The following is a 241,812-nucleotide window of genomic DNA, read 5'->3' as shown; positions in this document are numbered from 1 at the left end:
GTTACCTAATTTTCACCCCAGCTCGGCGCTGTTTGCCTCAATCATTGACTCTGAGGTAGTTTACAACAGAACAGGCAGGGGCTGGATGTCCCAGCCCCTCTGAGGCTGACATTCTCTGTGATTACAACCAGATTGTATTATTTCATGTGTTACACTGCTGGCTGTATTCTATTTTCACACTTCAAATATCTCTCTGTCTTGATGCATTGTCACAGAGGCCTTAAGGGGAAGTAACACATTTAAAAAAAGTTTGTGTTTGGCCTTGGACAGGTGCACAGATTAATGAGCAGGAGCAACAAAAAAGGAGACTCAGGAGCTAACGTAAAAGAGTGATTTTTTTAGATTTCTTTATTTATCCTCAGCAGATTAAGAAAGTTTGCCTTTGGTGATTAAGTGCTGAGGGTAACTCCATGCTGGCAGTGTGTGTGTGTCTATAAGTCTGAGGTGACACAGTTGGAGGCTGCCTGCTAAATTACAGCTAACTCAGTGCTTTACAGGTTCTGGAGGTCAGATATGAAGCCAACTGAGCCCTGTGTCCTAAATCAACATAAAACCAACAAAAATCGAGCTGCATGAGTCTTCCAAAGCAGACAGATGTTTTACTGCTGCAGAGGTGAGCTGTGATCCACCACCTCTTTGTCCTCCTGTCATGTCCTGACACGGCATTAAGGAGGGAATTTATGATTGGGCCCTAAGTGCTTCTCTATGGCAGCGAAACAGCGTCTATTGAGCCACTGCAGCGATGATTTACTGCGAATCAGCCTGATAAACGGGGAATCGAAGGCAAAGGTTTGGCCAAGGGGGGCTTCTAAGGTTTCTTTTTCCTGTTGAGGACGACTGAATGGATTGGCACTGTTTTGGAGTGTGAGAGAGATGACGGTGCAGAGGAGAAATGAGTTACAGCGCTTTTGAATGCTGACATTGTTGAATCTTGTTTGGTGTGAAGTTTCGGTAACCTCGGGAGGCCCGTGGACCCTACTTTGGGAACCAGCTCTAAACCACCTGATCGGCTATAAAACTAAAAACTGCACTTCATGTACTCCATGTAAAATCTCGGTGTGCTATAGACAGAAATTAGAAATTGTATCAACTTTTTTATGTAGTAAGGTCCTAAAGGCATACAATATTTGACTAAAAAAACTCTTAAATTGAGATTTCTTTATTGTAGGATAACGGTAATATTGATGAAGAACTTTTGAGGGTTTAATTACCGCAGAGTAATTGTTTCACTTTGTGTCCTGAAAATAAGACCATAAAGGCCTTTTCCAAAAATTAAAAGTAAAAGTTCACGTTTTATTTTAAGTAGCCTAAATCTTTTCTATGTATTCATTCCCTTGTCATGTTGGCTGGATTATATGTATTCTCAGACTTCCCTAAAGAGAACAAATTACAGAAACACACAAAGATGTAGGAGCAACAATCAGATCAATTCAAAACTTAAAGAAGACCACTGAACAATGTCAGTAATGCAAAACTTCATAGAGAAAAGTGGTGATTTAACTTTTTAACAAGAAATAAAGTTCGTTACCCGGTGTGCTCCCCCCCCCACATCTGAAAAAGTGAAGCCACTTTGTGTCCTTTTGAAAATATTTTATTTCGATAGACAACAACGATATACACATACAATCAAAGCGCTATAAAAGCCACGATTAAGAAAAATAACTTGTCCTTAAAAAAGATTGCATCTAAGGTAAGAGCTTTACGTTTTTTTTCTTTTTACAAGAGCTGTGGAGATTTAAGATTAAAACCCGACCCACGACAATTATCACAACTCATACTGTAAATTAGAAAAACAAAAAACAAAAAAAACATTTTGGCTATCAAGACATGTAAACTGCCATAACGATTCACAGGAAAAAGTCACAACAAACACAACAATAAGTTACATAAAATAATTAGAATAAATAAATAAATAAACATATGATGAAAAATATTGCAACAATCTTCAATAATAATAATAATAATGACAATAATAATAATAATAAAATATGTGCCAGCATTCAAAATTAAAACAGTCTATGATGACTTTTTTTAAGGCAGTTATAAAGCGGGATTTGGATGTGTATGTAGGCTATGTCGGACTAGGCTTATTTGTATACTAAAGGCATTTGTGGTTCTACTAAACAGAGAATGCTTCAGTCACTCTTTTTTTCCCCCCACCAATACAAAGTTGATAAGTTCTGTCATTCACAAACTAGCGTAAAGCTACAGTGATAGAGCAATCACGGTCGGTGAACTGGAAAGGCTTTTGATGGGGAAAAGGATTTCTGAGAATCTTAAGACATTTCTTAGGTCTAGAAGCTATCATTGAACACATGTGCTGTCCTAGAAAAATACCCTTTTAACAGTCAAACTAACGCTTTGTATTCTTTTTTTTTCTTGATAAACTAGATTGAGAAAGAACATCTCAAAATAGGCCTATATGTAATTCAAATATAGAGAGAAGCATTCAACAATCACTGATTGGCATGGAAAAGACACCTCATTAAACACCACTTAAACATCAAACCGCCCTGCCTTTCACTGGCCTAAAGTTATGGCAGCGAGCATCACAAACTCTTTTTTTTTTTTAAACCCCCGAAGCCACTTTTTTGTTTCTCTTTTTATTTTTCTCCCCCCCCCATGAAAGGCACGAGTTTAGTGTTGTCTTTAGCAGGCGGGGCGCACCGGCATTTGGAGCAGGATCACCTGCCTGTTCTCCGAGGGGTGGCACTTGTTTATGTGCCTGGTGAGTCCCGGCGAGCTGTAGAGAGTGGCGGGGCAGTATTTGCACGGGTAAATCTGGGAGGAGTGCATGAGGCGCAGGTGTCTCTCCTGGCCGGCCCTGCTGGTGAAACTCTCCCCGCACACCGGGCACAGCAGGCAGTCCACCGGGCTCAGATTGAGAGGGCTTTGGTTTGAGGCTTCCTCTGAGGATGATAATGATGAAGATGATAAGGATGATGATGATGATGATGATGACGATGATGATGAGGGTGGTGGTGCTGAGGAGGAGGAGGAGGAGGAGGAGGAGGAGAGCGGAGCCTGCTCTGCCGCGCGGTCGCTGGTTTGAAACCCGTGCTCCTCCAGCACTTTCTTTTGCAAGGCCTGGTGTCCCATGATGTGTTTTCTTAGGTATGCCTGTCGCTTAAACCTCTTCCCGCAGAACTGGCAGTCGTATGAGCCATCTTCAGAGCCGGACTCGGACAGACCTGGACTCGGGGTGTCTCTGTCACTCATGTCTTTGGCTTCGTCGGACACTGACTTGACACCTAGCGGTGGCATTTTGGCCATTTCGGGTTTGATGCCCTGCTGTGCGGGTGACATCGCCGGTACGCCGGTGGTCCGGGGTTTGTGCCAGCGGCGGTGAGAGGCGAGGTTGGCCGGGCAGCTGAACATCTTGTCGCACTCGGGACACCGGTACTCGACCCTGACGATGCGGGAGCACTTGTGCTGAGCCAGAGAGAAGGGGTCCGCATACGCCTCCTTGCACAGCTGACACACAAACTCCCCTAAAGGCTTGTTCCCTCCAGAGGACTGCGCCCTCGGCTTCATCTCCACCGGCCCCTCTTTGATTTTGAGACCGAGCACGGGAGAAGTCGTCACCTCGTCTTCAAAGTTGAGTTTTCTAATGGCTTTGGGTTTCTTGGAGGCGGGTTTCGATTTGCGCTCTGCGCCGTCAGCTGCGGGCCTTTTGGTACCGACCCGGTTGCTCGGTGCCGGGAGGCTGCTGGTGGTGCCGCTGCGGCTGCTGTTGCTGGTGCCGATTTTCAGGTCTACCGGGGCGTACAGGAGGTGGTCCAGGCCAGAGAGGGAGGCAGGTGTCGGGAATGACTCGGCAGAAATAGGCGAGCCTAGATTGAAACTTCGCTCAAAATATCCCCTGTCGTGCTCTTTGCTGATGGGCCGGGTGGGGCTGTAGAGGGCTTGGCACACCGCCTCTGGGTTGCCGAACTGCGCCGGCTTCTCCAGTCTTGGCACCGGCGCCTCAGCTGCTCCGAAATCCGGCGATGCTGCGGCGCGGTCCGGACTGGACGCCAGGGACATCGGCGGGGAGGGGTCCGCCTGATACGGCAAGGCAGCTGGGGTGGGTGGCTCCTGGAGGTCATCTTCGTCTGACCGAGTCCTGTAGGAAACATGTGCGGACTTCTTGTTTCTTTTTACCAGGAATCCTTTGGGCATCTTGGCGAGTAACAGCGGAAAGGCACTTCGGGGAGGTGGGTGAAGTCTCGAGTATCCAGGTTTGTTAAAAATATGGCAACACTAGAAGCTTATGGGACTTTATCTCCCCAGTATATCGATCCTTCTGTTGCTGAAATGTTTTCGTCTCCAAGGCATAGCTCCACTCTTTTTATGCCGGAATGATGCTATTGTTCTCGCCCCCCCTGTTGCAGCATCCCCGACCAATCGGATGAAACCAAGATCCCAGCGGATTTGATTGTGGGAGGGCTCAGAGCCCGGGTTTGGTGGATTTCGTTGGAGGATGTGCAGATAGCTTAGCAGATGTACTGGCGGTTTATTACATTAATGTGTGCGCTCAGCCCCTCCCCGACAGAGGCACACGCCGGGACCCTCCTCTTTTTACGGTCTGATGGGCCCCTATACAACTGCACACGTGCCATGGCTTTGTGGCTCTCCTTTGGGGGCCCAGAAGCTGCCAAAAGGAAATGTCCGTCACTGCCACAATCATCACAATTTAGAATTAAGACGGGGATGAGACAAGCTTGGTTAAATACAAACCAAAATATCTGTTTCTTTTAGTTTCTGCTGTGATGGTGTTTAAAGAGGCGATCCCTCTAATAGACACAGCTGTAAGGCCAGGTTCTCTGAATTCAGAGTTTAAGGTTATTTTATTTGTTTTGTTTTGTTTTTTACCTCCACGCCGTTTACAGTTGTTTATTTTCTCTATCCATGCTCCAGCCTCCTTTTACGCACGACCTTTACGCACATTAGGTAGGCCTTCCAACGGACCAAATAAACCAGTTTTTTTTATAGACTTTAATTTTATTATGTCTTAAATAAACACCATAGAGGGAGTGTTTCTTTATTTTAGGGCACGTGTCTGTCTCGGTAGTTTAACTCGACATATAAATCAGACATCTCGCTGCATACATAAGTAATAAGAAGGCCCTCTGGTCTTTGTGCACAATAGCCACGTCTGCCCGTGCTTGGATATCCCTGTCTTTTTTTCTTTTTTTTTTTTTTTTCGTTTGAAAGGCAAATTGACCTCTTAACTGTGAAACGGGACTCACGGCCAATCTGGCCCACAGCTAGACGCGTGCTGGGTGGAATCAGTGCTCCAGACAAAGAAGGCCGCAGCCGAGGCTTGTGTTGTAAAAAAAAAAAAAGCTGTACAGATATCCAAAGCTAAAATGAAGCTGCTGTTGTTGCTGGATACAGTCCGGAACTGTTGTTTGTACAAATATGTGCTGTTTGCAGAATGTTGATTGGCATAGGCAACACACATTCTGCTGAAAGAAGCAGGTAGATTTAAGTTTGCATTGAATTTATTCTAATAGTAAAACAAGTAAACATGTTGCATGATTTGTGTTAACTTAATAATTTCTTAAAACAAAACTCAATACTTCAATGAAACTGCCTCCTGTCTGCCTAACAAAGACAACTTTTTCAGACAAATGTATGTGGCCTGTTTTCTTTACCAGCTCCCCTATGGTTTCTGTACATACCTCTCATATTGTGTATTTCTTTTTTCTTTTTTCGTTATAATGGCTAAATGTAGGCTGCAGTGCGCCACTTGGCAGAGAGTGCATTCTTTCCCTTTCAGTCGGCAGACCAGGGAGGAATTAATCTCCATCGTCGTACATTGTTCCCCTCATTTGCATAAAGCTGCAGTATGACCAAGTCAAATAATTACACAATCGGAGCTGAGCCGCAGGCCTGCGCCTTCCTTTCAATGGGCCTCTGTGTCCCCGTGCCTTCTCACCTGCCTGAAAGCACACCGTTACTTTGGTTAGATAGGGTTAAATGACTGATTTGTTCAAACTTAAAATAATTTTCAACCGCTCTGAAGATAAGAGGTAAAACTAAATAGGAACTTTAAACGTTTTAAATTCAGCGGCTGAGTTTGAATGCATTGAAAGTCATATTTTTATGTTAAGTTTTAAAGTCTGTTAGTCGCCTATTCGCTGCTACGCTTTAAAAAGAAACCTTGTTTCCCGGGCTCCACTGGCCCGCCTGTAGAGATTTATATTCGCTCTAAAATATAAACTAAACGTTATAAAAACTTTTTGTTCCGTGTATGTCGTGTTCCCCTCCTCTGCTCTGTTACTTGCTCTCCTGCCTCTATTAGTCGTGGTTTGTTGGGACTACAAGCTTTGATGGCATTTTAACGAGTTCCTCTTTCCCCCGTGATAATTTCTGTGGGGCGCGTGGGCCGGTGTGCTGCTCTTGGCTGTACGGACGCATGCGCGTGTTTGATCAGTGGCGCGTGCTTCCCTGGCGGACGGGAAGCATAGGCGCCTAATTAGCATACAGCTGCTGCTGCTTTAACGCAGGCTCAACTACATCCTCCCAAATCTTATCGCATGCTATGGGATTTAAAAGGTTGATCTCGTTTTCATTTTGCCCATGGGCTATGCTGTTAATGTAATTAATTCGATTATGCGATAAAAGTTGAAAATATATAGATAAGTATTGTTTTAAAATTGTTTTATGTGATGTAAAACCCTGTTTCTTTACAGTTTACTCTAAATTCGTCCAACTTTCTACTAGTAGTCGCTATAAAATGATACTTATGATGTTATAGGCCTGATAGTTTGTGGTTTAACCAGAAGTTGAAGTGTTGGTAGTTTCTGTGCTTCTGGCCTCATAGCCCAGTTCTTACTTCATTGCACCACCTACAGGATGAGGAAGAATTAATGCTGAGAACAGACAAAAAGTTTACCTCCAGTACCCAAAGCATAGCATTCAAATCTCTTTGCAAGCATCTTGACATTCTGTTTCTGTCGAACATCAAGAGAGTTACCAAGGGAGCTGTGGAGCAGTTTGGTTATTTCACAGAGATTAGATTACCCTTATTCTCACCACAGATGCACAAAACCCTCCTGTACTTCCCAGATGAATGATTGGCTCCATGTGCTTTGCCAACCCGAGCCAATTTGAAAGTGCAATAGGACATGACTGTAATTGGTGCTCACTACATGGCCACCTTCAATGCATTGTCAATCAATTATTGTAATGGATTAGCTGAGGTCCTATTCTGGCTGGTTGTAATCTGATAGAGGGCTCTTTCAGCACCATGGAGAGAGCCAGCGAGGGACCCAGATTTAATCAGGCTGGCTGTGGACACAGCACAGCCTCGGCTTTAGCCTTTGTACCCGAAACTGAGAGCAGGCAGGCACCAACAAGAGGACAATGACACAGTAGAACAAAAGTGCCAGAGTTTAATGAACTGATTGGTTTTTAAATATAGTTGTATATGAGCATGTCCAAAACTCATTTAAACTATTTCTACAGAGGGAGTACATCTCAGTGCTGCTATTTAGTTGCCCTGTTGTAGTTTTGTTTATTAATCTACTTGTTTCTTTGTGTGTATACTTTATTTCTTTATTAATAAGCATATGCTCACATGTTCACCTCTGCTGTAGGTTGACTTTAATCTTTTGGTTGTGTCTGCTGTTTAATGGAACAACTCCCTGCTTGAGACCAAGTGTCTTTTCCCCTATAGGCCTAATTAGCCCTGTTGCTATTTGTTGACCTGCTCTTTCAGGACAGGGATCGTTACCAATGAAGCCATTCACAGGCCCTGACAAATTTACACAATCAACAAAATCATTTGTGCCGCTATAATAAATTTTCCTGTCATTTCCAGAAAGAAATTTTTCAGTACAGTAATAAAACTTGACCCTGACGAAAGTTTATTGAATCAAGATACTATAGCGTTTACTACAGAGTCAGGACGTTTTCTGCTGCATCTTGTGTTTTCAGACTTCTTTGCCATTTTTAACATTTGTTTTTATCAAAGTGTGCCACCGTTTGGCTCCTACACTCTTGATTCCCAATGACTAGTTTCTCATGGAAGACCTGGAATACCATCTGTAGGCAATCTCGAGGGAGTCAACATATCACGGTGAAACAGCAGTCAGCCTGCACTTGTAAAGAGCAAGAATAGTTAAGGTTTGTAGCAAGCTTCTAGAAAAAAAGTCGGACTGTAGTATCCAGAAGATCAATGGGGAAATTGCCTGTTTGGCCATGAGAGCAACACAGAGGTCACTGTCTAGACTTTAAAGTGTACTTTAGAAGGGTGCCCATGAGACCAGGTTACTGTGAAAAGCCCTGTAAAGTGGTGCAGCTCTGAGCTTAAGACTAATGGACCTCGGTGTTGACTGGGAATGTCCCTGATGTCATCTGTACTTTTGACAGTGATGCTGATGACTCTATGAGGACAAGGACAATGTTTCTGGGCTTTTATTTAATTTCTGAAAAGGTTCTGTGGAGCTGGCTAATAACATGGATCTTTTTGCAATATGTATATACCCTGCAGTGGGATTACGGTCCACTGTAAAATATGTATGAAATGCCATATCTACAATTATAATGACTCCAGGGAAAACCATAGATGTGTTTATTGGTTATATCTAATGTTGTGTGTGCACGGACATATGAACAAAGGCTTCAAAGGGACAACACCAGATTTTCTTTTCCTTGTAAAGAGCCTCTTATTAAAAAGAGGTCTTCCTGCATATCAGTTGCTGGAGTCCCAGGGGCACGTTTAGCTCTAATTTACTCATCAAAAACATCAGAGTGTCTCTCAATAATCTCCGCAGTCCATTGGTTGTTTGGGGTGGAGTCCCCTGTCAGAAAGCATGCCCTGGAATGTTAAACACTAATTCACCTCTGAGCTGTGGAGGTGGATAAAGTGATTGTTCTATCTGGGAGCTGATTAAAACGGCCCTGGCCTGTTGCTCCCCTCTGCGTTCACCTCTGACGTCCACCACATTCATTTCTGTATTCATGAGCGGATGAGAAAGCGCAGGCAGAGCGGCTGCCGTATTACAGATAATAAGGCCAGCGGGCACCACATTCACTGCCACAGGTTTCCCCCTGCCCCGGCTCATTCAATTACTTCACAAGAGTCCTCTGAGGCACAGCTGCACTATGGGGGTGAAGAGGAGTAAATTGAGGTACATTCATGTAGACACACACACACACACATACGCACACACCTCACAGATACAAAGAAGTGGAGGAGGCACACACACCGTAGCAAGAGAAGACAGCATATAAAGGATCTTACTGACAAGCATTTGGCTTAGTAGTCAATGCATTTCTCACGCAAGAAGACAACAAAAAAGGTCCATCCTCTGTTGCTCACTGGCTCCCTGAAGATTGTAATGATATTGATAATGACTCCATGTAAGAAAAATGAAATCAGGGCCATTGCTCATAGACTACATATATGAGGTCACCATTATCTTGATGAAAGTGTAGACAGCAGCTGTATCATTTAGGAGCATGAAAAATGTACTCTGGCAAACCTAATGGGCCATATCCTTTATCTATTGACATATGGAGCTACACATTAGTCATCTATCTCAAAGCCTTAAACTATTAGTCAGTTTATCTCACTCATTCATACATTAGATTCCTGTAAAAATCTCTCTTAATGACATAACTGCCCTGTTTCTTGAATAAATATTCACAATGTTACATTTTAAACGACAGCTCTAAATGTGGAAGGTTTGTGGAAGTTATTTCTCTGGAGAAGACTGGTTGCTGTCCATGGTGCTGAACTTCTGCCCCTCAGTCTGCAGTGGCAGCTGCTGCTTAGCGCCTCAGGCTCTATAAAACACACAGGACCAGTGGGAAATAAAAGGTGCCCTATCAGTGGCTTTGAGTGCCTGAGTGACGAGAGCCGACATAATGAACATTCACAGTTGTTCTGTCATTCTCACTCTTGGATGAGTGGCAAAATTTGTTTTAACACGATGTTCATTATTTTTTAATGTTACAGCATTACTAATGCTTTGTTTTATTTTGGAAATTAAAAGAATAGTTCTCCATTTGAGGAAATATGTTTATTTGCTTCCTTACCAAGAGTAAGTTAAGAAAATCACTTTCATGTCTGTGCTGCACCCGCTCAGTTTCCCTTAGCTTGGCTTAGCTTAGCACAAACACTGGAAATAGTGCCTGGTTCTGTCCAAAGGTAAAGAATAACCCTACTAGCACCTCTAAAGCCCACAAATTAACACTTAATATCTTGTTTGATTCATCCGTACAGAACCCAAAATTTAAAAATGTCACATTGTGGTTTTACGCAAGTTTCTGTACCCAGTCAAAAAAATAACCTAGTCTAACACCACAACATGTTGTTTTTACACATCTGTGTTTGTACAGATTAAACAAAGAAAACATAACTGCTGTTTCCCCCTTATTCCAGTCTGTATGCTAAGCTAAGCTATCAGGCTGCTGGCTCCAGCTTCACACACAAGAGTCTTTTTCATCTAACTCTCGACAAAAAGGCTTCTAAGCATGTTTCCTTGACTATCCATTAAATGTCAAGAGTTTAGACTATATGTCAAGAGTCATCACAGATTGTGACTAACATGCTTTATGTTTTTTTTATGCGTATTTTAGCAATTTCTTCTTGCTGAGGTCTTTCACAGAGTCTGAGAAAAATGTCTGGCTCAAGTATGTAAATACATCCTTAACATATGTACATTGACAGAAGAACCTTTTGTTGACCTTTGACTTTGGAATGCCACATTTTCCAAAGTAAGAATTCCCAGAATTTACACACTCTTCATTAGATGGCATAATTTGCATTCTCTTATAATTGTGCTGCTTCCTTGATTATTAAATGATCACCCTAATTAGGGAGCATAATAGGGTTAATCAGACCCTGCTCATCACACTTATTATTATTCCTGCAAAAAATGAAGAAAAAAGATACAGTACTTGATTAATTATATCAGCCTTTTCATCAGTTGGGCTACCATTCCCCCCTCTGAAATTAATATCATGTTGTAAATGGAAGGAAGAAGCTGGCCGGACACAGACAGATGAAAGATTTCACTCAAATTAATTAAGCACTAATTATGCGGTGGGAGTTGGGAGCAGTTTGCATAATGAGCTCTATCAAAAGAGATCAGTCATGGAGAGGAGCTGTAGAGTTTCTATACAGCCTTCAGATGATACACAGACACCGCTGCACAGCATGAAGAGGGCTACCAGAGAAGTGGGAAGAGGGTTAAAGTACTCTGAGGCTTGAGTTGTAAGGTTGAGGAGTGTTTTGTTTGATTTGTCAACATGCTGTGAACTGGAAGCTTCCTCACTCGGTATGTTCTGTGCTACAAATGTGGATTATTCCGTTCTCACTAAAAGATATTACGTCTGTCCTGGGGCTATGTGTGTCTTTTTTTTTCTCTCTCTCTCAGCTTAAGCATCAGATAATGAATTCCCTGCTCTGGCAAGAGGCAATAAGGACAGAATGTCCCTTTAAATTCGAGCTAATCACAAACAACCTGCATCCACACTCCAGGGAGCTTTAAAGACCCTAATCACCTCTCACTCCAATTCTTGTGGTGTTCAGTTATTGTTGATCAGGGACTATACTGTGGCTATCTATTTAGACAATGGGAAAAGAGATTAAACAGACAGAAATTCTCTATGTCTTAATCGCCTGTTTAATCACAGCCACTGTGTAGTGTATGGAGTTGAGTTACTTGAACTGATTTGTGCCATAGCAGCAGCAATCATGCATAGGCTAATCAGGGTGCACAGCCCAGCACTGCCCTTCAAGGTCTCCGAGTGGAATTACAAAGACTATGATTAGTTAATCAAATGAAGAACCCAATGTCCTTTCTTTATTTGTGTATACACCTTATCTAAATGGAAATTGTATAGCTGAGGCACTTCCAGGAGGACACATCTACATGTGAATGATCCTCCTTGAGCCCTTGGCAGTGAATACAGAATAAGATCTTTCACTCCCAATCATCGTGTTATGGCATTGTGGAGACTTTTACATGTCTGAATGATATTTGTTGTCAATGCTCATGTGAATGATGCAATCACTCAGTCTGTTGTGAAGTAAATCAGGAAGCACTAGACAGCAACTCTTCAAATACACATGATGATGTGAGGCAGAATGTCAAGATTGTATTATTTTGAGAGTGGAGAAAAAGAGAAAGCAGGCCGGCCGTGGAAGTAAGGCATTTTATTCATGGTGCATTCATATAATACAATCAAATGTGCAGAAGGCCAGTATACATGTATCAGGGTTTAAATGGCACAGAAACGGTTTTTTGTGTGTCTCTAAGTGGCTTCTTATTGAACATTTTTAGGTCCTATATCTTGGTACATAGCCTATATGGCACCCCTAAGGCCAGTATGCCATTTTACAGGGTTAATTAGTTCATTAGGGTTCATTATGTTATTATGATTTCATTCATTGTACATTTTTAAAATGTGTTTTCCAAATACACATAGTTTTAACAAGCTTAACTAACATAATACATGTAACACTAGTAGAATGAGGGTTAACTCACAGCATCTAGCTTCGTTGGTTTACCAAATGTTAGCAAGCAATAACGCTAGCTGAGCTACTTTCTTGAAATTAAATATCTTTTATAAAATTTGATAGAAAGCACACTCATGGGGCTGTTTCTGCGTGACTACACTTATATCGTTGCTTGGTGAGTTTATTTGAATTAATCAAGAAACATTAAGTTAACATTATAGGTTTACCCAATTGGCTAGCTAACCGTTATATGTTTGTTATATGAAAATGCTCATGCTAAAGAAACATGAAGACAGTTGAAGTGCAAGAGATGCATCTAAATAATAAAGAGTGATATCATCTGCCAAAATTAGATTATCAAACACTGCTTATGCACAGCACTGTAGCTCTCCCTTCCAGGTGCCCATAAACATAAACTATTCTATTTTCTGTACAAATCTAATATTCAACCTTTCTGTGGAAAGAGATTTAATTTGGGGGATAGACCCTTATGAGCTATTGAAGAGTAGCAGAAAACAACATATTGATATGCCCCATAAGACTAATCAATTTTGCCTCGTAAGAATATATTTGCTGCACTAAATTACATTTAGATGGATTAAAATTTTATTATAAAGTCATTTTTTAGCATCAAAGCAAACCTTTCCCTAGCACACGTCCTTCTGTCAGACATGCTGTTAGACATTGTGACTGTTGTTCCTAAAGAGAAAAGAATTTCCCTCCATGGCTTTGTGATAACTTCCTTCCAGGGGCGGCAGACTTGACCTGCTCACTCCTCCTAGAATCACCTCTATTATTTGTCAGTGACAGCAGCCCTTTGGAGCGGTAGGGGCCTCCCTGAAAGGTACAGGGTCGTGGACGTCCCAATCCATCTCTGTCTGCCATGCGATTGATTGTGATTTAGTGTGTGGGGCAGGAGATGGTGGGGTTCCATTCTGATGAGCGATAGGTGGGAACCCTTTGACTCCCAGCACATGGCAAGCAGAGGCAGGGCTATGATGAGGGGTCAGAGGCAGCTGGTGGGGGTAACTGGGGAGGATCTGGGGGTTGGATGGAGGCAAAAGGGGGGTTGCATGGATCAGAAGATAGAAGGTGTCAGAGATCCAGGACAAAGCCCTCCAAGCAACCGCCTGAGTCTATCACTTAGCCCATCCATCACCTACCCATCCAGCTTTGTGGTTAGCATAACGGTTGCTAGCTAATCGTTTTATCATCAGGGATAAAGGAAATGACAGTGAATACAGAGAAGCAGCAAGGCCACACCAGCAGTATGAGGCCAAATAGAGGGGACCAGCTGGATGAAATAATTTCCATTTCTGGTAATATCTGGTTAATATCTCAAATGGAGCCTTGCATTAGAGGGCTACCTGTAGGAAGTACACGCTAGGTTTGTTTGAACATGAGTCAATAGTTACACATGAGTGTACGATAGAGCTGGCTGGATGCTCTGAAACAACCAACAAATGAACAAATGAAAGCATGAATCCAAGGAGATTTTCCCCATATTGTGCTCTGAGAAACTCAGAGGAGATATCCTCCCTGATTAGGAGAATAAAAACTTGTCTAGTGTGAAGAAGATATGCTTGATATCCTGTCAGCTGCTCTAATTTCCCAGTTCCCTTCCAAACATCACAAGACTCCAGATATACATAATAAACAATATCTGTCTGAAAATTAGAGGGAAATGGCTCATACTTAGAAAATAATATAATCTTTAAATCTCAATACTCAGGAGCAAAGTTCAGAGAGAATATTCTTCCCATTCTTGACTGAGCTCTCACTCAGGACTTGTGTTAGATACAAGCTGTCCTTGGAAGGATGTTAAGCTCAACCTCGCTTCAGTGGGCTGCTCTGGCAGCTTAACTCCATAATGAACCTGAGAGGACTCATTAGGGCCAGATCTTGAATTCAGAATACAGACATTAGGTGGAATTGTTTGTGTAAATAAACCTGGATTTTTTTTATTTTTCTTATAATGAGAGCTTTATCTGGTGTTTATTTTAAATCATACTGATCAAAAATACATTCTTTCACACATAATTTACACATATATCCAAAATATTTTAAGGTTTGTTTTATTGAAACTTTCATAATTCAACATACAACGTCAGTCTTGTGAACAAAGACTGGCATATTGTCAATCATAGGAAGTTGTGTCAGCCAGGTGAATGTGTAGCCAGTAACCTGATCTGCTGTTGATAGAACAGGGACAGGTGCTCCAGTCAAACTAATCCATAGATGCATGCTAGAGTCTAGGTCATCCATTAAGGCAGATTGATTCAAAGCTTTAAAAGACTACTCTCCAACAAGACCTGGCCTTAACTCTGCTGTTGCCATGATGGATGCAGTGATGCAAGATGGCCTGCATTGAAAAGGGAAAGGAATGTTCACTGTTTGCCTATGAGCTAATGCTGGAGACATTTTGCTACACAAGGGACAAGGGAGCATCTGTGGAAATGATAGTTGAACTTTAAGATATGCATGGGGACTCACCATCATGGTTTGCATGACCATTCACATAATTGCCTCATGTAAAGAAACATATAAACCACTTTTCACTTTGAAAAGTTCACTTTGATTCAGTGTTATTATCAAACCCACTCCCATAAGGCCCCAAATGCCAAATAAAGGTTTACAGGCAAAAGCCAGACATCTGCTGCTCTCTGATTGGTTGACAAGCCAACAGCAGTCTCACCTGTTATCCACAGCCCAGTGCATGGTAAACACCCTCAGTCAGAGCTGCGGGGAGAAGGAGCCCATCTGGTCAGCAGCATTAACAACCAGCTCTTTAACAATGGCTTCCAGGAAAAGGAGAAGGGCACAACAGGCTATATCAGCCAATAAAAACAGGCTATGCATGACATTTAGCGCCTGATGCAGGGCTTAGCAGTATACAGGTTACCTACTGTCCACACCAGCCTCTGGCAATAAAACAAAAGGCAATCTCACAGAGCGGTGGGGATGCTGTGTGTAAAGCCGCCTGTTTCACTTCTTGATCTCATAATTTGTGTGTAAAGATGCAGAGAGGGGATAAAGTTAAAAAGCGTGAAGGGAATCATTTTCAGGGTGCATTCATATAAACATTAAAAATATGAATAAACAGGCAACACCTTTAGTTATGCAAACCCTATTATTCTCAACTCTTCATAGCCATCCCAGTGGGAAAATGTCATTGCATCCAAGGATGACAGCTAATTTTCTTTTGTGGAGAACAGCTTTTTTTAAGGGATGTAAAAAATAAAAAATAAAAAAACATAAAACAGACAAGAAGAGATAGCAATGTTCAAAGATCTAGCTGTAAAAGCACAGTCACTGGAGAGCATTAAGGTGGTTATTTGACTAAACAGTGCCATCTTGTGTTCAATTGTTCAACTCAGAAATGACGGATGGAAAATAGTTGTAGTTTTCATCAAAATAACAACTTCTCTGTTGTTAACCCACCTTGTCTTATGACAGAAAATTATGAACTGTTTTACAAATATTGTACCCTTTAGGCTTCTTCTAATTATTTTCCTTTTTATGCACACTGTTCAGTGCTTTAATGTAGCTTTCTGTGGTTTAGTGCTGCAGCACAGTACACAATAGTAACCCTCTTCCACAAAATGGACTCTAACAGGTTAGAAAACAGGAGTAACTCTGGTTTATTAGATATTTGATGGGGCTCTATTTTTACAACCGCCTCCACCTGGCTGGCATGCAAAGGATGGAGACAAAGTCTCTAAATGAGATCTAGGGAATACAAAGAGGGATGTGAAGATAGAAAGGTTCGGGATGGAGTTTGAACAGCAAGCAATGGGCTTTCTACAGCTGCTGGCACTAATGAGGATAATTACCCCAGTAATAACATTAGCCTATCTGAGGGAATGGAGGGGAAGGACAAGTGGTTATGTTTGTGTGTGTGTGGGTGGGTATGTGAGCGTGTGTGCGTGCATGTGGTTGCTGCATGTGTGTGTGCATGCATGGCCGTGCGCGTGCCTTTCCTTCTATCTCACTTGCAGTCTCTCCCTCATTCCCTGAATCTCAATATCTCTTTGTTAGCCCACAATAATTGTATTTGGGCCTCATATCCGCCATATCAGATTCGAGTTTGTACAAGGTAATTAGCAGGGGAAGGGAAGCCTCCACACCAGGAGGACAAATGCCCCCATGACATCATTCTGGCTCCACTCAGGAGGGGAAGCTTTTTTTCTCTCTCTCCCTTTTCCTCCTCTTCATCTTTCTTGTCATTCAGCTGTCAAAAAAGAACACTGAATAGTGGCAAAAATGTAGTGGCAAGTAAAAGTTGATGACATTGAAAAAGGAGGAGAGTTGGGATTAAGAAGATAAAGAAATGAAGAGAAGGAGAGATAAAGGAGGAAAAAGGGTGGAAAGTGATTTAAGATGAGATGGAGGGCTGTGTTTTCTCCGCAGGCCCGTAATCTCCAATCAGCTTTGACTAACAGACAGCGGGGGAAAGTTCCTCTGCGTTAATGCAGCTTGCCATTCAGAAGGAGCCGGTGTATCCAGCTGGGAGTCAGGGGATGAGGGGAGGATTAACTGGCACTCAGGTGGAGAGAGATGAAGAGAATCAGACGGAGACCCTGTGGATGGTCACACCCTTTCTCTCTCCATCCATCATTCTTTTTTTCTCATGAACGAATGTGCTGTATATTTTCAGGGTGAAGTGGTGAAAGCAGGGGGAAGCTTTATGTTAGGGGTCACTTGTATCTGTGATTCACATTATTTCAAAATAAATGTTTTGAAGATGAATCAGCAGTTTCCCTTGTTACAGCTCTACAGCTTTATGGTTTGTGATATGGCATCCACATCTGTAACAGCATCCACATATGCCTTTAGAGTAGTATGCCAGTGTTAGCCTAGGGGGTTGTTATTATAATCATACAAATTTGCTCCACACAGCAATTAACAAGAGTGATTTATTTGTGTGCCAAGGTTACACTAAAAAGATTAATAAAAGCATGTGATGTTTAATCATAATGAAGAGATTCCTCTTACAAATGAGCATTGAGCTGTGACTGACAAACATCATGTAATTTCAATTAAAATATGTAAAATGATCCTTTATGTTAGTTTATAGATTTGTTTCCTCAGGCCTCCTTGTTGTCTGGTCATATAAACTGATTTAAATTAATCCCAGGTAATCTCCAGATGCCAGATGTCCATCATTGTCTTCTTCCAAATGACTGAAGTACTCCTGCTCCTCCTCAGCAGAGCCTTTTATCATCAGTGGAGAGCAGATAAGACAATTTTGGTGTAAGAATATACAGTATCTTATTTTTTAACGTAAATAAATAAAGCAATTATTTTGCTGTTCTATTGTTGAGCACACTGCTTAAGCACAAAAATCCTACTGTTGACTACTGCAGTATGGTGCATAGAGACTCACCCTGTCTCAACACTGTGAGCTGTGCTGATGCAGATGTTTGTCCCAAAGAATTGTGAGAGATACAAGAGTAGACCCCTGCATCAGAAATGTGGAGGTCCTGTATCTGAAGCCAGGTAGAGACAGTGTAGCGCTGGGGGCCACCTCGAGCCTGAAATAAACACAGAATTAAATCTCAACAGATGATATAAATCTATTCAGAGGCAAGAAATTAGCCAGTGCATGACACTCTCATCTCAGCATGGGAACACAGAAAAAACACATCCAGTAGAGGCAGATAGAGCCTGACTTTCAAACTCCAAAAACACTGGATCCTTTTCTCATATTGCATTCAGACTTTGGAAAGCTCACTCCAGAGCCACAGAAGGCATTAAAAAAGGGAAAAACCCTTAAACTGACGATTATAGACCCAACAGGACACAATTCAATCAAAGCAGATATTGTTAATGAAATGTTTGGTGATGCATAATAAGTGAAGCTCTTGTCAAACCTGGACCGAGATGTGGGGATCATCTCCTGGCAAGAAGTTGTCACTCCCTGTCTTCCTCCAGCTCAGGTTTGGAAGGGGGTAGGCTGTGACTTCACAGCCAAACACAATGTCATTCCCGGTGTAGTTGAACAGGTTTCTAGGGCCTTGAAGGATACGGGGAGCTGCGGCAGAAGTAAAGGAGTACCCCAAGGTTCAATACTAGGAACCTTAAAGTTGTCTAGACAACATACACATGCACTAAAATTTTAAAAATCTGAACTTTTTTGGACTGATAACATATGTAAGAAAAGAGTAACGTAACCAGAGTTGCAAGGTCCTCTTCCAGTGAGCTTGAGCGTTGTATTACAGTGGCTGGCGGCCTCTCTCATCTGGCAAACATTCGGGTAGGTCCAGCCATCTGAGCCGCATACGGGGCCCTTTTCCTGACACACACATATTGGCTCTGGCTCAGCCCTGTGTCCCCCCTTTGGTATTTTCCTCCTGCAGACCAGGCCCTCTCCACAGCGGCCATAGAACTTCTGAGCCCCATCTGGGTCACACTGCTGCCCCTCCACGTTCGCACATTGTTCACAGCATCCACAGACGTCGTGCACCCGACCTGCAGGGCAGTTGTCGGGGACTGAAGGGCAGAGGTGCTGGTTGCACTCCCTACAGCCCTCGCCCTCCTCCCACAGCCGCAGCCACCCTCGGTGCTGGGGTGGCAACCCGAGGGAAGTGTGGAGCCAAACGCTCATGCATATACAGACGCACAGGCAAAGCTGAGTCATGCTGTTGACCTGCATCAGCACACAAAGTCAAAAACAAATGTCTTCCTGGCGTATCAACTAGAAAGCACACAGTTGACCCAAAATGAAACTCTAAATGGTTACAAACTAAACCATAAGAGAGATAGCAGTCCTGGTTTGTTTGCTGTTCTCTGACAGTAAAATAGTCACATGTTGTTCCTCCTCTGAGTTTTAAATGTTCCCTTCTGTCTCCTCTCCTCTGTCCTCTTCTGAATGGTTGGATTGGTTTTTGTTATTATTACCATGTACCCCTGCTGAATTATTTTGCCATTTTGTTTTCCCCCTTGAGATTTCTTCATCAGCTCTAAGCCCTTTCTAACAAAGAGACAGCATTTGCAGGGAATGACGCGAGCAAACTTCATCTCGAAAGTATCCGACTCCGTCTCATCTTTCTTTCCTCCCAATCCTGCTCCCTTTCTTCATGTGCCAGTGTCTCTCGGCAGGGCAGGACTGGCAAACAGGCTCCAGAAATGGCACAGGATATAAAAGAATCCTGCTATATCTGTACTGCATACGAACGTAAAGGAAAACAACAACTGTCTATATGAACATAATGATTCCAAGATATATTTAATGTGCATTATTTAGCATACAAGGATCTGAAGTTAATAGAAAGTGCAGCTCTATTTTAGAAGCTTTTGATTTAGTGGAGTAGTGTGAAATTCCTGGGTCTGGGATCCTCTGGATCCTCTGGTCTGGTTTCTCATGATTTTTATAATGATTTCTGTAAGTGGTGTGGAGGTTGGGCATGAGTATTTGTCTATAAATGGGAACTGTAGAGTGTTTTTTAAGTAGATTTAGGTATGAGCTTATTCTTTGTGCTGGTGTGTGTATGTGTGTATGTGTGTGTATGTTTGTTCCATCACATTAATTCAGTCAATCATCACTTCACCTCCCTTTCTACCCACCTTTGATAACTTTCAAGATATTATTCAAATAGTGCTTTACTAAAATATATGGGGCCAGTTAGGAAAGTTCTGAGGCTTCACAGATTAGGGAATTAATATGATGAGTTTTATATTGGCATGTTGTGATTATTTTATTCTTTGTTTGTTTGTTTACTTCCCTCAATCTATTAAATGATATATAACTTTATGAATCTTACAATTTGGATCTAGCGCCTTTCTTTATATATTTATAAGATCATAAAGACATATATACTGTATATTTCTAACATGCTTTTTGTGTGTGTATCCATAAAGTCGTGTGTGGCCTAAGTGAGTTTAAAAACTTAGTCACTCAACAGTGGCAGCTTAATTATTTAGAGATGTTGGAGCAGGTTAGTTTGGTTAGGTCGGATGATCAGGGTGAGACAGCTTTTATATGCTTGTTATGAAAATACAAAAAAGATCACACTTCCTATCCAAATATCCCTTATTGTTATTTGCTTATGTACATCTCCTGCATGTGCTGACTGAATGCATATTGTACTTTATTTTTTTGGAAAAGTAACTGTGTAAGTCAACTAAGCTGGAAAAGTTGTTACTCAAGAAGGACATCCAGTCAGTAAAGCTTTATGCAGCAATACCAGCTTAGTTGGACTTGTATTGCTGCATAACGCTTTACTGACTGGATGTCCTTCTTAGTAACGTGGCACTTTTTCCATCCGGTATGTTTGAGATTGAGGTGGATGCTCAGCACAGTCACCTACCTGTGTGAATGGTAAAAGGCGTGGTTTTATTACAGTGCTGTCTGACGTCATGGCATGTGAGTCGTCACGTACTACGGCTGAGACCGTAGAGGCTCGTGAAGGCAACGATAATATACAGTGTGAATCTGGTTCCTATTTCAAAATAAGACCTGAAAAGTGAATTACGCCACGATTAACACAAGTGAATAGGTCGTTTTAGCTTTTCTGCACGGTATAACATCACCTATTCATCAATTTATTTAAGTCAAACTTCAAGTTTAAGTGAGTTTACGTTGCGAGGTGCGAATTAAGGCGCGTGTGCGCTTTTATTTTCAAAGAACACGTAAAGGAAGTCGTGCGCCAGTAATTAACTGAACTCTAGTCCACGTTTCACAGGAAGTAAAGAAATGTCTAAAGGAGACAGGGGAACTTTACTAAATGAACAGACAGATAAACCTTCACACACGCTTTACCTGCTCCTCCTGACCAGATTTACTAAGAGACTCTGTCGCGAACGACCATTTACAGTCTTACCGGGAAATTGAGTAAGTCTTTTCACTGACACCCTCAATCATTCAATACGTTGTTGTCTCCTTTTCACAGTTTGTCACAGAAGTTGTACCCTTCCTCAATGGGTTAGACTTTGGTTGAGTCTTCAGTGGAATTGGCAAAGATGATATGATATTTAAAAAAAAGATTCTGTGCGATTTCTGATCGCCTAAAGTTACACACAGACCATTACAAATCAATGCCCAAGCACAGAGTGAATATAATGGGGGAAATTAGAAGAGTGTTAAGGATGTAGTCTGGATGGACATGCAGTTTCATGTACACCAGTGTATGCTAAAGAAAACTCAGATGTAGAATTAAACAGTAGCCTGTGCTATGTCCTTGGCAATAGTTTTGAGTTGAATTAAATAATAAAACTTTTATTATGCAATGTACAAGTAAGTTCCATCTTATTTAGAGTGTGTAAAGAGTGACGTATGCTGTCTCAAAAGATAAGAATAGTTGACAATGCAAAGTAGTTCCTGACATTTTATATTGTGGGCACCTTTTTGATTTATGTGGTTAGACAGGTTATGGCTTGAGCCTTCTGACGTTGGACAATAGGGGCAGGGCACATATCTGTCAGTTCACCTAACAAAACCATAGAGGTGTGCTAAAAGAGGCTCACACAAGAGGATATCCTGTTTCGTGTATGGCCTCTGAGTCATTCTTCTTCGGCTGCAATCAGAACTGTAATAAAATAACTATAACTAGATTTTGAATGGAGGGTTGATTGTATGTACCGGACTGTATGTTATATTTGACAGGTCCAACAATGGCAGAGAAGGTGCTGGTCACAGGTGGAGCTGGCTACATTGGGAGTCACTGTGTGGTGGAGCTCATTGAAGCAGGTTACCAGCCAGTTGTAATAGATAACTTCAGTAACGCTGTAAGAGGTAAGCTCCCCAAGTGGAAACACAGGCTGAATAACTTTGTACGTCATCATAAATGTGCCTGTTGCAAGTGTGTTTGTTTAGTATATACTCATGCCTGGTATTAATATATGTGTGTGTGTATGTGTGTGTGTATGTGTGTGTGTATGTGTGTGTGTGTGTGTGTGTGTGTGTGTGTGTGTGTGTGTGTGTGTGTGTGTGTGTGTGCTACCTCCGGTTGTGAATGGAGGAGAAGGGGATGTGCCAGAGAGCATACATAGGATAGAGAAGCTCCTGGACACCAGCATTGAGTTTCATGAGCTTGATCTTTTGGACCAACCTGGCTTAGAAAAACTATTCAAAAAGGTAAGAAAGTTAATACAGTTGATATATATATATATTTATTTATCTTATCAGAGCTGTAACAGTAACAGTCAATTAACTGCTTAGTCGATTAAGGTAAAAACATTTAGAACCATTTTGATAAGCAAATAACACATTGTTCAAACAAAAATTGCTGTTCTCAAATGTAATTGATGTTTTTCTTTGACATTAATAATAGCAAACTTATTTCTTCACAGTTTTCTAAAATTTTAGAGATTGTGATTGTTCGTTGCAGCACAAAATCCAATTTCTCCATATGTAAAAATAATATGTACATTCAATTAAACTCCATTAAGTTTTTTTCCTCATAAATCAGCTCTAAAATGAACTAAATTGAATAAATGCTGATAGTCATTGATAAATACAGTAATTCAGTAGTCATTTTTGTGTCAATAACATAATTCCATGCTTAGTTTTTACAAACTATGTTCGTTTTATCAAAGAATGTCCCTTCTGGCCACCATACATTCTCATATAGCATTGGAAGTATGTAGTGTGACATAACACTATTATACTGTATGTGCATATTAGTTATAGAAAGTCCTTTCTCATTGGTCACACTCATCACATGTGACTGTGTATCTGTCTGTCTGTGTTGCAGCATTCTTTCAGTGCGGTGATGCACTTTGCTGGTCTGAAGGCTGTTGGGGAGTCAGTAGAGCAGCCGTTACGCTACTACAGAGTCAACCTCAATGCCTCCATGAACCTGCTTGAGGTCAGTTTCAATTTTTGTCATCTGATCTGACACCGTCTTTCCTCTACTAAATCTGCACTTCATTTCAGTCATCCGTCTGAACTGATCATTATTTGCATGGCAGTGTGTGTTAATTTGATACTGAGTTGGCTAATTCTAACACTGCATGATAACTCGTTTGTGGAGTTCATCGTGTCCGCCAGCCTTGGCGTTTATGCCTACTCCTGTGTGTGTGTGTGTGTGTGTGTGTGTGTGTGTGTGTGTGTGTGTGTGTGTGTGTGTGTGTGTGTGTGTGTGTGTGTGTGTGTGTGGCGCTTTAGACTGCTATCTCACCAGCTGCTGACTGTATGTGTGTGCCGTGTTTGTTTGCATCTGCATGCATCCCAGGTGATGCAGGCTCACAGGGTGCACAATCTGGTCTTCAGCAGCTCAGCTACAGTATACGGAGACCCACAGCACCTTCCCATCGACGAGCAGCACCCCGTGGGTGGCTGCACCAACCCCTACGGCAAGACCAAGTACTTTATCGAGGAGATGATCAAGGACCACTGTAAAGCTGAGAAGGTACAGACTAGGAGGTGGAACGGCATTCACAGGTGTACACACACGCATATACATGGTGTGTCTCATTATTGCCTGTGTGTCAGCAGGACTGGAATGCAGTGCTGTTGCGTTATTTCAACCCAATTGGAGCCCATTCCTCTGGCCTGATAGGAGAGGACCCTCAGGGTATCCCCAACAACCTGCTGCCATATGTCGCCCAGGTACATAAACTGTCTGCCAAATACAGGGCTAGATCTGAGCATGCAATGTATATTCATGTGGTTGCCGTTATCGGAGGATTTGACATTGTTACGTTGATTTTTCTCCCTCACAGGTTGCCATTGGGAGAAGAAAGTGCCTCAATGTGTTTGGGAATGACTACGATACACTTGATGGGACAGGTAATGAAGAAGATCTTTTGCTGCGGTACACAGATTAAATTATAGTTTGAAATATTATTTTGGGCAGAAGTCTCTTAATAATGAGTAAACCGTCATTTCACACCTTTTACTCATGTTCAGAATCATATAAACAAGGTTTTCTTTCTGTTGCTAGGTGTGCGAGATTATATCCATGTTGTAGATCTGGCAAAAGGACACATAGCCGCTCTGAAGAAGCTGAAGGAAGACTGCGGGTGCAAGGTGCATTTGAGAGAAGAAGAAAAAACAAAAGCACTTTAAAACACATTTTCAGTCATTTTCTGGTTAATTGTGTGTTCACATGATTGAGGTGTTTATAAGAGTGCTGGCATGTGTGCATTATTGTGTCTGTAGGTTTACAACCTAGGAACAGGGACAGGCTACTCTGTGCTGCAGATGGTGAAAGCCATGGAGAAGGCATCAGGGAAAGAGGTGAGTGACAGAAGAGTTCTTTCTCTCCAAAGTAAATTGTCTTCAGGGTCGGTGATTGTATAGTGTCCTCTGAGAGTAATTGAAGTGACTTGGAGCAGTAACAACACTACATTACGATATGATGAGAGTTTAAGAACGGCCAATCTGACATTGACTATGTCTCCGATCCACTGAAGTTCCCACTAGTTTAACCACCCTCCTTTTTGTTAATTAATTTTTTTTACTAACGTGTCCTCTCCATAGATCTCATACAAAATCGCTCCACGTAGGGGAGGAGACATAGCATCGTGCTACGCTGACCCTCGTCTAGCTGAGAACGAGCTGGCCTGGAAGGCTGAATTTGACCTGGAAAGAATGTGTAAGGACATCAACCCTGCAAAATTCATTGTCCAACATCATCCGCAAAAATCTGCATGTATTTTTTCTTTTTTGTGTGAAATGTTTTTTATGTTTATGTTTTTTGTACCCGTGTAGGTGAGGATCTGTGGCGCTGGCAGTCCATGAACCCCACCGGATTTTCCAATGGCACAGCCTCTTGATGCAACCCCAGCTGTTTGTTGTTCCTCTTCTAAATCACCGGGCCAAAGCAAACCATCAACTTCCTCCTTTTTGCATATCACATAAACACATGATGAGACCTCAAGAGGAGCTGAATGCTTTATGTCTTGTCATGTTTAATTTTCTATTTGTTCTATACTAATAGTTAAAGCTTATTCTTTAATTACTGTTTACATAGAAGAATGTCTTTCTGGTTTCTGTGTGTTGTCATTTCAGATAAACAATGAATATTTTCTCTATTAATGTATTGATCTGTGAGCCATAACAATGAAAGAATAAATTAATTTTCTTACTGAGGAAACTGAAGCCTTCATTTCCACTCCATTATGAAACTGGGCTGTTTCAAATGATTGTGAAATGAGTTTATTAATTCAAGGGGATTGACTGTTACAATGTGGACTACATTATGAGATTAGATGATTCAGACTAACACATGAGAATAGTTCTAGTAAAAGATACACTGACCTGTAAATATGATGAGATTACTGTAAAGTCACTATTGAGCAATACAAGAACATAACTGAAAATGTGATGCCAAGGCAGATCAAAGAAACCTACCAGGGTGATATCAGTGTGTTTGGGTATAAATCCCTACAGAAATATTGGACAAATATTGCTCAGTTTCACAAGGCTGGGGTATTCAATGTTCAGTATTAATATTCTGTGCATACAGTACATTTAAACGGGGCACTAGGGCTTTAAATGGCTCCTTGAACCCTCGGGCACCCAGTTAATAAACACCCACGTCAGCACAGTGCTCCAGTCGCTCTAACCGGGTTTCGGTCTTTAGGGCTGAGCAGGAAGTGCCTGACTGTGGACCCTGGACGAGAAAAAAAAAGAGCAAAGAAAAAAAAAAGGCTAAATAAATTAAAAATGGATATGGTGGCGGACCTGGGGGCGAGTAGACTCTATCGGGCGCCGGGTGAATCAAGTCACCAGTGAGTATCGATGGATTTTCTGAGGGGTATCACGGCGTGGGGCGTAAGCGGGTCCTGCCGACACCTCACGCCTGGGAAAGAGTCGCTGGGTTTGGGCAGCAGGCAAATCCTCCCCGCTGCTCGCTTGCGCTCCGGACCTCCGGCGGGAAGTGGGGGTGGTGTTGAGTATGAAAACGGGTGTATTTAGCGCGTCTTATCCCCGGCGTGATACACTATGTGAATATATTTATTTATGAAGCTCGCAGCGTGCTCAGTCGCTGGAGGTTTGTGTCTATTTTTCTATTGTGTGCTGGCTGGAGCCTGAAGTGGGCGTCGCTCCAGGACAGACTGGGCTGCTCTGGTGCGCCGCTGCCCGCTTTCCTCTCGCAGGACTGCAGCAATCTTCACGTCGTTTTTGTAGGTCGACTGATGTCTGAATTAACGGAGAGTAGCTCGGGTAAGATATTAGACTGGGTTTCATGTGACATGAGGAGCACTACAGAGTCTTGCGGGCGGGCGTTGCACCGTGGGTTATCGGGCGCTGTGGAGCCTGTCAGCAAGTATCTCATAATTAAAAATGAATGCGTGTAATTCAGTACATGGGAATGGCTATATAGGTTACTATAGAGGAAGGAGAACTATTCTTCAAATGAGGTTGCGGCAATTTTATTTTCCCTATTTGGATGTCCGGGTATAGTGTTTTATTTCCTCTTCCCATCAGTCTTGATGTGTCTGTAACATCAGAGATTTCATGCGCGCTTTAGCTTCCCTCAAGGATGATTACAGGGTTTTTGTCACCCGATGCTCTCTGACTGGAGTCGGGTGTAGCCCATTAGAAGAAGATTTTGATTGAAGGCTCCTGCAGCCAATCACAGTGCAGAATGAAGTCCGGGGCGGGCCGTCTGCGGAGCTGGCGCTGGTCCAGTACAGCAACAAAGACAGGGAGATAATTGACAGCTACATCGATGGGGTGTCACTGCTGTGTGGGTTATGTGACCTGCAGTTAATATTTGGCGTGTGTAGTATAACCATTTATTAAGGTTAGCTGACTATCATAAAGAATATGAATCAAGATGAATCACTCTCCATGTTTCCTTCTTTAATATGTAGAATCCATATCATACATTACGTTTGCATTTAGGCTCATACATATAGATTGTTATTTCAGGATCATGATTATAAAAGTGTCTTAATTTCACTAATGAGTGTCCACAAGCTCTCTGCAAGGCCTCTATGATTAGTTTATTTTACTATGCTGCATACACAGCCAGAGTGAGTTCTGTCGTGTTGTGTCCTGCAGGCAGCCTCAGAGGTGGTTCAACACCGCTGACATCACAGTGGCTCACCAAAGCAACCTGCTGAAGCAGCTCAACCAGCAACGCCGGCAGGAGCTTTTCTGTGACTGCAGCGTGCTGGTGGAGGGCCAGCTTTTCAGGGCCCACCGCAACGTCTTGTTCGCCAGCAGCGGCTACTTCCGCATGCTGCTGTCCCAGGGGCCCGACGGGCTGTCCGACTCTGTCCATGCCACCTTTGACGTCTTCAGCCCAGAGACCTTCACCGTTATCCTTGACTTCATCTACTCCGGCCAGCTGGACCTCTCCAGTCACAATGTGATTGAGGTGATGTCTGCAGCCAGCTACTTGCAGATGAACAATGTCATCAACTACTGCAAGAACTTCATTAAGTCCTCTTTGGACATCAGTGTGAAAGATGAAGACAGTGAGCGCTGCCTCAGCTTGTCTGAGACCTGCAGTTTCACCAGCGGAGCAGGGGAAGAGACCTCAGAGCAGCAGCAGCAAGGCCCCAGTTCTGTCAGCCCACCACCGGCGCTCTGGACCCGGGACAACTCCAGATCCCAGACCGGGTTCATGGGGAAGGACTCAGACCAGGAGACATCGACTTCAGCCCTGAAGACTAATCCAAGCAGTCCTGTGAATGAGCTCAACGCAGAGGCAGAGGACCTGCAGGACCCTCAGGACCCTCTGTACACCTTGCCTGGATCAGAGCGCCGGCGAGGTAAAGGGGGAACCAAGAGGAGAGCACCCAACAGCACCCGCTCCAACCAGCACGAAGACCTGGACATCCAGGAGGCAAGAACACAAAAGGCTGAAAAGGCAGAGGAACTGTATGCTACTCTACCACCTATTGTGGGAGTTATTGGACACTTTAATAAAGGTGAGTTGGACTCTATGTGAGAAAATGGAAAATCAATAGTTCTTTTACCTTTAGAGAAGTGAGAAAAGGAATAACATACTTCACCATGAGCAGACTGGCGTGAGTGTAACCCTCAAAAAAAGCAAGAAATACTGCTATCAAGGGAATAAACAGAAATGCTGAATTTCTGAACAGTTTCTCTTCCTCCTTGCAGACTCCAACCCTATTATGCGCTTCAAATGCCCCTTTTGTACGCACACGGTGAAGAGGAAGGCAGACCTGAAGCGTCACTTGCGCTGTCACACTGGGGAGAGGCCGTACCCCTGTCAGGCCTGCAATAAACGCTTCACTCGCCTGGAGCATCTTCGTAGCCATTTTGAGACGGTAGGTTTATTTACAACCAGGAGGTGAAGCCTAAACTTACATCAATTTGTCATTCATTATTGGTTTAACACCTTCAGAAACAGAGAAATAGTGATAAAGCTTACACTCCAAGCTGCAATATAGGGTTGAAAAACAAAAGAGGCATTGTTTTCTTATGCCTATCAGTGTTCACAACCGCCTACTCATACCCATACAGCTCAACAATAAATTAATCTGCTCTAAACATATTTACATTATTATTTTGAATGTACATTTTTTGTTTTCTGTTTCTCCATAGATCCATCAAGCCAGAAAGCTGGTGTGCAGGAAGTGTAAGTGTCAGGTGACGGAGGACACTGGGCATGTGGTGTGTGAGGGCACACGACGCTACCGCATGTGCACTGCGTGCATCCAGGAAGTAGGTTGTGACGACATCCCCATGGACAGTCTAGAGGGGACCAATGAGGAGCCGGCCCTGTTATTGGGGGTAGATGGGGAGGAGGAGGGGGACACCAAGAGGAGCTGGATGGTAACCGATGACGACGACCTGGCAGAAGACTCGGGGGCCGACCTCATCATCCAACAAGTGGACGACAGTGATGAGGAGCTGCAGTGAAATGAAACCAAAGTGTGTGTGTGTGTGTGTGTGTGTGTATGTGTGTGTGCGCGTGTGTATGTGTGCTAAGCCATGCAAGAGAATTTATGCATAAAATATGTGATCCACTGATGTAAATACATACATTAATGATATATTAGTTGTCTATTAGTTAAATGCATCTTTACTTTCAATGAGATTGTTGACCTTTGTGACAAAATGGAATGCTTTTTGTTAAGCTTCATAAAGATATGCAGTATCCAAAGCATGCATATTCAGTGTTTCCTTTGTTTCAATTATAGTTATATGATAAATCTTTCAAATGTTTTTTTCATATGCATGGAAGAACAGCTTTGCTGCTTTTTGGGACTCTCTGCTTTGATGAAAAGTTGGCATTTGAGCAAAACAAAGTGACAAAGACAGAATAATGAGTATATTTCCCTACTCCCTGTAGGGAAAGTCAAGAACAGACTTTTCTTTTCCCAATGTTTCACAGGTGCAGTGCTTTTTATGATTATGTTTGATTATGGGATGCACTATGATATAAAGCCAATTATAATTTATTATTATTTCTTTTTTACTTTTTGACACATTAAAGATATTTTTATACATTCCAGTGTCTGTTTTTCCCTGTGTCTCTTTTTCAGTGTAAATGAAAAGTACAATCAATTATTATAAAGGAGAAAGTAATAAAAATGCAATAAAATAAAGGCGGATTCTGTTTTCAAAATTCTACTATAACATTCAATTGTGTACATAATAGTTTATCAAATATGTAACGCCTCGTAGGAAAACAGTAACACTGGTATTCTTTTAGAATTTTATGAATGAAAAAAAACTGATAAAAATTGTAAAAATAGCAATAAAATTAATTGTGGCATCTTTGCATTGTATGGCATCTTAAAAGACAGCTTTAAATTGTATTTGTACTCATGAAAATGGCAATTTGTTCAAAATTTTGTAAAAGCGATGGCTGAGTATACAGGTTCATTTCTAATGAATACAAATGAAATCAACGTTAGTGAAGCCAGCGCTGCAAAACCCTTGGCCTTCTCTCAGTGAGCTTCATGATGTAGTCACCTGAAATGATTTTCACTTGACAAGTGTGCCTTGCCAGGATTCATTTGTGGCATTTCTTGCCTCCTTATTGGGGTTGGGACCATCAGTTGTGTTGTGCAGAAGTCAGGTTGGTACACAGCTGACAGCCCTGTTTGACAACTGTTAGAATTCATATTATGGCAAGAACTAATCAGCTAAGTCAAGAGAAACGACAGTCCATCATTACTTTAAGAACTGAAGGTCAGTCAGTCAGGAAAATTGCAAAAACTTTGAATGTGTCCCCAAGTGCAGTTGCAAAAACCATCAAGCGCTACGACGAAAACTGGCTCACATGAGGACCGCCCCAGGAAAGGAAGAGCAAGAGTCACCTCTGCTGCTGAGGATAAATTCATCTGAGTCACCAGCCTCAGAAATCGCAAGTTAACAGCATGTCAGATTAGAGCCCAGAATAATGCCACACAGAGTTCTAGTGGCAGACACATCTCTACATCAACTGTTCAGAGGAGTCTGCGCGAATCAAAGATTTGTTTGGGCCAAGAAACCCAAGGAATGGGCATTAGACCAGTGGAAATCTGTGCTTTGGTCTGATGAGTCCAAATTTTAGATCTTTGGTTCCACCCGCCGTGTCTTTGTGTGACGCAGAAAAGGTGAACGGATGGTCTCTACATGCATGGTTCCCACCGTGAAGCATGGAAGAGGAGGTGTGATGGTGTTGGGGTGCTTTGCTGGTGACACTGTTGGGGATTTATTCAAAATTGAATGCACACTGAACCAACATGGCTACCACAGCATCCTGCAGCATCATGCCATCCCATCCGGTTTAGTTTAGTTTAGCGTTTAGTTGGACCATCATTTATTTTTCAACAGGACAATGACCCCAAACACACCTCCAGGCTGTGTAAGGGCTATTTGACCAAGAAGGAGAGTGATGGAGTGCTGAGCCAGATGATCTGGCCTCCAAAGTCACCTGCCCTAAACCCAATCGAGATGGTTTGGGATGAGATGGACCGCAGAGTGAAGGCAAAAGGGCCAACAAGTGCTCAGCATCTCTGGGAACTCCTTCAAGACTGTTGGAAAACCATTTCAGGTGACTACCTCATGAAGCTCATCGAGAGAATGTCAAGAGTGTGCAAAGCAGTAACTAAAGCAAAGGGTGGCTATTTTGAGGAATCTAAAATATAAAACATGTTTTGAGTTATTTCACACTTTTTTGTTTACTAATTCCATATGTGTTCATTCATAGTTTTGATGCCTTCAGTGAGAATCTACAATGTAAACAGTCATGAAAATAAAAAAAAACCATTAAATTAAATGTCCAAACTATTGACTGGTAGTGTGTGTGTGTGGGTTATATACATAACTCATATGGTAATGGGAGTTTAATTTCAATAATATCTTAAATAAAGGGATTCCTCAATGATCTTTTCAAATCTCCGGTCCATAGATGGCGCCCGTGCGGCGCTTTAATAACTCGTGAGACTTCTTTTCCTTCCCTCACGAGGAGGAAGAAGTGACGTCAGACCGGAGTCCGGACCAACATGGCGGCTGTCATCAGGCTTGTCAACAGAAGCCCTTTAAGTTCAGCAATGGGTCAACAGTATCTGGCGTTAAGCTCCACAGCAAAGGTCCAAGCAGTGAGTCTGATAACGCTTTTATCTCCCAGCAGATTGTACTGTGTGTGTTTAACTAACTTAGCAGTCTGAACAGCAGCTAACTAACATTAGCTGTTAGCATCCTCTACGGTTGAGTTAGCGTTAGATACTAACGTTAACTTCTTATCAGTCCTCACAGGTAAGTACAGCTTCTTCACACCTGTATTTAATGTGTGTGTGTGTGTGTGTGTGTGTGTGTGTGTGTGTGTGTGTGTGTGTGTGTGTGTGTGTGTGTGTGTGTGTGTAGGCTGGTGTGAGAGCAGGCCAAGCTCTCCCAGAGAAGGTGAAAATAGTGGAGGTTGGACCCAGAGATGGCCTTCAGAATGAAAAGGTAAAAAAATAAGTGGTTAATTTAATTACACAGCAGCTTTTACATCCAGGAAGTACAGGTGTAATGTTGGCACCGCTCACATCTATCGGCGAGAGACAGAGCAGGTGCATAGCTCATTACGTAACCAGGTGAAACCATCGCCGTCATGCGTTTGTGGTTTTTTTTTTTTATTATCAAGTGTTCCTCATTTTGTTGCTTTACTTCCTCTCCTCTCAGACTATCGTGCCAACAGAGACAAAAATTCATTTGATCGACATGTTGTCGGTGTCAGGGCTGCCAGTCATTGAGGCCACCAGCTTTGTATCTCCAAAATGGGTTCCACAGGTGAGTTTGTAGACCCGGAGCGATTCATATGTTAAGTGCTGACACACCCCACTGAGGGCGGTACAGAAACTGCAGTGTATATGATTGAAAGTGGCCTTTATTCTCCAGCGCTAATTGGTTTCTATCATTTTTGTTCCAAATGTTAGATGGCAGACCAGGTGGAGGTGATGAAGGGGATCTGTAGGCAACCTGGAGTCTCTTACCCAGTCCTCACCCCCAACCTTAAGGGTTTCCAGGCTGCTGTGAGTGTCAAGCATCATATTCCTACAAACTTTCCCAATAGCTACATAGACATATTGTACATCCAGCTTCTTATGCTGTAAAAGTGTCACTGAAAATGCATTTTCCTTGCTTTTACTTTCTACAGGTGAAGGCAGGAGCTTCAGAGGTAGCCATATTTGGTGCTGCGTCTGAGCTGTTCAGTAAGAAGAACATAAACTGCTCAGTGGATGAGAGTTTACAGCGCTTTGATGAGGTCATGAAGGCAGCTAAAGAGGCTGGTGTTCCAGTTAGAGGGTAGGAGTACTGGCTTGCTCGTGACTGTCAACAAACTTATAAATCATTGGAATTTTAGGGTTTGATTTTTTTGCACAAACTTTATTTAAGTTTCTTGTCACCGCAGTTATGTGTCTTGTGTTCTTGGATGTCCATATGAAGGCAAGGTGGCACCTGAAAAAGTTGCACATGTGAGTTCCCACTTGATATATATTTACATTGGGTAAACTTGTAGAATCAATAATCCTTCTTTGACAACAATACAAAAACATACACAGTCATGGAACCAGCTCCAGCATTGTCTCTATTTTGCAGGTAGCTAAGAGTCTGTACTCAATGGGCTGCTATGAAATCTCTCTCGGCGACACTATCGGAGTGGGTACTCCAGGTAGTATGTCTGAAATGCTGGAGGCGGTGAGCAGAGAGGTGCCAGTGAATGCCCTGGCAGTGCACTGCCACGATACCTACGGCCAGGCCCTGGCTAACATCCTTGTTGCCTTACAGGTCAGACTTGGTTCTGGTTATTTTAATGCCATCTGATATTAGTATTTTTATTATTAATTGTTGTTACTGTGTATTCTGTTTATGCTCCATACTATGTGATCATGGTTATAGGATGCAAAATAAATGAATGAAAATTTAACCTTAGTGGGCCCCACTTTTGGTAGCCCTGATGTAGGTGGTCTGTTGTCAGGACAGTGTTAACTCTATTAGCTTCAAGGTAAAGATTTCCTTTATTTTTCAGATGGGAATCAGTGTGGTAGACTCGTCAGTAGCTGGACTGGGTGGCTGTCCCTATGCCCAGGGTGCTTCTGGGAATGTTGCTACTGAAGATGTAGTCTATATGCTGCATGGACTTGGCATTCAGACGGTAAGAAGTTGCTCTTTATGTTTCTCTTTTGCCTCACCTGTCTTTTAATTTCTTTCATAGTAGAGATTAAAATTGCTGTTCTTTCGTTTGTGTTTATGTAAAAAAAGAAGGATAAAAATGGGCTAATGATCTTTGTATTTTTATTAGTTTATTCATTAAAAAAAGTCAAACTGCTGTTTTATTACACCAGGCTTTGCAGACTGTTCCAGGTCACTGTATCATAGTTTAGTTTAGCAGTTAAATGTTTTTGTCTACAATGTAACCCCCCCCACCTAAAGTTTGACCCTTTGGTTTTCCCTTCTCATCTCAGGGAGTGGACCTCTCGAAGCTGATGGATGCTGGAGCTTTCATCTGTCGATCCCTCAACAGAAAAACCAACTCCAAAGTGTCGCAGGCCACCTGCAAACTGTAGACTATTTACAGTGTACAGTGCATAATAATGATCTAACCTGGACCCATCATCTTCTGTACTTCCAGTTCTCCTCATTTTAATTTTAGTTCGATTGTGTGAGAATATTACTTAAATATTTAAGTACCAAAGTACCTGTATCAATTCTCATGGTACAGGGACGGTACTGACCCCTCCTTCTGTTGAGAATAAAATGTGATAAGTTATTCACTACATGATAGCGTAGCTGGAACGGTGCCTTATGTAAAGTAAATCTAATCATACACATCCTACCTATCAAAAGCCATGCCTTCACCAGTTTCTTTAATAGTGTGCTCACATTGCTTTCCGGGCAGTGGGTAAGCCAAAGTGAAGCACAGACTTTGTTTATAATAATAAGTTAGCCGGTAAAAATGTCCTAGGGATGGATAAACTCACCGTTGATGTCGGACAGGGACAGGGACAGGAGTGTTGTTTAGACTTCTACCATCCTCTGTATGCAGTGATCATTGTCTTCAAATGAATTATCTAGGGAGCATCTGTGGAAACTCAGTCTTTATGAACTTGGGCATTGTACTGGCTTGTGAAAAAATGTCTATGTGCTGTATACCACTGATTTTAAGAATGATTTTTATTTTATTATGTAGGATTTCTAGTTTTACTTTAATATGTGTTAAGTATTTATTTTTAAAATCCTGTCCTCAAATTCATCATGTACATATCTGACAAGCTTGTGAGTTTAAAAATAAACTATTTCATAAATTAAATGTGTCACTGAAATTTATTTTGAAATTATACAGCATTGTGAAGACTCTACAATCTCTGAAATATAGTTTTAGGCAATATAAATGGCTGAACTGTATATAAATAAAGTAAGGTAATGTTGAACCATGGATGTGTAATCAAAAGCAGTTATACAGATTTCCATTAAAAAAATGGATTTGAGGCATCATTGCTCGCACTCAAGTGACAGCCAATCTTTTGCAATCTCCATGGTGACTTTGCTGGTTGTTGCGGAAATTATTCAGAATAAACAGTTCTGTTTGCCGCACCTTGCAAAAACCTGACTGGCAAGTATGACAGGCAGGCTGAGATTCTTACCCCAGGTCTCTACAATACTTAGAAAACATACATCATACTGTATGTATCAGAGACGGGAATACCATGTCATGAGTCATTGCAATTTCAAAAGACTAACTGGCAAACGTGTTGATGGTTTGTGTTAGAAATGAATCAACAGTGGAAAAATACCATTCTTTAAATAATAGTAATGATCAGACATATTGTGAAAGAAAAAATGTGTTTGTACTATGGTGGTGCCTTTAGGTTTAGAAAGCTGGCATTTGTCCCTCATGTTTATAAACCTGAAACAATTTTCCTGATTTGAGAAAAAATGTATCAATAAGCAGCCCAAAAAACATTCATTCAAAAAAATTTAATACATTTAAATTTATAAAAAAAAACATATGACACTTAAAGAGCTAGTGCAGACAGCACATTTCCACCTGACGTCCACAGTGGACGATTAGGGAAAACTTGATGAGCCATGTGTTTGTCCAACCTTTCTCCCACCTCTTCAACGGTGCTCCAGCTCCGACAACACAGAATTCAACAGCAGCATTCCTTTCGCCTTATTTAAATCAACAGTGGTCTGGATAAGGCAAGTTTGTGTACAAGCACGTCAAAACACAGGCAGTCTATGTACAACGTGTGGCTGTGCAGCATAAACCTGAAACCAAGCATATGCCGACCAGGGCTTTAGATAAAGACATATAGCAATGATATATGTATGTTGTTGCTGTAATAAATCATAACTGAAAAAATAAATGTGTTTAAAAATATCTTTTTTTGCCCAGTATGCAAACCTTCAAGTATTACTCAGCCATAACTCTATGACTCTGGAGTGTCCACACTACCGTGCAGAATTGTTTATACCATTCTTGACTTAGGGTCATCAGGACAGCAAATTGTGAAGATGAAGCTATAATTTCAGTTCAGTTAAATAAAAGAGACCACTGAAATTCGCATCTAACATTTAGTGACAATACAACGCCCTGACACACCACTGTAGACACTGGCAGGGAGGGTGAATACCTCTTCCAGGTGTGTCCTGCCTTCTTGTGTGCAGTGTTTCATTTCCTTCCCCTCCCATGTCAAAACTTCCATCACAAGAAACACAGCGAAACCTCACTGGAATGTTCTAATACAGTGGAAGGGGTGAAAGGCACACAGACCTTTATTGTATTTAAAGAAGAAACCCACATATCATTAACAAATCAATTTGGCTCTAGCTGACTTGTAAATATTGTGGATGTTGTCTTGGAAACCAAAGTTCATGCGCTCAAAAAGAGTCTTAGATGTAGACACAAGGGCCCACAGGAAGAATCCAGTACTGATGACTCAACTTCCAGGGTTTGACACATACTGTAGTTTGTCTCATAGTTCTGAGTCTGTTTTCTGAGGTCTGTCATCGGGCTCTAGCCCAAGCACTGCAGATCTCTTGATCTTTATCCTGATTTCGGCTTCGTTTTCAATCACGAAGTCGTGGACAGATTCGGAGCAGAGGCCCGTATCTTCTCTTCAAGTTTGAGTCCTGATGGCCTGTACGAAGACTTGTAGGCAGTCTTGAAAGACGGAGGCCTTTCCTTCGGGTTCAGCTTCGACACAGGCACGTTGCAGTTGTTAAAGGGGTCATCGTTGTAGTTGTCCTGATGCACGGCCACGTTGCGATGGCGCCTCTTCACCTTGTTTGCAATTCTCACAATGCGTTTGGAGATGAGATAGATGATCTCGCAGATGTTCAGGATGATGCAGAGGGCCGACGCTCCGACCATGAAGTAGGTGAAGACCTTCTTCTCTGTGGGGTGGCCAATGTAGCAGTCCACTAGGTTGGGGCATGGCGACACATCACACTTCACTAGTCTAGGCAGGTAGAAGCTTTCGTAGACATGGTGGAGAATGTAGAGGAAGGAGACCTCAATGCCCGTTTTCACAAAGAGGCTAATCAGATAGGTCCACCACAAGCCGCCATGTTTCTTGCCCGTGTTGTTGTACAGTTTGCTGCTGTCACCGTGCTTCGCCCTGTATTTGCGCTCACGGTCGTCACGGTACGCCACGTGCATGACCACCATGAAAGACGGGCACGTGACAAAGATGAGCTGCAGAGCCCACAGGCGGATGTGGGAGATGGGAAAGAAGTGGTCGTAGCAGACGTTGGCGCAGCCGGGCTGCTTGGTGTTGCAGTCAAAGTCCTTCTGCTCGTCGCCCCACACTCTCTCTGCCGCCACCACGTACACCATAACCCGGAAGACAAACACCACAGACAACCATACCCGCCCAAACGCCGTGGAGTATTTGTTCACCCCACTGAGGAGGGCTTGGAAGGTCTTCCAGTCCATATCCTTGGCTGGCAGTCAGATAAGTCTTCTATGGAATTCTTCTCTTGCTGGTAGTAGTTTATCCTCAGACCTGGATGTGGCAGAATGAAGAATGGGTGAACATGTTTTCATTGTCTGCTGAATATTCTGCTTTCACTCTGTGAACATCCGTGTTCACGGTGTCTCACTTACTCCAGGTGGCTTTAATAACAAAGAACCTTTTATTCTGTCTTTTTTAAATCAGTCATTTATCTTCCAAAGCTGATTTATGTAAAAACGTCTCCCACAGGTCTCATTTATCAACCCTACCAGAAACAAGCACTAATAATAACACAGTCATGAGCAGGCCTGGAGCCAAACCGTTCACGAAAGAAACAAGTCGGACCAACATTTTTAACACAACCAGACAATGTGTATCTTAAAAAGCAGCATGTCTACTTCCCCACTTTTATACAAATATCAATTTAAGAAATAAAGTAAATACTATCAGCCTTATGCTGTGTATCTATTAACATCAAAAGCAGACATCAGTCATTTGAGTGGGTCTGAGTCTTTACCCAAAAAAAAGCCTTTCACGCACGGGCTGTATACGTCATTTGTACATATTTTAATTAGTTTAGATAGTTTTGCCTCATAACCGACATATGGAGCTTGTACAACCACCAGTGAAAAAATAAGCGTTTCATAGACGCATGAAGGCCAACGGAGAAACACTCATTTCCAATTGGCTAAAACGCGAACTTTAACTCATCTTAGATACATCAAAAGTTCATTATCGTGAGTTTTTCACTTACCAAAAGAAGTGTTAGTCCATTATTAGTTGAAACACGCGTGATTACACATATCTCCAGCAGCTCTTTTGTCACTTTTATGTCGTTTTAGTCCTTTAACGCATGGATTAGCCTCCACTCGACAGGTAGAGAAGCGCTGTGTTGAGAAATGCGTCTGTGGGTGTGGTTAAAGAAGAAAGACTGGAGCTGCCCCAGATGTTCCTCTCTCTTACTCCCTCCTCCCTCCCTCTCTCGCTCTCTGCTTGTCTCTCCCACTCACATGCCAGTGTTAGGTGGCGAATTAAATATTTTTGCATAACAGTTATCACAATTTCTCAGAAACCATGTCCAGGTACTTTGGATAGGATTTGGAGTTAGACCCACACATGAACAATCAAGTTTAGAACCAGATTATAGAACACAGCTGTGGTGATTTGAGACCACATTTGGTTAAAGTCTGTGATCAGCAACATGGAGACGACCAGGGGTCCTTGTAGAAAACTGAAGTTTAGTTTTATTTTAGAATGAATGGAAAACTTAAAGAATTTGAAGGTGGGGCACACACTAGAGCATGCGCCCCATGTCGGCTGAGTCCTTACTGCAGCGGCCTGGGTTCGATTCCAACCTGTGGCCCTTTGCTGCATGTCATTCCCCCCTCTTTCTCTACATAGTGTGGTGTCCCAACATACACCACAGACAGACACAGAAGTCAGGTTACAGTGTATCTGACAGCTTCAGTCTCAGACAGGGTAAAATGGAAGGGTGCTTCTCCCAAAAGGGTGATTATGTTAATTTAAAAAAATAGAGAAAAAGAAGACAGATTTAAGTTCATTGTTTTTATGTTTCATGTTTCCAGGAAGGACTGTCTCCTTGTCCCAGCGTGTTTCTGAGTACTTCGCAAAGTATACGTAAGAGGCAGACACACCCTGAGGTGAATGCATTTTTTTGTTGTTGTGCATGCAACCTCTTTTTGTTTAAACTTCCTAGAAGTATTATGAGGGCCAGGCAGCTTATTTTCTGGGATGTTGGTGGCGGTGACGAGGGCAAGTGGAGGGGAGATCAGTACATATGTTACTGTGAAATTTATAACGTTTCCCTGTCCTTCTGCCGTTTGATTTCTACGCTGTCTGCTTCTACTCTTTCATGCAACGCCCACACAAATGCCAGAAGGTGTATTGTGTTTCCTTTATCCCTTTTAAAACCAAGCTCTACTCAGATGACACTGTCACAATTCATGAACTCCCAGCGCCTCTAAGTTCATCCTTATTGTCAGATCATGAGCTGTGTCTCCACTTTCCATCCATCTACTGTCACAACCAAACTTCTTTTTTTCACACTTTGCTGTCACGATTTCGTATCACTGTGTATTACTTTGTCACTGTTCTGTGAGGAAAACAGCCTACCATTAGCAGTATTGGAATATCAAATGTCAGCTTGATCAAGATGCCACAGCTCTGGGCCACAGCTTGCCAGTTCTTGCAGACTGGTTCCTGCATTCAGAGCTGTTGAATCCCCGTGTTTACATTACTTAAGACGATAAAAGACTTGTTCAGACATCAGCTTCAGGTCAAGTCAGGTTTATTTGTATTGCTCAGTACAATCACAATGTACAAAGCCTCAATGGGCATGTCTCAGGCTCACAACAGTAATAGCCCCCAACCAAGCCCAAAACTTCTAAGAAGATAAGGAGGCACTCTCCGAAAAACCTTTCCTAAGAAGTTACACCTGTACTTTACAAGGGTGTGTTGAGATGAAACACGCATATATGACAACAAGTTACCTTATAATTGAGCTTTTTTGTTTTCACTTTGTTAACATTTCTGAAAAAGAAATGGATGTGAATGGATGCAGACAGCAATTCAGTTGTCTGATAAAAGGGTCAAACTTAGGTCTTTAAATGCATTCAGAAAGTGTTTTACATATTATGCTCATATTTTCATCTGTCTAGAAACACCTATAAACCCTATAAAAGGAAGTTGTCTGACACCAAGAGTGAAAAGTAACACTATACATTTTTTTATTACAGCGCCGGCTACTCTAAATCAAACACTTCCCCTCGAAGTCTTGCAGCTGTGAGCTAAATCTCTCAGGATGTTGTTAGAAGAATCAATGGCAGCTGTGCTTTTCAGGAAAGTCATCTATGGCATAAGGCTTGAGCACATGAACACAACATCTGTACTAGCAACATTCAGAGCAGTTCAGTAGACAGGAATTGCATTCGGGGCAGGGGGGAGGGGGAGAAAAGTTGCTTTTTGGCTGTAGATGAAGAACTGGTCCAGGCAGTTGGCCCGGGACACACCTGGAGGAATGCACCCCATGAGTCAACCTCTGCCAGCCACAAGTCTCAACAAGACAAACAGACACAACAGGATAAACACATTGCTTTTCACTGCTGGTACTGTGAAAGGGAGGAAATGTACCAGGGAGCAGAGAAAGCGAGGGCGAAGAGAAGAGAAATAATACTAGAAGAGCAGGGAGGGTCTTGTAATTGGAGTGATTGTTGGCTCATTTACAGAACCACCCAGGCTGGCAGTCTGGCTGGACTCACAGAAAAAGGACAAAGAGAACAACACATAATGAAGCTTCCTTATGTTTTCAGAGCCAGTAGATATTACAGTTTAAGATGTTTGATATAACACTTGAGAGAGATCCTGTTTGCACAAAATTTCCACTAGCTCAGTCTAAAAGTGAGAATTATCTCAGACTTCATCACTTCGCTCATTTAATTGTGCAACCATTGACTCCAGAGGGAGGAAATGCCATCCCTGTGTGTACTTTTATATGGATGGATTGAGTTTCAAATCAAACAACATATTTTTCCACCCTCCCTGTGGTATCCCACCATTCAGATATTTGTGGTTTTATCTGCTGAGGATTTAGATCTATCTGCTGCCACCCCAATACAGTGGAGGTGAACATTTATTTTCCAGCAGCGACTTCTCTTTCCTGAAACATTGCCCCTATTACTATGATAATCCACAGACCTCACTTGTTAATAGTTTTCATCGGATTGCTGTCTACTGAAATAGACCTTAACTGTTCCAATGAAAGCTATTAAAAGTGGTGCCTGCAGATTATCCTTTCATTGTTTGTGAGAAGACACTTAAAGACTTAAATGTCTTCATTGCTCTGAGCAGCACAAACTATATTTTAATCTCCTCTGTGGTAAAGACGTGGCATAGTTTCAGAGGCAGATATCTCAAAACATCATGAGATAAAACTGAAAATATCTGCACGGCTCATACCACAAGGAGAGAGTGAGAAGGAAATATGTGCTTTTACTCTTACTACATCTCTCCTATCGCATGTTGAAGTGTAAATATTGGAAACATCCATTAAGAGGCTGCACGGACCGACAAATTCCTGCACTGGGTGGATCCACACACGTCAGCACGGATGAATCGAACTGAAGAGTGGTTGACTCCTCCTCTGCCCTTCTCAAAGTACCAATCAACCTAAACAATGAGGGTGCTGCTCCTAGCAACAGAGCAATCTGTGGCCCAATGGGGAGGGAGGGCTTTTATGAAACACATGGAAAAAGTGGAGGAAAAAAGAAAGTCTGAGATCTTTGTCAAACCACAAAACTCAAAAGCAGAATCAACAATGGCTGGTTTACATTAGTCTTTAGTATATTTACTAAGACTCTTTTGCATATTGTGTAACTGTCACAGCTAAACTACTTGTTCTGATTTGAATGCAGTATGCATGACTGTGTATTCAAATTGTCTTCCTGGGGGAAAAAAAACAAATTTTCAAAATATGACAATTATCTTTAATGAAAAATAATATTAACAATATGCAGCCACTCTGCACCTTTGATATTATCAACTGTTTACAACAGTGCATTACAACTTTATTGCTCTCTTCTGAAAGCAGTTCAAAACAGGTAAGAACAGTAACATGCACAACAACACAATCTTTTAAACCTTTTGATAAATTATGTAAAGTACAGAACTGACAAGGAGCCAGATATGAACATGTGAGTGACGGGAAAAGACACAGAACAGTTTGAACTAAACATTTGGAAGAGGGGAACCGAGCAGAGGGAAAATCTTACACAGAAAACCACATGTGTTTGTAAAACCATCCTGTCCAAACCATGGTGACTCATGTAATTGGTATCGAGGCTAGATCTGACACTCCACCACACAAACTTGCATTTTTTCCCCTGTGCAAGGGCTAGAACTTTTGTAAAACCTCTGTAAATACTCTGACCCGTACCCACAACAGTGAGCACATTCCAGATCAGTGACACATGAGTCTTGAAGTCCCGAATTTCAGATTTTCTGACAGTGGACACAAACAATAAGGAACTACCTCAATCATAGTTCAGTGTGTGAGCAAACAAATGTCTGCTGACATGGAAGTGTCTGTAGAGTGAGGACAGACATATATCATTTCCCATGTCTTTGTTTTTCATAAAGTCTTTGCCTTTATTCTCAGTATCTCAAGATATGGCGACGCTGTATGAAGGGGCGGGCGTTTCAGGGGTGTTTTTGCCCATCAGCTTTAGTGTGTTTGACTCCATCAAGTTGCTTCCGCTGGACATTGTGTTAGTGTTGACATTGGAAGAGTTATTGACATGGGAGAAACATTCATAGCAGCGCTTGCCAATCAGGTAGACGATTTCAAAAATGGAGAGGAGGATGCAGACCAGGCTGCTGACCACCATGAAGAGGGTGAAGATTCGTTTCTCAGTGGGCCGAGCGATGAAGCAGTCCACCTTGTTGGGACAGGGCTTCTGCTCGCACTTGATGAGCGAGGGGAAGTCGTAGCCCTCATAGATATGGTAGACGAGGTAGACAAAAGTAACATCCACGCCTATTTTGAAGACAAGAGTGAGGACGTAGGTCCACCACAGCCCCCCGCGCTTCTTGCCTACGTTCTTGTAGAGACGGTGGCAGTTTTCGCCATACTTGAGCCGGTTTTTGCGTTCCCTGTCCTCCCTGTAGGCAACATGCATCACCACCAGGAGAGAGGGGCAGGTGACGAAGATGAGCTGCAGGGCCCACAGCCGTACGTGGGACACGGGGAAGAAGTGATCATAACAGACATTGTGGCACCCGGGCTGAGCCGTGTTGCATTTGAAGTCTTTCTGTTCGTCGCCCCACACCTTCTCCGCGGCCACCACAAACACCATGACCCTGAAGAGGAAAACAATGGAGAGCCAAACTCGGCCGAAGGCTGTGGAGTACTTGTTCACCCCACTAAGGAGGCCCTGGAGGAATGCCCAGTTCATGACGAGGTTTGTTCACAGCCTGTCTTCTCTTCCTGCTGATGGAAGACAGAGGAAGCTCTTTTCGGCTGAAATGGCTCAGACAAAACTTCAGGTATCTACCAGACTAAGAGAAAAAGAGAGCAGAGTCATATTTCAGATATACATGAGGGGGTTAAGACAACAAAGAAACAAACTGAGGTGAAACTGGGTAATTTACATACACATGTTAAGATGTGTGGAAGGCAAAACATACAAGAAAAAAAGAGCAAAATTAGCACATTATGTACCATTCAAACCTTTTTTAAACTGAACTTTATTGTCATATAATTGGACACGTTTTAATTCGTTTCTGTGCGGAGATACAGTCAACTCTTAAATCAGCAGTTCACTCCGTAACGGCAGCGGTAAACGCTTTCTTCGAGTTTGTACATTCCGTGCGCAATTGCGCGTATCCAAAACACTCACGTCTAGAACCTACTAAATCGGGTAAAAGTGAACAAGTTCGCGTTACAATCCGATTCAGTACTTTCTATGTAAATTTGAATACTTACAGTTTTGAAGCTGTTGCGGTTCAGTGTCGCAGCGGAGGAACAGGCTTTGGATGAACTTCTCGGATGAGTATGTCCTGATTTCTCAACTGACGACGGGAGTGGAGGGGGTGGAGTTGTTTGCCTGCCATTTCTTCTCACCACTCAACCTGCTCAGGTGTGGCAGCTCCATTCCTCCAAATATTTGTTTGTCTATTTAGATGAGAAGAAACGTCCGATGTGTTGTTTTTTTCCTTCTTTTTTTAGTAATTTTGTAGAAATGATGTAAACTGTTCAAACAGGCTCCCTGCACGTGATCACTTAATTATTTATATGAAACCCATTAAGTACATAATAATATATAGATCAAATATTTTAGCATGTTTGATTTGTATACTATGCTTAAACCACTCTTTTTTTATAAGATATATTGAGATATAAGCGTCCATAATTATTTCTTTGCAGGGCATTTGACAACACTGACAGCTGATGGTTACTAACTTCAAAATAGTGAAGACAATATGCAACTTTAGAGGGGTAAGGCAAAAAACAGCATATCAATGTGACACTTTATTTGTACAAAGTAACAGACATCAAGCTGTTGTTTCTTTATAAAAAAAATGTGTTTATTGAAATATTTACATGGCAGATAATGTGGGTTCAAAAATACAAAAGACCATGAACACACTCTGCGCTCAGACATGCACTGCCTTTATACACGCATACAAGCACACACTTCTTTGTTCTTCACACATATTCTCCACAGTCAGAGATGATGACCTTCTGCTTCGGCTTGCCGTCTTTTGATCCTTGAGCCTGTAGGAGGAAAATGCAGCAATTATTTACAAAATGCAGCCTGACTGTGTTCAAATTATACAAGCTTTTATAAAAATATGAGCATCTAATAATATAATGCACATACAAAACCATCAGAGACATGTTTGAGTTCAACATTTATGGCTACAATTATGATCTAGATAATATTTGTGTTCATACTCACAAGTGTTATCTTTTATTTTCTAAATCAAGATTAATTGTTTAGAAGGTTTATCTCCAATCATAGCATTAACGGCCCCTTTGGTAAACCAGCAGACATAAGGGTTCCCACACCTTCAAATTCAAGGGCTTCCTGGACCCACTTCCCTCAATTCCTTCATTTCCCAACATGGCATAGTTTGAGACATCGATCGAGGTTCATTACTGTTACACTATTACTAATGTGTAATGTATGTAAAAAAATATATATCAAAAGAACTTCAGTTTCTATTCTTGCACACTCTTGAACACTTTCAATGACCTATGTGTTTGTGTCTATTTCTTTTAAAAACTACAGGGAATAATTAAGATTTAATAAATGATGGCACACTTTTGTTTGCAGTGAGTTTTGGGTTTTATATTATCACTGACATAACCCTTCATTTTACAGTGGAACAGAAAGCGGCTATTATATATATAAAAATATCTAAACAATAATTTTGCAGTCTCTATACCTCCATTGCACGGACCACATCCATCCCCTCCACCAGGTCTCCAAACACCACATGTTTACCATCCAGCCAATCTGTTTTGTCAGTGGTGATGAAGAACTGAGAGCCATTACTGTTTGGCCCAGAGTTGGCCATGGAGAGCTGTCCTGTAAGCACGAGAGACAAGGATGGGCCAGTTATTCACAGGATCTGCTTGTAAACATAAACCATGGCGCTCATTTACAAAGACCACACACACACACACACACACACACACACACACACACACACACACACACACACACACACACACACACACACACCTCCGTACAAAACTCCTTACCTGGAGCGGTGTGTTTGAGGACAAAGTTTTCATCGTCAAACTTTCGGCCGTAGATGGACTTGCCACCGGTGCCATTGTGGTTGGTGAAGTCACCTCCTTGGCACATGAACTGAGGGATGATGCGATGAAAGCAGCTGCCCTTAAAGCCAAAGCCCTTCTCATGTGTGCACAAGCAGCGGAAATTCTCTATATACAGATGGAAGAAAAGATGTCACTGACTTTATTTGTTTATCAATGGAGTTGACATAGTTACGCACTTGTTGTTTTGTTTTAACAGAAAGCAAGCTTCACATTGTGCAGCTAAGGTATTTATTTTTGGCAAATATGTTATAATGAATGCCCGACAGCACGCACGCACACACCTGCTGTCATGGGAACGATGTCAGCTCGAAGGAGGAAGCGTAGTCTCCCGGCTGGCTTGTTCCCAATCTTGATGTCCATGTAGACCTGAGGATTAACTCTGCCCTTTTTAGCCGGTGGCTCCCCCTGCAAAAAGTAATCATGCTTACGTCACTATCTTGACATAGTTAGGAGTCAGAGGACCACCAATGGACTTCAGGAAGAAAGCCGGCTCACCTCCTGTGTTGCAGTGTTGGTTGTTTCTCCACTCGCTGCCTCCCCCTCAGCTTCCTCTATGGTCTTCCCTGAGAACTTCTTTAGCCAGTCATCGTCTGTCCACACTGAAGGAAAAGCAGAGTTAAAATCAGAAACAAGGATTTAAATCACTGCCCAGCCAGAGGCTTCAATAACTTTTTTTTTTTTATCAGTTACCTGGTCGAGAAGAGCCTTCTTTGATTCTCATGGGCTTGGCGGTGTTGACCCGGACAGTCCGTCCAAAAAGTTCAGATTCATTCTAGCAGAGAAAAAGAAAGAAAAACACAAACATTAAAATAGGAACCTAATTTTTTGGGGGATTCACAACAAAACAGGAATAAATATTCACTGACATTAATGTGAAGCAATGCGATCCACTTACCATGTTATCAATAGCTGCTGCAGCATCCTAGACAAGGGGCATAAATAGGTTAGGAGCACAGAAATATTTACCATGAAAGTCCCACTACATTTACATTCACCAGGCAGACTATGATTAACCTCTCAAGACAACATTTCAATAAAACTGTGTACATATGATGCCGATACATTCATTCAGTTCATATTCATGTTTACCTGCCAGAGCACAGTCATATTAATAGCTGAGAATCATCTTTTAATGGACCTCAAAATCCTTCTCTTATGTTGCTCCTATAGTATACACTAAGTGCATGTCTATGTTTTATAGTTGTAGATAGGTAAAGCATATGTCAGCAAGCTCAGTTAAGGCGTGTACATGTTCAAAATCCATCTGTAACCACACATCTTATATTAACTGAATTAACCTTAAAGTAATCCATTTTCAATGTTATCTCATGATTCTCCCACAGAGGATTGTCTTTAGTGGTGTAATAGAATATTTGATGTGCTTTATAACTAGTACATACCTCTGCCAATTCAAACTCAATGAATGCAAATCCTCTGTGCTTTTCTGAAAACAGAACATAAGTCACATTAATATTGTTTAATATGTATCTTCCCCACAGTGTTTAAACACTTACCGTTACACTTTATAGCAAATTTCCTGATCTCACCTGTTTCATAGTCCAGTGGTATCTGGATGTCTGTGATGTCTCCAAACGGAATAAAGGCTGCATGTAACACCTTCTCATCCACCTCCTCTGCCAGGCCACCTGAAACACACCGAAACAGTTTAAGTTCTGACAATGAAGAAATGTTTGTTTATAAGTAAGTTATATTCAGATTAGAGGATAAAGGAGGTTTACGTGGTACGTTCAAGACACAACAAGAACGATTGGAGAGCCGAGTTCCTAAGGCTTAAGCTTTCTTTAGTTATTTGTATTATTTATTCAGACTTTATTACACACATAGACATTATATACTCTATCTGTGGCGTTGTGAAAACTGTAAAGTTTAAAACCAACGCAGTTGCCATGTTTTGAGGTGACGTTTTCATGTTTCACCGGCTCAATCTTTACGTATGGGAGCTTTTCTTCATATTATGTGCACTTTATACATATTTAGTTGCGTTTGGTTTAATTAATTATAAAACAACACCCGTAGTACGTTAGCTAGATTTACTGAAACACTATAACTTTAACGTATTTTTATGAAAAGTAACATTAACTCACCAACATACAGCACTCGTTTGTTAGCCGCCATATTTGATGCAACCCTTCAACTTTGACCCCAGCAGCTCGTCATTGGTGCAGAGAGACTGAGGCCCGCCTCCATATGACCAAATTTCCGACAGCGCCGCCTGTCGGAGGAGACCCTCTGCAGCAGCCATCAACTTTCCTCTTTTATATCACCATGTATATCAACACTGTAACTTTTAAGATACAGATTTGTTTGTTTTCTGACCATTTAAGAAAACAAAAAAATGCTTCTGTTGTCAAAGCAAGTTGTTGGAGTTCAGTGTGGTAAGTCTGTAATTGAGCTAATAATCTTTATAGGAGCAGGTGTTAATAACATAAAGGATGGCTGAATTCCATTTAGTTGTTTCACAGCATGATAAGCAAGAATGCACACAACCACAACCCTGAAACGGAAGCAGCTAAATTGAACTAATCTTTCATTTTATTATTTCCACCTGTGGTTTTCCTACTGTGACTAGTGTTGCATGTTAGCCAACAAGAGGATGAGTAAAAATTAGAGTTTGAACATGAACTTGACACCTATAAATTTGCATTTTTATTGCAACTTTACATTGTTCTTATTTACAAAATGAGTAATATTAACATCAAACCATGCAAAGGTGACAGACCCTGTGATTTAGGAGTTGTGACCTTTTGTTTAGAGCTTCCTCCACCCTTTGTTGTGACTTCATACCAATGAAGTCATGACAGTGATTTTGACCATAATGTTTCTATGCAAGGGCTCAGTGGCGATATTGCCAACTGATAATATGGTACAGGAAAAAACTTTTCCTGTCTTTCATGCAAAAATGCCTTTTAAAGAGGCAAATTAAATGTTTTCTTTTCCCTTCTGTTTCATGTATCAATCATCTATTCAAAGAGGAAACACCCTAAATTATATTAATTTAGCCCAGATGAAACTGATGATACATTATATAATTTGTGCTGCTCTTGCAGTGCCCTTATTCTTTCTTGGCCATCTCTGCACTATACTAGTTAAGTGTGTCACACATACAGACTTGAAACAGAATAACAATAATAATAATAATAATAATAATAATAATAATAATAGGCTACATGTAAGCATTAAAAGTAACACAAAAGTGGTAACCTTGATATATCATCCCTTTATTGAGAATACCACACACCCATGATAACATGATAGGATGGAGTCCATCATTTCAAATCAAACATAAAACTTTCAAGCAAAGAAAAAGAACAAAGCTCATTTTCCTTTTCGAAAAAGGTTTCTCTCCTTTCCACAAAGTGAAGTGCCTCCATTCAAGATTAATTTGCATTATTGCTTTTGGTATGCAGTTTAAAAGTATTACAGAATTAGAAAATTATCAACTGTAACATTTGTCAAAATTTTCAAGTATATTTTTAAAATTACATTTTCTTTTTTTTCCTTCTTTTTTGCATAATTGTTCAGAGGAGTCTGGTGTTTAGAGTAGGTGTAGTGAGTCTCTCTCCATCTTTGAGCATTTTTCTGTGCCCTGAAACAACACAATGAGTTTTCATTAGTAACACAAAACTTAAATTATGTATGACCAAATCAACCAGTATGAATAGTGTGACTGTTTATGTATTGCCATACCAATCAAATACAGCATGCAGTCTTCAGGATGTGGCAGCAGCAGCAGTAGTAGCCAAGCTGCCCACTTTCTGAGTGGCATCTTTCTTTGCCTGGTGGGCTTGTAGGACCGCAACGGCTTCTTCCACCTGTACAAACATAACACCAAACATGAATAATGACGCAGTGTGTTTGTAGTCCATTAGTGTGACAATATGGCAAAGGTGGAGGTAGCCAAGTACCTTTGAACGCAGAGATTCATGAGACTCCAGCATATGGAGCAATTCAGAGTTGTCAATCTCCAGCAGCATGCCAGTGATCTTTCCTGCCAGGTTGGCATGCATGGACTGAATCAGTGGGAAAAGGCGCTCACCTATTTGGAAAAACTGAGAATAAATCAATCAAATAAAAACTGAAAAGCATTACAGTTCATTCATCACAGTTTGGGATTCTTACCTAGCATCTGTTTCTGCTCCTGAGGGGGCGCAGCAGCTAGCATGGAGGCTGTGAGAGGCTCCTGGCCCTGAATGTGCACAGCTGGCTGAGCCTGGAAGGGATAGATAAAGAACATATGAAAGGAATGTATTTGTAGGTTCAGGGGTTTGATGTGACAGGAACACAAGATGGTATGATTGGTCTTTTGTCTGTACCTGCTGTAAGGCAATAGGTTGCACCACTTGGGGGTTGGGGTTACGGACACCAGTGGCATATTTGTAAGGAGGCATGGCACGAGGGCCGGGTACTCCCATTGAGGGACGAGGTCCCATGGCTTGGCCAGAAGCTAGCAGAGAGGAGCAGAATTTACACAGTGTCAACCTCTACTGTATATGTAGTGTCAATATAATGCTAAATCCAGAGATGGTGAGCACTTTGGTCAGTTGTTACTGGTGAACAAACCTCGTGGGCCCTGCGCGCCGCTGTTAGGGGTCATGTGTCTCAGGTTGGCACGGGGTCCTGGCTGACGCAGCGAGCTCGGTATCCCTTGGAAACCACCTGGGAGTGACAGAAGCAGAGACAAAAACAGTAAGATTTGATACAAAACTTAACTGCATTGTTATATGTTTTAAATAGGTCTATTACAGTTGTTAGGTAACTGAAAGTATATCAAAGATAGATGCACTATCACATAGTGCCAGATCATCACCTTGACCTCTGCCACCCTGTTGCTGCCATCGGGGGTTGGGTCGCATTTGGGCCAGTTGGTTGGGTGCATAGTATGTAGTCCTATTCTGGGCCTGGTGGGTACAAATAAGTGAAATGTATGACATTTTATGGTACTAAAATCCTACCCTACTGAAAGCGCTAATCTGACTACCTTTTTAATTTGTGTTCTGCTGAAAATACAATGGAAACTAAAGTACCAAAAGTTCGCCTAGTGACCTCTAAGTGCAAAAACTTAGTTATTTATAGCTTTCTTAACATCTTGACATTCTAAATTTATATAAAGTAACTTATTTTAAACCTGCATGAACACATACACACTCATGTTTGTGTCTACCTAGCGAATGTAAGTCCAATATGTACTCTCCTATAGCTCTGTGTTTGGTCTCAACCGATTCCTGAGGAAAATATCAGGCTGTTAAGCTGCTAAATGCTCTACAATGTTCACCTGCTACTTGCAAACTTTGTCAGTCTGTAGTTTAATGCTAGGCTGGTGAGTACATATATTTAGAGCTAGAAACATTTGCCTGCCTGGTAAGAGCAGTGAGACTGAACCAAAACAATAAAGCTGCGATCCTTAAAACTAAAATACTTTGCTAAAATACTAACAAGCTTCAAAGAACTGAGGGGAACTGTAAAGTAGAGTGATAATTATCTATTTCTTAATATAGAAATATATTATAGCCACTTTAACACACATCTCTCTCTTTGATTTTCATTCTCACACCTGTGGCACAGCTGGCATGAAGTAGCCGCTGGTGGGCTGGAACTGATTAATGATGGCGTTAGCCGGCATAGCCCTCATGCCAGCAATACGCTGCATGTACTGGTTGGTGAGGTGGGCTTTGCGCTCCTCTTTGCGCTGAGCGAGGGCCACGTAGAGGGGTTTGGAGCCAACGATACGTCCGTTCATCTCAGTCACAGCCTTGGTGGCCTCTTCGGGGGAGGAGAAGCAGACAAAGCCGAAGCCCTTGGAGCGACCTTCCTCTAGCATCACCTAAAATATAGACAGATTGTGTCACGCTGTTGCTATATTTATATTGCAGAGATGCATTATCTCTTCTCTGCTGGTAATAAATTGCTACACCTGTTTGATCGTTCTCACCTTAGCACTTGTAATAGATCCGAATGGAGAGAACTCCTTCCGCAGTTTCTCATCATCTATGGTGTCATCCAGGTTCTTAATGTAAAGATTAACACCCTGAAACCAAAGACAGACAGACAGTCAGGATGCATATGCGGCAGCTTCTTTGACATCAGTGGATTGAAATGTAAGATTGATTCGATTTATTTGATGAATTAAGGGCTTAGTTTTTACAGACCTGATAACGACTGATCCTCTCTTGTTTCAACAGCTCGAACTTCCTCTTCAGCTCCGCCTGCCGCTCCATCTTCTTCTGAGCCCGGCCCACAAACACTGTCTTGCCGTTGAGGTCAGTGCCATTCATGTCCTCTACAGCCTTTGGCCAAAATTGGTTATCATCAGAAGGAATGACCAATAAACACTCACTTTTATGCATTTCCATGAAGCCAAAGTACCTTGTTAGCGTCCTCATGTTTCTCGTAGCTAACGAATCCAAAGCCTCTGGATTTGCCGGTAGGGTCTGTCATCACCTTCACGCTAAGTGTTTTACCTACAGAGGTTAAAGATCAGATAAGTGGGGGTAAGACAGCAGAAGCCCATTAGAGTTTTGAGTAATACCAACAAATCTGGTCACATTTTACCATATTTGTCGAAAAGCTCCTTCAGCCGCTCATCATCCATATCGTCCCCGAAATTCTTGATGTAGACATTGGTAAACTCCTTGGCTTTGGCTCCTAGTTCAGCCTCCCGTTCTTTGCGGGATTTGAAGCGACCCACAAACCTGAAGACAGAGGGGGAGCAGCGACACACACTCTTTTAAAACAGTCCTGACAGAGATGAGAAACCACAAACCAAGATCCATCTCTTTTGAACCTTTGCTTTTTTCTGATCTAAAACACTCTTGATCCGGTATTCCGGGTACAGAAAGTTCCGCAAAGACACTGGAAGACCTGACCACGCAAGCACGGTAAGTAAGAGAGTACAGTCTTTTACAAAAACAGGGACAACATTCACAAAACAAATTCACAGCTACAGTTCATCATGTGACTCATAATTCCTGGGCTAAACAATGAAAAAAACCATCCAACTGTTAATATCACCAGAGGCAGGCAGATATGTCGGCATGCTAGACAACACAGTGACGACCATCTTAATTCTTGGTCCAAAACTTGATGAGGAGGTGGATGGAGAGGGATGGAGGGACAGAGTCTCACAGTACAAAGGAAAGCTCAGGAGGACCAAATGATCTTATATACCTTTCTATGATGACCTCTCTCTCCTTCCGCCATCGAGTATTGCATTCCTGCATTCGATCCATCACTAAAACACACAAGCGTGGTCATACACACACACACACAAACACTCCAAGACGTGTGACCAGCGCGTGGACAAATGAGGCAACAAAAAAAATGCGTCTGGTAGGAAAGATAACAGCAAGTAAGAGTTTTTTAGTTTATCAGTTTAGAGGTTATCTTCATACTGGTGGTGGCGAGAGATGAGCTTATTAGTCAGATTATTCACGCACAAACTCACCAACTGAAAAATACACGACAAGTCAGTTCACTCAACACAAGTGTAGAACAGACAGGTCAGGTTTATGCATTAAGACACAAAATAATAACAACACAGTTCTATACACATAAGCTATTACCATCACCTGTCACCGTAAGCTCATTATGTTTTGTACCTTCAACGGGACTTTCAATGTCATGAAAAACACTACCAAAATCATTTGAAAGTTCCAGCTGAATCATTTTAAAAGGTTTTCAAAACATTATCAACAGCGAACACCCCTTTGTCCCCAGTTCCTAGATGATCAGACACTCACACCTTGCGGTCATTCAGAAGCATGCCGTTCATCTTCTCAATGGCTCGATCAGCAGCATCCTGGGTCTCAAAGTGGACAAAAGCGTAGCCCTTGGAGCCATTTTCATCACACACCACCTGTCGCAGAGGAACAGGTATGGGTAAATATGCATCCATTAAAGAGGTATCATGGCGCAGGGGGGAGTTCCAATAGTTCCAACATTTTGGGAAATACGATTATTTGCTTTCTGGGAGTTAGATGAGAAGATCATAGCCACTCTCAAATCTATCTTCTAAATATTAAGTAGCAGCCAGTTAGCCCAGTTGAGCATAAAGACCAAAGTAATATGTTTAATCTTGTTTTTTAATCCATACAAAATCCAAAAACAAGTGTAAAAGTGACATTTTGTGGGTTTTTTTGTAGTTTGCTGGTTTCACACTTGAACTGCCATGTTTCTTCAGTAGCCTACAACAGACAAACCAAACACTGGCTCTACATAAGGCAACTGTAGATTCTCCTACACACTAAGGCTGAACTGTATTCAAATGGTTGCAATCTGCAACATCACCGCTAGATGGCCCTGAATCTTACGCAATGGCCTTTTACTTAGTGAGCATTAGACGTGCTGTATGGTGTATTTTGTTACCTTTGGACAAAGGCTAACCAGCTGCCAGCTATTGCTTCAAATCTTACTATGGCACAATTTGTGTGACATCTCCAAGCAGGAACAGTTTTTTTTCTGTGAATACATACTGCATAAAAGAAACAATATCCCTGTCGCAAAAGCTCCTCTGTCATATTTATGACAATTGTACCTTGCAGGAGAGGATGTTGCCAAAGGCAGAGAAGGTGTCGTACAGGGCTTTGTTGTCAATGGACTTGTCTAGGTTCTTGATGAACACGTTGCCCACTCCGGACTTCCTGAGGGAGGGGTCTCTTTGGGACCACATGATTCTGATTGGTTTTCCTTTCACCACGTCAAAGTTCATGGTGTCCAGGGCTCTCTCAGCTAGAGGGAGGAGGGGCAGAGAGGTGGAGGGAAAGGTCATTGTTTACATGGAGCTACGAGTCTAAAAACATATCAGTCACTACTAGTATGCATACGACACGTCATGCTTCCATCTATCGCGGTCAATACATGTATTGTAGCTCTTTCACACAATGAATTATTGTTTCCATTCTACCAATACCAGCTACAGCTTGTTTAAAACAGTTTGTCCTGCCGTGCAATATGTAACAACGGAGAATCCCTGCTCCATTGTAATTAACAAGGCACAAGTAACATGGTTAAGACACTGCAGTAGACCATGTGGCCGATGAGCAGCTGGGACAGGTGTAGGGGGCAGCTGCAGCGGGCAAGCTGGGAGCACATGGCCCCCTTCTCTAACTCACCACATGCTGCTGGGCCACATCCCACCTAGGCCTGTTTCAGTAGGAGTGCAGCAGGCCTTCAGATAACACAAATGGGCTTAAATTGTGGTGTTAATAAGTTTCATTCTTCACTTGCTCGGATCATAATGTCTTCCTTGAGCTTGGTTTAATCACTAAGGTTCCATTTTTAACATTTCTTTCTCCGTCTGTTGCTTTAACTCTCATATAGGCTCTCATATGCATGTGGGCACACATGCCAAACATCCCTTTGTTCAGTCACTCCACAGTAACACACACACACACACACACACACACACACACACACACACACACACACACACACACACAGGCCAGGCTTTCCAGCTAAAAGTGTCTGGTAAACAAAACGGAGCTGCCTTGCGTCTGCTGGCATCAGCAGTTTGGCTTGCAATTGTACTTCACAGCCTGTGTGCTCAGAGAAGGTGTGTGTGATCGCTGTCAAATGTGGACTTCTGGAAGGTTCAGAGTCAAAATCTTAGTTTAAAAAAGACCAAATGGATCTATGTAATAGGGCCTACATGGTTATTATTCATATATGAAGTGGTGTCATTTAGAATGATGGTGAAAGAGCATAAAATGTTAAGGGTGTTGGATTACACGTTATTGTTAACCATTTCTGTCATATTAAGAACTTAAAAGAGTTACGGGCAGGCAGATTTTGGGCTGCTCAGAAAGACCTTCTATATTTAGAGAGGGGTCCTGAGAGGTATGTGCTGGCATGGAGTGTGAGTAGAGCATTCTCTACCATTGATGGGTTAGAGACACATTCAACAAGAATGCTCAGATGAGCAACGCATCTCGTGAGCATTTACATATACAGTTGTGACGTGAAGCAATCCAGCGGGGATCGCAAACCTTAGCTGTTGCGTTACCCCGCATGAAATCAGGTGTACTGAGCAGTTATATTTTCATAGCAGCAAGTTATTGCCCCACTGGCACGTGGTATGACACAATGTAAATACCCAACAGCCACCATCCCCCGTGTCTACACCTTCAATAACAAATGGTGTCCTCTAACTAGTGGCTCTTGTTAGATTTCCTCAAGTGATACTACCTCCCTGGAAGCGAGCCAGTTGTAACCTATCATTACTCTGGCTTTTGGTAACCGACTCAGATAAATTGTAACAGGTGTTTAACATTGATACAAGAGGAAAAAAAGTCCACGCAATGTAAACAGCATCACCGGGCCTCCAAAGTCAACCACAACACCTGCTACTATTGCTCAGTGCTTTGATAGTATTGACTGCAAATAGAAAAGCCTCACAATAAAGACACTTAGCCTAACACTTTTGATACATTTATAGTTGCGTAGACATTCACTTAGGCAGGCGGTTCCAATAGATTAACAATTGACAAGCAGTTTAAGTTGTTCAGATATTACAGATAAACCTATAAAATTCACCTAATCCCAAACCTGTTCAAAATAAAGCTGGGATTAAATCCAAGAAGAAACAGGATCAAGTCTGTGATATTATTGCATGTACCAGACAATGCACATAACAAACATGTCAAGCAGCTGCGCTTCATGCTTTCAGTGGCTGTAGCAGCACAGGGCAATGGGAATTGGTTTCACTCAGCGGCCCTTTAAATAGGAGCAGAAATGGGTCATTTTGGGCTGAATGAGTGAGATCTGCAAAAAGGAGCTTACCTTCCCAAATGCAGTAGTATAATTGGTGTAAAAAATGACTTTTCTGTTAACTTTTAAGCACACGTCAAACTCTGCATGTGTGTAAGGGCTTTAACTATGGCAGTGACATGTATTAACATGGAGTATACAAGAACTGGGACGTGCTTATATGGGTCAAATGAGTGCTCCAGCCAGTCTAAAGAACTGCTATGACTATATTAGACAGCAAAAATATCACTTCAGCCACCATAATTCAGTGAAAGCACCATGCTTTCTGCATATTGCCGGTGTCTCCCGGATTTGATTGTGTAGACAGTTTAAAGAGTGACATTCAAACCATATGCTTGACACTGTCAATATTTGAATTATATCATGCTTGATGCCTCTTAAAGCCGCATACACTGACACGTGCAATGCTCAAACCGCATAGTGATCACTTCACACGTTTCCTTTCTTACCGTCAGCAGGCTGGGAGAAGTTCACATAAGCGTATCCCAGGGATCGCCGGGTGATCATGTCTCTGCATACCCGAATGGAGAGCACCGGTCCGGCTGGGCTGAATTTCTCATACAGCATAGCCTCCGTGATATCGGGGTGCAGATCGCCAACGTAGAGAGAAGCCATCGGATAACTCCCCGTCGCTGTGTTCATATCTCAGACTTCACAAAATAAGTGAACGCAGGGCTTCCTTCAAAAACGCCAGAAAAATATTTAAAAAGCGCCGGTATGATCCGTATCCTGGTTCCGAACTGCGCTTCAATTCTCGCCTGATAAAGACACCGACAGCTGGCTCTCTGGTCCGGCGTGTGGAGAAAATGTCAAACCTGAAAACGACATAAATCGACGTCCTCTGAAGTATGTCTTCCTTTAAAAAGATGCCAACTTCGGGTTAAGCCCGAGGCCTCTTGTTTATAGTATTTTTTATGAGTTTGCTATTTTTTTTATTGTTTGTTTTTTTTTCTTTAAGTATTAGGCTTCTTGTTTTTATGAAGATTTTGTGAATTTTATATTTTTTATATTATTTTTATTTTAAGTTTTTCAAGAACAGTGAGTTAGACACTCACGGTTGTTTGTGGCCGGGGAAAGAGACTGCGTGAGGAAAAGCATGGGCACTTTATAGAGAGTGGCGGTGCGGAGGAAATAGTGGCCAGGGTCAAACTCAGGATAGAAAAAAATAAAAAAAACACACTGAGCATGCGGAGTAAAGGGAGAGCGCACACTGTACTGCCCCAACTACAGCGCCCAGCTCCCCACAGCGACATCTGGGTGGGAAGGCTTTCATAGAACCAGACTGGACAGTTTTAAATGCTTTTATAGTTAATTATGATATTTCATTGCAGAAGCACCTGGAGTTTAATAATATATATATATATATATATATATATATAAATATAAAAAAACTCAAACACAACTACATTATTGCTCAGTGTTTATTCAGTGCACTTATTCATATGAAGTTGCAATTATTCTGCTTTGGCCATCTGCCTGAGGATAAGAGATGGAGAAATATTAGTCACATGCATGAAACATATTACAGAACTGGTGGCCATAAAGCTTACCTCAACAGATCCAGGAAGGTTGAACGCAGCCCCTTCTGCCTAGGCTCCTGTATTCCCTTTTTAATTCCAGCCATCCCAACTCTTCTGATCACACCTTCTCCCTCTTGTTGCTTCACAATTTCTTCCTCATAACTCAGTGTCTGTGACCCATCCATTCCTTTGGAAAACTCAAGTTTTGAGCGTATAACTGGTCTAACGTCATTCTTTCCTTCTTGGAGCATCACAGCTGCATCCTTCGGCCTTTGAGCCAGGTCTTCTCTCATTTGGTGAAGATCATTCTGGTTTAGGACATTTATAGTGATGTCATCTAGCAGAGGGACATCAACTTCTTGTGTGGCATCTGTGCCTGACAATCCGAATCTCCTAAACCACGTTTTTCTTTCAGATTCATCAGCAATAGCTGCTTTTTCCAGATGTGGAGAAATGATCCAGCCATCAACCAGTGTAAGAAAATTAAAATTTTGATCTTCGATTTTGTTTGTGGGTGTATTCAGGACAGACTCCTGATCTTTGGTTGAGGGTTGCAACTCAGGAAGGTCGTTCGATGCCGTGTCACTTGCCTGTACCAGCACTGTCAAGTAGTCTTCAGATTCAGAACCAGTATTCTCACGGTATTCAGTATCTTGCACCTGTCCAGGTAGCCAGAGGGTCAGTCTGGCAGCTGGGTCCTGACTCACAACCACTACACCCTGAGGGGGAGAGGAGAGCCTGCTTCTTGGAATAGAAGCAGCAGAAACAATCTCAGCTGCTGCACCATCAGAGGCATCAGACTGCACGGAGCTGGTAACAGGAGCGCTGGAGGTTTCTTGCAGTTTAGAGACAGCAGGCCCAGGGCTCGTCTCTACATCTTTGTCCACAATGACTAAGGGGCCAGTGCTGACAATGGCTTTGGCATCTGAAATGACATGTTTAGTGAGTTTGAGACCAAAAATAGTCTGGAGTCAATTATTGTTGCACTTTGACAAAAACCACAAGGTTCTGACCTTCAGTAAGGTGCTTGCCTTTACACTTTGAGCTACAGCACTCACACACCTCTGCAGCTCCACTAAGGTCCTCCCATCTGAAAGTTAAGTAATCTCATTAGATGATGTAAAAGGTCTTAAAGTACAGTTGTGTGTGTATGCAAATACCTTGACTGGATCACATTATAGTTGCAGAATTTAGAGCTAGAGGTGACACCCTGGTCTGAGAGGAGGACACTACAGTGGATGTACAGCTTCAGAGGAAAATAGTTTAAAGTCACAGCTGAACAGCACACATTACATCCAATTTATGTGAATAAAAAAAACTAAACAAAACAATTCACCTCAGAAATCAGGTAAGATGTGTTCAGAACAAAATTAACCACATCAACTCTGTTAGAAGCCACAAATTCTACGACAGCATGACGAGAACCGACAGGAGCTGTGCACCTGCAGAGAGCACACATACGATAAGTGATTGTATCATAATGGAAAGATATTACGATCGCCTTCTGAGTGGCTGCTTACCCTTTATTCATTATGACTGCATGCCTGGGTCTAGTTTGAGGATCAGGAGACGCAGAGACAAAACAGGACTGGATGAAAAGCTGCTGCTGCTCAGGCCTGGCTGTGGCAGAAACTTGGAGATTGACAACCCGGCCTCTTTTATAGATGTTAGACTCTGCAGTGCTGGTCCAGGATGCTGCAGGGAAAAACATTTGTGTCTGCAAATGAAAACAATCCCACTGGAACATTTCTGACTCATGTTATTACTCACGATTCATGGCTTTGATGTTCAAGGTCATGTCATTCTCAGCAAGTGTCGTTGATACAAAGTAGTTTGGATTGGCATAGGACCTGAAGAGTCACACAGTCCACTTTAGTATATAATTATTTGTGACCACTTGGTTTTAGTAACCCAATAGATGCACCTCTTTGGGATGCAGGAGATGTGCACTGTAGTAGGTGCTTGCCACCCGGTGGAGGGAGGTTTGAGATTTACGTGGAGAGAGTTGGTGAATATCGCCAAGCCATTTTGCATCTGTAAGAGAGTCTGGTTTTAGAAAATACTTAAAGCTGTGGCAATAAAAAAAAAAATTTAAAAAAATCTAAAGAATTTGCTCAACTCACCACACGTGTAGTTCCACACTCATCTAAACCATAAGTGAAGACAAATTGGTTTGGTAGCTCTCTGTTGCTATAGCAGCCATTACCCAACTGTATCTCCTCTCCAGTCAGCATGATGTCGCTGGATCTCTTATCCACCAGTAGAGTCAGCTTAGAATCATCACAAAACACTTCTACTTGGGGAAGGCCGATGAGGGGAGGAAACTCAGCAAGCATGTGAAAGTCAGGTGCCCGAGTTCGCCATGAGCTGAAGATGGTGTCATACGGAGGGAAGTCAAAATGTCTTTTAAACGGAAAAGGCATGATGTTGTCAAAAAATCCTGGGAAATGCTGCGGAATTCTGGTATCCTGCTCACGTACTACTGATTGAACAGCAATAAAATGTCCAACAAAAACACAGAGAAATATGTCTATTGCCCCCATTGCAAATCTCAAAGTGGACCAACCACTCTGCTCTCCTACCCCTGCAGGTGTGTCATTAATAAGGTGTAGTGGCAGGAGGGACCAGGTGCCGGCAATCAAACTAATGAGGCAGCCAGTGGCTCTTTTATTGTGAGACTGGAGGCATTTAGCAGCTGTAATTAAAGAAAGCTAAGCAAACTGGGTATTTTGTTCACGTCTTTGTTAAACCCTGAATAAATAGTCTAGTCTTCCTCATTTGCAGCAGCAATTATTCACTGGAATATATTTTATGGAGACTGAATTTGCCTATAGCTGCTCCAGTCAATACGTTTTGTGTGATGTAGTTATATTTTATGGATGCTGGTAATATAACCTTTAAAGATAATGTTGTGTACATATTACAGTTATTGTAATATAGTTTTATCATTTCATTTATGTGGGAAATGGGTGACACATATTAAAGGGACTCAAAGGACTACCAGGATGGCTCCTCTGTGTACATAGTCATTAACTACTTATTATTCTAGTTTATACAGTTGGAAATCAAATAAGAACAAAAGTCATTAACAACGTTTTATCATTGGTTACATACAGTTTCAGTGATTACAGGGGAACCTTAAAGTCACTATCAGTAACAGTAAAAATGTCCAAATCACATACACTACAATGTGGTGTGAGCTTTGTGAATAATTAATTCTCTATTTTTTGATTTCTTGTTATAATTTTCAAATATCCTTTTAAGTATATCCAATCCAGCTAACAGCCAGTCGGGGATATAGTGGCGTGTGTTTCTAACAGATCAGATTCCCCCTCACACAGCTCCCTTACAGTGAACGTGCTTTGGGGCGGAGCTTCCGTACAGGTAGGCGGAAAGTGACGTCTGTTAGTCCGCAGGTGAGCGGCAGTCAGGAAGACAACGACTCACTAAAAGCGGTGTCTCAACTCAGAAATGAATTTAATACAACTTGTACACTAATGTGATCTGAACGGGCATTAAACAAATCCACCATGGTAAATTTAGGTAAGTTGACTTTCATGTGTGTTTGAGGCGTGTGTGTGTGTTTGAGGTGTGTGTGTATACAGGTATGTTGCGTGCTGAAGTTTTTAGGCGTGGTCTGCAGTTGTAGACGAGCTCACAGGAGAAGAGACGTAGCTAACCTACATTTTTCTGATGTTTGGCTGACAGAACTCAATGTAATGTTGTTGCTTAAATTATATAAATTAAATTGAGTTGTTAAGCCTTGGGTTTAGTAGCCTAGTGAGTGTGGAGTTTTCACCTACATTTAAGTTAAGTTAAACTCTCTGGGTAACTATTGCATATTGCTAGAATTCATTATTACGAGCTGTTGATAGATCAGATGTAGACCAATAGTGCATATTATTATTGAACCTTAAGAAAGTAAATATGTCAGACATTAGAATGAAGCAGAAAGAAAGAGGCCTGCTGTCCTAGTCAAAAAAATAATATATCATATTAGAATTTAAGATATATTAAGTTTGATGAGATGAATATGTAAATACTGTGAATATCATAGGGTTTTTGTTAGGATCTGTACATTACAGTAACAATATGTGGTTATGTGTACTTGAATGGCAGCAAACATTAGACTAACAATATTATGACTAAAAACATGGTGAGTTTTTCCACAGCACCAAGGCTTGAATGAAGCTGGCCGGTCGCAGGTATCTGTTTCTACCTGCCCCTCAGGCCAGGTAGAAACGGGTGGTGAAGGTTTGAACACCCCACCCAAAGCTTTGTCCTGTTTTGTTCAGGAGGGGTTTACACAGTTTTTATGGGGGGGTTGCTTCACCTTTACCCAAAGGGTAAAAAAATAGTGCAACCCAACCCACCTCCGACCTCTTCTCCGAATTGTCACCATAGCTGCAGCATTTTGCAGCTTGCAGTGGATGAGATCTTCAGCTACCTCTGCAGGGGTCTGGGATAATTGTGGTAACTGCCTTGTTCTCAAGCGTCGTCACAGTGCACTAACTAGGCTACCGGCCCACTTCCTTTTGGCTTTGCTGAAACCAAAAGACTGTAGTGAAGTCAGCTCTCACACAAGTTCTCTGTGTACAGCACTTACAGCTCGTTCTACAGTCAGATCACATTTAATAAACCTATGTGCGTGTTGAGTATTGGTAAGAATCTGCCAGTACGATACATATCACGATACAGGGGTTAAGATTAAATATAAATATAAATAGTTTAAAGAACACACCCCGATATGCATACAATTTGAGTTAAAAAAAAGTTAACTTTTTTATGCAACCATAGCAGTGGGATCTGCATGTAGGCCTATATCTAAGATCCATCCAATGTCATCGCACTAGCACAGTCTGAGCGTTTGAGTGGAAGAGGTAAATGGCTGTGGGTTTAAACACGACAACACAACATGAACCGCTGCAATACTGTGTCACAAAACAGAATATTGCGATACTCCAGTGTACTGATATGTTGTTGTGCGTACTAAGGATGGGACGATATACTATATTATCATGTATTGCGATAAAAAAACACTCAGATAATGATAGTGTTCAATTCGATTATCCAGATAATCACGAATATCCTAACGAGTGATTTTCCTGATGTATTTTTTAATTGCCACAAGGGGAAGTCCTCATCATTCTAGGCATACCAAAATCATCACCATGTCTGAATGCTCGCCTTGCCCCATTGTAAACACCACATGTTAGACCGGATGTGTGGAAATAGTATTGATTACAAACTAAAGAACATACTTTTGCCAGGATAATAGGACATGAAATTTGGATGTATGGTTCCTGTCAACAGCACATACTGATGTGCACACACAGCTGGTATTTACATACTCTGACCCGGGATTAGAGTCACATGCTTCAGTCTGACAATAGGGACTGCAGTGTGATTAGTTAGTTGTTTACCTTTTCCTTTGGCAGAGGTCACAATGCTGAAAGCTTAGTTAAATTATGAGGTCAAACTAACATCTTTCTTCTGCCACCTCCTAGGAGTATGCTGTGCCAACCTCAAGGACAACAAAGCCCTTATGAAGATGGGGCTGGGGCTGGTGCTGGTGGGCCATGTCAACTTTCTTCTTGGAGCACTGGTGCATGGCGCCGTGCTCAGACATATTGCCGTGCACACTCAGGCCCGCACCATGGTGTACGCCATCTCTAATGTCATTGCTATTGTGGCAGGCTTGGTGGTAAGTGGTAGGACTTGTGCATGAAGAACGTAAAAGCAATTTGTTAATGAAATGGGTTCACAATGCCGTATAGACTTGTAAATTCTGTTAATGCATGCAAATACTTAATTCTTAAATAGCACATTTTTTAAGTAATATTGTATCATCTATTTGTGAATGAAAGTCTTTTTTCTAAACTTGCTTTTTGCCCCTTAGGGAATTGTTAGTGGAATAACGGCCATTGTCCTGTCCAAAAACAAGAAAAACAGGATCCTGGTAAATACTGCTCCCCTCTCCTTGGCACAGCTTCTCCTTCCTCCATTCAACACACATCTGTCATTTGCTGGTTCCTGTTAGAACTTGCCGTCTGTTTTTTCAGTGACTGCATGTGTAGGGAGATAAATAAGATAATGACTATTTAAATAGTCAACATACACTACATGCAAATATGGAATTCATTGAAATATTGGCTGTGTTTTCTGTACGGACTGGACTCACCTGGGTTATCCATGTTCCTAAACTACCTCCCTCTTACAAATCTATTTATTTATTTATTTACTTCTAAATCTTTTATGAGGAAAATCTGTCACATGATTGATCACTAGATTATTAAGGTTGTGTTTTCACTAACAAACATACTCATGTCATGTTGTCCTTGCAGCAGTGGGTATTATTGGTCTTCAGCTTCCTGGCAGGTCTCTTGGCAGTTGCCTCCTCCGTGGGCTTGTCAGTTTCTATGGTGAAAGCCATTATTCACAAAGGAAAGAGCCTGCTAACGCACTGCACATTTTCTGATGATGATGTTGGCTCCTCTTCCAGCATCACATACGAATGCCCCTTTGACCCTACCCGTATTTATGTAAGTTGAATATAAATATGTATCCCAGCGCACTTTGGACTTGCTTTGCCTCTTATTAATCAGAGTTGTCTGTCTGCTGTCATGTCAACCAGGGGACCACAATAATCCTGTGGGTGCCTCTAATCTTGATGTCCGTGATGGAAATGGTTTTCTCCTTCCGCTGCTTTGCTGTCTGTACTTCATTCCTCTACCTGTGTCCGTGCAGGAGGAGGCCGACCCAGGCCAAGAGGGTAAGACCACTGCAGTATTTGTCGCATTGTGTTACGTCATCTTACTGTATCACATCAGTAATTCATTAGTTGCACTCTTTGAATATAAAAAATGTTTTTAGCATAACTGTTAGTGGGGTTAGTGAGAAACATTGAGCTGAAACTGAATTCCTAAAACCTCACTAAACAGATCTGATATACAGCAAAAAGCACTAACACTGTTTTATAACCTTGATTTGCTAAAGGACAAATGTATATTTTTACAAGAGAAATCAGCACTTTCCTGCCTGACAGTGACATACTGTACTGTACTGTTTGAGGTTACACAGAAATGTCTTTAAACCAAATTATACAACTATTAAGTAATGCTTACGTTCATTTATTTATAATTGATCATTCCTAGCAGGTATCATTTCAATACCAGGCTTAGTAGTAGCATAGCAACTACATAAAATTAAATCAAGCCATGTTTTAACAGTAAACTGACCAGGTTTTGTTCTATCCACAAATAGCAATATGACTTTGAACTTAATGCAGACAAATAGAAGCAGTGGTCTAGACCTGCTGACGAGGCAAACCTGAACAGAGCTTGTGGTAACCGTGTCCCTCATCTCATGCTGTCTTGGTGCATGATCATATGGAAATCAAAGAATTAAACATCAATAGTGGCTTCGTTTATTTACCATCACCTGCCCCTCAGAAATGCATATAAGATTTCAAATGTGCTCATGTATTAATTGTTATGTGCCACACACATTGCAATAAGCTTAAAATACTAATTTAAAGTAAACATATTAAGTGCTGCTCAGCACTGATACAAAAGCTCAGTCTATATTTTCTAAGCCACTTTCATTCTTGTCAGATGTCTGTACAATGCCCATAAAATATGGCTGTCACAAATGACAGGTTTTGACATGCCTAAGCATAAAGATATCCTCCCCACACTACTATTGGATATCTGCAAGAAAACACCTTGTGCCTGGTGGCTGTCTTTAAGTCTTACTAAATTGTTTTCTGTAGATTTTCTCATCTGGTAATTGCTGTCTTGTTACCTTAGCAGTCAGGTTGTTAATGTAAGTTAGCTTCTCTTTAATGAAATTCCAATAATGTAATGTTTCAGGTGCGTATCCAGAGAACTGTAGAAACTTCATCATTGCCTCCAGCACGAGATCCAGAGAGCGATGATACAGCTGAGCCAGCAGAACAGGATGAACTGCTGGACTCCGTCACTGCAGTGGAGCAGAGTGAATGGCTCTGAACCCACTAAACCTAACGATAGGTTGCAAACTGCTTCATCTGTGAAGTTGCTGTGTTGAGTGTATCTTATCTGTTACACGTTAAATGTCTGAAGACATTTGTCGGACTTCAATCAGCAAAGACACTGGTATTTTATTTTCTTCTTTATCTAAAGGAATTTTTTTTAAATACTGTCAGTTTGGTTTGAAATGTAAGAATTTGTATTGTGGTGTTGTCTTGAAAATACACAGCTGTTAACTGTATCTTGACATTAAAATTATTTTCTTTTTAAAATATTGTCAATCATTTCATCATACCAGCCATAACCTTTTTATAATCTCAAGAAAACCCTCAAAACTTTACAGAATAAAGCTATGTAACTTTTTAGGGCAGTTTTTATTTGTGTTGAAAGAGTGGTCAACACACCAGGGTCTGTTGAAATTTAAATGACATTTGCAAGCTCTCTTGTGGAACACTTTTGCTCATGTTTCAGAATACAAATATATACAACAAATGAATTCTGGCATTTGTCTTACCTCCCAGTTTACAGTGAGTACATTTCAACATGAATGTCCAAATGTACTCGGTGTAGCCTGATTCTGGCAATCATTTGACAGGACTCAAATTTTCAACGCTGTGAGGCAGGAGTCAAGGAAATTTGTCAAAAGGGCCACATACTAAATTACTTCCTAAAATATAAGACTAATTTACTTTACACATGTAAAAAAAAGAAGGTATTAAGGTAGATGCACAACCCTCTTAACCACTCTCGGTGACCTTAAGCAGGCAAGACCAGTGACACAAACGTATTACAGAAAAGGATCTATTGTATAAACATGCTTCAACTACATATTCAAAGACACTGGACAAAAGTGGGACTGAAAGACATAACAGAGTAGCCAAAATATCTATGATTTAAATAAATTAAATCCATCAGATATATAAAAGCGTACATATACTAAGCCATTTTACAGAGTTGCTTCACAAGGAAAAGCAAATGTTATAGCGTAAAAAGATTAAGGATTTTTAAAAAAAAATGAGAAAGCATACAAAATAATACTCAAAAACACTTGACTGACTTCAGTCCATAAACAGCAAGGTTGAAAAGGTGTCCTAGAAAATCACGTTTTAATCTCCATCACATCTCCGCGTGAGGTCTCATTACAAAGGTATAGTCCTTCATGGATTTCCACAGCAGCAGCCTGGAAAGATGATTTATCCCAAAAAATCTTGCTTTATCATCCATCCTGAACAGTTGCATTGGCATCACTGGACCTCACGGTGTCTTGGACTCCTCTTTAGGCCTAAAGGACCCAGAGTAAGGAAAAGATTAACGTTCCCAATAAGCCACTTCCTGGACAACTTGGGAATTTAGTGTGTGCAGTGTTTTCTCACTTTGAGGTGTCCATTTTCTCTTCCTCTGGTACCTTCTCTTCTTCTTTTACTTCTATTAAATTAAAAGGAAAAAAACCCATTCATAGACATCATAATAACACAATCTCTGTATAATATAGAATGATCTGACTTCAAATGTTAACTCAAAGATTTATTTATGTAACAAAATGACAGGGAGTAGGGAGAGATGAAATTGAAAAATTAAATATGAATAGATACCTTTTGTTTCCTCCTCACCTTTCTTCTCCTTTTCTTCTCCCTCTTTCTCGCCTTCAGTTTTGGCTCTCTTGACTTTCTTGAAGCTAGCTGCGTTTCTGCGGCCTCCTTCGCCTTCATCCTCTGAGTCAGAGAACTCCTCCTCACACGCTATCCTCTTGTCGTGAGCACGGACTGAACATTAACAGAGGACAGAGCTAAATTACAACATGGAATACCACTGTTTTCGTCAGTCAATTGCAAGATGCGAGAGATCTGGTGTCAAAGGGGCAAGAAAATTATGACTGAGAGGTTCTTACTGGAGATGCGTTTGTTGGGGTCATCTTCCTCCTCATCTCCACTGTCCTCCTGCACAGCATCCTCAGGGATGGCCTGCATCTGAACCCCCGGGGCGTGGGGCAGCATACGCAAGTTCTCAAACAAACGCTGCCTAGAGGACAGTACGCAGGTTGAACATATTGACCACTACTAAAATGAAACCATGAAACCACAAACAACCTGAGACACAATCCTGTACCTGTGATATGGCAAATTTCTCAATCTTTTCAATCACGATACAAGAAACGTAACTGTAGATCTAACTGCTGCTGAAACTACTGAATTAGGACTGCGCAATACACACTGCTATTGGAATTTCAGAAACACACATTAAAAAAAAAAAAATTAATTAAAGGAAATATTCTGCACTTACTTGATCTTCTCCAAGTAGTCGTTGGTGTTCTGATTGGTCATGTTGGAGGGGCTGATGTGGAGCTTGAAGTCTGGTCCGAAGTACTCAAAGTAGTCATTGTATGGGAGCTCTGTGGAGAAGAGTGACATTTTACACAACTGACATTCTTTAACAAATTACACTCCGGGGATCAATCAAGTATTTCTGATTCTGATTTATCAATAGTTAATGAATATGAAGTCATTTCATTGTTTGTATGAGGCTGCTAAAACTGTTTTATGCTTATCGTCTTCCCTTTCACCTCCTGAGAAGCTAATGTTACAACAGATTCAAAATGTTATGCCTGCTACAAGAACCAGGGTTCGTACAGCTTCATAAGAGTAAAATTGAAGCGCTTGACTACAACCTTTCGAACTCTCAAAGCTTTTACTGTCACAGCTAAGTTTTTATTATAGATGCAATTGCAAAAAACAAAGTTTACAGAATTATATACCCACAGCAATCTGTGTATCAGGTCTTCAACAGAACTGGGTCAATTCAAATATAAATTTTTTTTTTTTTTAAATAAGATTTTTGATTTACATGAGTTATTGTGATTTAACACCATATTAGCTTGAACATGAAGCATCTTTTTAAGGAGTACATTCAAATTCAAGCATATTCCCAACCTTGAAAACCTAAGCATTTTCCAAACTTTTAAGACTTTGTACAAACCCTGAAGAAGGCAAAGCAGTTTACTAAAATGTGCACCAGTGCAATATGGACATAAAGACTCACCGTTGGGGATGGAGGTATCAAGTGCTACTGCAGTCTCATACGTCCAGCACCGTGCCACATTACGGATGGTGTAGCCTCCTCCGCCCAGCATTAGCAGCGGCAGGTTGAAACTCTTCATGTACTCCACACACTTGGCATGGCCTGAGCACACAGCATGGGGAAAAAAGTTTTAATTGGGAGAAAATTACTTGTTTTCTCAGTTAAACTTTATTTAAGATGGTTGCAGAATTCTTTGATTGCGGAAAGATGTTTCGTCAACTTACCTTTGATGGTGAGGTTGAAGCAACCCAGCCTGTCCCCTGACAGAGAATCAGCTCCACACTGCAGAACCACTGCACTGGGTTGGTACATCTCCATCACCTTGGCCATGATCTATACAAACAACATCCACTCTTTCAAATGCCTCTGTCCATCAAGGGAGATCTCAATTACTATACATTTAACACAGTTAACTAGTCTTTTTTTACTCACAGGTTTGAATATGGCTTCATATGACTCGTCATCAATCCCATCCCTCAGTGGGTAGTTCACAGCGTAGTATTTACCCTTCCCAGCACCAATGTCCTGCAGAGAAGAAAGAAATGTCAACTCGGTGTGTAACAATGACAAGGTGACTTTTATCCGTCAGATGATTTCAAGGCTTACCCTCAGGTCTCCTGTGCCAGGGAAATACTCTCCATACTTGTGGAAGGAAACTGTCATAACACGGTCTGTGGTGTAGAAAGCCTCCTCCACACCGTCCCCGTGATGGATGTCGATATCTATGTACAGAACTCTCTGGTGGTATCTGGAAAGAGGGGAAAGGTCCATTAAGTCCTAAAATCTAGCCTGTGACAAAAACACTTATGTGTTTTCATAAAGATCGGTAATACATTTAGAATATTTTAAAATACCACGCCGCCACTCACCATCAGTTTTCAAGAAAGACCAACCAAGCAGAGTATTATCCACTCATGAAAAACAAACATGTACTCGAGTAGCTGTGACCGGCCTTTTGTACTCACTTCAGTAACTCCAGAATAGCCAGTACGATGTCATTCACGTAGCAAAACCCTGAGGCCTCAGACTTCTTGGCGTGATGCAGACCACCAGCCCAGTTGATAGCAATGTCTGTCTGCTGTTTGTTCAACTTCACCGCACCGGCTGGAGCACAGTGAGGAGGCGAGAATTAACAGCAGACTTATGCTGAAGAGATTACAAGGGCAGTGATGGCATGATTATTGCCTAACACAGCATGCCCGTTTGAGCAGTATTTAAGAGGAACAACTTACCAACGGAGCCCCCTCCTGACAGCTGGCAGAACTCAAATAAACCATCAAACACTGGACAGTCCTCTCCCACATTAACTGCAGAGCAAGGGCAGAGAAACAATCAGAATATTGCTAATATTCATATTTAGACCATCAGATTGATTGATGAACACAAATACATGACTTTATCTACACATAGACTAACTCTGACCAAACTTACATCTCTGCATTTGTTTGCTGTACTCAGACATGTTGTCCGGTCGAATTGAACGCAGGAATTTGATGTAATCATCACTGTGATACTTGGTCATCTCCTCTCCGCTGGCTTTGTGTGGACGCTGAAATACAGAGGACAAATGAGTTCCCGAGACATACAAGAAAAAGTCCACTGGTCTGACTGAAATGAACTGTTACTGTAATTTAACATACATATATCTCCATCTTTCTGTAAAGGCCATAGTTGAGCAACAGGTTGTGAGTCATGCGGATTCGGTGGGGTTTCATGGGGTGTCCTTGACCGTAGTAATAATTTCCAACATCACCTGAAATGTACACAAATAAAAAACACACAATGTTGGATTATTTATTTATTTATTTATTTTGCATGCACACATCGAACAAATGTACACATGAAGTGAACAGTAAACGCAATAATACGCATTAGAGGTTAAATGCACTGAAAAGGTGCTTGAATGTGAAGGAACTGAACAATGTGTGTCTGTAACGATCCTACAACCGGACATCTCGCTCCAAATTACCGAAGTCAAATCGCTCCTATGAAACTATATAAACTACCCGGCTGCACGTACAGGGTGGCGCTTTGTTACTCGTGGCGATTAACGTCGACAGAAACATTATTTTCCGCCTTACCACCGAGCTTTTGAAGGCAGCGTGATGAGCCATTTTAACGTTAGCTTAGTGTTGACGTTAATTGCGGTGACAATGAAGTGCTCATAGCCCCTTTGTTAGCTCCCTAGCTAACTAATCTAGTTAAAGTACTAACAGCTGCTAGATAAACGCTTAAAATACTATTATAAATGCAACCGGTGCTTTCGGGGAAACTAAGCAAACACCATTATGGCATTAATACTCTGTGTGGACTCAACGACACTGTGTTAGACTGAGATGAAGAGAGCCGCCTGCTACTCAAGCTAGCTAGGTTAGCTAACGTGCCAGGTTAGCGAGAGGTGAAATAAACTGCAACCTTTGTTGGCGCAAAGTGGCGGATTTCATTCATCGGCGCATCCGCTTGTCTTAAAGTACAAGCACATAAGTACTCACCATCATAGTAGTAGCAAACTTTTTTCTTTGTTCCTTGGGAAGTGAGCGCCATTTTAGTGCTCTTTGACTGGCTTTCACGCACACCGCAGGAGACAGCAGCGACAAGAGGCGGATAGTTCGTATCGCGTTCAATCAATGAGCTGTAATGTCCACTGTTTTCAACAGGGGGCGACAGAGTCAGAGTCGGTCCCATTGGTCTGTTCTCTCTGTGGACTGTGACGGTCTGTTGGAGCTGTTTTTACACTCTGACAACCCTTTACTTCTTATGATCTTCAGAGTAATACCACAAAGTAAAAAGTAAAGGTCTTGTATTAAAAATGTAACTTTAATAAGTACAGCAGAACTATAAAAATGCAGTTAAAAGAGTAAGAGGCCTCATTATGATGCCCAGTGGTTGTATTATTACTGTATTACATTTTTATATATTATATTTTGGGATTATAATAATTAATGCATTCGTGCATAAGCAACATTTTATAATGCAGCTGGCTACCTTATATATTTATTGGTTGTTTAATCTATGGTGATGAGTTCATAGTTTTTAAAGATAAAATCTCAGCGTAAGTAGTCTAGCTCCAGCCATCAAATAAATATAGTGTGCTAAGAAATTTGCCTCTAAAATGGGGTCCAATATAAGGTATAATGAAAAAATAAAATAGAAGTACTCAAAATTATAAAATTATACTAAAGTACAGTACTGGAGTAACTGTACCTAGTTCATTGAAAGACTGTGTGCATGATCATAAATACGTATTGTGAGTGGCTGTCATATTTAGTGGTATAGCTGCAGAATATGTCCAAACAAACCTTTCAGTATTGTTATTAAACATATCACCAAGTATACTCCTGCTGATGATGGTTCATTTCAGGGTTCAAGGGTTCTTCTTTATTCAATGTAACAGTGAACAACATCCATGTAAAGCTTTTTTTACTGTAAGTTAAACAGTTTGAAAACATTTATTAAACTGCAGAGGTAAAACAGCTGAAGCAGTGTGACAGTATTTACATCTTAACAATGAGCACCTGGAAAGCAGCTAGTTATCAGCTGCATCAGACACTTCCCAGTTTATTCAAGCAGCGTGGTGATCACTCTCCTCTCTGCTGTTGGCTCAGCAGTGATTCCAGCTGTTGAGAAAAGTTCCACATGTGACTGTATCATATCTAAGAGGTCATTTCAGAATAAGATTTATGCAGAAACAAAGTACTTTTATTCGGAAAATCTCAGTTTGTACCCTATTGAAATATAGGCATACTCTTCAACGAAAAAATAAAAAATAAAATCCAGCATCCACCCTCATGGCCTATGCCTTTAGTTTGAGTATATTTATTGCATGTCTGTTTGTCTTTTTGCTCCATCAGGGCTATTCCTGGTACTGTCTCTCTGTAGCAGTGAAGAAATCCTCCAGAACGCTCCTCAGGTACTCGAAGGTGGGCCTGTCCTCTGGGTTTTCTGTCCAGCACATACACATGACGTTATGAAGCCCGTCTGGACAGTTGTCTGGCTTTGGCATTCTGTAGCCCCGCTCCAGGTTCTGGATTACCTCTGGGTTGGACATACCTGAACAAATAAAATGCAGGAGAGTAGGCAATGATGTTTTCAGCAATTGCAATCCATGCTAGACTTGTAATATTATAAAATGAGTACAGTGAATTTGTTTATTTACCGGGGTACGGTATGCGTCCATATGTCACTATTTCTGTCAGGAGGATCCCAAATGACCACACATCCGATTTTATGGAAAAGGTGCCATAGTTAATAGCCTCTGGGGCAGTCCATTTGATAGGGAACTTTGCACCTATGAAAAAAGGAGGAAGCTTTATTCCTCAAATAAAGCATGAACACTTGGTGGAGCTACTGCACAGATTTTTAGCCCGCTTCAATTTTTGTGATTCCATTTAAAGTCTTTCCATGCCAAATGCCCCCAACAAACAAAAACCTTAGAATAAAAAACAGAATATTCTATAAGACGCATTATTTATCCTGAAAAAAGGTTCCACATATAAGTGTAATATAAGTGATCTCTACAAGGTCTTGATACCTTCTCTTGCTGTGTATTCGTTGTCCTCAATCAGCCTTGCCAATCCAAAGTCGGCAATCTTACAGATGAGTTCTTGAGACACCAGAATGTTGGCTGCTCTCAGGTCTCGATGAATGTAATTTTTCTCCTCAATAAAGGCCATGCCATCAGCAACCTGCAGGGGACAGCACACCATCAGGCAAGCCCTACGTCTGTCTGTTCAAGCATGAAAGTATGAGCGTGAGGGACCTGTGTACTTTATTGTAAGTACTGTGTAATATATGTGTGTGTTGGACAGACAGAAAAATTCCCAAACCAGGGAGTTTACCGCTTCCCCAGGTCAGTTCTTTGTACCCTTTACTTCTGTACTCCACCCAGGTGCACAGCTGTGCCTGCTCTACTTCCTGATACTTAAAGCTGTTGCCCGGCTTTTACCTTACCACAGACTGGCTGATTATTCCAGTGGCTGTGTTTATGATTCAATCATTTGCTCATAGGCAGACCTTACAGGCAAACTGATACTATACCTAATGCATGACGCAATTGATGAGTGAGGTGTAAAATCAAGAAAAGTTGATGATTTCCACAGAATTCAACACCCACGTTTCATAAGAATCCGTGTCACATGTATGTGTGTGTGTCCAAATATCTTACTCTCTACGTTTAGCTGGGTCAGTGGTGCATATTTCAGACATAAGAATCTATCACATAGGTCCAACTGGCCCTGGAGGTGTTCTCAGAAACCTGAGATGTACGTATGTCTGTGTATTTTATAAACTTTAGGGAACTCAATGCCTCTTTACTCTCCATTCCATTCATTTGAGTGTGGTATGAATAAATCAAAAACTTTAAACCATTTATTTGCATTCATTAAATTAGGAATCAGCTTTACTTTCATATAGCTAACATTCATTTGAGTCAAATCTGAAGCTCTTCTGATAGCATAAGACATAAGGGTCTGGACGGTGTTACCAGGTCATTAATCAAGTTTTATGGTCCATCACATGATGGTTAAAGTTACTTACTTAGCGTTTTAACCAAAAACGTTATCAGTGCGTGGCGACTGGCTTGAAAGCGTCTTTCTGTAAAATATGTTCACCAGAAAGCTTTGTATAACTCTACCTCTCTGCGCCAAGTTCTCAGGCGTCGGAGAATCTGCCTACTCCGGATGAACAATCTTTTCTCTTGTTAGATTTTGAAACTTCAGTCTGTCTTCCTGTGGTTGTGTTTTCCATTCCCACACCCACAATGCATTTCAGTCAAAGTTCCTTTACTGACATGTAACATTTCAAGAAGTAGTTGTGGGTTTGACATTTTGGGAACTACTCTTATCACTTCTATCATACCACTTTGTTGTCCAGAGTTGGATAAGAAGATTGATGTCATGTCAGTACGCTAAAAATGAAGGCGTGTATCTATGTTCCCAGGGTCTTTAAGTTCCCTAACCCCCTAACCCCTAACCCTTTAACTGGGAAACATAGGACCCTTTGTCTTGTTTCCCTTATGTGCCATGTCAATATGTGGAACATAGGACCCTGGGAACATCAGAATGACCCTAACTGAAGCTATAGCCATTAGCTTAGCATAAAGACAGAAGAAAAGGGGAAACAGTTAATCTTGCTCTGGTTAATATCTTGTACGTTTGTTTGAAATGTTAGAAATTGAGTATCCCAGAGCCTTCAAAAAGGGGGCACAATAGCTTTTATTCATGACATCTGGTCTAATTTGCAGAACCCATCACTTTCTGGGATCTACATAGCCTCATTCAAATTGCTGCACCGCCTTCATTTCTCCAAAGTTAACCTTTCTAAGATGTAGAAAGATTAACTTTAGAGACAGTGACAGTGACCTAATTTGTCCACTTACTGAAGTTCAGTCTTCAAAACACTGTCAGATATTTTCAAAATGCTGATTCAGCCAGATCCTATGATAGCTAATTTTGGTATAGCATGAGAGAAGTATAACGGCCTGCCTGAAACTAAACTCAAAATAACAACATTTGTCACTTTGTTAGCACAGAGATTGATCCTTCTCCACTGGAAGACTCCTCATCCGCCGAGCTAGACTCACTGGCTGAGGGAGGTGATGCAGCAAACTTGAGAAATTGAGGCTCACAATATGTGGCTCCATTTATAGACCATTTATAGAATACATCAGAGCTAAGCTTTAACTTCCCGCCCCCCAGAATGTAACTCCAAATGTAGTAATTTATTATTATCTTGTGTCTATCTCTGCCTCTGTAGCCCATCACAATGAGATAAGCCTTGGGCTTTAACTGTGTGCAACTGCCTGCTTTAAAAGAGGATGTCACTGCTTGTAACCAAGAAATTGTTTGGCAAATAACCCTAGAAAAACCACAATTTCTTGTTTTGCAGATTTAACATTGCAAATATAACATGGGTCAGCTTTATGGGTCCTGGTAGGTGGATTTTGTTACCTTCGGATAGTGCCAGATAAGCTGTTTTCCCCTGTTTCCAGTCTTTGTGCTAAGCTAAGCTAACTGCCTTGTGACTGTAGCTCTTTTAACGGACATATATGAGAGTAGTATGTCGTAGTATCAAAAGAGCGTCAAACTATAGCTTTGACTTGCAGTGTATATTACACCCCACGTTCAAACATCTGGCTGACCAAATTAGTCATTTGCCAGGCTTTAAACTTGTGTACACACAACATGAACTTTCATATGGATGGCAGCACACAAAGGTTATCACTTTGGCAGAGCTGTGACAGTGCCTCTTACTGTAGGTTGATAAAAGACAGCAAGACAGATTCAGAGAAATTAAGCGGAAAATCTGGATCATAACACTGAGTTTCAGGTTTTGTCACCATGCTCTATTTTTTATAGTTTAGCTGAGTCTGCACCTCGGTAAGTAGATAAAAGAGGTGGAATGGCATTCACGCATGCACACACACCCATTCACCTCTGTTATTATTACAAGATTAGTGTTGAATGTAAGCCTCATTACAACGGTGGGTAATTTCCTGTCATGCTGAAAGAATAGGAAGTGAAAGAATAAAGAAAAGACAATAGGACAAATGGAGTGAAAGGAGAACAGAGCACAGACACATTGATAGTAAAAAGAGATGTCTTGCCTGAGACGCCATGTCTATCAGAGTGTTCATGGGCACACTGCTTCCCTCTGGTGTTTTAAGGTAATCCACTAGGCTACCTGTAAAAATGACATTAAAATTACATCTCTTTAGAAAAGCACCTATTATATTTACTGACTAACTTGCGGCTGCTAATTAGGCTGAATAATAATATTTCACAAATCATGTCAACCTCAACAGGTGGATTCCAGCAACCTATTTCTGCAAATGAATGGATAAACTAGGTTACAACCACCAGTACAGTCAAATTGTATTTTAAGGTGCTATGTACATAAGATTAAGCAACAATTAAATGTAATATTAATTGGAAAACAAAAGCAATAACATGCTTTGTCCAGAAGACTGACATTTTCCTTAGTTCAAAACGTCATGATTCCCCACAGACATAAATAAACTGAGTTGGACCAGAATAGTTGTTCAAATCAGGGATCATAACACTGTGAGGAAGTACACAGAGCATCAGTCAAGTTGATGCACAGTTTTTGACAGCTGACTTTGTGTTGAGTTTGATTAGCACAGAACAATACCTCTGCACGCCAGCCAACCAAGTAAAACCAAAGGAAATACTTTAAGAGGAATGACTGTGCCAGGAAAGAGGAGGCCTTTGCTCCTCTGCTTAAGTCCGGAAGACTGCTTTTGAAGTCTGAGAGCCAGAGGAACGCTCTTTGTCAAGGTCACAAAGGGAAGCTGGGCTGACACGCCTGTTATTTTCCATCTTTGTTGTCTTCTTCGATAATAAAAAAGGCACAAATTGAAAAGACGGGAACTCCAAGCCATCCTTTCTCTTGACAACAGAGGCGACAATTGTGTCCTGTGCACACGTGGATCCCAGACAAAGAGGCAGCCTCATGTAGAGCCACTGCTGGTGGTTTACAGGCCACACATACAAGACTATACAAAGGCTCGCCATTCAATTCAGCTGTAAGGCTGTTTGTGACAACATCTTCCTATGCATTTTGTTATTGTTCCTCCAAGTGAAAAAAGAATTACAAAGGCTTTTGAGGCTACAGTGAAACAGATACTGGATCACTTTCATATGACTTCTGCATTTGGGTGTAAGAAACTATTACACGACATTCAATCGAGTTCATAATATGGAAAGCCATTTGCTACCATGTTATCACTTGTGTTTGTCACAGTCATTTCACATGTATTTTGTTATGTAAGAAGGGAAAAGAAGAACATCCAGTGGCAAGATGCAGAACAAACTGCCATTGTCGTAGTCTGTTTACTACCACAACCTTATAGTGTTCCAGTATTACTGTGCATGTGTCTGTAGATGTGTCTGTACATGTGCCTGTGAGCGTCTATGGATGCACGAGCATAACACAGACTCTGGAAAGCAGCCAGGCCTCATCAGAGGTGAACAATAACTTGGTGAATCACCCTCTCCTGTTTTAACGTCCCTTCGTCTCAGACCAGCCAGGAGACCCTCTGTGAGTAAACACCAGTAACCTGTCTGGAGGAGCCCGCAAAAGATGTGAAAGTTCACGTTTGCTTTGAAACATTTTCGCACAGAGCGGCGAATACAGGAGGGTCATGAGGAAAGGCTGAAAATAGCCTATCAGAAGGCAGGCCACTTCAGTAGAGCAGCATGCTTTTGGAGGCAAGGCTCATGACTTTGCTCCCTTATTTAGGTTTGCTCACGTAGCTACATTTATTTACAGTCGCAGGTGATGATTGTTCTGTGCATCTCATATCATATCGTTGATCAAACACAAATGAGAAGGCAGCTGTGGCTGTGTGATCAAAAAACTAATTCAACAGAGTCACTGGAGTGGAACACACGTCTGAAAATACTATGACTCATGAAAGTGGTGAAACACAAGGGGCAGCCCAGTCTTTTGTTCAAGAGTGAGCTCTGGTAGCCAGAGTCTTGATAACAGATCAACAAGTTTGATCCTGAGTGTCTATGACACAGCTCTGACTATAAAACACTTTCTTTGTCTTTGCTCCAGGCACAGAGCTTACCCTGATGACACCATCTTTGGTGTTCAGGGTAACGGAGCAGGAGATTATCGTTTCAGACAAGCTAAGACATATTTTAGGTGACTAAACTAAATGGAAAGGAGTTGGTATGATTACAGAAGGATTTCTCTCTAATTTATCTTCAAATGAGCATTCATTTCATGGAAACACCCTGGGACATGGTTTTTGTTTCTTTCTGATGTATTATCTGTCTTTATCTGTATCTATCTGAAATTCCCTATTGATGGTTAGCCTTATTAGTAAAATGCCCCAGGCTGTGACACATAGAGTATTTCTACCCACCATTTTCCATGTACTCTGTGACAATATAGATTGGCTCCTGGGTAACGACAGCAAAGAGGCGGACGAGGCGGGCATGCTGCAAGTTCTTCATCATGTTGGCCTCTGCCAGGAAGGCTTCCACCGACATTGTGCCCATCTTCAGGTTCTTAATTGCCACCCTTCTTTCATTATTGTAGACACCTGAAAACATACATTTAGACATTACTGGGTTTCTGAAAGGCATTGGCAAGAGTCTCTGCATACTAACATGCTCAGGATTTCATGTTAACATGCTGATGTTAAGCAGGTATAACGTTTATAATGTTACCATGTAGTTTAGCATATTAGTATGCTAACATTCACTACATAGCACTAGACACATAGTAGCCTACAACTAAGGTTGATGGGAATGTCATTAATTTTGCAGGTTAATCATAAAGTATTGGACTAATAGACCTTTTTCACATCAGCCATTTGACATGAAACGTAGGGTAAACACAGCTGTTACCAATGATACTAATTAAAGCTCTGTTCCATTTAGTGTAGTGAAGCCTTTCCAACATGCACAATAGCAGCACCCTGACTCTGTTTGACCTGAATGTAACTGAACTGTAACTGGTATCATTGCTACCACCTGTATTTACCCTAAATGGCTGCTGTGAAAAAGGTCTATTGGAATTCTGACTTGATGAAAAGTTGAGGGAGCACTTCAATTATTAATATTCATCTTGAGGAGAAAGAAGCTGAGAGTTATTGAGTCATTTCACTCAAAATCACAAATGTCAAACTCATGATGACACTAGAAGGAAAGTTGGGGGAGGGTTAAAGTTAAAGTCAGTAGGTTTCATGTCTCGAATTTCATGATTATCAATCCAATACTGTAGTTAAAAGATTTAAATTTGGACCAAAGACAAACATTGCCCTCCATAGAGCCATTCTTCATGACTGTGCACATGAATTACTACACTGTGTTTAATGTATGTAAATGTAAACCAGGAGAACTTTCATCTCAGCTTGTAGGGGTCATAAATACAGTGGTTTTGTCATAAGCTCTGTGCTGTGTGGTAAACTAACAACAGTTCCACACAGGCTCTCATTCCAGCTCTCATACACTAACACTCCTGTATATCATGTCAACCAAATCCACAGCCAACCGGCTTTATCTTCAGTCATATAACTCGCTGAGCATCTCACACCATGCATGAAGCATAGCGATGTTGGGATCACTATTCAAAGCATTCTTTCATCTCTTTATCTATAAACGATGGTTATCGCATATTTCTTTGTTAACTAACAAAAATAAACATTTCATAGCAAATGTCAGTCACTCCCATTATTCAAATATGTCACTGAACCAATGTTTGGATGAGGATAAAAAAACAAATACAGTGCCCAGACTACATGCAAGAGGATACTGTAAATAGAAAGTGGCTGTGAAATGAGGACAAGTTCTATGGCTGCCAATGTTTAGCTCCAATACAGGGGTTTGTTTGGGAAGTTGAATTGTGCTGGCAAATGTGGATGGAAAATAGAAGTGAAAATACATGTCCAATTGAATAATAAGGGGTTATGGTACAGATTACTTCGAGTGATGCCCTTGTGATCAAAACATTTTGCCTTCTTGATTAACTCAAAACTCCATAATGACACCGGACAAGCATTGTAAACGATTTCGCCAATTCGACAACTCACTTTAAAGGTAGGATCATACAGTTTGAGTGATGTTGCATAACAGGGATAATACCTCACATCATTCTCCAGTTAACCAGCTCATACAAGCCTACAATTAAGGCTGTGTTGAGGAAACTGTTCTGCATACACTGCAGAAAAATCCTGGCTAAAGGCTTTCTAGAGACACACAGTCAATCCCGCAACTTGATTGAGCAACTGGGCTCAGCACATGTGATGTATCACTGCAGAATGGTTCAACTGTTTATGAAGCAAATGTGAAAAAACTCTTAAAGGACCAGTGTGTAGCATTTGGTGGTATCTAGCATTGAATGTTACACACTGGACATTTAAATGATTGGATTTAATTTAATAAATAAAGATATCAGTAATACTCCTGTCCTCCTCACTCACTCACCCATCCAGACTTCTCCAAACTGTCCCGCTCCAAGCCTGCGCTCCAGCTTCAGGGACTCACGGGGAATCTCCCACTCATCCTGCCACCAGGGCTTCTGTGGTGCCCTCGACTGACACGGCTTCATCAGCTTCGTGCATAACCCATCTGATTCGCCTGGATGGCAGAGAAAAAGAGGTTTAAAATGATTCAGGCAAAGATCCCCACATTAATCAGTGGTCTTGATTAGTCTCCCCAAGAGGCTGTACACACGTGAGTGATGCTGGACAAGCTCCTTCAGGGAGTTAAAGGATATCTTGGCTGTGATGTAGAAGCCGCCATTGTCCATGTTGCGGATTCTGTAGTGCTTGACTCCTTCGCCAGTGTTGTGGTCCAAGTCCCTGACTGATAAGGAGAATGATCCTGGAACAAAAAGGAAGCATAATTGAACGTGAAAAGAGGCAGAATTGATCTCAAATATGTGAAAATCACAAATCAAATCAAATGTGTAACATTTTAACATTATTGAATCAATACTAGGTTCATTTCAGTAGTATAGTAGCCAACTGTATCAGCCTTGATGCCACTGACCAGATTTTGGTATGCTTTACTGCTTTACAGTACAAAGAGTGTTGATTTATGGCACACATCTAGTGGGGTTTATGTTGCAATTCTAACACAAATAGTACAAGTCTCAACATTTTCAGCAGTAAAGCAAAACTGAAAATAAATAGACGAAGCAAGTTCGGAAACAGGATGGGGGTTTGTGGGAAATGGATCCTATTTTAGAAACTCTGCCAGTAATAACAGGACTGAGTGAGAGAGGATCACAGTCATTTTATACGCTTTCCCATGTGCATTATTGTTTAAAAATGTTACCTTTGGCACCTTTAAGTGTAACAGACCATACTCATATATACTGCTGAGAAACAACCTTGTGAACTAGATGATTATGTGTAGACTGTATATGAATCAAACTATGATAATCACTGCACCTGGGGTTGTCTCACTCTCTCGAATCAGGAAGGAGCCCACCGTATTCCCAGGAGCGAGGAGGAGCCTCATGGCTTCGTTTCTAGAAATGTTCTTAAAGAACCACCTGCAGCACAAACACACAACATGCTCACGCTTTGAGCTAACCACTTCCCTTTCCTCAGGGGCACAGCATGCATAATATGAAAATGGTGTTGAGGTTGTGTTGAGAGCAGTATCAGTATGTTTCCTGTATGACGTACGGTTCAGTCTCCATTGTGGTCATAGCAACAAAGTTGTATGGGATGAAGCCTTGCTGGCCCGTGGTGAGAGACTCTGCCAAATACCACTCTGGATCCTCCCTGGATGTCAAAAGAGACAGCAATAATACAATTGAGTGAGTTTACATGATCTGTGATGCCTCAAAGCAAGTCCAGACTTTCTGGGATGAAGGGGTACACCTTCAGAAAGCAGTTTCAATTAGCACCCACAGGCAAAAGGGGTCTTTGCAATGTAAATGATCACTGCATGAAATGAACCGCATTCAATTTAGTAGGCGGGGAAATCTCATGTCTTACATGTCAGCAGAAGAGACTGAAGAGAAAAGGGAGACGTGCTCACTACAAGCTATATACAACCACTGAGGTGTATAAGAGAAATGGTTCTCACTAAAATCTAAATACTTTCAAACCTATGTTGGCCAGGACCATAGTCAGGATGTTAGAAACAGTCCAGGTCTAAAGATTGTTGTCTAGCGACAAACCAAACCTTTTTCTGACTAATTAAGAAAAAAATGGTTTATTCTTTTAACAGTTCAATTACATTTTGTGTGCTACATCTCCCTATATGATGCCCAGTATGTAGAACACAACATTTCTTTGATATTAATTTAATATACTTAAGGTTTTTTGCCCAAATTGCCCAAATTTAATCTACAAAATATTATAATCCACCCAAAAAAGAACAAAACAAAAACATGTTATATGTGTAGAATGTAAACTCCTCTTCAGGTCATTATAACCTCCAAAATTTGTTTTTAGATATTTTACTGAGGACACGACCATTTGGTCCTCAATAGTAACTACAGCCATGATTGAATGAAACTGGAGTTTCTCCATCCGAGTTTGCTAGACCACCAAATAAAACCAAATAAACCAGTCCTCTTTACCTTTTCACATTTTATAAAGTCATCTTTTTCTTTCTCAAAAAAGTTTAATTTAAAACCCATTAAAATTTTCCTAATAGCTAGTTATTCACGTACTTTATAGATAAACAAATGCAGTGCAGGTCTGTAAGCACAACATGTACCGTTATTTCCCGTATTTATATGTGTTCAAGGTTTCTACTGTCGAACCCACCATATAATCGTGCAGCGTTTGAGATTTTTGCCTTTATTCAATAGTTGACAGTAAGAGAGACAGGAAACACGGGGCAAGAGCAAGGGGGATTGACGTGCAACGTGGAGTCCCCAGTCCCTAATCCGAAAGTTGAAAACTGTACATGATATGTACCGTAGGTCACCTTGAAGAGCCAGGTTTCCTGAGCTGTAATAATAGTTAACATAGCTAATAAAGATGCACAGGGGTTATCGTGCTGCATACATAGTGGTCCAACACACTTAAATGAGGTGTCAGATGTCATCGGGGGGGAGCAGATAGCACAAAAATTGCTATGGCTAATATTATTATAAATCTTTTGTTTTCCAGACTTTACTGTTTGTTAATCAGCAGCTTACTTGTTGATGATCTTGAGTTTGTCTCCCTTCTCAAAGCCCAGGTCACCATCATGATTGGGTTCATAACTGTATATGGCCACCACAAGGTTGTCTGCAAGAGGAATATTGTAAGTTGTAGTTAAATCAAACACAGATGAAATGCACTGGGGACAGTTTTTACTCATAAATATGGCTGTTTAAATAAGATAAAGGCTTATGTTATATGCTGGTGTTTTAATTCTTCACGAGAGTGGGCATCCTCGCCTAGTCCCCCGAGCAGCGTGAAATTTCTCATAGTTGCCCATTAGTGATGACATGACTGAGGATGAGTTGTACAGAATCTTAGTCCAGTTGATTAGCCCATACCACATTTCTCTTGTGTGACAAATAAACATTTCCAGTTGGCTTTCATTTTGGGGGGTTTATTTGCTTTTGTATTCTGTGATTACTGGAGTAACCATATTTTTTTTCAAAGAGAAATCAACACAAGGATCTCCAGCTGAAAGGGATCTGCTTTTTTTACTTCAAAACAGAAATATTATATAACAAATACAGGAAGACGGTATGGAACACGGGGGATGTCAAGCTCCAGTGGTGGCAAACGTGTAACAAAAATGATACGATTAGGTAAACAATTAAAATTTTGTCAAAAAATGAAAAAAGCCAATTGGGACATATAATCAGATAAGCAAGCATTTCAGACACATTATCTTTTAGGCAATCAAGGAAATAGGTAAATGGTAAATATTGTGTGGTCAAAATATTAATTACATACACTAGAGTGATTTAAGGAGTGAGTAATTAGGAAAACAAGTAGTTACAAGATGTGAAAGATACTATAAAATAAACTTTTATTTAATTTGGGGTAAAGGAAAAAAATACAAAGCATTTTCCAAATGTATTTTTAATACTATTTCCTTATGTATTCAATCATACTTTCAAAAACACTGTGCCTGAAACTTATTTATCACACACTTAATATTTACTTAATATCATTATGTTTGTACTTTGTACTTTATTAGCCTAATATTGTCTTTTGTATAATTTTACTACAGCTACTTCGGTATGCTCTGTACTGTATATCTATATATCAGAGTTCTGCCTTTCTTACCCTATTAATAGGTTGTCAAATGTTGACTTGACTCACCATAAAACATATAAAGGACACACACAAACAAATAGAGTAATATATATATATAGGATATATATATCTTGTCACCTGGTAACGGAGATGTAGGAGGTGAATGCTGTGATGGGTATGGAATCAGCTGGTCCGTGTACTGGTGACAGAAAGAGAAGATTAGACTTGCATTTTAAATTCAGCTTTCCGAAGAACAATAAAATATTAATGGGGTTAAACAAGGCACTTTCACATGTCACATTCACAGTAAACACTATCTACATTTCTGGTTTAGTACACAGATCTTGTTGGTTGGTTTTGTTTTTTCTCCCAGACAAAATATCTTGAAGTATTGTGACACACAGGTGTTTTTCTCCTTTATTTCTAATCTAATGGGACATCTAACTCAGAGGAAACAAACAACATTGAGAAAATAATTACGCTCCCATTTAATCACACACACAAAAGACAACTTCCCTCGACGTTACGTAAGTTATAAAACTTTTTCTGGACTCAAACAAACAATAGCGGATTGTACTGTATAATTTAATTGTAATGTTTATATCATCTACACATAATGTTCTCACCTTCTCACTTGTACTGCACTGCTGTCAAATTATGTGTCCTCCAAGTGGTCACTCACATTCAACCACACAGACAACCAAAACTCATTCACAAAAAAGCTCTTACACACAGACACTCAACCATACACTACAATGTACAAAGTATATATGTGCGTACAAATGAAAAAAAACATAAATACATGGCGGCACATAAAAGATGTACGTAGACACTTACTGGATTGCATGACTGGGGGGGTATGGGACAGTTGCAGTGTTCACAGATCTCATCCAAGTTCTCGATCCAGTCGCTGTCTGAATAGTCCGAACTGCAGTTACATCCCATCTTTCCTAGAGATTTGAATACTCATTTGTTAATGGCATAAATTCTCCGATGAAAGTGTTTTCTTTTTGGCCGACATCTTAGACAGCTATGGTGTCCCCAGATAAATGTGTCTCATACCAATCGAAGACAATATTCAAGTCTCATGCGCTGCATTTCGATTTATGGACACTTGAAAAAAAGCTATTTTCAAAAAGATCTCTTTAATGGCTGCATTTTAGGATTGGACACAACAAAACAATGTTTACTTTTCAGAAAACTGCTTTAATCGGATGTGACTATGGGCATCATTTCAAAATGGAGGCTCATGATGAATCAGGGTGGAAACTAAGAACCTAACACCTCTAAATGCTTCCATTTTAGACACTCTTTCGACACCATATAAACACGCACACAATAGTCAAATAAAATCACACCCAGAACTGCAACAAACTAGATTGTTACCACTTATTGCAAAGCACACGCCTTTAAATGTTCTAATTCTCATTCAGACTTGAATAGCAGGCTCTACAAATACTAATCTCGTATAATCCAACGTCTGCACGTGTTTTGTATTGTGTTTTACACTGGTGCCCTGTGTGATTTGGCTTTCTCAAGCTCACTTGGCTTCCTTTGGACCACTCATGGAACAGGGTCAGTGGGCTAATCGCAGCAGCCGTCTGTCCCAAAGGCTCAGAGCCGTGAGAAAAATCTGGAGAGGCCTGACCCGGCAGTAACAACACACCACTGTACTCAGACCCCAAGGAGCAAATCACAGGGAGATCACCAGGGTATGAGGAGTTTTTTTTTTTTTTTGAATGATCAGCACTCCTACGCTTGCTGGCCAGAACTCAGGGAGTCATACAAACAAAGTCAGCATTTTCCATTGAGGGGTTACCCTGTACTTTTTTTATGATCTGCAGCTGAAGGCCTTTCTGATCAATACTGAGGAAATTATTGTTTGTAAAGCATTATCGGTATGTGGGTGGTAAGTGAGGTCTGTAAGAACTAAATCACTGGCACTGTTAGTGAAGCTGTGTGGACTAATAAACTATATCTTTTCAGGAGACATTGAGAACACCATAAACTGAGAAACATTTACACATAGATTTTCTTGCTGTTGCATCAGTCTCCCAGGAGCCATTAAACATTTCACATTCAAATTTTGTTTTTGTACTTCACATCCAGTCAATACCTTCATTATCTCTCGCATAGTCTTTGTAATACTTATTTGTATCTACAGTGACGATGACACAACCGGTGTTTTGTTACTACCTTTAGGTTAAATTATACGACACAAATGGAAGCAAAAAAGGGATTTTAGCTAACTTGCCATTACTTCTGGGTGTGGACATTATTCTTCTCTATACATCAATTTTTAAAGTTCAATATGGTATTTAAAAAAAGGCAAAAGATCAAACCCTCTACCAACTCTAAATAATCCCTCTGATTTACATACACAATTATTATATAACACAAATGATAATTACAGGGAGATGTTTGGGTGCCTAAGTCATAGTCGTTTCTTTCTCTATATATTCAACTATGTAACTCTGATAGAATCACAAGTTTGAAACTTACCTCTTGAAATATGAAATGTCTTTTCAAGCGTCCAATAATATCAGATTTCAAATGCCGCCATAGAGATATTGTTTGTTAAATAGTTATTTTTCTAAAAGAAGAATTCAGCAGTCTTTGAGTTTTTCGCCACAGGAGCCTGGGTGTGAAGATGTCATCATCCGTTTCTCTTATAACTCAATGCAAGGAGTGCTGATGTGTGTCTGTACACACGCACACACTAACACACAGTTTAGAAGCGTGGAGGAGAGCGAGCCAGAGAGTTTCCTGTCGTTGAAAGGTTGAGGGTTGCTCTGCAGGTGCTTCATCATGCAGCTGTGTGAGCAGGGGAAACGTTATAGGCTCCATGGTAAAGGGGGTCAGGACAGCACCTCTCCCAAAGTGGGAGCCAAGATGTGAATTTTCCAATACAGTTGAAAAAAGTAAGGGCATGGCAGGCTGCAAGACAGTTAAGTTATATTTGTGTATGTTTGTGCTACTTTTGTGTATAACATCTGTCAGTCTGTGACCTTTAAGTTGAGAAAAACCATCAATGTAAGGTTGAGGTGGTGGTCTTGGGTTGTTCAATACAACTTACTAAGCAAGATAAGATATATTATATATATATATATATATATATATATATATATATATATAGATTTTTTTTTTTTTGTAAAGTGTCTTTGAGTATTTAGAAAAGCGCTTATAAATAAAAATGTATTATATGATATAGGATTTTAAATAAGATTTATTTTAGCAGTACTATCAGTAATTATAACTTATTACATTACCGGTAATGCCACACATAAGACCATTTTGGCGATTTGGTACACTTGTTTCCCGTTGAGTGGTTTCAGGCCTCAGGTTTAGTATCAAGACAACAGGACAACAAGGCTATTTATGCTAGTCACAAATGTGGTTAGGGTCTCTTCTGTTTGCGGCCAGCAATTTAAAAATAGACTTTGTCCTTGCTTTTTAAAACTCAGTCTAAAAATAGACTAAATTTGTAATTTGTAACAAAATTAAAAACCAATCAAATGTCAATCAGTGAGTGACCCGCTTATGAATGATCATAACCAAAGCTCTTTGATGAATAGGCGCCACAGCATGGTCAGATTTGGTCCTGAGAGCAGACATGAATTGTGTCTCGGATTGCTAACGCACTCTAAAAGACTATGCTGTTGCGTTTTGTACCTTTCAGAAAACTCTGCTGCGGGCCACATCTCCTCTCTTGTGGTGAACGGCTGCTGCTACAGAGCATGCACTGGCAGGAAGTTAGTCCAAACATTACAGGAAGTGCACAGAAATATGTACTTAGAAGACTGCCACAGCATAGATTAAGTGTCACTTGCGATAAAACCACCTGAGCACACTCTTTTTCCGTTAAAGTATATAACCGAGACCTAGGAGGGTGGGTGAAGTAGTTTCACTTTTTTGATTGTGATTGTGTGCTACAGAGCCTTTTACAACTAAAAAGATGCATATGCACATACGTTGTATTCTATCTGTTTCTGAAGGCAGAGTCTTAACACATACAAATTCCTCATTAATATGATGATATAATATCATGGATCATCTGGCACATACCTAAAAGAGCCTCACCATCTTTGGATATCAGCTTTATGGCAGGCCCTATGAGCCTTTAAGGGTATTCCTAGTTTCCCCTCGACCACAGTTGTCGCTACTTCCAAATGTGGTTGGAAATCACATTCTGTTACGCAACTGAACAGAGATACTATCAATATGCAGAAAGTTTTCCAACCCTCCTCCAGCCCGCTCCACGATGCAGGTGCCGGCCTCTTTGATGTGAGCGAGCGCCGCTTTTCTTTTGCTGCTGATGCTTACCAATGTACACTTCAATACAGACTTCAACCAATTCAAACATCATCCGTTTTTCAGGTTTGTTTAGTTTCAAAACAAACGGTATGCTTTATTTACACTCTAAAATCAACTTCTGGTCATATGATGACATGTGGTATGATTATACGGGGGAAAGGTCAAGGGAAACTATCTGCAGGGCACAGCTGAGTGGCATGAGAAAGCTTTATTGTAATAGCATTCACTAAAGAATCCGGCCTGAAGGTACAATACCTCGGCCTCTGTGCATTTTTCATATGATATTCATTTCCACTATTGAGGTCATCTGTGTCCCGAAGTATGCCACATTTATGTTCATTTTAGCAGTTCTAGTTACGCTCTGCCGAGCCATATTTGGTTTCTTGTTTGACTAATTATGTCCAACAATGTCTGTGGTTCTACACATCCCTCAGGGCCCCATTCATATGTTTAGATATTACCGGTTCATGAATGTCTCGCGGAAAGGAAAGAAGAGACTATTGTGCAGAATGGCTTTAAGACCAAGGATGGATGACGGGGGATGGATCTGATTGAGCATGTGGTGTGTAAAGTCTCTGTTCTAAACATGTAATGACAAATATGTTCAATGCTAATAAAATTTCATTTACAAGAGCCACAGATATGGTAAAGTCTCTTTAATGTTGTGTTTTATGTGCAACAGAAAATATCCATTTACAGTTTAAGGCATTTTGCTTTTATACTAATTTGTCAGATACATTTATATTTCAGTAACAATCTGCATAGAAAGACATTTTACATTTAACACAGTTACAACCAATGTCAAATATCACTTAACAAAAATATTTGATTCTTCCTACTTGCTGTTACTAATAATATTAAGCTATACAATAAACAATTTAACTTGCCCACTGAGCGTCAGAATACACTTGGTCACTGTCCAGCCATATTTAGTTTCCATTCCATGCTCCACAGCATCTTGACATGGTAATGGAAAACAAAATGCATTAGGCATAGCCTCCTGGGTGCTGTCACCACAGTGATGAGGCTATGGAGATATTTTTGGTTTGTGAAGAAGAGGTGTAAAAATGCTGCCGTGTGACCTCCCACTTCCTCTGAGGATTCTGGTCGAGACAGTGTCCCAATGAAGGCTTCCACAGCTGGAATGAGTTGCCGTATTAAAGGACTCTAGTATACTTGTAAGTGCTGCTTAACATTTTCTTTATCCAACCACACTTTACCAGATCAGACATGCCACCTTCATACTTTTTTTTATTTCAGTCAACTCCTCAAAAACATTTACTAGTAAGGTAAATAAAATAAAGCAACGTCTAATTGCTAGCCCTCGTCACTGGATGTAACCAGTTCAACTAGAGGTCTCACAACCTCTCAGACTTATCTTGCGAGCCCCTGATTAGGAACCACTGATGTAAAGTAACCTGACCTGTCTATCTGTCTGAAAAGCTCCCTACTGTGACCTTGAAACTCCCCAAAACTTCTATTCTGAAGTTTTCTTATTTCTATGACAATTTTACACCAAATCAGCACTATTCTCCCTGTGGCTGATTTCCCCTTCGTTTTTATGATACTAAATCACTGGGTCAAAGATGATGAACATAATGCCCATATCTGCCTTTTATGTTCCAGTTTAGCTCTTATTCTTCATCTACTCTGATGAACATTGCACTGTGCAAAGAGCAGTCAACAGTAGAGCAGCCCTGGCTCCATCCAGCAGGAGGGTGTGTTGGTATTATGGGTGTGTGCCTCTACAGGTCGGCACACTGAGGCTTTCTCATGCCTGTCAAGCCAAGGTGCACATCAAAGGAGTCATTTTCATTTCCACCCAGGGCACTAATAACTGTCAATCACTCTTTGCTCTATCACCAAAACACCTCCTGAGGAGGATATATGCCTAATAATATACCAACACAAACACACAGGGGAGGCGATGGGAACATCTTCCGCAACATGAACAAAGGTGGAGGTTTTAACACAGTGAGAAACGTCTGGAGTTGATGTTCATCTTGGTGAGGCCCAGGTGTTTGAGTGGGGTGGACAGAGCGAAGGCAGCCTTCATGGGGATGTCGCACAGCAGGTCCGACTCCTCGCCGCACTCCTCCAGCTCATATGTTGCATCATCCAGCATCTCCTTGTGGCGGTCGCAAACCTGCTCCACTTTAAGCCTGTGGATCTCCCCACGCAGGCGGATCAACTGACGGGCCAGACGGTTGTCCTGGACCTGCATTTCCCTCTGAGGAAAGAGAAGGGATGGGGGATTAAAGGGTGGGGTTAGGAAGGAAGGTTGGAGAGAAGTGATCATCAGTGTGAGATATGTGGAAGTTTGGATTTGGATGTTTTTTTTATCATAGTTTAAATCTTCTTATCAAGGTGTGTAAATCACTGGTATGTGTGATAGCTATATGGGCTGCAGCCTGAGATCGTGAGAAAACAGACATCACATTGTTTCACAAACTGTTTGTTTAGGATGTGAGGACTGCATGAAGTTAGTCCTACCACTGACTGATTTAAGTCATGCATTCATGTAGAGCAGCTCACTGACACCTGGAGAGGTCGTTATCTACCTGAGAGGTATAGGAAGCTAGATGTGTGTGGATTTGCGTTACTGACATTCATTTTCAGTATAATAGATCTTTGGGTAAAATAAAATCACTCACCAGCTCTTTTCTCAGAAACTCCAAAGCATCATCAATAGTTTCAAAGCCACAGATGTTGCGCACAACCACTTCTGAGCTCTCGCTCCTCTGAGTTGCAGGAAGGGAAACGACTTGTACTCCAGAGTCCGGACTGTGTGCTTCGTAACTGTCCGTCCACGGTCGGTTCTGTACCCGCTCCTGCCACTCCAGATACGAGGGTCTGCGAGTCTGTAATTTCAGCTTCTCTGTAAGTGCTTTCACGCTGTCCAGGTCCTCCGTGTCTCCCTCAGAGGACTCGTCTCCAAATGCTTTAAAATCCATCGGCGCACTGATGCATGCGGTCCTTGGGAATTCGCTTTCTGGATTGGCAGCTTGGCGATTGGAGCGCAACAGGTCCTCACCTCCTTTATATGGAGATAAGAAGTAGTGACCGCCCATGTCGCAGCGGACACAGAGGCTGGATCATTCATAGGCTTTTTTTTTTTCACGAAATGAAGCCAGAAATTAAGAAAGAGTACAGGCTTAGCCACAAATACGAAATAAAGTTCTTGATTTTTTAATCAAGTGTGATCCACCATCTGTAGGCTACTTTCTTTTTATTTAGTCACAAATCCAGTGGTGTTTCACCATAATTTTAATGTAATATACTTACCTAAGTATTACTTAGGCCTACTTGTGGTGGAAGAAGTCTTCAGATAGTTTTCTTAAGTAAAAGTAATATTATAAAATGACAAAATAGTTTCACTACAAGTGAAAGCTCTGCATTCAAAATCTTGCGTAAGTAACAATGAAGTACTATCCGCCAAACTTAAAAGTGAAATATAATGCAGGAAAATGGTCACTGTGAGAGTAACCAAATATTACTGTCTCATATATTACTGATGCATTAACGTGTAATGAGCATTTCAGTGTTTGCCTGGTCGATGTGGAGCTGTTTTCAGAGACAAAAGTCCTGGTATTTATTACAGTGACTTGTATTTTAATTCTGCAATCAGGAAATACATAAAATAAAGTAAAGTGTATTTCTCTCTGAATATCTACACAGGCAAAGTATAAAATAGCATACAATGAAAATAAGTACATCAGTACTTACTTATTCCATCACTGTAGCCTAAATATTATATTTTCTCCAAGGGGTATATTTATATGCTTTAGTAATTAGCACTAGTTATTTTGCGAATAAATACATGATGCGCAATAAACCACAAAAAGTACAAAAAAAGTCACTTTTTTATGTTCATTCTTTTACATGCTTTTTATAATATTTTATAAAGCTCCCACCTCGACCGGCTGCAACATGCAAATGTTGCTTGCACTCAATGTGCAAAACCAATACAATATCATCCTAATATTTGCTATATATAATAATATAATACTTTGAAAGGAAATCTTACTTTTATAGTATGATATGCAGGATACGATTACTAAGTAAACTATTGAATGTAGAGCCTTTACTTGCAGCTTAATATTGATACATTGTGGTAGTACTACCTCTGCTTAAGCTTCAGTAATAAACTCAAACGCTTCCTCCATAACCGCACTAAAAATGTTGTCAGGCGTGATTTAGACCAACTACAGGTATCTACGTTTGACTGTGCCGCCATCTGGTGGTCATCCAGCATATAACAAGCGCATTGCTGCTGCTGCTGCTGCTGCTGCTGCTGCTGCTGCTTCCTTTCTCGCCCTCTCAACCACGCACAGAAACTTTTACCAGCAATATGTGACACATCTCAGTGCTGCTGTTTCTCAGGAAACAGTGCACTTCCGTCTTCTGCCTCCTCAAGCAGCACGTTTCCATTTGCAGAGCGGCCACACGCTCAGCCACCTGTGCGTGTGAGGGTGTGTGTGTCTGACAATGTTCACTAAGAAATCACTCTATTTATAGACTCCTTATCGTCAAACAAACAGGGCACATCTGCAGTGCTACCCAACACAGTGAGGGAACAGAAGGAGGGAATTTGCTTTCATTTTCTCCACCAGAGTGGCGAGGAAGTGATTTGAAGTGGCCAGGAGCAGAAGTTCGGCAGCCCGGGGGAGTTTTTTTTTTGGGGGGGGTCTGTGGAGGGGGAGCTGATGGAGTTTTCTGAGCACATCAAGACCGCCAATGTGGAGGATGTTGTTCTCCGACAGCCGCTGCACCCTCCGAGCAGAGGCACCCTGTGCATCACCGGCCACCACCTGCTCTTCTCGGACAGGGAGGAGGGCAGCTCCCGGCAGCTTCTGCTGCTCCTCAGGAACATCGATGCCGTTGAGAAGAGGTGAGGAGGTGCAGCAATATACATCAGTTCGAGTGGTTCAGTTGAGACTTACAGAATTAAATATTAAATGACGCTATAAAAAGCAACAGTATACTGTCATTTGCTGTCATTTAATTCCAAAAACATGACACTTGTTTCAACAGAGTTCAATTAACAGCCTTAATGATGTGTAAATACTCATTACAGCACTCAATAAGGGGTTTATGGATCCTTTTTAGCACTTTTTTTCCCCTAAAGATTCTAATTACAAACCATGGTCAAACAAATAATCACACTAATCAACATGACTAATCATCACCAGAGCAATCACTGAGTGCTCCAATGTCTAATTAATGTCTGATTCCATTATTCCTCAAATCTTTTTAACCAGTGTGGAAAACCTTTTGGTCTATTCGGGCCTCTTCTCTAACGCAGGCCGCAGTGAAAGGTTGGACATCATTTGTGTTGCCATGTGTCTGCTGTGTGCTGCTCTTATTGCCCACAGTGCTGCTGAAATAGGACATTTGCTAACCCGATTACAGCAAGTCTGTTTTCTCATTACCCTCCACACACACACACACACACACACACACACACACTGAGTTGTGTTTCTGCTTGCTACTAACAGCTTGCTCTTAACTTTGCTTAACCACTTGATATATTTTTGGCCAGCAACAGCAACCAGCAAGTAGGGGTTGCACACCCATTTATCAGCAAGAGAAGCCCCTCCCATACACACACACACACACACACACACACACACACACACACACACACACACACACACACTCTGCCCAGCTGACTGGGTTCGCCTTCCTTTCCTGCTGCAAGTCAAACTTTGTGCACTGCTTGAGTCAAAACAATGGGGGGTTTGGGGGAAGTGAATGCAGGGGTATTGTTTCTGGGTTTTTTTTGTGTATGAATCATAGTGGTGTGTGTGTGTGTCTCTGTGTGTGTGTGTGTGTGTGTGTGTGTGTGTGTGTGTTTGTGTGTGTGTGTAGGATATCTGGATCTTCAGGGACAATTACCATTAAGTGTAAAGATATGCGTGTGCTCCACCTTGACATCCCAGGCATGGAGCAGTGTCTCAACATTGCACACTCTATTGAGGTACAATGAATAATCAAACACTTATTTTTGTCTTACAGTGGGACTTTACATTGTTTCTTTGAACACAGCATTTATCTCCTCCTTGCCCTCATCTCATACCATTTTTTAATCAATGTCTCTAGACCCTGTCCTGTCTGGATGGCGTGGCGGCGATGTATCCTTTCTTTTATAGACCATCTGATCTCAGCCTGCAGAACCAGTGGGGTCTCTCGTCCACTGAAAAGTACTACAGTCAAATGAAGGAGCTTGTAAGCAACATATAAAACTCTGTCTATCTTATAAACTTGTTTCTAAAATATAGCTATATACCCACACAGTCTCACTGGCAAACTTTCCCAACAATGATCCAACATTCACATGACAGGAAAATGCCTGGGAAACTGCACGAAAGGGTCAAGATTCAGGATATCCCAGTTGCTTAGCTTTCATTTGTTATCCCTTAACTCCAGAATGTGCTGCACACAGCTTAAATTCATGCTTAATGGAGAGACACCTTCCTCTGAGAGTAGCATGTTGCTATGGTGGACCCTGAGGGCAGCATTGTTGTGTATGTTTTATAGGGACAATGTTCCCAGAACATGTACGTGTGTAGAGTATCTGTAGTTTTCATCAGGCCAGTCTGGTGCAACTGGTTGGAACTTGCATGTCTACGCAGATCCATCATGCCGATTGTGCCACTTCCTTGGGAGTCTGTTCTGTGTAGTTGCCAATTTTAACAATTCGTTGTTCTTAAAGAAAATGTATTATGTGGTTGAGGTTTGTTGCAGAGAGCTAGATGAGAAGATGGGTACCACTGCTTAGCTCAAAGAATGAAAACGGGGAAACCAATAGCTGGACTCCAAAGGTAAAAATATCTGCCTCTAGTACCTCTAAAGCAAAATCATTAACACATTATCTATCTTGTTTGTTTAATCTGTACAAAAATTGTTTAAAAACAAGTTTTGGTTTTATGGGAGGTTTTGTGCCAGACTATTTCTTGACCGGCAGCAGTGGTTTCCTGAAGTCTTGTCATCACTGTTATTTTAGTGGGTTGCCAGGCAACAAGCTGTCGTTTTCAGAGTTCCGTTTCCTAGCTTAAAGAACAAGGTGACGTTATAGAATAGCTTCCCACGCTGTAGTTTTGTAATTTTGGGTAAAAAATGAATCTACTTAATTCATTTTGCTGCAAGGCTTGTCCTCCTCTACATCTGTATGAAGTGACAAATCCAAAATCAAGTTTATTTCCCGTATAGGAGTTCTTAAAGCAGGTAGCAAGTGCTATGTGCAGAGGAAGGTGGATCCGCCCATGTTAGAGCTGTTTCCTCTGACTTAAGCATCCTTTGACATACAGACCCAGCGGTGTGGTGAACATTCATGTGCTGTGTGCAGTTTACTGACAAACGTTTACATGACTTGTGTATTAAAGCTAGCATTTTCCAAACAGCGACCACGTATTGTGTTTTTTCATTCATTCATTCATTAATCGTGTGTGACCAGTCCTCATCATCCTTTCTCTCCTCTGTTTGCAGCATAATAGGTGGCGACTGAGCTCTGTGAACAGAGACTACTCAGTGTGTCCCTCTTACCCACCTGCTGTCATCATCCCCCAGAACACAGACGATGACATGCTAAAAAAGGTGGCCAAATTCAGACAGGGAGGGCGCTTCCCTGCCCTCTGCTACTACCACAGGAAGAATGGCATGGTGAGGTGCTTTACCTCCACTGCAAGCCTGCAATCTTTACGTGCAACCAAACAATTCTAATCGAAACTTAAACTTTTCAGGTGATACTGCGCAGCAGTCAGCCACTGACGGGAGCCAACAGGAAGCGCTGCAGGGAAGATGAGCACCTCCTCCAGGCTGTGATTGACGGCTCAGATAAAGGTTACATTATTGATACGCGCTCCAGTCAGCAGGCGCAGCAGGCGCGGATGACAGGCGGAGGGTTTGAGTCCAAATCGTCTTATAGCCACTGGAAGAGACTACACAGGCAGATGGAAAGGTGTGTGAGTGTTTAGTGTGGATGCTGTTTTATGATACTGACCTGTCCCATCAGAACAACCTCCTTCACCTCACTTTCTTCATATGTGTGTACAGGGGGAAAGCACTGCAGGAGAGTCTAATTAAACTGGTGGAGGCCTGCGGTGACGAGTCCCATAATATGGACCGTTGGCTCAGTAAGCTTGAGAATTCAAAGTGGCTGTCTCACGTCCAAACTGCTCTGTCAACTGCTGGCCTGCTGGCAGAGTGTGTGGAGAGGTAGGAACTACACGCACAGTGTGTCTGTGATGGGACTACAGGTGGTGTACATGCCTATCTATTCTTTGTATAACTGCAAACTGTATGCAAATAACCCTTTTGTGAAGACATTATTCACTTCACAGGAGGATAGTAAAATTCACAGTTGTAATGTGTGAATAGTAATAATATATTCATTCTTATTATCTGTACACAACACAAATGGAATATTTAGCGAGTTGCAACACCTGTATTAGCTGTATTACCTTCTAATCTAACCAAGAAAGTCAAAAGCATATTGTCTTACTGTAAAACTTTGGGGACAGGAGAGCAAAAAAAAATCACAGAAGGCAAAAAAAGCACATGATAAACCCTTATGTTAAAAGAGACTCAAATACCACAGGCATATGCTTGCTGGACATGCATGTAAGGACATGAGGACAGCAGAACAAATAACTTTAAAAAAAAATTTTAAAAACCTGTCAGCAGCACTAATAGAGCCACTTTTGTTATTGCTTTGCTTACAACTAAATGCACGTGTGTCTTTGTTTACGCATGTAGAGGAACAGGACTGTAGTGTATGTCTTGGTTTTGTCCAGGGACGGTCATTCAGTTCTGGTTCATGGCTCTGAAGGGACAGACTCCACTTTGCTCATCAGCACTCTGGCTCAGCTCATCATGGACCCATGCTGCCGCACACTGGAGGGCTTCCTTGCTCTGCTGGAGAGGGAGTGGGTACAGGTCAGTGTATGCGTGTTGGTGTGTGTCTAATTTGAAAAGACTTGTGGGAATAAGTCTTAAACATTCTATAGCTAATAGAAAAAATAAAATAAAAATACAAGTAGACACATTTCTCCTTACAAATAACAAAAGTGTTTCTGAGTCTGAAATATTTTATGCAAGCAAAAGCGTGTTCAATTGTGTTACTTTTAACATATGCAGTTTTGCTGCAGAGCTGACCGCAGTTTTTCAAGCACAATCTCACTTGTGGTTATGACCAAATCTCTTGCTTAAAGGATATTGCTCCACAGTCGACTCCTATTAGGAAATGCCTTAAGAGAAAAAAAAGGGTTTTCTGCTGCATGTGGCGGTCATGGATTTAAAAAAACTTCCCTTATTTCCAAATGTTTCCCTCCTCCAATAATTCTTGAAATTTTAGCATTACAAGTAATTTTTTCTGATATGGGGATCCTTACTACTTTCAGCATTATACGCAAGAACCAAGAAACAATATTTAACATTTTACAGACCAACCAAATAACCAACAAACCATTAACATTAACACTGATATCTGATGCGCAACTAAAACAGAAAATAAAATCATATGGAGGGAAGTAGTTGTTCATACTGTACAACAGTGCTCCAGCATGAACCCCTTTTAATAATAGTAGATTATGGGGATGGTAAGGCATCAATTCAATCAATCAATTAAATTTATTGTTCTCCAAGGGGGAAATTCATGAGACTACAGTGTGTGCTGTCGCAGCAGAGCGTGCGCCATTTTCAGTACATTTTCATCACACAGTTCACAGCATTAAAGTTCAAGATGCAATCGCCCCAATCAAAAAAGTATATATTCAAATTGGGTTGAACTTGTGATTACATTTTTTTTAACGATGCATCACTATTTCTATTGGTGAAAATTCAATTTATTTCTAAATTATTAGTAGAAGCAGTGCACTATATACTTTTATTATTTAGAAATGTGACCAACAATACAGAATGTGACCAATCATTTTATATTTAGATTGATCCCTCCTCTCTAAACTGTTTCTCAAGCAGCTCAAGGTGGGCCAAAGAAATAAAATCTAACTATCTGTACCATATTGAATTGCCTAGCATCATATTCCTTTGCATTGCATCATATCGCGTTGAATGGCATTGTGTTGAGTCGTATTGTGTCGAATCGCACTGCATCGCAATAGTGAATCCTATCATCGGTAGTTGCTTCATAGGTATCTTTAATGTATCGGATTGTTGGCAATGCATCAAGATGCGTATCCCATCAGCCTCAGTGATGGAGATCACATCTCCATCTCCAGTATTGTAGCTAAAGAGTACAAGACTGTGTCCAGTAAATGAGACGGTCAAAGTTAAAATGATTCTGACAATTAATAAATAGATACATTAAACATGACTGCTGTGGTGTGCTGTGTGTATGTATGTTTATATGAATAAGTATTCTTCTCTCAAGGCAGGACACCCATTCCAGCAGCGCTGTGCCCACTTTGCTTACTCCCATGCGCGTCTCCAGCAGGAGTCCCCAGTCTTCCTGCTGATGCTGGACTGCGTGTGGCAGCTCTGGCGTCAGTTCCCCCTGGCACTGGGCTTCTCTGAGGCGCTGCTCCTGAGGCTGGCGACTGAGGCCTATGCGTCCGACTATGGCACCTTCCTGTGTAACAGCCATCAGGAGAGGTCAGTTTCACGGTTCTTCTGGCTGATACGAAACCCAACAGATGCATTCTTACAAACTAATCTTAACACTTCCACCTCATTCTTCCCTCTCAGGTGTGCTCTAGGAGTGACAGAGAACACTCACTGCTTGTTCCAGGCCCTGTTGAGGCCCACAGAGAGAGATTACTACTCAAACCCCTTGTATGAGCCGACTGAACTAGCAATCTGGCCCTCGGTCCACCCTCAGTCCCTGCAGCTTTGGAGAGGTAAGCTTTTTTTAAGCAGTAATGCTCATTCAACATTACCTCTAATGTAATTATGATGCTCTCATTATTTGGTGTTGTAAGCTTAGAGTGTTCCTAACTTTGTGGTTCTACAATTATATTTAAATGTTGATGCTGACTCAAGCCCTTGTCTGGTCCTAAGGCTTTTTTCTGAGGTGGACCCAACAGGCTCGTCAGCTTGAAGAGGCTCAGGAGGAAATAAGGAACATGGTCATTGAGTGGGGGAAGATGGCGCTGAGCTGATGCTCTTTAAGTAGGCTACATGAACAAGTGAAGATGCTCAGCCTGAACATGTAGAACCTGTTACCAAAGTGCAATGTCCTTTTGACTGTGGAATTTTTATCTCTGAAGTTTTAATGTACAGGTTTTTATTTTATTCTTTTATAAAAATTGTATTAGAAAATAATTGTTGGTCATTTCACACAATGTTAGTCCTTAAAAAAACACTTTTGGAGTTTTATAATTTCTTGTATGTTTTGCATAATTAAATAATTAAGCCATAAATAATGGGGTAATTATTTTTCTGTTATATATTCACTCATAAATATTATCAATAGAGGAAGGCTGTGTGACTGACACACCTCCCAGTCCTGTTAAGCTCAGCTAAACACTCTTCACAATACAAATCCCTGTGCACAGCAAGTCAGCATGTTTGCACACACGGAGCTTTGCAGGCTGGAGATTGTAGTCCTGTTCAGTCAAGAGCCACAAGCCCTGGTGATTATACAAAGTGGACAAGAACCACATAGCCCAGCATGACTTTCTATGCCTGCTTATTTATTCAGTGGTTACTGGGTGAACTGAAACGGTGACCCATCGGATGGTAATTTTTTTCATCTTAAATGCCTGGAAAACTGTATTTTCAACTCTCATTTCATCATTTAGTTTAGAGGAATAGTTTAGGATTTTCTGTAGTTGCATCAGCTGGTTTTGGACCAAGAATCATCTTTCTGGGATTTCTGATTTTGTCACAGGTAAAAATGACTTTTTATATCCTGTTTAAGTTCAATTTGTGTCTGTAATGTTTGAACACAACTTGTACATGCCCCAATGATCATTACCAAGATGTAGACGTTCTGTGTCATCAGTTCAATTTAACTTGTCTAAGGACTGCTACTGGACATGCAATCGGGTGTGCGGGTCTGTGCGCCCACTGCGGCGGTGCTGAGCCTGTTTTGCCGAGGTTGTCTCAGCAGGGTGCAGAGTTTGCCTGGTCGCAGCTTCAGCTTTTTGCCCAGGCAGATGAGCAGGTGGAACAGCCGGGATACCTGCAGCCCCCCACCTCCTCAGGAAAACCCCCGTGTCCTCATCACGGGTAATGCAAACTTTCTTCTGTCATGAGCTCATAATAGCTACTTCCTCTTGACATTTATTTATTCAGGGAAAGATGGACTTTTCCACAGCTACCCAAACACTGAACCTGTGAAGCTCCTATTGCTTTCCACCACTTTCACTGTGTAGCCACTGTTTTATACTGTTGGCCCACAAAGCAGTTACAATGAGTGCCTCGCTGAAGGGAACCTTTTAAGGGTGCTGAGGGAGTTACTCAAATCACTTTCAAGTGGATGTTTAAATGAAATACACTGAGTATCCTTAGGAAAGAATATTGTGACACGAGTGGAATACTACAGACACGTGTTCTGTCGTTCTTTTTCTTTTCGAGTTGTTTTCACTGTGCTCCAGCAGCAGGACCCCATTTTGACTCATCACAATAGGGTGTGTACAGACAGTGCTGGTAACATAAAAGAGCCAATGAGTGACTGTGGAGAGAATAATAGCCTACTCTCACTTTTTGTCCCAGGATAAAGCTTTGGAACAAACAAAAAGCTGAAGCATGGTGCACCAAAAACATTGATTTCATTTTCAAACTCATTTCAAATTTCAAATTTTCAAACCACTGTCTTATTTTCTCTGAACACATTAAACTCTGTATGCAGGTGGTCTTGGGCAGTTAGGTGTGGGACTGGCACAGATACTGAGGTGAGATATGTAGAAATTCCTGAGACATTAAAGTTAGTCAAAATGCTTGAATTTTGAATGTCATCATATCTATATTAATGTCTAGGAAACAGTACGGAAGAGAGAATGTAATCCTGTCAGACATTAAGAAGCCTCCACCTCATGTTTTCAGCAGTGGTATGTAAATTCAAGTTTTTGTCTTACTCACACAATTTACATTCTTCTCCAGTTTACACTGAACAGAATGCACAGCTTATTTCCCAGCTGTTTGATTAAGTCATTTTGTCTTTTAACTGGTGTCTTCACCTTCTTCTCTTTTCCCATTAGGCCCATTTGTTTACGCTGATGTTCTGGACTACAAACTTCTCAGAGAACTGATTGTAAATAATCGTATCACTTGGCTGGTGCACTACAGCGCTCTGCTTAGTGCTGTGGGCGAGGCTAATGTGGCTTTGGCACGCAAGATTAACATCACAGGTCTGGTGAATACACACACTGTTTAGATGTACCAACTTTTTAGGGATTATAATGTTTCAACTCCACTTTGATGTTCTTCTGTCCATCTAGGCCTTCATAACGTGCTGGACTTAGCAGTAGAGAACTGCCTGCGCCTCTTTGTCCCCAGCACCATCGGAGCGTTTGGTCCCTCTTCTCCACGTGACCCGGCCCCTGACCTCTGTGTCCAAAGACCTCGAACCATCTACGGCGTGTCCAAAGTGCATGGAGAGCTGATGGGGGAGGTGGGTCAATCTTAAAATGCACACACACGCACATTTACCCAGTATTTATATATTGGATGAGTTTGTGACATCTCGTTATTCTTTGCATCCTTTTCTTTAGTATCTCCATCATAAATATGGTCTAGACTTCCGCTGCCTTCGTTACCCAGGTGTGATATCAGTCAACACAGCTCCTGGAGGAGGAACAACAGGTACTGCATCACAGCACAACTGCATATGCCACATAGAGTCAGTAGAAGCAGCTTGATGTTATGAACTAAGCATGCTGGACCTCTGTCTTTACAGACTATGCAGTTCAAATCTTCCACGATGCTCTCAGCACAGGTCACCATGAGTGCTACCTGCGTCCTGACACTCGTCTTCCCATGATGCATATCTCTGACTGCCACCGTGCCACAGTAGAGTTCATGCAGGCTCCAGAGTGCCAGCTGTCCCTGCGTACTTACAACATTGCCGCAATGAGCTTCACTCCAGAAGAGGTGGCCCAAGAAATCCGCAAGCATCTCCCTCACCTCAAGGTCACCTACAACCCTGACTCTGTCCGCCAGACCATTGGTATGACCTAACACACGTGGCACCCATACAAAACCAGTGTGGGATGATTCAATTAAATTTTATTTGTATAGCGCCAATTGAACACAAAAGTTATCTCGGGACACTTTTCAAATAGAGCAGGTCTAGACCCAACATCTTTGCAATGTTTTCAATTATTTAAAAAATATATACTGGTTGACAAAAGGGGGGTGCAACTGTCATGATGCGAATCCAGCTCTATTTAAAGATTATGTTGATCAAAGCTAATAAACCATTGGTCCGTTTTGATTCAATTTTACTTTCTCATGCATTTGGCACTGTATTCTGGCACTGATAGATACAATGGCTTGTTGAGGATTGTGATTAAAAGTTAAAAAAAAAAAAAAAACATTACATTATTTAGGATTCGCTCACTTGCATAAGGGGAGGGGTCAGTGTCCGTGTTGTGTCACATTTAGAGAAAAAGCTTAATCTCTAAGGTTTTTAGGCCTCATGGCCTTTCCTGGGAAAGACCTGAAAGTAGAGTTTTTACATTACATTTATCTTGTTTTATTTTTAAATATTCATGGTGTCCAGGTAAAGGTGCTGTATGTGACTTTCGAGACCACTAGGTGTTGAACTACTAATTTTACCTTGTAGAGCATCATAAAACAAACTTCATTCAAATGGGACAGACACTAAATAAAACACTGCCTTTGTTCCATCATTCCAACAATCACCAACTCTGGTTTTAGTTGAAATTAATCCTTAACTTTGTTAGATGAGAAAAGAAACAGCCTCCTCAAAGCCAAAAGTTTCAAAGGGAGAAACTCACATGCACATGTTTTTTGTGGCTGGACCGGCTAAGTAAACAAAGCACAGAGAAACTCAGATTACAACACACACAGAAGGAGTGTGACATCCACTATATCTTTAACAAATAATTGTTTGCTTCTATAACAAATACTTGTTTACATACATCTTAACTTATCTAATCTCGTATAACCTTTAATTAAAACCGATGTGATGGAAGTAATGTGGTCATCTTTCTTGTCATTTTGCAGCAGACAGCTGGCCCGTGAGGTTTGATGACTCCAATGCCAGGAGAGATTGGGGCTGGGCACCAGCCTTTGGGCTTGAGGAGCTGGTGTCAGACATGCTGCGCTTGATTCGAGAAAAGAGGACAAACGAGGGTTTGCCAGTCAGCTAGCGAAACCTGCTCCACAAAGACTGACCAATGCCCTGCCCCTGACTTTTCTTCAGCCTGCATTTACCAACGAAACACTTCCTTTCACTTCACTTTCACAAGTTGTCAACCACTGTCCTCTGTTACTCTGTAACATTTCAGCAACGAGCCAGGGACTGTTTGTAAAGTAGGAATTCTACGTCAGAACCTCTCAATATATAGTGGACAGTGAGATGTCATACGCATGCACTCAAAGACGCACATTTCAGCCTTTCAGGGAATCAAATACTGCCAAACCTTCTCTTCATCTTTGTTGTTTTTAATTGTTATCATGGTATAAGCATCACATTTACACATGGGTATGTTTCCTCAGCTGGAACAGAAAAATACTTATTTCTTAAGCTTTAGAGATTTCCAAATGTCATGTCAATCACATCCATGGACACAACAGTCTGTTAGAATGTCTATTAAAATGTCTAATACAATATAGACCAGTTGCACATTAAAGTAACAAATCTTTTGTACACTTTGATTTCAGGATCATCTGGAATGGCAGGCTCAGTTGACTCTGGACTGTAATGACTCAACATGTATTCTGGCTACCTTAAAGGGCAGTCTTTTGTAATATAGTCTATCAAGTGAAAATCACAGGAATAACAGGAAGCCTTTATTTTACTTTTTTGCCAGCTGTGTGATTTTGGTTATGAAGGAGTACCAATAACAAATAAAGCCTTATTTACTGTAGACTACTTTTGAAAACAATGTATAAAAATGCAGTGTACTTGGAATCAGACCTTGCATAATAAAAAGAAACAGCAGAGATTATTGTAAATTCTTGAACTTCACATATTCAACATGTAGAAAAGTTCTGAGCGGGCCATGATGCACAATCAACAATAGTATTGATTATGGTGGTAACTAGGTACAATTTCAAGGTACTTCTTGTACCATTTCGAGCTGCTTCATACATATACTCTACTACATTTCAGAGACTTATAGTACATTTATTTTCACAACCACAAATACTACTTACTTGGCAAGTTCTGATTTTACATTAATAAAATAATCTGCATTGTTTTAGATTCTACTCCTCAGCATTTTATGTAGATATAGAAAAATCATCCCCACCTCGACCAGCGACATTAAATTCTTCTCACACATTAATGCATCAATAATTATAAAGCTATGATGAAAGACACAAGTACTGATTAGTGATTGTGCTAATTTAACAAAGGTAACATTTTCAGTGTTTTATTCATAAACAGGTCAGGAATTACCCTCCTCTTCCTCTCCAGACCTTACAGTAGATGTAGGACTTGTTGCTTCCTGTAGGGGCGCACCTGTCTTCCGGTTAGCCTCTTAAAATTTCACCGGAGCCACACACGTCTTTCTGAACAGCACCCGTTAATATCAATTTTCTCCGATAATGGACGCGGGATTCTTCCGCGTAAGTCTTCAAACTTATTTCTAACTGTTGTGTGTCTTGCTGGTACATTGTATGGAGACTTGTTTAGAACATGAATATGCAGTATGTGTTGAGGTGGAGGGCCGTACAGTCAGAAACGGTATGATCAGGGCTTCGTCTATCAACTGATGGAAAACAATCTTGGACTTCGACGAGTCGTGTTTCAACATGGCTATTTACAGAGTTTACCCGTCTTTACTAAATAAATGCATATTACCCTATAGCCCCATGTAACGTTATATTACTTACCCATCGTAGCCTTCCCACAATCACGAGCAGATAAACACATTTGCAGGAATTAGACACTAGCTAGCTACTGCTAATCTGTTAGCCTTGACTAAAGATGGCGTCCGTGGGGTTCATCGCTGTCTCTGTGAGGTAGTCACGACCACTGCTATGCTAACGTTAGCCTCGATAAGTACGTTGGACCTGAACATGTGTTGAATAAAAACTCAAATGGCACTTTTGATGGTCTGTCCATGTCGGCGCTGTTGTAGTCATGGTAACTTCCCGGCTGGGGTTAATATTACCCCGTCTTGTTCCCGTGGGGGATTAAGTAGGCTATTAGCTTAGCTCACGTTAGCTTATTTGAATCAATTTGCCGGTTTAAATTTAATTGTGTCCACGTGAACTGACGCTGACTAATAATTACACTTTAAACGAAAAGTCATGTTTAAAAAAAGTAGCATAGTGTTTGCGAACTTAACTTTAACTTTTAGTGTTTTGGTTTCGATGTCAGTATAACCGGTATGTTGTGCTGTAACGTGAACGTTACACGCGTGCCAAATACTGATGAGGTTGTTGTGCAACTACCAGTAAACTACTGAACAACAAATATGTTTCAACCATACGCTGATGTGCAATAGTCAATTTCTGTTTCATTAAATGAGCCAACTAAGATTTAATGTTTTTTTTTTTGTCTCTTTAGGGCACAAGTGCGGAGCAAGACAACCGTTTCAGCAACAAGCAGAAGAAACTGCTGAAGCAGCTGAAATTTGCAGAATGTCTGGACAAGAAGGTACAAGATCATCCACACTTTCAATGTTTGTGCCACATTGTTCATCATTTCTGTTCAAGCAAATTATTGCATTTAAAAATGCAATGACGTTGAAACTTTTTGTACCATATACCAGTCACTGTTGTCATTGTAGATAAGATAGATTTCTGATTGCACAAAACTGTGAGAGACACTGTAGCCTCAGGTCATTTAATCATTGCTTGACTTTATTAACTGGTTGCGGTTTGTTTTGCCCTCAGGTGGACATGACCAAAGTGAACCTGGAAGTCATCAAACCTTGGATTACTCAGCGAGTGACAGAGATTCTGGGGTTCGAGGATGACGTCGTCATAGAGTTCATTTTTAACCAGCTTGAGGAGAAGGTAATGTCTTTAACTGTGTTCATTTTTGTTTTTTGCAGAACTGTCATAAATTTGAGGGCATTAATTTGTCAGTAAGAAGGGATCTAAGCAATAATTGCACATCCTAGTCAAATTGAAATTGAATGGGTAAAGTAACAATTGGTGTAAGACTGATTTATAATGACATAACCATGTTTTGCTGTTATGTTACAAAGTGCCTTTATTCAGCAGTCTTCTAATGATGATGTGATTTATGATTTAAAAGGCCTGAACCAATATGGATGTTATACCTTGCATCAGAAGTATAGCACCAACACCTAATTAGCTCTCTCCTGAGCCCAAAGTCACTGAGCCCAACTCTCCCTTCATGATGCAGTGTGTGGTTTGAGGTGAGTTATATGCAGGGATCACCGAATTCATGTCAGTGAAAGACACACCTGAACAATGCCATAATCATATTCTCCGTAGGTATTTGCAGTGTATCATTAGACTGCCCAGATCCCTTTTTTAAATACAACTGGAATTATAGGTTGAAAACAGGGAAGTTTTGACAATTTGCCACAACCTATTGTTAACTGTAATAGATCTCTTTACATTCTTTAAAGAGTAACTTCAGGAGTATTTTAACACCCAGCTGAAGAGTCATCTCACCGACCACCTCTGATTGAAAGTTTCAAGTGTTTTGCACCTCTGTTAGGTGTGGTCAGAACAAGTGCAACGGAAAACACCTGTTTGACTTGTAACCACACCTAACAATGATACGAGGGTATCATGAACTCAGCCCAGATGTATCTCTACATAATTGTAGAAAGTTGAGAACTTCAGCCACTGGAGGTCAGCAAAAAGAAGATTTCCAGCTGCTTTAGAGTTTTTTTTTCTGTAATACGCCTGTTGAACATCTGACTTCACCCAGCATGCAAGTTAGGTGTGATTAGATGTTGAACAGACTTGAGATCAATACTTCTCGGTTTGGCATCAAGTTACTCTTTAAAAAGTGGAAGGTCATTGAAATATCCATAGCGGTCATGTTTTGACCTGAACAAAATCCTGCCACTAGAGCTGATTTTATGCATTTCATTTTTTAAGACTAAATTGTGCATGTTCTTCATCCCATAGGTTATTGGCTACTTTATGTAAATAGACTTATTTCCAAGATTTTCCTCTTTTTAATCATACTCTATACCCCACTGTCAAACCACTTGGAATGTCTGGATAATGGGTAATTTCCATTGTACAGGCTTACTTTTGGAAATAGGAAAAAGGGTTAGTATTGTATTAGTATCATTCATTCGACTGTTACTAGGCTTGCATCCCATAGCGTACTTGAATGCAAGTTTTGGCATAAATGCGTATTAAAAATGACTTTTATTGTCGTAACATGCTAAAAACCACACATGTATTTATTTGAGAATGATATGTGACACCAGCACTGCACATAAAAATTTTTTTTATTATCTTTTCATTTGATCTTTTTCTTGCCATAGCTTTTGGGGGATGGGGGTGGTCTGTTAAAGCTAAGTGTAAAGGGTACTATTGCATAATGGTAAGAAAGGGTAATTGAATTGAGATTACGGTATCTCTCAATAATTCTATCAGTTGTTGAAATAAAACTCCTTTTTTTGTGTAACTGTGTACTCATTATTGCTTGTTCGTCTCTTGCAATTTAGATAAATGATATAACATTAAGCTCAAGGTGGTTGAGTCTCAAGCAGTAGGGAGGCGGAAGCAAGCCAAGGGAGCTCCGTGCCCACTGATCCCACGGGACTCACTGAAGACACCGGAACTGTACTTGCAGTGTTGGGTTTTAATGCACTCTGTATTGTGGCTATTTGTTTAACTCCTGAAGTGTAGACTGTGGGGAGACTGGAGAACAAGGGGTGGGTAGGGACACAGTAATGTACTGTAGTGGGGATAGCACTGAGAAAATCAAATAATGACAAATAATTCTTTGTGTAATGGGAGTTTTTTTTGATAGATTGTATATCTGTGGAATAACAATCAGAAATGGGTATAACAGCAGTATTGCATGCAGTTTCTATATCTCTAGATATGTCTCCCCTCAGCTAGCTCGCATTCTCAGTTTGAGTTTGTGAGTACGATTTAAATCAGTCACACTTTTATTTTGATAGGCTATTGAGTCAAGTATTGGACCAAGGTATGTTAAATATTCTAGTTAGACTCTTACATGTTTTGATTATGGTTAACTACATAGTCCCAGGTATAGTTTAGTAAGGACTAGAAGGTAGGCAGTCCCATTTGTGGAATCCTACCTCCCCCTGATATTTTGCCTTCTGTTATTTCAACAGCCATTTGGTCTTTTCTCTCCCCCCTTCGTGTGTGTGTTGCAGCACCCGGATAGCAAGATGATGCAGATCAACCTGACGGGCTTCCTGAATGGGAAGAATGCCCGGGAGTTCATGAAGGATCTATGGCCCCTGCTGCTGAGTGCCCAGGAGAACATTGCTGGCATCCCCTCTGCTTTTCTGGAACAGAAGAAAGAGGAAATTAAACAGAGACAGGTGAGCTTCTCCCTGAGATTAACTTGCACAAAATGTCTCTTCTGGCTGTAGGAAGGCCACGGATCTGTGGTCCTTGACAGTGAGTTTGAAGTCCTTGTAGCACAGGCATAAAAAGATTGCTGTGTATGTAAGTCTGTCAGTGTCATTTGCAGAATAGAAGTATAAATAGTAGAATAGTTTGTGATGTCTTTCCCCCCCATTGTTCCATTTCTGTCAGATTGAACAGGAGAAGCTTGCTTCTCTGAAGAAGATTGATGAGGATAAGAAGGAAAAGGACAAGGACATCAGAGAGAGGGCTCAGTCAAAAAGCCCAAGGAGGTAAGATAAAATTATCTTCAGTATTAAAGTTGGATATGTGTCTTTATCATAAAACAGGAAAAATAATTCTGTTTGCTTCTTCTCTGTTCAGGAGGAAGACAAGGTCACCGTCACCACGACGAAGGTCGCCAGTGAAGCGGGAAAGGAAACGTAGTGCTTCGCGCTCCCCGAGACGCAAACCCAGCCCAGCTGGTGGCAGTTCACCCCCTCCACCCCTGATGCAGTTGCCCACAAAACCTTTGGAGCAGCTTGTGGAGCCAGAAATTTCAGGAAGAGCCATGCCAGAAGCAGTCATCCAAGAAGCACCGTCTGCCTGGTTTGTGGAATACTTTGTGTTAAAGTTTAAATTTTGTCTTGGATTCAAATTTGGTAGTTCTTAATGTTAATTTTAGTTTGTATAGAACTCATGACAGAATGTGGGCTTGTTAAAAAAACAAAGTAATATTTATCCGTAGTTACTTTAGTATAGATACAGGTTATACTACCTGTAGTGTAGTTTTGTTTTTAGATTGTGAGGAGGTAAAAAAAAAAAAAACACCCCAAAAGGAAGCATTTGGAATTTAAACATCTTTCTCTGGCCTGTAGTGACACAGTTGTGGAGGTGGTGAAAGCAGACTCTGTGATTGAAGTCAAAGAACCATCACCAGAGAAGACTCAAAAGAAAGAGGACAGGCCCAGGTCCCGGGAAAGGGAGAAGGACAGCAGGAGGGAAAGACCTCACCACCGCTCTCGTTCTCATTCCCGCTCTCGCAGGCGACGCTCCCGTTCGAGGTAAATTCTGACATTCGTAAATATTAGTTATTAAGTTATTCTGGTGTCTTCTGGTTCTTCAGAAGTCTTTGTGTAAAATCAGTGTTCTTAAACAGAAAATAAAGTTTAAAGCTTTCTAAACTCTCCCTCTTTACCCTATTTCAGATCTTACTCCCCTCGGAGAAGACAAAGTCCCAGAAGGAGGATGTCTCCTCGTCGCAGGAGCCCCCCCAGACGTGGGCCCACCGGCCCCAGACACAGACATAGACGCTCCCCTGTCCGCAGGTCAGTGATCGCAGCTTACTGGTCTTTAACCTTTGTAACTTCTTCGTATTTTTATTATTTTAGTATTTCACTGGCCACTGTCAGCTTTTGTACAGTAGAATCTGGCCGTACAGCTTTTCCTTTTGAGAAAATAAACTCTTAATGTTGTGAATGTGTTTGCATCCTGCAGGAGGCGCTCTCGCTCTGCTTCGTCCTCTGGCAGCAGCTCCTCTGGCTCTCGCTCACCTAAAAAAGCAATGAAAAGAATATCTAGCACACCACCCCGAAAACCAGTCCATCATCCTGACACCTCCATTAGCCCTTCAGGGAAGGACAAACGATCACCATCTCCACGGCCCAGAAGGGGCAGAGGCTCTCCATCACCAACTAGATCATCCGGTATGATCTTTATAATTCTTTCATTGCGCTCCTAATTATTTTATCTCGTACTGACAACCACATGAGACTTTCATCTCTGTGACTCCTTCTGTGTCTTAGAAATTAGATTTCAGTATTTAAAATTGTGTGATCCTTAAATTTCTTTGTAAATTAGGTTACTGAGCCAAATGATTCCTGAGCATTTAAAGTTTGTATGTTTGTGTTTCAGGACTAGGCTGTTATTTCAAGAGCATGATTATCATAAGTGCGTCCAAAATTCTTGTTTTTTAGGTTTAAAACGAAAACCAGGAGGAAGGGGTGATTCTCCATCTGATAATGCCAAGCCAAGACCTTCTGACGGTTCTGAGTCAGGTAAGTGTTAAAGGCTGTCTGTTTGCTATAATGGCCTTTCACCTCACAAATTGGGATGACTGACTGAATGGAGTTCCCAATCACCTCTACTAATTTACTTTTTTTTTTTTTTTTTTGCCCGGTCGGTTTGCTCTGGTTTTCAGTAAGAAGGATACAATGGTGGATGTTCGCTTGTTTAAGAGTCATTTCAACATAGCTTTATAGAAAGTTAACATACTTGATGGAGATTACAAAATGCACTATTAAAACAAAAAAAGACATTTCAGGTAATGTCTGAAAGTCCTATTTTAACCTAAAAAAAGGCAGAATACACGTTTGTTAAATTATTTTTAGACTGTAGCAAATGGAGATTGTTTGTGAGGTAGGTTTAGTAAGTCTTTACAGGAACTCATAACAGTGCTCTCATTTGTTAACCTACAATGCTAATTCTGTGTGATAATTGTATATTAAGATATCACTACAAACACTGAACAAAAACATGAAGAATCACACTTAATACTAACACAAGGGACAATAGTAGCATAAATCTACAACCACATTGCATTATGCCTTGTTGAAACCTAATGAAAGCTCAACCCACAGGGATTTTTTTTTTCCTGTATTATCTGTAACTTTTCCATGGCACTCTGTTTCACTGGTTCTGCTAACACTGATGGGACACTCAATGCTCTACATTTCAGAGGAGGATAAAAATGAGAAAGGGGCAACAGCAGATTCGGTGCAGCAGCGGCGTCAGTATCGCAGGCAGAATCGACAGTCGTCTTCAGGTTATAAGCGTTTTTATCCCCGTTCTGTCCTCTCCCATACCCAACCCACTTTCTTTAACCAAGTCTCTGTCCATATTATCTTGCACCCATCGTCTCATGGACTTTTGAAGCTGTGCCCTAACCCCAACCTTGGTGTTTTTTCCTCACCCGCATACAGTTAAAGCTACAATGAAAACAGTTGTTGATGTCCTCTGTCTTGGTTTCAGATACAGGGTCTTCCTCCTCAGAAGACGAAGGGCCCAAGAGGCCGGCAGCAGGGCCAGGTGCCAGAAATGGGGAAGTCAGGAGGAGACGTAGCCGTACTCCATCTCCACGGAGGCGACACAGGGATGTCTCTCCAAGGTCAGACATTTACCACACTACATTTTTATCTGAATGACTTAACCTGGAGAAAAAGCCAAGTTGACTATGTTCTTCTTTGCTCATTTATATTATTTTTTGTGTTCACCCTTCAGAAAAAGGCGTTCTCCATCTCCTGCACGTAGACGTCGCTCCCCTTCTCCCCCACGACGTCGCAGATCTCCCTCTCCTCCTAGACGACGGTATGGCCATATTCATCTTTATCATTTATCTCCTAGAGTAATCATTTTAATATTTTTAATTAACAATTAGAAATGTTTTATTGATAATTGAACTTGGTCATTTTCAGGTCTCCTTCCCCACTTCCCCGCCGTCGTTCTCCATCCCCCAGACGATATTCTCCCCCTATCCAGCGGCGCTACAGCCCTTCACCGTTACCACCACAGAAGAGGAGGATGTCTAGCTCTCCCGCAAAACGCTCTTCTCCAACAGCCAAGCGACGCCCCTCCAGGTCCCCCAAGCGCAGAAGCTCTCCTGTTCCAAGGAGACGCACACCACCCTCCTCCTCATCTCCACCCAGACACAGGAGGAGCCCAATGTTGCCTTCTGTCAGGCCAAGCAGGGATACGCGTTCCCCCGGTGCAGCAGCCAACCGCCTCTCCCCGTCCCCTGCAAACCGCAGTCGCACTGTTAGGGGTTCCACAAGTCCTCAAGGACGTTTTGAAACCTCCGGTTCATCTCCATCTAACCAACGGAGACAGCAGTCCCCTTCACACAGTGGCAAACCCATCCGCAGAGTGTCCCGCACCCCAGAGCCACGCAACAACCAGAGGTAATTAAGGCAGCTAGCATGTCCGAATAATGCAGTTTTATCTTTTTGTGCACTATATTGTATGCTACATGTGTCATTGCCTTTTTGAATGACACCTTTGTCCTCTACATAGACCATCTCCGAGTCCTCAGCCTATGAGGAGAGCATCCTCCAGATCCAGGTCTGTTTCCCCTCAACCAGCAGCTCAGAAACGTCCAGCCCCTGCATCTGCCTCTCCCTCACCATCTCGCTCAGTCAGTGGGTCTCCACCACCAGCCAAAAAGGCCAGCAGTGGTTCCGGCAGTCAGTCCCCCAGCAAGGTTTGTTATTTATTTATTTATTTATTTATTTATTTATTTATTTATTTATTGTTATTATATAGTTATAGTAACCAATAGTCAACCAGTATGTCTTCAAATAAGCGGGAACCCTGTTGTGGCATGAGGGATTATGCTTGGGACAGCGATGCTTCAGAAATCATTCCTGTGATGTTTCTGTTATGTTGTCCTCATTGATTAAATAGAATTGTTACATTGCAGAATTCGGATGTTGACGGCAGTGGAAAGAAAAAGAAGAAGAAGAAGGAAAAGAAACACAAGAAAGAGAAGAAACACAAGAAGCACAAGAAGCACAAGAAGGAGAAGAGTGGGGGCACTGCTACTGGAGATGGACAAGAAAACCAGGGCGTGGAGGAGGATGGAGAGTCAAGAAAGGTTAAATCTGTTTCTGTGATTTTTAGCTACTAGGGCCTTCTGCTCCACAGGGAACATATAAGTAGTGGCTATTATTTAGTCGTTTGCCATGCACCAACAATTCTGTATTTCATGCTGTTTTTGTTTTAGGAATCAGACAGTGAAGTAGAGGACAGCTTGGATGACTTGGAGAAGCACCTAAGAGAAAAGGCCCTGCGCTCCATGAGGAAGGCCCAGATGTCTCCCTCACAGATGTCCTGAAAACAAGAGCCTTTCTCACTTTTGAATTTTCCACTCACTCTTGATGTTTGTCATCAACCTGGTTCAGCTTTAGAATGTACAAATTGTTAAATCTTGAGTCTTTTTTTTTTGTTTTTGTTTCTTTTTACTGGTTTGGTACATTCTGAAGAGTGTGTTTCATTAAGAGCTTGATTTGTCAGTTAGTGTATTATCTAAACTGTAAAGAAGCTTGTGTTGTCCATAATTTTAAATTGTTGAGCAGGGGAACAGTTGAAGAGGTTTCAGAGGTTTAAGTTGGGCAGGTTTCAAATATATTCCACAGCCTACAGTAGATTCCATTGAGAAATGATTGCATGTGCAGTGATTGTCTCTAATGTGCATGAACCACTGACCTTATGGAGTGTAGAGATAAACCAACATACAGTAACATCCTGTTACTATTGCCTTTTATTAGTGGAAACGGTTGCACAGCTGTGTGAACTGTTGGAGGCTGTAACAGAATGTTTTGTCCCATATTGTAACTGAATAGAGGTGTTTGGCATTGTTTAACCTGCTGTTTTCTGACTTTAAATTGGTCTTGTTTCAAGACAAACAATATGATGTGATACAGTTTGCTTTAATTTTTCCAAATGAATTGATATGCAATTTTATGTTGACACCCTTGCACCAAGCTAATTTCTGTGGGACTGCAATATGATTTGTATTTAGTACCCCTGGCTCTTGTCATATTGTCATCCTTTCAGAATTAAAACCTTTTTATAGGATGTGTGCTTTCCCTAATCTTTCTGTCATTTCTGTTTGGGATGGGATGGGAATTTAATTTAGATGAATGAACAAAAAGATGTAAAAAATTAGGTTTGGTTAAAGGTTAACATATGTGTTGCCTAATTGAAATGAAACTAGTGACCGGCTCACTTTTGAAAGCAAAACCTACCAAAACACAACATGCTGTGCATATTAAACAGCTGATTTGAAATACGTTCATTGTAGCTAAATTTAAAAAAAAGAAGACCTCCTTTGTTACACTAGTATTTAATCTTAATCTAAAAAACGGGGTTAGGGATAGATAGATGGATACTTTATTTATCCCGAGGGGGGAAAAAAGGGTTAATTAGGCTTATTCACATCAGTGAATGAATCAGAATTTTTAAATTGAGCTGCAGTTTTAGTGATAAATTGCATTGTAGAAAATCAGAAGTAAACAGAAGCATGCAACTATATAACTTAAAATGCAAATCAGTGAAGAGAACTGCATAGACTGAAGTAAATGATGGATTTAGAAATAATTTAAATGAAAAACATCGGTAGGATTTTCGCTATTTAAAAAAAAAAAGAAGTAGTTCTGGTTGGATGGTTTTATTTCTTGAGGAAACAATATAAGTGTCTTGGACAGCCCAGGATCATTTGAAAGCATTGTTTCTCTGCAGCCGCTCTCAGGCATCCTCATCCTCCTCCCATCAGGGAGACTCCCCTCCTCAAACCCTCCCACATTTTTGTATGTTTGCGCTTCAGATGACATCACGGCTTTAAATATTCCCGTTGCTTCTTCCCACCCATCCTCATCACTGCTCAGCCAGCATAAAGAGCCGTAGCGATGTGTTAGTAGCGTCTGTAGGTTGAAGTTATACAGCAACGTTGAGACGGTCATTATCTGGCAGACACCGCTGCCTCCTCGTCCGCTTTGCTAAAGAGACTTTTGTGCGTATAGCACCGGGTCCTCCTTGGGGAGAAAAAAAGCGCCTACTGGGCTTCAGTGCGGAGGAAAAAAACAGTGGTGGAGAAGAGGACCGAGCTACTTCGGGCGTGGTAGCAAGAGAAAACTCATCTTTTTCAGCTAAACTTCAGATAGCAGCAGCCATAATGTCGCTGTCGGTGCCGCAGAACGGAGTAAAGGCGGATAATGAGCCCGTTATCGAGCTGTTTGTGAAGGTAAGACCGCAGCACAAGTCGCCCGGGAGAAGTTTTTCATTTTGACTTAGTCACACTTTGCTAAACCCGCAGCAGTATTTTGTGAGAATGAATGCTGTATTCCTGCCTTTGAAGACAATGTAGTGTTTGCTTATCTTTCCTCAAACTGGGCTTTTTCTTCAGCTAGGACCACTTAAGCTAGCTACACGTCGGTGTTTCACTCACGAGGGTTTTCTACACGCAGTAGCAAAGCTAGAAGATTTCTTGTCGCATTAAGTTTAGATTTTTAGGTTTTGGATCCACAACCCTCTGTGCCACTGTGGCCATGTGGAGCCTGCAGTGTCACTCTCAGGGCGGATGCAGCTCCCCCCTTCCCCCGAGGGGGGAATGAGGAGCCTGCCATGCGGAATACTGGTCACTAATTCGTTAACAAAAGCTCGGTAGTTGTGGTCCATAACAGCCGATTCAACATTTGTTCACTTGCTGCAGTTGCATGTCCGTGTTTGTAAGTTTGACTGGTACATTATACAGTGTCCCAGAGTGATTATATTGAGTGCATACAGCCATTAATGGACACTGGAATATACAAAAACCAGTGTTCACTTTGGTGTGTGGGTCACCTTGTCAGCAGCCAGTCTGCAATCAGAGATCTCTGAAGGAGTTTGCTGGTGCCATTTGTGATATTTAGTTTTATTTAAAGGACCAGAAAGAGAGTGTTTGGATATTGCTGCTGTATGCTGCAATATCATTTGTGGGGTTCTTGACACAGGTTGCTATTTTACGTTATTGTATTGCTTTCTGGAAAGCAAAATTCATCCCATATGGATATAGAGATAGATATTAGGGAGCTTGATGGGTGGACTAGAGATAATTCTTCTTTCGATGGCCCTATCCAACCCTTCCTTAAAACTGTAATCAACTGTAATCAGTTGTCTGTGGTGCTGGAGGAGGATTGTGAAAGGCTGTTTTTCCTTTCTTCGGGTGCTGCTTTGCGAGGCGGGAAAATGGCAGAGGAAAGCAAAAGGGGGGAGTGTGGGGCTGGGACAAGGGGACTGGGAGGGAGTGATGGGGTCCTGAATTGACTGGGAAGGAGTGTGGGTAATGGTGCAGTGGGGGTGCCAGTGAGCAGAACCGCAAACACTGAAAGGTAACATTTCCACATTAAAATGTCTAAAAATGACTAGACCTGTGTCACTCTGAGTTGTGTACCTACACTGTCCAAAATGTTTCCTACAATCCTGAAACCCAAAGAAAGCTGTAATTTTATGCAAGGTAATGGTTTCATTTGGTCACCTGTCAATGGCGTCATATCCCCTTTACCTCTTCTAGTTGCTATGACTTCTAGGGAAACCCCATGGATGTATTAAGGGAGAGCTGAATACGGCATTGGAGGTGGGGCTCCATTTATTCCCATGGAAGCTGCTCCGTGGCACTTGAAGCCAAAACAATTAAATTTTCCCGGTATAAAATTACCAGGATCTTCCGCATTGTGGGGCCCATTGAGCAACTGCAGTAGAGACTTCTGCCAGCTGAGTGCGGCCGGGACCCTCACTTTGGTTTAGCCCTCTGTTGTTTAACAATAAAGGCAACAACTCCCATGAACCCATGCTAACTCACAATGTAATCAAACTACGTCTTTTGTTATAGTTTTAATGTGAGAGACCCCTGGCAGCAGAAATTACATACTTTGCATTTAATAGTAATGGTGATGGTGGATGCTTGCAGGCCCTGACAAAAACATTTGTTAATGCTACACATGAGAGTCCTTTAATTACAAGTAATTACTTGTGGCAAGTCCAATAAAAGAGAATGTTCTATAAATCTACTGTATTTAAATTTAGTCAGATAATGCATTAGTATCTTAAATTGCAGTAGCTATGAATTAGGCTGACTTCTATCAGTCTTCCATATTCAGTGGAAATTCCAAAAACCTCTATCCTACTTGTATTAGTCCTGTTGACTCCTTAGTGAGGAATAGTGGGAGTAGTGAGGCTCTGATGAGGCAAAGCAGCAGGCCCCTCAGTATAGAGGCAGAATAGATGGAAAACAAACTGGCCAGCACAAGTTCTCTTAACTACTGCTCACAGCCTGCAGGAGAGGTTACATCATCCCCAGGCTGGAAGGTTTACACATGTGGCCAACTCTTCCCCTCTCAGCCCCTCCCTCCTTGGACTGTGTAAAGAAGTTTCCTCCATTGTGTGAGACAGACTTTAGTCTCTATCACCCTTGCATGGCTCTGTTATGTACCACTGTCTGTCCACATCTATTATTGATGTTGTTGTTCTTACTGTGTTGCATTAAACACAGTTATGGGAGACAATGACAGGCACGCAGGTTGCCATAGGCACACTGTGTGGAGCCAAGCCTCTGGGAACAGCTGATAACAAACTGTGGGCTCTTGACACACAGTTGTGTCAGATCTGTTAGGGAACTGCCACATATCAAAGCTGACTAATTATGCTCCTAGAACACGAGTTGCCCTCGTGCCTGTGTAGACCGAGCACTGACAGCAGAGTTTTTTAAATGTTGCTGACTCTCCCAGATTAGAGATTCTTTGATGATCTTGCAGCTTTTGTACCTGGAGTGTTTATAGCAACAGTTGTCACATTGCCATGGGAACATCTGACATCGTGCTCATCATTGAGGGGCGTGGGCGTGAAGTTTATATTGCTCTCAGTTGCAAATGAGCGTGATATAATGACTTTGTAAAGAGGAGGATCGACCCTTGACCTCATCACAAGTACAGCAGATTAGATATTGTTTTGCACATATGAGCAGTAGTCCGTGCCGGTGTGCCGTAGAGGGTGACTTCCCACCAGCCACCCATGTCTGTTGCACTTGGCACTTCTGCACATCACATGGTGTAAGTGGTAATATGAAACCCTAAATCTGATGTATTTATGTGCTCTGGTAGTTGGTGAAATGTTATTACTCTGATGTGAAAAAAAGGAGTGCAGCTGCATGTGGAATTATTGTTATAGTATTTGAGCTCCATCCAACCCTCTATATTGATTACAGCATTACCTGATTGAATCATTCTCTTGAAACCTGTTCTGACATTGCTTAGATGGATTGTCTTGTGTTACAACTTGTGTGCTGAAGGAGATTCACTTTTAACAATGTGCATAATACTCGCCGTTACATCATTACAAATTTGGTTATGCTTTCATTCAGTTTTTCACAGCTGAACAAAGTTGCTCTGAATTAGATTAAAGCATGCCAGTGAGTCATTCTCCATCAGCGTATGACCTGACTGTATGATGGTGAACAGAATATAGATGAGTCAAGAGAAACAGGCAGGCTTTATCTCCGCTTGTGTATGCGTCTCTTGGCTGCAAGTGTGCCAAGGTCACACTGCTGGTCCCAAAGCCTTCTGCTGCCTCCAGACTTCCACACTCTTGCCAGCAGTGACAGCAGAGCCAGTAAACATGGCGGAGAAGCTCTTTTAAGTCTGGATGGTATAAGAGCCTGTCTGTGTTTGGGTTATGTCTTTCGAGACAGTCCCATGGGAACCGTGGAGCTGGACTGTGACATGAGTGAGGTCCCACAAAGCAACACTTCTGTCTACATTGTTGGGCCACTCTGTAGAAGGAATGAATGCTCAACCCGTCACAAAGCCCACACAGATTTAAGTCTGTCTTCCTGGACATGAGGAAATGTGTTCAGGTTTGTGTGTCACACCATAAAATCTTAGTTGACATGACTGAAGTTTATTCTAAAGGCCTTGGGAAGAGCAGAGCTATCAGTTGCAACATGTGACAAACAGACCAAGCCTTGTGATGTGCTGTTTTTATGGAAACACAATGACCTTTTTCAGCAGTTACTGTGCTCAAGTCGATGCTCTTGCATGAAATTACATGCAAAGTGTGACTTTTTTTTATTTTTTACCAGTGCAGTAATGGTGGTGATAAAACCAAGACTTGACTAAACTTCAGGCATAATTTGCGTATTGTTTGCATATTGCTTTTCCTCTTAAAATAAACCATTCCTCCCCCCCTTGGGTGTTATTCCAGGCAACTGAGCACTGCTTCTTTATGGGAAAATCAATAGGGCAGTTAATGTTTCTCAAATATACAGCAATGCTGTAGTCAGCATCATGGGTTCAGGGGACAAGAATTAATGGCCATTACTGTTGTAGAGTGCAGTTTGTGCACTGGGAATTTGCTTTTGTAGCACCTGGCCTGTCACTGCTTCTTCATTGTTACCGTCTGGTTGACTGACTCTGGACACAGGCTTAATTGATCTGGCAGTTTGTTATACCCAATTTGAAGAGGGGCTTTCTGAAGTCATGTTCTTATCAGTAGAATATAGGCAGCATGGTTCCTGCTTGTGTCTGAATAAATATGGGCAGTATAAAATATCCTGAGGAAGCACTTGTCTTATTTGTGCTGCCCGACCAGGAAGCCATTGGCTAATGAGGCATTTCTCCTATGAGCTCAAGAACAGGAAGTGAGGCCACCCTAGAACAACATGGATCAGAGACATCAGATTTTATCCTAACAGAATCTTGTAATTTTGTATGTGTGTGTGTAATAATACTAATAGGGCTATACAGGTTACTGCAGCAAACAATAACCTGCCAGATCAGGATACAGAGGAAAAACAAGCCTCTGACTCTGCCTCTCTGTTACATCATCTTCACTGTTAGAATAGGGATGACCCCTTAAATGAAGAGAATCTGCCCTGCTCGCTACACATGTAACTCAATCAGTCTCAACATGATCTAGTCTGCTTGTGTTTCACATGCTGTGTTCTTCATAGCAGAGCCTGCTGAAGTATATGTAACTCAAAGTGTAGTACCTGAACATGGAGGATAGGATGACAGAGGCTGTTTTTCTTGACTCATTATCACTTCCATCAAGGTGCACAGTGGACCTTAAGTGTCCCAAATATCTTTCTAAGCTTTCTTTTGTCACTGAAACCCTGGTAGAATAATACTAAATGGAAGACTTCACTTGTTAATTTTCAACATCCCAGTCACGACTGCTCTGTAAAGGCTAAAATTGATTATTTATTATATGATTATGGCTGAAATTTATCTTGAGCATTGGTTTCTTTCTTTCTTTTTTTGTTAAATAATATTAGTGCATCATGTAGGCTAATGTAGCACCAGAAATTACATCAGTATTGGTTTGATATGCCACTTGATATTAATACATGTTGTAATATGATACATATACAGTCTACACTCATGCAAACTTGAAAGCTTGTGCGTGAGCTGTTCCTCAAGTGTTTTGCATGTATGATTTTTATGATGTGAAGATCCAGGCAGCATGTCCCAAACTGGTACTGAAAGACAACTCAATTTCAGGTCAGAGTGGACGCATGAGGCGAGTGGCCAGAGAGACGAGGGTCTGCTCAGAATTACCAATGAGGCCAGTGTTTGTGTGGCCTTGGTGCAGGCGTTTGCGTATCTAGAATGTGTGGTAATAGCATGCTGGCATTGTGTTGGTGCCAAAGGGTGGTTCACAGCTGTCTAGACATTTGTCCTGAAAGAATTGCTACAGGCTTCATTTAGGCTCAAAATAAATGATTTCAGCTCTGTACAGTAAGTTTGAGAAGTTTGAGATAGACTAGTGCAAATGTGAGGAAAACGGGGGAGGATTAAAACAATTGTGTTTGGTTTTGTGTGTGCGGGTGGGCAAGTGTGAAGGCATGAGTCTGCCCTAATCACCAGCCTGGGGTCTATGAATGTGTAAGTGGGTGGAGAGTTGGAGCTGGTGTCGACTTCAGTGTGCAGCTTGGTGTTTGTGTTAGACACTTGAAACAACAGTCAGCGAGGGTGATTGTTGGTTCATGCTGATCTCCCACATGGCTGTCTGTTTATTTTTCCATCATTTTGGATCTGTATTACTCATCACCAAACACCCATCCTGTGCCTCTAGAAACCTGAACTGGCTGTTTTTCTTATCTCCTCAACACTGAAGTTAAATACAGTAGTTATAACAGTATTGACTTAGCTTATGTCATTGCCGTAGCATGGTTATGCAGTAAGCCTCTTTTAGACTTCAGTCTCCAACTTTCCACTGAAACTGGTGGTTCTTAGACGGTGCTCATGTGCTCCAGCACAGTAAGCCTGTGTCTGACTGGAAGTCTTGAGGTTTCCACTGAGTGATGTCAGCCTGAGTCAGAGCCACACCGAGGATGTGATGGTGTTTCTGTGTTCCGGCAAGATTTGACTCCTCTGTACACTCATCTCTCTGACCGTGGTCAGACTCTGGGACTCAGCTCTCAATACCCACCCAGCCCTAGTCATTCCGACATGGAGCCAAACCTCAATACCTTTTTGGTGATGGCCAGAATCGGCCCATAGCAGCGGGTATTGGAAACTGTTGAGTACCGAAAGGTGTCATCCAATGTCCGTATTTGTACTCTTCTTTACTTATTGTTTGTTTAGACAATGAATGTTTTAGGAGTTTGGCTGCTTTTGTGAAATAAAAATAAGGGTTTTTGTGGAAAAAAGTTTTATTTTGGTATTGGTACTGAAGCTAGGATTGAACTGAGTTTTAAAACACATCAATGGTACCCAGCCAGGCAGGGCTGCAATTAACAATTACTTTCATTATCTATAAGTCTGTTTGTTTTCTAAATTAATCAATATATTGCTTGGTTTTTAAATCTGATATTTCACCCCCAAAAAAAGTTAATGATTGATTAGTTAACAGTTATTTTATTTTTGATAGGTTAATCAACTATCTGTTTCAGCTCTATACTTGGCCTTATTCAGGCAGCCCATCTTTAGTCTGCTTACTTTTTCCTGAATTCTAATTCTGTTATTCTCTTTTGGCAAGTATCTGCCCTGCTGACGTGCCCTTGAGCAAGGCATCAAATCATTCCAGGTGTGGGGCTGCTGTTCGGTCGTTGGCATGAGTATATGACAGAATATATTGGTCGTGAACTTACTTCCTCAACCTGGTTCACTTCAGCAAAGACCACTGTGGGCTGAGGATTGCTGTCTAAAACAGCCAGCTTTGGGTCCAGCTGCTCAGTCTAGTCACAGTCCTAACCCTAGCCCAGCCTGCATACTTATCCAGCAAACAGGGAGAGGCGTTGCTATGAGGTTACCATGGCTGCCCACTCTCAAACGGACATTCCTGCTGTGTGTCAGAGCAGGAGGAGGAAAGCTGCGGTGCTCGTTACATCGTCAGTTCCTTATTCGGTCAAACTGTGGCTTGAACTTGCTGAGCAGCCCACCCAATTTAGAGTATGAAGTGTGTTGGGGAGGGGAAGGCACGGGCCTCCATGTTACTAAAATTAGGCTGTGAGCAGAGACTGGGAGGGCCGTGCCCAGTCTGAACAGGATCCATTGTCTTTGAATGCTGACTACTGTAACTGTGATCTCACATCACCAGTGTCGGAAAAGGAAACTCGTCTTAGATAATGATGAGAGAGCTCAAAAGTGTTTAGATTAGTCATTATGTCAGTAAATAATTGAGAAAGTGGGAGAATGAAAGAGGCAGAGGTGGAGTTGAACAGTTTTATGTGTCTGCTCGTAAAATGTAATAGGGTTGGACTGTTAAAAGTGCACATACCTTCAAGTGCGTACATGCCCGTATTACATTTAAGCTAATTAGATAAAGCCTAGCATCATTTTCATTACTACTGAAATGTGATAAGTCGGTCATTGCATCAGTGGCTTTGTGAGGATAGTCAAAGGTTAAGTGATGAGAGTTATGACCTCACCGTGTGTGTGTCTTTGTGTGTGTTTGGAGTAGAAAGTGTTTTAAAGACCACAGGCCCCCCTTGCTGACTGTGGTCTCATTGTACTGCTAAAGGGCCACGCTGTCCTGGACACTGACTTCTAGATAACATCCGACTTGAGCATGACTCACACCCTCCACTGGGCAGCTGTGTGTGTTTGGCATTAAATAAACAGGCATCTGTTGACTCACCGTCCGTCCATTGAGCCTAAATAAAGCTTGAGAGTCTGTTAGCCGTTGTCAGCTGTGGCTGCTTCTGTGGACCAGACGTTATTATAGCCGTTTCACATCAGGGGAAATCTCTGTTCCAATCTATGTGAAAGATGGCGTAACCGTCTGCAAGATGTGAGTCATTTTTGACACAGGAGGCAAAATGGCAGGCAACACACTGGGCACTGTGAATGCTGCTTGTATTTGGAATTGATGGTGTGCTTCTTGGAAAACGTCTTTGTCAACTAATGGCCTTATAAGGGCCCGGTGGAAATAATTTCTTCCTTTACTGGTGTGTTTTTATTGGGGTGTTTTTTTCCCCCTCTTACTAACTGATGACGTGCCTGAAACTCTAAACAAAAAGTGCTTTGTGTTGTTGCTGTATAGAAGGTTCTCCAGAAGCTCTTTTCTGAATGTCACACTATAATAGTGGCACTCTGGAAAGTGTTAGTAGGGTGGAGGAGGACAACGTTTGGAGGTGTGTCCTAAACCTCTTAAAACATGTTTTGTGCCATAGACTTGATTTAAAAAAAAACTTGTTTTTAATTTTCTAGTTTTTATCTATCCACTCCACATTCTCTAACGTGAAATATTATTCAGCACAATTATTGCTGAAAACAATCTAATTTGGGTGCGTACAGTGAGATGTAGGGCAGCAGTTCCTTAACAGCGCAGCAGTTTATATGTCACAGACAGAGGAAGTGCAGCTCCACCAGCATCATCACTTAAACTAAACAAAGCACCTTCTTCGGCGGGAGTAACAGGACATTTCTGGAATAGTTTCTCCCTCCTCTCCAAATGCCCAACCCCCCCCCGACTGGGCCAAGGGGCCCAGGATAAGGGCAGTGGGATAAAGGGGGAAGAGGAGGAGGAAGAAACGAGCAACGTGCCAAACAGCACACAGCCTCTTGCTATTTTCCTCCCACTTAAAACATGTATTACCGCTTGTTCTCCTTCATGAACGTTAGCACTACCTATGATCTCTAATTCCCTCCCTATTTCCTGTAATATCTCCCTCTCTGTAGCAGATTCGGTGTCTGTGGCAGAGAGCTGCAGAGAGTCTCTGCTGCAGACTCCAGAGGGTAGGAGCAGTGCCACGGCCCCAGGAACAGACTGAGAGAAAGAAAAGTGTGAAATGTCTTTCTCAGCTGCTGTGGCCTTCTTCTTGGCCACTTGAGACGCAGAATTTGAAGATGAGCTCAGCTTAAAAGCAGCTCATCGTGCTGAAGTACAGTAAACATCCTTTTGATTTACAAATTACATGGAGTCGTGTGGTTTGCATTTTTGTCTTTACAGAAAGAGAGTTTACTTCAGATGGTTTACCTGTGAATTGGTAATCCCCTCCGCACTGTTTGCTCTACTTTCGATGTCATATGTGTCTGGTCATTGCCATGGGAACAGTTGCTGTGCTGCATTGCCACCCTTGATCCAGAACTGAATGGTTCTCTGTAGCACTGTGGGGAAAATGGAGCAATCATCCCACTGATGTCTTTTCTGATCCCCTAAGGATCAGCTAATGCCAGTCTAGTCTAGTAATGGACATGATATCCCCAAAATTTTATGGCCCAAACTATATATTTTTTAAATGAATCATGTAAGGAAAAAAGGGGACTTTCATTTGCTGAACAAAGGCAGTGATCTAATCCAAGCTTTTCAGATATTGAATTCAGAGGGGGGGGGAAGAGGGAGAGGACAGCCGCAGTACAATGGGAGCCAGCAGGCAGATCAAACAGAGCCATCCTACTGGGCGTCACACAGAGGACAACAGCAGCCAGCCTGTCCCCACCAGCAAGGAGCTGCTAGACTGACTGAAGACTCCAGAACAAAGTCCACTATTGAACACAGTGTATCTGAAACCTGCATCTCTGATACTAAACAAATTCAAAACTTATTTGAATCTTATTTTTATCCCGAATCCTCTTTGTAAATATTTGTGTAAAAAAAAATACAGTTGATTTGTGTACATCATGCACAGCTACGCTTTGTATATCTCCTCCTGCAGGACAGATGTAGAGGTGAGAACTGCAGTGAATGGGGGGGAATGAGGAGTGGCTCATGACACAAGAGGCAGACATAAATGATGCCATATTCAACCGTTTCAAAAAGGCTGTGCTACAGTAGTAGGCTGAATGAAGAAGTGCATTCCAGAGCGCCGATACTTGAATGAATGACCTCCATGCTCGTCCTTGTGAAAAGATGAATACGGTGCATTCTTTTTTGGCCCGCCTTGCCTGGAGAATGGCATACCTGGTATCCACGGAGCTCCATAGCTCTGCACCAAGTCTATGATAAAGGTTGTGATGCAGTAAAATTAAGATTTCTTTCTTTTTGACAATGCACCATGAATGGAAAAAGCAAATGAGAACAATATTAGATTTCAGTTACACAGTAATGGTTCATAATGTTGCTCATCTTGATTTAACTACACATTAAATAGGTTTTTTTTGAGCAGACATTAGTATGCACTGGGCAGCATAGCAGATCTCATTAAGATACTTCGCAAAGCTCAGTTAATCAAATGAAATGCTTCATTCTGTCATCTGATGTAGAATCCAAACCTTATTTGTCCTCTGCTACATGCTTCTAACTCCATACTTGGCTGTGAGTTGAGCAAAGAGAAGGATAATTTAGAGAGTTGGAGACAGAGGGGCGAGTGCGTGACGAGGGATGGGTGGTTGTTGGGAAGACGGGAGATATCTCTGACAGTTTGCAGCACCCTCCCATTAGCCTTTCTGTTCCCATCCTCCATGGAGCAATCAGACTGTTCTATCAGTATGTCTGTCTGCTTTTAAAAGAAAAGCAAATGTTGTGTTTTTCAATGTTTGAAATCTCAACACTCTGTCCTGTTTTCGGTCTGGTGCTAAACGATGAGCGTTCGTCATTAATTTGGAGGACACGCGCTGCTTCCATTGATCCCATTCCCGCCGTCACTGCTCGGTCTTGTGTTTGTGCAGTCTAGCAAAAGAGGAAACAAGAGGCTGTCCTAGTCTTAATCACTCCAGAAGTTTCCTCTTACTCTTAGACAGTAGTTCTGCAGATTAATGGAGGGGAAGTGTGCTGAAGCATTTAAAACAAGGGGGTCGGCTCTCCACTCTTCCCTCCTACTTAAGTCTTTTTCGAGGGCAGCCTGTAATGTGTATGAAAGAGTCATTGTCTGAAACGGGCCCTCTCTGGATGAGTGCTGTAAAATGCCCTGGGCCATAAAGGTTGTGCAACAGAGATGTGATTTCTATCAAGATTGCCGGGATTTGTTTTCCGTTTCGTTCTCAGCCATAAGCCAAGTGCTATCAGTGGTCGAAAGCTGTTGCAGATGTTTTTTAAGCTGCTATCTTGTGTTTTCTGCTTTCAGTCATTTAATCTGGGAGGTTTCCACCCTGTTGTTAATGGTTTCTATAAGATAAAAGCGGGTGCAGACACTTGTATACTCAGTCTTCAGGAATGGTACCTGCAACATATTGCTGATAGTTAATCTACTCCTATCCTAACTTGCTATCTGTCTGTTTATTTAAGGCGGGGAGTGATGGAGAGAGCATCGGGAACTGCCCCTTCTCCCAGAGGCTCTTCATGATCCTGTGGCTCAAAGGAGTTGTCTTCAACGTCACCACAGTGGACCTTAAGAGGTGAGTCCTACTCCCGTTCCCCACCTTCCTCCCCTATATCTTCTCCCTTCTCATCCTTTTCATTGGCTGTTTTTAAACCAGGATTTAAAAAGAAATCTGCTCTTTTTTCTTCCTTTTGATAGCCTCCTTCAGCTTTTCTGGGCGTTTCCACAAAGGCCTCAGTGGCTCCGTAACGCTTTGATCCAGCCCCATCCCTAACACGCTCACTGCTTCCCCACTGCTTATTTGGTTTTCCCATGACCCTTTCCCAGGCGGGAGTAAATCGGAGAAAAATAAACATACAGACTCTGGAGAGGCTATTTAAGGTTCTTCACTCCGCTTACTTCCTGCCTAGATTCTGGTGGGCAGCATGTTATTTTTCACCACTGGGATCAGAAAATGGTCCTCTGCAATTTTGACTGCGATTTCATTTTTCCTCCCAGCTGCAAGCCAACGAGCTTTCACATGTGGATTCCAATACCAGAAGCTCCTTACCAAACCCACTATGTTTTCTGTGTGTGCGTGATTCATCTAAATGCTCCCTAAATGATTTTCCACTTGCTAAGGCAGGACAAGCCAGATTATTTTCAGGCATGGTTTGGTCTGGTTTATATGGTCTTTCTTCGTCATGCGTGTTTGACTCAGAGATTCAAGATTTGGGATTTTTTTTGTTCCAAAGCATGGTTCAGCCACATGGCAGCTTCACCGGGCGTCTCCTCCTCTGGGACATGGAGACCACTGCTTGATGACAAAACAAAACAGAGATGTACTTGATAAATGCTGTGCCTTTTTTTGATACAGTTAAAAGGAAGAGGGTAGCGTCCATTGGAATAGTCATTTGGTTTTCATGCTTGTCTGCACATTGAAGGCGAGTGCATAGGTTTGGGTATATTTGCATATACAGTATTTTCCCTGTCAGATGGCCTGGCCTGTAACATAAAACAAAGCTGATATCCTGTAAGAGGCAATGAAGGATGTCCGCCTACTTAGCAGTGTCTGTTTACCCCTCACTCCTCAAACAACCCTTTGTTCAGCCGGAGTCACTGCTTGGTGCTTTACTTTTTCTTTCTTTCTAGAGGAACGAGTGGTTCAGGCTTTGTTTTCTCCATGCTATGTAGTGTCTGTAATCATGAGTAAACATAAAATGACCATATTGCAAAAGAAGGCGCGTGTTTGCCATATTTATGGCTGTTTTATTGTAGTAGTTAAATGGATGAACAGTGCATGTTGTTACCCCTGTAGGACATTAATATCACATGTCCCGGCCATAAGTCAAAATGTTATATCTTCTGTGAGTTTGTCTTCTCTCGGGTCAAGGCTGTCGTGTTAATATTTCTTTTCTGTGATGAAAGCCTCTCATTCTCAAGACAGTTTGTTACCCACTCCTCTGTTATATTGTTGGGTGAGGGTGCCACTTCCCCTTTGCATGCCAAAGAGTTGAAGTCATTTCCCATTTTTTGTGCCCTTAGATGGCTTGTACCAAAACTGGAGCCCCCATTGTGAACATCGTCGTACCAAAAACCTGGACCATTAAACAGTCTGCACAGATAGATGTTGCTAGTTACATTAGATAAAAGAGGATTCATAGTGCCTGCTGGCTTACACCAATCTATTAGGTTGTTGAGACACTGTATGTTTTTGTCTTTTTGCTGAAGGGATTTAAGCGTCTGGTTTCTGTGGATTTCACAAGTCAGTTGTGTTCACACTACTCATTCAACACATGCTCATTTTTGTTTATGTGTGTGTCAGTGTCATCTGCCTGCCAGAGACATCTGGTACAAAATGTGCTGGTTTGAAGGCCGCAAAGAGAGAGGGACACAAACACTCAAAGAGACCAGTAAACACACACAGTTAAAGACATAGTACTGAGCTGCAATAGTTGGAGCAGGAGAAGGGCTGGATGGCTCTAACGTGTGGTTTCGAGTGCAACAGGCTGTCAAAGAGCCACAGCACTCTTAATTAACTTGAACTATATAAAGTGAATATATACATTGTATTCATTTGGAAACATCAACCTACTTATGAATCTTGTGTCACATAACTTTATCTGGAGATGAAAGCTACTTTTACTGGTTAGATCTACAAACGTGTTTATAAAATCTTTTAAATGGTTGCATTGCTTCAGTACACTAACGTTTGTCTCACTTCTCTTCCAGGAAGCCTGCAGACCTCCAGAACCTGGCCCCGGGCACGCACCCACCCTTCATCACCTTCAACGGCGAGGTCAAAACTGATGTAAACAAGATCGAAGAGTTCCTTGAGGATGTCCTCTGCCCACCCAAGTGAGTACTTTCTCACCCTTGTGGTAATACTTTGACATATTTTATCTCTGAACACACAGCACTGCGTGTGTGTCATGAATTAGCTTTCAGATGCTCTAATTAAATTGCGACACATGCTTAAACAATAAGGCTTGCATACATATTTTTTATTAACAACAAATTCCAAACAATGTGCCAGTCCTTTTCTTTTTCTTTTATCAATCTTAAGGCCATTTGTTTCTATTGAAACATAAATCTTCATCACAAATCGAGTCACAAATATAAATTCTGTTTTTTAGCAAACATTACTCAAACAACTTTTTTTAGCGATGACATAGGGCTGCACAATATGGTAAAAACATCATATTGTGACTATTTTTGACAGATACTGTGATTAATTCTGTGGGAGGATCATTTTGGCGCATCACAAATTGAATTTTCACAAACAATTCTTAATTATATTAATCATGATGATATGATGCCTCTGCAGCACTACACTACTTCATTATAATACTGTTTTGTCATACATTTACCTTTTTTATCAAAACATTACAGCTCTTTTCGATTTACATATTGCACAGGAACATGGTAATTGTGGACAACAGTGAAGGTCTATAGCACAGAGAATTGTGTTATAGCAGGGTTTGGTTATACAGACAATACTACGTTCATACAGTATATGTGTTTACTCGTATGTGTGCTTCTGTGCAGGTACATCAAGCTTGGTGCAAGACACCCAGAGTCAAACACAGCTGGTATGGACATCTTTGCCAAGTTTTCAGCATACATAAAGAACTCAAAACCAGATGCAAATGAGGGTAAGTTACCTGTATCTGTGTTTGACACACACACACACACACACACACACACACACACACACACACACACACACACACACACACACACACACACACACACACACACTGGGTTGGGTAAGCTGGTTAAGAGGAGACATCCAGAAACCTTCCATTTGTGTAGGGAGAGTTCTCTGGTTGCTAGGCGACATTGGTAGCCCTGCCCTGATTGGTGGGTTACAGCCTCGCTCACAAACACAGAGCTTTTGTTCTGCTGCCTCCTCCTGTCCTCACGCTCCCTGTCTCACCTGGTGGAGCTCTCTGGAAAACCACAGAGCAGCTATCCAGAGAATGGACTAGTGCTTCACTATCTCATCTATCCTGTTTTTGATTAATGCACCCAGGACTCTGCTGTAAGAGAGAGGTCATATCACAAACTTTCAAACTTAAACAGATAGGATTATTGGAATAATAAGAAAAATATGTAGCTTATTGTCTCAATAGATTGTGATGCATCCGGGGTGAAAGAATTTCTGGAATTGTTTCCGTTGAAAGATCACCAAAATATAATCATTCAATTATTCAAAAAATATTTTGTGTCGTGTTTTAGTTGGCTGTTCTCCACCCTGGGAAAATATTGAACCATGGTGAGCTGGATGTGAAAGCCAAGGCTGTGTCAATAGAGTTTGAGGCTGAATCTCATGGTTCAATGATAAGTGCTCTCCAAAGCAACAGGTCAAACCTACTGTGGAACCACTGAATCGAGCATGAAGCAACATTCATGTCATATTTTAGAACAATAGGAATGGTTAATGAATAATCTATAGATGGGTGATGACAAAGGATGTGCAGTCTATTGAGCTTCAGATTGTACAGGTGTTCATGATATGTCTGTTTCCTGCATTTATAATGTACATGAGGGTTTGTCTCCTGATGAAATGCTGCCCCCATGTGGTTGATCAGCATATCGGTATAGCAGCTGTACTAAAATGCCTCAAGAAAAACCATGTCAATTTTATACTGTTAAAAGTAGATTATTTGCTCATACTGATTATATATTTAAAATTAACAGTTTAATACTTATCTAATATATTCTGTGTCTCTGTGCAGCTCTGGAGCGCGGGCTTCTGAAGACACTCCAGAAGCTGGATGAGTATCTTCGCTCACCACTGCCCGATGAGATTGACCACAACAGCATCGAGGACGTCAAGGTCTCCAACCGCAACTTCCTTGACGGTGATGAAATGACCCTGGCTGACTGTAACCTGCTTCCCAAGCTGCATATAGTCAAGGTGAGCAAGGGAGTGCTTATGTTTCTCAAAGCTAAAATAAACCACTTTTCCTATGAGCCACTTATTCTCTTCACGGGTGTTGATACAGCTCTGTAGGGCTTCAACTAATAATGATTTCCGTTGTCAATTACTCTTGAAAATAACTAATATAATAATCCAAGTTAAGTATAAGTCCAAGTTGTCCGAAACCCCAAAGATATTTAGTTTATCATCATAGACGACAAAAAAACTGCAAATCTTCACATTTCCAAAACGAACTAGTAATCTTTGGCTTGAACTCAGCTATCAAAATGATTTGCTGATTATGATACAAAAGGAAATAAAGAGGCTGGTGGAGGGTGACGATGTTTTTGGCGACAGTCTAGCTTTATACTGATTACATATTAGTCTTCTCATCCTACTTCTTTAGCCTTCATCGCAGTTATTAAGTCCTTCACAGTAGCCAGTAATCATAAAAAAAACACTATAAAATAGTTAAATTAGTTAAAGTGCCACAAGTTCTCAACAAATGTAAAGTTATAGTACAAACTGAGTTTGTAAGAGTTTATGGTTCAGTTTAGTGAGATTTATATCTTCTCTTACCTTCCTCCCAGGTGGTGGCCAAGAAGTACAGAGGCTTTGACATCCCCAAAGAGATGACTGCCATCTGGAAGTACCTCAACAACGCCTACACGCGCGAAGAGTTCACCAACACCTGCCCCAGTGACAAAGAGATCGAGATAGCCTACGGAGATGTAGCCAAGAGGCTGGTCAAATAAGCTCCTCCATCCCCTCCATCCCTCACCCCGTAACCTCCCCCTCCACACACCCTTACACCTTCCCCTCCCCAGCACCGGGACTGATGTGCTCACTCACGAGAAAGAAAAAACTCTGGACTTCTTTTCCTTCTCTCCTCATCTAGAGCGAACCCCAATGCATGAACCCTTCTCGATCATATTTTCCTCACATTCTCCGATTTTTACGAAGGCCTCCTTTTAGTTGATTCAGCAAAGGTCTTTCATCATTAATTGCTTTTGTTTTTTATTTGCTGATGAATGTTGTGATGGCGAGGCGACGGAGAAGCAGCCAGACGTGTATCCGTGCTTATCAGTGTCGGGAGCCTCAACAAACACTCCTCGATAAGTGACCTTCAAGCTGACCTTCTCTCTATGTGCAGGGAGAAGGTCACAAGCTTTTGTTAATTTTCTGTTGGCTGTGTAATACTGAAATAGCTCTTTCTAGGATTGCTATAAAAGGAACACTGAGAAGCAGTTTTTTCCCTTGTCTTTTGGCTTATTAAGAGGCATTGTAAACAGTGTTGAAGCTTCAGCGGCTTTAAGTATTTGACAGATTTAAGTAGAAGCCGAAGCTAATCCAAACCTGAGTGGTTGACATATCAAGTGAGAGATGCTTTCTTTTAATGTTGAGCTGTTTAAAATAAATCAAAATAATTCTAAGTGCAGGTAAAGCTACCTGGTAGCCATGCTCTGATTTCCTCATTGCCTCAAATGGGCAAAAGCCTTGTAGCTCAACTCAGTAGAATTGTAGGGAATTTCATGTAACGGCTGCAGTAACAACTCAGGAAAAATCTACCCTGAGGTCTGAGAAATATTCAACCATATGTAGCTTACAGATTTTCAAAGATGTGTAGAGTGGCTTTTTGTTAATCACCACATTGCCATTTATTAAAGTGTTCATTTAGACTCACTGAGCAGCACATAAAACACATAAACATCTTTCTTCTCTTATGAAGCATGAAGGAAAGTCTTCACTTTGGTCATGCTGACAGTAGCGGTAGTTTGGATCACTCATGGCAGACCAAAAAGAGGCACATTATTCTGGTCTCACTGTGGATAGGATGACTCCGGCTATGTAAACTAGTGAAGTCGAAAAAAGGAAACCACACACACTCACTGTTTCCTTCTCCATCACGTACTGGAATTACTACACCAACGTGCAGTCAGGCACCAAGAAAGGTGACACTAAAGATATTTATGACAAAACAAACCAAGGAGAGTAGCAATGAAACGAATACCTGGTGGAATTTCACTTTCTCTTCTGTATGTAGTTTGATCTCTAAGGTAGTGAATGTATGTTATGATGAAGTAGCTCCAAAAGTGCTTTAGTGCGGATAAAGCAAAAGCTGTTTTGTTTTCTCCCATTTGCCATGTTTCTCAGACATTTGTCATGAAACAAATTTGATTTAAAAAAATAAAATAAATAAGGAATTGTAAATATTTGTTTTGATTGCTCGGAATTCAATGTGTAAATTTTATACATGTCATCTGAATTTTGAGGAAAATGGGCCATTTCTTGCCTGCTTGGATTCTAATACTAGATAAACCATCTCCTCTTTGCCTTAGTTGTTTTCCCTCTGCGGATGTTTTGCACGAAGGTTTTTCAGAGAGCATTTCATTGCAACATGAGTGTGATGTTGTACAAAGAAAATATCCAAGCTATGTCATGGCTTTTTTTTTTTAACAATATTGATTGAATTGAAATAAACTTCTTATTGGCACTTTGACTTGTGTTTTTGTATAAACCTTCAGTGTTAATACACATCTGTCTCATCATTTACTTTAAGACATTGGGTTGCCTTTGCCTTAAACATTTTTAGATTGCTGTTCATGTCCTATAACAATCAGAGCAATTTCCCCTTCAAATTTAAAAAGGATACTGGATGACGGTCCATGTTATCCAGCCTTTTATCTGTAGTCCTTAACATCTTTACTCTTAAACGTGGGGTCAGTCATTCTAGAGAAAGATGCCTGATTGCTGAGGTCCTCAAATACCGACCCCAAAGTGTCTGTATTTGACAACAAGGGAGCACAAATGCCACCTGTGGCTCGCTCCAAGTTACTTTGTTTCCCATTTACCATAACCCAAAGCATCTGTGTTTGGAATTAGCAAACAACTATCGTTCTCCCGAAAGACTGACCCCGCCTTTAAGGTTGAAGGTCATTTCTCTGACAAAAAAATCTAAATATTAGGCACTAATTACTTAGCTTTCAACCATATCCTGTTACCTTCCATAGTTGTCATGGAGATGATAAATGACCAATTACATCTCCTTAGGAAGACCATGAGAATAAGTTGGACATTGAGCTGAAAATGTTTTGTCCAAATGCAAGTATCCCATGGATGGACCTGGGGATATTGAGGGGGGCCTCTAAGAGCTCCCCAGCAAAAAGAAAAGAAAATCTAATTTTGTTATAATTTCACTCTTTAAATTTACATTGAATAGAGAAACGAATGTAGGGGGTGTTTTGGGGGAATCTTTGGACTCCTGTACTATATAATCTGCATTAAACATCTCATATTGGGTTGGGTTGCTTCACACTCTATTTGTTAATCTATCTGGATGTCACTGAAATACAGAAAACTTTGGGAACCTCTGAGCCGAAGTATGTTTGTTTACAGCTCTCCGTTTCCAAGGAATGTCTCATGTGGGTGTCCAACCACTGTGGGCTCCACCTCCTCCTGAAGACACCCTCTGGCTGTCAGCTTGATGATGTTTTTCAGCCAATTCCCTACTGTTCTGAAGCACAAACAAGTCTATTCTGCAGGGCTGATTGCAGCCAAAGTTTCGCAAGAGAAGGGGAAAAAAAGGTGTGGGGGCGTACAGTTTTTGGAGGCTCTCCAGATCATTAAAGTGTCATGTTTCAGCCCCACACATTCTCTACTCCCTTACTGGTGAACACTGAGACACGGTCTCCACTTGTACTTCTCAGGGAGGAAATCCACCCAGACGCAAACAGACAGACTTATGTGTGTACGTGTGTCAGTGTTAGGTAAGAGAAGACACAACAAGGCTGGCTATCATTCAGACCACACACTCATTACAAGCAGGGTGAGTGTATTAGTGTAATTGGGTAATGAAGGTGAGGCCAGGAGGGGCTGTGCATTGTTTCTCAAACATGTTGACTGTGTGTGTGTGTGTGTGTGTGTGTGTGTGTGTGTGTGTGTGTGTGTGTGTGTGTGTGTGTGTGTGTGTGTGTGTGTGTGTGTGTGTGTGTGTGTGTGTGTGTGTGTGTAAAGAGCAGGCTATATCACACGCCATGAGAGGGAGCCAACAAGTCAGCTAAGCAATGAACACACAGAGGTTACGGTCACAGATGTTTCCCTGGATTTGTCTTTGTTAGTAATGAGGGAAACGTGTAGCCACTAAGTGTATGAGAGCTATTTCTTCACCTTTGATATACATTTTTGCCATTTTGTTGTCGTGTTTTTACTTTAACAGGTAAATTAATCCGCTGTGTGTTTTTCACTACTAAATATCTCTGGAGCCTTTTCTGTTTGGCATTGACTCTTTCTCTGCAGTGCCAGTTCAGTTTGCAGGTTTTACACAACACCCATTTATACAGCTGGCTAAATATTTACTCTGGTAAAGTAGCTCGCTCAAGGGTACACAGCGATATCCCTGCTGGGTTTTGGACCTACAATGTGTGAAAAACCTTCTTTGCATATGGACTCTGTGCACCTGACATTTGATGTGGCTACATACTCATTGCTTTGTATTTGGTGCTGATGGACAGCACACTGGCCTAGATGTAGAAAAAAGAGTATGCAGATTCTCTCAGTTGGAGAAGAATAATCTATTTTATGCAAATATATATTTGTTTCTGCCTGTAATATTCCATACACATTATCTAAACTCTTATAGTGACAGGTTTAAACTAAATGTTTTTTTCACTCCCAATTAACAAAGTTCTCTGCAAGGTCTGCCATTATCAATTTAAAAGATATAAGCCACCAGTAGCCTTACGACCTTTATAGTGGTTTTAAAGGGAGCTAGACAGGAGGCTGTCAAGTATCTTTGATTTTTATAGATGGATGAATTGGTTTTATTTGACAAACTTTTAGAGATCCCAAGAGGTAATTTAATTCAGTAATTCACAAGAAAAACTTGAGGAAACATCTTGCAGGGTCCAGACCTTCAGGTTAGGAACCAAAGGCTTACAGCACATGTGGCTATTAACATAATGATAATCATGTGGTCATGAAAGTATTTATTTCCTATTTTTCTGTTACAGCATTCAGCCAATTAAAATTAAAATGAGGAAACATGTATGTGATGTAAGGCAGCCAGAAGCCCAGCTTGCGCTTCATGGCACACCTTGAAGCAAAATAAAACGTTTGTAGCTGTCCAAACACAGAGTAAAACAGCACACTTGTGTAACTTGTAAATTAACTAATAACATTAATAGTGGCTGTATTCCACTCAGGTGTGCCAGTGTAAGAGTTTAGGTATTGTACATGCTGGCTCAGCGGAAGGCCACTGGCACACCTGAATGGAACCAAACCATAATTAATGTTATTAGTTCCAACCAGAAGTCACAGGCCTAATGTTCCTAATATGTCTCTCCATCGGTGGCCTGTACGTTTTAGAATACACTGTGAGATTTCACTCATCATTTTTAAAGCATGTCTGGGTCTGGCACAGAGCTTCATAGCAGAAAAGTTGACCCCAAAGTTGAGGCTAATGGTGACATCAGGACCCCTATGGGGCTTTGCAAAAACCTGCCTGAGGAAATATAATTTCTTTTAAATCAATTCTTTTCAAAAGAAAATTTGTATAGACTTTCTTTTTTGCGATGTCCTGTTTTTATTGCTCGTCTTTGTACTGCTTTTTACTGGTTTAATTCTTTTTAATTTCTATTTATGTATAATAAAAGTTTTTGTGTCACTTGTAATTTTATCCTAACATTAACTTTGATTTTGTCTTGCTTTTGTTTGTTTGTTGTTGCATCCTGCTTTTGCTTCATCTGTCAAAGCACTTTATAAACTATTTTTTTAATGGTGCTAGGCTATAAATTAAGTTTTTCTTATTATGATTATTATGATTATTATTATTATCATGTTGACATATGAGAAATATAAGATATTTTAAAATAATTGACACATTATAATTACACGTTGTAATTGAATAGTCAATATTAGTAATGAGCTGTTTTGTGACCACAGGTGTGAACCAGCGGGTATTTAACCACAGTTAATGAGCCAATCAGGAGCCAGCAGCGGAGGAGAAAACACAGCTAGCTTGGCACAGACCACACGACGTGTTGTTGTTGTTGTTGTTAGATAGCGGTAAAGTAAATTTCTCTCACACTACAGTGCTGTAGACCTCACAGCCTCCATAATGCTTCCCATACTTTTATATCTGCTCCATACATCTTCAGCAACGTTGGACTTGATTCAGAAAATATGTTGGCATCAGCTCCTTTAAATACTCGTCGTCTGCGACTCGTTAGCAGGAGCGCCGAGGGTATGTTGATCCTCAAGCAAGGTGTGTTTTTCTTGCCAAACTTCTTCTCGTCGTACAAGCTGTCATTGGCCCATCATTCTGTTTGTCTTTCTTGGCAGCAGCACGGGTTTTGTCTGGTGGCATACAGTTACTCATGAATAGGCCCGTATACTCTGATAGCTCTGAAGAAAACACATCAGTATGCTGAGAGTGATGCAGAGTGGCACACTGGAGGGAAAGCATGAAACTCGAGAATATTCCTTTTATATTTGATGTGTGTCTGAATGGTTTTCAAATGCAATGAATCTCAATAGTTTGGTCATTTATCCGGTGTCAAGACTAGGATAGATGGTTCATGTGTTTTTAAAGGTTCACCCACATTACAAAAGCTATGTTTTCTGTAGTGTAGGCACTCCGATACAATGCTTAGGACAAGAATTTCATTTTAAAATCACACGTAAAACCACCACAGCTAACATAAACTTCTATAAACCTTGCCCCTTGTTGCTAATTCATTGGCAGAACCAAAGAAAGACCTACGTTTAAAATATTACTTGAGTAAAAGTACCTATTTATTATCAAAATGTACATAATTATGAAGGGTAAGTACTCATCATACTGAAAATAACCCCTGTGAGAAGAGTTGTAATAATATACAGTATGTTATATTATTGGTGTTATAAGTGTTTTATACAGGTAGTTTCATATTCAACAGTGTAAAGTTCCTCAAATTCAGTACAGTGAGGAAATGTACTCACATTCCACTACTGGTCAATTGTTTTCATAGTGAAACTAATACGGGTTGAAAATGTAGAAAACATGTTCCACTGATTACCCAAATAAACAGGGACATTGTTCCTGGAAAGACATGTTTAAATGTAGTTTTTCTCTGAATACAATTAAAATTTAAAATCCATCCCTTGTATTGGGGTAGAAGCAGATATCTCAAAAACCGGGCAAAGAAAACCAAAACTTCAGTGTTTACAAGGCTGCATACCCTCACAGGTAAGTGAGAAAATGTGTTCATTTGCGATTAAGGTGAACTGACCCTTTAATCAAAGATGAACACAGTTTCAAAGGTGGTCAATTTCAATTAAAGGGAAGGCTACAGAGTGTTCCTTCCGTGTGTGTCCTTTTTAAGAGGCTGTCTTCCATTGGATGCACACTGCCTCTGCGACAAACACTTTCACTCATTATTTGAGCACTGTAAGGGTCTAACGTTACCATGCAAGATGAGTTCATAGTGGAGTTCATTGTAGCATCAGCCACCCCATCAACTCCCAGACCACCAAGTAACAGCCCAGCTTATCTGCCCCGCTCCAGTGCCCGCAGTCAACCAGTCAGGGTGGGTTTTGTGTGCTCACATTGTTTATTTTAGCCCTCATTAAAATGTGGTGGGGGTGGCTTTCTCTCTCCAGGGCTCGGCGGCTACTGTGGTGGCGAGATAGGGGACTGTGGTGGACCCCCTTGGGCGGCCCACAAAAAGCTGCCTTAACCCCTTCCCCTGCTTGCCACTCACCCCATCTGGGTCCTGCAGTCACACCCTGTGGCAGAGCTGCGGTTAACTGCGGCTGTTGACTGGTAAAGAGGCACAGTGAGGGTTTAAGGATAGAAGTAGGAAAGGGTGCCATTCACTACAATTACCACTAGAGGGCACTCAGCCACAGTGAGCTAGCTGGCGGTGACTATTCTCCCAGGAGTTGGTTCTTATCTCCTTTACATGGTCAGCACTTTTTCACAGGAAGCATGAGGGAACTTTGTGTGTGCGTGTGTGTGTGCGAGGGATGACGAGAGATGTGGGTCTTAAAGTAAGTGCTTTAAAAGAGAAAAAAGGGGCAACTTTGAGCCCTTGTCAGCTGTGTACTTGAAAGACACCTTGTGACGTCAGGTAATTCATGCCTCCAGGAGCTTTTGTCCAAGTTGTTTAGTCTCTTTATGAGACTACAATAGTGGCCTGTTTTATTTTGTCTGTGACGGGAAAAACTATTAGACATAAAAGACTCTGCTCTGTCAGCAGCCACACCCCCACCGTAGCTCCACACACAGGAAGATTTACCTTGCAGTTTATGTTACGTTAGTGTGTCAAAGCCTGCGGCAAATATCTGTCTGGTATGCGGTGAATTATTGCTGCGTCTGTGCGCTTGTGCATGAGTGTAATACTACGTGTCTATATGTGTGTGTTTTCATAACCAAACCATACTTCTGTTGTTCCCTTTTAAAAGGAATCAGGAAATGTCTGTTGGGTGTGCTGATAGTCCCAGGTGTGTGTGTGTGTGTGTGTGTGTGTGTGTGTGTGTGTGTGTGTGTGGCGCATGAGAGACAGTGTGCGTGAACGTCTTTGTGCTAAAGTGAACTAGCAGGTTCCCTTTCAGAGCCATATAGCACATCCAGGGGGAGAGAGGAAGAGGGCTTTGAAGTTTTGGTTCTGCCATCCGTCTCCAGCCCGCTGGTTTTCTTTTCATGCCAACCACTGCAGAGTCCAGGCCTGTAAAGAGAAACGCCCCAACTGGCTCCACCCTGCCATGTCGCCATGGTAAAATGACAACAGACTATACTCACGTGCCCTTATGACAGTGAAACTCCTCTCTGTTTTGATTTTGACTTTGGTTCTGTCTGTGCTGTCTGTCAGAAGCAGCTGAAGTGCACAACCAGGATGCCAGACATCAGAATACAGTAGAATCCACTGAGCCTGAGAAGCCTGAAGCGAAAGGCAATTAAGTTGCAGCTGACGTTAATGGAAGTATCCAATCTGCCCACGCTGCAGGTGCTGGCCCTCCGTCCCTGCTTTCTCTCTGATCTAAACCAAAGTGTCTCCTTTACTCGCCAGCAGCCAAAGAGGATGCTATGACATTCAGCTTTAACACTGGAGGAGGAAAGGAGGGGGAGGAGGAGGAGAATGTGGGGAGATATATTGATTGCCCTTAGCTGCTCCTTCAGAGCTTGTGCATGGTTTGTGTTGGCTAAGCCCTCTAGCCTAATGGCTTTTAGACTTCCATTATGTCGTTGCAGGCAGCGTGGTTTAAGTAAGTAACAAAAGGCTCTGTCAGAATGCTTTAAGCATTAATAAGACAGTTAGTGTTACTTCTACAGCCTGTCAGCTCATCAGGAACGCACAAGTCGAGATCACAAAGCCAAAAGGCTCATTTACTGTCGTCATTTTGAGCGTTTCTTTGGCCTCTCTGTTTTGGGTAAGCCCCGAGCCAGATTAGCTTGTAGACTTTTGGGAATTAGTTCGATTGAGCAGTGAAAGCTGTGGCTCACTCACCCCGTAAACTTGCAATGTCCCTGGACATGTGTGCAATAAAAGCCCCCGTCTCTGCACTGAAGTGAGGAAGTGCCAAGAGTTCTGAACGTTTGTATGGTCCACTTAACGAGGAGAGACCTATGACTCGATACTGGGAAACGGGCTCAGTAGGAATGGGGTTAGAAGTACATCGTTTGGCAACAGAACCACAGGCCTCAACTGCCATGAAAGGCAGATTCTGTTGGGTTTTTGGGAAGTTTTTTTTGTTGTTGAATTGTTTTCTGGTAGAGCTTCTAAAGCCATCTTGTTTTTATAAAAGTTGTTTATTAGGAGCAAGGTCCTTCTCTTTTGCAGAGAAAGGCGCTGTGGTCTACACTGTTTCAAATCGCTCTAACCATTGGGTAGGTCTGGCTTTCATGGTGCGCACACTGGCATTTCGATATGCAAAGAGGCTGTATTTTATGGGTTGACACATATGCCCAAATACATGCGCATATACACTCAATTCTCCAACTGCATTTAATACATGAGCCCAGATCAATTTGGTTTGATTTGTTTTTTCACCAGTTTGCGTGTGTGCGTGTGCTGCTGCACTGACCCATTTTGCCCAACAAACTCCTCTGCTCTCTGGATATTGTGTGGTGTGTTTCCCCCTGGTCTGTCTGTCTTTAATGCCACTGTGTCCCTGCAAGCCCTCAAAGTCCTGGTCTTTAATGCATCGGTTACCGTATTTTTCCATCGACTTGACTGTCGCTTGCCGGGAAAGCTGCACATTGTGTGTATGTGCGTGTGTGCACTTGTGCCATTTTTGGAAGCGTCCCTGTGTTCTCTCTGCACCAGCGCTCGAGCTACGGAAGCCTCCTGGGTCGGTTTCTCCTGCGGCTGGACCACATACCCCAGAATCTTGCTTTGGTTGGAAGCGTCTGTGTTTCTTTCCAGCCATCATAAAGAAGACAAACTCCTCTACTGTCTGCCCATCCTATATTAACAGGCTGTGTTTGGCCCTGGACTCACCATAACAGGTCCGCTCTGGGTTGCCGCTGGTTACAGTAAAAATCAACACCTCCTCTACCCCAGACTGAGAATTTTCAATGTGTAGCTCCAGTTTCCCCCACGTGCACTTGGCCTGCTCAGCGTATAGAACTAAACTCTCTCACCTTTGAGGGCCTCTAACTGTAGCCTCCAAGGGCCGTTAATTAGGTTGAAACCTGTAGGTTTCAGTCTTACCTTGCTTGGTAGACTAGATCCAATTTGACATTATGCAATAATAGACTCATTATGCTTTGACACCTCCCCTACTTTAATATATTCTGTCGCCATCAGTGCCACCTGAGGCATATCCCAGAGCTGCTCCTAGACCAGGACAGATCTAGACTGGCTTCTTATTGGGTGGCTGCTCTCTGGTCTGCCAACCAAGCAGGAAACAATGGAAGGCCAGAACAATGAGCTGGCTGCAGATCAGTAGGGGCCTGCTCGGCCTCTCCCAGACGCTACGTCTTATTTCCTTTTTGATTACTCACGCCTGCCTGATGAGCGGCACACTCACACTCCTCTCTGTCTGCCTGCCTGTGAGAGAAATCACAAAGAAAAGACTTTTTCTAGGAGACTGGTTTTGATTTGGAGGCTGGAATGCCTTTGTGATAATGTCGCAAGATTTTTTTTGGCAGATGTGTCTGTGTGTGAGACAAAAGGAGAAAAGTTTCTCGGGGGGGGAGTTTTGATGTGTATATGCTCATGAATCGAACACATTCAGGTATCAGAAACTATATATGTGAATATTGTGTGGTTGAGTGTGTTGGTGTGCTTTTCTGTGCTGATTTATGTCTGTTTCCACTGATGGGCCTCCAGGATCTGCCCATAAACAGCCTTTAAACGGGGGAATAGTAGTGCTGCCACTGAAGTCCAAACTGTATTGCCACCCAAGCGTGCAGATCGCCTGCTGTGGGCTGAGTCCCCTTTGCGTGGCCCTCACTAGCTCCCACCACTGCTTGTTACCCCCCCCGTCACCACCAGGCCGGAGGTAGGAAATCAAACCAATTACGGTTGTATTTAAAGAAAATTGGAGCAGGGCCGGAAAAGTGGGGGCATTTCCAAAAACCACAAAAAGAAAACTGCAGGGCCACTCTTTGGCAAAATACAGGGTGACTATAGAGCAGAGTAGAATGGCACGTCCCAGAAAACGCAAGGAGAGATTTCTTGTTTGATTTACAGTATATGCAATAAATATCTATCTAAATAACAAATCCAGACGCAGTCGTATACCAACTAAACGTCCAACAAAAAAGCTAAAGACTATCATTCCTCTCGGTGTCCTCAATAATCTGTTCCTGTGTCCGTCTCAGTGAGTGAGATTGATGGGTTTTTCTCCCTGGTGGACCTGTTTGATGGATGGTTTTTAAGGACTGACTCTGTTTATGTTCAGGTCTGCCGTGCCCTGCTGCGAGTGGCCTGCCAGAGGGCCGCACCTCATAACGTGGTTGAATACGCCAAGACGCCCAAATCCTCCTTGGCTCGCTCTGCTGCTGCAGCCCCTGCTGAGGTACAGTATAGGGCCTCTCATAAAGCACAAACACCTGTAGGCTTCAAACTGGGGGAGGATAAAGTATTTGTGTGCATGTGCATGATCTGTTTGGCCAGAGTGTGTCACAGTCTGAGGCCATCTTTACAGCCAAAAAGCTTGTCTGGGATCAGTGTTGTAATTGCCACCCCCTGATCTGATGTAGTCTCTCTGTTTTACATCTCTCTCCCCCTGTCTCTCTGTGATCCTCCTCCTCACTGTCATCTCTCAGGAAAACCCCCTCATTACCGGGTCCTGAATGTAAATGCTTCATCCCCCCCCCCACAGGCCCTCTTTGTTCCACAGGCCATTTGGCTGTTATATTTCAGCACTTAAAAGCAATTATTCCTAAATATGAATGCTCCTTAACAGACGTCTCCAGACACTCAAAAGATATATTCCTTCCTTCATCTTCCTCTCTGCCTCATGGGCAAAAACAAAAGGAGGAGAAATCAAGGTGTCTGGTGTCTGTAGGTCAACACACATACAACATTTTGCTGCATGGACACACACACACACAGACACAGACACACACACACACACACACCGAATGATATTCCTTTGTCTGTGCAGGTGCATGCACAGAAAAGAATAACGCACACACACACCCACACCCACACACACACACCCACACACACACACACACACAAATTGTTTACTTCACACACACACACACACACACACACACACACACACACACACACACACACACACACCATAAAGCGTGTAAGATGATCTCCCATTAAGGATGAAAACAAACCAGTGAGTGGGAGGTGTCCCCTGAGGAAGTCCACAGTCACTATAGTGGAACCATGGAACCATGGGAACTGGTTAGCAGAGGCCTGCAGGGCAGCCACGGCCAGACATGGGGGTGTGTAATACTGCCACACACACACACACACACACACACAGTACACTGCGGACTGGAGACAGAAACACCAAAGAAATGGCTGTTAGTCACCTCACCTGTCTAACAATAACAATAGCTTACGTTTTATTGGGTGTTAGCAGTAGCTTGATTTATTCAGACTCGGCTTTGATTGTCTCTGCGTTTACAATCAAAGTGCCAAAAAAATAGCAACAACAATAAAACTGACTGTTTGGGAAAGAGTGATGATAAAAGAAAATGACAACACATTTCTGTGAAGTTCTTGTGTTCAGGGACACTCGAGAGGATGAGGGAAAAGATGTTTTCAATGTTGTCGCTCTGTATAACAGTTTATGGGTTGTAGAGGAGGCTGGAGGTCTGTGGTGCTTCAGCGGTTTTCACTGATTTCTTTACAGCCACATGAGCCCTTACTGGTGAAAGGATATTAGTCATCTGGATTGGTGGCCTTTCCCAGAATTACTTTTACTTTTAGAAGGACATAGCAACAAACAACTAGAGGCATATACATTGATCTGACTTTGCTGCCTCCATAGTAGATAGTGGGAACAAGAAAGGAAGGGACGATGCTAGCTTTTAATGACCATTTATGTTCCCACATGATCCAAAACAGACTCGAGCAATCATCCTCATTTTACTCACTACTTGCGTACATGGATGAAAAAAGTAAGGGAGATAGAAAGATAGAAAGTGTGTGTGTGTGAACCGCCAATTTAGCGTGTTCCCCTGCTTGAGCAGGAAGTGAACAGAGACCTGGTCCACAGGGATCCCCGTTTCCCCTTCTTGCCTTCTGCATCCCCCCCCAACTCAGGACCCCACCGTGATGGGGGAGAGCCTGGCAGAGAGCTACAGTGTGTGGTGTTTTTGCTCTGTGTGTGTATGTGTGTATGTGTGTATGTTAATTTCCTGTTTTATAGAGGAAGCAGTGTTCACATGTACAGATCGTTATTCAGATTTTGTCTGTGAGAAAAAAAAAAGATTGTGTCAATTCTCATGAATTTGTATGGGAAACAACTAGCATTGTTTCTGGGAAGCTGCCCTACTCTCTCACTAAAAACATATTTTGCTCCGCTTGTAAAGTGCAAATGCAATGTCTAAATCAAACTCTGAAAAGCATGTCATTTCATTATTCCAGTCAACGAAAAATCCTAAAACACTACAAGCTATTATCCTCTCATATCAAATGTTCTACTTTCTTTCCTTAACTAACTAATCAAATTAAGGCCAGATTGGTTAGACACAGAAAGCTGCGGTCATTATGCAATGACAAGAATCTGCATCCAAGCCATTAGGGCATCTAAATGAAAGTTAGCTGCTGTGGTCTCAGCCAGAATACCCTCTAACCATGGTCTGGGCCACAGGTCCACAGGTCCACCATGCAGTGGTCCGTGGGTTTCAACAGAAATGTATAAAGGCCTTCTTCTGGTTTTGACTCATTTACAAGTCTTGGTTTCCGATGACGAGATGAATGGGGAAGGACGACTCAGTTCAGCAGAAGATTGTTTAGAGCGTTGTCACTTACTTATCAGCACTATCAGGAAGCTTCTTTGTATAACTGTTTGTCAGGGTACTGATTCTTCGAATTGCCTATAAATATCCTACAAGCTACGCAGTCTAAAAATCTCATTTAAAATAATTTCTAAATTAGTGGGATGGGAAAATAAGAGAGGATTTCTCGCTTCCAATAGAAATCAGTTTACAACAAATTAGATACAAATCTATTTTGATGCTAATGTTAGATTTACCTCTCAGAAAGACTTTTCTTGAAATAGGTAGAGGTGCACTGGAAATAACTGTTAACATCTCCCATTCTTATCAGAGAATGGCTTTCAAACTTATTTCAAGGAAAGTGTTAATTTAATATTTTTTATTTATATATAAAAGACCGGTGTTGGGATTTAAGTGACATCTCCTAAATGTTAAACACTGACCCTTTAAGGCTGCAACTAACAATTATTTTTATATTTCATATATCCTTAATTTTAATTTTAATTGTTTCATTTATACAATCTCAGAAAATAGTGAAAAATCTCAATTTCCTAAAATCAAGGTAACATGTTAAAATAGCTTGTTTTGTCCAACGAATAGTTTAAAACTATTAAAAATCCTAATAATTGAGAAGCTGCAACCAGAGAACAGTTTCTTGAAAAATGACAGTTATCAAAATAGATGCTGATTAATTTAGTCAATTGTCTAATCAATTAATAGACTCTGTTAATCTTAAACATTGTGTGTGTAGTTGTAGTCTCACACGCAATGGTGACCTTAGCTTTATGGTGGCAGCTCTCTTGATCGATCTGATAGTGAGACTGTTTCTGCGAGAGCCTCTTGTAAGCATTCAGCGATCCTCTGGGTCTGAGCGGGAACCAAGTCCTAGCCCCATGGAGAGGTGCTCCACTGTGGGAACTGGGAGCTGCCTGGTGTGTTGCAAACACAGAGCGGTCTCTGTAGACCCAACATGGATGAGAAACTACCTTCACTGGGATCCCTATGAACTGGGAGAACCCTCATTCTCTCTCTCTTCATCTCTCCCTCTCCATGTCAGCAAGGCAGCACTAATCGTCAGTGTGAGAACGGTTGCATCACAGCTCTCGTGGTTTCTTAGCCCCTGGCCCCTGTGTTTCTCGGTCAATCTGTGGGAACCCTGATTTTGGACGGCAGCCTCTGTTCCCACCACCAGTCTGGTTAGAAAATAGACTTCTGGTCACGTACCAGGCACCCAAACCGAGCCGGTTCTAGCCCGCTCCTTCTCACGGGTTTGGGGGAGGAGAGGTCAGCGGCTGCAGAAGAGGCCCTAATGGGTTTCGTATGCAGGTACCGCAGAAGCGACACGGGATACTGTGCTCATGAGAAATGAGAGGGTTTTAACGATTCTGTGCTCTTTCCAAAACACTCCCTCTCTCCCCTCTCTCCACTCTCTCTCTGTTTTTCTCTGTCTCCTGCATCTCTCCCTCTCTGTCTGCCTCTCATTTAAATTTATAAATAGTGCTTTAATCTTTCTCATCTTTCTGATTAATTGAAGATAAAGTTGTGTGAGGGACAAGGCTCGGTTTTGTTACAAGGAAAATCAAAAGACGTTCAAACAAATGATTGACTTGAGTAGTAGTTTTTCTTCAATGATTCTCATTGTTTCAGTTTTTCTTCCCAGTGACGTTCACAATCATGCCTCCAGTTCTCTTTATATTTCATCCACTTAAAATGCAATTTTCTGTGTCGTCTTATAAACCAATTCATCATGCCTTCGACTACAATTGCATCCAGACGAGAAGCCTCATCCAGGAAAACGTTTCCCCTTCTTTCCTGGAGAGTTACAATTTTCGGAAGAAGAACAGCATAGCGGGAACAGGGGAGAAGATGAAAAAAGCAGCTCAAGCTCATGTACATCCATGACAAAGAGACGGAGCCAGATGAGAGCTCCTCTGCTCCCCACATGTGGACGAGAGAGTCGGGTCTCACAGAGTGTGTGAAGACAGCTGGAAAATTCCCCTGAGCCCGGCCTAATTGAAAGCTTATCATCTTCTCTTTGTGCTTCCTGAGCGGTGGGGGATCAGCGAGGAACGACGCTGAGAGCAAACTCTGTGATGAGACCTGGAGGAAATAGTTGGGAATGCTTAAGACGGTGCAGATCTGTCATACACTCACACTGTGGGGCTCAGGCTGTCTGGGTGGAGTGTGGTGTGAGATCTGTCAGCAGGGGATTGTGTGTGTGTGAGTTTCTCTGTGCGTGTGTGGAAATGCTTTGAGTGTGCAGAGTTAATTGAATACAGTGTGTATCAAGGCTGCGTGTGTGCGTCCTGAGGCTTTGTTGTTCTGCCAACACTGCCCCCATAGAAGGCCTGACGCAGACAGCAGCAGCCATACAGAAGGAAAGAAAGGACAGAATTGAATGAGAAAAAAGGATAAAAGAGTTGAGGAGTATAGACACAGGAGAGTATAAACAGGGAAAATAAAAGAATAATTTGAACAAGAAAAACAAAGCATTTAGAAGTGAAAGCCCTTTCATGGTACATCAACAGGTGGCATTAGTTTAAGAGTGAGGAATTGTGGGTATTGTATTTCAGGTTAACCACATTAGACATCTGAAATCAGACCACCCCACAAGGTAGCATCTCAAGTGTTTAATCTTGTGGCTCGGCATCAAATGGGCCAAACAGATGCCATCAGCGCCGCATAAATTAACAACCACATAGCTGGTAAAAAAGACGGCCGACATTCCAAACTTCTCCTGTATTGTTTTTAACAAGTGACAACTTGCCGACGTGCGCTAACATGGAGGCTGCCAGGGCGGTGTTGGATTCCTGAGCTGCGTTTTATTTACGCTCTGGGTACCACCGTGTTGACAGCTGAGGCATTTTCAAACCCATGAGGAGTACGGGGTAATTGCCAACGAGAGTCTCACTAATGGAAGAGAAGACGATAATTATTAAAGGAGGTTATTGGGAAAGAACTACCAATGAACTGCCAGGGCTGTGAGACTGAGGCAGTGGCATGTGTGGCATTTACTGTATGAGGCTGAAGAAGAAGAACAGAATTTTGGATCAGAATGTGCTGGCATGAAATTGGGTCCCATGAACTTTTATGGTGTTTTTTTTTTGTCCTGCTCATTTGTCAGCTGATGTGAGAGTGTCTGGGTTTCTGGAGGTGAATTATACCCTGTGCCTCCATGTTTAACGTTTTCACTCTCAACACCTCCCCCTGTTGAAGCATAAAAAGACCTCACAATCCAGACTTTTAAGCATTGAGTTTCAAAATTAGAGAACTCTTACGGTATGCAATTGTTTTTATAGTAAAGTGAATAATGTAGAAGAATGTGGCCATAAATACTCAACCTAAATCTACCTCTAAGAAAAATGATGTGTTGTCATAACTCTCGCCCGGACCTTCATTAATTCATTTTTTTTCTTTTAAGTCACTGCAATGAAATAAACAGCGGTTGTGAAGACAAAAGTGAGACACGTTTTTTAATTAAAATGATTAAAAACTACATTATCCGCAAACTTTACAAGCACTCAATAAGGAAGCATTAACGATATCATTACATACATAGATGAGATTCTTAAATTAACATATCAGTTTCAGATGTACATGCTTTGAGCATAAAGAGAAATGAAAGGAGCAAGATGAATGAACATTTTGGTATATGAAAAGGAAAAGGGGCAACATGTAAAAAGAAAACAAAAGGAAAAAGTAATATTGTGCTCTTTAATCCAATATACAATAAAATACAACTCACTTGTACATTTTGGCTTCCTAGTTTTGCATAAAGAATGATAGAAATCAGTCAAGACATGATGGATTTGCCACACATCTTTCCCATCATTGACATCCTTGACAGTATTACAGGCAAGTTGTGAAGATCTTTGGTTTTTCTTTTAAGGAACCACACAAATATAAATACACGTGTGGTTTCTCTAGCTGCATGATTTTTGCCCATAATAAAGTAAGATCATCTATCGCATAAAGGCTCAAGAGGAGAGAGCAGGGAATCACGCTTTTCCTCTAAATCAAAGGGAGATAGGAATGAGACATTGTTACCGATTGTGAACAAACGAGGAATAAGGCAGAGGGTCTCTACAAAACCACTTGCATAACTTATTTTTTTTACCTGAGCTGCAAATGCAAGCCTTTTTGGATCACTATTCACTATGAAATTAAATGTCACTGTTATAGCAACTAAATACCCATCTTTCAGACTCTTTCATGACTGCTTCCCTCTTGTGGAAGACTAGTCTAGTAGATATTAGACACCTGATACCTGCTGTAAATGACTATACACATCTCATAGCCAGATGATCTGTGCAGGCGTATGAATTATTGGCAGAGCCGTGAGCCCCTGGCACTGATGATCAGTAAATTAGACTAGAAAAGACAGAATCAGGGCCATAAAGGCTTCAAAGCACTCACTGATTATACAGAACAAAGGGACCTGTGCACAACAAGGGAACGTTTTTTGCATAACTGCCCTTGGTGTTGGTAAGAAGATACCACTCTGACTCTACCTCCTCCTTCTATCCCTTCATCCTCACACTTTTCCTCCTCCAGGGATAGAGGGATCACATGTATAACTGTAGGGGAAAGGCCCTCCGGACAGGGGGAATGTGCACACACACCTGCGGTACAGGAATGTGCGTGTGTTTGTGTGTGTCAAATCATAAAATTATTAATTACTTAATGAAGAATTTGGTAAGAGGACACTTTAATTGTATTCAAGAAATATATGTTAAGGAATATTTCATATTTAGTTCGGCAGAGTTTCAGATATTAGTAAATACATAACCAAAAAAGAGAAATGAAAGTTCAAACATAGTGCAAAAATTAAGCGAATGGCTTACTTAACGCAGAAAGGCAATTTGGAAATTGTTTAAAAGATTACGGTTCTAGGTACACCATCTCACTAACAGAATCTGTTGGGCGTGGTTCATAAGGAATAAAAGTTTTTAGTGCATCAAAGCTACATTGGAAGACAAAATTATTACATTAAAGGTTTTGGTTTTTATAATTTAGTAGCAATATATTACACAAATTCCAAATTTATACTTAACAACAAAATATGGCATATATACTGTATATATATATGTATATATATATATATATATAAAAGGAAAGGTAGAAATGCTTAAGGATTTTGGGTATATGCGCACATTTCCTCTCAATTTGGCTCAAATAAATATCAAAAGTAAACCGTGTCATCCAGTTCAAAAATACCAGACTAGGACTTTTTTTCAGAAAAGGGCATGAATAAGAAATCTAAGGAAACAGTAAAGAGTAGACACAACAGGACTTAAATATTCCTGCAGAAAAAGATAAACACTCCTCTGTGTTAGTCTTTTACATTCCTCAAAACATCAGCCATTGTCCTGTTGTAACTGGATACAATGATGACACAGCAAAGGAGAATTCATTTCTTAAACACGTGAGTCCTCACAAATAAAATGCTTGTCTCTCAGCGATTGTGTTGAAACATCCACTGAATACCGTAGCACCAAAGGCTAATGTGTCCATTTAGACAATAAATTAGGCAATAAGGTTCTGCACAAGTACTGTGAGCACATGACAGACCCATGGATGCAACTGAAGATGTTTTCACAACTGACAACATTTCTTGTAATATTAAAATTTTTTACAGAAATTAAAGCTTAGGAGGACCGATTGCTACAGCAGTGCAGCCATGCCTTGGAAGGATGTTGGAGTGACTCGGGGAGCAAACATCCGGTCCGACTGCTCTTCTCCACCTGTCAAGTGAGTTGGATCAGTCTGAACAGTCAGTTTGATGAATGTCTGCTGTGTTTTTTTTTAGTTCATCGGCTGTACTGATTGATCATACCGCCATTGTCTTTTTGTCTTTAATGAGAACCTGTTTACACCAGACAAGTGATGCTGAAAGGTTACTATGGCTTTTCTGGTTTGACCCTCACATCTATTTACAGTTTCAGCCGAACATAATCTCACCTTTTATGGCTTTTATAGTCCTTTTAAGAGTACATGTTTTAGCACAGTGCAGGAGTTTACTCAAAATGTACAAAATACATGGAAGTCTTGAGAGTTGAACGCAGAAAGTCTTTAAAGCGAGTGCCGGAGAAATAAAAGACAAACATGCAGCATTTCTCTTTTTTTTGTTTGTTTTTTTTTAACTTTCAGTGTTCATCTTTTTTGTTCATCGTCCTCTTTACTTTTCCTCCCATACTTCTCCTGCACCCCCTGATTGTCTAGCTGTCTGTCAGTCAATAAGGCCTCCAGACGGACTCATCCAAACGGCCCGAGGCGCTCATGGCAGTGGGGGAGTTGCTGTGGCTGCCGTCGGCCTCTACGCCTTCGCTCTGGGTGTTCAGGCCCGGGTTCATCAGACTGTTGGTACCTCCGGCGCCCGTGGCCCCCGAGCAGGACAGCAAGCGGGTGGGGGAGCGCTCGCCCCCGGTGTTCCCCGGCGCCACCATGGAGAACTGGTAGGATCCAGAGCCTGTGCCGTAATACAGGTAGGAGTTGGATTGGAAGTTCTGGGATTGGTTGTTTGAGTAGGGGGGTGGCAGGTAGGTGTGGTATCTAGAAGAGGCTGGCATGCTGAGGCCACTGATGCCAGTGCTGGAGGTGTTGGCGGAGTATGGGAAGGCCCCGGGATAGTGCATGCGGGGGTCTGAGAAGCGGGGGTCAGTCAGCGGCGACAGAGACGGGAAGGTGGTCCTCTGTGGAAAGAGATCTGTAGTCCCTGTTGGCAGAAACAAAGACACAAAAGGTTGGAAAGAGTCAACAAACATTCATCCATGAATGTAAACTGCTGGTGTGATTATGAAACAAGGGGCTCAGAGATTTTTCATTTTCTAACGACCCTCGTCTCCAGAACAGAAAACTTCCCCAAACCCCCAACTCCAAGCTCAGATTTCTTGCGATACGTCTGTCCATGGAAATGTTTGCTCAAAGTAATGAACTGAGACATTTTTTTGCTTAATAACAGTCATCAAACACTGACAGCACATCATCCCACAGCCATGTGCACAAGACTGAAGTTATGAAAAGGCCCCCTTGCCACGGCCCTCCTACCACTCCTTCAAAAGCAGAGCAACATACTGTATTCTGTCTTTCTCAGAGCAATGAAAAGAGGCATTGTCAGTGCTGAGGGGTGCTTTGAATAAACACCGACGGCTTGTTGTGCTGTTGCACAACTCATCATAAATCATACTTGGGCGACAGAGGCAGACGGTCACCATCAGAGACAGACAGAGAGACAGAGAAGGAAAAGAAACCAAAAAAAAAGTGAAGAAAAAAAGAGTGTTTCTGTGTGAATATCCGCTAAACTAATGTGTATCACAGTCCAGTCCAGGACCTGTCAGAGTTAACTGCTAAATGTAATCTCACAGGTAACAGAGCACTGTGAACCCAGCTGTTTGGACTTCAGTTTCACTGCACACTTTCTAATTTATTCAGCTGACAAAAGGGAAATAAAAATATCACTCAAGGGTTTGACTTGGCAGTTTGGTTCTCTGAGATTTGGGGCCGCTACTGTCACCAAGTTAGTTCCTTAAGTCAAACACCACATTGCCCCTCTTACTTAAATGAGGAGTATTGTTGGCTGATCTTACATCCTGAGCTTCGGATATGAACCCATTCACAGTTCTGCAGTAGGACTTCTCTACGCCACCTACTGTAGTATTTGGGTTTGGGCCCTGGCACAGAGACAATTATGTTCCATATTTCTGCTGTGTTATGTAAGTTAGAAGGTAATCTGTTTTATGAGTACCAAGTCACTGAGGCAATGATTAGTAAACCTATATTGTAGTTAGTAGTTTTGCACTGGCAGTGCTGGTATGCACCCTGCATTATAATTTGAATTTAGAGGTGTCTTGAATCTTGAAAATGTCTTGTCTGGCAAGTCAAACATGTCTTAACTGTTTTATAATTAAATATCATGATACTCAGATAAGGTAAGGAAGGAAGCCAGGCCAAAATACTCTAGAGCTGTAAACGCCCTTAACCTGGTTGTACGACACAGTGACTAGAGAGAGTTTCTCATACCTGATGTCAACATACAGTATGCTTCGTCCACACCTGCTGCTCTTACACACACACTCATACGCTCACACACACCTCAGTCCATGGTTATTTGTTTGTCCGCATGTGGCTTTCATGGGTCCAATGTGCCCACATGACTGCAAGTGTAAAATGTGGATTTGGATGGCAGAGAAAAGAGAGCTTGTATTTGTGAAATAGCAAGCGTTTGCACGCCACAGCCCTGAGGGGGGAGAATGCCAAACTTGCGTGCCACAGTCTTGTTGAAATGTCTTTTCCCTATGTCTGGAGAACTGGGTCCATTTTCAGCTACAAAAAAATCTGTTCCTTTGCAATTTCCATGGCCCCTGCTATACTCTTTTTTTTTTTTTTTTTTCAACAACACATTTCTGCAGTTGAATTTCCTCTTCTTTTTGGGATGAGGGAGTTTGGTGGTGGTGGGGGGGCTGTTTCTTTTTCCAGAGTCTACCAGGCACCGGAGTCGGGCTGCATATCTGATTTCACGCGAGGAAAATCCAAGCCTTCAGCTGCTGTTGATTCGGGTGAAGTGGAGTTGGCCCACTAATTCCTACCGGACTCCCAAAAAGTCTCTCTCTCTCTCTCTCTCTCTCTCTCTCTCTCTCTCTCTCTCTCTCTCTCTCTCTCTCTCTCTCTTTGTCTGTCCCTTCATCTCTTCTTTCTGTCTGTGCTAAATTTAGGCTTCAGCGTGAGGCTGGGGAGGGGTTGTGTGGCGTGGGGACTTGATTGCCCTCGCTGCTGCCGCCCACCCCGCGCATGATCTCCATTTAATTGGAGTTGGTGGAAACGTGTTGGCTAAACTGCGGTGGGGATCGACTCCTGTGTTCTGTCAGGGGAAACTGGACTGGACACTTATCACAACACCTTAATGGGCTTGTGCAGTATCAAGCTCTTGGCTCTGAGCCTGCTACCACCTTAAACCCTCTACAGCACAGTAGCTCCCTCTGGAGGAGAGGGCTGAACAAACTGTTTTGTAATTGAGAAGCAAAGTTGTGCAGTCTGCTTTTTCTCCTTCTTAACCATGTTGCATACCTTACTGCATCCCCACCCTCCCCCACCCAGTATAAGTACAGGCTTAGCTGTTGTGGCTGTGGTAACCGTGGTGTATCTTTGGCAGAGAGGGTCTTCCTAACTGAGCCTAGTAGTAGCTGCCTGTAACCTCTGTGGCCCAAAACCACACATGATCTCCATTAGGCTCATCTGAAATGTGTTGACTAAATTGCAGGGACAGGAGAGGGGATGGACCCCAGAGGGCTAGCTGGCACAGTCTGCTGTCTGTGATGTTCCCAGTCTATGAAGCGGGTAGCTGGGAATCAGGGCTTTTATAGAGAACATAGTGTTCCAGCCCTCTCTTTCCTTCTCTAGCTTTGAAGCATAGCGCCACGCACTTATTTAATTCTGCAACACCAAGGGTGGAGTCCTCCTCCTTTCTGCTTAGCTCCAGTAGTCCACTAGTCCACAGTCAAGCGTGTAACCCAGATATTACAGGAGGTTTGCCTTATTTGCGTATGGGAGAAACTGATTTTGGTTGTTAACATAAGGGCAAGTTTGAGGCGGTCATGTCCGTGTGTGTAATTGTGCGCAGAGTTATGTGTGTCTATGCGTGTGTTGTCCGCATGTGGTGGCTGGCAATGGGGAGATGCAAATCCAGGCGCTCACCTGTGAAATGTTTACTCAGGCTTGATGCAAACTGTGACGGCCAGCGCCCAGGGAATGGTGTCTCAGGCAAATAAGTGGAGGGAAGGGAAAGAGAGAGAGAGAAAACCCCCGGCTCGTCTAGCTACGCTATGTAAAGACACTCCGTGCTGTGTGCAGTGAGACTGTTTTATAATCTATCATCAAAAAAAAAAACATTGATGCACTGCAACTCCTTCTAGGGGCAGAGATCTTCTCTTTGATTTCTTGGCTGGTTTGGGTGGTTTTTATGGTGGATGCCATGAGGATGAGCAGTCATTGTTGATAACAGGGTGATAATGACAAAGCAACCCAACGCCAGGGCAGAGCTGCTGACGCGCGGGGCCAAAGCTTAGGAGACCCAAATGAACACAAATGATCTCCAGGTGTTTTTTTAAGCAGCAAGGCTTTGGGGCCGGAGCATCATGTCGAATGCAAATGATAATCACCTCTGTACTGTGGCACCATGGTCAACAGCCCCAAAGCCTCATCCATGTTTGGCACTTTATCATGTGAGCACAGAGGATTTTGCATGTCCTCAACTTGTGACATGCAGTACAAGCAAAGGTAAAGGAAGTTTGTGATTACAGAAAACCTGAGATTTTCCTAATGTATCAACAAACTAGGTGACATAATTAATATGTTTGTTAAGTAAATCCTTTTCTATGGGAGATATGATACTTCCTTGTGAAGCCAGTGTCATGGTGTGTGTTTTGCTGACCCTAGACCATGTATACTGTTATTGTAAGGATAAAGGTGTATGAAAAGTAGCATCATAATATATTACACTTTCATATATCTCTGTCGCGTTGTCTTTACTGTCTGGATGTCCTGGCATTTTAAGTTTAGGCTGTAAGGTCTCAAACATATGCTTTTACTAACCATCATTGTCAACCACATTTTTCACACCATCATGATTGTCTTGGTCTGCAGTAAATCTCTGGCTAGAAAACGCCTTGCACAAGCAGTAAGATATGTAAATATGTAATTCTCAATATTCTGCTTCGGGCTTTGTTTGAATTGCAAAATAGAGAAACATCTTTTTATTCTTTCTTCCGTGTGTGTGTCCTCATCACAGTGTGAGTGGATGACTCAGCATGTCTGGTGTAGTGTCGTGGTTTTTGGGTAGGGGATGGATAGGAGACTGAGGGGGCTGTTAGACAGCAGCAAAGATCCAAATCCCCAAGAAACAAATGAAAGAAAGACGGAGTGGGAGGGAAGGAAGAAGAAGGCAGGCAGGGTGGCGGCGTTCTAGGAATGTTCTGGGGTGTTGTAGAGCCCTACGGGCAAAACGAAACAGACTCCAAAATTGTCACATTGAATGGCACACCCTGTGTTATGCCCGCCTTTCTCACTTCTCCTCCTCAGTATTGTTTGTTTCAATTTTAAAGGCTGTCAGAGTGTCTCCTAATTAGAATGAATTAGTTTGGAAAGATGTACGATTTGGAAGGTGTGAACTGTCTTTGGCAGTCCAAAGTGCCTCAATTATCTCCTCTGAGCCTGTTTTCTTAGTAATTAAGGCCATTGCTTATTATTGACGTCACCCCTCATGTTGCTTGTTGATTGGGCCACACATTATGATAATGTCTCAGCAACCAGCAAACACCCATGACAACACTTTCACACATAAAATCGCAGATATGCATGTAGACACACTTTTCTCAAATTCACATCAGATTTGGGGTCAAATTAGGAAAGCCGGGCTTTATGCGAGGAAAGGTAAAAAGAAAGGGTAGCTTAGAGCATAGTTAGAGATAAGTCTGTGTAAATCTAGTCAAATAGTGGGCATAGAAGGGCATTGCAATGTCTCACCTGGCCATGGTCTCAGGTCCTCCTCCACCTTGCACGTCTTCAGTGCGGGGGCGTCCATTTGCTCCTGCCACAGTGCTGGTTTAACACACAATGGGAACAATAGGTTGAATTCAAGGACAACACTTGAATCTGCTTATAAGAAATAAGTCAGTGGAGGAATTGTGTCTGTGCAGGAATGTGTAATTTTAGTATTTTGTGGAATGCAGACAAATGTGTGGGTTGTATATGTGTACAGGGTGAGGAAGTCAGACTGTGCCATAGAAATCTAAAGCATGACCCAAAAAAACTTTTCATGACAGACTTGTCAAAACTGTCTTGACATCTGGCGGTTTGGAGATGTGTCTTCCTGTCACAGGTTGGCCCCTGCTGACTGAGCAGTGAAGACTGGGAAGAGGAGGGGTGGTTTTCTCACCAGAGTGAGACCAGGCTTGGAAAAACATGCTTGATGGGTGCATGGGAGATATTTTTGGGTCTTTTAGGCGAGACACTGGAGGGGCAGCGGAGACCTGTGAAGTGCAAGACACTCGCTAGCCTGTCCAGCCAAGCTGTCAGGAAGCGAAGGAGGGTCAAGGACCTACTGGCCCAACGCGTGGGACCCTGCTTCACACTCAACGGCCACACCGCAGGAGGGGTGACACAAACAGGGGCTGTTTGCTCTAGGTCTGAGACGGTGCAGTTGTTACAAGAGAACTTGCACGGAGCTCTGTGGACATGGGCAGTCTCAGCACAGAAGTACAAGTCTACATGCCTCTCAACAGTGTTAGATATTGTTAAAAACAGTTTTCCTTAAATATACATAAATATTTTCATCATAAACTCCACATTATAATACCACATTTTCTCTCATGGTGCTCTACTTTTAATAACAGCCATGTGGTATCACTATGACTCTGCTCTTCGCTGTTGAGATACCGCAATATAGTAAACTCCTAACCTCCTGTAGTGGCAATTAGGACTTAGAAGGATGCCAGAAGCAGAGAGGGGGGCAGTGGCGCTGGGCTGTTCACCTATAGCCACACTGGGCTCAGCATGTGTAAGATCTGTCCTTCCCCTGGAGCTCCTCCACTTCCTTTGCAAAGGCCCAAATCAGCACTCAGTCACTGAGAGGTCCTGCACTATGGCTCACAATGGCAAATTCTTACACATAAATGGCCTTATTCAGAAAGGCTTCCAAGCAGCTGGTGCGATTCGCTCAAGAAAATAAACATTTCCTTCAAATATTTTGATTGGCCAGCAGACAACGTCAATATGAGAGGCACAGATTACCCCTGTTAATAAGAGGACCAACCCCCTGGGCGGAGTTGAGGAGAGGGGAAGGCAGGGGCTGAAATGGGAAGAAGCGGCGACTGCGTCACTAATAAGAAGCTTTGGGGTGGTGCCAGTGTAGTTTTGGGGAGGACACAAATAAACACATGCACTGCTTTTGAAGTGCATGTGTAGATGAAAGAGCCAAAATGGCATCCATCCCCGTGACTCCGGATCCAGCAACGCCTCTGAGACATGTAATGCGCCTGCCGTAATGAAGCGTGTCATTGAGACACAGTGAATGCCGGTCCTTGTGCTGGCTTCCTGTTTCGCTTAGGCCTTAGGCGTCGCAACGGGGAGAGAATGTGAGAGAGCAAGCAAGAGAGAAAGAAAGACGCCAGCGAGGAAAAGAGAGAGAAAGAGAGCGTGTTAGAGAGGGGAGGAACACGGCCTTGGCTCAGCTATGTGGGACATTTGATATGTCTTTTGAGCCCGCACTTATAACGTGAGCAAAAACAAACACATGGGCTGAAAAATCCTATGTTCTCTTTGAGAGCTCGTCGTCCTCCCACCCTTGCCCTCTCCCCAGACTCAATAGAGACTGTTCATGGCACACATGTAGTTTCTGTAATTGCTGAAATGTAAAACGCAGCCTGACTCTGATGTGAAATTATAACTTACACAAACAGTTGAGTCTGGTTAAAAAAGAACTTGCTCTCACTTCTCTTTTTCTTTCTTTTCTTTTTTTCACCAAGGAGGCGGCTTCAAAAGATTTTTTTTTTTGTTGAAGAACAAAAACATTTTCAGTTTGAATTATTCATCTCAGGGTCACAAAAAGAGAGTAACCACAAGTGAAGCTTTCAGGCACCATAACAAATAAACTCCGTGGCGGCCATTGACATATTATGTAAATAGTGGAGTGCAGAAGTAAAACAGAGTGTCTAAAGGACTGGTCCAGATTCCTGCTCGTTTTGGTTGTATTGGCCTCAGAGGGCCAGCTTCCTGCTTGGGTTTGGCAGAAATCAGCATGAAACCCAACTAGTGTGACGGCTACACTCAAAAGTCCACACCACAGCTACCTGACGGTGCTAATTTCCTGTCTCGCTCTTGCTTCTAATTGGCTGATCATGTCATTCTGGATGTGTGAATTAGTGTGAGCCCCTCGGCCGCGGCAGTAGCAGAGTGCCGCCTCGAACCTGGGGGGCCAGCCAGCTTGTTTATGTGGAGTAAACAGTGTGGTCACTGTGGACGAGGCAGGAGGGGCACGGCTGCATTGGGCTGGTCCTCCATCAAACAGGACTTTCTCAAGTTTAAGTCCAGTCCAGAGAGGCCACAGCCTGAACATACTAAACAAGAGGGCGAACGCACAGCTGCAACAGATGTGTGCCAGTTGTGCAGGAGGAAGTACCAACATTTGTGTCATTAATAAAAAATGCTTTGCTTTTTTTAAAATTAGAATCTGCAGGATGGATGCTGAGTACATTTCAAAAATGAAGAGTGTAATATGTTATTTCTGCAAGATCCTACTGACATTTTTAATAACATCACCACATGGGTCACACACTCAGACAGTCAGGCACACACTCACATTCACAAAGACACACACACACACTTTTGGGCCCTCATCAAAGCATTGAGCACTTGACTTGATGGCGGAACGTTATGCTAGTATCTGATATTCATCTTCAGAGAGGAACACACAGGTGTTGGAACAAATAACATGTTAAACGATACCACCTCAAAAGTGCCAGGACTTTTTGGATGATTAAATTGCTGCTGTATTTCTTTTTTCCCCCCTCTCTTACTGTTAAAACACATTTAAGTTAAAAGAACCTCTTTCGTCTCGGCTGTCTGTTAGAGGCTGTGCCAGGGGCTTGTTGAGTTTTGTCTGCATTTAAAATGGAACAAGGTAAAAGTGGAATCTGTGCTCCACTTTGCACTTGGAGGAAAATCAAATTTTCTATCATCTGTTTGCTTTACTTAAGAGTGGAAAGAACTTTGCATATATTATAAATGCAATGTCACGGTTAGATGTTAAAGGATGAATGACATTCTGTATCAGAGGAAAGAAAAAAAACTGCCACCCACAGACACATAGAGTATACACATGTACCTCAGTTGAGGTTTTGAAAACCAGAATAACAATTTAGTACTTGATTGTCTGAGTGTCAGATTTGCCCGACTGCATTAGTTGAACCACGCATTTTCAACCACACATAAACACACATACACACACACACACACACACACACACACACACACACACACACACACACACACACACACACACACACACACACGCCCACACACACACGCACACACACACACACACACTCACACTCCCTCCACCCTGGCTGAGAATCATTCCACATGTCTACCAGGCTTACCTGTGGCCACAGAAGAACAAAAACAAGCAGCGAATGCAGTGTCTGCCAGCGTGCAAGAATCCTGTCACTGCATGCACTGTAATGAGCTCTTAATTACCCTGTCTGTCTGGGGCACTAACAGAGAACTTGCAACACTAGCACAGAGTTGTGTATGTGTGTGTTTTGTATTTTCAATGTGCCTATGGTGCAATTGTCTGTGTGTGTGATTTAAGAAACCAGGGTAGCATTGAGCAGATGTCTGGAGACACGTCCTGTTGACAGGAAAACTGAGACAGTATTTCATAGCTCAGACAACAAAATGAAGCAAGGAGGCTTTAGGAGGAGATGACACTGTATTTTCTTATTTAGTCGTCTTCAAGGGGAAAATGCAAGGTTCCAGCCCCGGATAATGGAAAACATCTTTTGTAACAGCGAGACGGGAATCCATTTAATTATAACGTGTTGATGGGCGATCTATCACCCGGCAATTCTCAAACAAACAGGCCCGGGGATTTAAAGTATCTGCAAAATACAACAGTGTCTGGCAGGGCTGCCAAAAGCAGAGACGTGTGTGCTGTTGATATGTAAACACCTCCCTGTGTCTCTAAATGGGATTTATTACAACAAGTCTATTTTTGTTTGAGCTTCGCTTGTAATACTGTAGTGTTGTCTGTGCATGATTCCTACACATACGGGAGCGCTCTGTGTGATGTGCGCCGGGACATACATTTCCAGTCTACAGCTCAGACACTCCAGCAGATAGACGAGGTGGAAGGGAGACAGGCCCTCTGCTCTGTTATTTAATTATTTTACCACTCTTGCCCTGCGGTATGCCGTCATGATGGTAATACCACAGATTAAGGTGTGTGGTTTTTACAGCCCTTCCCCTCGTCTGTCTCACTCACACACACTTCTTATAGACGGCCTACACTCACTGGCAGCTGTAACGTGAAGCTCAAGGCCTTTACCGTCTCTTGACAGTTCCAACTGATGTTAATGTGTTGTGTCTGCTCACAGTGTATGCACTGTACATGTGTGTGTTGCAACATCGCAGCCCTTTGAAGCCTGACAAGCCTATGACGCTCTAATTCTTGCCCTAATCCTGTGCGAGGCAGACGAGAGCAGAGCAAAGAGCTGCTCTTCGTCTGCTGTCTGGACCAAGTCTGTACACCTCTCCCTGCCGACCGGAACGTTCCCCCCCCCGTATTCAAGTCAGCCCTCAGAAACTTAAAGCTCCCAGTATAAGCTTTGCTGCAGGGGGCTTTTTATTGGCAGACAACCTACACAGCTCACGCCAACCTTTAAACCATCAGAAAATTATCATCACAGTGGCTGTATTGTGTTGAGGCTCCACAGTGTTTATTTTCAGCGTAACCAGTCGGTGGTGTTTCTAAAATGGCTGACATGTTTTCACCTCGGTACAGGCTGTGCGGGGGAACAAAATCAATATCAACAGTAAGTAAGGACATGGGGGTGGGGGCCAGGGTAGATGACCCTGTGTTCCCCACAGTCAGCTGTTAGATAGGCACATACTGGTGACTCAGCGCTGGCTAAGCTAAGCGCAAGGCCAAACACCAGTGTATGGTTGTGATACAAACTGATAGAGTTCCATCCACACACGGTCCAGAGCTTCCAAACAAGCCCTCCTGTACACAGCAACATGCTGATACAAAGGTAATGAGATTCATTAGCTAGCATGAGAACTAGAGAGTGGGTGGGAGACGAAGGCACACTATGTATGTGTGTGTGTGTTTAGCCTGCCTGCTTCCAGACATGGCATCCTGTTAAAGAGACTCTGACATATGAGGGAGAGAGTGAACACTCATCCTCACTCTGACCATCACCTACGCAGCTGTCCACAGCACACACATATAAGCATAAAACAACTCCCTCCCCTCCATCGCACCACCTCAGTCTGAGTCTCATCCCCTCCCCCCCCACGCCCCCGCACATTCGACCAGTCTGAGAGTGACGTGATTGCCAAGGTAGCAGGCGGCTGTTACATTCCTGAGGCTGTAGTGCGCGGTGTGCGGAGGCCAGCTTCAGCACCCAGGCCAAGCTCGGTTGGCAGCACCCGCCATGCCACCTGGCCACAGACTCAACCCTGCACGCTGTGGGGCCCGGACCCACCAACGCAGGGCATCCGGGGACAGAACTGACATGAGCTTCCCCTCGGACAGCCAACACATATAACAGCTCCCAGATTAGTGGAACAGAACTCGAAAGCCCCCCGTGGAGGAAACGCACATGAAGTGCTCTTGGCTTCCTTTAATGCTGGGTGAACGGCATGTACTGTTGATGTGTAACAAATTTTTATTACGGATTACTTACCCTCTGGCCAAATAAAACTGAATATGTTTGTTTTATTAAAGGAGTTGTTTATTTCTAAGTAATGGCCGTTAATGTGAGCTGATTTTACAGTGTTGTGGTGATTTTGGTTATGGGGATGTTGGTTGCTTGTGGTTGTATGTATCAGTGGTCCTCACCTTGTGTGGTGCCGAGGTGGGTTTGGTGGATGGGGCGGGGATTATTGTTCACTGGGCCTATTCGCATACTCCGCTGGTAGCGCTCGATCTCAGACAGTCTGTCCGAGAACTGCATCTTCTGGGGGTCTTCCATCTTCACTCTGTGCCCTGAAAACAGCGACATGAGGAGGACGGGTAAGAGAAAAATCAAGGGCTTGCCAATTTACCACCTACACAACCAGGAAAATGGCACTTTATATTTCCAGAATTGTACAAAAATAGCAACAACAATAACAAGAGTCCTGTTGGAAAACCTTTCGTTCTCCTAAATTTCTTAATGGAGCCGGGCAGTTTGACATGCCTTGGCAAAAAACTTCTCTTTGCCTGTCTAAGCTATAATTAGTGTAAAATTGACTTGGACTGTGAAGACCATCAATATCCTCCACTCACACAGGAGGAAGTTATATAAGGGGGGAGAAAGACACTGTCACCATGTTTTCAGCTTCCAGATACAAAAATATTATTTGAATGTTAGCAGACCTTGAAATACATTGGCTAGACACTACTGTAAGTGTTACTCAAGCTGCACCTGCTGCCGCGTCATCAGCAGATAACACAGATAACGACAGTGGTTGAAAATGATTGCTTTAGGAATGCTGTTTTCCCTGAACCTGCAGTCTAATAAATAAAAAAAACTATTACTTGTTACATTAGGCATTTCTATGAACTGATGAAATTAAGTTGTCTTTTCTTACCATGCTTAAAAAATAAGGAGTAGATCTACCCCCAGCTACAACCCTTCTCACAAACACCCACACACACATTCAGGTCTGACTGACACAGCACTTAGTCAGAAGGAAACACCCAGACAAGACTACCAGACCATATAGTCATCAGTTTTAAACATAACGGATAGAAAAAAGAAAGAGAAAGACTGAAAGAGGGCTTTTTTAGGTGTGTATGTATGTGCGTGTGTGTGGGCGGGCGGGCGGGCAGGCGGGAGGTGAGAATTTACTCTGGGTAAGTGAAGCGTATCTGCTGCATCTCTTTTATCCAGATCCGGAAAACTAACCAACACACTTAGTGCCCTTATCACTTTGGTGTCCCGTTCAGGGAGATGGTAAGAAAAAAAAACTCTGATCATGCCTTTTATGTAGACACACACATGTACGCAGACATGTACCAATACGCATGTTCACACACACATGTGCACACACTCTACATGTGAACACACCTTAAATGTCAGACGTGAGTGCGGATGAGGGCTATGCCTCTAATGGGAGGAAGAGATTTTAATGTAACTATCAATGCACCAAAACTGTGTGTGAACTAGCATGTATACATTCTGTGGTTTTCTCCCTGGCATCTCTACAGAGTAGCCTAATGTGAAGTAATGGCTGGATTTGAATATTTTATCACTATATAAAGGGGGCAAGGCAGACGGACCAATATGGATTTTGCCCGTCCTTTCTCTCCACTGACCCATGGGCAATATATCTTCCCTCAGAGGCTGACCCATGGGTAAAGTTTCCTCTCGTTTACCGCTCTGTCCATTTGTTTGTGCCCACCACCTCCCCTCCATCCTCTCTTTACGAACTATATAGAAATATCTAACACTGACGGCCCCCAACACACATGCATACAGATACACAAAGGGTACGCGGGCGCGCACTGATACAATGTCTGAACACAGGTAGGCACTGAAATCAAAATCTCTCCTGTCCAAATTCAAAGTGCAGCACAGAATGCTGTTTTATTCACACCCACTGATCAACAGTTACGTTGCACTTTACGTGTGTGAGGAAGAAAAAGAGTCAGTCATGACTAATGTGTCTGAGCAGAGACAGCAGTTCTGTTGCTGCTCTCCAGATGTTTGTTTTCCAGAGCATTAGGACGTTGGACGCCAAAGGAAAGGAACAGTGTGTGTGTGTGTGTGTGTGTGTGTGTGTGTGTGTGTGTGGATTCCACTCGCCGGCTCACCAGTTTGCTCCGTGCCGTTACTCAGGAACATATCCTGGGCGGACAAACACCGACACACTAACTCTGTGATATCTTTTTTATTCACACTCACATGTGGGCCACTCTGCCATCTCTTTAAACTATGATGGAAGGAATGAAGGCCTGCATACTCACTCTCTCTTTCTCTCTCTCCTTCACACACACACACACACACACACACACACACACACACACACACACACACACACACACACACACACACAACAAACACACACAGCGCCAGGTCCAGGCTCCATCACCCACATAGACACTGTGGCTACTGTCTGTTCCAGGCCAGAGCAGGGGCGGCCAGGGGAAGCAGCCCTCCAAATATAGCCCCTATATGTGTCCTTGTGTAGTTATTAAGAGATTTACACCACCTCAAACGGCTGAGGTCAGGGAAATGATACATCCCACTGCTCTCTGGTTGGAAAAAAAGACAGACAGCAGCGGGAAAAAAATGATAATTGGTCAGTTTTTCTGTGGCCAATGGTGGTCTAAGATGAATTGACTGGCTCTTTAGGGATGAAAGTGATCATTCAGCTGCCCGCAAACACACACATACACACACACATACACACACACAAACACACACACACACACACACACACACACAGACACAGGCTTGAGCACTAGTTGTGGATCCCGTGTCCCCATTCCAGTTGGCATAGACACACTGCGTTTGGTGACAAACTGTTTCAGAGCTTCCAGTAGGGGGTTTAGTGGGCTGCGAGACGGTGATTTTTGGGAGAGTGGAGGCTTCATTAAAACCAGGCCTTGAGCTCATTAACCCGGGGCCCACAGTTGCTGTTAACCACTAATCAACGGGGAGGCGACTTGAAACTTTCTTTTTCCCCATCTCCTCTGTTTTTCTCTCTGCCATTGTCTCTTGGATGCTTATAAAAACCGAGTTTTTCATAAAAATAATGTATACTTTATTTGATTTAAAGTGATTCTAAAAAATAAATCGTGTGTCTGTATTTCTCCGCATTGACTCTTGTTGAAAGAAAGCAGCGTTATTCAGTGTAGAAAAGTTTTTATGACTAAATCTAAATCATTACAGTGTCTGCAAAAGAGCACCAGAGAAACTTGGCCTGTATCTTCCAGTTAAACCTTGTGTTAACGCGCTCTTTGGCCAGTTGACCCTGCCTTTAGCCACAGTGTGTCTGCTCCGACCGCCAACATTTGACTTCTACTCTGCAAGTCCGGGGGCCAGAGGGGTGCCGGCGCTCCATGTCGGCCCCATTTCAGAGGGGTTTCTGTGGTCGGATGAATATTTAATGTGTCAGGGTGCACTTAGGAGAGAATGCCTTTGTTTTTCTCTCTATGATATCATAACCACAAGATAGAGCTGGGAGATGGGGGCCAATGCACACATGAGGCCTAAACAGCAGCGCTCAATACGCTCCAAGAGCCGAAATGGATGCTAAAGGTTGTAGATTTACTAGCCTCCTCTCAGAGTAGCGGTCGCATCATCTGAAAGCATTATGGAAGTCTATGAAGAACAAATAAAATGCTTGATATAAAATGTCTGGTATTAACGATGTACTGAAGGGCGATGGCTGTGTTTTGAAGAAATGGGTGTGCCGTTCTCAGCCATGCTTAGTTTTGTGTGTGTGTGTCTTTTTATTTCCTGACAGTGTCATATCTTCGCTGCAGAATAACTTGAGATGTTGCTGTGCCTTTGTGCCCTGGTGCTTTGAAGCGTATGGAGACAGGTTTGAGTGTTAAGTGACGTGAAAAGTGTGAAGTTATTTTTCATGAGGTTGCACCCAGCGCTCTAAGACCAGACCACATGAACTACAAACTCCTCCAGACTTTTGCCCAGCCTTGCCTCCATAAAGCCTGTATCAGCTCAACACAGAGACAGTGTTTGCTCAGTGAGGTGACAGCCAGGCCTTAAACACCAACGCCACAGCTGAATGATCACCCAATACGACCTGTTTCCTTGTGTCACCCCCCACTTTTTCTCTACTTCTCCTCTCTTTCTCTCTGCCTGTTTGTCTCTGTCTCCATTGAAAGAAAGAAACATATGTTCCCGTCCAAAGGGAGACACATTAAACACAAGCTCTTTTTAGTAAAGGGCTGGGTGCTTTTTCAGGGGCAAAGTGAAACTCTATCTGGACGGCAAAGGGCAATACGTGCTTTGGCCTTGGCCCAAGTCTGCACTGAATATATTTGAAGTGTAAATATTTGTATTCGACGTATAAATGGACTTGATAGGCCCCTGATAACAAACTAGAATTGATTTGGAGAGCAGGTATCACACTGAAAACTATGTCTGGACTGTAAAGTCTATGTAAGTATGCTATAGGATTACATACAAAAATGTCTAGGCAGTGTAAGAAGCATTTGTAATTCCAATATGAAGGCTACTGTGATAGCAGCTGATATTTTTCTCTCGGTTATAACATGTTTGAATTAACTTCCTTTTTGTGTTGATGAGTCAAGTCAAAAATACCACAACTTAAAATGCGTCTAGCTTTCCTTTTACGCAAGGTAAGCCCATGCTCTATGCGTTAATGTGGTGAAAGTGAACCCAAGAGCAGCATCCTTATCTCTTTTGAAACCCTACAGTGAGATGTGGGGCGACAGTTGAACATATGTTGCAGCGAGGCCTACTTGCCTTCGAGCACACTTCCGTTTGCCCTCAACAGACACTGGGGACGTTTCAACATCTGTTGAGCAAAAGTCTTGTACACCTGTCTTCCTCTTCCTCCTCTCTAGCAGACCTGAACCCTCTACATTTTCGTTCCCACCATGCTTCTTTCTGCCGCTGTTTTTTATACTTCCCTTTTCATTCTATTACTGGCATCATAGCGCAGCTCAAAAAGCATCTCTGCAGCAGTGTTTTTGGCACCGTGTTTCCCAAGGCCACCAATCACACAGTTGGGTATTTACAGTGGGACGAATCAAAGTTCTTGTTTTGAGGCTGACCCTGAAGGATGTGGGTTTTACCCTTGGCTGGTGATTGTGGCTGTCTCGTCTGGGCCTAAATGAGTCGATGCTAGCCACATGCAGACATTACACTACTTTACACTCATTTACATAACATTCACATGACACTTTCAGAATGAATGCATGACGTTTTACAACTATATCGTTATCATAGATTGAATATACAGACTATTTATTTCTTGGGACATAAACTAAATGTGAGTTAAAGTCTCTGTGTTAAATGGCAGCACTGAATACAGCGGCAAAAGGGGGTTTTGTGAAAACATTCAGCTTTCAGGAGGAGGTCAGCAAACGTTTTGGCAGGCTTATACGTGTAGTTCACCCTCTCTGACCACAGCTGGGAGATCGTCTGGTCCCTCAGGCAGATGCATCTGTCTCTCTGGGGACATCAGCAGTGTGAAAATCCCCCTCGCAGGCCTGAAAACAAGCTGCTCACAGCGGAAGTTGCTACATGAGACTGTTTGAGCAAAGAGCGCAGCCTTCCTTTTCTGATAAGGGGATAAAACTCTTTGCGTGTGTGTGTGAGAGAGTGTATGTGTGAGTGTGTGTGTGGAACAGAAGCAGTGCTACACAAGGACAGCCCTACAGCGAGGCAGGTTGAGGCAGGCATAGAGAGTGAAGGGGTAACAAAATAAGGCCCAATGCACCCGGATTCTCTAACAATACAACGAGGCCCGTAGCACATTGAGAGCAATCATCCCTCTTTTGTCCTACCATTCCATACTATTTGTATGTGTGTGTGTGTGTGTGTGTGTGTGTGTGTGTGTGTGTGTGTGTGTGTGTGTGTGTGTGTGTCTTCTACTCTTGATTTTAGGTGTGTTGGGGTTGATAGCAGGCCTGTTTTTCAGGCCTTTTTGGCTGTGTGCCTGCTTACTTCATAGATTCCCCAGTGCTGCTGCTGCTGCTGCTCTGGCCTAGTCGAGCACAGAAGACCTATTTGGCTCCGGTGACAGATCATATTAAAGCAATAAGCTGCTTTGAGTGTGTTATTTTAGCTTTAATGGTGAATGGGGTTGTTGTTGCGTGTCTGTGTGCGCATGTTTGCGTGTACGTGGTAGTCAGGTTGTTCTAAGCAGCGAGGTACTGGGGGAAAGGTGGGGGCCTCGCAAGGCTGTGGGAAAGGAAAGCAAGCTGCCGCACAGGCAGATGTGTCAAACGGCTTTGCGTTCACACCTCCGTGCATACTAGGTCACACACAATAATGTGCAACAAGCATGCATTTGCCCCTAAACACGCACATGCACACACAAACACCGTTCCACAGAATGACAATTGATATTCCAGGTGGGTCAAAGTAAATGTGTGAAATGTGAAATGTGTGAATTTTCCACTGTGTAGGCATGCACGTATTTCACTTTCAGTACTTTCTCTGAGGTTATCACGTTAGTGGACTGCTGCAGTAGTGTTAAGGTTACAGAGATTGACCTCTCCTTTTCTGTGATGTTTCCAGCCTATTTTGAAGAGCCAAGGCTTCCCTCCGTGTTTACCCAGAGGATTACAACCTTTCTCCACCCTGGAAGCAAAAGAAAGATCTTGCTACACCTATTATTTGCTCACTGTTCCTAACCATTAAGACCTGAAGAAATAAATATCCAAAAACCGCAGGGTGGTGGTACACAGCGTCTTTTCCAGTAACCAGCAGGTGCCTTCTTCCCACAAACCGCCCCCCGCTCCACCCCCATCCCCACTGCCCCAACACAGAAAACGGTTTATTGTCATAATGCAGCGGGGGAGAAAATATTCCTCCACTCATGGGCCATTTATTTTTCTAAATGCAGAACGGAACTTTTATTGAATTACGGCTGAAAGGTCGTAATGGCTCCCTCCTGTATGGGTCAGTGTAAATAAGGAAGAGTGAGCACACACAGAGTGGGCATTTTACTTCCCTTCATAGGTAGGTAAACAGGAAAGACGCTTGGCTGGTGAGTTTAGAGGGGAGTGTGTAGGGAGTAGGTAGAGAGACAGAGGGGGAGAGAGAGAGCTGAGTAGCGACGTTCGCCGAGCTTGTCAGTGATTCTGAGAAAATGTCTTCTACTCACATCATCAAAGTGAATTAAAAGCGTTGTCTGGGGCCGCTGTAAATAATCCTGTAGTTCCTAGTATGTTCTGCTGTTCTATCTGGCGTCAGCAAATATGGGGTGGAAATTTTTGTCTGAGTGGAAAAAAAAGGGCATTTCACCCCGAGGCTATTGTGTGTGTCTCTGACAGTCATCAACTGGCCCGAGGAGGCGGCATCGCGCTGTTTGAAAATGTTAAACAATGTTCTTCTTTTTTCCTGTTTTTAGCAGAAACTTGTGCATTGACGCTGCAGCAACACGCTGAAGAGCAAACAGAGGCAATGAGGGGGGAAGAGAAGAAAAGTGCCAGTAATAGACTAATGGGTATATTTTCTTTGTTTATATCTCAGTTTTGTTGAGGTATTTAGACTAATTAGCTCCGCTTTCACAGGAAAGCCTAAGTACAAAAGCCTAAGTAGGATTACCAGCAGCTGTGTGCGTGTGTGTGTGTGTGTGTGTGTGTGTGTGTGTGTGTGTGTGTGTGTGTGTGTGTGTAGCCCTCAAAGGGAGTTGGCCTCAAAGCTTCTAGATGTGGTTAAGGTGGCAACAGTGGTCAAAGAGCTTCCATCTCAGTCCTTTATTTACTCTCCCACAACAACATTTGATTATATTACAGATGCTTTCATGTCTGTCCAATCACGGTTTAATGACTCTGACAGCAACAGTGCTGCTTTCATTCATATCTAACTTAAAAACACATAAAAATGTCTTACAGAATAATTAACACTGGAGTGTGATTGGCTGTCTCTAATACGTAGACATCCTGCATGACTACTGGAGGAAACTGTCTCATGCGCCACCCATCACAAGCCTCAGACCTCAGAATGTGGTGAATGTTTTGTCCCATCACACAAGTTCCTCCTCTGAAATCAGTCCAAACCTATTCAATATGCACAGCTGCATTCCAGTAGATTTATCAGTTGGCCAATATTTGCTCTACTTCTAATCACTGAGGCCAAGTATGACGCGTCTGGAATGACCCCAGGGAAGAGGAACGCCGCAGTCGACGGCCTCCAGTCAGGGCAGACGCCACAGAGTGTTATTTCTCTGAAGAAGTCATAAAATCCTCTTTTTATCTGTTCCCATCTGTCTGTCAGTGGTATTGAGGCAAACTATCTTCTCTACCAAATCATAAATTAGGTGGTCATGAGTTTGATTGTAGAGGCTATTTGTCTGTGTGTGTGATTGTGTCGGCCACTATGTCTCCAGGTTATACATCTGGGATGGTGAGCCATTAGCAGTCAGGAAAGCACCCAGCATCAGACATGCCACTGTTTTTCCCCTCCCCTGGCACTGATACACCTGTAGGCCTTTCTTTCAAAGACACCCATCTCCATTTTCAAACATCAAAGTTGCCTTTGAGAGAGCAATTCGCAGTGAGGGCGAGCCTTTCATGTGATTTGTGGAGCATGGGCGTGGCCCGTGGGGGCCGACTTAAAGAGATGGACACACCTGGCAGGTGCATGAACTGAGCACACGCAAATGCATACGCAACAACACACATGCTATCTTTTTGTTGACTTTGGAGAGAGACTGCAATATCACAGGAAAAATAACACAGCAAATGTCATTGTTTGTCTATTTGCATACTTTGTACAGTCTGTGTGCCAAATGCAAATAGAATCAACCCGCCAACTCCAACATGCACCCCCGCCACCCCAACTCCCCCCCCCCACACCCGCCATTCTCCTCCTGGAGCTGTGTGAACACACCCAGCCAAGTAAACAGAGGCAACAAAACACGACAGCACTTGTGGATGTGTGGGCCTGTGGGTGGGAAGGTGCATGAGCCCTATCTGAACATATGCAGGTATTGCATGTACACTGTGTATAATAGTGTTAGCGGTTACGGTGTATTCATGTGTATCATTTTCAAGTCTCATCATACAAATTGCCACTTTGACCTCACTGAGGCACCGTACAACGGGCTTCCATATCCTCAACATTCAACTGTCAACTGTGTCTCCTTTCTGTTTCTGTAACCTGCTCAACCCACAGACCTCTGGCTGGGAACAAAAAAGGGACTAAAATTTTGAGTAAATAATAAATGTCTACTAGAATCAAGTTAAACTTAATTCTGAGTTTTTTTAAAAAGTGCTTTCTGATTGTTCAGACTCAACTGTAGAATTGTTCCTTTTAACTTCAGCGTCCCACACACTTGACCTTTGAGGGTTTTCACACGCAGATAGCAGCTCAGCTGTCCTCAGATATTCACAGAAATTGATTTTTTTTAAAACCTCAATTTCAAAATAATTACCCATTCTCATTTTTTTCCTGTATCTTCAGATCTTTTCCGCATTACTAAATGATAAATGATGATCACGTCACAACACTTTGAAAGTGAAAATATATATATATTTTTTTACATGTTCACACATTCAAATGCTTCAGGCTCTAAAAAGAAGACACACACTCAACCCCCCACAATGTGAAAAATTATTTCTGAACTTCATTTCACAAGCTCAAAATATGTCCGACCCATTTTTGACTTAGCCTGCTCTGTGGTGAAAATAAGCCGCTGATGTCATATATAAGTGAGGGAGTGAGAACAGCACCAAAAATATAGTTGTGGGATTCATTGGTGAGAATGATCCTGCAGGGTGCATTATGCGTGCCATCAGGGGTGCAGAGGCATGATAGCAGCGACAGGGAGGCTCTCCACACTTACATCATCTGCTTTCCTTTTTTTGCATTTCTGTCTTTTTTAGCTCAGAATGCTCTCTCTTGTTGTTGGATGTGTTTGACCTGATGTTAAAGCTGACGTGCGGGGAGAGTTTTCAGCTGCAACAGTTGCGCTTCCAGTTTTTTGTCAGCAGAAGTTTGATAATATAGTATGACAGATAGATCATGGGGGGGGGGTTTGATGACGAATGCCGGATATGTGATGAGGAAATCAGCAGCAAGGGAGAGAAAAATACTTAGTTGAACGTTTGGCCTACTTTCTGTTCAGGGACAGAATGCTGTCTGTGTGTGTTTATATCCATTTATGTGAAAATAGACTAGTGTACACATTTGTACCCATGTGTGTGTCTACACACTTACTGCTGCTAAGTGTTTTCAGAAGGTATGGTGTTCTTTGTTACTCTGCCGCAGGCAAGGCACCGCTGCAGTCCTGTCCGTCAGGTTCTCCTGACTGGGATCAGTAAACATTAATAAAACCTCCTCCCCGTCTGTGCCAACTCCTGCCGTGGCTCGGCCGGCAGCCATGCAAATGCAGGCCCTACGCAAACAGCCTGTAAAGCCATGTGCAGGCCGGGCCCCGCAGCCTGCCAGCCTGCGGACAGGTGAGCACAGCGTGGCCAAGTCTGGCTTCAGGCTGTCTGCACTCTATGAATGATAAAGCTGAGATGTACAGGCAACTTTGTGCGGCATTGATGAAAACTGTGATCAAAGCAGTGTTGGAATATATAGCTGTCTCTGACGATGAGATTTGTAATGAAAAAATGCTTAGTTTTATGCGTTGGCAAAAGCGCCTCTCTGCTTTGGCTCTGAACGTCGTACGGCCGATATAATGTGCTGCCTTGCGGTTTGAGAAGAATCTGATTATTTTTATGGCCCTAATAATGTCTGAATGGTAGTGTGTGTGTTCCTGTGCTTTGCCTGTGCCGGGGCATGACTGACATTATACTCCTAGAATGTGCTTCTTGTTTAAATATGAGAGGTCCTTTATCTCATTTTGCAAGTGATTTCTATTTTGAGGCTCCGAGTCCTTCAATACTCTAAAGTGGACTGAAAACTCATCTCAGCCTCAGATCTGACAGCTCATTCAGTCCAATATAATGAACAATATAAATGTGCTGTGTTTCGAACTGCTTATTCTATTAACTGTGATCAGCTGTTTGGATTTCCTGGTTGATGCTGGATCTGTTTTCACTGCAGAGTAACTGGATGTATTATTCATATTTCAGATAAGCTTTGACTCAGTATTTCAGCCATTTTAACATTTGCACAAATCAAACAATCTCTGGGTGCAGGGGGTTAAGCTGAGGGAGGTTCTAGTTAGTAGCCTACATATAGAAATCATATTCGGATTATTTTTTTCAGCCTATGCAGAAGTTTATTTTCTGTCGTTCTGTGAATTCCCTCTCAGCACCGTGTAACAGAGTTTAATGGAGCCCTAAATTCCTCCTGCCCTATATTAAACTGTGTCACTTTATAGCACCCAGCGCCAGTGTAAAAGTAGCACGGCCACTCTGACGCCTCAGCTGAAGCCGTAACGTGTTGACAGACAGACAGGAGACGACCTTAATGTACACAGTTATTTCAAGCTGAGCCACTCGCAGATGTACACGAGAATGCATTTATGCACAGGCACACAAGTTCAGCTTTTTTTCCCCCTATTCACTAAAGACAATCAAATTGAAACCATCCACACACACACACACACACACACACACACACACACACACACACACACACACATACACAGAGTGTTTATTATTATCCAGTCCCTCCCTCCTTTGCAGTCACTGTTCTCTTTAATGCCTCTGCAAATAGTGTTCAGCCTGGCAGGTGGGGTGCTGATGCCCCCTCTCTCTGTGCCCCTCTGTGCCCTCTTTGCCAGCCATATCCCCCCCTCCCCTTTACGTGGCACTTGCTACCACTCTCTCTTCTCCTGCTGTGATCTGTTTTGACTGGGCTAAATCTACCCTGTCACAAATACCCCCCTCCACAGGCATGAGCATTAGCCACGGCTATCCGCCTGTTCAGAGACCTCTAGAACCATTATAAAGACAATCCCACCATAGGTAGATCATAAAATCCTACCCATCTCATCCCTTCCACCTTGAGCTCACCAAAAGAAATTCTGTGTGTGCATCAGCCCCCAGTCCCTGACTCATCTGAGTAACTCTACTTGCAAGCATCCCCCTCACACCAGCAGCATTAAACCACATGAGAATGTAGCTGCGGCTGAACAGTGGCGCTAACAGCTTTAGGGCACCGGGCCTCCCTGCCAGGGCTAACAGCGGCCGGAGTCTGCCCTGTGTTAAATCAACGAGCCACTTATGTGGTTGGTCAGGTACGGCCCCTCTGACCAGCACTGGGGAAGGTAGGGGTGAGGGGTGGGTGAGGAGATGGGAAGGAGGGGGGGTCGACTGAGCTGAGCCACCTGCGGCTTGGAGACTCACTCAGCTCCTCTTAGTGGTCTTGGGTTATGCCTTAATATGCTTTACAGTTTCCTCTGACTGGGCCCTTCCCTGTTCCCCTGCTGCACACACACACACACACACACACACACACAAAACCTGCGCTACTATACTTGCGAGGACAATGCACTGCCCTACATTCATTCTCTAGAGGCTTACCATAACCGCTGCATACCAAACCCCAACCTTAACCTAGTCTTAATTCCAATCTTAACCCCAAAACCAAGTCTTAACCCCAAAATAAGTCTAGTGAAAACCGAATTTTTGCACATGTGATCGTGTGAACAGACTTTTACATTCCACAATGTGATGAACACATTCTACACACTATCAGAAATGCTCACAGCGTTAGATTTTCATTATCTTCATATGACTCATGCAGTTGTTTTAGCATATAGAGATACTGACACCCACCACTTTCAGAACAAGGATTAGCTGCTTCTGACTGGGTGGCTCTGCAACATTCACACCACAATGCACTTCAGCAACAACAATAGTAGAGTTAGTGGGTGTGTGAATGTATGTATGTGTGCGTGTGTGTGTGTGTGTGTGTGTGTGTGTGTGTGTGTGTGTGTGTGTGTGTGTGCGCGTGTATGTACTCACTGCGTGGTTCCCGGGGTCCATCCACGGTGACTTTGATGGCACGGTGGTAGGTGGCCACTTGTGGCGGTCCGGTGAACACAGTGATGGTCAGAGTGAAGCTCTTTCCTGCAGCACAGCAACATGTCCATGAGATTTATGGAAGAACGTCATTTCACTTTATGAATGTCCTTTTTCGAGTTATCTGCAAACTATTTTTTCCTCTTGTTTGCAACAATACCTCACTTGTTCAACTTCAAATCATCACCGGCTTTTGTCCCAATGCAGCCTCTGAATTAAGGGGAAAAAAAGAGGCAGAGACCACCTCTTTTGATGGCCTGACTGCGTATGATTTAGATTATTGAGAGAATATGTTCCAGATTGTCCAAAAGGGCTTACAGCGATAGTTTATTGTTCAACAAGGCAGGATCTTGCTCCCATCTGCATCAAAGTCCGTGCAGAGGAAGGAAGGCTGCATCATGCAGCGGGTCCAGAGCTCGTCCCCGGCTCTGAGAAAGGCATCTCTTGTTAAAATGAGACAGCGTGGGAGGAAAGACGAAAAGGAAGAATCCTTGGGTGGGGTAATTGACTACAGAAATGAAAGGTATTTGACTACTTTTTAATTAGGAGACAAGACCCATTTCCCATTCATCAGATGACAGCTATTTTATCATTAAAAGGAAATATAAAAGGCAGACAGAAAGGAGCAGAAAAGGCTCTGAGAGGGATGAAAGAAATTCCTCCTTTAGTTGAATATTTTTGTGAACAATTATTATGTTTAGTTCAGGGTTTTTTGATTAGGTTTTGATTTCTTAAGCCTAGTAATAATGTTGCTCAACGGGCCCTTGCAATAACCACAACATCCTATCATGCCTGTTCATGTGTGATTTATTTAATTTTTTATATATCATTACAGAAATTAAACACAATACCCTTGATAAATATATGTATCAAGCTGTAAGCTTTTTGGTGGCGGGCATTGTTTGACAAATTGCCCCAGGACACGAATTGCGAGATGGTTTTTCATCCATCCCTCAGACTTACACCACGAGCATAATTATTTGTATTCCCTTGGATTAAGAAAATTATAGTCACGTCGCAACTGTTCACCGTGACGCAGGCCAGATGTTTCAGATGACACCCGTGGACGTCAGTTGGCAAAGTGTGGGCACTCGCCGTACCCATACCTAAATGATTCCAGATTTGCAGTTTTTTTAATCTTTGTAATAGAAAACAGAGATCAGGCCAAAATTGACAGACAAATATTTTAAACGCTATATTTTAATGGATCAGCGTTTCCTATGTGTGCGTCTGTGCAACATATTTGGTGAGCTAGACGTTTGATATTTTTTTCACATTTCAAAAATAATAACATGCTGTCAGTTGTCAGTCGTTACTCCTCTTAGACACAGAAATATGATCCATTATATTATTATAAGCGCGTTACCAAATGTTGCTGCAAATGGCATTACAAGCAGCCTTCTCTCAGTGTGTGTGTGTGTGTGTGTGTGTGTGTGTGTGTGTGTGTGTGTGTGTGTGTGTGTGTGTGTGCAGGCCTGCGTGCTTGCGTGTGTATGTGTGTGTGTGTGTGTGTGTGTGTGTGTGTGTGTATGTGTGTGTATATGTGTGTGTATATGTGTGTGTGTTTGCGGGCAGCGAGAGAGAGAGAGAAAGAGAGAATTTCAGCTCACCTCGTCCGCTCCTGCCCACGAAGCGCAGGTCGTTGAAGCGGGCCACCTGGTTCTTCATCACGGCGGAGGCGTTCCTCAGCTCGGCCGAGTAGTTCTCGTCGTTCCCGGCCATCACGGTGACCAGAGTCCCGTCGGGGACATCACCGAGAGCCACGACCTGCACAGTAGAAAGCCGGTGGTCAAATGTAGGCTACACACTGCGCGCGTAAAACCGCATCCGGATCCCATAATATTAAACAGGAATATCTCTACAATTTCACCAGCATGTCAACAATGAACTATTACATAAATCGCATAGCTGGGAGATTTTATTAAGTAGACACCGCCTAATGTAGACTAATGACATTTAAATATAAATTATAACATTTGCGTTCATTACCTACTCTATTAATGTTATTTATTTTCCTTCAAATACACGCGCAAGGCTTAATATTGACACAAGAAACAAATATTTATCTAGGCCTATAAAGCATCAAAATGATATAAATACAGAAAAATACAATAATAAAATATTTTAGATCAGATCTATGTGCTCAGACTAATTGTAATTTCAGACCTCTTAGCAACAATTTCTGACAGTTTCCCGATTTAGGTTGTTATTGTTCTGGATGGTGCCGTTTATAGCCGATAAAAGCAGAGCTTATCTGTGCTTTTTAATAATTTAATATCCTGCACATAGGGCAAAATGCGAATACCAAAAAGCAAAGCTTCCCGAGACAACTCTTATTTATAAATACAATTAAAATACTTCGTTAAATTGTATCTGGTTTATCTTATGTCAGTTTTTAAAGTATTTTCTCGTGCATTACCCACAGTTAGAAAACCACAGTGTGCGTCTTTGAAATTATAATAATTAATCATATAATGTTATATAATAAAATAAATGATAATCAGAGGCCATGTGTCTTGCCTTGAAAGCCACGGGGAGCGTCTTGTTGCACCTCCAGTGAGACGGGAGGACGGAGCAGAGGAAGTTGGGGCTGTCGGTCCGGACCAGCTCGCCGGCGTGGTCCGCCAGGACGTCCACCACGTTCCTGGTGTCCGATCTTGACCTGAGGGGCCCCGGGGTGGCCATGGCCCCGTTACCGTCTCCAATCTTACTGCAGGGGAAGGACGTGGAGGGCGGCGTGAACCGTCTGGTGGTGGGCGGCTCTACGGGAATATGCATCACAACAGCTTGGGTCAGTGCCACCTGACTGAGTTGTATCAGAAGAGCAGGACTCTTTGGGAGAAAAACAGTTTTTAGTCTCTATTCCTCCCGACGCCGACGGTCTCAGGGGTCCACCGTGTGAGCGCAAAGGATGGAGGCGAGAGCGCAATACAAGTCTGAGTGAACAGAGCCTCGCTACCTTAAACTGAAAGTATAAACTCTGATTACTGTGAGCTAGATCATCTGCACAGGATGTGTCAGCCGCAGGAACATCAGAGTTTCTTTGTTTTTCACTAACTTTAAAGAAAAGCGCACAAAGTCTCTCACGGTGCTGAACCCGGGTTAAATCGGTGCTCTTAACTGTCACACACTTGATGGACAGTTTCGACGGCGTGTACACGATATATCAACACCACAAACTACTTCAGCTTTCACTCTCGAATCAGTCAATGCCAGTCCCCTATGTAATTTATTGCCGATCAGTGACAATCTGTTGCTCGGGTAATCCAGCCGTGATGCAAAAAGTTTAGACCGTCCAGCTGACTGGCTTTCTCGGATTAAGTTTTTTTAAAACTGATCTCGACCAAACAGCCAAAGTTTTGCCAGACGCCTCTTACGATCTCTCATCAAACTCCGCTGGAAAATAACCTAAATTTCTCAAAACCGAATATCTACAGTCGAGCTGAAGTTGAAGTGCATCAGTGTCCTTTTCGTGCGTAAAAGTTTCTTCCAACTTTATCCTCGTTGGATCTTCCCCACAAAAAAAGCAACCTTATTCTGGTACAAGAGGAGCTGTCCCGTCGCTCCTGTTGACTTTCCTTTAAAGTTATCCTTTGGCGCAGGGTTATAGGGCGCAAGAAGGAGCCGTGAGGCTGAACGGACTGCAGAGTGCCGCGATATTATTTTACCCGAGTCATTTTAGCGTTTTGTGGTTGGGAGTGTGGAGATGAGTTCCACCAATGAATCTGCTGGGTTGGGCTTTTACCAGACCAATCAAACTCCCCGGTGCTCCTCCAGCTCTGTGCTGTTGTTACACACGAACTGAATTATTGATTCATATCTGTGCTTTTCTCTCTGTTTGTGTTTTTATACAGCAAATAGACACACGTTAACATGATACAGAGAGGCAGTGTGAGTTTAAAGGATTTTTTTGAAGAGGGGACATATGGTTTGCACACAATTGTATGAAAAATGAATTATTTGGACATACATTGCTTTTAAATGATAGCCAGTAAAAAAAAAGCACCGTTGACATTAGATACAGAAACTCTATAAATGTATAAGATATTAAATGTGAGGATTTTAAACATGTAAAATAACAGATTCTAGTTTAATGCAAAGCGGTCTATGTTGTTAAGAATTATTAGAGGGAGCCTGTTTAATTAGATAATACATACACTAAAAGATGTGCACCTTTATCCCCGTCCCATGGGTTTGTCACAGCACCTTCACTACTGGAGCTGGTAATCATTTATCTAAAGACGGATTTAGTGTGCAGAGGTCTGTGGTTTTACTCTCATTTATTCATTTTGAAAAACCCCATTATGTCTGGCAGCTTCACACCTCCTCTCCAGGTAAATAACATTTTCATAAAGTGAAATTATAGGTGTAGGACAGATCCCTATCACTTTAATTGACTGAACTGAATTAATAATAGAATTAAAGCAAACATGCAAATGTGTATCTTCCACATCAAACGACCTAACAGAGTAATCAGTGTGTGTGCCAGAGGCTGAATTCATTAGAAACCTGAAATGTTGAGGCTTTCATCAAATGACGGCGCACCCTGCAAACCCTCCGCCATGCTGCTTTCTGACACTAGTTGGCGCATTTGCCTTTTCAATCGCTGTCAGCTCAGACAGTCTGAGGCAGACATTTCACATCTGCAGAGAAAAGGAAACTTTTATCTGTGCTGTGAAATACTCGCAAATCTGAATGATTTTCGACTCAAGACAAATCAGTTCAACGAATTCCATTTGTGAGTGTTTTTCTGTCTTTAAAAAAAACCCGGTGACTTTTTTCCCCCCACATCTACATTTGAGTTTTAGCCTGAATCACAATAATCCTTATTAACGTTTAGACATTAAATCATTATAAAATCACTGAAGTTTATTCGTTTAATAACCGCACACTGAAGCCATGTGACGGGTAAGAGTAAAAATTTCCGTCTCTAAATACAACACTTAGAGAATTCATTGGTTCATTGTTGGGTGTATTTGACTGTAAATGCATGACCTAACTCTCAAACATCGCTTAAAATACTGTTTATAAGTGTCTGTGAGCACTGACAGAGTTTCATATTGATTAGGATAGAAACATTATTCTGAAAGATTTTGCGACTTGGCTGGTACAGAAATTAATTTATAAATTCCTGCTTTGATTAAAAAAATATAAATGGCTCATTTTAAAACAACTAATGATTTAAATTCAAATATGCACACAGGAAATTGTCGGTAAAAGAAATATTGAACAAGTCATTTGGATTTTCTTTGAAGCGCATTTTAAAACGAATTCAGTCAGTCGATGTTTGATTCTAATATAACACATTTTATTTTGTCTGTGAGCGCGCCTCTGCGTGTGTGTGTGTGTGTGTGTGTGTGTGTGTGTGTGTGGTGACGGTTTTAAAGTTGTTTACTTGCATGAGAATAAATTAAATGCAGTTAAGTGGCGTGAGGAGTCATCGGAGTGGCTTCAGATTTTCCCTTAATTTCCGACATCACACTAAATCAGAGCCAAAGTCAGAGAGAGAGAGAGAGATGCGGAGCAAAGATTGAAGAAGTTAAAAACAAAAAAACCAGACAAATCCTAATTACATAAATGTGCAAATAACGCTGGGGTATTAGAGGTTATTTTCACAATTGCTGTTGTGTGGGAACAAAACTCGTCCCAAACCCCACACTATCAGTGGTGGAGTGTCAATTCAGCATGCACTGACACTCATAGGGAAAGTAGAAAAATAAATCTATATACAGTTCCTGCATCTGAATGATCTGCTCTGAGAAAGTGTTGCTAAACATTAGTTCTATAAATCAAACCCACATAAAACATCTCTCTATGCCTCTCTAATCATTTTCTAATTTTCATTCATTTGTTTATATTTATGATTTTGCCTCCTTTGTTTGTGGGTGCTTATATTGGTAATCTAGGACAGTGGTTCAGTGGGGTGTGGTGACTCAAAGGGGGGTTACCAACCAAATAAAAAAAATAATCTCAACATTTAACTTTAGAAAAGATGCCAGTTTGAGAAAGAAGAATATTTAAATTTAAAGATAAAGCCATTCCCATTGCCATCATCCTCTAAACTTCCTTTATAAGAATCCCAGTGAAACGCCTTAATGTCTGCATCCTAATGTGTTTGAATTCTGGTGTTTTTGATTTGAAAATGTAGGGCAACCCCAAATCACAGACTCTTATTCCACAGTTGAACTCAAATCACTCAACAGCAGCAGCCAGATCCCCACAATCCTAACTGCAAAAAATCACCTCTGATCAGATCGTCTATCTCGCAGCCTCTATTTTGAGTGCAGCTCGACTGGGACAATGACAATGCCTGTGATATTTTAGTCGTCCTCCTGCTCTAGTTCATTATTAATATGTGACCACACGCCCTGGCTATACCCTGCTCAGCTGTAATGTGCGCTCCAGGCGCCTGTCACATTTAGACCTCTGCATTTCAACATGCAGTTTCTACAGTTTCAGCCGCACAGGCATTGAGGATAGAGCCCGCCGTGCCCCTGAACGATTTTTAATGATCCGGGTGGGTTGAGCCTGACATCAAGACAGAACTCGTGGAGGATATGTGAAACCCCGGACCCACCTCAAATAGGCCTCAGCATATATGATTCTTACCATTCAAGGATAAAAATGAAAATGGATCCTTCAGATATAAATCAAGAAATCACATCATTGTTTACTGACGGTTGCTCTGTGAAAAATTGTGACTGAGAGGTTGCCTTCATCACTGCATTCCTGACCTAGATCATAATGAACACTCATAATGACAAAAGGGTTCTGTGTGGTATCAGACAATGGTTTGTTGGCTAGAAAGATTAAGCAGCACCACAGCCAAAAGGTTATAAATCGGACCAGCATAAATGTACAAAATTAGGTTTAACTAATGCAAATGTTCCTTGGAGTCATTACAAAGTAGCACTTCTTGTGTGAGTATAAAACCAAAGGAATCCCCACTTACTTTGGGTTTTATGTGTTATGAGTCAGATTGTAAAGACTAATATGAGCATGATCCCCATTAGCAGAGAAACCAGTGGAAGCCTTTGGGGTCTGTAAACTTATACCTGACTCTAAATGCCACCCACACTGCTTTCAGTGCCACTTAAAAGTCCCTTTGAAGATGGGGACACTAAGATACGTGGAGATCCCTTTAAAGTTTTTTTTTTTTTTTTTGACTGAATATGATCTATTAGCCTGTGTAAACTCCCGGGCTATTTTCAGACATGCACACATAAGCCTTTGGATGGGTAGCTATTCATTTGGAAAAGGGGGCTATGGGGGCAATTAGAAATAGTTTGAGGTTCGGCGATGACATAAGACAAAGATTTCTATCTTTAGAGGAGCTGTGGCGGTCACACATTTCTGTACATTCACAAATTACAGGGCAAGCTTTGGCCCTCAACCCACCGAATGCATTCCTTCCGAAAAGTGTCTGCTCGAGTTTCAGCCGGGGGTTTCTGCTCAGTGGAAATATGAGTGTTCTGAATGGACGACTTCTATGAAATGGAGTTTTATTCCTCTCGGATTAAATTAGCTCTACTTTGGGGCTCGGGGTATTTTTTTGTATGAATGATGAATTCTGCGGTGGCTGTGGAACGCCGGGCTTGTTTACCCTTCCCTCCTTTTTTTCGAGACATAGCTCGCTATGAAATGGACTTTTTCTGCTTGATATGACAAGAGTGTCTGTGATTAGACTTCCAAGCATGATGTAAGTCACCAAAGCCATTTATGCCAGTCCCCTCAAAGCCAAATCATATTCTAGCGTTGGAGTGTTTATATACACAAGAATATGGAGAAACTTTTAAACAACAGTGAGTGGGTACAGACTGTTTGGGTTTTGGGCTCTCGCTGCTCTGATGCCTGATTCTCTCTCAAATTTTGATTACATAATATGTCAGCACATCACAATTGGTGGTCATTTTTGTCCATTTTGATGTTCAGACAAGAAAATAGGAAACACATTGAACAATTTTCAATCATATAAATTTGTATGTTATTTTTTCTCCACCAGGGCTGTCTGTGTTAGTTTTAATGATCACTGGAATGCACTTGTGTATTCAAACTTTGTTTTAGCTCCTAATGACCTTAAAAAACTTTATTTTAATTTTAATTTCTATAGTTTTCTTCTATAATTTGCTCCTCATTGTACTTTATACATCCAGTAACTCATGAGAGTGTCAGGCCCCAATTCCAGATCCTTGAAGGCGCTTAGAGTGTATATTATCCTAAAAATGATGAAGAGGATGGTGACATTTCCAAACCCAGCAGCTAATTACTATGTAAGCGTGATGAGTTGAGATGCGGCAGTCACCAGAGGAGACAATGAGCACATTCATCTCATGCATCTTTAATATTCTTACATTTTATAAAAGGTGCAGAGCGGAGCCAAGGGCTTATAAAAGCCCTCTGAATCAATTGAGCGGCATAATGGCTGTTGGGGGACGACTCCAACTATGTTTTTATTTCTGTCTGCTAAATGTAAATGGACTTCTTAAAGAGTACATTCATTTTCAAACATACCAAGCATGTATTTGTATCTGACACTTCATTTCATATTGAATAAATTATGGGACGAGTTTGGTAGTGGTGCTGCTTTGATGTTCTCCAATCCTCTAGAGCAGTGGTGGAAAGTAACTAAATACATTTACTACAATACTGTACTTGGATTTAGTGGCATTTAGAGGTGTAGTTGCAAATTGTAACTCAATGTCTGCGAAACACGCAAAAAAACAGCCCTATCTAGAGGCTGTTTTTTGTTTTATTTTTTTGGTGATTCAACAGCCTCTACTGAAGGCTACCCGTGGTGTCTCTAGATAAAAAACGCTCACTATAACGGTAACGAAAGCACAGCGATTCCTATTCTCAGGTGATTATACAATAAGGAAAACATACCCATGAATATTAAATTCCATTTCTGCCAGTAGATCCTCCTAAATGTTACACACTGGACCTTTAAAGCAGCTACTGTACAAGGAACATTCATTTTGTGTTGATTCTTTTGGCCCCTCTGGACAAAAGTTGTAGTGTTTCCACCGCCTTGATTTTGTGACCAAATCCAACCAGTGACAGGCATTAAGAATAACTATATAGAAATAGCTGATCTTTTCGCTGATGGTCTTGGTCTGATGGCATCAGTATTAAACTCAGACTGTAACCAGTTAAAAATGTCTTGTGGTACATACAATTTTTAATGTTTGTATTTTACTTGATTATTTCTATTTCTATTTTATGCAACTTTAAAATTAGCTATCTGTTACTTTTCAGAATAGGCATTTACATTTAGAAGGAAAAAATAATACGCTTATAAAACACAGGGCATTTTTAAGGATTAAACCAGTGGTTTCCAATCTTTTCGGTTTGTGACCTCTTACAAAAATAAATATATCAATCTTTGTTTTGTTGTTCCACCAAAGACAGATTCCTTGTAAAACTTTAAATTACAGTTTGATGCCCAAAGATGTAAAATTATTCAATATTTAATTAAAAAAACAAAGATAAGACAATAGTTTAAAAAAATTAAGACAAATGTAGCAGAATTCAGTTTTTGTGTCTTTACTACTCCATTAACTCCTGTGGAGTGAGGCTGACCACTCCAAAGAGTTGCAACACTGTGGTATTTTTGAAAGAAAGAATAACATAATTTCTGTCAATCAGATGCACCCTTTCTAAACTCTCCCTTTCTACCACAGCCGTGGTCTGGTATGATGAGTAGCTTTTGATGGCTAATGTTAGATAATATTTGCCTTTATTGGTTAGTTAGACATTGCTGTTTATACCTGAGTCAGATTGCTATTTATTTCATTTTCATTTTATTTTGGCATTTTTTGCCTTTATTGGATAGTAATGGGTGAAGAGGCAGACAGGAAGTGGAAGGGGAGAGAGGGGGATGACATGCAGCGAAGGTTAACGGCTGGAACTGGCCACAGTTGTGATGGTGTAGCCATGCGGTGTGCGTTGTAACCTTTCAGCTACCAAGGCACTCAAGTTTGCTGACTTTATGTTTTTATGCTACATTTTACCATTCACTATTATCTTGTAATCATCACCACACCACCACTGAGTGCTTCCACCATTGCTCTAGAGGGGGCTTAGTACGTGGGTATCTATATCTACTTGCACAACCTCCCCTGTTTTTAATACTCAAAATTCAGGACTCACTTCCTGTTGACATTAACCAAAAAAGTCATATAAGGCACAGTGAGACACCCTGATAGTTTCACTGTGATCAGCGTTTGGGGGTTAAACGTGGTCAGACCCCCTCCCTGTCCTTTCAGTGTCAGTTCAATGGCACACACCACACCCGAGGCAGGCAGGGGGGAACTCGCCGTAAACCCCGGTGTCACGGTCGCTCCGCCCTCACATCATCCGTCGGGTACACTCACCCAACGATGACAGTCAGCAGCCTGTGATGTGGTTCCCAGGCCTGTTTATTCTTTGGAAACCCACTAAAAGTAGCATTGGATGGTAAGCTCACCAAAAGGCCCCAGTGCTATTATAGGAGCACTTTTGGTTGAGTTTTGATCTGGTGGGTTTGTAAATAGGGCCCTGCCTTGCTGCGGGGCACCACTTTTGGGCTATATTGTTTAGTGTGACCTGAAGGAAGCTTTTTGATATTCATGGTGATTTGTAACCTGGAACAAAATGTAAAGTCCAAAATTGATATGACTTGTGGCGTTTAGGGTTGTGTACTTCATGAGGACATCAGTGTATGTTTTTCATAATGTAGACGATGATGGACAAAGGCCTACGAAATGTACCCTGCTCTACTTTTCTTCGTTTCACTGAAGGACAGATTGTATTTTTTTCCGGGGTCTTTATTTACCCCTGAAAGTCAGTATAACTTTTAAATCTAAATGAGTCCCATAAATACGTCAACTCCCCCATTTTTTTCAGTTGTGGTTTTTAGTGTGAGCTATAATCATTTCTCATCTTTCTTTGTCTCTGTGTCTGTCTGTCTATTTGTGTGTAACGACACACACACAAATCCACATACACACACAAGCACGCTGTGTTTCTCCTTTTTCTAGCGAGAGCTTCTGATGCAAGGACGGCAATCTGTAATCTGTAGTAATTGCATGTTGCAGAAAAACATTTTTCCGCTGTGGTAATCGCTGCAATATGTGCAGTTGCGTTGCCAAAGTGACAGCACCCCCACCCCCTACAGACACACACACATACACACAAGAGTATCCTGACTCACTCTGACTTGGCCAAATGTATCCAGCTAAAATTTTAGAGAGTGCTTCTCAGGATGGCTGAGAGACAAAGACATACAGACAAGCCACTGTAGCATTGTGACAAACTTGCGACTGATAATCGCGCGCACACAAACACACACACACACACACACACCTGTGGTGCTGTCATGCTGCATTCACCTTCTGCAAAAGATTTACGGTTCCTGCCAGTGACAGTTTAACTGCCATACAGCCCCGGTGCCAGAGCCCTGCCAGAGCCCAGCTGCCACACACAGATCAGGAGACAAAACTTCCACAGGAGCCACATCAATTCACTCTCCCTGCTCCTTTTTAACAGCTATCGCACAGAGCATACCGGTGATGGGATTAGCTCGACACTAACACTAACACTAATCCCCTAATATTGTAAATAAGTCTTGGAGAATTGAGTCATTTGTCAGAGTTCCCCCTGATTAGTGGAAGTTGTTGCCACATTAAATGTAGGGAATATAGTGACGGTCTGTGGCTGAACCATTGGTGCATATTTATCAAACCATTGTCTACCATTTCACTGCTCTGACACCAGCGTCTAGTCTGTTCTGTTGGAGTGCGGCGCAGGTTTATGAGGTCATCACCACCGTGAGACTGAGGGTTAACTATGGTGTGTGTTGAGGAAGACAACACGTTTTACTAGCTCTTCTCACCGCCTCAGCAAATCATTTCTCACTCTCTCTCTCTCTCTCTCTCTCTCTCTCTCTCTCTCTCTCTCACTTTCTCTCTCCCACTGTCATTGCAGCTCAGCAGCGCCGCACATTTATGATATCATTATCCACTGCGTCATCACCCCTTTGCCCAACAGAGCCCCAAAATATGTCAGCCCAGTTGGGCTTTCTTACGTTGCACTCGTCAATGTGTAACCACACACACCTAGTATAAGGACAAGTAATACTCAGAGACATTTATAGATACACAGCACAGACACCAAGATTGCAACCAGACTGTGTGTGCAAACCTTTTCCTCTTTGGACTGCTACTCTGACTGCTGAAGCCATCCAACCTCCCAGCAGTTGAACTTCCCTGTGTCTCTAATGGAGTCTCTCTGTCAGATCAAACAGCTCCCACTGACGAGGAGAGGAGACAGATCGCAGCGCTGGAAGCCGTTCAGTCTGACAGCCCGAACACGTTTGACTGGCAACGCAGCCTGTGTCTACTCTTCCATCGCTAGAGATCCCACACAAATATAGTAGCGCCACCAGAGAGGGGAAGAGGGGGTGAAGAGCGGGGAGGGGGTAAGGGAGCCTGAGCCTGTCGGCTCAGAAAATAAGTTGTGAGGCGTCCCCCTCACACAAAGGCAAAGCCCCATAGCTCAGTCTTTTCTCAAAATGAAATCGCATGTGAGTCGAATATTAGGAAGTGCGCTTGGCTTCCAGCAACCACCAAGCCATTATAGCAGAGCCTGTAAACCACATTTTCACCAGCAGACAATGCCCCTTTGTGCTTGTTGTGTGGCTGTCCCCTCTCGCTGGAACCCGAAGAGAAGCCACGCACATTTAAAAACTGTGGAGATTAGAGCGAAGATGTGAGGAAAAGTGATGAAGATGTAGTGTCAGTTTTAGATCTCTTGTTAATTAGTGGCAGTCATGTCAGGAGGGGCGAGCAGGACAGTCTGCCCTCATTTAGCCCCATGGCGCGGGGGACCTTTGATGTGGTTGCACATGGAATGCTGTTGTTCATTCCTCTCTGCAACAAAAGCCACATGTTTTTATTTTTTGAGACTAGGTCCCTGTTACTTCGAACTATGAAGGAACACGGTGAGGTATGTAACGTATGAAATGAATGGTATGAATGCTAACCAGCAAAACACAAGTCAGAGCGTCCTCTGCCAGCCAGGCACTGGGCCAAACGTATTGTTCTTAGCTGCATTGTGTATTCGTATTCAAATGGCTTTAAGGAGACAATCTCTGTCTGCTGCCTGTGCATATATAACACCACTGCACACACACACACACATTCAAGCACACCCAATTACACACCATGTACACGTTTCCAACTTTTCAACTATTGTCATCAGTGTTTGTCCCTTTCAACTTCTTTCATCACTGTTAAGGGACTCTTTCAACAGGGGTCATTCCAGGTTCTGTCACACTCATTCAAGTGCAAATGGACTTCAAAGAGCCCCCAAATATTGAATTTGCATTTATTTCCCTCTTCAGAGGGGTTCAGCCTCCCAAGCACCATTTGACTCACCGCAGAATCCAACCAGATTTGAGCAGGAACCCGGCGCTGGTTTCCTGACAAGTGTCCATGCCACTTTCCTCTGTAGACGTGAGATAACTCTTGGAAAGTGCTCAGCTGGCCCTCAGGGCTTCGTCGTAAGGAAACAAGGGTGTGGCGATTCTTAGCCTGCAAGCCAAGGAGCTCAGGAGAGCGCTTAGACACATAATATTGTCACTCCTCATAAATCCAATCTTTTGCACAGTAAGTGATTATTGTCAATCATTCCAATTGATCTCAAATTAAGTCAAAAGAAAATAAATCATCTCCAAATGTCCCTGAGCCTTTCTGCAGCAACTGCTGCAGAGAGTCACTGTGTTGCATGCAACTCTGTTTCTGTGATGTCTTTGGGCTTGATTCCCAGTTCTAGATTAAGCGAACCTAATTGGAGGCTAAAACTTATTTTCAATGGAGTCCCTCCATTCAAATCATTGCTTGAGTCAAGAACTTGGCTTAATTGGAGTCCGGGAAACCAACCACCGGGGAAACCCGTGTGTCCAAAGTGACTGAATGTTTCCTCTCATCATCTCCATTGCTAATCAGTAGTGGCGTTGCCCATGTACAGTTAGCACCCTGGCCACGTGGAGCTAGCATAGTAAGGCAGGACTTTCCCCTCTTTGACTCAGAGCCTCAGGCGTCCATTGAGGCTTTGCTGTAACTGCACACTAATCCCCTGATTGCTGTGTTTAGGCGCAGCACGTCGCTGCTCCACGTCAAGGCGGCCGCGGCTAACGACGAGCTAATGACACAACGATGACAAGGAGCGTTTGTAAACCCAATCAGTAGCCTGGAGCCTGGCTGCCTGGTGATTAGGTTAATCAAACTCTATACTGACTGAATGACTGGCTCGCTGTCTGCCTCTTATGTCACCACACTGATTAAAGGGGAAAAGTTGTGTTCAAGTCCGTCAAGCCCTTCTAACACAAACGTCTTTCTGCCAGGTTGGCAGCGTTAGCACAGCTAGCTGTCATGCTAAAACCTGGAGAGTTGAGAGAACTGGATGAGAGGGTTAATCGTATCCTCTTGCCATAACTACAAGCGGTTCTAGTATTCTGTAAAAATTCATTTCTACCAGCAAAAATCAAGCACCTTAGTGTTCTTTCAAATGCAAAGGTCTGAGAGACCCTTTCTTGGTCACACTTAGATTTTGTGGACAGTGAATTTAACAAGGTTGTATCTCACAGGAAAGGCTCACTGGTTAGGAACTCTCAGCCCTCTCAGTACAAGAGCAACCACAGTACAGAGTAGTCGGTTAAATATTTTTTTAAGCACGCGACACAAATTGGCACTTTGTAAAATCAAGAAAGCAGTCACTGATATTTTTCAGTTAACTCCTCTGCTGTTTAGTCATCGTGTGGGTAATTCTGCTGGACTAAGGCATCGGGAGACCATATGTTAGTCCTGACCAGCTATTACGGTGAGGTCAGACAGCATTTAGAGTGGGAAAACGTCACGGTCATCATGTTGACATGCACTGCTCCTCACTGACTCAGCACAGGGAAAAAACTCAGGCGGTGGATGCGTGTGTGTGTGTGTGTGTGTGCGCGCGCGCATGTGGCCTATATGTTCCTGTTTTGTGTGTGTATATACCGTAAAGTTCCCTGTGCATTTTGGCTCGTGATGGCGGCGTCTGCGACCGTGAGAAGAGTATGTGCGGCAGACGGAGTGACCTCACAGCAGACAGACTATGGAGAAGAGATGGAGGGGCCACTTCTGCTGCACAGCTGAGGGGGAATCCCTGGCATGGTGTTTCCTACTGAGCCAATACAGAAGTGAGCAGCTGCAGAGAAAGTACAAGCTCGCTAAAGTTTACTTCAGGACAAAACCTGCTGTGATAATAGATCATTTTCTAAATTCTGCATGCATTTTTATGTAGAAAGCTTGCAGAACAAGCAAACTCAGGATTAGAATTAGACTTAAAGGAGTAGTTTGACATTTTGGGACAAAACATAATTGTAAACTTGTAAATTTTTGGTTTTACGGGGGGTTATTTGTGGGTCTATTTCTTGGTCGGGCGTTGTGACTTTCTGGTGTTTTGTCATCACTGTGACTCAGAGAGTGAGTAAAACCACAAATTGTCATTTTTATACTTCAGTTTTTGTATGAACTAAACAAACTATGTGTTAATTAGTGAGCTTTAAAGGTGCTGGTAGGCAGATTTTGTTACCTTTAGCCAGTCTTTATGCTCAGCTGAGCTAACATGCTTCTAGTTCATATTTGACCTTATTTCCCAATCTCAAACTATTCCTTCACTCATCACAAATGATGAAGCTAAATGCTCAAATTTGCATCGTCCCTCGTGCCGAGTTGAAAAGCACAATTAGGTGGCCCATTACTGATGCAGTTAGCACACTCAGTTATTTGTGCCCCCCAATGAATAAGCCAAGAGAAAACTAAAATCCCATTTTTGAAATGCTGTCTCCACAAAAATCAATTCCCTGTGGTTAAAGTTATGTTTGAGGGGAGGGACGAAGCAACCCAAAAACATGTTTTATTGCAGCAACGACAATTAACTGTATGTAAACAAGTTGAGAAAAAAAAATTCTGGGAAAATAGAGCAAAATAGAGAATCTGAAAACATTTCATAGCCTGCAGCCTCTCACGTCCTATCATTATCTGCATTTTTCCTCCACCGTAATTAACTTTTTTCTTTATTGCTTATGGGAAGAGGGATAGGCTATAAGGATGTTTTGAGCATGATTAAAGTTGCAGATAATGACGCGAAGATTCAGTCTGGAGGATGGATTTTTGTGTCTGTGAAAAACATTCCTTTTAATCCTTTGATGGTGACAGAATGAGTTCCTCTGGGCCTTAGATCTTTGCTAAACTTTCACACATGATAAAATAAAACCCTCTGTTCCTCCTGTGTTCCATCTTATTTAAAAAAAATAAATAAAAAAAAGAGTTGCTGTCTGCTGATATGTTTTTGAACATGTGGGATCTCCATAAGTTTGAGTCATTTTATGTGCTGCCGACCAGACCCATGCCCGCCCATTAAAGTAATTTGTGGGTTAGAATGCAACTGTAATGTTAAAAACAAAAGTGCACAGCAATCGACGTTGTGCTTAGTCACAGGCAGTTTTTGCTTTTTCTCCTTCTTAGTGCTACAGAAAGGATGTTGTTGACAACATCTGTTTAACGATATAGGGAGGGGTCTAAACAATAAGTCTTCTTCATCTGAGTCAAACTCAGGTCACAACTCTCTAATTGTAGCCAGAGTTACTGAAAACAAACTAAACCTGTGATGTTTTATTTCAGGTTTTTCTTTGAATTGTTTATCCTATTTCCAGCTTTGCAAGCAAATCCCATATGCCAACGTAATTGCTGCATAAATTTAAGTTAATAATAGATAAATTAGCTTACAATAATACTTGTGTTTTTTCTACAATCCCATCCTTACCATGTAATAAGCTCTGGGGCTGGCCTGTGGTTTAGGGCGTAGGTTTAAAACAAAATTAAGAAACAGAAATTTGCGAGAAAGGCTTTTCCTTAATTTAGTCGTCCACCATGCAGGACGAATGAGATCATGAAGAGTCTAATAACAGTGATGTGGATATAATCATTTTAACTTAAGGGTTTATATGAAATATTATCAGCTCGTAAGTGAAGCAAATTAACCATAAGAAATGAGTCATAGGAACAGATGAGCCCCATCCGGTATGGGCATTACTTTAAAAAAAATCATGCTAAAGAATTTTATATTGTGATCATTTCCACCTCGTTATCCAATTACACAAGCATTTTCAACGTCTGCATATTTTCCTGCCTGCATGTAGTTTGTTCCTGTTTCGATTTCTTTTTCACATCCCAGTTAAAGAAGTTGGTCTAGACATTGTAAATTCCTCTTACATCACTTGCATCATATCTGGACATTTATGTATTTCATACCAATTATTTTCAACCGGCACTCTTTAATTGTCATTTAAGACTACAGTACATATTTACTCCTCTTTTTGTCTCTTCTGAAAATGACCTCAGTGAATGTGTTCAGCATGCATCCTCTGAGGTCACCGCTCTCACAGCTGCCACGCGCAATCAGATCACAGAGTTTAACGCGGAGACTAACTCTGGGTGAACTGTGTTAAAGGGGGCTGAGACACCGAGCCGAGTATTCTTCCTGCCTGCTTGGCCCGACACCAGCCTCAGATCATATTCGCTCCTTCCTGACTGGATGCTGCTTCAGAGTCGAGGCACCTACAGTTTACTTTCCAGTAGAATTACAGAACACCCCCCCCGACCAGGATTGTTTGTTGAAAGAAGTTGCTCAACCTTTCAGAACACTTTTTTTCCCCCTCAGTTAGAGAAACCTTTACAGCATAAATCCATATTATCAGATTGGCTGAAAATAATCTGGCCCCTGTGGTTGCTTGCCGACCACCAGAAAATTGTATTTACTACTACACTTAGCACGACTTTAACCTTGACCAACGCAACGCCGAGCACAGTGGTTTGAGCCAAAAGTGTACAAGGGAGGAGGCAGGTTTGGGATTAGTCGACCACATAATCAGCACACCCCTCTGCATACCCTACCTGGAAGCCATCTTACTGGCAACCCCTGAAAGTGTTCCCCATAAAGTCGTGTTGACAGACGGCGAAAACGGCGAGACGGACCAAAAAGTAAATAAGTACCTCCAAAAACGTTTACAGCCCTAATCAAGTCCAGAGCGTTCCTTCTATCCAATATGCCTTCAGAGTTTTATAAATAGATATTATACTCGGCTAAATTGGAGACAGGATTTTGCCGCTCTGTGGCTGTCATGAGTTTTCTATTATTTGCTTTCACTTTAGAATATTGAAACTCTTAATATCTGGTTACAGATTTCAGCCCGCTCAGCCCAGTCTTCATGTTTTGGCGTCACTCAGGGGCCTCACACTCAGCAGGATTTTGAATGGGCTCCAATCAAGCATGTTAATTTAAGAGAGAGGAAAAAAATCTTCACCAGATGACTTTGTTATTAATAAATCCAACAGAGGCCAGCCATGTGTTCTGTCAAATTTATAGCCTTTTTCGTTTTTGAGCTACTGTATAGCGCCTTTTTATTTGTCAGTGGTTCTTAGCTTGAAGTTTGTCTTGAGTTTTATCCCCTGTGAATGACTCATTTTGATACATTTAAAGTGTCTTTTTCTCACACTGTGCATGTGTCTCTCAGGCTTTTCCCTCCCCGAAACTTGTAGAACAAACCAGACCACCTCCCAGAATCCTCCAAAATAACCTCGCTACAACTGTGGTGAGGCATGGCGCGTTTCTCACACACAAGCCCTCACTTCCATTCATGCAGCGCAATAAGCCAAACATATAAAACCATTCCCACCCTAATAAACCGGGGCCTTTTTCTCTGCCACAAAGGGAGCTGGCTCCCATGAGCGTAACACTCTAAAAGACGAACCCCTGTATAAAACAGCCTGAAGGGAACTCGGCGGGCCCTTCCAAGTGGAGGGAAATGCGGTGACAGAAACTGAGCCAAGGATATGACCCACCGCATAGGCCCCATCACAGCTGCTATAAACCAGGTACCCCACCTGATGCAAACACTGCCAGTATGTCAGGATCAGAAACTCAGTCAAGTTTATACAATTCTCCTTCACAGGGGGAAAGTCCGGTGCTTTTTTTGGAGCTTACTGCTTTAAAAAAAAAAGTATCTGAAATGCTGCTTTCTGATTAAATAGTGGTGCTGCTGTGTGAGGGTTAGCAGGTGTAGCCTCATTGTGGTTATTATCAGTGAACTGCAGCAGCACTGTGAGTCTGCATCAGATTAACGCCTTGTTGATGCAAAGCTCTCCATTTCTCTCTCTTTCTTCCTTTCTGAGAACATACTAACTGTCAGCCTATTAGCTTTTTCTTCTTCTCAATACAGCGCTGGACACATGAGAAAGACAGCTGCACTGTATGTTCTGTTTGTGACTTGGTGTGCATGTGTCATATGTTTTACTTGTAGGTCTGTGAGCGTGTGTGTGTGTCTGTGTGTGTGTCTCCCTGAGCTTCACCGAAGGACTGAGGTTTCTGAGGTGAGGCATCCTCTCGCTTCTCACGCGAAGTGCATCTGATGTTGCACATCACATGCTTACATGTGTTCTCAGTATGCGCTGTGAGATAGATTGAAATGTATAAGTGTTACAAATGTATCATCTACAGTACAGACTGTTAATGTTTGTACTATGCTGATATTTGTGATAGTGCTGGTGTCTTTTATTGAATCACAAATGAAGTGATCTTCATTTAAAAAAAAGAAAGATCTTAGAGATCTAAACTAACTACTCCTTTAAGTCTAATTCTAATTTTTATTTTTATGAGGAATTTACAAATTGCTTTTAGAAATTCAGGAACTTTAATGTGTGTGTTTTCTTTTTGTGGCATTTTTCAAATGAATGAGTAGCTCCTGACTTCTGAACAGATGAATACAGTATTTCCATGAGCTTCATTTCGCACAGTATTAAAGTCAGAGCTCGGGATGCCAGACATTTAACAGTCTCCTTGATTTTCTGTAACCGTTCCTCTTAATTTCAGTTTGATTTGAGTCTAAAAAAGAGAACATGCCAAATTGCTTAGCCTGTGTAATGCAAGTTGTTAAACTAACCGCTGGGGTTTTTTGCTTACATGAGGTAGTCCCGATTTGAAATGCTTTCAGATTCAACCGGAGGATTTAATGACTCTTGGCCTTTGTTCTCTTGCAGTTTGGTTTCAGCCTCCTGACAAAATGAATTGTAAAAGGATATTGCATATTCACTAATGATTTCCAATGGATGATTACAGCTTTAAATTCACGTCTCTTTTCCCCCTCTTGACCTATTGTCTCACATCCCATCTTACTGCTCTGGTAGAGTTCAAAATCGAGACAGGCATCCGAAAGCACATTATGTTAGAGGTTAAAAAGGCTCAAAAGCCTGTCGATGACACTCTGAGCTGTAAACAGTGAGGAGATAAAGGGATGCAGATCCAGCGGTTATAGAGAAGAAAAGGGGGGAAGAGGCCTGAGCCTTGTCAGGAGGAAACTATAAATGCCTGGGTGTCTGTAGAAGCTGTGAGAACACTGGAACATCATCCCCTGTCACTGCGGTTCTACTGAGGATATCAGAGGATTGTTCTCATGTGAGACACAGATGTACTGAGTGTGTGTTTGACTGTCTGTGTCTGACTGTGTGTGTGCGTGTGTGTGTGAGGCTCCAGAGATTTTAAGATATACTCTGCAAACAATTAGGAGCTGGTAGTGCTTCTCCTGTGGCTGTCTCTAATTAACACTGCAACGAGGCCTTAATTGGGAAGGAGATTTTGTTTTTTTCTGCTGCCTTTCGGTGGCTGTCTCAGCGGTTGTGTGACGAACAGTGGGAACAACTGAGTCCCCTGGCCGCCATCAGATTAACAGCTTCTATGTCAAGACTACTTACTGTTTGTGTTGTCAAGAGGTTTATCATCACTTAGAGGAGTAAACTCAACAAGTATTCCTGTCAAAATCATCAGGTAAAAGTTTCTTCTACTTCTCCACGCTAAAGAGCCTTTCTATTTGCAAGTAAAAGCTGTCTGATTGGAATTACCATGGCAACAAATGGCTTCTTCATTGAGGCTGGTGTTTAGCGTCGCCAAGTATAGTGCACTCACCTCACCACATAGACCAAAAGTACCTCCTGGAAGTAAAGCAGAGTGAGAGAGCCTAATATGTTTTTTTTCTGTGCTCTTTTATTGTATTGCCGTGTTCCAGTAAAGGGCCCAGTCACATGGAGCCTCTGAGCTCGTATTCTCACAGTGAGAGCGCCGAGTTTCACTTGATAATGAATGTCTGTGGTGAGAATCCCATTATGGCGCTACTCCATCAAGCCTACAGAAAACACAGGAGCGGCGAGGCAAAGGCATTTAAGGGCCATATCAGTCAACTAGATGAGGGCTACCATGCAAACCAGATCCTCCTTTGTGAACCTCCCTCAGCACACGTCTGAGTGCGTGTGGACAGCGAGATAAATGCATTCACACACTACAAGAAGCACCCAGCTCTCACATTTGAATGTGTTCATGTCAATGCTTTTTTTCGGCAAAAGAAACAAGTTGTCAAACAGACAAAGCTGCACATGCAAACAACTGGACAGAAGTTGGGATGGAGGTGGGAGGGAAGGGGGTGAGTGGAGTGGAGTGGAGTAGAGAGGGGGGAGGGAGGGGAGGATCACTCACCTCTGAGTAGACTGCTGCTGTAGTTGGAGAAGGAGTCAAAGATGCTGTTGGATGCCATGACAGGGGAAGCCAGAACGGCGTGGAGCAGTTGATCTCCACTGACCTTGGGGAGCAAAAAAAGGAGGCTTGAAACACAGAAACGAAGTACAAGAGACAGAGAGAAGAGAGAGAAGGAAGGAGAGCAGAGAGGACAAAACTCCTGGAGCTCAGAGCCCGTTTGCAACCAAGAATCTAGGGTTTGTGACTACCGCAGGAATCCCAAGCCACAAGCCTGCAGAGAGAGCAGCAGCATGTGTTAGCAGCAGCACCAGGACACGTTTGAGAGAGAAGTGGAGAGAAGAGGGTCAGAAAGAAGAGAAGAAACAGAAAGAGGAGGCAGTTGGGGGAGAAGCTATTGAAACAGAAGCAACAGCAGCATTTGTGTCTCCAGGTGTCGAGGTGGACTCACCAGGGCTGGAGATGAGAGGGGGCCCACCTAACGGAGCTCGGGTGGTGGCAGGGGGCCGGCGGAGAGGGCTGGGTTTGTGGTCCTCTGTCACGCAGGGGGCTGAGGGTCTGAGGTTAGCCAGCTAGCCTGATAGCGTGGTCTGTCTTTCTCTTTCTCTCCCACGATGATGGTGGACTGACTAAAGCGTCAGTGCTAGTAAGAGGCTAAAAAGCCACAGTGTATCTGCATCCTCCTCGCCATCCTCCACAAAGAGACACACACACTCCTCTCCGTGAGTGGTGGAGCCCACGTCACATGTCACGTGAGGTCACCGGGCCTCTCCCTCCCACCCTCTAACCCTCCTTCCCCTCCCTCCCTTCTTCTTCTCCTATCGTCTTTGCTTTTTCTCTGGTTTGTGTGCTTCATTTTTTTTACTTTCCATCCGTCTCCTTCTCTGACTCGCAGTCTTCACTCTCACTTTTCATTGGTCGTCCAAGTTTTGGAAACATTCTATTTTCTTTTGAGTTCAAACCAGGCAGTGGCCTGCACCACTCTGGCTCACTGAGGTTTGTAGAGAGCACTGAAATCACTGCAGAGAGGCATTAAAATGTATTAAGCCCAACACAAACACAAGAGACAGAGAAACAACAGAAGCAAATCAGATGAAGTGAAAGAGAAAGAAGAGATAACTGTGGCCTCTAGGAGACAGGAACTTGTCAGTGTCTGCTGAGCACTCAGTGTGTTGTACTTGACTGTGTATGTATGTCCTGTGCTAGTTTTATGTTTGTCTGACTCACGGCACATCTGTGTTTGTAAGAACCGGTGGTTTTGGGCCTGCATAACCTCCACCCTCACTTACCACTTGATAGTATCATAATCTTAGCCTCATTAGAAGCACTGCTGCCAGTTCAACTCTACCCATTCTCCCGTTTCAATATCTTTCAGGTTATATCCTCCATCCCTCATTTACTGTTTTTCTTTCTCTGGCACTCTGTCTCAATCTTTTTTATATATGTTAACATGCCCCCTAACACATTTATTTCAGTTCAAGTTCACTTGGGTTTGATCAAAAACATTTACTTTTAAAATACATTTGTGATTTTTACCCGAGCTTCCTTTTGCAGTATGAAAAAGCTTGAGAATTTGTGGCCAAGTGCAGTCTCTTTCCCCCTGAAAGTGCAAAGCGATTTAACCTGGTTGTGGTTTTCACACTTTTACATTTTCTAGGTTCATTTTCTACCTGTACAGTAGCGGCCTGATACCAGTTTTCCCTTTTCTATTTCTGTAGTATTTATGCTATTTTATTTGAAAGTTTGTTCAGCAGTTGTGAGAAAAACAGGAAATGATTTATATTGCTTCATATTCACACAGAAATTAACTGATAAATGTGCAATCAGAGAGAGACTGTTGTGGTGCTGTCAACCTGACAAACTTGCAGTACTACATGAGTATGTGTGTGTTTCTGCCTGTTTGTGTGTGTGCGAGTGCACAAATCACTGGCATTTGCAAACCTGTGGTATCTGCACTTCCTCTCTCCTTTCTCCTGTCTCTCAGTGACACACTGACCATGTCTGGCCATGGGACAACGGACCCAAACCACCGTCTGGTCACTCATGTGACCCAATTGCTTTCCCTCGAAACCTGTGTGTGTGTGTGTGTGTGTGTGTGTGTGTGTGTGTGTGTGTGTGTGTGTGTGTGTGTGTGTGTGTGTGTGTGTGTGTGTGTAGCTGTGTGCACGTTTCTGTTCTGTGTCTGTTTCACACTTCTTTGTGTATGAATGTCAACCCACGTTGTCCTCTGCTAATTGCCGGACAAAACTGCTGCATGGACCACAGCATGTGTTTGTATGTGTATATACAGTACCACCATGTTCTGAGAGAGAGAGAGAGAGAGAGAGAGAGAGTGTGTGTGTGTGTGTGTGTGTGTGTGTGTGTGAGAGAGAGAGAGAGAGAGAGAGAGAGCTTGCCGCTCTTCCTGGTAGCCCGCACTGCCCTGTAAATGAGCAGTTGCCGTTGAGTTAGGCGGCAGCGCGGGCTAAATGACACGGCGTGTCGGCAAGTGTGGCCGAACGCTGAGGCCACAGCCGCGGCCCCAGCGCTTTTATCAGTCCGTCCACGCGGCCACTACAGGCCTCCGACCTAACCTCACACACAGCGAGGCTTCCTCTTCTAACACCTCTGCTGCCTCCCGACATGGCCTCGGCCCCGGCCTGCCAGCCCAGGGACAGATTACAGCTCTCTCTGCTGAACAAGAGGTACTGCTGTCACACAGGCCCACAGGGAAACACTGCTCTGTGCAAGGCCAGGGGCATGATGGTTGAGGCAGAGATTCTTTAGCTCAAGTTTTACGTTTTTGTGCTTTTTCTCATGTGCCTCTGCTGGGTTGTGGTCTGTACAAGTTTATATTTGTTTAGAAATGGGGATGCACAAGTACTAGTTTTGCAGGGGCCTGTGGTTGTTTCAGTTTATAATCATTTTACGTGCATGTATTTGTGCAAGTGAGACATGTTGCTGGTAATAATTCATGTTGTTTTGTTTTTCAGATTTAAGTGTGTAATATATTTTTCTGCTAGCTGTTTTCACAAGGAGACTGTTTCAGATTATTGTCAGTTTCCTTATTTTTGTCCATTTTGTGGTAAGAAACGTTGCCTCTGGATTTTCAATGAGGAATAGAGAAAAGCAAAACAAATATAGGACCATCCCACAGCATTGTGCAAGAATGGGAATTGGCTCCATTGTAGTGTAGTCCAAACTTGACATTTGAAGAAAGCGCTGGAGTCAAGGCCTTTTTCTCCGTCCTCGGACCGCTCTGTGTTTTTTCTTCTTTGTCTAGGTAAACATCTGCTTCATGTTTTGAAATGTATCTCATGGCTTTGCGCTGCCCATGACCGTGAGGGGAAAATAGTCTGAAGATCATTGTGGCCGTCTTTCACTCAATTCTTTTTTTCCCCTGCCCAGGCCTTGTTTATCAAGCCCCTGTATTTAAGCTTAATATAACTCCTGTTTTGCTGAGAAAACTGTGGTGGTTTAATCACTGTCAGTGGTCCTACGCCTCTCGGGTGTGGCTCGCGAGGCAAAAAGGACCCAGTGCGGTCGTGCGTCCAGCTGCAAAGGGGCTTATTTTGTGGTCTAAAAATTGCAGGCTTCCCCATATGTTCCCTATAAACGTGGAATGCAGCGTGGGACTTGAGGAGGCTTTTATAATGAAGTGGCCGTCATTGCATCAAACACCATGGTCCTGCCTGCCTCTAGGATAGGCCATGGGAGCTCGTTTTTGGGCTGCATACACGGGTCCAATGTCCTACCAGCTCACTCACACCTCATACTGGCCATATTCTTCTAATTATATTACACTGCTCATTCCATTGACTGATGTTCCTGTCCACTTTTAGTACAGCACACCCACATTCTATCCTTATGATTTATAACATTGCACAGATTTGAGATACAAACAGATTGAAAGAAAGTCCCCATTGACTTTGCATGGAATTCTTTTTACATACTGTATAACTCACCAGAGAGATTTCTTCTGAACGTTTTCAAGCTAATTGTCAGTATTTTTAGAAGAACCCCAAAAGAGGAAGTTTGCACAAGACAGTAAGAAATGAAAATATAAAACATGTAAAAATTCCTAACTTGTTACATTTTAGATAAACTGGTTATTTTATTATTCTAAAGAGATCTTAGAAAGTTCCGGCTGTATGAGAAATTTGTTCACTGTAACCAACTCATCATTAAATTAACCTGTGTGTGTGTGTGTGTGTGTGTGTGTGTGTGTGTGTGTGTGTGTGTGTGTGTGTGTGTGTGTGTGTGTGTGTGGGTCTGTCTGTCTGTCTGTCTGTCTCCGCGTGTATGTCTATATGTGTGTGTCTGTGCTGCTGTTGTCGTTGTAAGCAAGGCACTCCCAGATGCAGTGGTTTTAGCGTGCAGTATCACGGTTGGAAGTGATCACCAGGCCCATTATTTATTTATTGGCTCCAGCAGACATGGAGACTTGACTGTGGTAACCACACAGAGAGGAGGGGAGTGTGCCGTGTCGCCACACACTGAGAAGGCCATATACCCAGAGTTCCTTTGGAGCGCTACATGTGTACAGTAACCTGTGGCAGGAGCAAAACAACAGAGAAACAGTCCGTAACAGTAGGAGAGCACTGTAGCTGCAACGTGGATATTTATGGAGAAAGTCTACACGGCGGAGATCACTGTCAGGAACAATGATCGGAGATAAGCTGTGTGAGGACAGATAAGATTGAAGATCATGAAGTGCACAACATTGTGACAGCTGCCGGATGAGGGATTTAGCTGTGTTCCTTCATTGCAATGTTGTATCTCTGGCACCTGCTGCAAGCTCTTTAAGACAAATTTACCATGTTTACAGGTAGTAAAGCCTCCATACCCCCTTCACCAGAGCTCTTCCTGTTATTCAGAAACTGTGCCAACACAAAGACCGAGCATCCAGTTTCCCTTACAGCAGGTTGATTCAAGCCCTGCACAACCACTGGCAATGAGCTGTAGAGGCTTTTTTTGACAATTTATGGCTGTCAAATAGTTTCTCCTGTGTACCTTATGAAACACAGTACAAAATAAATAGATTTTGTCACATCATATCAGTCTTCACTCATAATCATTTAAATATTTACATTAAGGTATTCAAAGAGGAACAGGTTAAGTCATCTGTGCTTTTCTTTATCAGAATTTTGTGGTAGCTGAAAATATATAATAATAATAATATATATTTAAATATTTCTCTATTAATAGTCGTTACTGTAGATATACATAACAGTGGGACAGAAGAAGTAAGTCTCAATGTTTTTTAAAGGAGAAGAAGCTTTATATGAGCTGGAAAAACAGTTAAATATAAAATAAAAGTTCTCTTTACTAAATATCTTAAGGCAGACAGCGTCAAGACTGTTCAGCAAAATAAGCAGTTCAACTTCTATTTATTCCAAGCGTACCTAGTACATAGTGCATTTATTTATCATCTCATCTCATAAATGTTGGTTATTCTTAGCAACACAACACATAGTTTGTCTTATAATAGACAGGTGATTTATGTCTGTCTTTAGAAAAGTATCAAATTGACTCGTGAATCCATTGAGTAGCTTTAGTAATCTGGGATTTACTTCTATTCCCTGCTTTATCTGTTTTTTTTAGATATAACACAATGCTGCTTTCAAGTACTGGTGATAAGATATAACATATGTGACACATTGGCTGCTAAATGTGCATCAAATTCTGTTGCTATTATTTTGAAAAGCGAATCAGGAAGATGAATGATAAAACAAACTCTAGTTTGATCCTGTTTTGATTCACAATGCTTATCACGTTTTGCCTGTGTGTTTTGTGAACGACTTGTCTTCACCAGAGTGGTAAATTTACACTCAGCTTTGAGGTACACAGAGGCACCACATCATGGCAACAGAGCAGCTGGAGGGTGAAGTGCTGCAGCCTCACATAAAAGCACCCGTAAACCCGAGACCTCAGTTACCCCAAATGCCCCAACGCTCAACACACACACAGCTCAGCCCCAGCCAGACCAGAATAGAGCAGACCATGGTCTTGCCACAAACCCAACTGATCCCATTGACCTCAGTGCATCATCAGGATCTTTTGAGCTCACACAGGTGGAATGCTGCAAGTTTGCTATGTCTTTTCCCTTTTTCCTTTCTCTCTTTGATCGTTGACATCTATGAGAAATGCATATTTTCTGCATAGACGAGGGTTTCGCTTTGCAGAGTTGCAGTTAGTTTGTCAGTGCTACTCTCATAATGTTTTATTACCTGTGTGTGTATGTGTGCATGTGTTTGTGTCTATGTGTGAGTGCATACGTATTTCCTGTGGTTCAGACATGGGTTTTGGATGTGACAGACAAGCCTGCAAGCATACTAGTCTGTGTGGGGCAGGATGTTCCTCTAAGGCAGATGCACAGTGGTTTACTTAGACACTGTGTGCGTGTGAGCATGTGTCGCTGTGTTGCTGCATGAAACAGTCATATGTCCAGTGTTAATGCAAAGTCTCCTGTCTCCACACTGTAAAAAGTGACACCGACATTCAATCTCAATTTATTTTTAAATTAAGTGCTCAGTTGCCTGTAGTTACAACCGTTGTGTGAGACATATTGAGCTAATTTTCATGGATAAAACTGCAATAGCACAATGTAAAAATTTTATATTCTTAGTTTATAAATATTCAGTTAATAAACAAAAGTAGACTCAAAAAACAGTTTTTCCATTTTCCATGTAATTTTATTACATAAGTGCAATGTAAAGGGTCAGCCACCTGCTGTGTTGGAGTGTGATGTGATCCTTATGGGATCTAGTAAAGTGAAGTTTACTCGACTTGTTTGCATTCAGTTTATCCCGAGAATATTTACGTTATGTCTGATTTTTTTAATAAATTAACTTCTGATTTCATATATTTTAGTTACAATTGCCCTTAAAATATTGCGTCATGTTTATGAGGGCCGAGAATCATTTTTTTGAGTGTAATATCAGCTAAATGTATTTAAAAGTAAAATTATTCATTATGCAGACAGAAATACCCCTTTTTATTGGTATATTATTATGTATAATAAATAAATAATCATTCCACTGTTTTAATGTAGCTAACTGAAAATGTATGAATCATAAAGAGTTTGACAACTTGTACCTGATTGTTTGTCTTATTTAGACAAAGTTACAAGCAGAGCATGTGAGAGATAACATGAGAGTCTGCAGCATGATAACACATGACTGAGTGTGTTTGTGTATGAAATACGTCTGGTTTAACCAAACCAGCAGTGTGGTTTATTATTTACTCACATTTGAAAGAAAAACAAAATACTTGTGTTACCCATTAAAACTTTTGTAATTGTGAGGTCAGGAGGTTCACACATTGGGCTGCATGATAAAAATTAATGAACATACCAAAGAACTTAAGCAATTTATTTGTGGCAAACTTTGAGTGTACAATAACTCATGTGTTTAAGTTAATATGGGTTTAACTTTGTAACTTGTGATGTTCTCCATATCAAACACATTACACAAAATGCATATTCATTATGTGAAGTAAACAAGCAAATTATATATATATATACATATATATAACCAGAGATGTATCCACTTTATTAACAGCAGGTTAGCAGATGTAACACTGTTAAAATCAAAAAGTACATGTTTGTCTTACTAAGAATTTTCTGACTCAGTGTAATGGGCTGCATCGAAACCATATCTTTAGCTTGTCTATCTGCCATTGATTTCTGTGTGTGCGTGTGTACGTGTGTGTGTGTGTGTGTGTGCTTGCAGCGGTGACCTGCTTTCATATGACAGCCCACACATTTCAGTACCTCGGTGGGTTTTACTGACCTAGAACAAGGGAAGGGGGCTCAGGAAATCCACTGCTATGTTCACAGCGTGTGTGTGTGTGTTTGTTTGTGCTTGTATCTGTGTGTCTGCGTAACTGTAAATGTGGGCATATGTGCAAAGGCTTGTCTTTTGAAAGCCAGTAACATAATAGCGCACTCCATTTTTCTCCAAAATGTCGTTCTCACTTTCTCTTCAGCCCTCCCTCGCACTGCCTCTCTTTCATTTGTCTCTCTCTTTGACAAATAGGAGCGACGTCCATTAGGATGCTTTATGAGGTGATGGTGACACGGGGCACTCTTGACGGCCCCTAACACTGTCTCAACTCCCCACACAGACACTCTCAAGTCTCCCTGTCTCTCTGTGCCTCTCCGTTCATTCTCTTTGCTCTTTAATATTGGAGCTCATTGCTCTTTGTCAACCATTGCAATGCATGCCTGTCTCCTTGTGTGTGTGTGTGTGTGTGTGTGTGTGTGTGTGTGTGTGTGTGTGTGTGTGTGTGTGTGTGGGTGGGAGCTGAATCCCTCAGCTCTGGCGGGCCCTCCTCACTAATCGAGAACCAGATTCAGCAGACGCTACACATGTCTGATCTATGATCCAGGGCTGGCTTTTATTCTGAGGGAGACATACAGTGTTTCCTTTGTGGGAGGAGAATGTGTGTGTGTGTATGTCTGTGTGTGTGTGTGTGTGTGTGTGTGTGTGTGTGTGTGTGTGTGTGTGTGTGTGTGTGTGTGCTGCTTCTAATGAAGGCCACTCAGGGCGGCCTCTCCCCTGGCCTCTAATGCATCCCAGGCCCCCTGGACTGGCTGGCAGGCTGGATGACTGGTGGGGCTCAAGGGTGCACACCAGCAGACTAGGTATACTGCATAAACCTGCTTCACTCACCGCTCTCCTCCAGTCTAAAGACATGTATGCCATACAGTGCCTGACTGTAGTGTCAAAGAGCACCATGAGACCGGCTCTAATGAATCTTCTGCTTAGAATGACGTTTAATATGGAAGGGCCTCCTCAGGCAGAGGGTGATATTTATTCACAGGAGAAGAAAAGCAGATTGAATGGATCACTAATATGGTCTAATTCATTCTCTTATGAAAACATATAGAAATGTTTGGCTTACAGGAAAATAGTTATTTAAATGTTTGATTGCTTGCCTCATAGACTCACCACCGCCGCACACTGGTTGTGATTTACATGAAGAAATGTCCTATGGTCATACTCTTCCCCTTAAACTGCAAGAAATGTCACAGCATGGAGAAGGCAGATTAAAAAAAACTGTCTGGACACTCCTCCATCCCTGTGGTCACAGTTTGCGATATATATATATATATATATATATATATATATATATATATATAACAAATTCTTGGAAGATACCAAAACCAACAATAAATTGAACCTACAAACAAGTATTGTCTGTGTAGTTTAAGGCTGACACAGCATATTTCTCTGTGCCATAGATCTCCATGGTTGCCTCAAAACACAGCAATGAGTCACACTGTGGCACTGGGTGACATGTTCCTTCATTACCATGAACACACACTTCATAGTTTGTTTTAAATAAATCCTGCACACACCGTCCTGCTGCTCTAAATACTAACTAGCACACCGAATCTGCAGCTGAAAATTGTCCCAAACAAATACACTATTTACTCCTGTTTGAGTAACTATTGCTAAAAATTTGAATATATATTTGTGACCATTTTAAGATGTGCTTAGTTGGAAGGAAAGGCAACTGAGTTTGCAATGTTGTTGCACATTTTACCAAAATAACTCTAAAACTTTGGCAGTACAAATAAAGATAATATAAATAAATATATATAAAAAGAAACATTATCATTTCTTTGTTGGAGTTATGTAGAACTTATAATTACTAAACTTAAATTGTTAATTGTCATTTTTTCTTTTTCTTTCCTTTTTTTTCTAGCAAGTTTAATAAACAACTAAACACCATATTTTACTGTTGAAGGTGTAGGTTCGGACTACATATAATGTTATGCACTTTGTTGTAATCGCTTAATTGTCTAATAATGTAAGTAATTTAATTGAATACTTCCTTTTTTTAATACTCATCTACTGCAGGTACCAACACACACACACACACACACACACACACACACACACACACACACACACACACACACACACACAACATAAAACAAAATAACAGGCAGACAACTCCACTTAGTTTGAGATATTGATGCTTTTCACATCTTATGAGTTTCAGTGTCTAACTGATGCAGACCAACATGGAAATGAGAAAGTAGTGAATATCCACGTTTGTCGTGTGGTTTTAACACCTTTGGGGCTTTGAATTTACACTACTCACAGTGCTAAGGAACAATACAAAGATGCAGTAAATTCAAGTCCAAATGTGTTTTTAATGCTATAAAACAAAAAGAGGGTGAGTGATATGTGTAGAGGTGATTGAGAGAGACGTCCTCTGACAAGCTGATTAGAGCCAACGCGTGTGTCATTATCTTAACGCTGGCAAACATTTCCACTGCATCAACTGAATCTGTCTCACCATCTACCAATGCTAGCGTGTGTCTGAATTTGTGTGTGTGGACGTCTACATGTATGTTTGTCCATATATGGATACATGACTATAACTGCCAGCTTGTATCTAAGTGTGTAGTGCCATTGCTAGCTTGAAAATAAGAACTTAAATTCCTCAAATAAATAAAATATATCCCTATTAGCATGCAAATACTCTGTTATAATAATGATAAAACAATTATAATTTATATATTTAATCTTATCTTATATGTGTGTAGGACATACAGATGTAGTAGACATAATGAACAGAATATTTATGTTCCATGTAACACATGGTATTGCTTTAGTACTCTCTAAGTTTTGAAGACAACACTTTTGATGTTGTTTCCCACGCTCATCTCTGTAAATAGGTCTAGAGGCTGCTGGGTTCATCAACACACACACACATATGCACACACACACACACACACACACACACACACACACACACACACACACACACACACTGACACAAAAACTGTGTGTGACACCCACTGTGATCCATGCATTGCTCCACATATAAACATTATATAGCAAGGCTTTGAAAGAAGCAGGTGCCTTTTGCATCTTCTTCCTGGGAAGACTTAAGAAAAGTCAAAGTGCGCATCTTTTGGTGCTTTTGTGCAGATTGTTGCATGTGTGCGTGAGTGTGTGTGTGTGTGTCTCCTGTCTGTCTGGGAGCGAGTGTATAGCCAGGTGCTTGCTGACATACTGGGGCTTTGTGGTTGTGGTTGGTGGCTTGCTTTCTGTGCAGACAACCGAGAAGGAACTGTCTCTATTTTTTCTGTATTTCTATCTACTTCTGTGTGTGTGTGTGTGTCAGTGTGTGTGTGTGTGTGTGTGTGTGTGTGTGTGTGTGTGTGTGTGTGTGCATGCACATGCATGTCTGCGTGTGTGTCTGTGTGTGAATATAACATGAATATAGATTGTGTTCTATATCGCTCACAGACTGACAAGCGTTTCGTGACAAGGCTAGGGGGATTTGGTTTCCGCTGTAGTGCTACTTGAGTGCATGTGAGTGTATATTTATTTGGTGCAGGCTGCCTTTTGTGTTTGCAATACAGCTTTTGCGTAACAATATTACATACAGTTTTTCTGATACAATTTTGAACTGCAAATGTGTCAAATGCAACAGTTCATGCTGCAGACGCAGTGTGCTGTTTTCTATCTGCAGCCTCGACAGTAAAACCTCTGTGTTCGTCATTTTCAAATCTAGCTGTACTGTATGAACCCTCCAGCATGCAGCAAGTGATAGATCAGAGGATAAAGTAGCATTGGCTTTATCAAAGGCCCCATTCGAACCCACATGAGGAGTTTATTGCGGGCTCACTACAAAGGGAAACAATGGTTGGAGTGGGAGTAGATAGCGCTCTGCCATTCCCACAGCCTTGGCTCAGGACCCATGGTGGCACGGTGTCACATGATGCCCGAGGTGAATGTAATTGTGGCCTATTGGCTTGAAAGCTGTACAGGTCTGTGGGCATGTGACATGGGTGTGGTATGGTAAAGCTAACCAAGACTAAAACGCTGTGTAAAAAGCTGCTTTTATCATGTGGTAAAATAACAGAATACTTAACTAGAGAATATTGATTGTGACTATTTTCAGCTCAGCATGATACATCACCCACTAATCAGGAATGATTTTGAGTCACATATTCTTTGGTAGATTTAGGTTTTCTACTGATGAATGATGCACTACCACACCCATGATAACATTTAATTACATCTCACCCCTTTCTTTGGATTTAATACAAGGCAGATTTTCTGTATGATAATACACGACAACAAATACTTATACCGTCCAGAGAGAGAGCAGGAACGAGGCCAACGTTGCCACAGAACAGGACATATGTTGCCACATTCTCACGGTGTTGGTTAGCCAAACCTCTTTACCCAGAACTCTTGGCTAGGTTCTGCTAAGTTGAGTCATCTCGATACAGCTAAAGGCTTCAGCTTCACACAAACCACTATGTGCTATCTGAGTCACACAGATGAAGTGCTTAAACCTGCACACATGCACATTAAATACACAGATTTAGCCATTGTCAAAGTGCTGATTTGACCTCATGCAATTGTGGATTAGTTGTTTGCAAGATTTTCCTTTCAGTTGGAGCCATCGAGTGAAACTACTGACAAAAGTCATTTGAGAAAAATATATTAGTGTGTAACAACAACCCACACTGCTTTTCAGTTGTACCTCACAATTTAGCAAAAAGCAAAAAAAAAAGGTTTCTACAAACCCACACAAACCCACACAAACCCATATACATACATTCACACTTTTCCACTGCAACATCAACCTATTATACATCACCTGATGTATGAGTGAGTTATCACTGTTGTGATTCATGTGCGTATGGGAATGACTTGTCCTGTTGCATCACTAGCAATGTGTGAGCCATTGTCTCACTGAAGAAACAGTGAGATTTTAAAAACACATTAAAAACATTGTCTAGCACGAGGACTACTATTACACATTTCCATTCATCAAATCAAGTTGTAGGGCTAGATATATGCCCATAATGTAGATAAAGAGGGTATAAATTAAAGACAAAATAGCTAAGTTGAAGCAAAAGTGGAAACATGCATTTTTAAAAAGATATTCTTTCCTCTTTCAAAATAAACCATAACATAAAATATTCATGATGGAATGTCGGCGACCTTTCGCAACTTGAAACTTTTGCTTATAAAATAGAAATATGGGGTAAGGGTAAAGTTTCTTTTCTGAAGTGATTTTAAAATTTTTCGCTGAAAGGTTTCAGTGTGTGTGAATGTGTTTTAGGTTTGTTTGTTATATGCAGAGTGCAGACCTGCCTGCTGTAGTTGAGTGAAATCAGAGACAGGTTGGCATGGGGAAGACTTGCCTTGGCACAGCTCAGGCCGCAGACGGGTTCCGGTATGAGTTTACAGTATAGTTTGCTCCTCTGTGGCTTGACGACTCTGTGCTCTGAGAAAGTCTTAACCATGCGACAGACATGCTATGCACTTTCCCACAGCCACTGAGCAGCTAAGGCTACTCTTATGGTTGCTTAACACTTAGACTAGGCTACCTACTTGGCACCATGATATTTCAACAGCTTCATTTTTTTCTTCCTCTTAAGCACAAACCTTATCGTGTGCTTGTACCAAGGCAGCTGTGGTTGTCTCTCTGCCAGACAGTTTTGACACTTTACAGAATGATGTTTTGACAAGTTAATCAGCATGGGCATTTTTGTGATTATGAGCCTTTTCATATTCAAGGTACAAGCAGTGTCGCTCCCTCCACTGAGAGTTTATAGCATTTGATTAGTTAAATATAAAGAAAGTCTCATTCAGTATTTACATTTATTTTATTTAGTATAGCAGCATGACTCATGGTTTGCATAAGCATTGTCAAAGCCAACGGTCAACAGGTTGGAGATGAGAGGCAGATCTGAATCACCTCATCCAACAGTTGTGGTTGTCACAACGTCTCACTCGTTAGCTGGATGTTTCCATTATGCTAATGAGGAAAGTAGACCTGCTTCCAAACCCACGTCTGTGATCAGCCCGGGCTCAGCAACAAGCTCCCATGTAACCACACAAGACAGCCGATCGTCTGAGAGCAGTTTCAGTGATATCACCAATACAGGCGCATGCCTTATGTAATAATTACATAATTGTTGCATTTTAAACTGTTGCTGAAATTTCTGTCTAAATCTAAGACTATCTAATCTCTAAGTCATTTTTTTAAACTTTTTTTCTAGTATATGTTAACTGGGAATAGTTACTTTCAGTTTGGTCAGAAGTGCTGAGGAAAATGAATCATCACAATTACGCATCACACTGTATCACATTTTTGTAGCATTTTTTCTTCTTTTCCTTTTTTTTGAACTGGAGGAGTAAACTTCCACGGCTGTTCACAGACACTGTGTGTTGTGTCTGCACGTCTCCCCAGCCTTCCCTAAATCAAGAAGGCAGAAGTGAGAAACGGTTGAGAAGTACGACCAGCGTCTTCCTGTTATGTGTGCGTGAAACCCCAGACGGCTGTCTAAGTTGCTCGCACGCAAACGCTGGCCCGGGAACCATGGCAACGGCAGGTCCCCAGATGCAGAAGGCGGAAGTGAGTCTGCGCACTGAGGAAGTTATTGGTTTTTTGATGGCCATCGCCGTGGTTTCATGAGAAAGACCGTGACTCGGCCCTTGTGCTGCGCCTACGGTCAGCCGGCGTGGGAATGTAGTCTTTTTAATGATGACAGTGGTGACACCTATGACGAGAGGCCACGTCTTTTAGACTGATAACCTCAAACATGTGAATTGGAACAGGAATCAGCATGTGAATGCACATATCAGATTAAGATATAGATTTACTAGTAGCAAAGATGCTGCTTGATAAATCTTTAGTGTTGCCTACGTTGCCTTACCGCCATGCACACCATTCTCAGAAACACGTTATTGCTGCAAACTGCATAGCAGTCAGGCATTGTCGGTCATTTCCCCAGAAACTCAAATTCACCAGGAGCTGTCTCTGACGTCAGGAGAGCCAGCCACCAGCTCTGCCGTCATTGTGTCCGTCTGCTGTCTTGGAAACACTGGCGTAGGTCTCACCTGGTCTCAGCAAACCACAGCAACATCACCCTGTCTTTAACTCTGAAGTTGTTCCCCTGTAGTTTTGTGTGTTGAGGTTGGAAGCGTGGGTAGACTGAGGGCATTTATAAGTTGTTCACCACAGATAAGCAGTAGAAGTATTTATTTGATAAATTCACCAAAACTGTCAGTGACGGAAAGAGGCTCACACAACCACTAAGGTTTAACAACCGCCTGCAAGGCCTCCCAGAGTGGTTTCAGTCGCGTCACACTACAATGATTTAATGCCTCCTGACCTCTTGTTACTCAGACCCTCAATGAGGTTTTAATGGTCAGCTTTCATTTTCTCGCTGGAAGGTTGCCTAATGACAAATGATCATTATCAAATATTGGGTAAATAAGCTCAAAGTAACTGCAAACTCACTCCTGTGAGTACTCGTGGTTGTCTGGGCTGTGCCCGATGTCTCTGGGAAAGAAAATCTTGCAACACAGATGAAATTTCATCCTCAACTCTGCATTTCTCTTTTTTTTGTCTTCTGCAGATATTAAAGACACTTTCCTTTCTGTTTCAGTTTATATCCATTTCTGCAGGCTATGATTGAAGAGAGTAATAAATCCAGCATATGTCCTTCACTGACTTACTGTAGGCTAGGTCATACTTTAAATTCTATTAAACTGATTTTTTATCCTGCTGTAAAAATTTTTTGAAATCTGCAGCTTTATTGTAATATATAATTCATATTTAGACCCTTTTTTCTCTCTCTTTTTCTGATATTTTCTGCAGTGCCTTTAAGTTAGTCATTAGGTACTACTGTAAGAGTGTAGGCCTGCATAAACAGGGGTGTCAGTAAACAGCATCTCTACATACTATTACATACGTATTATATATTATACATGTGTTTATAAATTATTTTGATGTTCAACCCTGTTAACTTCTGCAGAGGAGGACAGGAGGCATTGCATCTTGCAGCAGCAATGTGTGGCTATGCATGTGGCTGTTTTCCTCCCATATCCCATAGCCACACCTGCCACAGCCTGGCTTCTGCTTGGCCTCAAGCCTCCTGCGAGCTGCGTCTAACTCGACCAAGCATGCCACCAAGCACCCTTGGGGGCAGGGCTCCCCTCAGCCAGAACCCCACAACCCCCAGGCCTCAGCCCGCCCGAGAGACAGAGAGAGAGTCAGTCTGAGGCAACTGGGGGAGAAACCACCCTCACCTCTAACTGAGTTCTGTGGTGCTCAGACACCATAGACTGAACTGGGACAAAGCCGAAACTGGAAATAGATCACATGGAAACAAGCACCTGATACGAACTGCAGTGCGTTCATGTGTGCACGTTTGAGAGAGAGGGAAAGGGAGAGGAGTGGCGAGAGAGATAGAGAAGGGGGCGGGGGGGTTTATGGGCTGCCAAATGCCAGACTCACCACAGGTGGGAGCTTCTGTGTCAACCCCATTAAAACCAAGTAAAATGGAGGGTCTGTTCAACTACTGTACAGCTACAATGCTGCAGGCAGTGGCCACAACAGAACAACAAGTCAGCAATAAGAAAGTACATTCTCTGAGCTTGTTGAGCCTGTTGACACAGTTGAAAATGCCATGTGGTTTGGTTAAAGGGGCGGGGGGGAGCTGCAAGGGTCTTCTGGGAAGTCCCCCTGCTGTCAGCCATGTGACTGCACTCATGAAGGTTACTAGTAGCAACATCTTCCAAATGCAAGTGCACCACAGGTGAGTCACTAATTCACTGAAAAAGGGAAAAGCAAAGGTTGCTGACCTAAATAAGATTTTTCTTGGACTTTTGGAGTTTGAAAATCCCCCTCAAAAAGTACATCTGTTCTTAAAACAAAAAGGCAACCATGCCCGCTCAGGTTAGTTCACAATTTAGTGCACGCATGCAAATTGGCAAATTTAGTGAGGATGTTGCTTAACATGTCAAATCAACAACAGCAGGTCTTTTCAGAAATGTTAGTTTTCTTAATTACAGTTCTTTCCATATTTGCCCTTCATTTTACAGATGTTCCTTCCACATTGTGGCTGAATCTTTTCAATACCTGTGATTTTGTGGTAAGGTATGAAGATCCTATTGAGGTCCATTACATTGTCCAGTAAAAGGCCACTCCTGTGCGGCCTGGTTTTAGGGCCCTGGTTAAAAACACAAAACCAAGCCTGGCTTTTAGTGTTGGTGCAGAGGAAAACCACCACTCCGCGACAATGAATATTTTACCTTGCTACCGGCAGTCCAGCAGCATTTAGTGACCACAGGCAGTGTTAAGTGTTCCTGACCAGAGGCGAAGGGGGCACTTAACAAATGATAATGCCCACTATCTGTCAGTGCTCTGGGCTGCCACTGTTGCCTGAGAGCTCCGTGGTAGCTGGAGCCAGACCACTCTAGGCCCACTGCTGACCTGCCAGCTAACCACACACTCCACAGCCTCCAGCACACATACACCTCGACTTCCTGGCGGGAAGAGGGACACTGTTCATCAGTCAACTGACAGCTGCCATTCTGGTGGCTGGTTGACCCTCTGACCCAGTAAAAAATGACACTACCACAACCTCCTTAAGAGGCTTTTTACAATAACAACAGATAACCACGATTGCATTCAAGGAAATAGAGGTGGAGTAGAGTTGTGCATGTCGCCTGGCCTGGGCATTCTAGGGTGTGGCCCCAAAGATTTTGTTCTTTAGTACTGTGTAATTCTCCACTTCTAGTGGTTTGACACTAAAGAAAATGGTGGTATTGTGATTTTGTATCTTCAGTAAACAGAACGGAGGAAAGACCAATCAGAGAGGGTTTATAAGGAAATACGTCAAGATACTTGTGTCTCATTGGCTGACAGGTCACTATGCCAAATGCAAGCTTATGCAGTCAGTCAGTGTAAGGAAAAAATAGATGTACAAAGATGTTGTACTGGTAAAAGGTTGAAGCTGCAGCAGTGGCACAGGGAAAACAAGGTGTGTAAATGTCTGTCTGTATGAGTTTTAAGTTAGGTGAACATGATAGGAGGAGAGCACAGTAGCCATGGATATATAAAGAGAACTGGATACAGCATTGGAGGCAGTGCTCCGTTCATTCCTATAAAAGCTGCTTAGTGGTGCATAAAGCCAAAAAAGCCACTTCCCACTGTAAAGAAAATACCAGAATGAATGTATGCGCACCAGAGAACACTGGCTGAAACAACTAACTTCCAGTTTAGCCCTCCATTAACTTAAATGGGGATACAATTATTTCATTGTGCTGCTTTATGTTTTTGGAACAAATGGATCAAATTCAGATTTTCTGATCTACTGTTTTACAGCTGCTTCTTTCACAATGTAAGCTTATGGGAAAACGTTTTTTTGGACCAGCATCTGTCCAGTTTTTGGGACAGATGCCATTGCTGTAATTACACAGTTTGGCCACTATGGCAAATTGGCTTCAAAGCCTGTCACTCTACCTGGGGGCTTGACTTTAGCTGGCTAAATCTTTAGCAATGATAGTGTCTCCCTTGGCTAGCAACACCAAACTGGCCCAGATGTAGTCTTGTTTTAGACAGAAAGTTATATATTTTAGTAAACAGGGATAACACCAGAAGCAAGTTTTATGACCAGTCCAACTTTTTTTCTGATCATGTCATACATAAAAAAGCAGCTTCCATAAAAAAAGCAGCAGCTTAAGGCTAAAATTACTAGAAAACTTAAAAAATTTGGGAGATAGAGAAAGAGTAATTTCATTTTCAGAAATTTCAATTCAGATTAAACTAGGAAATAAACAGTGAATTTAAATGATGTAGATGTGTCACACACACATTGCTGTAGGTCAGGTACCAGTGATAGTGCATGGTTATGAATGTATTAGGAGCCTGTCAGAAATTTCCTCACCAGTTTAGTGTGATTTGACAGGCAGCTAAATGCCACCTCAATCAATAACCGGTGGCTACAAAAATGATGTGGTTTATTGATAGAAAAGGTGAAACTACACAGAGAAAATAGAAAAACTTGCATTACCTGATTTACATGAATCCAATACTGAAGCAGGCCAAATGTAACCAGATAATTTAAAAAAAAGACAGAATTCAGTCATTGTCCTCATTTTTCCACAGGTAACAATATTTCGTCATGTTTTAGTAGCCCTAGTATTATTGGTAGTAAGTATATGATATGATGCTCCTTGTCGTTTGAGAAGTGGCTGGAATAGTCATGTGCAGATTATATTGTTAATCAAATCCAAACCCTTCCTTCTTTATTCAATCATTTTCTTAAGCAATGTGTTGCCCTCACTTGCATTGAAACAGTCTAATTAGAGATACGTTTTTAAAGGTTTCTTGATGATGATGAAGAATCTAAGCCCAGCCCTGAAACTGAAAACATCCCCTGCTCAAGTCACATAATGAGAATATGCAAACAAAGCCAACCACAAACACCCCAGCACGCTTTACACAACAGAAGAGAATGCATTCTGTAGTTGCAGTATTACCTTAAATGTATGGAAAAGTCAGCTTTTCAGGCCAACATAGAAAATGGAAACAAATCCAATCTGCTTCAAGTGTGTTACAGAGGTGGTTGGGATTTACAATATCAGTCTGTGTGATGCTGGGCTGAGAGAGGACAGCTAGTGATAACTCTTACCTGATTGGATTTGCCACGAAGAGGGACCTCAAATGTGAGCTAATTGTTGACTGGCACTATGCTCGATGCCCTCGGCCCACTCTGATGGTTTCACATGACACGATAACAATTCGAGGTCTCTGGGGGGAGGTGCAGCGGGCAGATGTGAAATGATGCTTTTTATGCATAGGCCGGCTCAGAAGTTGTTGTAAATGCAGGGCTTTGAGTAAACCAACAGTCAAGACACAAGATCAATTTTTTAATGCACATTGCTATACATGAGGGTATATATAGTAGCTTACGGCCTAATTCTGAAAACAGCAACCAACATCATCTGTTGTTTTATGACTGCTGAGTCCAAGACAGAATTCAATAAACACAAGCATATCAATTTGCTCTGAAATAAAACAGGAAAGGGGAAAGGGAGAAAGACAGCAAGTACATATCTCACTTTCCTCTAACCTTGGCCCAAAGAGCAGCCAAGGAAACAGTGAGAGCAGACCAAGTAGTGAGTGAGGGGGAATAGAAAAAAAAGGAGAAAGAGTAGCCAGCGGGCCCTCTGTGTGGTCCTCCTTGAGAGCGTGTTCTGTTTAACTCTCGCCAAAGTGTTTTTAAGTGTTACAAGTGCATTAGTGCCGTGGGTCATGCCTTTGCTTGGCTAACCTCTGACCCCCAGCCCCTCTAGCAGCTCCGGGCGAGAGAGTGAGCTCATGTTGAGGGGTTAGGCCTCACTGTTTGGAGAGGGAGTCGCCCCAGGGAAGTGGAGGAGGAGAAGAAGTAGAGGAGAAGGCCGGGCAGTGGCCTGTAATGATCTCCTCATGGATCTTTAATGGCTCCCCTCAGTTAGTGTCAGTGTTCGCACTGGGGGGACACTGAATTATTCAGCAGGCTAAAACTGTGATCACACACAGACATGCTCACACATATGCACCCCAGCGCACACACACACACACACACACATACACACCCACACACACACACACACACACACACACACACACGCACACACATTTCTCACACTGTCAACCTTTATCTTTCTTATTTATCATTCTTCCTCTTAGTGATTTCATACAGAACTAAAATAACATTTGCGCACTTTTTCTGAGAACTGTTGACACAGTGACTTTGCTGAATGTGCAAGTTGCATTCACACAGTAGGCAATGTTTGAAGACATATCATCCTCTGATGACTACATCATGTTGCCTATACATAGGCCAAAGATAGTCAAAGTGCATCTCTCTCTATTTTCAAATATCTCAACAATCAGCATTTACTCTTCTCATAATGCTCTGGAACATTTCCCTCTTGATGTTTTTGTACTTCTCATGTGTGTCTGCTGTTATCTCTCTATCAATCAGATATGCAGCAAAACTTCTTACTCATCAAGCTGTGAACATGATGAAATGTCACAATGCTGCGCCTCACATATGAACATCTGTGGTATTTATTTTTCAGTGGTTTGCTTTGTATGTGTGTGTATGTGTGTGTGTTCAAAGTGACCATGCCACCTAGTGGTACACCAGCCACAGTCTTTCTTAGCATGGGGTGTACTTACACTGACATTGCTATCAAACCTCACAACAAAGTCACATTCACTGGAGATGAAGGTAAAGGCCTCTGACAGGCTGCAGAGTCGATAGCGTGGGTTCAAGGCTCGACTGAAGTTTACAACCTGAGCGATCAGGACCGTGACGACCCCTCTTGTTTCCTCCTCTACTCTTGATCCCAAAACCAAAACCTCTCATCATATCAGAACACTGTCAAGACCCACAGACCGTAACCACCCTTGTAAAACACACACATTCTCTGACCCCTGTGTCATTAGGAACGGTGTTAGGGAGCGCCTTCCACTCGGACCAGCTGTGCAAGTCTTAAGGCCTGCAGTCTTTTAAGCAGCTCTGGGCTGCCTTACCTAATTGCCAGCAGTGGGAAGCAGGTTAACCCCACTGTCTGGGCCTCACAACCTGCACCAGAGGCCTGACCTTCATTAGTCTGCTGTAGCGGGTCCTAATTCTGCCACTTTTACCTGAGGGAACCCGCCATGGTTTTTAATGACCAAGCCGGTGTAATATCTGGAGCCCCAAATATCTCACTCTCTCCTCACTCAGTGTATTTCCAGCTTCAGCGACACAAGAGCTTAGCATATCCAGTGTTTGCTTGATATGTGGCAGAGTCATATTAAAAACTCATTATATATCTTGTGGGTCAAGTGTACACACCAGGGTTTAATATAAGGCTGCTTTCATGACGCTGCTCACTGTAGCATAAATGCTGCATTGGCTCCCTACAGTGCTGTCTGTGTAAAAGCAGCACTCACTGTTTAGTATCGGCAGCAGCAGGGAAGTGTGTGTGTTTTTCTGTGTATAACACTATAAGCCCTGATTGAACATGTCACTGATGGCTGATGGGGGCTCCCTGGGCACTAAATGACCCATCGCCTTTCTTGATGAGCTTCATCTGTCTCTCTCTCTCTCTCTCTCTCTTTCTCGCTCTCCCGCTTTTCCTTCAGCCCCTTAAGAGGCCTGCTGCAGTTTTCGCTGTAGACCCAGGGGTCAGATGGAAAACATACACTCATAAACAGCATCTATTATTCATGCCTTACAGCCCGGTGATCCACTCACAGCACGCACTGGCTACAACAGCTGTCCAGCCACTCCAGTCACTGACAGACAGATAGGATCGGTCTAACAGCAACATGTTTTCAAGTATATTCAAGTTAATATATGGCTGCTTTAACCAAGTGCAGTTATTGCTGTAGCTTACTGAGATAAACACATCTGTGCTGCATCTGTGTTCAAAATAAGGCGGTTATACACACATTTGACAGCAAGTACATTTTCATAAAGCTGATGATGATCACTTGTTGTAAATACACTGTTTGTATTGTTGCCTTTTTCTAATCAACTGGCTCAAAACATTGGGCACAAAAATGAGTCATTTGAGTATTATGAAGTCCTCTGTTGATGTCTACAGGGGCAATTAGGACTTTTCCAGCGCAGTGATTGTCATTTGACAATGTTAGCATTTTGTGTGTAAGTGTGGGCCCAGCTTGGCCCAGAGTTGACAGTGTGTTAGTGTACTAATCCATTAGGGTCCCCAAAGGCCCTGTGATTACACACACTGCTAATATACACATTGGCGCTTTTTCTTCAGAGACTTTTTGCTGATGGTATCAGTGGCAGCTTGGGTGGTTGGGGTATGTGTGTGTGTGTGTGTGTGACTGTTGGAGGTGGACGGGTGGGGCAGATGGATATTTGCGCCTGTATGTGCATTTGGGGTCTGGCAGCTCGTAATGTTTTCGTTTAGGTCACAGGAGAGAGCGACACTCGTCTCCCCTTTGACACCCTACCCCCGCCCCCACACACGTTCTGAAACACCGCCCCCTTTCCCCCTTTTTCCTCTAGACCACACCCAACCTACACAGCGAGTTGAGCGGTAAGTGACTCCCGCTAACCTCTAATGATTTTAATCGTCCGCAATCAGGTGCAGGAGTCATGAATCCCTGGACGAGAGACAGAGACAAGACAGACTAGGAGAGAGAGAGAGAGAGAGAGAGAGAGAGAGAGAGGAGTTTGTTTTCTTTGGTGGAGCAGCAGAACAGCAGAAGGGGGGGTCATATGGAGTGTAGGAGCGTGGCACAATTACCTCCAGAGCTCCACAGGAACATGACTCCCAACTCCAAAACAGGGGGACGAGGAATGGGAGCGTCGTTGATTTGTTGGCTGCCTGCTGTGATATCTGTAACAGGAGAATCTCGAGTCTTCATCTAGTAATTTGACAGTCGGTTTCCAACTCATCACTGTAACCATGTGAAGAGACTGGCCCAGTGGATGATTTAAGTGCTGTGTCTTGATGATTTTAATGTTTGGTTGTGGTTCATTGACTCAGGGAGAGACAGACGGATGGAGATAGTAACAGAAAGAGACAGAGTTTGTTAGACCTGGAGGAAAAGACCAAAGAGAGACTGTGACTGAAACAAGAAGGCATCTTTGCTTCTCTTCAGTCTGCGTGAACCATCAAAAACAATTTTACCTCAAAAAAGCATGCAAATATATAAACACAAATTCATATGCAGACTAAATATAAACGTCCCTGTCTACAGACATTCTTTTTTCACTTTTCACTTCTCCAAAACCCTCAAAAATACAGTACATCCACATCCTCTCTTATGATAAAAATATAACTTGCAACATTGACTGATTCTCAGTGGAGCTCCACATTGGGAACACAGCGAGGTTGTTTGCGGCTGCCGAGGGAGCCAGAGAGGAGGGGAGGTGGGAGGGGGCGATTCGAGCTAGGCCCTGCCAGAGCCGCATGAAGCAGGACCACCCAGGGTGGCGTCAGGAGCTTGGCAGGGGTTCAGGGAGGTTGGTCGGCGGGCCGGCTGGCAACCCGTGCCCGGGGCTGAGGCAGCAGGCGGCAGCAGGCACTGTGAGGCCCTGCCAGAGTGGACAGAGATATTCAGCTCAGCCCACAAAGGCCACTTCAGCCTCCCACAGCATAACACAGCAGAGCCACAGTGATAGGGAGTGTGTGTGTATGCAGGGAGGATTGTGAGTGTGTGTGTGGGTGCGTCCTACCATGTAGGTCGGGTAGAGTCTGGGGCAAGTAGAGGGAGATATTTTTAGGATCTAGTTTCCCCGGATATATGAGACCTCCCGTATGAGAGGTTAAACCAGAAAATGTTTATTCATAAGAAGTCCATACATCAGCAGTCTAGTATCTGTTATAAGATGTTCTTGCTCTGCTTAACAGTACAGTACATGCTTTAACACATAGGAAAGCACTGTCCCTCCTCTCCGTGCACAACCACTAGTGTAAACAGTAACGGTAAATGTTAACCATTTCCTCTCCGTTGGCCTCCCAGTGGTCGATTAGGCTACAAAACAAAGACTTTCCCCTCGTGTTTATCTCTTCCAATGGGGGCAGTCATTTCATCGCAGCACTTACAGCTTATAAACTCCTTGACAAATCGCATTAGTATTTAGCTTCTCTCAGCAGTTTACTGCCTTGCTGCCAAAGTATCGTTTATCACCCTGTAATTCACTTTACTAGGTAAATTCACTTTGGCAGGTCTGTTGGGTCTGTCTGCTGCAGAGGATGTCGGAGGAGAGGGGATGCTGTTTGAATTTTAAACACCTTTAGCAACTTTACCTGGTTATTCTTTAGAGGATCTTGGGGGCGAAAGGTTGGGTGCACCCTGGACAGGAAGGCCATCAATCACAGGGCTGACACATGTTTTGACCTGGTGTTAAAATATGTCTCTATACGTGTCTCGAGTGAGCACTTGAGACTGGATCTCACTTCCATACACGATATGCAAATAAATATTTAATAGGGCTATACCTTCCTCAGAATTTTGTCCAATATTATTGTCCTTTTCGTGGCTCAATACAAAGATTTGACTATTTGTTGCTTGTTTTCAATTCAGCGTCACACTAAAGGCTTATATCAGCCCGAGTCGCATCTTTTACTTACAGGACGTCAGTTAAGTAGGGGATTCTTCAGTGTGGCCGAGGACACACTGTGTACACACTGCTAAAAGAATGTGCATGTCCACTTGTCATCCCATCAGCCAAGGAACATGTCAACGCCAGACAGACAAACTTTTACACCAACAATTCCATCCTCTAACTTGCAATATTTAAAATAACCTAACTTGCATGTCTTTGGACAGTGAGAGGATGCAGAAAAAAAGACAGAAAGGCCCCAGCCGGCCGCCAGGTTCGAACCCAGAGCATTCTTCCTGCTAACCACTATCATAAATCCTTCAATATATTAAAGAGGCACATTTTAACACAATATACAGTTAAGTCAAATGGGGAAATAATTGTCAGTCACATTGTGTATTTAGGGCTTCCTGGTATAACTGAAAACTACAAACAGACAGTGACGGTGAACAATGATGCTGTTGTCGAGTCATCTGGACACTTTGTTTTCATCCTCTGTTTTTCTCTTCCTGTCTCTTTCCCATGAGAGGACCAGTGTGCATCACTTTCAGGCCTGATTCCATTTAAGGCTTATAAAACTTTCTCTAACACAGAATAATATTTGCTGTCAGGCTTTTATTGAATTATGCCAGTGGAAGAAAAAAAACAGAGAAGGATGTGTAGGCTCCAGAAGGACCAGTCCTTGTTTACAAGATTCACTTCTAACAGCGTGGCACTCGGTACTTCAGTCAAGTTTTTTTCTGCTGCTCATACATAAAACTGTTATTCTTCTGAGATACAGTATCAATATAACCAGTGTCATTCCTCCATATTGGTGATTTCTTTTTTTTTTTTTTCAAGAAGTTATCTTCCATGGTTTTCATTATTTTAACACTGATCTGCAGAAAAACATTTTGGTCCACTGAGACTATTAATCCTGTGGAATCTGAGTAAATGCCACTCAAACCATAATATCTTTGCTATTACTGCCACACGAGTATGAAGTAATTTCTTTGCACATTTTTATAAAAAACATTCAACATTTTAGCACAATTTAATTGTTAACTTGTGCACAAATTGCTTATTTACTTGACTGGGGAGATTTGAAGACACAAACGTATTAAGCATTTCTTACTATGCTAAAATTACCTTCTGCACGTGCAGTGTATATGCAGGAAGTGAGAACAAGACAGCAGTAATGTGAAACACAGTGTTTGCAGATGGAAAGTAATTCAGTTAATCTATCTGACCAGTAAATTGTATGATATACATATGTTCTGACTATTTTAATGGAAAGGACTGAAGGATGTCTTCTTTCTCTCTGAGGCTGAGAACACATTCGTTTAAAGGCCGAGGTGTAAGATCATGGATAAATTTAGACAACTGAAGAGAAAAGTCAGCAAATTAATAATGTGACTTCAATGAAAGTTTCTCATATATAGTTTTATTATTACTGCATCCATGTACTATACAATGATTTAAGTGGTTTAATATGCTTGCTACTGAAAAGCTATTGTTAAATTAGTAGTAACTTTTGTTTTTATTTAAAAAAAAAAACATTTTGAAAGAATTTTGCCTATTTTATACATTCATTTTACACAAATGATATTATTATATTGAAATATATCAGATGGACAAAATTTTAACTAATTGATATCTCCAGAAACGTTCTGTTTAATTATGTAAATGTAAATGCTAACTGTAGGCACATTTAGGATAAATCTACAGATGCAAGTAGACAAAGTGTAGTAAAATAAACACCTGTGTATTTTGGGAGTATTTTTTCCCACTAGTCTGAAAGAAGACAAAAATAATGTTTTTACCTGTAGTGTCTCGCGTTAAATGCAATTAAAATTGTAAATGCATTTAAGGCGAGACACACATCACATTTTATTACCATCACAATCAGTTTATCCTTGGACACACAGCATGAATCCTGTTAAAAAGCCATGTATCCTGCTCCTCTTTTGGCATGGATAAACCTGTCCATGTATTTGTGGCTTCAAAACAACAAAAGGGAGAAGTGGCAGCGGCAGCCTCCGCCCTCCTGAGCTGGCACACTGCACTTCCTGCTCCCGCATCTTGTTTGAGTTGAGTGCAGCTCATGCAGGGCAGGGCAGGTGTTTGACTGATCTCCATAGCCTATTTCCCCAGGCCGTTTATCACTGTCACAGCCACAGCCCAAATCAAACTCTCCCCCCTCAGCCTCTCAAATCTCTTAAAGATTAACAGATCTGCCTCTGCTTTCAGATGCACTCAAACATATGCCTATGTAACACCCCACTGCTACTCTTTCTAACTCTGCCCGTCTTTCACTTGGTTGAATGTGTGCACCTCATCACCTGAGTTGCTTTTCAGTTGCCTCATGCTGTTCCTTATCCTCTCACAGACAGCGTACTGGTCCCGTCCCCGTCCGTCAGCACAGATATATCGCCCCAATCTTTCCCCTTTGCCCCCCTCCAAGATACATTTGCAATTAATTTATTTTGCCTTGGTTTCCACTCCGTGTGCCTCTCCTTCCCCTTGATCCATAGCGGAACAGTCTGGAAATGATTTTGACGCTTTAGTTGTAGCATGCAGCTGCCTATTGGGGACATTTTGCACTCCCTGACTTTTTATTACAAGGGAAATACCATAATAGCTAGTGAGATCGTTTAATCGTTTAATAGAAAATTGCAGAAAGATTTTTTGTTTTATATAGAACTGTAAAGCTTTTAAGTCTAAAGCAGCAGTAAACACGTAAGCCTGTTTTTAGAGGAAGTATAACTGTTTATTTGTTTTGATAGATATAATCAAGGAGTGGCTAAATGTAAAAACATCCTCTAAGCATAATGCAGAATATGTCAACTTCCTATATGGTGTGGAAGTGGTCATTTAAGGTAGCTGTGAAGTTGTTAAGGCGTGCGCTCTGAGGTTGGGTGCGTTACATGCCCTCCACCCTGACACCTCTCCCCACCCTGCTCATCTCTCGCTGGCACTTCTACTAAAATACCCAGCGACCCTCACGTCTGCTGCCAACATTCAGCTGACCAGGCAAATCACTTTTGGCACTTTCAGAGAAAAAAACATTAGTGGCAACCACAGGTCAGACATAAAATAGCACATAACTACTTCCATCATCATTTTTTCTAACTGAATAATTGTGTGATTAGTTGTTTAGCTGAATACACCAGTTCTGTGTCAGATATCTTGAGGGCTGTTTGTGCTATATTTTCTAACCTCTGATGATGCTCAATAATTTTCCAACTTGCTGTCCAAAGATAGTAGTTCTAAAGTTACCAAATACAATCTATCCTCCCATTCGTGTTATGATTTTGACACAAACTTATAATTAATACACAATTATAATAAATAGTCTGCCATTAAAACAACCCACAAAAGTCCTTATACAGTATATTGGTATATTTGATTGGAAGAAAGTAGTGAAATAAAAGAAGCTTTAGTTTTATACTCAATACAGTGTCATTATGCATTATGCAAAATATTGGTTGTGTACTCCTAGAGATTGTCCTAGGACATACATAAAACAACAATGTTTTGGTAATCTGACAAGCACCTAGAGACCTCTGTGTCTACAGGCCTTTTCCAAGACATTTTCACATGTTAAAGCAGAAAAGGCAGAGGTGTAATTAATAATGTTAATGTTAAGTCACAATTTTACACAATTTTACACATGAGCACTGGTGGGTGATTTCCAAAGCTTTAAAAAATAACTTTGATTATGTCATAAAGGTTATCTCGAGTTGGGTTTGTGACTTAAAACATTTTTAATGAGGGGTTTGAAAGAAGTGGGTGCTTGACCAACCCATGCAAATTACTTAAAGTCAGGATATCTCAGTTTGATCTGTTTTGACCATTCTTTTTTCAATCTGTCTCTTTGGAGTTCACAAACTTTATGGAATTGCAAATTTTAAAAATCTGGAGTACTTTTTCGGTTTATTCAACCATAAAATCTTGAGTACTTTTTCTGCTTATATCTAACCAAACCTTAAAGGATAGTAGATCAGAACATGTCATATAATCATTTTGATGACTTGTCGATTAAAAAAAAAAACAACAACAGCTGATGCTGTCGCAATAGAGGCATCAGGTCAGAAAACTGCACATGTTATAATTTAGTGTGGAGGATCTGTTGTACACTCAAGAAAAAAATTTACTTCTGCACAGTGACCCTGTGGGTTGTGTTTGCCCTGCAGATGTTTAATCTGCTCTCAGCAGCAGCACCTTCGCTGTTTGCTGGTAATCTGTCAAACCAAGTGAAAGCCATAATTTACCTTCAGGGAGACCCCAGACACACTGAAACCCTCCGCTCCGGCCTCTGCTGTTCCTGACTTTTCCTGAAAGATTACACATTTGAAAAAGTTATGGACTATATTAAAAACATAAGATAGAGGTAGAAGTGTTAAAAAATAAGATAACATGTCTGCCCAGTGACAATTATGTGGTGATGGATTACTGTGGAGAAAACTCCCTGCAGATAGTAAGAACTCTTCCTGCTTTACAGCCAATTATGTGGCCACTGGTCAAACAGTTGTTTATATCGCCACCACTTTGGTCAATTTGTTACCCTCCCTCCATAATTCAAGTTTGTGTGTGAGTGTGTGTGCACCATTCCACAGTCCCACAGCCTAGTGGTCGTCTGGCGGTTTTAGGGGGGGAATCTCCGCCCCAAGTACAAAGTTGGCTAATTGCCCCCCACAGTCACACCGCACACCCATATAGACACACACACACACACACACACACACACACACACACACACACACACACACAACACAAAGACACTCACTCCAATGTTCTCTGTTGTTCTGCCGGCACGAGGGAGGAGGGGAGGATTAATCCTAATTGCGGTGTGTGGGAGCCTGGAGAGAGGCCAGGATTACTGGGGGCTTCTCCTTGATCCACAGAGATGCTGATGTTAATGCTCCCTGCCCATCCCCTGGCAACTGCCTTGGCCATATACACATATGCATCAGACACATGCCACTCCCACGCACACGTACAGCGGAGTACAGTTTCATGAACACAGCAGCCCATAAGTATAGGTTCTGTGTCCTGAATCACCAGGGTTGGTGATTCACTTCTCCCAGTGCAACCTTAGCCTCTCACTGAGTGTGTGTGAGGCCACGGCCTTGCGTCAGGGCTGCCGCGCTGCTGTTTATGTCTGCTGTCGTGTACGCAGGCTGCACCCCCAGCTGACGCACTACCGCCTCAGTGGGTTAACACAGTCTACTTTTGGAGACGCATTTAGCCTTCAGTGCGCTGTCTGCTCATTCACTGTAACTTTGTAGGCTATTTTTTTACATTGATAAATTGCCAAACAGTGTACTTTTACTTACATTGTTTAAAACAACATGGAGGGCATAAGGGGCCCCGATTGCTCAAAAGGGCCAAGTATTAAAGGAATTGTTACTTTTTTTTGGAAATATGCTTACATAAGGTTACTGTTTCAAAATGATGTGAAATGACATATAACAATACATTATTAATCACGTTAGGTTAGCTTTCCAAAATGCTGAACTCCTTTAATGAGTTTGACTTTCGCCCACATCCTCGTTTCACTTGCATTTTGCCTTTTCATTGCTCTTTCATTTCTGCAATTCTTCAAACTTGTAAATCTGAAAATTTGTAAAAGCTAAAAATATATAAACCTCCTTAATTGCTAGTAAAAGCAGAGTTATTTTGATCCTCAAAGCAATTTTCACAACCATTATTTTTAAGACAGTGTGTATGAAAATAGGTCCCTCTTGTGAGCTTTCCTCCTTCCAGCATGGGGCCTATGCTGGACCTGTTTCTGCCCTGTCAGGCCTCTCCACCATTATACTGGCCATTGTGTGAGAAGCCGCAAGCCTGCCCTTCTCCCTTAACAAAATCACGTCAAAAAGCAATTAATATCTTAATACCTCCATCAGCGGCAACCACCAAGCCGCCAAAAGGCCCGACTCTTTGTTTTTTCCGCCTCGGCTGCCGTGCTGATCTCGCCTGGCCCGTGGTTTCCTTGGTTTCATTTCCCAGTGCCCCGGTGGTCAGCTGTGGTTTTCCAGGGGGCACAGGGTAGGACGTTGTGGGCAGGAAGGTCCCCCACTCTCCCTGAGCATTAAGTACTACTCTTCAGGCCTGAGAGCTCCAGTGGCCGCAGCCCTGGCCCCAACTAATGCAGCGGCCTACGGATCAGACCTGACCAGACACACTCATCCACTCTGCAGACTCTCCATCCATTAAGGGCGCACCAGGATAATGGTCGACACCTCTGATCATTGTAGCGGGTTTGATCTCTGGGGATGTTAACAGTGTTGGATTGGGTGTTTTCTCATTTATCTGAATGTTGAACCAGTCTTTGAGGACGTGAAAAGGCTCTGTTCTGTGATTTGTAGATGTTGTTTTTTTTGTACAAGAATTACTTTACTACTTGTATTTTCTTCCACATACAGATCAAGGCATGTTCGAAAATGATTAATGATGTTGTCTCTTCTGCTCTTAAGCCACATAAGTTGAAAATGCTGACATGGCCATTTGTTTTGTCTTTGCATAGCTTATATGAGCTTATGTTGCACAAGCATTAGCCAGGTAATATTAACCACACAAATTCATATCACCCGATTAAAGTGTTTTCCCTGTCTCTCATCCACACACTCAATGAACACAATACCTGGTCCCAGTTAGGTGTTTCTTTTATAGCTTTGCTCTTCAAAGAGAAGAAAAAGATTGGTTTTGACTTCTGAGCCATGGCTCCACAATATTTGGTTTCTCTACATTTTCATTCATTTCTCTTGGCAGGCGCGACCAGTGACTGGTGGAAGGTCTTGGCAGAACATGCGATAAAAGCTCATGATTAAAGGGACTAAAATAAGTACTGTATATAACTCATGTATCCATTAACCACTGAGAAGAGAAACAGAAAGAGCAAAAAAAAAATATGTTTTTCTTTTCTACTCTCGCCTGGCCATTTAGTCTATATTATGAATGTATAATATATTCATCCTCATCTCCTTCTCCTTTCTCCTCTGTTTATCTCTGCTTCTCTATGCTATATTGCACCTTCTCATTGGGAAAGCTATACGTGTCCTCTCTGGGTCATGAATTTTTGTGACGCATGTACCATATGATCAGTATGGTTGACTTGCCTTTTGTCAGCTCACACATACACACTCTATATACAGTGCGTGCACATCTACACACCGACTATCCAGGGTCATCCGATCCCAGCTAGCAGGCCCACACACCTTGGCCGGCTGGGTGGTGGTGCCTTTGAGTATACTGTAGTGGTTTGGCCCCGGGCCCCTGCCTGGTTTGTCTGCCAGCGTCTGTGCTTTAGCTCCTCTGGACAGTCCGCCTCACAGTGCTGTCAGAGACCTGGCTATACAGCTTTCCTTTACCTTCAGACGGCAGCTAAATAGCAGCTGTACAAACACATATACATTAAACCAGGCCTGTATTAATGACTTTATATTGGAACCTCTCTGCGGCGGCGGTTCTGATATTCTAAGAAGTTGTAGTGGTTGTTGTAGTGGTGGTGGTCTTATGCATAGAAATGCTGATGTCGGCTGACTCTTTCAAGGGCACACAGTGGTGGAGAGTGATGGCGCGCTACCAGCTGGACCCGGCTGGACTTCAGGAAGTGGAATTTGAAGTGTGTAGCATAAGAGTGATTGCCCTGACTTGGACAATGTAGTTGGCTATAAACTATTGGGTTACAAGTGATCTGGCTTTAGTGAGCACATTGTCTTTTTATAATGACAGGTTTTATGATTATGGGGTTTGAATACTACATCTGACTTGGGCTGTAGCCTTTTCCAAAATTTTGATTTATCTTTGAAGGGATGAGACAATGAACCAATTGAACAGCTTGAGTAGTGATTGTTGATGGTTTAAGACAGAGAGAGGTTGTTACGATCCATCCTGCATAAGCTCTGAGTGGGGCCCATTGTAGAAAAGATTGATTTACTATTTATCCCTCTGACAGCGCAGATAGGGAAGAGTCATAATTCTGTGCACTGGGGAGATTAAATTCCTGTATCGTTGTCAGCTACATTAACTGACTTCCTGGATCTCAATTCAATTAGCGCAGCAGCATTCTCTAGCATTAATAAATCAATAGTGATGGCCTGCTGATAGGCGTGCTGCATGCAGTATATCGAAGATGCTTTTTGTGCACATACTGTGCATAAACACACACACAACACTCATCTGTTACAGTATGTCCCTGCACTGTTCATTACTTTTCATTAATGATTCCCAGCCCCACTGTGAGAACAGCCAGTTAGCATGTAAGCTGATGTTTAACTACCCTTGCATATGGCAAGATGGGACATGCTCTTTAAACATATATAGATTTCTTCACGCTAAAAACACTCAAACAGCACACACCTATTGATATCCTCTCTGGCAATATGGGAAAGCTCAACTTTATAGAACTATATACTATCCTTGTGATCAGCTTACTGTTGCTGCTGTTCAACCAAGTAATTAAAGACCGATTGTCCCTCAAGGCCCTTAACTCTTTACTTACTACCTCATGAAGGACTCAAGCCAAGAGACGTTTATGCCTGTGAGCCGAAGAAAAGACACGAGCTATTGTTTTCCAGCCATTAAACCTCCACAGCTGTTTGGAAACCTCTGTGACAGCCAGTGGAGAAGCGGAACCAGATCCTGGGTGCCACTGACGAGTAGGAGGAGGCAGTGAAAAGACATGCTATTGCAGTTGACCTTTTAAGCATTTTCAGCATTAGCTAAATGTCAGAGTGGGTGGAATAAAACTCACACATAATCTCCCGTTGCTGCATTAGAGTCATTTATTGATTTGTCAGTTTTCTTCAGTAGGTTTTTGACACACAAACACGTGGCAGTAAGCATACAGACCTTGTCTAATTTTGATCTAACAGTGTGTAGGACAAAGTATGCAATGCCACTGGATCAGCTGTCTGGTAGTTTAAATATTATTTGGTCATATCAGTCTTTTGAAGCTCATCTACAAACATCTAGCTTTGTTTTCCCATCCCACTTGTCAATGTAAAAGACATCTTGAGTTGATGCCGTCTTTCAATACCTGTGTACACTGAAAGGTTGTAATTTATTGACTCTACTCTTTATCATCTTCTTCATCTGTTTCTGTCGCTGGCCATTTTTCTAGTTAACTGTTCCACTCACTGTTTTCCCAGTGGATACTCTCGTTTCTTAGATGTTGATTCTCCCTGATTACACAAACTATGCGTCACTCTGCGAATTGCCAAGGACTAATTTGGCCAGTCGGCCTGATGAGACAGTTGATAAGGACATTGATTGGCCCTCCTTCTGAAGGAGGGAAGGATTTCATTGGGACAAAGATATGGGGGCAACACGGCATTCATTTCAGCAATCAGCCCACCATCCTCCCTCCTTCCTTTCCTTTCCCCATTTGGCCAAACTCTTCCCAGAAGTCTTTCAATATGGATTACACTGCATGGTGCGCACAGTGGTAATTCAAGGTGAAATAAAACTCTTTTAATCCTATTGGCTGCATCAGTGAGAGAGTATCGGAAAGTGTAGAAGGACAGACATAAAGCTCGGGGTGATTAGATGCATGTAGTCTTTCCTTTGATTCCCATATCTGTCCATTTCTACCTCTGGAAGTTGATTTGGTAGTAACGGTCTAGTGAGCACGTCCTTAGTCAAGTCCCTGTCTCCTCCTCTTTCTGAATGCGAATGCTGCTCCAAAAAATCATAGGCCTTCATTATCTCTAGTCAGGCAATTTTGGGAACATAATACTGTCTCAGGATTGGAGAGCTTGCCCCCATCAGGGCTGGGACCTGATCAAACCACTTGCACCGGGAAGGGGAGTTAAAGAGAAGCACGCCTGCCAGTCGGTTCATCTCCCTTCAAAGGCATATGGTGCAAATTTGATCAAAAGTGTAGGGGGGAGGGTTTGAGGGGGCATTCACATCGCTGATGTGAAAAATAAGGCCAGGCTGTAAAAAACCAAATCAAACCATGGTCGGCTCTCTGGGAGTGATTAGAGCAAAAGAAGAACCAGCTGCCGCATCGTCTACCGCATCTCAATCTCCTCCACACACTGGCAGCCTGCTGGCTGGGCAGGGCAGAGGGAGAGGGGGGAAAGACAAGTGCTCATCCCTTCATCTGCCTCAGTGGCTTTTGAGCTCTGAGGAACCACAGAAAGGAGAGACGGAGGGCAAGCATGAGACGTGTGGATAAGAAAAAACAGAATTTGGTGGTGGTGAAAAAATAACAAAAGAGATATTGAAAAAAGAAACAATGGAAGGGAAGGAACAGAAGTGCAAGAAGGTGACAGAGGTCAGGGTTACGAGAAAGTGCAATAAGGCGGGAGCGAGGATGTAGGGGCCTGCTTCACCCCCTCTGCGATGTCAAATGGAAGAGTCCCAGTGTGTCCTTAAATATTCATGTGTAGTATGAGTTGCAGACCTATCCTAATGTGCACTAGTGTCCCTAGGAGACCAGGCCCTCTATGGATGGGCATACACTTCATTTCAAATTACAGCCTATCGTTTAGACAAACACTTATAGATCGTTGCTTTATAGTCATGCCATCCTGTGTTGATTAACTTCAGCATCAGTGAATTCTGGGCCTTTAGTGTCAGAAGATAATACAGTTTATTAGCTAAAAATAAAAGTGTTTGTGATTAGTATTCATATAGTATCATATTGTATGACAACCAACTAATGTCATTTATAATTTCTAGTTCAAGTTTGAAAAAGGTTCTTCTTATTCATTGATTTAATTGAAAACACACACACACATTGCCTTCTCTGAAATTTTTAAATTCGACCAGCAATTCTGTCAGTCAGTGGCAAAGCATCGCCATTCCCAAAGGTTAAGTGTACTGTAAGTATCACTTTGGTCTACCTCCTCCTCAAAGTCTTTTGCCTTAATGACAGCAGTAATTGAGATGAGATAGAGTGAACTCGTCACCCTGTGACTCCAACTGCATCCTCATCAGGGCCCTAAAAGCCCCTTTGTCTTCCACAAGGGAGGGGTGTGAGATGGAGCTGAGAGGGTGTAGGGACCAAAGGGACTGTATACTTCGTATTTTACGCCTAGAGGTAGTGAGTGTTTGTCATCACCATGAATCATTCAAAATACTCAACAGAGCCATACAACATCCATCTTGTCTCCATAATTCAAGGCCATAAGTTCATTTCATCTATTAGCAACGCTCACAAATGGTCATGCCTGTGCTCACACACACATACACACACACACACACACACACACACACACACACACACACACACACACACACACACACACACCTCCAAATCCTTGTGTCCAGGAGCAGTAATCAATGCCATTACCAATAGAGTCACAAAAGTCAGCCCCCTTTCTGTCCTCCAAAGCCAGGATCAGGTCCAGAGGTGAAGGTCAAGTTGCCAGAGTGACTGTCCCAGCTGTAGCTCGACCACAGAGCAGAAGGCTCAACCCCGTGCTCCGTCTGTTTGCACATTTTGCACTGACCTGGGCTTTTGTCGAGGATGCAGACCCCCAGATTGTGAATCGTTCCTCCTCGTGGCCCTTGTGGTCACGGTCAGCAATGACCAGGCTGTTGGAGAAAGAGGGGGGTCACAGCGCAACAAAGACCTCTCCTGTTAGCTGCAGGGAGTGTGGGGGGGGGGGGGGGGTCAGGGTTGGCAGGAGGGCAGGGTGAAGGCTGAAGATATTGATTAGTTATCTTCTAGTCCATATCAGACTACTGCTGTGAAGCCCAAGGCCCTACTGTATCTGGGCAATGACTGATCAGTTTCGTTATTAGTTGCGGCATTCATGTGAAAGGCTCGTTCAAATGAAAAGGAGATTGAGCTTGACAGATAAAAATGAGGAGCTTCAACTTTTCCGGATGTTTTTTGCAGCCTTCATAATAAACAAAAATGTGAATTTATTTTGAAACACAAACTAATAGGGATGAAAGCATTCCACAGTTCTGCCCTAGCCATTCTTTTGTCCCAGCACTATGGTGCATGCTGTCTGTATTATTGTTGTGTCGCCATGGTGGTGTCTGTGTTTGTGTCTGTCTGTCTGTTCGTAGACACATTCCTGTAAACACAGTAACAATGACTCATGGTATAAACTTCATACTTACACCACAGGTTTCCTGTGAAGACAAGTACATTGTATTGATGAAGAAATATTTGCCAAATAATGCACTCATTTACTTAATTAATGAGCTGAATTAACATAGCGAGCTCTATTTAAAAGGCGTTATTCATAAGATATGGCGCTTTAGTAGCATCTAGTGGAAGCTGTTAGAATTACAAAAAATTGTGTCTTCGTACACAATATTTTTAAAGCTAATTATACATTCACATATATAGCACATGGTGTGTAGTAGGAGTAACATATAAAGTTGTCGATGTCTAATGCGCTGGATTTCATGTTTAAAGCAAATAAAACTTTTGAGCTACTGCAGGGATTCTACACCTGCCCTTAAATAAAGGAATCAGCCACACTCATAAAACTTCTGAATACTCTGACATATGGAGAAGAGAAAAATGTTTGACAATTACCCCCCTTCTATGAGTCTTAGTCATTTTTCTTCCCCTGCGCTGGTACGTATGGATGTATTCAATCAGAAGCCATTCCCCCTGAAACATGCTCTTACACAGCGAGTGAGTAAACCTTTATGTAACCGCCAGTCGAGTGGGGAGTTCATTTGATGGAGAGCCCCGCTTGATTTGTTTGTGGCTCCAAAGAGGCTTACGACACGCAAGCTGCCCCTGTTCTGCTCTGATAAATGGTTCTGGTGAGAGGGAGGAAGGAGAAAAGTGTATGTGAGACCTCGCCAAAGACTTTGGGGTTTTTCACAGCTTAACTATATTAAGAGACAATCCCCCGCAGACACGCACACACACACACACACACACACACACACACACACACAGTACATATTCAACTATTAATTATGAATACACACATATATACGCTGAATGATGTGTGAATGTTCATATATATTCACACATACACACACACACACACACACACACACACACACACACACACACACACACACACACTGGGTGGTATTCATCGAAATAAAACGGGGCAGCGATGAGGCGGGAAGCTTTTCTCTTCAGACTCCAGAGGAAAGGGTGGCTCCTCACTTCCACTCACTCTCCATCCTCATGCAGAGTGTGTCATGTGTTTGCTTAGTAACGCAGCACTGCTGGCTTTTTGTCTTCTCCAAGCCGACCAGGCAGGGCTGTAATTGAATGTTACCTGTCCCACCCAGCCAGTCGCCGGCAAAATACTGCCACAACTGATTAGCTCAGACTGCAGCTATGCTAATGGTCCATGAACACACAGGGGCCCTAGTGGGACGTCTGTTCATGACAATGTGTGTAAGTGTGTTTGGGTCCTTCACATCTGCCTGCCTCTTTGTCTCTGTGAGCATTATGTGTAATGAGTGAGTATTACTATAGCGACCGGCTGCTGACAGGCCACTCAGAATGGACCACAGTGGTCATGCAGTTGTCCTATCGACTCCCCCACTCTCCCCACAACACACACACACACACACACACACACACACACAGTCCGCATGTCAAGACTGGGCAGAGAGTGTGCCACTGGAACACAGATTTGCTCCGGCTGATGGCAAACCACAGCAGTGGAGCCTGTGGCGGCATGCATTTCCTTTAATATCCTGGCTAATGTACAGAGAGAAGCCAGGGCCTCTAGCAAGCCACTGGATCCCAGCCAGACCTTCCAACCTACCACCACACCAGTCTTATGTAATGTTTTGATCAGTACAGTAGGCAGTGTTTAGTGTGGGAGATGTAAATGGGGCTTATATATGGAGATGGCTGTTTCTCAGCTCATATGAAAGGGCTCCATTTGTCTGCACTTTTTCTTTTTTTTACTTGGTCTCTTGGCATTTATAGTGTCATTTTAGTTAAAATATACTGTGAGTTTGACTCGCACAGAGGTTTTACTTTGACAATCAAAATATGTAAAGCTAAATTAAAAATATTGGCCAGAAAAAAGACATCCTCAGACTACTCCAATTACGGCCTTTTATATATTTTTTCCCATCATGAGGACTTTCACACATAACGTGAACATCAACTACTCACATCGTACAGAACTGACATCACATCACAACTCATGGCGGACCTGTTAGAAGAAGAAGTAGAAAATTAACTTCATTAATGCCCTGTGGGGACTTTATTTTTTACTCAATATATACACACATATTGGCCCAAAATACAATCACACACACAGGGCTTTGAGACATGCAAATATGGAGATGGTGGAGTGATGGGCTACCACGTAGAAGTGCCCTGGGAGCAGTTAGGGGTTCAACCGCCCCATAAAAGGACAAATTGTTGGGTTTCTGTGTTTGTACAGATAAAACAAACGAGATATAACGTGTTAGTTAGTTTGATACTGTCAGACAGAGCCAGGCTAGCATAAAGACTGTAAACAGGGGGAAACCCTGTGCTTATGCTAAGATAAGCTAACCGCCTCTCGGCTCTAGCTTTTAATATTTACCAAACAGAGAAGAGATGGTGTAATTCTCATCTTACTCTCTGCAAGAAAACTAATAAGCATCTTTGCTAAAATGTCAAACTTTTACTTTAAGGCTACAAAGTACCCATAAATCAACACACACTTATTGGCATGTAACACAGGGAATATGTACATGTTTAGCCCTCAAATATAATGATGACCCCCACTTTTCCAGACCAAAGAGTCTCATATTCAGGCCAACACAGTGATGTATACTGTGTTCATCAAGGTGTGTTTGTCCTTGGTGAAGTAGAAGATTCAATAACCAAATATAAGGCAGATTTCAGAGTGATTATACATAGAGATGATATGAAGGATACAGAATACTGAGAGAGATGTTGGAGTGAAGTGGTGGTGGGGGTGTATCGTAACCTCGACCACGCAAATTAAGCATGGCTTCATGCGCAGACCTTCATTGCAGGATTCACAGCAGCTGGGGAAACCACATCTCCTCCCATGGAGCGGAGCCAGGGCCACAGCCTAACCCGAATAAGCATCATCTTTTTTATACCACAAAAGAAAAAGAAAGAAAAAGCGATTGAAGGAGAGGGGGGGAGTAGAACGGTTTAGAGGGCTGCAGTAAAAGGGAGGCTGTCTGCATGGGGGTTTGGGGCCGAGGAGCTGAGGAAGGAAACCACAGAAGGATTACGAGCGAGGGGCTCTGTGTTTCAGTTAAACTTCTCTCTCTCTCAGAAACCGTTATATAGACTTGCTGACCCTCTCTGCCTCAGTCAGAGCTTCCTGCCACCATCTACCATGCAGAACCCCTCACCTGCTTCGAGCCAAATCACACCTCTCAGCCGGACTGTGGCAGTTCATGAATTGCTCCACAGAGAGGTATTCTTGCCCAGACTCACTCCCTTGTTTCCTATGTACAGCTGGGGGGGCTAGAATTCTCTATTTTCTATATTCTTAGCTTAAAACTGGCAACTTTTGGGTTGGCTGTCACCAAGTTGCTGAGTAGGCACACCTGAGGATTGCCTGTCTGACAACCTGGGACGTAGCAGCTGCTCTTGGCTCTTTGATGAATGGCGAATGAAACAAGAGTGGGAATAGGAGAGGAAGGCTCACTCACTGGTGTCCTAAACCTGCCCAACACTCTGTTATTTCTCCCGTCCTGAAACTTCCTATTGACCTTGGTCATGTGACAGGTTTGGTTGGGGCCTATCGTGATTGGGTGTTCCGGCCTCGTCTGGTCATGTCTGGTTTCTCTCCCCACGTGGGAGGAGCTGTGCTTGGCCCGGTTCGCCGCTCTACTTGACTACCCACAGAGGTTGGTGTTAACAATGGGTGAACGTTACGGCTAGTGTGTTTTTGTGTCAACGCAGTATAATTGCACCCTGTCCAATGGTCATCCTTGGACCAGAGCTATAAGCAGTGTGTGTATTGACTTTTCTTTTTGGGCTCTATACTTTTCTTATTTGATAGTTTTTTGTCTGGCTGGTGATTGGTCTTTTTGTTGTTTTGGTTTGGGATGATGGAAGTGGTTTTGAACTGCTATCTCTACTGACATCTGCTCACTCCTCTCCTCACTCCTTACAAGTTTAACAGCACATGGTTTGTTGTAATTAATGCATAATTACCACAAACTGTGTCTTTCTTGTGTTTGTGTGTCTTTACAGTACAGTACGGTCCTGACCACCTACATTGTACAGTAGAAGCCCCAGCAGCCACTCCAGCTGCTGTGCATTTGCTGAAGCCTTTGTAATACAGCAGTTGTCATAGTAAATAAATACAATTAACATTATGCTGTAGTTTCTGTCATATCCTGTTGCTGCCTGCATGTCGTGGTGAGGATCTTGCCGTTTATATTTATTATTTACTATTTCTTAGTAGTTTATAAGAGAGGAACGTGATTTATTAACAGAGTGTAGAGTGAATATGTGTCCCCTTTGTTGGTTTCAAATCTGGATAACGGGAAGAAGGGAGAGGAGGAACATCTGCAAGAGCCTCCGTAATTATATCTGAAGATGTGGAGAAACAGAAGGGGGGGGTGAAGGAATAAAATGAAGGGGGTGAACAGAGAGAGGGGGAAAGAGACAAAAAAATTCTGACTGTGAAATCACTGCCAGATTTCTATTTGTGCGTCTTGAAAGGCCCGTGTCTCTGCCGCTGCATATGGGATGTGGGATGAGAGCTCTGGCAAATCAAAGGCGCACTGGATAAAGATCTCTGGAAGCCCATGCTAGTAAACAGGCCCATAAAAGCGGCTTGCGGGGTGGAGCGTCAAAGAAAAACTTGAACGTCTGCCCACCTCCAATAAAGCCAGAGCTTCTGCAGGCATTGGTTCCAGCACTGCGCATGGCCAGGCGCACGGGGCTGCTGGTGGTTTGGACCTTCATCATTGTATCATATCCTCTGATGAAGGGCTATCAGTCATGCAGAATACTACTGTGTCTCTAATGGATTCTCCAACTTTTCCTTTAGTCTTTTTTTTTTTAGAGTTCACTCTCTTTTTCATCACACTGCATGCCAACTCTCCAATTTTCACCATTGCCTTTCAACCTATATTACACACATTTCGAAAACTTAATTTTCACATCCATCCTGTCATTTTCTGTAATTATTAACCACCAGTTCTCTTCAATCTAACCTACTCAACAATTCTTTTTTCCAGCAAACAAGCTTTCCTGCAGTAGCACTTGTAGCATTAGTGCTAGCGGTCCAAAACCCTGAGTCAGCAGATCTGCCCTGGCTCTGCAGCTGCCTCATTTTTTTGCACTTTTATCGCTGCCAACTGTCGTTGCACACTGTGCTTTTTTTTTCCTCCATCAAGGATGTAAGTGTTTGTGACATTGTGGCTAGAGGGGGCGGAGGTGTTGAGGCCAAACTATTTCATTTGAAACAACTCAAACCCGGTAGCATTCCAATGTAGGCAACCCTCCTGCAGTGTGCCCGAGAAGGAAAAAAAATAGGAAATAGAAAAACATGGCTGCGAGCTTTGCGGTAGAGGAGGCTTCAAGCTGTGTGGCATTTGTGTGTTGTTGTTTTTCTTTTTGGTGAGCAAAGTACTTCACACCACAGACACACCTTTTACCTTGAACACTGATAAACACTTCCCATTTTAGCTTTCCTCCTAATCACTACCTTACTGTATATAAAATTGTGTCAGTATATAACATTTGGGGGCATTTAGAATTGAACGTGGACTGGAAATAACACTGCACTTTAAGAGAGGAGCCCGCATGTAGCTCTCATCTTTGAGTGATCATACTGTAATAAAACC

General features: G+C 42.2%; 19 protein-coding genes and 1 long non-coding RNA gene across 31 annotated transcripts; 9 read left to right on the top strand and 11 right to left on the bottom strand.

Moving 5' to 3' along the window:
- Window positions 1-1,569: 1,569 nt before the first annotated feature.
- On the bottom strand, window positions 1,570-4,315 carry insm1b (insulinoma-associated 1b). The gene has a single exon (XM_051393700.1). The coding sequence runs from the start codon at window positions 4,159-4,161 to the stop codon at window positions 2,650-2,652; it is 1,512 nt and encodes a 503-aa protein (XP_051249660.1). The 5' UTR covers window positions 4,162-4,315; the 3' UTR covers window positions 1,570-2,649.
- Window positions 4,316-16,260: 11,945 nt separating this feature from the next.
- Window positions 16,261-20,069, bottom strand: LOC127359716 (kazal-type serine protease inhibitor domain-containing protein 1-like). Its single transcript, XM_051393721.1, has 4 exons — window positions 18,635-20,069; window positions 18,334-18,494; window positions 17,847-17,994; window positions 16,261-17,674 (listed from the first exon to the last, which is right to left on the bottom strand). The coding sequence occupies exons 1-4, from the start codon at window positions 19,113-19,115 to the stop codon at window positions 17,583-17,585; spliced, it is 882 nt and encodes a 293-aa protein (XP_051249681.1). The 5' UTR covers window positions 19,116-20,069; the 3' UTR covers window positions 16,261-17,582.
- A 1,058-nt stretch (window positions 20,070-21,127) lies between these two features.
- On the top strand, window positions 21,128-25,500 carry gale (UDP-galactose-4-epimerase). 2 transcript variants are annotated; one of them, XM_051393710.1, is made up of 11 exons: window positions 21,128-21,293; window positions 22,065-22,193; window positions 22,423-22,535; window positions 23,155-23,268; window positions 23,635-23,811; window positions 23,898-24,011; window positions 24,125-24,191; window positions 24,346-24,431; window positions 24,564-24,641; window positions 24,885-24,999; window positions 25,116-25,500. In XM_051393710.1, exons 2-11 carry the CDS (start codon window positions 22,073-22,075, stop codon window positions 25,178-25,180), a joined length of 1,050 nt encoding a protein of 349 aa, XP_051249670.1. In that variant the 5' UTR covers window positions 21,128-21,293; window positions 22,065-22,072; the 3' UTR covers window positions 25,181-25,500. The 2 variants fall into 2 exon arrangements, with proteins under 2 accessions (XP_051249670.1, XP_051249667.1); XM_051393707.1 differs by having other exon boundaries at window positions 22,420-22,535.
- A 403-nt stretch (window positions 25,501-25,903) lies between these two features.
- On the top strand, window positions 25,904-29,839 carry zbtb8a (zinc finger and BTB domain containing 8A). Of its 2 annotated transcripts, none has more exons than XM_051388180.1 (4): window positions 25,904-26,137; window positions 27,417-28,291; window positions 28,485-28,654; window positions 28,932-29,839. In XM_051388180.1, the coding sequence occupies exons 1-4, from the start codon at window positions 26,073-26,075 to the stop codon at window positions 29,247-29,249; spliced, it is 1,428 nt and encodes a 475-aa protein (XP_051244140.1). In that variant the 5' UTR covers window positions 25,904-26,072; the 3' UTR covers window positions 29,250-29,839. The 2 variants fall into 2 exon arrangements, with proteins under 2 accessions (XP_051244140.1, XP_051244149.1); XM_051388189.1 differs by lacking the exon at window positions 25,904-26,137 and adding an exon at window positions 26,146-26,573.
- Window positions 29,840-31,766: 1,927 nt separating this feature from the next.
- On the top strand, window positions 31,767-35,115 carry hmgcl (3-hydroxy-3-methylglutaryl-CoA lyase). The gene is made up of 9 exons (XM_051388202.1): window positions 31,767-31,921; window positions 32,187-32,270; window positions 32,487-32,594; window positions 32,741-32,836; window positions 32,962-33,110; window positions 33,217-33,280; window positions 33,405-33,593; window positions 33,835-33,960; window positions 34,271-35,115. The coding sequence occupies exons 1-9, from the start codon at window positions 31,826-31,828 to the stop codon at window positions 34,370-34,372; spliced, it is 1,014 nt and encodes a 337-aa protein (XP_051244162.1). The 5' UTR covers window positions 31,767-31,825; the 3' UTR covers window positions 34,373-35,115.
- A 653-nt stretch (window positions 35,116-35,768) lies between these two features.
- gjb3 (gap junction protein beta 3) lies at window positions 35,769-38,687 on the bottom strand. The gene is made up of 2 exons (XM_051388231.1): window positions 38,520-38,687; window positions 35,769-37,816 (listed from the first exon to the last, which is right to left on the bottom strand). The coding sequence occupies exon 2, from the start codon at window positions 37,744-37,746 to the stop codon at window positions 36,883-36,885; it is 864 nt and encodes a 287-aa protein (XP_051244191.1). The 5' UTR covers window positions 37,747-37,816; window positions 38,520-38,687; the 3' UTR covers window positions 35,769-36,882.
- Window positions 38,688-42,244: 3,557 nt separating this feature from the next.
- Window positions 42,245-44,398, bottom strand: gjb10 (gap junction protein beta 10). The gene is made up of 2 exons (XM_051388244.1): window positions 44,265-44,398; window positions 42,245-43,837 (listed from the first exon to the last, which is right to left on the bottom strand). The coding sequence occupies exon 2, from the start codon at window positions 43,732-43,734 to the stop codon at window positions 42,943-42,945; it is 792 nt and encodes a 263-aa protein (XP_051244204.1). The 5' UTR covers window positions 43,735-43,837; window positions 44,265-44,398; the 3' UTR covers window positions 42,245-42,942.
- A 443-nt stretch (window positions 44,399-44,841) lies between these two features.
- Window positions 44,842-48,328, bottom strand: ppie (peptidylprolyl isomerase E (cyclophilin E)). The gene is made up of 10 exons (XM_051388214.1): window positions 48,236-48,328; window positions 47,678-47,776; window positions 47,531-47,574; window positions 47,026-47,052; window positions 46,821-46,902; window positions 46,626-46,729; window positions 46,412-46,535; window positions 46,050-46,235; window positions 45,731-45,873; window positions 44,842-45,056 (listed from the first exon to the last, which is right to left on the bottom strand). Exons 1-10 carry the CDS (start codon window positions 48,264-48,266, stop codon window positions 44,988-44,990), a joined length of 909 nt encoding a protein of 302 aa, XP_051244174.1. The 5' UTR covers window positions 48,267-48,328; the 3' UTR covers window positions 44,842-44,987.
- A 1,020-nt stretch (window positions 48,329-49,348) lies between these two features.
- pabpc4 (poly(A) binding protein, cytoplasmic 4 (inducible form)) lies at window positions 49,349-58,001 on the bottom strand. Its single transcript, XM_051395514.1, has 15 exons — window positions 57,362-58,001; window positions 54,682-54,875; window positions 53,888-54,003; window positions 52,701-52,840; window positions 52,515-52,609; window positions 52,298-52,435; window positions 52,081-52,176; window positions 51,703-51,972; window positions 50,959-51,049; window positions 50,712-50,807; window positions 50,465-50,595; window positions 50,271-50,361; window positions 50,057-50,187; window positions 49,839-49,963; window positions 49,349-49,737 (listed from the first exon to the last, which is right to left on the bottom strand). The coding sequence occupies exons 1-14, from the start codon at window positions 57,552-57,554 to the stop codon at window positions 49,862-49,864; spliced, it is 1,884 nt and encodes a 627-aa protein (XP_051251474.1). The 5' UTR covers window positions 57,555-58,001; the 3' UTR covers window positions 49,349-49,737; window positions 49,839-49,861.
- Window positions 58,002-58,319: 318 nt separating this feature from the next.
- On the bottom strand, window positions 58,320-61,032 carry zpcx (zona pellucida protein C). Its single transcript, XM_051392055.1, has 9 exons — window positions 60,556-61,032; window positions 60,357-60,466; window positions 60,203-60,282; window positions 59,953-60,127; window positions 59,769-59,874; window positions 59,593-59,678; window positions 59,446-59,522; window positions 58,463-59,357; window positions 58,320-58,388 (listed from the first exon to the last, which is right to left on the bottom strand). The coding sequence occupies exons 1-9, from the start codon at window positions 60,973-60,975 to the stop codon at window positions 58,367-58,369; spliced, it is 1,971 nt and encodes a 656-aa protein (XP_051248015.1). The 5' UTR covers window positions 60,976-61,032; the 3' UTR covers window positions 58,320-58,366.
- Window positions 61,033-61,814: 782 nt separating this feature from the next.
- On the top strand, window positions 61,815-66,713 carry tmem54a (transmembrane protein 54a). Its single transcript, XM_051392812.1, has 6 exons — window positions 61,815-61,975; window positions 63,940-64,136; window positions 64,332-64,391; window positions 64,777-64,974; window positions 65,067-65,204; window positions 66,304-66,713. The coding sequence occupies exons 1-6, from the start codon at window positions 61,963-61,965 to the stop codon at window positions 66,439-66,441; spliced, it is 744 nt and encodes a 247-aa protein (XP_051248772.1). The 5' UTR covers window positions 61,815-61,962; the 3' UTR covers window positions 66,442-66,713.
- An 83-nt stretch (window positions 66,714-66,796) lies between these two features.
- On the bottom strand, window positions 66,797-72,155 carry LOC127359084 (probable histone deacetylase 1-B). Of its 2 annotated transcripts, none has more exons than XM_051392800.1 (14): window positions 72,009-72,155; window positions 71,157-71,269; window positions 70,948-71,065; window positions 70,749-70,823; window positions 70,482-70,620; window positions 70,123-70,264; window positions 69,949-70,041; window positions 69,741-69,849; window positions 69,478-69,618; window positions 68,722-68,830; window positions 68,330-68,460; window positions 68,052-68,204; window positions 67,815-67,866; window positions 66,797-67,723 (listed from the first exon to the last, which is right to left on the bottom strand). In XM_051392800.1, exons 1-14 carry the CDS (start codon window positions 72,058-72,060, stop codon window positions 67,696-67,698), a joined length of 1,455 nt encoding a protein of 484 aa, XP_051248760.1. In that variant the 5' UTR covers window positions 72,061-72,155; the 3' UTR covers window positions 66,797-67,695. The 2 variants fall into 2 exon arrangements, with proteins under 2 accessions (XP_051248760.1, XP_051248752.1); XM_051392792.1 differs by having other exon boundaries at window positions 68,034-68,204; window positions 72,009-72,154.
- A 716-nt stretch (window positions 72,156-72,871) lies between these two features.
- lck (LCK proto-oncogene, Src family tyrosine kinase) lies at window positions 72,872-87,992 on the bottom strand. Its single transcript, XM_051396443.1, has 13 exons — window positions 87,719-87,992; window positions 86,054-86,166; window positions 85,355-85,415; window positions 84,157-84,247; window positions 82,685-82,783; window positions 82,445-82,548; window positions 81,723-81,872; window positions 81,474-81,626; window positions 79,409-79,588; window positions 77,120-77,196; window positions 74,048-74,201; window positions 73,673-73,804; window positions 72,872-73,566 (listed from the first exon to the last, which is right to left on the bottom strand). Exons 2-13 carry the CDS (start codon window positions 86,159-86,161, stop codon window positions 73,370-73,372), a joined length of 1,506 nt encoding a protein of 501 aa, XP_051252403.1. The 5' UTR covers window positions 86,162-86,166; window positions 87,719-87,992; the 3' UTR covers window positions 72,872-73,369.
- A 49-nt stretch (window positions 87,993-88,041) lies between these two features.
- On the top strand, window positions 88,042-90,169 carry LOC127361646 (uncharacterized). Its single transcript, XR_007884318.1, has 2 exons — window positions 88,042-88,137; window positions 89,965-90,169. It is a non-coding gene; the product is annotated as an uncharacterized LOC127361646 (long non-coding RNA).
- Window positions 90,170-90,171: 2 nt separating this feature from the next.
- On the bottom strand, window positions 90,172-92,558 carry fam167b (family with sequence similarity 167 member B). Its single transcript, XM_051396446.1, has 2 exons — window positions 92,185-92,558; window positions 90,172-91,760 (listed from the first exon to the last, which is right to left on the bottom strand). Exons 1-2 carry the CDS (start codon window positions 92,482-92,484, stop codon window positions 91,497-91,499), a joined length of 564 nt encoding a protein of 187 aa, XP_051252406.1. The 5' UTR covers window positions 92,485-92,558; the 3' UTR covers window positions 90,172-91,496.
- A 1,358-nt stretch (window positions 92,559-93,916) lies between these two features.
- On the top strand, window positions 93,917-100,911 carry zgc:154055 (uncharacterized protein LOC556036 homolog). 2 transcript variants are annotated; one of them, XM_051396441.1, is made up of 11 exons: window positions 93,917-94,421; window positions 94,792-94,848; window positions 95,402-95,510; window positions 95,633-95,758; window positions 97,019-97,192; window positions 97,273-97,490; window positions 97,586-97,747; window positions 98,326-98,467; window positions 99,921-100,141; window positions 100,235-100,386; window positions 100,547-100,911. In XM_051396441.1, exons 1-11 carry the CDS (start codon window positions 94,237-94,239, stop codon window positions 100,645-100,647), a joined length of 1,647 nt encoding a protein of 548 aa, XP_051252401.1. In that variant the 5' UTR covers window positions 93,917-94,236; the 3' UTR covers window positions 100,648-100,911. The 2 variants fall into 2 exon arrangements, with proteins under 2 accessions (XP_051252401.1, XP_051252402.1); XM_051396442.1 differs by lacking the exon at window positions 94,792-94,848.
- Window positions 100,912-100,968: 57 nt separating this feature from the next.
- On the top strand, window positions 100,969-105,622 carry tdh2 (L-threonine dehydrogenase 2). Its single transcript, XM_051396445.1, has 9 exons — window positions 100,969-101,378; window positions 101,513-101,719; window positions 102,342-102,384; window positions 102,470-102,540; window positions 102,691-102,840; window positions 102,931-103,103; window positions 103,204-103,294; window positions 103,389-103,658; window positions 104,681-105,622. The coding sequence occupies exons 2-9, from the start codon at window positions 101,527-101,529 to the stop codon at window positions 104,824-104,826; spliced, it is 1,137 nt and encodes a 378-aa protein (XP_051252405.1). The 5' UTR covers window positions 100,969-101,378; window positions 101,513-101,526; the 3' UTR covers window positions 104,827-105,622.
- A 495-nt stretch (window positions 105,623-106,117) lies between these two features.
- Window positions 106,118-115,801, top strand: srrm1 (serine/arginine repetitive matrix 1). Of its 6 annotated transcripts, none has more exons than XM_051396437.1 (17): window positions 106,118-106,249; window positions 107,196-107,285; window positions 107,525-107,647; window positions 109,975-110,145; window positions 110,363-110,463; window positions 110,555-110,779; window positions 111,049-111,234; window positions 111,379-111,498; window positions 111,668-111,876; window positions 112,147-112,227; window positions 112,908-112,994; window positions 113,201-113,336; window positions 113,450-113,536; window positions 113,644-114,126; window positions 114,239-114,425; window positions 114,645-114,818; window positions 114,955-115,801. In XM_051396437.1, exons 1-17 carry the CDS (start codon window positions 106,229-106,231, stop codon window positions 114,964-114,966), a joined length of 2,493 nt encoding a protein of 830 aa, XP_051252397.1. In that variant the 5' UTR covers window positions 106,118-106,228; the 3' UTR covers window positions 114,967-115,801. The 6 variants fall into 6 exon arrangements, with proteins under 6 accessions (XP_051252397.1, XP_051252395.1, XP_051252396.1 ...); XM_051396435.1 differs by having other exon boundaries at window positions 114,948-115,801; XM_051396436.1 differs by lacking the exon at window positions 112,908-112,994 and having other exon boundaries at window positions 114,948-115,801.
- A 773-nt stretch (window positions 115,802-116,574) lies between these two features.
- clic4 (chloride intracellular channel 4) lies at window positions 116,575-135,298 on the top strand. The gene is made up of 6 exons (XM_051393651.1): window positions 116,575-116,966; window positions 128,366-128,475; window positions 130,611-130,736; window positions 131,427-131,533; window positions 132,620-132,801; window positions 133,395-135,298. The coding sequence occupies exons 1-6, from the start codon at window positions 116,898-116,900 to the stop codon at window positions 133,557-133,559; spliced, it is 759 nt and encodes a 252-aa protein (XP_051249611.1). The 5' UTR covers window positions 116,575-116,897; the 3' UTR covers window positions 133,560-135,298.
- Window positions 135,299-150,644: 15,346 nt separating this feature from the next.
- runx3 (RUNX family transcription factor 3) lies at window positions 150,645-199,909 on the bottom strand. Of its 3 annotated transcripts, XM_051386091.1 has the most exons (8): window positions 199,660-199,904; window positions 199,212-199,314; window positions 180,132-180,373; window positions 179,222-179,378; window positions 177,555-177,659; window positions 164,814-164,960; window positions 158,717-158,791; window positions 150,645-153,914 (listed from the first exon to the last, which is right to left on the bottom strand). In XM_051386091.1, the coding sequence occupies exons 2-8, from the start codon at window positions 199,267-199,269 to the stop codon at window positions 153,433-153,435; spliced, it is 1,266 nt and encodes a 421-aa protein (XP_051242051.1). In that variant the 5' UTR covers window positions 199,270-199,314; window positions 199,660-199,904; the 3' UTR covers window positions 150,645-153,432. The 3 variants fall into 3 exon arrangements, with proteins under 3 accessions (XP_051242051.1, XP_051242060.1, XP_051242069.1); XM_051386100.1 differs by lacking the exon at window positions 158,717-158,791 and having other exon boundaries at window positions 199,660-199,909; XM_051386109.1 differs by lacking the exon at window positions 164,814-164,960 and having other exon boundaries at window positions 199,660-199,909.
- Window positions 199,910-241,812: the final 41,903 nt, after the last annotated feature.

This window comes from Dicentrarchus labrax, unplaced genomic scaffold (genome assembly GCF_905237075.1).
Source record: "Dicentrarchus labrax unplaced genomic scaffold, dlabrax2021, whole genome shotgun sequence".
Taxonomy (NCBI): domain Eukaryota; kingdom Metazoa; phylum Chordata; class Actinopteri; family Moronidae; genus Dicentrarchus; species Dicentrarchus labrax.
Note: the sequence above shows the minus strand (reverse complement) of the source record. Positions and strands in the feature narration are given on the sequence as shown.

What these genes read in the sequence shown, in the direction of transcription:
- insm1b (XM_051393700.1), bottom strand. Translation starts at nt 4,161, where the DNA reads ATGCCCAAAGGATTCCTGGTAAAAAGAAACAAGAAGTCCGCACATGTT.
- LOC127359716 (XM_051393721.1), bottom strand. Translation starts at nt 19,115, where the DNA reads ATGCAGGTCAACAGCATGACTCAGCTTTGCCTGTGCGTCTGTATATGC. An exon ending in AAGAGGACCTTGCAACTCTG is followed by an intron (nt 18,495 to 18,634) that starts GTTACGTTACTC and finishes CTTCTGCCGCAG; the next exon opens with CTCCCCGTATCCTTCAAGGC. An exon ending in GCTCACAGTGTTGAGACAGG is followed by an intron (nt 17,675 to 17,846) that starts GTGAGTCTCTAT and finishes TGATGATAAAAG; the next exon opens with GCTCTGCTGAGGAGGAGCAG.
- gale (XM_051393707.1), top strand. Translation starts at nt 22,073, where the DNA reads ATGGCAGAGAAGGTGCTGGTCACAGGTGGAGCTGGCTACATTGGGAGT. An exon ending in AGGAAGACTGCGGGTGCAAG is followed by an intron (nt 24,432 to 24,563) that starts GTGCATTTGAGA and finishes TTGTGTCTGTAG; the next exon opens with GTTTACAACCTAGGAACAGG. An exon ending in ATTTGACCTGGAAAGAATGT is followed by an intron (nt 25,000 to 25,115) that starts GTAAGGACATCA and finishes GTACCCGTGTAG; the next exon opens with GTGAGGATCTGTGGCGCTGG.
- zbtb8a (XM_051388180.1), top strand. Translation starts at nt 26,073, where the DNA reads ATGGATATGGTGGCGGACCTGGGGGCGAGTAGACTCTATCGGGCGCCG. An exon ending in CCGGGTGAATCAAGTCACCA is followed by an intron (nt 26,138 to 27,416) that starts GTGAGTATCGAT and finishes TGTGTCCTGCAG; the next exon opens with GCAGCCTCAGAGGTGGTTCA. An exon ending in TATTGGACACTTTAATAAAG is followed by an intron (nt 28,292 to 28,484) that starts GTGAGTTGGACT and finishes TCCTCCTTGCAG; the next exon opens with ACTCCAACCCTATTATGCGC.
- hmgcl (XM_051388202.1), top strand. Translation starts at nt 31,826, where the DNA reads ATGGCGGCTGTCATCAGGCTTGTCAACAGAAGCCCTTTAAGTTCAGCA. An exon ending in TTAAGGGTTTCCAGGCTGCT is followed by an intron (nt 32,837 to 32,961) that starts GTGAGTGTCAAG and finishes TACTTTCTACAG; the next exon opens with GTGAAGGCAGGAGCTTCAGA. An exon ending in ACATCCTTGTTGCCTTACAG is followed by an intron (nt 33,594 to 33,834) that starts GTCAGACTTGGT and finishes TTTATTTTTCAG; the next exon opens with ATGGGAATCAGTGTGGTAGA.
- gjb3 (XM_051388231.1), bottom strand. Translation starts at nt 37,746, where the DNA reads ATGGACTGGAAGACCTTCCAAGCCCTCCTCAGTGGGGTGAACAAATAC.
- gjb10 (XM_051388244.1), bottom strand. Translation starts at nt 43,734, where the DNA reads ATGAACTGGGCATTCCTCCAGGGCCTCCTTAGTGGGGTGAACAAGTAC.
- ppie (XM_051388214.1), bottom strand. Translation starts at nt 48,266, where the DNA reads ATGGCGGCTAACAAACGAGTGCTGTATGTTG. An exon ending in CAGCAGCTATTGATAACATG is followed by an intron (nt 46,903 to 47,025) that starts GTAAGTGGATCG and finishes TTTCTCTGCTAG; the next exon opens with AATGAATCTGAACTTTTTGG. An exon ending in CCAACACTGCAACACAGGAG is followed by an intron (nt 46,536 to 46,625) that starts GTGAGCCGGCTT and finishes TACTTTTTGCAG; the next exon opens with GGGGAGCCACCGGCTAAAAA.
- pabpc4 (XM_051395514.1), bottom strand. Translation starts at nt 57,554, where the DNA reads ATGAACACAGCGACGGGGAGTTATCCGATGGCTTCTCTCTACGTTGGC. An exon ending in AGAGGATCAGTCGTTATCAG is followed by an intron (nt 52,177 to 52,297) that starts GTCTGTAAAAAC and finishes CTTTGGTTTCAG; the next exon opens with GGTGTTAATCTTTACATTAA. An exon ending in ACAGGGTGGCAGAGGTCAAG is followed by an intron (nt 50,808 to 50,958) that starts GTGATGATCTGG and finishes TGTCACTCCCAG; the next exon opens with GTGGTTTCCAAGGGATACCG.
- zpcx (XM_051392055.1), bottom strand. Translation starts at nt 60,975, where the DNA reads ATGGGGGCAATAGACATATTTCTCTGTGTTTTTGTTGGACATTTTATT. An exon ending in GAACATCAAAGCCATGAATC is followed by an intron (nt 60,128 to 60,202) that starts GTGAGTAATAAC and finishes TTTTCCCTGCAG; the next exon opens with CATCCTGGACCAGCACTGCA. An exon ending in CATCTTACCTGATTTCTGAG is followed by an intron (nt 59,679 to 59,768) that starts GTGAATTGTTTT and finishes TTTCCTCTGAAG; the next exon opens with CTGTACATCCACTGTAGTGT.
- tmem54a (XM_051392812.1), top strand. An exon ending in CTATTGTGGCAGGCTTGGTG is followed by an intron (nt 64,137 to 64,331) that starts GTAAGTGGTAGG and finishes TTTGCCCCTTAG; the next exon opens with GGAATTGTTAGTGGAATAAC. An exon ending in TTGACCCTACCCGTATTTAT is followed by an intron (nt 64,975 to 65,066) that starts GTAAGTTGAATA and finishes CATGTCAACCAG; the next exon opens with GGGACCACAATAATCCTGTG.
- LOC127359084 (XM_051392792.1), bottom strand. Translation starts at nt 72,060, where the DNA reads ATGGCGCTCACTTCCCAAGGAACAAAGAAAAAAGTTTGCTACTACTAT. An exon ending in AGTTTGCTACTACTATGATG is followed by an intron (nt 71,270 to 72,008) that starts GTGAGTACTTAT and finishes TGTACATTTCAG; the next exon opens with GTGATGTTGGAAATTATTAC. An exon ending in GCTATTCTGGAGTTACTGAA is followed by an intron (nt 70,265 to 70,481) that starts GTGAGTACAAAA and finishes CCCTCTTTCCAG; the next exon opens with ATACCACCAGAGAGTTCTGT.
- lck (XM_051396443.1), bottom strand. Translation starts at nt 86,161, where the DNA reads ATGGGATGTAACTGCAGTTCGGACTATTCAGACAGCGACTGGATCGAG. An exon ending in CCCCCCAGTCATGCAATCCA is followed by an intron (nt 85,416 to 86,053) that starts GTAAGTGTCTAC and finishes TTCTGTCACCAG; the next exon opens with TACACGGACCAGCTGATTCC. An exon ending in AGAGAGTGAGACAACCCCAG is followed by an intron (nt 81,873 to 82,444) that starts GTGCAGTGATTA and finishes TTTTTGTTCCAG; the next exon opens with GATCATTCTCCTTATCAGTC.
- fam167b (XM_051396446.1), bottom strand. Translation starts at nt 92,484, where the DNA reads ATGGATTTTAAAGCATTTGGAGACGAGTCCTCTGAGGGAGACACGGAG. An exon ending in AGTTTCTGAGAAAAGAGCTG is followed by an intron (nt 91,761 to 92,184) that starts GTGAGTGATTTT and finishes CTCTTTCCTCAG; the next exon opens with AGGGAAATGCAGGTCCAGGA.
- zgc:154055 (XM_051396441.1), top strand. Translation starts at nt 94,237, where the DNA reads ATGGAGTTTTCTGAGCACATCAAGACCGCCAATGTGGAGGATGTTGTT. An exon ending in ACATTGCACACTCTATTGAG is followed by an intron (nt 95,511 to 95,632) that starts GTACAATGAATA and finishes CAATGTCTCTAG; the next exon opens with ACCCTGTCCTGTCTGGATGG. An exon ending in CTGGCAGAGTGTGTGGAGAG is followed by an intron (nt 97,748 to 98,325) that starts GTAGGAACTACA and finishes GGTTTTGTCCAG; the next exon opens with GGACGGTCATTCAGTTCTGG.
- tdh2 (XM_051396445.1), top strand. Translation starts at nt 101,527, where the DNA reads ATGCAATCGGGTGTGCGGGTCTGTGCGCCCACTGCGGCGGTGCTGAGC. An exon ending in CCCCCGTGTCCTCATCACGG is followed by an intron (nt 101,720 to 102,341) that starts GTAATGCAAACT and finishes CTCTGTATGCAG; the next exon opens with GTGGTCTTGGGCAGTTAGGT. An exon ending in ACCTCATGTTTTCAGCAGTG is followed by an intron (nt 102,541 to 102,690) that starts GTATGTAAATTC and finishes TTTTCCCATTAG; the next exon opens with GCCCATTTGTTTACGCTGAT.
- srrm1 (XM_051396435.1), top strand. Translation starts at nt 106,229, where the DNA reads ATGGACGCGGGATTCTTCCGC. An exon ending in CAGTCAAAAAGCCCAAGGAG is followed by an intron (nt 110,464 to 110,554) that starts GTAAGATAAAAT and finishes TTCTCTGTTCAG; the next exon opens with GAGGAAGACAAGGTCACCGT. An exon ending in AGGCGACGCTCCCGTTCGAG is followed by an intron (nt 111,235 to 111,378) that starts GTAAATTCTGAC and finishes ACCCTATTTCAG; the next exon opens with ATCTTACTCCCCTCGGAGAA.
- clic4 (XM_051393651.1), top strand. Translation starts at nt 116,898, where the DNA reads ATGTCGCTGTCGGTGCCGCAGAACGGAGTAAAGGCGGATAATGAGCCC. An exon ending in ACCACAGTGGACCTTAAGAG is followed by an intron (nt 128,476 to 130,610) that starts GTGAGTCCTACT and finishes CTTCTCTTCCAG; the next exon opens with GAAGCCTGCAGACCTCCAGA. An exon ending in GATGTCCTCTGCCCACCCAA is followed by an intron (nt 130,737 to 131,426) that starts GTGAGTACTTTC and finishes GCTTCTGTGCAG; the next exon opens with GTACATCAAGCTTGGTGCAA.
- runx3 (XM_051386091.1), bottom strand. Translation starts at nt 199,269, where the DNA reads ATGGCATCCAACAGCATCTTTGACTCCTTCTCCAACTACAGCAGCAGT. An exon ending in TGGACCCCGGGAACCACGCA is followed by an intron (nt 164,961 to 177,554) that starts GTGAGTACATAC and finishes CGCTGTTTTCAG; the next exon opens with GGCACAGAGTGAAGATGGAA. An exon ending in GGACCTGAGACCATGGCCAG is followed by an intron (nt 153,915 to 158,716) that starts GTGAGACATTGC and finishes TTCTGCCAACAG; the next exon opens with GGACTACAGATCTCTTTCCA.